We start from the raw sequence: 207,770 nt of genomic DNA, 5'->3' as shown, positions 1-207,770 counted from the left end.
ACAATCCATGGGGTTGCAGAGTTGGACACGACTGAGCAACTAAGCACACATATCACCAGTCAATTGTTGAACATTTTCATCACCTCTAAAAGAAACCCCATACCCTTTAGCTATCATCTCCCTATCCCCCTTCCCAATCCACACCTCCCAAGCAACTGCTAGTCTACTCTCTATGGGTTTGCCTCTTCTGGACATTTGAATATGTAAATAGAATCATGATATGTGGCTTTTGCAACCACAAAGTTCATCCATGTTGTAGTAGATGTATCAGTATTTTATTCCTTTTTTATGGTGGAATAATATTCCATTGCATAGATAGATTATGCATGCCTGCTAAGTCGCTTCAGTTGTGTCTGACTCTTTGTGACCCTATGGACAGTAGCCTGCCAGGCTCCTCTGTCCATGGGATTCTCTAGGCAAGAATACTGGTGTGGGTTGCCATGCCCTCCTCCAGGGGATCTTCCTGACCTAGGGATCAAACCTGCCTCTCTTATATCTCCTGCATTGGCAGGCGGATTCTTTACCACTAGTGCCACCCGGGAAGCCCTGTAGATAGACCACACTTAGTTTATCCATTGATGGAAATTTGGGTTGTTTCCACCTTTGGGCTATTATAAAGAAAGAAAGAAAGTCAAGTTGCTCAGTCGTGTCTGACTGTTTGCGACCCATGGACTGTAGCCCACCAAGCCTCTCTGTCCATGGGATTCTCTAGGCAAGAATACTGGAGTGGGTTGCCATTTCTTTAACTATTGCTATATTCTGTAGCTTTTTAGTCACCTTAATACTTTTAGGGGCTTTTGTTGTTGTTATTTTCAATATGTACACATATTGACTTACTCATCCTTAAGATATCAGTTAAGACTCTGATCAAGAAAAAATTAAAATATGCATAGAAACGAATGAAAATGAAAACACGACAACCCAAAACCTCTGGGATTCAGTAAAAGCAGTGCTAAGGGGAAGGTTCATAGCAATACAAGCTTACCTCAAGAAACAATAGAAAAATCAAATAAATACCCTAACTTTACACCTAAAGCAACTAGAAAAAGAAGAAATGAAGAATCCTAGGGTTAGTAGAAGGAAAGAAATCATAAAAATTAGGGCAGAAATAAATGAAAAAGAAACAAAGGAGACTATGGCGAATATCAACAAAACTAAAAGCTGGTTCTTTGAGAAGATAAATAAAAAAGACAAACCATTAGCCAAACTCATCAAGAAAAAAAGGGAGAAGAATCAAATCAACAAAATTAGAAATGAAAATGGAGAAATCACAACAGACAATACAGAAATACAAAGGATCATAAGAGACTACTATCAGCAACTATATGCCAATAAAATGGACAACTTGGAAGAAATGGATGAATTCTTAGAAAAGTATAACCTTCCAAAACTGAACCAGGAAGAAATAGAAAATCTTAACAGACCCATCACAAACATGGAAATTGAAACTGTAATAAAAAATCTTCCAACAAACAAAACCCCAGGACCAGATGGCTTCACAGGTTAATTCTACCAAAAATTTAGAGAAGAGCTAACACCTATCCTACTCAAACTCTTCCAGAAAATTGCAGAGGAAGGTAAGCTGCCAAACTCATTCTATGAGGCCACCATCACCCTAATACCAAAACCAGACAAAGATGCCACAAAAAAAGAAATCAGGCCAATATCACTGATGAACATAGATGCAAAAATCCTTAACAAAATTCTAGCAAACAGAATCCAACAACATATTAAAAAGATCATACATCATGACCAAGTGGCTTTGTCCCAGGGATGCCAAGATTCTTAAGTATTTGCAAATCAATTAATGTGGTGTGATATACCACATTAACAAATTGAAAATTAAAAAACATATGATTATCTCAATAGATGCAGAGAAAGCCTTTGACAAAATTGAACATCCATTTATGATGAAAAAAAAAAAAACACTCCAGAAAGCAGGCATAGATGGAACATCATAAAAGCCATATATGATAAACCCACAGCAAACATTATCCTCAATGGTGAAAATTGAAAGCTTGTCCCCTAAAGTCAGGAAAAAGACAAGGGTGCCCACTCTGATCACTACCATTCAACATGGTTTTGGAAGTTTTAGCCACAGCAATCAGAAAAGAAAAAGAAATACAAGGAATTCAGATTGGAAAAGAAGAAGTAAAACTCTCACTGTTTGCAGATGACATGATCCTTTACATAGAAAACCCTAAAGACACCACCGGAAAATTACTAGAGCTAATCAATGACTATAGTTAATTTGCAGGATATAAAATTAACACATGGAAATTCCTTGCATTCCTATACACTAATAATGAGAAAACAGAGAAATTAAGGAAACAATAGCATTCACCATTGCAACATAAAGAATAAAATATTTAGGAATAAATCTACCTAAAAAAGCCAAAGACCTATATGTAGAAAACTATAAACACTGCTGAAAGAAATCAAAGGTGACACAAATAGATGGAGAAATATACCATGTTCATGGATTAGAAGAATCAATATAGTGAAAATATGAGTACTACCCAAAGCAATCTATAGATTTAATGCAATCCCTATCAAGCTACCAACAGTGTTTTTCAGAGAATTAGAACAAATAATTTCACAATTTGTATGGAAATACAAAAAACCTTGAGCAGCCAAAGCAATCTTGAGAAAGAAGAATGGAACTGGAGGAATCAACCTACCTGACTTCAGAGTATACTACAAAGCTACAGTCATTAAAACAGTATGGTACTGGCACAACAACAGAAATACAGATCAGTGGAACAAAATGCCCAGAGTTAAATCCACACACCTATGGACACCTTATCTTTGACAAAGGATGCAAGAATATACAAAAGAGAAACAACAATCTCTTTAACAAGTGGTTCTGGGAAAACTGGTCAACCACTTGTAAAAGAATGAAACTAGAACACTTTCTAACACCATACACAAAAATAAAGTGGATTAAAGATCTAAATGTAAGATCAGAAACTATAAAACTCCTAGAGGAAAACATAGGCAAAACACTCTCTGACATAAATCACAGCAGGATCCTCTATGACCCACCTCCTAGAGTAATGGAAATAAAAGCAAAAATAAACAAATGGGACCTAATTAAACTTTTTAAAGTTTTTGCACAATGAAGGAAACTATAAGCAAGGTGAAAAGACAGCCTTCAGAGTAGAAAATAATGGCAAATGAAGCAACTGACAAATAATTAATCTCAAAAATATACAAGTAGTTCATGCAGCTCAATTCCAGAAAAATAAACGACCCAATCAAAAAATGGGCCAAAGACCTAAACAGACATTTCTCCAAAGAAGACATACAAATGGCTAACAAACACATGAAAAAATACTCAACGTCACTCATTATCAGAGAAATGGAAATTAAAACCACAATGAGGTACCATCTCATGCCGATCAGAATGGCTGCTATCAAAAAGTCTACAAACAATAAATGCTGGAAAGGGTGTGGAGAAAAGGGAACCCTCTTACACTGTTGGTGGGAATGCAAACTAATACAGGCACACGGAGAACAGTGTGGAGATTCCTTAAAAAACTGGAAATAGAACTCCCATATGACCCAGCAATCCCACTGCTGGGCATACACACCAAGGAAACCAGAATTGAAAAAGACACATGTTCCCCAATGTTCATCACAGCACTGTTTACAGTAGCTAGAACATGGAAGCAACCTAGATGTCCATCAGCAGACAAATGGATAAGAAAGTTGTGGTACATATACACAATGGAATATTAGCTATTAAAAAGAATGCATTTGGATCAGTTCTAAAGAGGTGGATGAAACTGGAACCTATTATACAGAGTGAAGTAAGTCAGAAAGAAAAACACCAATACAGTATATTAATGCATACATATGGAATTTAGAAAGATGGTAATGATGACCCTATATGCAAGAGAGCAAAAGAGACACAGATGTAAAGAACAGACTTTTGGACTCTGTGGGAGAAGGCGAGGGTGGGATGATTTGAGAGAATAGCATTGAAATATGTAAATTACCCTATGTGAAACAGATTGCCAGGCTAGGTTTGATGCATGAGACAGGGTGCTCAGGGCCTGTGCACTGGGATGACCCTGAGGGATGGGATAGGGAGGGAGGAGGAAGGGGGGTTCAGGATGGGGGATACATGTACACCCATGGCCACTTCATGTCAATATATGGCAAAAAACCACTACAATATTGTAAAGTAATTAGCCTCCAATTAAAATTAATTAATTAAAAAAAAAAGACTCTGTGATCAGGGAACTTCCCTGGTGGTCCAGTGACTGGGACTTAAGTTCCCAATGCAGGGGGTCAGGGTGTGATCCCTGGTCAAAGAACTAGATCCCACATGCCACAACTAAGACCTGGTACAGCCAAATAAATAAATATTTTTTAAAATATATGATCAGATTTTTTCCACTCCACTCTTGTCTCTGGCAGCAATTCTCTACATATACCATGGTATTTCAAGACTTTGCTGCCATCCCCTCTTTGCCTAGCTAACTCCCACTCATTTTTATTTTATTATTATTGTTTTTACTTTCTGGTCACACCTTGAGACATGTGGGATCTTTTGTTCTCCAACCAGGGATTGAACCTGCACCCCTACAATGGAAATGTGGAGTCTTAACCACTGGACTGCCAGGGAAGTCCCCTTACTCATTCTTTGTTCTGTGATGTTTACTCAGTATCCAAGTTCATTGGAACTACTTCAGAGAATATCTTGTTTATATGACTAGGCATCTATGTATGAAGCGTTAGGATATTCCTTGCATTCAAATAAATAATACGATGAACCAGGAGAAATGGCATGTCACCAGAACTATTGCCGACTTATTTTTTTCCAACGTTCTTTATATAGACTTGATTTTTTAAGTCTACAGAGGATGTTACTCATAACCCATACTCTGTTTCATACCTCAAAAGAAGAAGTGGTAATTTACAAAATTTCTTCCTCTTCTTTCTACCTCGTAATATCACATGCCCTGTGGTTGGTGATTTTTTGGTCATAATGGAGCCAGAATATCTAGGAAAACTTTTGTCATCAAATGATATGAGTGCATAGGCTGGTGCTTCGATCTCTCTAAGATGACTCTTGATCAGCCACTGTATACAACACTGATTGTAATAGTTCTATCATTTATAGGTTTGCCATGTAAAGATAAGAATTCTGGGGACTTCCCTGATGGTCCTGTGGTTAGGACTCACTCTCACTGACAAAGGCCCAGGTTCAGGGAACTAAGATCCCACAAGCTTTACAGTGTTGCCCCCCCCAAAAAAAAGAAAAAAAAAAGAATTCTACGTGCTAGTATTTTAATGGGTCACCTTTTCCATGCTTTTGGTTCAACCTAGATTACTGGTGGGATTTTTCTATATTTTCAATTTTATTTCTGGGCTTAGCAAGAATAAAAAGAAAATGTGAGTGGTGAGGGTTGAATGGAAGAGGGAAAGGAAGAAAGAACCAGAAGGATGAAAGCCAGTGGCCAAGCTATACCACCACATCATCTTCATCGAGCCTGCTTAGTTAGGTCTCTCGAAAGGCACCAAGAGAATACTCAAGTTTCTCTCCAGTTTGCCCAAATATCTCTATATTCATTTTCTAGGGCTGCCATACCTAATGATCACTAACTGGGTGCTTTAAAACATCAGAAACCTATTCTCTCACAGTCCTGGAGGCCAGAGGTCCAAAATAAAAGTGTCAGCAGGACCACACTCTCTCCAAAGTCTCTAGTGGAAAATCCCTCCTTATCTCCTGCAGCTTTTGGTGGTGCTGGGTGTTCCTTGGCTTTGGCAGCATCACTCCATTGTCTGTCTCCATTGTTGCATGGCCCTCGCTACGTGTCTCTCTGTCCTTTTATTTTATTTGTTTATTTGGCCTAACTGTGTGCCTTGTGAGATCTTAGATCCATGACCAGGGCCCCTAGCAGTGAAAGTATCGAGTCCTAACCACTGCACTGCCAGGGAATAATCCTTTTCTGTCTTTCATAAGGATACTTGTCATTGGATTTAGGGCCTATCCTATTCTGTAGGATCTTATCTTAATCCTGACCTTAATTACATCTACAAAGACACCATTTCCAAGGAAGGTCACATTCTGAGGTTCCAGGTGGACATGAATATTGTGGTGGAGAGACTATTCAACCCACTCCAAACTCCTTCAAATTCTGCTGTTTCTGCCTTTGGATATAGTATATACACCTTGAAGTGACAGTGAGCTGTCTACTTCGCCACTAATAAGAAACAGTTGTCTTACAAATTTAACAGAAGTAAACTAATGTACTGGGGGCCTTCCTGGTGGCTCAGATGGTAGAGAATCTGCCTGCAATGCAGGAGATGTGGGATTGATCCCTGGGTCAGGAAGATGGCCTGAAGAAGGGAATGGATATCCACTCCAGTATTCTTGCCTGGAGAATCCCATGGTCAGAGGAGCCTGGTGGGCTACAGTCCATGGGGTTGAAAAACATTGGACATGACTGACCAACTAACACTCACACAAACTAACATACAGAAGAGTATGGAAATTGCAATGGATTTTTCACAAACACAACATGCCCATGTAGTAAAACACTCAAATCAAGACATAGAACATTCCCAGTATAGATTAGGAACCATATTCTCTCTTTTTTTCCATTAAAGAAAAATATTTAATTGTGGTAAAACACAACAAAATATACCATCTTAACCATTTTAAAGTATACATTTCAGGGACTTTCCTGGTGGTCCAGTGGTTGAGAATTCACCTTGCAATGCAGGGGACTCAGGTTTGATCCCTGGTGGGGGAACTAACATCCCACGTACTTTGGAGCTACTGAGCCTGCAAGCCACAATTAGAAAGTCTGAGCGTTGCATTGAAATATTCCCACATGATGCAACAAGGATGCCATGTGCTGTAACTAAGACTGAAGGCAGCCAAATAAATAAACTATACAGTTCAGTGGCCTTAAATACATTCACATTGTTGGACAACCACCCCCACCATCCAGTTTCAGAGTTTTCTCTCATGTGAACTAAAACTCTGTCCCCATTACACAATAATTCCCCATTTCCGCAGCCCCTGGTAACCACAATTCTACTTCTGTCTCTCTGAATTTGACTACTCTAGGGACCTCATGGAAGTGGAATCATACAGTATTTGTTGCTTTGTGACCTTCTTATTTCACTCAACATAAATCAAATCCCTTATGATTATACAGTGGAAGTGAGAAATAGATTTAAGGGACTAGATCTGATAGAGTGCCTGATGAACTATGGACAGAGGTTTGTGACATTGTACAGGAGACAGGGATCAAGACCATCCCCATGGAAAAGAAATGCAAAAAAGCAAAATGGCTGTCTGAGGAGGCCTTACAAATAGCTGTGAAAAGAAGAGAAGCAAAAAGCAAAGGAGAAAAGGAAAGATATAAGCATCTGAATGCAGAGTTCCAAAGAATAGCAAGGAGAGATAAGAAAGCCTTCCTCAGCAATCAATGCAAAGAATTAGAGGAAAACCACAAAATGGGAAAGACTAGAGATCTCTTCAAGAAAGTTAGAGATACCAAGGGAACATTTCATGCAAAGATGGGCTCGATAAAGGACAGAAATTGTATGGACCTAACAGAAGCAGAAGATATTAGGAAGAGGTGGCAAGAATACACAGAAGAACTGTATAAAAAAGATCTTCATGACCCAGATAATCACGATGGTGTGGTCACCCACCTAGAGCTAGACATCCTGGAATGTGAAATCAAGTGGGCCTTAGGAAGCATCACTACGAACAAAGCTAGTGGAGGTAATGGAATTCCAGTTGAGCAATTTCAAATCCTGAAAGATGATGCTGTGAAAGTGCTGCACTCAATATGCCAGCAAATTGGGAAAACTCAGCAGTGGCTACAGGACTGGAAGAGGTCAGTTTTCATTCCAATCCCAAAGAAAGGCAATGCCAAAAAATGCTCAAACTACCACACAATTGCACTCATCTCACATGCTAGTAAAGTAATGCTCAAAATTCTCCAAGCCAGCCTTCAGCAATACATGAACCATGAACTTCCATTCCAGATGTTCAAGCTGGTTTTAGAAAAGGCAGAGGAACCAGAGATCAAATTGCCAACATCCGCTGGATCATGGAAAAAGCAAGAGAGTTCCAGAAAAACATCTATTTCTGCTTTATTGACTATGCCAAAGCCTTTGACTGTGTGGATCACAAGAAACTGTGGAAAATTCTGAAAGAGATGGGCATACCAGACCACCTGACCTGCCTTCTGAGAAACCTATATGCAGGTCAGGAAGCAACAGTTAGAACTGGACATGGAACAACAGACTGGTTCCAAATAGGAAAAGGAGTACGTCAAGGCTGTATATTGTCACCCTGCTTATTTAACTTATATGCAGAGTACATCATGAGAAATGCTGGGCTGGAGGAAGCACAAGCTGGAATCAAGATTGCTGGGAAAAATATCAATAACCTCAGATATGCAGATGACACCAACTTTATGGCAGAAAGTGAAGAGGAACTAAAAAGCCTCTTGATGAAAGTGAAAGAGGAGAGTGAAAAAGTTGGCTTAAAGCTCAACATTCAGAAAACAAAGATCATGGCATCTGGTCCCATCACTTCATGGGAAACAGATGGGGAAACAGTGGAAACAGTGGCTGACTTTATTTTTGGGGGCTCCAAAATCACTGCAGATGGTGATTGCAGCCATGAAATTAAAAGATGCTTACTCCTTGGAAGGAAAGTTATGACCAATCTAGATAGCATATCGAAAAGCAGAGACATTACTTTGCCAACAAAGGTCCATCTAGTCAAGGCTATGGTTTTTCCAGGGGTCATGTATGGATGTGAGAGTTGGACTGTGAAGAAAGCTGAGCACCGAAGAATTGATGCTTTTGAACTGTGGTGTTTAAGAAGACTCATGAGAGTCCCTTGGACTGCAAGGAGATCCAACCAGTCCATTCTAAAGGAGATCAGTCCTGGGTGTTCATTGGATGCTAAAGCTGAAACTCCAATACTTTGACCACCTCATGTGAAGAGTTGACTCATTCGAAAAGGCTCTGATGCTGGGAGGGATTAGGGGCAGGAGGAGAAGGGGACGACAGAGAATGAGATGGCTGGATGGCATCACTGACTCGATGGACATGAGTTTGAGTGAACTCCGGTAGTTGGTGATGAACAGGGAGGCCTGGCATGCTGCAATTTATGGGGTCGCAAAGAGTCGGACACGACTGAGAGGCTGAACTGAACTGAACTGAATGTCCTTTGGGTTCATCCATGTTGTAATACGTCAGAATTTCCTTCCTTTTAGGGCTGAGTACTATAGGAACCATATTCTTCTGAAAGGTGATGAAAACGTCCTCTGGATTTTAATGGCTAAGTCTTTACTTATTTTCATCCCTGATTCCAATTGGTAAATAATGTATGTTTCATTTATGTTTTCTTCTTTGGCAATTATAGAGTTGAGGTTTCAGGGGTTTAAACCAGAACCTAGACCTTTGCTCTGGATCCTGTGGCTTTGACTGAGTTACCCAATCTCATGTGCATTTTAAGGATCTCATTGAATTTATAGAGAAGCTAAAAGAATCAATGGCATCACCAACTCTATGGACATGAGTTTGAGTAAGCTTTGGGACTTTGTGATAGGGAAAACAAAGAGTCAGACACGACTGAGCAACTGAACTGAGCTGAAAAGAATCAACAGCTTTCAAAAGTGGATGCGTGAGTGCTAAGTTGTTTCAGTCGTATCCAACTCTTTGTGACCCTTTAGACATGGCTCCATCCTGTGGCTCCTCTGTCTATGGGATTCTCTAGGCAAAAATAGTGAAGTGAATTGCCATGCCCTCCTCCAGGGGATCTTCCCAACTCAGAGATCAAACCTGTGTCTCTTATGTCTCCTGCACTGGCAGGCGGGTTCTTTACCACTAGCACCACCTGGGAAGCCCTCAAAAGTAGAGACAAATAACCCAAAGGGCAAGTCTCAAAACATAATTGTTCATTCCTCTTTCCTTTCCCTTTCTTTGCAGTTGGCTCCTAGGCAGAGCCCAAAGGACCTTGGCAGTGGTTTAGTCCTCATCCTTCCGCCCATCTGAAAGTCAGCGGGAGTCTGTGTTGTTTCCTTTTATTTAAGCACACTCACTCATTGTTTTGGAAATACCTCACATTCCAGGCAATTCAAGACTTCTGGAATAAACAAGTCATCTCTTAAGAGATAAGACCCATTGAACATACAAATCTCTAGCTGAATGGGAAAAATGAAACAACCAAGATGCGGAGACTGAGGGGAAGGTCATTCTGTATCTTTGTTAGAGATTCTCAGAGGGACAGTCTAAATTCACTTCCATCATGGCTAAGCACCTTAATTAGTGTGGGCCCAGGACCTAGCTCCTTCAATCCATCAACTGTGAAACAGGTTTTTACTGTAGGTGATTTAAGTCATTTATTTTCATAGTTTTGTTTACACATTACACAATGACTTAGGACTTAGTGCCAAGAAGTATATAGTAGGAGCAAGATCAAATCCAACCACACTTCAAGTATTAATCTCTAAGGGTTGTGTGTGTGTGTCTTAGTTGTTCAGTTGTGTCCAGTTCTTTGCAACCCTGCGGACTGTAGGGCTGACAGGCTCCTCTGTCCATGGAATTCTCCAGGCAAGAATACTGGAGTGGGTTTCCATTCCCTTCTCCAGGGGCTCTTCCCAACCCGGGGATCAAACCTGGGTCTCCCACATTGCAGGAAGATTCTTCGCTGTCTGAGCCATCAAGGAAGCCCTTTTACTCTCTAATACTAGCTTTTATATGCCCTTATAAAAGCCCGCCCAGTTGCATTATCCTTTTCCTGAAAGCTTTCTATCTGTAGAGTAAAGCAGGAGACATATGGTCAGGCCACTCAAGATGGCTGTTGTCTTGCTCTTTTTGTCCATCTCTTGCCTGACGAGCACCTGCTTCACCTAAACTCTACACACAGGACTGACCTTCCTATATACCTGCCCCAGCTGTTGATTGTTCTCAACAAAATGCTGCAGGAAGGAGGACCCCTTCCAGGGTCCTAAAGTGGGCTCTTGTCTAACTCTCAGAAATGCATTGTCTGGGGAGACTCATGTGCTGACAAAGCAGGAGATTTTATGGAGAAGGGAGCACCCAGGTGGAGAGCAGGAGGGCAAGGGAACCCAGGAGGACTGCTCTGCCACCTGGCTTGCAGTCTCGGGTTTTACGGTGATGTGAATAATTTCCGGGTTGTCCCTGGCCAATCACTCTGACTCAGGATTCTTCCTGGTGGTGCAGGCATGGCTCAGCCAAGATGGACTCCAGCAAGAAGGATTCTGGGAGGTGGTAGGACACACAGCATCTCTTTTTGACTTTTCCTGAATTCTTCCAGTTTGTGGTAACTTGTCAGTTCTGTGTTCCTTCCCGTATTCCTCCTGTCATAAAATAACTCATGAAACTGGTTAGTATGGTGCCTGGCAAGAGTGGGCAGTTTCGGTCACTGTTTCCTTTAACAAAAGGGGCGGTGAGGGACGTGTCTCTCTGCTGGTTTCCCTGGTAACTAGTGAACTCTTCTGACCTCAATTCCCCTACAACTGGCAATCTCCCCTACCTCTCAGGAGCAGAGACTGTCACCGTGTCCTGCCCGCCGTCCACCACACATGGTGGAACGTTGTTCCAGGACTTTGTTTCTTGCTTCAGACATGTAAGTTCCCTCATCCATTAAACCATGGATGTCTCTCTTGCTGACTCTGGGCTCTTGAAACTGGGGAAGCAAGGGCCTTATAGGCCTGTGGAGAGCAGTCCAACAGGTGGCCATTTCCAGAACTTTCCAGAACCACAGAAAAGCAAGGGAAAGGGCATGGAGAGGGATCTACATATCTTCCTCTGCTTTCTCCCAGTCGCAGCCAAGTGATGCAAAGGTCAACTTGAGTTTGAAGTGGAAAGTGCTCACCTTTACCATGTAGAATTGACATTTCACACATCCACAGTGTTCGGTCATGTTTCAGGGTTCAATGCTAATCTGTCAAATCTCACGAGAAGCCGCACAAACTCAGTGGTGTGCCTAGCGATTCCATCTTGCCAGCAGTACTCAGAGCTGACAACTCTATAATTATTTAAATATAGTACCTAAAGCTAGTCCATCTGGTTTTTGAAATATTCAGTGCTAAGACTGGCTTGAGACAGGGAATATGAGACTGGGGTTCGTCTTTGGGGATCACACACACATATACACACACACACTCCTTGCCTAGCCCTGAGAACTGACTGCAGTTGAAAATTCTTTTGCTTTTAAGATTTTTTTGATGTGACAGTGAGTCACTCAGTCGTGTCCTCTTTGTGACCCTATGGATTGTAGCCTACCAGGCTCCTCTCCGGAGAAGGTGATGGCACCCCACTCCAGTACTCTTGCCTGGAAAATCCCATGGATGGAGGAGCTTGGTAGGCTGCAGTCCATGGGGTCGCTAAGAGTCGGACATGACTGAGAGACTTCACTTTCACTTTTCACTTTCATGCATTGGAGAAGAAAATGGCAACCCACTCCAGTGTTCTTGCCTGGAGAATCCCAGGGACGGGGAAGCCTGGTGGGCTGCTGTCTATGGGGTCGCACAGAGTTGGACACGAATGAAGCAACTTAGCAGCAGCAGCAGCAGCAGCAAGCTCCTCTCTTCATGGGATTTTCCAGGCAAGAATACTGGAGTGGATTGCCATTTCCTTCTCCAGGGGATCTTCCCAACCCAAGGATTGAACCCAGGTTTCCCACATTGCAGGCAGACTCTTTACTGACTGAACCACCAGGGAAATCATTTTTTGATGTGGACCATTTTAAAAGTCTTTATCGAATTTGTTAAAACTCTGCTTATGTTTTCTGAGTTTTGGGCCACGAGGCACGTGGGGTCTTAGTTCCATGACCAGGGATCAAATTTGCACCTCCTGCATTGGAAGGTGAAGCCTTAACCACTGGACAACCAGGGAAGTCCTGGGAATTCTTTGTCATTAGCTATCTACCTACAAGCTGAAAAGATTTCTTTCTTTCATTTTAGCTGCAGCCACTCATGAGGGTACGTTTTTGCTCCAGGGAGAGCCACACGAACATGGTTACTGTTAGTCTTGCAATTCTTACTCCCGGTTGGATAAAATCAATACCTTTGCCTTGCTTTCTCAGAACCTTCCTTGGGGGTCTTTGGGCAGCAAATAATAAAAACCTTGCTGCCAAAACTAGAAATGGCTTTAAGAGGTCATTTACTATCTTGCATAACCTGAAGTTCAGATATTGAGTTCCCAGAACTTGCCGATGATGTAATCGAGCCCAGGTTCTTTCCATCTTTCCACTCAGCCATCCTTTACTGTGCTGGTTTGGCCTTGGCTTGTCATCTCACAAAAGGGCTCAGGTGCTCTAAACATTACATCCTTAGGCAAGAATTTCCAAAGTTCCTTTTTTTTTTTTTTAATTGAATTAAAATTCACATGACATAAAATCACCATGTTAAAAGTGAGCAACTCAAAGATAAATATCATATACTAATGCATATATATGGAATCTAGAAGATGGTACTAAAGAGTTTATTTGCAGGGCAGCAATGGAGAAGCAAACACAGAGAACAGACTTATGGACATGGGAGAGGGGAGGAGAGGGTGAGATGTATGGAGAGAGTAACAGGGAAACTTATACTACCATATGTAAAATAGATAGCCAATGGGAATTTGCTATATGTCTCAGGGAAGTCAAACAGGGGCTCTCTATCAGCTGAGAGGGGTGGGGTGGGGAGGGAGGTTAAAGAGGGAGGGGAAATATGTATACATATGGCTGATTCATGCTGAGGTTTTCACAGAAAGCAACAAAATTCTGTAAGCAATTATCCTTCAATTAAAAATAAATAAATTTTTAAAAGAAAAATAAAGTGAGCAACTCAGTGGCATTTAATCCCTTCACAATGTTTGCAAGCTCTCACCTCTACTGAGTTCCAAAATATTTGCATTACCCCCAAAATACTCACTCAACAGGGACTAACTACTTATTCCCTCCTCTTCAATTCCTGGGAAACTACTAATCTTTCTGCCTCTAAGGATTTGCCTATTCTGGACATTTCATATAATTGGAATCATATAATATATGACCTTTTTGTGGCTTTTCCCACTCAGTCTGGTGTGTTTGAGATCCATCCACGTTGGAGCATGCATTAGCCCTTCATTCCTTTCTCTTATAGTCCATTGCACGAATATGCCACCTTTTTGTTTGTCCATTCACCTGCTGATGGATATTTGGGTTGTTTCTGTCTTTTGGCTATTGTGAATAGTGCTGCTGTGAACATGCCTGTATGTGTATCTATTTGGGTAACTGATCTTCAGTTCTTTGGGGAATATACCTAGGAATAGAATTACTAGGAGATTTTCTTTTTTGGGGGGGGCACTGTGCATAGCATGTGGGGTCTTAGTTCCCTGACCAGGGATCAAACCCATGTACCCTGCAGTGGAAGTGCATGGACCACCAGGGAAGTCTCTACTAGGAAATTTTCTGAAAAACGTCCCCAGACTTCCTCTCACATCCGATAGATCAGAACTATGTTACCATCTCCATGCCTAGAGCAATGTCTTGGCAAGGAGAGTGAGACCACCACTGTTGTCCAAAACTAATTGAGACTGACAGCAGGTAGCTGGGTTGGAACCCAGTCACCTCTGAAGGACACAGTCACTTGGAAGAGGGCCATTTTCAGAAGGTGGTGACCTTGAGCATGAACGCTGTGACGCAGGTATGAAAATCCTCTGTCAACCATCCCTCCCCATATTGTTAGAGCAATTTGCTTTGTGTTCAAGGGTGTGAACTCGACTACTCTACGTGGCAAGCAGCCTTTCCTTTGGAGATTGTTCATCCTGCAAACATCTGTCTTAAGGAGAAGTTTGGCAACTAGGGTCGTGACAAACAGCATGTCAGACAATGAAACCTAGGTAAAATGGAAGCTCTTAAAAAGTACTAGAGGAAGGACCCTGGTGGATGCAGGGTGTGTGCCTGCTTTGTAGAGACACTGGGAATGTGTTTCAAAGAACTTCCATTAATTATTTATTTTTTAAATTGGAGTGTAATTGCTTTACAATGTTGTATTAGTTACTGTTGTACAACAATGGGAATCACCATAGGTAGATATATATCCCCTTCTTCTTGTGCCTCCCTCCCACCACCCCAACCCACCCCTCTTCAAAGAACTCCCATGAATTTAACGTCATCTAGATTCTTCTTTATGTATCCAGATTTACCTTTCCCTCCACCACCAAGCCACATGGAGTTCATTTTTCATCTATTTCACAAACATTCCCTGTGTGTCTACTATGTGTTAGGCACTGGGAAAGACAGTGGAGAGAGTGTGGTAAGGCAGAGAGCTTAGCGCCTATCCTCATGGAGCTGTTAATAACAGTGCGGTAGAGGAAGCTGAGGTTAAATACTGGTTAATTCTGGAGAACATTTTTCAAGAAAGTAGGGAAAACCACTAGACCATTCAGGTATGACCTAAATCAAATCCCTTATGATTATACAGTGGAAGTGAGAAATAGATTTAAGGGCCTAGATCTGATAGATAGAGTGCCTGATGAACTATGGAATGAGGTTCGTGACATTGTACAGGAGACAGGGATCAAGACCATCCCCAAGGAAAAGAAATGCAAAAAAGCAAAATGGCTGTCTGAGGAGGCCTTACAAATAGCTGTGAAAAGAAGAGAAGTGAAAAGCAAAGGAGAAAAGGAAAGATATAAGCATCTGAATGCAGAGTTCCAAAGAATAGCAAGGAGAGATAAGAAAGCCTTCCTCAGCAATCAATGCAAAGAACTAGAGGAAAACCACAGAATGGGAAAGACTAGAGATCTCTTCAAGAAAGTTAGAGATACCAAAGGAACATTTCATGCAAAGATGGGCTCAATAAAGGACAGAAATGGTATGGACCTAACAGAAGATATTAGGAAGAGGTGGCAAGAATACACAGAAGAACCGTACAAAACAGATCTTCATGACCCAGATAATCACAATGGTGTGGTCACTCACCTAGAGCTAGACATCCTGGCATGTGAAGTCAAGTGGGCCTTAGGAAGCATCACTACGAACAAAGCTAGTGGAGGTGATGGAATTCCAGTTGAGCTATTTCAAATCCTGAAAGATGATGCTGTGATAGTGCTGCACTCAATATGCCAGCAAATTGGGAAAACTCAGCAGTGGCTACAGGACTGGAAGAGGTCAGTTTTCATTCCAATCCCAAAGAAAGGCAATGCCAAAGAATGCTCAAACTACCACACAATTGCACTCATCTCACATGCTAGTAAAGTAATGCTCAAAATTCTCCATGCCAGCCTTCAGCAATACATGAACCATGAACTTCCATTCCAGATGTTCAAGCTGGTTTTAGAAAAGGCAGAGGAACCAGAGATCAAATTGCCAACATCCGCTGGATCATCAAAAAAGCAAGAGAGTTCCAGAAAAACATCTATTTCTGCTTTATTGACTATGCCAAAGCCTTTGACTGTGTGGATCACAAGAAACTGTGGAAAATTCTGAAAGAGATGGGAATACCAGACCACCTGACCTGCCTCTTGAGAAACCTATATGCAGGTCAGGAAGCAACAGTTTGAACTGGGCATGGAACAACAGACTGGTTCCAAATAGGAAAAGGAGTCTATCAAGGCTGTATTTTGTCACCCTGCTTATTTAACTTATATGCAGAGTACATCATGAGAAACGCTGGACTGGAAGAAGCACAAGCTGGAATCAAGATTGCCAGGAGAAATATCAATAACCTCAGATATGCAGATGACACCACCCTTATGGCAGAAAGTGAAGAGGAACTAAAAAGCCTCTTGAAAGTGAAAGAGCAGGGTGAAAAAATTGGCTTAAAACTCAACATTCAGAAAACAAGGATCATGACATCTGGTCCTATCACTTCATGGGAAATAGATGGGGAAACAGTGGAAACAATGTCAGACTTCATTTTTGGGGGCTCCAAAATCACTGCAGATGGTGATTGCACCTGTGAAATTAAAAGACGCTTACTCCTTGGAAGAAAAGTTATGACCAACCTAGATAGCATATCGAAAAGCAGAGACATTACTTTGCCAACAAAGGTCCATCTAGTCAAGGCTATGGTTTTTCCTGTGGTCATGTATGGATGTGAGAGTTGGACTGTGAAGAAAGCTGAGCGCTGAAAATTGATGCTTTTGAACTGTGGTGTTGGAGAAGACTCTTGAGAGTCTCTTGGACTGCAAGGAGATCCAACCAGTCCATTCTGAAGGAGATCAGCCCTGGGATTTCTTTGGAGGGATTGATGCTAAAGCTGAAGCTCCAGTACTTTGGCCACCTCATGTGAAGAGTTGACTCATTGAAAAAGAATCTGATGCTGGGAGGGATTGGGGGCAGGAGGAGAAGGGGACGACAGAGGATGAGATGGCTGGATGGCATCATGGACTCGATGGACATGAGTCTGAGTGAACTCCGGGAGTTGGTGATGGACAGGACTGGCGTGCTGCGCGATTCATGGTGTCACAAAGAGTCGGACACGACTGAGCAACTGAACTGAATTACTTTTTTCTTTTTTTTAAAACTATATTTGCTGTAAGTTACAAGTGTACAATACAGTGATTCACAGTTTTTAAAGGTTATACTCCTTTTATAGTTATTATCAAATATTGGCAATATTCCCTGTCATGTACAGTATATCCTTGTAGCTTATTTTATACCTAATGTGTGTGTGCTCAGTTGCTTCAGTCATGTCCGACTCTTTGCAGCCCTATGGATTACAGCCTGCCAGGTTCCTCTGTCCATGGCATCTCCAGGCAAGAATACTGGAGTGAGTTGGCATGCCCTCCTCCAGGAGATCTTCTCAACCCAGGAATTGAGCTGATGTCTCTGCGGCTCCTGCACCGCAGGCAGGTTCTTTACTGCTGAGCCACCAGGGAAGCCCTTATACCTAATAGCTTGTACCTTTTGCTACCCTACCCTATATTTCCCCTCCCCCAGGTAACCTCTCCTTTGTATCTGCGGGTCTGCATTAATTTTTGTTATATTCACTACTTTGTTGTACTTCTTAGATTTCACATTTAAGGGATATCATGCAGTATTTTTCTCTGTCTGACTTATTTCACCTAGAGTAGTGCCGTTTAAGTCCATCCATGTGGCTGCAAATGGCAAAATATTGTTCTCTTTATGGCTGAGTAGTATTACACTGTATCTATTATATATATTATATATATTACATATGCATATATAAATATATAGTGTACAGACCATATCTTCTTTTATCTATTCCTCTGCTGATGGTCATTTATGTTGCTTCCCTTTCTTTACAATTGTAAGTAATGCTGCTATGAACATTGAGATTATGCAAACCATTTTAAAACTACCAGTGTGATAGATGTGACAAAGAAATGAAAAACACAGGGCACAGTGAAAGTGTGGAAGAGAGGAAGTGTTCTGATTAGACCCTCCCTGACAACAGACACAAGGAAAGACTGCAGACTTCCTGTACCGAGTGGTTAAGAGAAAGTGGTGACTCCAGCCAATGTCACTGAGGTCCCTCAATTAGCCAGCAAGGCCAAGTGCAGGCTCCAGGGACACTACTTAGAGTACAATGGGGACTCATTTGTTTCCAACAGAATGTTCATGGGAAAAATATACTAAGTTTGAAAATAAAGAATTGTTTAGACCCATAAAGGCCAGGGTGGGGATGTTTCGAAAAATTGAAATGCAATCCCCGTGTCCCTCTGTGCTGTGCTGTAAGAGAAGCCCATGGCCCGAGTGCCATGTCATGTCACCATTTGGGCTTCAGTTGACTAGACCAGCCCAGAGGAGTCATCCATTGGTTGACTGACAGCTGTAATCTGGCTGGGTACATAAGCTTTTCTCAAAAAGGCACTCTATACTGTATGTTAGTTTCTTGGGGCTGCTGTAACAAATTTCCACCACACTTGGTGCTTTAAAACCATAGAAATTTATTCTCTGACAGTTCTGGGGACCAGACATCTAAAGTCAAGGTGTTGACAGGGCCACATTCCTTGTGAAGGCTCAAGGGAGGACCCTTTCTTGTGGCTTGCAACTCTGGGGGCCCCCAGTGTTCCTTGACCTGTGGCCACCTCACTTCATTGTCTTCTCCACATGGTTTTCTCCTCTCTGTGTGTCTCTTATAAGGAGACACACTTGTCACTGGATTTAGAGCTTATCCAGATAATCCAGGATGATCTTATCTTGGGATCCTAAATTTAATTATATCTGTGAAGAGCCTTCTTCCACATAAGGTAACATTCACAATTTAAGATCTTCCTGGTGGCTCAGACGGTAGAGCGTCTACTGGCAATGCAGGAGACCCGGGTTTGATTCCTGGGTAGGGAAGATCTCCTGGAGAAGGAAATGGCAGTCCATTCCAGCACTCTTGCCTGGAAAATCCCATGGATAGAGGAGGCTGATGGGCTACAGTCCATGGGGTCACAAAGAGTCGGACACGACTGAGCGACTTCACTTTCACTTTCACAAGTTAAGGTTCTGGGATTAAGCCGTGAACAACGAATGGGCTGAGGATCACCATTCAACTCACTCCCATAGGATAGTGACTATTTAGACACAATCATATAGGGGAAGACGCTGAACAGTGACAGTCCAGATAGGGCCTCTCTTTATGGAAGTCTGAACATAAGATATGCAAGAAAAAGACACTTTTGTTGGAGTTGGGCACAAGCCAAGAGACCCTGAAAGAAGACAATCAGAAGTCAGAACAATGACCTACTGAGGCCACATCCTAAGAATGGAGATAATTCTAGAGCTTCTTTTCTCCTGTCATACCGTTTTCATTGATGTAAGCTAAAATGTAGGGATTCCCTGGTGGTTCAGTGGTAATGAACTCGCCTGCCAATGCAGGAGACGTGGGTGGGTTCGATTTCTGGGTCAGGAAGATACCCTGGAGAAGGAAGTGGCAACCCACTCCAGTATTCTTGTCTGGGAAATCCTATGGACAGAGAAACCTGGAGGGCTATAGTCCATGGGGTTGCGAAAGAGTTGGACACGACCTAGCAACTAAATAACAACAAGCTAAAATGTATCTTTTGTTTTCCATCACATTTTAACATCTTGGGATGTGCCTAACAATACCTGGCATTTTTTCTTTCTTTTCTTTTGGCTGCCCATGGTGGCAGTTCCCTAATCAGTGATCGAACCTGTGCCCCCTGCACTAGAAGGTGGATTCTCAACCACTGGTGTCTTAATTGTTGTGTTTGTGGAGGCAGCAGTCCTGAAGTGATGGACATTGCCTGCCTGCAGGAAGGTGAGCACCAAGAGCATGGGGATCGAAAGGCCCACGATGGGTGTCAGTGCCTCAGGGACAGCACTCTTCTCACTCCTGAGAGCCCAGGTGTTGGAGGAGGGGTGAGGCAAGAAGAGGATCAGACACGTTTAGCAACATTCGCATTGGAAGATTCAGAAGGAGGCTCCCTGCATGATCCCTGAGTTGGCAGAAGAGCCAACTGTGGTTCAGTCTTTTAAGAAATGCCACATCATCAGCATTCTTGAGTCACGGAGGATGATGCTCAGTGAAAAACACAGTGTGATTGTGTTGAGGAGTGATCAGAAGAGTCAGATCTAAGCAGGAAGGCATTGTATGAGTTCCGTCACCAGTTTATCTTCATTTTCCCTTTTAATATATGCTGAAGAGTGACATAGGAAATTAAAAAACTGGGCACTAAAATGATATAAAAAATCCAAGACAGAATACCAGTTGAACACTTTCAAAATGATGACGTTTTCAAAATTTTTTTGCCACAGTGAGTGTACATTCATTTCCTGTATTTGTGGCACATAAAGTAATGATGTGTCTTCTATCAGATGGTATTTGGATGTAACCTAAGACAGTATTATCCTGGGACTTCTCTGGCGGTTCAGAGGTTAAGACTTCACTTTCCAGTGCAGGGGGTGCAAGTTTGATCCATGGTCAGGGAGCTAAGATCCTGTGTGCCTAGTGGCCAAAAACCCAAAGCATGAAACAAGAAACATCGTAACACATTCCATAAAGATTTTTAAAATGATCCACATCAAAAAAATAATCTTTTTTTTTTTTTCTTCAGCTAAGACAGCAAAAGAGATGATTTATTGTACACGTTACATTCAGCACAACTGAGAAGAGAACTAGTCCATAGTTATCACAGGGTAGGTCTCTCAAAGGTGGTCAAGGTGATCAGAATGGCCATAGATGTTCCAGATCCATTGAGAAGTTCTAGATAGTAGGCATGCAGTCCACACTCCATGTACCAGCGTCCCTGGCCTCTGGCTTCCCTTGTTTCTGCTTCTGTGGCTTCCATAGGTGTACAAGTTTACTTGGACCTCTGCCTCATCTTCCTTCTTTTGCGCTTCAGCCTGAGCATTCGCTTCTTCCTCCACTTCGCTCTCATGGCGCAGAGGTTTCTCAAAAGATGGCGCTAAGGCCGAGAGGCAAAAAAATAATCTTAAAAAAAAAAAAAGACCGTGTGGTCCCAGACCTCCACAAGGCTTGACAGTTTCCCTAGCAAGCTCATTTCAGGTGCTTATGTAACATTCATTACCTCAGGTAACCCAGAAGTTCCCAAGTAACACAGAGTCAGACAAAAGCTGGACAAGGAACAATGCTTAAACTCAAAGGCTTGTGGGCTGTTAAAGAACACGCCCCAAATCCTGGATTAGAAAGAGAAAAGGAGGCTGGCTTACCTCAAGGACTTACAAGATCCCTCACTGTTTCATTTATTTATTTGGTTGTGCTGAGCGTCTTGTGGGGTCTTAACTCCCTGTCCAGGGACTCCCTGAACCTGGGCTATGGCATGAAAGTTTGGAGTCCTAACCACTGGACTGCAAGGGAAGCCCCTCTCACTGTTTTTTTGTTTTGTTTTTTAAGGCGAATTGTTTAGGTTTTCCTTGAGGCTGATGCTCTTTACTATGCTGAAGCACAGACTAATCTCTATCTATCTATTTGGCTGTGCTGGGTCTTAGTTGTGGCCCATGGGATCTTCCATCTTTGTTGTGGCATGCCAACTCTCAGTTGTGGCTGTGGGATCTTCCCTGACCAGGGATCGAACCCAAGCGCCCACATTGGGAGCGCAGTCTTAGCCACTGAACCACCGGGGAAGTCCCCGTAGACCAGTCTTTATTCCAGTATTTCTCAACCCCTTTTCCTTTATTGCCCCTTCCCTGGTTACCTTTTCAGACTTTAAAAAAATTTTTTACTAATTGTCCCGCTCTGTGAATTTTTTCTTATTGTGATAAAATATATGTATAACATGTGTGTGCTTCCTCAGTTGCTTCAGTTGTCCTATTCTTTGTGATCCTACGAACTGTAGCCCACCAGGCTCCTTTGGCCATGGAATTCTCCAGGCAGGAATACTGGAGTGGGTGGCCATGCCCTTCTCCAGGGGATCTTCTCGACCCAGGGATTGAACCCATGTCTCTTATGTCTCCTGCATGGAGAGGCAGGTTCTTTACCACTAGCGCCACCTGGGAAACCCATTTTAACTATTTTAAAATTGCATTAACTGTATTCACAATGTTGTGCAACCAATACCATGATCTCATTCCAGAATTTTTGCATCACCCCAAACAAAAACCCCAAACCCATTATTAAGCAGGCCTATTGATGGGAAAAGACCCTGATGCTGGGAAAGATTGAAGGCAGGAGGAGAAGGAGACGACAGAGGATGAGATGGTCGGATGGCATCACTGACTTGATGGACTTGAGTTTGAGCAAGCTCTGGGAGTTGGTGATGGACAAGGAAGCCTGGCCTGCTGCAGTCCATGGGATTGCAAAGAGTTAGACATGACTGAGCAACTAAACTGAACTGATTCTCCCACAACTCCCACCCCCACCCCCCAGGTCCTGAACACTACTAATCTACTTTCTGTCTCTATGGATTTGCCTTGAAATAAGTGAAGAAAGCTGAGCGCCAATGAATTGATGCTTTTGAACTGTGGCATTAGAGAAGACTCTTGAGAGTCCCTTGGACTGGAAGGAGATCCAACCAGTCCATCCTAAAGGAGATCAGTCCTGGGTGTTCATTGGAAGGACTGATGTTGAAGCTGAAACTCTAATACTTCAGCCACCTCATACGAAGAGTTGACTCATTGGAAAAGACCCTGATTCTGGGAGGGATTGGGGCACAAGGAGAAGGGGATGACAGAGGATGAGATGGCTGGATGGCATCGCCGACTCGATGGACATGAGTTTGGGCGAACTCTGGGAATTGTTGATGGACAGGGAGGCCTGGCGTGCTGCAATTCATGGGGTTGCAAAGAGTTGAACATGATTGAGTGACTGAACTGAACTGAACTGAAGTGGTCTTTTATGTCTGGCCTCTACCACTCATCATAACGTTTAAAAAAATATTTTACCTGTTTATTTTTGCTGCGCTGGGTCTTAGTTGCTGGGTGCAGGCTTCCTCTAGTTGTGGGGAGAAGAGGCTACTCTCCGGTTGTGGTGCATGGACCTCTCTTGTTTCATAGCACAGGCTCTAGGGTGCGAGAGCTTCAGTAGTTGCGGTGTACCAGTTGCCCCACAGAATGTGGGATCCTCAGGGACAAGGGATAGAACCCGTGCCCTCTGCGGTGGAAACATGGAATCTTAACAACAGGACTGCCAGGACTGCCACTTTATTCCTTTTTTATGGCTGAATTATTCTATTGTATGTTCAGGTGGATGGACCACATTTGTTTACCCATTCATCTGCTGATGGACTTTTGAGTTGTTTCCACATTTTGGATACTGTGAATAGTGTTGCTATGACCATTTGTTCAAGTGTTTGAACATCCATTCAGTTCTTTTGGATATAGTCATAGGACTGGAATTGCTGTGTTCCTATAGTAACTCTATGTTTAACTTATCAAAGACCCGCCAAACTCTTCTCCACAGTGGTAACACCATTTGACATTCATACCATCAATATATGAGGCTCAAATTTCTCCACATCCTCACTAATACCTGCCCCCTGGCTTCACCCCATAAAAGGGTAATACCTCACATATACCACGTATTTGTTTGTGTACTGTGGCCCTTTCAAGGACAGACTTTGTGTCTAGTGAAAACATTTGCAGGGGGGTCCTAGACTCAGAAGCCTGCAGGAATTTATAAAAAACATTGCTGGCTCACCAAAAGCACATCTGCCAAGCCTCGGGGCTTGCAGGCTGCCAGGTTGCAGACACCGATCGATTTTATTACAATATATATAGGGTGGGTATAGCATCATTTAGTCCATCATTTCCCTTTTCCTTTTCTGGCCAGTTTCCTACCACGGGGGGGAAAAAAAAAAACCACAATGCTCTAATAAACATCCTTGTCCCTAAGTTTTGGTATTTTTATTTCTTTGGGATGGATTCCCATGAGTGAGATTAATGGGTCAAAGGGTTTAGTTTCCATTTTAACAGATGTTGCCAGATTGCTTTCCCAAATGGTCACAAAACTTTACATGTACCCTTTCCTCCATATTCCTGCCAGCACTTGAGAGCATCGCTTGTTTTAGTTTCATCAATCAGTCTGATGAATGCACTGTTTCATTGCTTCTTTAATTTCCATTCTTCTGACCACCGTGCAATTTAAAAAGCTTTATATTCATTTGTTGACCTTTTGGTTTTGCTCCTCTATAAGTAATCTGTTCATAATCTAAAGTCCATTTCCGTCTTTGTTGTTTGTCTTGTTCAGGTCAATTTGTAAAAGCTCTTTTTTAAAAAAAACATTAATCGATTTAATTTTTACAGAATTGGCTTGCTTTCTTTTTGTAAGATGATGTATCTAGGGACTTCCCTGGCAGTCCAGTGGTTAAGACTTCACCTTCCAATGCAGGGGGTGTGGATTTGATCCCTGGTCAGGGAACTAAGATCCCACATGCCTTTCCATCAAAAAACAAAACATAAAACAGAAGCAATACTGTAACAAATTCAATAAAGACTTTAAAAATGGCCCACATTAAAAAAAAAATCTCTGAAAAAAAAAGATGATATGTCTAACAGGAGAAAGCAATGGGTATTTATTTATTTGGCTGCCCCAGGTCTTAGCTGAAGCACATGGGATCCTCTGTCTTTGTTGCAGCTTGCCGGCTGTTTAGTTGTATCATGTGGGATCCAGTTTCCTGACCAGGGATCCAACCTGGGCCCCTTGCGGTGGAAGCCCAGATTTTAACCATTGGACCACCAAGGAAGTCCCCATGAAAGCTTTTTAGATAATATCCATTTGGCCTTTGGCTTAATTGCAGAGAAGTGATTAAGACCATTCTTCTCTGGGGCAGGCTGCCAAGGGTCACATCAGAACTTAGCCCCTGACTGGCTATGTGACCTCTACAAGTCATTCAACTTAGTTATGCCCCAGTTTTCTCATCTATAAAGTAGCGGTCATCATCAATATCATAATTCCTACCTCCTACTGTTGTTCTAGACGCAAAGGAGTTAATACAGGTCAATAAGATGGTGCGTGGCACCCAGTAAGTTAGGCAACCATGGTTGGTGACTATTATTTGTATTACAAATATTTTTCCAGCTCCATCATTTGCACTGGCTTTATTTTTGGTATCCCTTGTCACATAAAACATTTTAATGTTTACATAGTCAAATACCCTTGTTTTCTTTCTTAGCTTCTGAGTTCCCAGGCTTGGTTAAGGAGAGCTCCCTATTTCCTTCATGTGAATTTCCTTGATGTGATCATCACAGACATATAACTCACTATGTCCCACACTGAGGGGCATAGTCCTCCCAGCTCCTAATCTCTTTCCTCTTCTCCCTCAGCCCTCCCAGATGAGACCTGTAGACCACTTCACTTCCTGTCTTTCCTCCTCTCCTTCCCCATGTTCCCCACTGAGACCTGTGAAACACTTTTTCTCCCCACCCCTACTCACCAGTCTCTGAAATTTGGTTGAAATAATTTAGTATTTCTTAGAGCTCCCTTGGGCTTCCCTGGTGGCTCAGTGGTAAAGAATCTGCCTGTCAACGTAGGAGCCACAGGAGACATGAGTTCGAACCTTGGATCAGGAAGATCCCCTGGAGAAAGAAATGGCAATCCACTCCAGGATTTTTGCCTGGGAAATCCCATGGACAGAGGAGCCTGGCAGGCTACAGTCCGTGGGGTTGCAAAGAGTTGGACACGACTTAGCAACTAAACAACAGAACCCACAGGGAATGTCCATTTGGTTTCAAGAGTCCTTTTCTGTTACACAAATCCCTCTCTGCATCCCCTTAATCTTTTAAGTTTTTTTCTTTTTTAAAGTGAACCATTTATAAAAAATCTATTGAATTTTTGATAATATTGCTTCTGTTTTATGTTTATTTGGTTTTTTGGCCCTGAAGCATATTGGATCTTAGCTCCCTGACCAGGGGTCAATCCTTCACCCCCTGCATTAGAAGGTGAATCTTTATCACTGGACCACCAGGGAAGTCCCCGGATCCACTTAGATGTAAGATATCCCATGCCTACATTCTTAACATTGTTTTTTCTCTCTCTCTCTTTTTTTTTCAATTTTCCTTTCAGGTTCAGTTGTAGTTTGGTTAGTCTTTTCTCAAGTTGTTTCCACAGACGGAGTCCTGAGAGTTAAAGTCTCTGAATCCTTGACTATTCTTTTGCCACAATAGATGGAAAGTATTTTGGAAACTAGATAGAGGATTCTTGGATTGACGTCCTTTCTCTCTCTTCTCTGTCATCATTCCATAGCTTAGATGAAAATCCAGTCTGATTTTTTTCCTTCATGAATATCTTCTGCTTTCCACTTGACACTTATGTTTATCTTCAAGATTTGGGAATTTTACCAGAATATGACCACATTGGATTTTTATCTCATTAGACCAGTCTGGAACTCAGTGAACCCTTTTATAATTACTTTATTTATTATTTACTTATTTTGGCCATGCCACACAGCATATGGGATCTTAGTTTCTGCATCAGAGATCGAACCCAAGCCCCCTGAGATGAATGGGTGGAGTGGTGGTGTTTGCACAAATTTGTGAATATTCCAAAAAATAGTTGAACTGTACTTTAACAGAATGAATTTATCATTTTGTGGCCTCTTGGCTAAGATCGAGTGTCAGTATCTGTTTTTAGTCGATGTCCCTGGTTGAACTGTGGTTGAGGGCTGGAGGGCAGAGACCTCAGGGAGTTGCATGTGTCTTGGTTGGGTGGCTGGGAATCCAGTCTGTGTCAGGAGCCAGCCTATGACCCAGGACACCACAGTCACCGCTGCCAGCATGCAGCCACTGGCCATGCAGCCAGGGGACCTGCTGCGGCTGCCAGAATCAGCTGCAGGCAGTCTCTCTCTCTCAGGCTTCCCTCTGCCAGCTGGTTCTTTCTCCTAGATTCCATTTTATTTCACTCTATCAGGACTTGTCACTACACTGTTGAGATAGAGGGGAAGTGCTGGCTTATTCCTCAGTGGGAAAGATAGGTGAAGGGTCTGGACAGGAGCTTGAATCATGTGTTCTTGTTGTCCTGTCATTCTCAGGCCTTTTAGGTAGGTATCTGAAAGAAAGTCCCTTGACTGTAAGAATATAAGAAAGTACACGAGCTAGGCCACAAAATGTTGGTGGTGGTTTAGTCACTCAGTCATGTCTCACTCTTGCGACCCTAAAAACTAACCTGCCAGGCTGCTCTGTCCATGAGATTTCCCAGGCAAGAATAGTGGAGTGAGTTGCCATTTCCTTAAATGACCTAAAAAAAGAAAAGATGAATTTTATAGCATGAGAAGTCTATCTCAGTATAAAACGTATCCATATCTGTAAGGGTCCTAGGCCCAGGACTTCTTTCAAGCTCTGCATCCCTAGCACCTAGCCAATGAGTGGGAAAGTTGGGATGTCAGTCCAGGAGCATCTGATTTCACAGGCTGTTCTCTTTCACTTCCACCTCCAACCTTGTTGGTACCAGGTTGCCTGGCAGCAAAGACTGTGCTGAGCTGAAACTTTATTCTTCTTTTTTGGCTGTGCTGGGTCTTAGTCGTGGCACACAGGATCTTCATTGTGGCATGGGGGGATCTAGTTCCTTAACCGAGAATGGAACCCAGCCCCCCTGAATTGGGAGTCTTAACCACTGGATCACCAGGGAAGCCCCAAACTCTCTTCTTTTGATAATTGAAGACTTAAGGTAGGAAAAGAAGGACGATTCAGTTTTTGTTTTAGAAGGATAATTTTTAGGAGTTTTATGTGAATACTCTGTTAGAGAAATAATAACCGTAGATAATAAGACTATTCAGCAGTTTTTTTCTGGGTGGACTATAGTTATTTTAGTAGCTTTTTTTTTTAAATTTTGTTTTTGAAATCATGAATTAAATGTCAGCTTTTCTGGGAACCCTAGAGAACAGTGTGATTTTTTTCTCTCATTCATTTTTTTAAAAAACATGCATTTTAATGACTTTTGAGATTGTTTTCCATCATTAAATAAAAGATATGTATTAAGACAAAGCAGTTGGATCATGTTTGCCTATGAAAAGTCAACCTGTCTTTAATGCTATTGTTCTGCTTTCTCTATAGTTGAATTTGTCTGCTTTGTAGCATAGCAGGTCTTATGTGAAATCCTATTCAAATTAATAGGGGATAAATAAATGGTTTTAAATAAACACCCAAGGCATTCCAGCCAAGCTCCAAAACCACTGGCCAACTGAGGCATAGGACAAAGATAATCAGATGCTATGAGTTTGTTTGGGGGGACACAGATCAGCTCATAACAGACACCAGGGTTACGTACTGTCTTATTTCCTCTTAAGCTTGCTTTGATTCCAGTGTGGTTCACTGAAGGACCGGAAACAAAACTGGCTGGGCTTTGGAAAGAGGTTGGGATAAGAACAGGTGGGAGACAGGAACTCACCAGCCAGAGGGACCAGGATTCCCCAGAGATATCACCAGCAAGTTAGAAGCTGCTTGGGAGGCAGTGGGACCACTGGGTTGTTTCTAGGGTGTGAGGACGTCAGCTCCCATCAGTGACAAAGAAAGATGAGGAAATAAAACATGTCCTCTCCAAGCCGTCTGGAAGCCAGAGTCAAAAATTACTCAGTTTTCATTTCAAACACAAAAATGACTCAGAATTTTTCAAATATTCTTTTATAGTATCTCTGAGATCTTGTAAACAGTAACTTCAATGTACAACCATTTTCAGTTTGTGGAAGAGACTTCATTTCAACTTGACAACCACCCTCAGACATGCTTCAAACAGCAGCTAGTGATCTTTCTCCACAGGGTTTTAAGAGTGAGGAAAATGTTTATATGAGAGCTACCCAGGCTACAGATGATAAGAAATGACAAAGGATGCTGGCTCAGTAGCCGCTCAGTCATGTCCGATTCTTAGCAACTGCATGGACTGTAGTTCACCAGGCTTCTCTGTCCATGGGATTCTTCAGGCAAGAATACTGAAGTGGGTTGACATGCCCTTCTCTGGGGGACCTTCCTGACCCGGGATCGAACCTGGGCCTCCCGCATTGCAGGCAGACTCTTTACCATCTGAGTCACCAGGGATGCCCCTCAGACCTAGTATCCCACCCTAATTCCATTCTCAGACACTGCCTCTGGGGTAGGGATCCTGCCCGACGCAGGAGAGGACCGCGGACAGAGAATGGAGGATGGGAGACAGCTGAGCTAGAGAAGAGGGGCAGTTACTCTACAGATTTGCCCCAATTCTCCTTTGTTTTTAATCACATGAAACTCATATAACATGAAACGAACCATTTTAAAGTGAAAAATTTAGTGGCATTTAGTACATTTTCAGTGTTGTGCAACCGACACCTCTCTAATTCTGAAACATTTTCATCGCCCGAGAAAGAAACTACAGGCTGTTTAGCCATTCCCCCTTTGAAGGACATTAGCAGATTGTTCTTCTAAAAAAAAAAATGTAAAAGCATTGCAGAGACAATTGAGGCCTCTCGTCCATCAAATTTCCCTCCTTCCTTCTACAGAGGTCATCTGTATCCTGCGGTTGCTATGCATCCTTCTCATCCATGATTTTTGTTTTATTACGTATCAATGCTTCCAAAATCCATGTTATTTTGTTCAGTATGTTTTAAACATTTACAACAGTGTTATCACATTGCACAGATCTTTCGGCAGCTTGCTTTCGGCTCTAGATGTTCTGCTCTAGGTTTAACTCTGTTGATGAAAGTAACTCTTGTCCACTTTTTTCCTTCCCTGCTATGTAGTATTCCGACGGGTGCCTGTATTGGTGTTTATCTGTTCCCCTCCTAATGGACACTTGGGTTGTCTCCTGGTTTCCACTATTACAAACACTGTTGCACTGAACATCCTTGACCTGCCTCCTTGTGAGATGGTAGCTTTATTAGGAAGACAAGAAGAATCTTCAACAAGGAAGAAAGAACTCAATGACCTGTTACCTTTGGAAGAAGGGAAACTAACATTTATTAATCCCTTTAGTGCCAGGTACTGTGCCTGAAAGCTTAAGTACACGAGCTCAGTCTGGACCTGGGAGATCCCTCTTGGTAGGACAACGTGAAAAGTTCCAGAAATATTGAGCCCTAATGGGCCAAAGCATTCACCCTGCTTTTTACAGTTCATGTTGGTCATCTCTCACTTTGTGTTTTTTCAGAACTTTTAAAGGCAAAGACTCTGAAGTCGGACTGCCTACATTTGTTCCCTCAAACATTGTGCCCTCATACATGCCTACGTTTGGCTCATCTCTTACAGGTTGTATGACCGTGGGCAAATTATTCAGACTCCCTGGGTCTCAGTTCCCTTATCTGTGAAATGAAATAGCACCTACCCTATGAAGTTATTGAAAGAATGAAATGAGATCATCCATGGAAAATAGAGTAGTGTCTGGCAGTCTGCATGCAGCAAATCTTAGATATAATAATTTATGGCGATCAAATGATGAATGGGGGACTTACCTGGTGGTCCAGTGGTAAAGGCTTCTTGCTGCCAAGGCAAGAGGTGTGGATTCGATCCCTGGTCAGGGAACTAAAACCCCTCTCTGACAGTCTATCTTTGCCTCGTGTTCTTTGACTGAAATAAAAAATTGAATCAATACCGTTTTCCTGACCGAAGCATTGTATTCCAAAGAAGGGATGTTCTGTAAGCTTGCTGAAAAGAAACCCTCTGTTTTTTAACCTGTTAACATCGGTTCAGTTCAATTCAGTTCAGTCGCTCAGTTGTGTCTGATTCTTTGCGACTCCATGGACTGCAGCACGCCAGGCCTCCCTGTCCATCACCAACTCCCAGAGTTTACTGAAACTCATGTCCATTGAGTCGGTGATGCCACTCAACCATCACATCCTCTGTCGTCCCCTTCTCCTCCCGCCTTCAAACTTTCCCAGCATCAAGTCTTTTCCAGCGAGTCAGTTCTTCACACAGGTGGCCAAAGTATTGGAGCTTCAGCTTTAGCATCAGCCCTCCCAATGAATATTCAGGACTGATTTCCTTTCGGATGGACTGGTTGGATTTCCTTGCAGTCCAAGGGACTCTCAAAAGTCTCCTCCAACACCGCAGTTCAAAAGCATCAATTCTTTGGCGCTCAGCTTTCCTTATAGTCCAGCTCTCACATCCATACATGACCAGTGGAAAAACCACAGCTTTGACTGGATGGACCTTTGTTGGCAAAGTAATGTCTCTGCTTTTCAATATGCTGTCCAGATTGGTCATAACTTTTCTTCCAAGGAGTAAGCCTCTTTTAATTTCACGGCTGCACTCACCATCTGCAGTGATTTTGGAATCCCAAAAAATAAAGTCTGTCACTGTTTCCATTGTTTCCCCATCTATTTGCCATGAAGTGATGGGACCAGATGCCATGATCTTCATTTTCTGAATGTTGAGTTTTAAGTCAACTTTTTCACTCTCCACTTTCACTTTCATCAAGAGGCTCCTTAGTTCCTCTTCACTTTCTGCCATAAGGGTGATGTCATCTGGATATCTGAGGTGATTGATATTTCTCCCAGCAATCTTGATTCCAGCTTGTGTTTAACCCAGCCCAGCGTTTCTCATGATGTTAACATCAGTAGGCAATTGTTTTTTCTTCTTTGCAGTTGCATTGGGAATGTCATATACTGTTCCCAGTGCCCACTCATGCCTGTGAATCCCTTTCAGGGTGTGGCCAGAGCACCCAGTATATCAATATGTGTTAAGAGCCTAGAAGTGCTTGCCTTTCATAGGACAGGGTCGTGAGATTGTGATCAGGCCTGATGTTTGTAATGCCACATGCAAACCTCTTCTCACTGAAGAGACAGAGAGTGACCAAGGCTTAAATTTGAGCCCCAGGAGAATCCAGCGCTGGCTGCACAGTAGCCACATTTCAGCTGTCATGGAAGATGCAAAACAGTGAACAGAGTGTCACGGCCAGGTATTCACCACGGCTAAGCCTGCCAAAGAATATTTCTTGGACTTGAGTTTATTAAGTAACATATAACATTACAAAGATTTTTAAATCTCTGGGAAGGCCTTAAGAAGGGCTCTAGAACTCATCTGGAGAGCCACATCTGTTTGGGTTTGGGACAATGTGAACTGTTATTTCTTCCTCAAGGTTGGCTGATTACCTCTGTGTTCCCCAGAAATTTTGGAAGCAAGAGAACCGAGACCAACTTTGCTGAAGGCACAAACATGCTTTTTAAATGAGTGACCTAGATGGCAGTCCGAAATGTTACTGTAGGAACAGTTGCCAAAAAGCATGTCTTAACATAAACAGTAGTTTTAAAATACCCCTTCAGGACTTCCCAGGTGGTCCAGCGACTAAGACTCCATGCTCCCAATGCAGTGGTCCTGGGTCCCATCCCTGGTCAAGGAACTAGGTCCTACATGTTTTAACTTAAAGTTCACATGCCACAACTAAAGATCCTGTGTGCTGCAGCTGGGCCTAGCACAGCCAAATAAATAAATAAAAATATTTTTTAGAAATAACGATAAATAAAAATACCCTTTAGTGGTTACTAGAGGTAGGGGTGGAGATGGAGAAATTGAATGAAGATAGGCAAATGGTACAAACATTCAGTAATAAAATAAATAACTCCTAGGATGTGATGTACAACCCTATAGATATAATTAACACTGCTCTGTGTTATAGATGAAAGCTGTTAAGGGGATAAATCCTAAGAGCTCTAATCACAGGAAACATTTTTTCCTATTTAATTTTGTACCTATATGAGATGATGGATCTTCACTAAACTTATTGTGGTCATCATTTCATGATGTATGTAAGTCAGATCATTATGCTGTACACCTTAAACTTCTGCAGTGCTGTGTGTCAATTATATCTGTGTAAAACTAGAAGAAAAAAAAGAGAGACTTTACATAGCTGCTGCTGAGAGTTGTCCTCCTGACCCTTTTATAAAGTGTGGTTTGGGACCAATCAGATTCTCTCAAATGAGACTCTGACCTGAAAGACACAGGTATTGAGGTTGACTCATGTTTATGGTTAAGAGCTGGAGTGAAGAGCTGTGAACTGGTCTCCTGGGTCTGCCTGTGCCTGATTTAATTCTCTGTTAGTTTCTGTGAGATACATCACAATATTTCTTCTCTTTTTCTTTTTCAAGTTAATATAAGTGTATCTCAGTTACTTCATCCATAAGTACCTGGAGTTAAACAATTACAGTAAGGCATCTTTTCATGCCATGAGAGAGAGAGAAAGGAATTTGCAGTAACACAAACAGCCCAGCTTCAACCACTAAAGAATTTCATCAAAAATTTCTTTCCAATTTGAAAAAGTCATCAATTTTAGCTAAAAGATGGGGGAGCAGGAGATGACCCATATCTCCATTGATTTGTGAATGGTCAACTGCCGGTACTTAGTGCTTCACCACGAAGAAGGCGATGGCACTCCACTCCAGTACTCTTGCCTGGAAAATCCCATGGATGGAGGAGCCTGGTAGGCTGCAGTCCTTGGGGTCTCGAATAGTCAGACACGACTGAGCGACTTCACTTTCACTTTCACTTTTCACTTTCATGCATTGGAGAAGGCAATTGGCAACCCACTCCAGTGTTCTTGCCTGGAGAATCCCAGGGACGGTGGAGCCTGGTGGGTTGCCATCTATGGGGTCGCACAGAGTCGGATACGACTGAAGCGACTTAGCAGCAGCAGCAGCAGCAGCATCAGCAGCAGTGCTTCACCAAGGCACATTGTTAGTCAAATCCCTCAGCTAAAGACTGATTACAGAAGCAAAGCAGGGAAAGAGAGAAGTGAGCTGGGGCCTGAGGGACCTTCTGTGAATTGCAGCTGCTTGCTTTAAGTTCCATAGACCATAGTTAGGAAGTGTTTTGAATATTAAACCAAAAGGCATGTTTATACCAGGTGCAGTTTAAATCCCCTCCCTTCATGCAAGGTACCCTGGGGTAGGCAGGCTAATAAATTTGGAAAGGCAAAGGAGTTCACAAAGTCAGAAACAAACATTATTTTGTACCCCTGATTTTATGGTTCTGGACATAGGGCTAATTAATCTCCTGAAGCTTGGAAGACGTTGTTTGGGGGCAGCTAGCGGGAAGTCCAACAGAGAGTGAAACTCATGGAACTCATGACCCCAAAAACTGGCATCCTCCAAAATAAAGAGAAATCAGTGAAAAAGAGATGCATAAATGATGATGACTGGCCCTTCCAATACATATATAGATACACAGACATGCATACCTAGAGTTACACACACACAAACATTGTATCACACACAATTTGAGACTGAATAGACCACATCATTGCTTTAGCCCAGAACATTATGGCTTGCTCTCATTTTTTTATTTTTAATTTTTTGCCTGAACTGTGCAGCATGTCAGAGAAGGAAATGGCAACCCACTCCAGTGTTCTTGCCTGGAGAATCCCAGGGACTGGGGAGCCTGGTGTGCTGCTGTCTATGGGGTCGCACAGAGTCGGACACGACTGAAGCGACTTAGCAGCAGCAGCAGCAGTGCGGCAAGTAGGATCTTATTAATAGTCCTCCAACCAGAAACTGAACCCATGCCCTGGAGTGGAAGGGGAGAGTCTTTAACCACTGTACTGCTAGGGAAGTTGTGCTTGCTCTCTGTTGGCATTCTCCTGGACAGGAAACAGAATTTAAGAGATTGCTCTCTCTCTCTTTTTTCAAATGGAAGTGTAGTTGATCTACAATGCCATGTTAGTTTTGAGTACATACAACAAAGTGATTCAGTTATTCATATATATGTACATATTCTTTTCCATTATGGTTTATTATAAGATATTGAATATAGTTCCCTGTGCTATACAGTAGGATCTTGTTGTTTATCTACTCTATATGTAGATAAACATAGTAAATAAGTAGTTTGTATCTGATAATCCCCAATGCCTAAGTTACCCCTCCCCCATCACTTTTCTGCTTCGGTAACTGTACATTTGTTTTCTACGTCTGCGAGTCTGTTTCTGTTTCATAAATAAGTTCATCTGTGTCATATTTCAGACTCCACATATGTTATCTGCAGTATCTGTCTTTCTCTGTCTGACTTACTTCACTTCATATAATAATCTCTAGGTCCATCCATGTTACTTCAGATGGCATTCCTTCATTATTTTTTTTACGGCTGAATAATATTCCATTGTATATAGCACACTGTATTGTATATTCATCTGTGGGTGGACACTTGGATTGCTTCTGTGTCTTAGCTATTGTGAATAGTGGTGAACATTGGGGTGCATGTATCTTTTCAAATTTGAGTTTCGTCCGATATGTGCCCGGGAGCGGGATTGCTGCATCATGTGGTAACTCTATTTTTAGTTTCTTAAGGAGACCCCATATTGTTTTCCACAGTACCTGCACCTATTTACATTCCCACCAATGGTGTAGAAGGGTTCCCTTTGGGAGACTGCTCTCTTAATAACTATTGTTGATGATCAAGGAAGATGATAGGAAGATGATACTAAGGAAAAGTCAGATGGACAAGTGAAAATCATCACTAACCTCATCACCCAGGTAGAATCAAAGTTAAGGCTGCAATGTATGTTTTTCTAATCTGCTGTTCCAGCCATATATACATAGACAGATTTTAAAAGAGAACAAAAATCCTATCTTGTTTTTAACCTCTTTTCCCTTTAATACGGTGTGATCTTTTTCTCAATTCTTTTGTTATTTTCACACAACAGGGTTCTTTACCTAACTGGGTAGAAGACTCCACACTCACTGTGCCCAGTCATCTGACCTCACCTCTGTTCCTCGCTGCAGTGGGTTGACTTGGGCTCCCCAAAAGCTATGTCCACCCAAGATCTCAGAACGTGACCTTATTTGGAACAAGGGGCTTTGCAGATGTAATCTTTGCAGATGTAATTAAGGGAAGGATGTCAAGCTGAGATCATCCTGGGTTGGGGTGGTCCCTCAATCCAGCGGCAAGTGTTTATATAAGAGACAGAGAAGGAGAAGACACAGAGACATGGAGAAAAGAAGGCATGCTGAGACAGCGGGGAGCCTGGGACCCTTTGCTGCAGTGCCAACACTTAGACGAATGTCTCCTCCGGCAACACAATACAAGAAGCTATGGGGGACTAAAAATAACTGTGTACCTGTGCAGTTGGGATAAATTATGGACAAAAAGATACAAAAAAGATCAAAACCCAACTACCACTTCTTAAGAGGTGGGATCAAAAGCAGGGTGATGTGCATGCCCCCTGCACACACACCACGAAAGGGGTCGCAAACCATCTAAGCCACCTCTCTGGAATGACCCCTGAACACACCCTACCTTCACCCCATATAAGGAACAAGCTCACCCCTCTTCAAGGAGCAAGCCAGCAAGAGAACCTGTTACTTGCTCTCACTCCCCACCTTGTGCCACAAGGGCCCTAATAAAGCCTTGCCTGAATTTCTTGTCTGGCCATTTATCAATTTCTGTTGATTAAGAAGGCCAAGAATCCTGGTCCATAACAATGTGAAGATGGAGGCAGAGACTGGAGTGATGTGTCTGCAGGCCCAGGAATGTTAAGGACATTCCTGATAGCTCATAGAAGCTAGGAGTGAGGCATGAGGTGGATTCTCCTCAGAGTATCCAGAAGTAATCAGTCCTGCTGACCCCCTGATGTGGACTCCCGGGCTCCAGAACTGTCTGAGAATACTGTTTTGCCTTTTCCCGCAAGTATTTATCTATTTTCACTTTCAGCTGTGTCGAGCCTTAGTTGTAGTGCATGGACTTCTCTCTAGTTGCAGAGTGTGGGCTTAGCTGCCCGGTGGCACATGGGATCTTACTTTCCCAACCAGGAATTGAATCCGTCATGTCCCCTGAATTGGACAGTGGATTCTTAACCACTGGACCACCAGGGAAATCCCAAGTTTTTGTTTTTTTTAAGCCACCAAATTTGTGTTACTTTGTTATGGCAGTCCTGGGAGACCAGCAGGCTCACACACCCGAGGGCCTCTGCGTTTACCATCCCCTCTGCCTAGAATGCCCTTCCTCCAGATGCTCACACTGTTTGCGCCGTCTCATCATCCATGGCTCAGCTCTTGGTCACATCCCAGTCATCCCAGCACCACGCCTTTTTTAGCCTGTCATCCTTCTTTGTTGGCTTCATGGTCCTCACAGTCATCCCAGGCTTCCTTTCCATTTATTTGTTTACCTCTTGTCTGGCCACCTCCCCGCTGTGAATGTAAGTTCTAGGAGAAGAGGGTCTCAGGGAATTTGTTCCTTGCTCTGTTTCCACCAACCACTCAGAATGCCACAGCACACTGTTGGTGCTTAATACATGAAAACTTGATGCCAAGCAGGGCCCTGTGGGGCTCCTGGGCACAAGGACTTTCTGTTTCCCCCATTTCCTTAATTATAGAAAACAGCTTTCATTCAGCCTCCACAAACTTCCCTGAGTTCCAATGGGCAGACCCAAGCAGTTGTTAACTAGAGAAGGAAGGAGATGCCACACCAGGCAGAAACAGTCAAGAGCAGCCTTGGGGCAAGGTCCTGTTTCCCCATTGGGGAAACATACGACAATATCTTTGAGCCATTTTGCTGACACTGAAACCCCCTCCAGGTGGGAGAAGTTAACGATTAATCATGTTATGGTGCCCACCAGCATGTAGACACCATACTTGAAGGCTGATGGTGCTGACTCCCACTTACTTCACCACCAACCCATCAGAAGAATGTTCACAAGCTGATCATACCCTCCTCTTTGAACAATTACTGTAAAACTTCTCACTATCTTCCCCAAATAGGGACACACGGTTTTGAAATCGTTAGCCCGCTTTTAGCCCCCTTTGCCCGGCAAAACAATAAAGCTATTCTTTTCTATCTCACCCAAATCTCTGTCTCCAAGATTCGATTTGGCACTGGTGTACAGAGAAACTGAGCTTTCAGCATCAAGCTGATGGGATGAATGAACAAAAGGACAAATGTGAGTTGTTCGGTTGTTCTGAACAAATAGGGGTTTCACAAACGGGTTCCCAGCTGACTCATGCATCTGAGGCTGGCGGAATCCCTGCTTTCCTCTGAGCTCTTCTCTGATCATCACTTCCTCTTTAAGAAAGATGATCTCTGCTTTTAACTTTCAGTCTCTAGGAGTTAATTAAAAAATCAGACAAGCAAACTGCTCAGAAAACACTTCAGAACCTCAAAATATCCATCTTTCTTCCTTTTCTGCCATTCCACTGGGGTTAGGAGTCTGAGTATCTGCCTTCCTTATCGGCATCCAAGTCACTATGTCAAAGCAAGCCTCATCTTGCTAATGAACAATGAGTGGAAATGAGCATGTAACAGAAACTTGGACCGATCACCACCTCAAACCAGTACATCTCCTTTCCTTCCCAGCTTTGGGAACTGAAACCATTCTGTAGGAAGGTCTCTCTTCCCCCTCCTATGCACAAATCCCAGCCTGGCCAGATTCCTTTTTTTGATACACAAATACTAATAGCAGCATTCACCATACCATTAGCAGTATTCACCACCCCCTAAATAAAAGCAAAGTGCTCTTGCAATCCTGTCTGTATTGCCCTTCCAGATTAAATCATTTTATTTATTCCCAACTCTTTCCCATCCTTGTTCTAACGCATATGTAATTTTTGACTTAACTTCCTCATGTTGTGGCTCAGATTCCACATCCCTTTCTTACACTTTACAGTATGTGGTATTTTTTTTTTTTCTTCCAGGGCACAGTTAACCACCCATAAAGGTCTCCACTTAAGTAAGAAGTCCATGTCTGTGAACCATCACCCAGACACATGCAACACCAGACTATGTGTCTCATATCAAAGTTTATTGAAGGGGTAGATTTCTTATAAGAACAGAAACACAAGCAAATGAACCAGGAGGAAATCTCTCCCCCCTCTAACCATAGGACAGCATTTCCCTTTGCGTGATAAGAGCAAACAGAGATGGGAAGCTGCTTTCTCCCTGGAGCCTTTTTAACTGCTCAACCTTCAAATTAGTGTAAACAGAAGAGGAATGGATTGGCTGCAGGTTGTAACATAAATGTCATTTCCTTTTGCTTAGTAACACTGTTCTGCTCAGATCCTCCTGGGGCAAAGCCCCTTCTTACCACCACTGGAAACTCAGATACTAACGGAAGCTCATGAATCTCTCTATCTGGTCCGTTTCTGCTAAATCATGGCTGAAAGAAGGATCGGTTCCACTGAACACAGGTGACCTCCTGGCTTGTTTCATGATGCCTGGGCTCCCTTCAGATGCAATAATTCCCCTCCAATCACAGCTTTCCTTATCCCAGTGGGAGCCCACAAGAAGCTAGACATTGCTCCAGGAGCTGAGAACCAAACAAGTCTCAGGCAGGTGACAGGAAGAGGCCTGTTGAGTCCCAGGTGCCAGTGGGCCTCTCTGTGGCTCCAACACTCCAGCAGCAGAAATGTGGACAGTTTTGCCATCTTCAGTTCTGCAAGTGTCCAAGACTGAACAGAAGTCTTAGACACCTGGAAGCTTCATCCTCCATTCCCCAAGGTTCCTGTGGAGACACGCCACAGGCAAGCAGCCCACGCTGTCACACCGATGCTCTAAATCTGCTTCTCCGAATCTGGAAGTTCTGGGAAACCACAGACCAAGGCTCTGTTATTCCGTTCAGCAGCCAAACTGCTTCTCCAGAAATCCTGGTCCTTGATGATCTTCTCCCTTCTCGGCTTGGCTTTTTTAACTGGAGACTGGATTCAGATAAGAGGGGCTCTGCGGCTCACTGAGATTGGACATCAAAGCCTCGGGAACGTTCTTGGTAGTGCTCAGATCCCCCGTGAGCTCGGCGCTGGTGCTGCGGTTGTTATCCAACTCATCCGGCCCCTTCCTCTGCAGGCAGCGGTTGATCAAGGTGGAGAAGAAGTTGGGGAAAGATGGGCTGGAGAAGTAGTACACCAAAGGGTCCAGCATGCTGTTCATGTAGGTGAAGCTGAGGGTGATGTAAAACGCCAGGTCCACTGAACGATAGATGTCACAGTTTTCCGTGCCAGCCTTGCGCAAGAGCCAGAAAATATGTATGCGTACGGCCACGCTGGGCAGGAAGCAGATGATGAAGACAATGGCCACCACCATGATGAAGTTGATAGCCCGCTTGATCTTGGCATGTCTGTTCATTTGCCGCTGCCGCAGGCTCCAGACGATCCTGACTGAGCAGAACAGGATGATGCCCAGGGGCACGAAGAACTCCAGGAGGAACATGGCATCGTGCCAGCGGAAGGCATCGCAGATGCTGAAGCTGCTGCACAGTTTTGAACCCTGATTCTCGATCAACCTCGTTCTGTACAGGAGGTGGACCGTCAGGCCGATGGTGATGCCCCACAAGAGGCAGGAGATGATGCCCGCTGTCCGATTGGAGATCTTGTTCAGGGCGTGGTGGGGATGGACCACCCGGAAGTACCTATCCACGGCCACCACAGTGAGGAAAATGATGCTGCCCTGGCGGTTCATGGCCAACATGAACAGCATGAGCCGGCAGGGGATCTCCCCAAACTTCCAGTCCCACCTCCGCACGTAGTTGTCCGCCAGGAACGGCAGGCAGATGATCAGGAGAAAGTCAGCCACGGCCAAGTTGAACAGGAAAACCCGGCTGGCTTTCCAGGACTTGAGGTGGAAGCAGAAAATCCACAGGGCAAGGCCATTGCCCAGGAGCCCGAACACGAACTCCAGCCCCACAACCGGCGGCAGCACTTTGGCAATGAAGTCATCACGGAACACACAGCAGTTCTTCTCGCCTATTTTCAGAAAATGATTCTGCAGTTGGGAAGGGTTCATGAGTGAATCGCGTTGGTGCCAGGGAGCAGCTCACCTAGTCAAGGCTCAGAGAACGAGGTGCAGGTCTGAATGGCGAACCTGTGGTTCAGCGCTCGCCTTTATGTCATGTCAGAGTGTTGAAACAGATGACTGAATGGTTACCAGGAAACTACGAAATCGCTTTAAGAAAAAAAAAAAAAGAAGCCAGCAAGGCTCTTGTGCAACCTGCTGTTTGCATAAACAAGTAATAATAAAAAAAAAAAAATCCCCCGGGGAGACAGGAACCCAAAAAATTTTCTAAATGTAAAGAGTATGCTTGGGCAAGCCATCTGTCATTGTGAATTACTGAAATGTGTAAGCCTGTGTGCCCGTATACTGAATACTTAGCACAGGAGAATTAATTCACAGTCATGTGGTTGCCTTGCATAATGAACAAAACAACAACAGCAATATTAACTTACTGTGCTCAACAGAAGCATGAAGATTTGCATGGAATATTTGCAGGCATGTGTTTTAAGAAATGGTAGTGTGTGTGTGATTTTTGAGGGGGGACAGAAGGCCAAGAGAATAGTAATTGTCTAGTACCTCGTGGGCTGCCGTCTATGGGGTCGCACAGAGTTGGACACGACTGAAGCGACTTAGCAGCAGCAGCAGCAGTATTTTATGAGGACAGATGTGTTGCATTTGATGTTTCCAGGCCATCTTTCCCGTACAAGCATGGATTGCCTTTCTACACTAGAATGCTGCAATTAATTCCCAGCTAAGGCAGAGGCAGGGGGGTTGGGGGGTGGGGGGGTTGGGGGGTGGGGGGTGGGGGGTGGGGGGGTGGGGGGAAGCTATTTGAGAGCGGCATGCCATTTCATAAGATGCTTGAAAACTTGAACCCAGTTTGGGTTGCCAGTGGTATGTTACAATAAGTTGGGTTTTTCCTTTGTTTGTGTTAGATTTTGAGATGCCTCCATGCTCAAGTTAGTAATTTATCATTAAGGATGTGATTTATTAAAATTAATAAGCTTTATTTTTTAGAGCAGTTTTAAATTCCCAGCAAAACTGAGCAGAAAGTACAGCGAGTTCTTGTTTACCAGCTGTCCCCATATACAACCTCCCTCACAATGTACATGATATTTTTGATTTTTTAAAATTTTATTTATTTATAGATTTTTAAAAAATACATTTTACTTAATTTTAGCTGTGCTGGGTCTTCACTGCTGCTCTGGCTTTTGAGTGCAGACCACTCTCCAGTTGTGGTGCTCAGGCTTCTTGCAGTGGCTTCTCTTGTTGCAGAACACAGGCCTTAGGGTGCCAGGTTTCAGTACTTGCGGCACTTGGGTTCAGTCGTTGCGGTTCCCAGGCTCTAGCACACAGGCTCAGTAGTTGTGGCCCATGGGCTTAGTTGCTCTACGGCAAATGGGATCTTCCCAGATCAGAGATCGAATCTATGTCTCCTTCATCGGCAGGCACATTCTTTACCACTGAGCCACCAGCGAAGCCCAATGTGCGTGATATTTTAAAAACCTCCATTTTTACAAAATTAAACTTTGAAGACCTAAGAAGACTTTGAACTCTGCCTTGCAGGAGGTCACCATTTCACACTTCATTTTCTTGCTTTTCAGTATAATTGGGTATATAAGTCCTCACAGAACATTTCTACCCTGGAATATTTTTGTCTGATGAATTCTTGCTGTGCAAGAGGTTCTCAGTTGTGTTGCTTCTACTCTGAGTGAGAACTAAGACATTTGTTTATTTTTATCTTTGAAAATTTGGCCACATCATGCAGCATGAGGGATCTTAGTTCCCAGACCAGGAATCGAACCTGCTCCCTCTGCGGCGGAAGTGTAGAGTCTTAATCACTGGACTACCAGGAAGTCCCAGACATTTGTTTATTTAGTTTCACAGCCAGGTTCTGCCATAGGGGTTTGTAGACTCCTCCCAGTAAACGGGAGTCAAGATGATCTAATGTTAGGCTCACGTAGGGAGCAGTGGCACTTGATGATGAAGACGGTAATGAAGATGACGTGGGCAGTCATGCTAGGGAGAGCTTCCTGCATGTCGGGTGGCATGCTCAGTGCTTTAAATACATTCACTTGTTTCCCCCTGACTTCAGTCCATGAGGGAGGGACTACTACTGACTTTTATTTCAAAATGAGGAAAGTGAAGCTCACAGAAGTTGGCCATATATATAGTCAAGGCTACACAGATCATAAGATTTGAATCTGGCACTGGCTTCAAAGCCTGCATCCCTAACCAATACACTACACTGCCTCTTATTATATTATTGCCCCATCTGTAAGGCTGCACCAGATTGAGGTCACATTGTGTGGGTGCGGTAAGACTCAAGTGAAATGACTAGCATTTGCTTCCTGTCCTTGATGCCTGTCAATATCCTGCTCCCTTCTCAGATGAATGTAGACTTGTCAGTGACATTCAGAAAGTAACCCTAAGGGCCTTTATTAGCTAAGAGTCAGAAATCCAACTATTCACAATAGTTATTTCCGGGAGCTGGAATTTGCAAGGGATCTTCCCTTTGTAAGGTTTTCTTCCTGTTTTGTTTTTAATTTTTGCCAACCCACTCCAGGACTCTTGCCTAGAAAATCCCATGGACGGAGGAGCCTGGTGCAGGCTACTGTCCACGGGGTTGCAGAGAGTCGGACACAACTGAGTGATTTCACTTCACGTCATAGTTACTATACAATGTTGGGTTACTTTCTACTGTACAGCAAACTGAATCAGCTATCAGGACATATATATATCCCCTCTGTTTTGGATTTCCTTTGCATTTAGGTCCCCACAGAGCACCGAGTAGAGTTCTCTGTGCTGTACAGTAGGTTCTCATTAATTACCTATTTTATACATGGTGTGTGTATGTCAATTCCAATCTCCTAATTCTTTTTTCCCCTCATAAACTGTTATTTGTCTGTTTATTTTTATTTATTACTTTTAAAAATTTTAATTGGAGGCTGATTGCTTTACAATGCTGTGTTAGTTTCTGCTGTACAGCAATGTGAATCAGCTGTAAGTGTAAATATATCCCCTCCCTCTTGAGCCTCCCTCTCACCCCTCGAGGTCATCACAGAGCACTGAGCTGAGCTCCCTGTGCTTTACAGCAACTTCCGACCAGCTATCTATTTCACACTTGGTAGTGTATATATCGGAGAAGGCAATGGCACCCCACTCCAGTACTCTTGCCTGGAGAATCCCAGGGACGGGGGAGCCTGGTGGGCTGCCGTCTATGGGGTCGCACAGAGTCGGACACGACTGAAGCGACTTAGCAGCAGCAGCAGAGTATATATATTAATGCTACTCTCTCAATTCGTCCCACCCTCCCCTTCCCCTACTCTGTTCACCTTTGAAAGTTTTATAATTTCATAATATTTGGATAAAATTAGGAAAAAAAAAGAATGGATATTGCTTCATTTGGAAAAAAAAGAGAGAGAGAGAGAAGTTGGAGGCCCTGGATGCTTTTTCCTGGCTCCATCATTACCCATGAAACCTCTTAACCCCTGAACTTCCCATATGTAATGTGGAAGATGGGACCATCTTCCAGATCCCTTCCAGCTCTCACATCCTAGGATTCTAAACCCAAGTTCACAACTGCTCAGAAAGAGTGTCAATCCCGGCCTCCCTGGAGCCTGGCCCTGCTGTGGAATTCCCAGTCTTACCACTGTGTCATGGGCATGTTTTGTCTTGCTCCTGTCTTCCTTTTATGCATTTTTTTTTCTTACAAGTGCATGAGTTGTACAGAAACTTGTTTTAGTGATTCAACAGCTCAGGCAGTGATTCCACAAAGTTTGGGGGAACTCCACTTAACATTTATGACTTCACCATTAACTCAAATCTCCCTTCTTAGTTCTCTTATCACAACTGGAATGTGCCCCAGAGCAGGATGGAACTACTTTTTAAAATTAAAAATAACAATAGCTTTCATTTACCAACTGCTTGCTTTGTGCCAGGCATGTGGCTAAGAGATGTACATACATGATCTCATTTAATCTTCTCAGAAACCCGTGAGGAGTTGCCCTGTTAGGATCACAGATCAGAAACCTGAGGCTTAGAGAGGTTAATTCATGGTTTGTCTTTTTTTTTTTTTTAATTTTTGTTGAAGTATAGTTTATTTACAATGTTGTGTTTGGTGGTGGTGGTTTAGTCGCTCGGTCGTGTCCGACCCTTTGCGACCTCTCTGTCCACGAGGTTCTCCAGGCAAGAGTACCGGAGCAGGTTGCCATTTCTGTCTCCAGAGGATTTTCCTGACCCAGAGATCGAACCTGGGTCTCCTGCATTGGCATGCAGACTCTTTACCGACTGAGCTATGAGGGAAACCCAATGTTGTGTTTAATTTCTGCTGTATAGCAAAATGACTCAGCTATACATATATATATATATATACATATACATATATATATTCTTCATATTCTTTTCCATTCTGATTTATCACAAGATATTGGGTATATTTCCCTGCACTGTGCAATAGGGCTTTGTTGTTTATTCATCTGTCCCTGGTGGTCTAGTGGTTAGAATTCGGCACTCTCACTGTTTGTCGTTGAACATAGCGAGGTTTCTGTTTCAGTGATCTATTACTATTTCAAAAACCACCACAAAATTTAGTGGCTTAAAACAGTCACTGTTAAAAAAAAAGAAAAAGAGTCACCATTGTATTATCATGGCTTGACTGAGCTTAGCTAGTCAGTCCTTGTTTGGGGTCTCTTAGGTGGCAGGGAGGCTCACTCATGCCACTTGGGATGCCTGGGCATCTCTTTCTCTTCATATGGTCTGTGTCTCTCTATGGCATCTGTGCATAGCCTCTTCACATATTCTTTCCACTGAGTATGCTGGACTTCTTACAAGGCTACTCAATATTTCCAAAAGCACACAAGCAGAGTCTCTTTCTTTCTCTCTGTCTCCCTTCTTTCTTCCCTTCCTTCCACAGCACCAGGTTTTAGTTACAGTATGCCAACACTTAGCTGTGGCATGTGGGATCTAGTTCCCTGACCAGGGATTGAACCCGGGCCCCTGGCATTGGGAGCACAGAGATGCAGACCTTCTTAATGCCATAGCTTGGAAATCCCAGGACATCACCTGCATCACATTCTACTGGCCAAGGCAAGTCACCGAGTCAGTCCATATTTCACAGGGAGGGGCCACATAAGGGTGGGGGTTCAGGAAGCACAGTTCACTGGTGCTATCTGGGGGGACCTGGACTCTGTAGGTAATAAATGACATTGAGTTGGGACATTTGGGAAAGGAGAGACATTTGGACCTCCCATGAAGAGGATAAAGTCTGAGAAATCGAAAGTTAATGGGCAGAGGAAGCTGGCAATACTGACTAGCAGAGACATTAAAAGAAAGGAGAAGGGTATTTCAGAGTTTTGAAACACAGTGTTAAATTTAACTTGAAAAGTCTGAGGGCAAACCAGAATAACCAAATAATTTGAAAAAGAAGAACAAAGTTGGAGGACTCACATTTTGCAATTAAAAACTTAACTGCAAATCTATAATAATCAAGACAGTGTGATTCTGGCATAAGAATAGATGTATAGATCAATAGAGCAAGATTATTGAGAGTTCAAAAATAAACTCTTGCATTTATGGTCAGATGATTTTCTTCATCTTTTTTTTTTTTTTTTTTAGTATCTATTTATTTATTTGGCTGTGCTAAACCTTAGTTGTGGTGCTTGGAATTTTCGATCTTCACTGCGGCATGTGGAAACTTTAGTGTGATGCCTGAACTCTTGTTTGCTGCATGTGGGATCTAGTCCCCTGACCAGGAATTGAACCCAGGCCCTCTGCATTAGCCACTGGACCACCAAGGAAGTCGTATGGTCGGCTGATTTTCAACAAGGGTGCTAAGACAAATCCATGGGAGAAAAAATCATCTGTTCAATAAGTGCTGCTGCTGCTGCTGCTAAGTCGCTTCAGTCGTGTCCGACTCTGTGCAACCACATAGACGGCAGCCCACCAGGCTCCCTCATCCCTGGGATTCTCCAGGCAAGAACACTGGAATGGGTTGCCATTTCTACTGGATGACTAAACAGACAAATGAATGAAGTTGGGTCCTTTCCTTGAACTGGACACAGAAATGAGCTCAAAATGGATTATAAACCTCAACATAAGATATAAAACTCTTATAAGAAATCCTAAGGGTAATTCAACATGACTGTGGCTTAGGCAGAGCCTTTCTAGGTACAACATCAAACACACACACAAACAAAACTGATAAGCCAGACTTTATCACTTTAAAGAAGTGAAAGTTTTTGTTTGGTTTTTACAAAAAAGAAGAAAAACAAAATGCTTGTTAAACAAACCAAACAGGGGCCCATTGGTGAGAGTGTGGAAGAAGGCTTTTTCATACACTATTGGGGGAGTCTAAGTTGGTTCAGCCTTTTTGTTGAGTAATTTGGTGGTATCTATCAAGGTTTTAATAAGAGCTAATACAATATAATAATAAGGATGAATAGAAGCAGAGCTACTCCAGGGACTTCTCTGGTGATCCAGCGGTTAGGACTTCACATTTCTAATGCAGGGGGCGTGAAATTGATCCCTGGTTAGGGCACTACTGTAGAGCATGGTCAGAAAGTAAAATAATAATAATAATTTAAAAAAAGAAATAGAGCTACTCCATGTTGGTCGCTCCACCCATCAACAGAAAATTGGATTAAAGAGTTACTGAGCATGGCCCCGCCCTTCAGAACAAGACCCAGGTTCCCTCTCAGTCAGTCTCTCCCATCAGGAAGCTTCCATAAGCCTCTATCCTTCTCTATCAGAGGGCAGACAGACTGAAAACCACAATCACAGAAAACCAACCAGTGATCACCAGTGTGGACCACAGCCTTGTCTGTCTCAATGAAACTATGAGCCATGCCGTGTAGGGCCACCCAAGACTGACGGGTCACGGTGGAGAGTTCTGACAAAACGTGGTCCACTGGAGAAGGGAATGGCAAACCACTTCAGCATTTTTGCCTTGAGAACCCCGTGAACAGTATGAAAAGGCAAAAAGATAGAACACGGAAAGATGAACTCCCCAGGTTGGTAGGTGCCCAATATGCTACTGGAGATCAGTGGAGAAATAACTCCAGAAAAAATGAAGAGACAGAGGCAAAGCAAAAACAACACCCAGTTGTGGATGTGACTGGTGATAGAAGTAAAGTTCGATGCTGGAAAGAGCAATATTGCATAGGAACCTGGAATGTTAGGTCCATGAATCGAGGTAAATTGAAAGTGGTCAAACAGGAGATGGCAAGAGTGAACATCAGCATTCTAGGAATCAGTGAACTAAAATGGACTGGAATGGGTGAATTTAACTCAGATGACCATTGTATCTACTACTGCGGGCAAGAATCCCTTAGAAGAAATGGAGTAGCCATCATAGTCAACAAAAGAGTCTAAAATGCAGTACTTGGATGCATTCTCAAAAACAACAAAATGATCTCTGTTCGTTTCCAAGGCAAACCATTCAATATCACAGTAACCCAAGTCTATGCCCCAACCAGTAATGCTGAAGAAGCTGAAGTTGAATGGTTCTATGAAGACCTATAAGATCTTCTAGAACTAACACCAAAAAAAAGATGCCCTTTTCATTATAGGGGACTGGAATGCAAAAGCAGGAAGTCAAGAAACACCTGGGGTAACAGGCCAATTTGGCCTTGGAATACAGAATGAAGCAGGGCAAAGACCAATAGAGTTTTGCCAAGAGAACACACTGGTCATAGCAAACATCCTCTTCCAACAACACAAGAGAAGACACTACACATGGACATCACCAGATGGTCGACACCAAAATCAGATTGATTATATTCTTTGCAGCCAAAGATGGAGAAGCTCTATAAGGTCAACAAAAACGAGACCAGGAGCTGACTGTGGCTCAGGTCATGGACTCCTTATTGCCAAATTCAGACTTAAATTGAAGAAAGTAGGGAAAACCGCTAGAGCATTCAGGTATGACCTAAATCAAATCCCTTACGATTATACAGTGGAAGTGACAAATAGATTCAAGGGATTAGATCTGATAGAGTGCCTGAGGAGCTATGGACAGAGGGTCGTGATATTATATGGGAGACAGGAATCAAGACCATCCCCAAGAAAAAGAAATGCAAAGGCAAAATGGTTGTCTGAGGAGGCCTTACAAATAGCTGAGAAAAGAAGAGAAGCAAAATGCAAAGGAGAAAAGGAAAGATATACCCATCTGAATGCAGAGTTCCAAAGAATAGCAAGGAGAGATAAGAAAGCCTTCCTCAGTGATCAGTGCAAAGAAATAGAGGTAAACAATAGAATGGGAAAGACTAGAGATCTCTTCAAGAAAATTAGAGATACCAAGGCAACATTTCATGCAAAGATGGGCTCAATAAAGGACAGAAATGGTATGGACCTAACAGAAGCAGAAGATATATTAAGAAGAAGTAGCAAGAATACACAGAAAGTGAAAGTGAGAGTGAAGTTGCTCAGTTGTGTCCGACTCTTAATGACCCCATGGACTGCAGCCCACCAGGCTCCTCTGTCCATGGGATTTTCCAGACAAGAGTACTGGAGTGGGGTGCCATTGCACCTAACAGAAGCAGAAGATATATTAAGAAGAGGTGGCAAGAATACACAGAAGAACTGTACAAAAAAGATCTTCATGACCCAGATAATCACAATGATGTGATCACTCACCTAGAGCCAGACATCCTGGAATGTCAAGTGGGCCTTAGGAAGTATCACTACGAACAAAGCTAGTGGAGGTGATGGAATTCCAGCTGAACTATTTCAAATCGGAAAAGATGATGCTGTGAAAGTGCTGCACTCAAGATGCCAGCAAATTTGGAAAACTCAGCAGTGGCCACAGGATAGAAAAGGTCAGTTTTCATTCTAATCCCAAAGAAAGGCAATGCCAAAGAATTCTCATACTACCACATGATAACACTCATCTCACACGCTAGTCAAAAAATGCTCAAAATTCTCCAAGCCAGGCTTCAACAGTACGTGAACTGTGAATTCCCAGATGTTCAAGCTGGTTTTAGAAAAGGCAGAGGAACCAGAGATCAAATTTGCCAACATCTGTGGGATCATCGAAAAAACGAGAGTTCCAGAAAAACATCTACTTCTGGTTTCTTAACTATGCCAAAGCCTTTGACTGTGTGGATCACAAGAAACTGTGGAAAATTCTGAAAGAGATGGGAATACCAGACCACCTGACCTGCCTTTTGAGAAATCCATATGCAGGTCAGGAAGCAACAGTTAAAACTGGACATGGAACAACAGACTGGTTCCAAATCAGGAAAGAAGAACGTCAAGGCTGTATACTATCACCCTGCTAATTTAACTTATATGCAGAGTACATTATGCTAAATGCCAGGCTGGATGAAGCACAAGCTGGAATCAAGATTTCCAGGAGAAATATCAGTAACCTCAGATATGCAGATGACACCACCCTTATGGCAGAAAGTGAAGAAGAACTAAAGAGCCTCTTGATGAAAGTGAAAGAGGAGAGTGTAAAAGTTGGCTTAAAGCTCAACATTCAGAAAACGAAGATCATGGCATCTGGTCCCATCACTTCATGGGAAATAGATGGGGAAACAGTGGAAACAGTGACAGACTTTATTTTTCTGGGCTCCAAAATCACTGCAGATGGTGACTGCAGCCATGAAATTAAAAGATGCTTGCTCCTTGGAAGGAAAGTTATGACCAACCTAGACAGCATATTAAAAAGCAGAGACATTACTTTGCCAACAAAGGACCATCTAGCTGAAGCTATGGTTTTTCCAGTAATCATGTATGGATGTGAGAGTTGGACTATAAAGAAAGCTGAACACCGAAGAATTGATGCTTTTGAACTGTGGTGTTGGAGAAGACTCTTGAGAGTCCCTTGGACTGCAGGGAGATCCAACCAGTCCGTCCTAAAGGAAATCAGCCCTCAGTATTCATTGGAAGGAGTGATGCTGAAGCTGAAACTCCAATACTTTGGCCACCTGATGCAAAGAACTGACTCATTTGAAAAGACCCTGATATTGGGAAAGATTGAGGGCAGGAGGAGAAGGGGATGACAGAGGATGAGATGGCTGGATGGTATCACCGACTCAATGGACATGAGTTTGAGCAAGCTCCAGGACCTGGTGATGGACAGGGAGGCCTGGAATGCTGCAGTCCATGGGGTTGCAAAGAGTCAGACAAGACTGAGCAACTGAACTGAACTGAATGTTGGTTACTATTGTAGGGGCTTTATACAGCTAAACTAATTTAGTGCTCAGAACAGTTTAAGAGATAGGTAGTATGCATAGGTACTATTCTTTTACAGACAAGGAAAATAAAGCAGTGAGAAGTTCAGTAATTTTCTCAAGGTCACACAGCTAGTAAAAAAAGGAGATAGGATTGGAACGCACGAGATGTAACTCCAAGGGTTCTCCTCTCAGCCACTGTGCACTCGACCTCACCCAGTGTGCCTTTGACTGCAATTCCATGTCTAAAAATCTATCTTCCAAAGTCTTTGACACAACTCAAAGATAAATCATTCAGTGTGTTCACCATAGCATCCTGACAGTAGAGGAAAACTAGAAATAAATGTCTGTTAGTTGAATAAACTGCATGTGGCTCATTTACACAATAAGATATAATTTCAAAAAGGAAATTGATCTCTATTCTGACTTAGGAAGGGCTTCCCAGGTGGCTCAGTGGTAAAGAACCTGCCTGCCAGTGCAGAAGATGCAGGAAACCTGGGTTCCATCCCTGAGTCAGGAAGATTCCCTGGAGGAGGGCATGGCACCCTAGGTTGGGACGATCCCCTGGAGAAGGGCATGGCAACCCACTCCGTTATTCTTGCCTGGGAAATCCCATGGACAGAGGAACCTGGCAGGCTCCAGTCCATAGGGTCACAGAGTCAGGCACGACTGAGCATGCACGCACTGAGGTAGGAAACAGTCCATGATAAAATAGCTTGCAAGACTCTATCTTTCTATCTTGCTTTAACAATGAAAGATTCATTACCTTTGTGCAAGTGTGTATGTATCCAAACGTTAAAAGTCACGACCTCTAGAAATCAGATTAAGAGGAAAGAAAGGAAGATCTTTACTTCTTACTTTACATATCTGTGTGTTCCTTGATTTCTGAATGAAAACATAACATGCTTCTGTAATGAAATACATTGAGTTCTTGTCTAAAAGGAAAGGGATCTGCAAGTCTATTCATGAGTCTTCTGTCAGGACAGATTGTGAGCAGACCCTCCTCACCCAGGTGGATCTCACAGCTTCCCCTCTTACCAGGTTGTTGTGGCCCAGCCTCGATTTTCCATTCCAGTCCCATTGACCTTCCTGCAGTTCCCTCAACCAGGGTTAAGGGCCCCTGGCTTCTCCTGTAGAACCCCAGATTTCCCACTTTCACTGCAGTTACCCTGAATGGTAACTTTAGTTTTTCCTTGGTTTCTACATTGGAACCCACGGGGTGAGGGCTATGTTTTTCGCTTGGGTTTTCACTGTGCCTGGTACAGAGCTGGTACCTAATGAATGTTCCTTGAAAGAGGGAATGAATGAATGAAACCATATCATCACTGGAAGCTGAATACAGAGTAAGCCCATCTCTAAGCCCATCTGTTTAGGCTGCTCCATCACAAACTCTGTCTATATAAAATGTAGGGCCCCAGACTTCCCTTGGAGAAGGAAATGGCAACCCACTCCAGTATTCTTGCCTGGAGAACCCCAGGGACAGAGGAGCCTGGCGGGCTGCCATCTATGGGGTCGCACACGACTGAAGCAACTTAGCAGCAGCAGCAGACTTCCCTGGTGGTCCAGTGGTTAAAAATCCACCTCCAATGCAGAGGACATGGATTTGATCCCCAGTCTGGGAAGATCCCACCCATATCTACTAAGCCTGTGTGCCAACTACTAAGCCAGTCGATCAATTAATTAGTTTTGAAAATGTAGGGCTCCAGCTTCATGGATGAGTTCAGAAGGGTTCTGTGTTTAGTTTATGCCCTGCTGTCACTATCTTGAAATGCTTTATGCTTTTTGAATGAGGGCCCTTGCATTTTCTCTTTGCACTGGTCTTTCAAATGGGATAGCTAAGCCTGAAGCCATTTATGGACTCACTGAGATGGTGGGGTCTTGCGTCATATTGGAAAACTGTGAATTAGAAGGCCCAGGAGGCAGCAAGCTGAGCGTGTGCATCACAACGTGTCCACCTCCCACCTCAGAGTTCTAATCCCACCCAAGCAGCCCCTGCACTCTGGTGACCTCAGACACCATCTTAACCATGTCAGTTGTAGGAAAGGGTAAGGAAATCCATTCTGAGAGTAGTCCAGAATCTATTTTCACAGTCAGCACCAATAAAAGGTACCTCTTATTTTTTTCCATAGAATTTGTGAACAATAATGGTCTACTATCCCTTCTCACTTTTACATCACTTTTCCTGAAAGACCCTGAGTCAGAGGAGACAACATTTTCTTCTACATCAATCACAGTTCCCTATTCCAGGTAGTTTAAACCAAGTTTCATCAACAAAGCTATACATCACTTCCTTACAATTTCTGAAGGCTTCTTGGTAACATTTATGTTTCACCACATTCTATGAATTGGAAAGAAGCAAAATCAGAATCAAGACTGTGGCTGGGGTCTGGATCTTTCTTTTGGTTTGTTCTTGCTGTTTTTTTAATGAGAACCTCAGCCTACCAGGGCTTCCTGGTGGCTCAGATGGGAAAGAATCTGCCTGCAATGCAGGAGACCCAGGTTCTATCCCTGGGTCAGAAAGATCCCCTGGAGAAGGGAAGGGCTAGCCACTCCTGTATTCTTGCCTGGAAAATCTCACGGACAGAGAAGCCTGGTGGTCTACAGTCCATGGAGTCTGAAAGAGCTGGACAAACACAACTGAGCGACTAACATTTTCAGCCTGCCATGAGCTCCTGGATTTTTTGGACTTTTTTTCTCTTGGAGGGTAAAGTCTCATGACACTTTTGACATAGGATGACACACAGGATACAGGCTTTCTTTTGGAATCTGTTTTTATTAAGATGGAGCAACAAGGAGGCAGCCCAGGAAAGAGTGAACTAAGAATAGAGTTTAAAGCAGAAGTGCGGGTTTTTCACAGATTTCTGTCTAGAGTTCTTTGAAGCTGGTAAGAATCCTTGCTTTCACTTTTCCCCTGGAAGCAGGGGAACTAACACAGTGACAGCAGAATAGCTACTGAAGGGCTCTGAACGCCAGGGGAAATGGCTTCTGTGCCTCAGTTTCTTTATGTGTAAAATGTGTTAACATAATACATCAGAACATTGAGCATTACTGCCAGGCAATGCACTTAATGCTTTACATACACTTTCTCATTCATTCAATTTACTGAGCACCTACTGTGTGCATTCACACTTCTAGACTCTAAGGATTTAAGAGTAAACAAAGTACCTGTGCTTCAGGATCTTATATTCAGTGAATTCACCCAATAACCTTCTTTTTCCTGTTTAATCGTTTTTTATTTGTCCGTGCTGGGTCTTCGTTGCTTTGTGCAGGGTTTGTCTAGTTGCAGCGAGCAGAGGCTACTCTTCCTTGTGGTGCACAGGCTTCTCATTGCAGTGGCTTCTCTTGTTGTGAAGCACAGGCTCCAGGCACACAGGCCTCAGTAGTTGCACCGCCTGGGCTCAGTAGTTGTGGCGTGCAGGCTTAGTTGCTCCATGGCACGTGGGATATTCCCAGATCAGGGATTGAACCTGTGTGCCCTGCATTGGCAGGCAGATTCTTTACCAATACCACTAAGCCACCAACGGAGTCCCCCAAAGACCTTCTGATGTCAATGTTATTGCTACCCCTGTTTGACAGATGAGGAAATTAAAGCTAAATGTGGTTAAATAAAATCTGCCCCCAGATCACACATCTAGTAACTTAGATTGATCTAGTTTGTACAACCCATGTTTTCCATCTCTGGGCTGTGCTGCTGCTGCTGCTGCTAAGTCACTTCAGTCGTGTCCGACTCTGTGCGACCCCACAGACGGCAGCCCACCAGGCTCCGCCATCCCTGGGATTCTCCAGGCAAGAACACTGGAGTGGGGTGCCATTGCCTTCTCCCTGGGCTGTGCAGTGCCCCTTAAAAATGAGTTAATAGGAACAATATATATACATCTGTGCATACTTAGTCGTGTCCAACTCTTTGTGACCCCATGGACCATAGCCCGCCAGGCTTCTGTCCATGGGATTTCCCAAGCAACAATACTGGAGTGGGTTGCCATTTCCTTGTCTAAGGTCTTCATGACCCAAGGATGGAATCTGGGTCTCTTGCATTGCAGGCAGATTCTTTACCTCTGCTCCACCTGGGAAGGCCAGGGACAGCCTAGATGGGTGTTTTGAGGCCAAAGAATGCAACATTGGTATTAGTTGCAGATTAAGGGTCTTAATGGGCTTCCCCAACGGCAAAGAATCTGCCTGCAATGCACAAGCCACAGGAGGTACAGGTGCGATCCCTGGGTCAAGAAGGTCTCCTGGAGGAGGGCATGGTAGCCCACTCCAGTATTCTTACCTGGAGAATCCCCATGGACAGAGCAGCCAGGTGAGCTACAGTCCATAGGGTCATAAAGAGTCGGACATGACTGAAGCGACTTAGCATGCATGCAAAGGTTTTAAGTGGAGAGAATCCCCTGGGAATTTGAGAGCGTGTGAAGAGAGGAGCCAAGAATGCTTTCACCGCTTTATGACTTGAGAACATAAATTTCGGCTGATTCCGGCTTGGCATCTCTCCCCCTAATCCAGGGCAGAAGCAGCATGTCAGTTCATACAATCATCTCATTCTGAGGACCCCATGGGCATATTTGGAAATTCATGTACGCAAGGCCTACTGCCTTTTCCACCCTTTGGTGTTTGTATAGAATCCTACAATAAAAGGAAAACAGCGGTGTTTATAGAGAACAGGTCTAGAAGATATAGCTATCATAAGGGTGAAGGTCATTAACTTCTCTGTTTGCCCCCTCCCCTAAAACACACAAGTTGACTAAGGACCCTCCAGGTCAAAGGGACACTAGCACAGTACCTGGCACAGAATATTAATTCAGGAAACACGCAGAAAACGAATGATTGAATAATTTAAACTCATAGTCACATTACAAGCAGCCAAAGCAATTTCGCTAGACTCAGCACTACCCAAAGGCTAAGAGGACTTTTTCAAGTGCTCAGCTTCCACTGGAAAAATCAGGACAGGAAAACATATCCTTCGGTACCTTCTTTGAAATGCAAATACTTGCAGAAAAACGTGGAGCTCCGAAAAGCTGGCAGCATGTTACTTTTGTTGTCATTCTTCTTGGGCTCCTGAGAAGTCAGAAAAGTAGAGGGGCCCTGGGAAGATGAAAATCTTCAGGGTCAAGACATCCCACTCTAAAGAGCCTCCCTCTGCCTGAAATAAAAATATTGACTTACCCCAGTTTCTATTTTCCAAGAAAAGTGAGGATTTAAGGTCAGAGGATGGGTCATTAAACTCGCTGACTCCCCCAGGGAGAGAACATGACAGAATGACAGATTTAAACATCAGTACATATCACCTGAGCAGTTTAAAATTTCTCAGGGGCCAAGCTCTTCCCAGCACACACACACACACACACACACACACACACGCCTCTGTCATTAGAATCAAAGTATATAAACGCAACTGACTCACTTCTCAAGAGGAACCTTCCAAAAAGGCATAGTGATCCGAATTTCGTATCCAACAGTGAGGAGTGTACAGCTAAGAAAGAACGGCAGTTTCAAGGCTCCCCACCCCTCAGCATGGAGTATTTCTAAGTCACCAATCCATCCTCCTTGATTTTGTCCGTCTGTCTGTCCTGGTGCCATCCGTCACATTTGGAGATCTCACTGCACCTCAGACTGGCTTTGGAAGCTATTTGCCACACTGACGCAACTCTTGCAACAGAGGTTGGAAGTGGGCATCCCCTCTGGCCTCTTGAAGCATCCCGGATACCTAGGTCTCAAATTGCAGATTTTGAGCTTGGTGTAGAATTTGGGGAATGAGGGACTTGAAAAATAATATACCAGGGGGTCCAGCATGCTGTTTATGTAGGTGAAGCTGAGGGTGACGTGGAGGGCCATATGGACAGATGGATTGCAGGCACTGGAGGGCACCGTCCAGAGGAAATAGAGCCTGGCCAATGCGCTGGGCAGGTAGCAGGCAATAAACACCACCGCCACCATCATGATGAAACGAATAGGCTTCTTCATCCGACTCTGCCTGGCCAGACGCTGCCTCTGCTTGAGGCTCCAAATGATCTTGAAGGAGCAGAACAAGATGATGCCAAGGGGCAGAAAGAACTCCAGCTGGAACATGACATCATGCCAGCCGTTGGCTGACACCATGATGAAGCTCTCACAAGCTATGACTTTCTCTTGCACACACAGATGGTTCTCCATCAGAAGATACAGAGTCCCCAAGATGACCAGGGTCCAAAGGGCACAGACGATGCCAACCGCAGTCCAGTTGGAGATGGTGTTCACCATATGGTGGGGATGGACCACTTTAAAATACCGGTCCACAGCCACCACTGTGAGGAAGACAATGCTCCCGGCCCTGTTCATGGCCAGCATGAAGAGTGCCATCCGACAAGGAATATCTTCAAATGCCCATTGCCTCTGTCTGAGGTAGTAGTCTGTCCGAAAGGGCAGGCAGATCATCAGAAGGAAGTCGGCTATGGCCAAGTTGAACAGGTAAATAGTGCTTGGCTTCCAGGTCTTCATGTGGAAGCAGAAACCACAGAGGGCGATGCCGTTGCCCAGGATGCCGAGCACAAAGGCGAGGATTAGCAGCGATGGCATCACCTCGGGCATGTGGTGCCCCTGGATGAGGCAGCACGACCTGTTGGCCATGGTGGACAGAGGACCAGTGCTCCGTGTGCCGGGCCGTGCCGTTTCCAATTTCCTCACCGTGGGAGGCAGGTACCACACGTGTGCATGGATGCAGGAACCGCCCGGAGAACAGAAACTTCAGCCAGGAAATGCAACTCTGCAGTGGAGGATGGATCACAAGCGGTCCATCTCCAACCCCCACCCCCCACCTCCTGGCCCAAGAGCTGAAGCCTGTAGCACCCCAGGGCCTGGAAACACAGGTGACTTCACCAAGTTGTCATTTCTGGGAAGCAGCTGGCTGGTCTGAGGAAATTCATGCTGGAGAGGAGTTGTTGGGACCTGCCCCAGAATGAAATTTTCTTTCCAGCCTCTCTCTTTCTCTTCAGAGTCTCTCCAAGCTGGAGGATTAAGCGAAGCTACACAGAAGGCACGAAAAAAAAAAAAAGCTTGTTTTTCCTCCCTCCCCAGTGGAGAAACACAAACATTTCCTGGATCTGTTCTGGGTCTCTCCTCCCTAACCTTTGCCTGACTGCCCCAACCTCACCCTCATCCCGTGGGGGCTCTCCCAGGCGGTGCCAGAAAGGGGAGGCTTAGCTCTGCTGCTCCTCAGGGCCACTTCCTGCGCCCAGACCCAAAAATACAGCACTTCAAAATCAGAAGGATCTATGGAGGGGAAAAAAAAATCCCTAAAATAGCACTTGTTTGGCTGTTTGAAAAATTCTCTGAAGTGAGTCGCCCTTCCCCTCCTTCACTGGCACCTCCTACCCTGGGCATCCTTCCTTGGACCCAGTGACCAGCTGCTCCACCACTGAGGCCGTGAAATGAATCTGAAGCCACTTCTCATGTCCCTCTTCATGAAACAGCCTCTCTGGGAGCCGGGTTCTCCCTCTGCTGTCAGCAAAAGAGGATTTGGCTCTGAGTTTCTCAAATCCGCCTGCTCAAAAGAGTGGAGTGCCATGGTCTGTATGTTTTTCATTTTAATTATGTGTTCAGCCCATGGGTGGTGGCAGTTGGTCAAGGAGTTTATCTCCAGAACGCTCATGGGTAAAATCAGTCTGCTCCCAAGACCTGTATGTGCTAAGTCGCTTCAGTCACGTCCAACTGTTTGCAACCCCATGTAGCCAGTCCCACCAGGCTCCTCCGTCTGTGGGATTTCTCCAGGCAAGAATACTGGAGTAGGTTGCCATGCCCTCCTCTAGGGGATCTTCCCAACCCAGGGGTTGAATCTGGGTCTCCTGCTTTGGCAGGTGGTTTCGTAAACTTTCCTGTCCTTTGGCTTTAGAGATCATCTGTCCACCTTTCAGCTTTCGGTTTAGGGAAGGGTGAGGGGAGAGAGTGTATGGAAAGGATACATGTGGGGACCTCCTGGGTGGTCTAGTGGTTAAGACTCCAAATTCCACTGCAAGGGGCCCAGGTTTGATCCCTGGTCAGTGAACTAAAATCCCACATGCCATAAGATATGGCCAAACACACACACACACACACACACACACCTGGATTTCCAGCTTTTCTAGGAAACTGGAAGATCTGGCCACACAGGGCCAAGCATCCCACCTGATGACAATCTGCTGGATGTGAGAATAGCTTCACCCTTAAGACACAGCAGGAATGCTCCATTTTGCCTCCGTCTCCACTTACCTGGTCAGCTTCACTCATCGACAGGCCTGGTCTCTGTGGGATTTTTAGTTTGTTACCTCTGCTCTAGGTTTGTCAGTTCTGTCCTTCCCAGGTGGCGCAGTGGTAAAGAATCTACTTCTTAATACAGGAGATGCAGGTTCAATTCCTGGGTCAGGAAGATTCCCTGGAGGAGGAAATGGCAAGGCACTCCAATATTCCTGCCTGGAGGATCCTATGGACAAAGGAGCCTGGAAGGCTACAGTCCATGGGGTTGCAAAGAGTCGGATACGACTGAAGCGACTTAGCATGCATGCATGCTCCAGGTTAAAGGTCACATTCCCTGAATTGGTCTACAAGGCCCTTCACAGATGATTGCCAAACCAGCTTTCCAAGATCATTCGCCTCTCACTTTCCTCCTCACACCCTACTTGTTAGTCTCCGAACTTCTAATAAATAAGTGTATCCACCAAACAGCTACACTTAGCTCCCTCACTATCCTCACTAACCAACAGGTCCTTGAATGTAAAGTCCATGTTCTTGGCAGCAAGGGCCTACAAGAAGGATCTGATGATTAGCTCCTACTTTTCATGAGAGCAAGTATCTGCCAGTTACACTCTGTGGATCTTTGTGATTATTATTACCATTATTTTTTGACCATGCCTCATGGCAAGTGGGATCTTAGTTCCCCGACCAGGGATTGAACCCAGGCCCCCTGCATTAGAACGCGTGGAGTCTTAATCAGTGGACCACCAAGCAAGTTCCTACTTTGTGATTTTATAAGAAGCTAACTGGCAAGGGGTATCTATGTAGGCTGGAATGCCCCAAGGTGAGCCCTGGGTGGGTGAACCTGAGCACCTTGATATGGTCAGGCTGGATTTTTCAACAAATGGAGAAGACTCTTTCTTCTGTGTTAGCAGAGACTATTAAGATTCTCATAAATACAAAGATGATTGTTTCCCTTTTCCCAAATGACTAATACTTGCCTTTCTTTTTTTAAAAATTTTTTTTATTGATTTATTTGGTGTTTGACTGTGCTGGGTCTTAGTGGCTACACGCAGGTTTTCTCTCATTGCTTCTCATTGTGGTGGCTTCTCTTGTTGAGGAGCTCTAGTAGTTATAGCTTGTGGGCTCAGACGTGGCAGTTCCCAGGCTCTAGAGCACAGACTCAGTGTTGTGGGCTTCTGTGTGACACATGTGTGACACACGGGCTTAGTTGCTCCAAGGCTTGTGGGAAACTTCCTGGATCCAGGATCAAACCCGTGTCTCCTGTATTGGCAGGTAGGTTCTTTACCACTGAGCCACCAGGAAAGCCCTAACACTTACCCTTCTTTTCCACATCCTTTCAGTTTAGCTCAGTCGTGTCTGACTCTTTGCAACCCCATGGACTACAGCACACCAGGCCTCCCTGTCTGTCACCAACTCCCAGAGTTTACTCAAACTCATGTCCATTGAGTCGGTCATGCCATCCAACCATCTCATCCTCTGTCGTCCCCTTCTCTTCCCGCCTTCAATTTTTCCCAGCATCAGAATTTTCCAATGAGTCAGTTCTTTGCATCACGTGGCCAAAGTATTGGAGTTTCAGCTTCAACATCAGTCCTTCTAATGAATATACAGGACTGATTTCCTTTAGGATGGACTGGTTGGACTCCTTGCAGTCCAAGGGACTCTCAAAAGTCTTCTCCAACACCACAGTTTAAAAGCATCAGTTCTTCAGCTCTCAGCTTTCTTTATAGTCCAGCTCTCACATCCATACATGACTACTGGAAAAACCATAGCTTTAACTCGACGGACCTTTGTCAGCAAAGTAATGTCTCTGCTTTTTAATATGCTGTCTAGGTTGGTCATAACTTTCCTTCCAAGGAACAAGTGTCTTTTAATTTCATGGCTGCAGTCACCATCTGCAGTGATTTTCAAGCCCCCCCAAATAAACTCTGGCACTGTTTCCACTGTTTCCCCATCTATTTGCCATGAAGTGATGGGATCAGATGCCATGATCTTAGTTTTCTGAATGTTGAGCCTTAAGCCAACATTTTCACTCTCCTCTTTCACTTTCATCAAGAGGCTTTTTAGTTCTTCTTCACTTTCTGCCATAAGGGTGGTGTCATCTGCATATGTGAGGTTACTGATATTTCTCCTGGAAATCTTGATTCCAGCTTGTGCTTCATTCAGCCCAGCATTTCTCATGATGTACTCTGCATATAAGTTAAATAAGAAGGGTGACAATATACAGCCTTCACATACTCCTTTCCTGATTTGGAAGCAGTCTGTTGTTCCATGTCCAGTTCTAACTGTTGCTTCCTGACCTGTATATGGATTTCTCAAAAGGCAGGTCCGGTGGTCTGGTATTCGCATCTCTTTCAGAATTTTCCACAGCTTATGGTGATCCACACAGTCAAAGGCTTTGGCATAGTCAAGAAACCAGAAGTAGATGTTTTTCTAGAACTTTCTTGCTTTTTCGATGATCCCACAGATGTTTGCAATTTGATGTCTGGTTCCTCTGCCTTTTCTAAATCCAGCTTGAACATCTGGGAGTTCACAGTTCACGTACTGTTGAAGCCTGGCTTGGAGAATTTTGAGTATTACTTTGCTAGCATGTGAGATGAGTATGATTGCGTGGTAGTTTGAGCATTCTTTGGCATTGCTTTTCTTTGGGATTGGAGTGAAAACTGACCTCTTCCAGTCCTGTGGCCACTGCTGAGTTTTCCCAATTTGCTGGCATATTGAGTGTAGCACTTTCACAGCATCATCTTTCAGGATTTGAAATAGCTCAACTGGAATTCCATCACCTCCACTACCTTTGTTCGTAGTGATGCTTCCTAAGGCCCACTTGACTTCACATTCCAGAATGTCTGGCTCTAGGTGAGTGGTCACACCATTGTGATTGTCTGGGTGGTCAAGATCTTTGTTGTACAGTTCTTCTGTGTATTCTTGCCACCTCTTCTTAATATCTTCTGCTTCTGTTAGACCCATACAATTTCTGTCCTTTATTGTGGCCATCTTTACATGAAATGTTCCCTAGATATCTCTAATTTTCTTGAAAAGATCTCTAGTCTTTCCCATTCCCACCCTAAATCTATTCTCAGACCACTGCCAGAAACTGAACCAGAGTCTCTTTCATCTCCTGCATTGGCAGGTGGATTCTTTACCACTGTGCCGCCTGGGAAACTCACCAAAGAGCTCATAAGCTTGACTGCCTCTCCCCTGCTTGCACAATCCCCCGTCTACTGATCATTTGCCCTAAATCTCTCTCCACCCACACTGCTACCACTTTGGCTGGCCCAGTCTCTAGAGGAATGCAGCCACCTCATGACTGGGCCTGCTCTCATGCTCCGCCTCCAATCCATTCCCCCAAAACTCAAATCTGATGTCACCCATCACCCACCCAGGTGAATGCTCCAGTGGTTCCCTGTTGTCTTTAGCGGGGGATTCAAGGCACCATAGGAACTGGCCTTGGTGCCTTCAACAGGAACCATAGCAGTATTTAGCGTCCAAAGCCTGTCTTATACGGACTGCTGAGGACATCATTCCTTCCCTCCTGGTCATGGATAACCCCTCTATTTTTGGCTTTAGCATCTTCCACTAGAACTTTCCACAGTGATGGAAATCTTCTGTAATATACATGTAACTCCTGAGCACTTGAAATTGGGGCTAGTGGGCACTGAATTTTCAATGTTATTTAATTTTAATTAATTTCCATTCTGAAAGCCACACAGCCACATGTGGTTTGTGACTACCCTACAGGCAGCCCAGGGGATACCTCTTCCTTCAGCCCCCAAGCCTCCAGTGTATCTCCCACACTAGTCTGGATTAAACCCTCCTCTCTGCCCATATCCACCATGCCCACACTGACCACACAGTATTGTCATGATTTACCCGTGTATCTTCCCCTAGTCCCTCGTCTTTGTGAAGCCTAGCACTGGCTCTGATTCAGCAGTGCATACCCAGACTGCAGACTGGCACCAAGGGAACACTCAGGAAGTATGTCTTGGATAAATGAATGCACTAGTGGACTAGCAGTCATATCTGCCAGGCTGATCTGGTGTGAGCTTGGAGCTCTTAGGCCCCACAATACCACTTTCTCTGATGCTTTGAGATAACACATTACTTTATACGTGACGGGGCAGGCGGTGGACGTTCGGGGCAGGAGGGGAGACTGGCCCTGCGGCAGCGTATTGGGAAGGTACTCTCCTCCTGGAGTGTCTTCACTCCTGCACCTTCACCACACTCAAAACACTTCCAATGCCAAGCAAGTGGGATTTTTTTCCCCCACACACCACACAGTTCTCTGTGACACAGTTGGGTGTCCTACAATTTGATTCAATTCTGACACTAACCAGAGTTGGCACAGATGCATTCTGCCCCCTGTTTCCCTGGACCAGGTTAAAGGCTCAGTTCCATGAGACTACCTCCCACTTTGGATGCTAATTGTGAATTCCTTGGATATCTACAACTTTATGTCTGATGAGGCTGCAGTTTGAGATGCCCGTTTAACACCCCTCCTCAGATTTCAGCATAGGCTAGAACAGCTCACAGAGCTCAGTAAAACAGTTATGTTTTTGTTATTCATTTGTTAAGTCATGTCTGACTCTTTTTGACCCCATGGACTGTAATATACCAGGTTCCATGGGATTCTTCAAGCAAGAATACTGAGGTGGGTTGCCATTTCCTTTTCCAAGGAATCTTTCTGGAATCAAACCTGTATCTCCTGCATTGGCAGGTGGATTCTTTACCACTGAGCCACCAGGGAAGCCCTAGTTATGTTTACCAGTTTATTCTATAATGAAGGATGTGATAAAGGATAGAGAAAAGCAGCCAGATAAAAGGTATGTAGGACAAGGTCTGGAAGGGTGTGTGGGGTTGGGCACCCATGGGGTCTTCATGGGGTTGGGGACCTCCTGATTCATGAAAGTTATCACCAACCCAGAAGCTCCCCAAACCACATAGCATTGGGATTTTTGTGGAGGATTCATCACGTAAGCACAATCGCTCATTAACTCCATTTCCAGCCCCTCTTCCTTCTCTGAAGAATAAGAGATTGGGGCTGAAAATTCCAGGCTTCTAATCATGGCTTGTCTTTGCGGTAACCAGTCCCCACCGAGCAGTCCATTAAGAGTCAACCTCATTAGAATACAAGACAGAGATTTCCCTAGTGATTTAGTGTCTAAGACTCTGAGCTCCCAGTGCAGGGGGCCCGGGCTCCATCCCTAGTCAGGGAACTAGATCCTGCGTGCTGCAACTCAAAGTTTGCACACTTCAACTAAAGATCATACATGCTGCAACGAAGATCAAAGATCCTGCGTGCCAAAACTAAGACCTGTTGCAGCTCAATAATATGTATTTTTTTTAATTATTTATTTTTAAATTGAAGGATAATTGCTTTACAGAATTTTGTTGTTTTCTGTCAAACCTCAATACGAACCAGCCATTGGTATACATATGTCCCCTCCCTCTTGAACCTCCCTCCCAATCCCACCCCTCTAGGTTGACACAGAGCCCCTGTTTGAGTTCCTGGGCCATACAGCAAATTCCTATTGGCTATCTATTTTACATATGGTAATGTAAGTACAGATATGCAGATGACACCACCCTTATGGCAGAAAGTGAAGAAGAACTAAAGAGCCTCTTGATGAAAGTGAAAGAGGAGAGTGAAAAAGTTGGCTTAAAGCTCAACATTCAGAAAATGAAGATCATGGCATCTGGTCCCATCACTTCATGGCAAATAGATGGGGAAACAGAGGAAACAGTGGCTGACTTTATTTTGGAGGGCTCCAAAATCACTGCAAATGGTGACTGCAGCCATGAAATTAAAAGATGCTTACTCCTTGGAAGGAAGTTATGACCAACCAAGATAGCATATTAAAAAGCAGAGACATTCCTTTGCCAACAAAGGTCCATCTAGTCAAGGCTATGGTTTTTCCAGTAATCATGTATGGATGGGAGAGTTGGACTGTAAAGAAAGCTGAGCACCCAAGAATTGATGCTTTTGAACTGTGGTGTTGGAGAAGACTCTTGAGAGTCTCTTGGACTGCCAGGAGATCCAACCAGTCCATCCTGAAGGAGATCAGTCCTGGGTGTTCATTGGAAGGACTGCTGTTGAAGCTGAAACTCCAATACTTTGGCCACCTGATGCCAAGAGCTGACTCATTTGAAAAGACCCTGATACTAGGAAAGATTGAGGGCAGGAGGAGAAGGGGATGAGAGAGGGTGAGATGGTTGGATGGCATCACTGACTCAATGGACATGAGTTTAGGTAAACTCCAGGAGTTGGTGATGGACAGGGAGGCCTGGCGTGCTGCAGTTCATGGGGTCGCAAAGAGTTCCACATGACTGAGCAACTAAACTGAATATAAGTTTCACGTTACTCTCTCCATACATCTCACCCTCTCCTCCCCTGTCCCCATGTCCATAAGTCTGTTCTCTATATCTGTTTATATGTCTATTAAAAAAAAAAAAAGAACACAAAACAATCCTATCACCCTGGAAATCCAAGGGATTTAGGAGTTGTGTCAGGAACAAGGGACAGAGACCAACATCTATATTTCTTATTATGTCACAGGTAGAAAGCCAGGGCTCTCCTTTTCCAAATTGCCTTTCCCAGCCAGGGACCTGAGGATGTGACTGTATTAGCTTCCTGTGGCTGCTGAAACAAATTACCACCAGCATGGTGGCTTAAAACAACTGAAATGTGTTCTCTGGGAGTTCTGGAAACTGGAACTCTGGGAGGAAGGTGTAAGGAGGGCTGCGCTCCCACCAGAGGCCCTAGGGAAGAGCTTGTTCCCCACGTGTCCCAGCTTCTGGGAACTGCTGGCAGTCCTTGGCTTGCAGCCACGTCAGTCTCTTCCTCCTTGGTTACATAGGCTTCTCCTCTGTGTGCCTCTAGTATGCACACTTGTCATCGGATTTAGGGCCCAGGTACTCCAGAATGATCTTGGGATCACTAACTTAATTACTGCAAAGACTCTTTTTCCAAATAGGATCATATTTAATTGTTTTTTTGGGTGATGATGTGAACATATCTTCTTTTTGGAAGGGGGGATGTAACCACTCTGCCCATTACAGTAAGCTTTTTTTTTTTTTTAAGAGTTCTTTGTTTCCCTTTTTTTCTTAACTTTTTATTTTATATTGAAGTATAGCCAATAAACAATGTTGTGATAGTTTCAGGTGGGCAGCAAAGGTACTCAGCCATACATATACATGTATCCAATCTCCCCCAAACTCTCCTCCCATCCAGGATGCCAAATAACATTGAGCAGAGTTCCCTGTGCTGTACAGGAGGTCCTTATTGGTTATCCGTTTTAAATATAGCAGTGTGTGTGTGTCCATCCCAAACTCCCTAATTATCCCTTCCTCCCATCCTTCCTCCTGGCAACCCTAAGTTTGTTTTCTGAATCTATGAGTCTGTTTCTGTTTTGCAAATAAGTTCATTTGTATCATTTAAAAAGTACTTTATTTTGGCTACACCGTGCAGCTTACAGAATCTTAGTTCCCCAACCAGGGATTGAACCTGGGCCCTTGGCAGTGAAAGCGGAGTCCCAACCACTGGGCTTCCAGGTAAGTCCTCACAGTGACATTTTCAACGTCAGTATTTGAGTCCAGAGTTCCTTTCTCTACCAAACTATTTCAAAACACCTTCTCTGGAAGGGAGGAGGAATTACTGACTGAAAGTAAGGTATCAGTGATCTATCGTGTGTTCCGATTTTGTTTCCTGCAACAGCCCAGGAGAGAGCTGGGGCCAAAAGTTTAAGGGGAGGTTGGAGGATTGCTTCACAGGGTGACCAGGAGGGAGGTTACCCTGACCTCACACAAGATGACAAGGAAGTTCCTTGGCATTTCAACATGAGTCTTAAAAATGGCAAACAATGTAGGTTTCTTCCCCCTACATATAAAGTATAAGAAAAATTAAAAAGGGGAGGCAAACTATATATTTAAAGAAATTTAAGAGATATATTCACCAATTGTTTGTACTCTGACAATTCCAGCTGTTAAAAAGTACTGGACAGGGATTTCCCTGGTGGTTCAGTGGTTAAGACTTAGCCTTTCAATGCAAGGGGTGGGATTTTGATCCCTGGTTGAGGAGCTAAGATACCTCGCAACCAAAAAAAAAAAAAGTAAAACAGAAGCCATATTGTAACAAATTCAACAAAGCCTTTATAAACGGTCCACATCAAAAAAAAATTTTTTTTTAAATTTTTTTTAAGAACAAAGCATTAGGAGAACTCTAAACATGAAATGGCTAATTATTGTGGGGGTGATAATGGGTATTGTGATTATGTTTGAATAAAGAGTTATTATCTTTTGGAAATAAATTCTAAAATATGTGTAGATGAATTACCTATTATTTAGGATGTGATTCAAAGGAGTCCAACAGGAGAAGGGAAAGAAATAGAAAAAGAGAAGTTATGAATTTTTTATTATTGTGGCTGGATTATGAAAACAGGGACTCTCATTGTCCTATTCTCCTGGTTTATGTATATTTTCCATAATAAAAAGTTAAAGTTGAAAGCAGCTTAAATCTCTACCAGTGGGAAATGAGATAAATTGTGGTGACTCCTTACATACTTAGGAATTCCCTGTTAGTCCAGTGGTTAGGACTCTATCCTTTCACTGCCAAGGGCATGGATTCAATCCCTGGTTGGAGAACTAAGTTCCCACAAGTTGCATGGAATGGCCAAAACCAAAAGAACAACTATATGCTTATTAAAAAGCATTCACTTGCAGGGCTTCCCTAGTGGTTTAGTGGCTAAGAGTCTGTGCTCCCAATGCAGGGGCCTGGGTTCGATTCCTGGTCAGGGAACAAGGTCCCTTATCCCACAACTAAGACCTGGGGTAGCCAAATAAATAATTTTTTTTTTTTAAGCATTCACTTGCAGAACACTTTCTTTGGATCAGGCTCCCAAAATACACAAACGTACTGGAGTTTGTGTAGAATAATCCCATTTTTGGAAGCTAAAACACTATATACATATATAGTTTTCTGTATCACTGGGTGGAAACATAAAATGGTTCAGCCGCTGTGGAAAACAGTTTGGCAGCTCCTCAAAAACTTAAACATAGAATTGCCCCATGACCCAGCAACAACACTCCCAAGTGTATATACCTGAAAGAACTGAAACTAGGACTCAAAAAATACTTGTACACAAATGCTCCTAGCAGCACTAGTCACAGCAGCCAGAAGATGGTATGAAGGTTTATTTATGTGTCATCACAGCTGGGCCTCGGTGCCCAGACATGTGGTCAACCCTTCTTCTGACTGTGTCTCTGAAGGCGTCTATTGGATGAGAGTAACATTTACATTGGTAGACTCTGAGTAAAGCAGAGTGCCCTCTATTTATTTAGTTAGTTATGGCTGCTCTGGGTCTTCTTTGCTGTTCACAGTCTTTCTCTAGTTACAGCAAGCAGGGGTTATTCTTCCCCCTGTCTCCAGCCTGCCAGCCTAACCTGCAGATTTCAACTTACCAGTCTTACGGTCACATATGCCAACTCCTTTAAATAAATCTCTCTCTGTATACATACACACCCTATCAGTTCTGTTTCTCTGAAGAACCCTAATAGAGATAGAAACAATTCAAATGTTCATCAGTACATGAATGAATAAAAAATTGTGGTAAAAACACACAGTGGAGTATATTCCATTGCAAAAAGAAAGGAGTATACTGATTGTAAGAAACGCCGCAGGAAGAAAGAGCCACCCCTATGGACCGTTGATCAGGGCCTTTTATTGGGCGGTTGCTCTCGGGCAGAACTCCTGGGGGCAGGTGAGCAAGGAAGCGAAGGGGGTCTGCGAAGCAAAGGGAGTCTGCGAGGTATAAGGGGTGGGGAAGGGTTTTATAGCCCAGGCCGGGCTCCCATATAAGGAAGAAAACGCGGGCTCAGCGGTGATTGGTGTCCAAGGGCTCCATGTCAGCTCCTGATTGGACGGTGAGGGCTCCATGTCGGCTCCTGATTGGACGGCTTGGTTGTCGGCCCGCCTCTGGGGCTTGTCTGCGGCTCTCTCCCGGGACATGTCCCGACATGCCCGGGCATGCCCAGGCATGCCTCAACACGCCCGACCTTGCCCTGACCTTTCATCCTGGCCTTTTTGATATAGGACAAGGGGCGCCGATTCTCTCTGGCTACTTCCTGCTGAACTTGGCCGACGAGGGGTAGGGTATGGCCGGGATGACAGGGGGCGTCTGCCGTTAATCTTGCCACGGAGTGCTTGTTGGGAGCCCTTGGTACTGCTGTCGCAGCACCATCAGCTGGACCGTGTTGAGCCGTTGTTTGATGAAGGCCAAAAGCTTATTTAGGATACAGGGCCCGAAAGTCAGGAGCAGCAGAAGAATGATGAGTGGTCCCATTAGGGAGGATAGCAAAGTTGTCAGCCAAGGGGAGCTCTGGAACCAGGACTCAAACCAGCCCTGCTGAGCCTCCCTCTCTCTCCTCCTGTGCTCTAATCCCTCTCTTACTTTAGCCATGGACTCTCGAACCACCCCAGTATGATCAGCGTAGAAACAGCATTCCTCTTTGAGGGCTGCACAGAGGCCCCTCTGCTGCAAAAAGACCAGGTCTAGTTCCCTGCGGTTTTGTAATACCACTTCGGAAAGGGAAGTCAGGGACTTTTCTAGGGCCGTCATGGACTTCTCTATGCGGGCGATGTCTTCGTCAATTGCCGCCCTCAGGGTGATGAAGCCCTGATGTTGTGTGGTCAGGGAAGCAATGCCGGTGCCCGTCCCAGCTGCTCCCAGGGCGAACAGCATTGCCAGAGTAATAGCTGTAACAGGCTCCCTCTTATGCCTAGGAGCTGGGGTATTTCGGTCCCAAAAGTTGTAGAGGACCTCTTCTGGATGGTGTGTAATCTTGGGCACTACCGCTACCATGACACAGAATTCCCTGCTCTGGTTGAAGACAGCCAAGTGGAGACAGGGCGTTAACCCAGTCTGTGAGCACACCCACCATCCCCCAGTGTTGGGTATGACATAGGTCTTATTGGCGAAGTTGGTATCATCACCAGTCTGGGCGCACAAGGTTTGTTTATCTGTAGGGACCGTGCCTAAGCAGGTCCCCGAACCCCATACTTCTTTCATGGTAAGGCCCACCTTGCGGTCTCCCCAAGGGCACTGCGGTGGGTTGGAGAGAATGGATAAGTTGTAGGTAGCATTTAAGCCCACGGCCTCGTAGTAAGGTGGATGTAGGGTGTAGCAAAGCCAGCAGGATTGGGTCACATTAGGATTGGAGTGGTTGAGGGCCTTGTAAGTTTCTTTGACCAAGGCCCACAGGGGTTCCTGGGTCTCTAGCGGGTCAGTCTGGGTCAGCTGAAGGGAGGGTGTAAGGGTAGGTGAGGTCACAACACTTGTGGCGTTTGTCTCCCGTGGTGAGGGGCGGGGAGGTGCAATAACCTGGTTGGGCCCCACAGCATGGGCCCGAACGGGTTCTATTGTCTGACTAACAACCAGAATTCCCCCTGGCTTTGCTTCAAACCACTCAGCATAGAGTTGGAAGCCCCATGATAGCCCGGATACCCAAGACCTCTCCAGTTTAGCCGCTTTCTGGTTGAACATTACTTTCACCTGAGTAATTGGGCTCCAATGCTGCTTCCAACGCGGCCCGACATAATCTCCGAACAGATTTTGGTAATCTTGGTCCCAGGGCCGTGATAGGGCTGGACAAATGAGAAATTGACTAGGTCCCGGTTCCCGACCTCCCATTTCCATCTCCCATCATTGGAGGTCACACAGCTCCAGGACCAACAGAAATAATGTTGCAGCCCCCCACAAGTCTCCCAATTGTGTGTCTTTAGGTGTCCGGGACATGCCCAGAATCCAAAGTTTCTGGTCTGGGCCGCTGTCCAAGTAGTCTGTATAAGGTCTTTGAGGTTGAAATACAGATCTGCCCACCACGTATTAGGGGGGTGAATTCCGGTGGTCAAATTGAGTACCTCGCGAGTCAGTCCATTCCGGAGCGTCCAAGTGATCTGAAAGGACTGGTGGGGGTTCTGGTTGGTGTGTCCCCCTTTTTCCAGGGCCCCCAGTATCCCCAGAGCAACCCAGAGCAGAGAGCCCCACATTGTTCCGAAGTTGGGGTGAAAAGGGGTGCGGCGGACAACCAGCCTCGGGGGTCCCGTAAGGATGGAGGCGGTAACCGGGTCAGGGCGTCCCAAGGGAATAGCACCCCAGGAGTAGAAAGCAGATGGTTAGGTATGTGAGGGCCAGGGACAGTCGATGAGTGGGGGACCAATCGCGGGGGGCCGCGGCCGCTAATCCAATGGCAAAAAGTATGGCCAGAGCTGCAATTGTCAGCAGCCACAGCGGGTGATGCCAGGCCAGCATCGGATCGAATTGGACTGTGGTCTCTCAGTTATTCAGGAATCGGCGACAGAGGGGTTCAGGTAATGGTCAGTTTGGTCGGCCCCGTGAGGGTGGAGCGGTAGGAGTGATCAGGAGGAGGGGTCGGGGCCGGGGCCACCCCTGTCTCTGGGAGACCCGGGGGAGCTCATTTGAGTCGGGTCAGGTGGTACCAGGGCTCGTGTCCCAGGAGTTTGGCTGCTGTAGGAGTGGTGAGGATTACAGTATGGGGTCCCGTCCAGCGAGGCTGTAGTGGGCGGGGACTCAGGGTTTTTAGCAGTACCTGATCTCCTGGTGCTAGAGGCCGGGGCGGCCCCTCGTCGTCTGTTGGTTGCGGCAGGACCCGGTCTGCGTGTTCCCTCAGCAAGGATCGTAGGAGGGAGAAAGGGACATGGACTTGGGCTAGACCCTCAGCTCCGGCTACTTGTCGGAGAGGGAATAGCGGGGCTGGGGGAGGGGGAGGGGAGGCTCCCGGAGGGTTGCTGTGGGAGTGAGTGTGGGAGCTAACCGGAGAAGGGGAGGGAGTGACGGGGGGAAGAGGAGGATACAAGATAGGGCTAAGGGCCAGAGGATCCGGGACGGTGGTGGAATCTCGGGGGCGGGAGCGGAGGTAGGAGAGTCCGGAGTGGAGGGAGAGGTAGCAGAAACCGGAGTGGAAGGGGTAAGGGCCGTGGGAGAGGTATAGGGAGGAGGGGCCACCAGATCTTCCGGGGGAACAGAGAAAGCAGAGGACTCAGAAACGGGAGGAGCTGGTTTGGCCCGGGAGGGTAGAATCGGGGGAGCCATGATAAGCAGGATTTGGCGGGGAGTGCACGTGGTGCACAGGGTGGGGCGAGAGGACAACGCCCAAAAGGCCTGAACATAGGGGACCTCAGACCATTTTCCCATTCTCCAGCAGTAATTATCTAAATCACGGAGGACATCAAAGTCAAATGTCCCTGTGGCTGGCCACTGTGAGCCATTATCTAGGGGATACTGAGGCCAGGCTTGTGAACACAGAAAAGTGAGCTGCTTGGGGTGGATATATCCCTTTAGTCTTAGGGTCCGCAGGTTAGCCAGCAGGCACTCTAAGGGGGTGGAGTATTGGGGATCGGGTTTGGAGGCCGTCGATCCCATGGCGACCACAGAGCGTGGAGGCAACCCCTGCTGTCCGAACGTCTTTGGACGTGCCAAGGGAAGCCGGAGGTCCGTGCAGCCGTTCGGAACGTCTTCCTCCCGAGCTGGGGACCGGGAAGGCTGAAGCCGGAGGTCTACACAGCCGTTGGGGACGTCTCCCCCACGAGCTGGTGACCGGGAGGGCCCAGTAAGTGCGCACCCGTTACTGGGCCCTAGGAGGTGGTCGCCAGGGAGGGCGGGCCCCAAAGCCGAAGGGACTTACCCCGTATCCTGCCATCCAGGGGGTTGGTCAGCCGCCTGGGTCCGGGGCTACCGCGGCGGTGGAGCTTGAGGGGGCCTCAACGGCGAGTGCCGGAGGCCCTCACCTCGAGCCCCACGTTGGGCGCCCGATGTAAGAAACGCCGCGGGAAGAAAGAGCCACCCCTATGGACCGTTGATCAGGGCCTTTTATTGGGCGGTCGCTCTCGGGCAGAACTCCTGGGGGCAGGTGAGCAAGGAAGCGAAGGGGGTCTGCGAAGCAAAGGGAGTCTGCGAGGTATAAGGGGTGGGGAAGGGTTTTATAGCCCGGGCCGGGCTCCCATATAAGGAAGAAAACGCGGGCTCAGTGGTGATTGGTGTCCAAGGGCTCCGTGTCGGCTCCTGATTGGACGGCGAGGGCTCCGTGTCAGCTCCTGATTGGACGGCTTGGTTGTCGGCCCGCCTCCGGGGCTTGTCTGCGGCTCTCTGCCGGGACATGTCCCGACATGCCCGGGCATGCCCAGGCATGCCTCAACATGCCTGACCTTGCCCTGACCTTTCACTGATTGATGATACAGCGTAGGTGAACTTCAAACCCTAAGTGAAAGAAGAGGCATCATACAATTCCCTTTATACGAAACATTCAGAACATATAAGTTATAGAGACAGTGGATTAGCATTTTTCAAAGACTGGAGCTAGAGGAGAAAGGGGAGTGACTGCTTAATGGGTACAGGATTATGTTTTGGGGGCGATAATATTTTGGAACTAGACAGAAGTGGTGTTTGCACAACAATGTACTATGCCACTGAATTGAACACTCTAAATGGTCATTTTATGTGAATTGTAACTCAATGGAAAAAAAACAAGTATACATTTTAAAAATCTAGAAGATAAGACTGTATACTCTGGAGCTTGGTTGTCTGGGCTTAAAGTTAATTCTGTCAATTATTGGCTATGAGATTTTAGGCTATCTTTTTAAAAAATAATTAATTAATTAATTTGGCTGTGCCAGGTCTTCGTTAGCAGCATGTGGGATCTTTAGTTGTGGCACATGGAATCTGGTTCCCTGACCAGGGTTCTTGGAGTCTTAGCCACTGGACCATCAGGTAAGTCCCTTTAGGCAATCTCTGTTTTCTTTTAACTTTTTATTTTGTATTGGAGGATAGCCGATTAACAATGTTGAGAGAGCTTCAGGTGAACAGTGAAGGGACTCAGCCATACATATGCATGTATCCATTCTCCTCCAAACTCCCCTTCCATCCAGACTGCCACAAAACATTGAGCAGAGTTCCATGTGCTTTGTTGGTTAGCCATTTTAAATATAGCAGTGTGTACATGTCCATCCCAAACTCCCTACCTTTAGGCAGTCTTTAAAGGTTCAATTTCCTCATGGGTAAAATGGAAATGATATTGCCCATGTCATTCTAATATGATGGTAAAATTGTAAGAGGGAAGAACCTTTGTATTCTATTACAAATCAATCACTAAAGGGATGTTCGCCTATAAGCTTAAATTACACATAATGGCCCATCTCTAGGAACCCTGCCTCATACACAAGGAGCATTAAGCTAGAATACCTTTGTTTAGATCACAGGAAACATCCTGACCAGGTTTGCCTGTGAACAGTTGCAGGAAGAAAGAAATTAATACATCCCCTCAGGAGTCTGACCCCCATCTAGGATCTAGGACTTTATTCCTTCGTTGTTTAAAAGCAGACTGGGGGGAACTTGCCTGTTGGTCCAGTGGCTAAGACTGTGCACTCCCAATGCAGGGGACCCAGGTTCTATCCTTGGTTGCAAAACTAGATGCCACATGCCCACTATACCAGTGCAGCCAAATAAATAAAAATATTAAATATAAAAAAAAACCACCAAAAAAATCCCAGCCTAAATTCTAACTTAGGGAACATGGTTCTTTGGGACTTTAGTCCACCATCTCCTTGATTGGCTGGCTTTCAGATTAAAGTCACTATTCTCTGCCCCCACAACTCATCTTTGATTTATTGGCCTGTTTCGTGGTGAGGAGTACAAGATTGGACATGGTAACAAAATGAATTAATCTATAGAAAGTGCTTAGAGCAGTATGCAACACAGAGTAAATGGTATCTGTGTTTTAGTTAATATTCCTATTCTTATCACTATATGCACCAAACTGTTAATAGTACTCTGGGGAGGGGGAAATTTTTGTTTTATATAATGAAAGAGAGAGATGTACTTCAATGTACTGTAATAAGACTCTCAGAATATCAGGGGGCTGAGCCCCTTGTACAAGGGCTAAACAAAGACAAGTTTCACTGCAAGTTTAAGTTCCTGCCCCATTAAAATAAAGTATCATCTTTGTAAATCCTCTTCTATATTTAATATTTATGGGCCTCTGTGGCAGAACTGGTTGTGTCCCTTGTTAGTCCTGTGAGGCAGGTAGAGCAAATGACCTTATGAAACGTCAAGCTCTTCGGAGAAGCAGGGCAGGTTGGTTTCCACGAACCACTGTCCTGGCTGCTCCTTGCCTATCGTCTCATTGCCCCGTCCTGCTTCCTTTGAGTAGGGCTTCTGGGATCAAGAGCTTGGATGGTCTTGGTGGTCCAGTGGTTAAGAATCTGCCTTGCAAAGCAAGGGACACCAGTTCGATCGCTGGTCTGGGAAGATCCCACATGCCGTGGAGGAACTAAGCCCGTGCGCCACAACTACTGAGCCCACGGTCCACAACAAGAGAAGTCACTGCAATGAGAAGCCCTCACGCCACAACTAGAGCATAGTCCCCGCTCTCTGCAACTAGAGGAAGCCCAAGTGTGGTGATGAAGACCCAGTGCAGCCAAAAATAATATAAATTAAAAAAAAAACCCAACTCAGGTGATGGTGTATTGCTGTCTTGGTCTTCCCAGTACCTACATGCCCTCTGATTGGCATTGACATCCTGATTTCTTTCTCTGACTAATCCATCTCTGAGTTATGACCATCTCTGAGGTTTGGGAGGATTTGGCTCCACCCCTGGGCTCTAGGAATGACCATCTGGCAAATCAGATCTTTTCATCCCTACAGCCACTGTGACGGGCTCATGTAGGCACAGGACTCCAAGGATGAATTTGAGTTCATTTGGGTTCATTTGGGTTGCAACGGAGGAGCCTGGTAGGCTGCAGTCCATGGGGTCGCTAAGAGTCGGATACGACTGAGCGACTTCACTTTCCCTTTTTACTTTCCTGCATTGGAGAAGGAAATGGCAACCCACTCCAGTGTTCTTGCCTGGAGAATCCCAGGGACGGGGGAGCCTGGTGGGCTGCTGTCTATGGGGTCACACAGAGTTGGACACGACTGAAGCAACTTAGCAGCAGCAGCAGCAGCAAAATACCACAGCCGGGGCGACCTGTAAAAAACAGGAACTTATTTCTCACAGTCCAGGAGGCTGGGAAGTCAAAGATCAAGGTGCCAGCAGAATCACTGGTGAGGGGCCACTTCCTGACTGTTATCTGCTCTTGGTGTCCTCACATGGCAGAAGGGAAAGGGCACTTTCTGGGGTCTCTCTCGTTTTTTTTTTTTTTTTGCAGTGTGGTGCGGGGAGGGGAAGGCACACCTTGTAACATGTGGGAATCTTAGTTCCCCACCCTGGGATCTAACCAGTGCCCGCTGTAGTGGAAGCACAGAGTCTTAACCACTAGGCTGCCAGAGAAGTCCCCAGTTTGGTTATACATATATATTTCAGTGTGCCATTTCAAGGGACATCAACACAGCAGCCAAGTTCATCGGAATTGAGGTAGGGGTGGCTAGCTCTGGGCTGGAATTCAGGACTATGTTTGGGAGCCTCATCATCCATTATGCCAAGAACCCTTCTTTGAAGCAACATCTCTCTCCTATACCATTCTGGACTTGGCTTGCTCGGGAGGGATGGGGGTCCTCTGTCCTGATAGTGCTCTTTCTCATCCTTTCACCATGAGAAGGGGCTGTCTCCACTTCCCATAGTTCTTTCCCCCATGTCTCTCTGCCTTATTGGTTCCTTTCCCATGCCTCCCCAGGCAGCCTAGGGAAAGTGGTTGGCTCAGGGCTTGACAGAGAGAAGACAAATACTGTATTGATTAAAAAATATGTGGGGCTTCCCTGGTGACTCGCTGGTAAAGAATCCAGTTGCCAATGCAAGAGACATGGGTTCCATCCCTGAGGTGGAAAGATCCCACATGCTTCGGAGCAACTAAGCCCGTGGGTCACAACTACTGAGCCGTGCTCTAGAGCCTGGGAGCTGCAGCTACTGAGCCCATGGGCTGCAACTACTGAAGCCTGAGTACCCTGGAGCCTGTGTTCCACAAGAGAAGCCCGAGCACCACACCAAAGAATAGCCCCCACTCAGTGCAACTAGAGAAAGCCTGCACAGCCACAAAGACCCCGTACAACAAGAATAGATAAATAAAAAGATACTTTTTTTTCTAAACCAATTGGAGCATCAAAGATCCAAGAGACTTGTACCATCTTGCCCATGAAAAAATAATTCTCAAAGGCTATCCGCCCTTAAAGAGAGAAAGATGACAAATATAAACTCTTTTCAGAAAAGAATGAATGTTTTACAATTTAGACCAGAGGTAACAGATGGAAAATATATTCATTTTGAAGATAGCTCATGTAGCTTGGGAACTAACTGGACCCAGCTCGGTTGGCAGTTCTCACCCGTGTGTCTCGAGCCACTGGTCTGTTGAAATCAGATTTTGTTTGCTTGTCTGTTTGTTTTGGCTGCACCATGCTGCTTGTGGGATCTTAGTTCCCCAACTGGGGCCCTCCTGCAATGAAAGCATGGAGTCTTAACCATTGGACTGCCAGGGAATTCCCAGAATTCAGTTTCATGTATGGCATGTGCTTGGCAATTTATTGCTAATATGGAACTATTAGAGTTTGAAATTTTACTTACTTAAGCAAATGAGACAGTTTGAAGGTTAGCCCTATGTTTCTCTTTTGACCAGGACTTGATCTAAGGACTCCAAAATACCTTCTTCTGAGGGGTAAAAAGGACTCCAGTGATAACCCATTTAATCTGCCTTAGTCCGCAGCCACCTTAATTATGTGCGCATTGTAATTAACTGCAAAAACTGCAGATCACTGGGACTTCCCTGGTGGTCCAGTGGTTAAGAATCCGCCTTCCAGTGCAGGGGACAGGGGTTAGATCCCTGGTTGGGGAACTAAGATCCCACATGCCTTGTGGGCAACTACTGAGCCCACAAACCACAGCTAGAATCCATGCAACACAAGGAAAGATCCCGCATGACTCAACAAAGACCTCAAGTGCCACAGGTAAGACCCCACACAGTCTAAATACATATTTTTTAAAATTACAAATCATTATAATGCTTTACATCCTTGCAGTTATTTGGAGATGTCATCAAACTGTAGATGTGTTTATGAAAAATCATGCTCTGCAAAGGCATAAGATCCACTGGGCATATCACAGTGGGGAGAAAATGTTAGGAAACATTGGGTACAACAGGTCTTAACAAATCCCTGTCAGGGCTGCAATAGTGCTAACTCCTATGTGTTCATCAGAACTAATTTGAAAATGACATTCCAGGTCAAACTGACTTGAGCAAAAAATGGGAATTTGTTGACTTTTATACAGAATAGTTGGGGTTTGAGGCTGACCTCAGATGTGGCTGGAATCAGGGGTCAAATATTCTCTATTTCTCAGCTCTGCTCTCCTTCACACTGACTTTATTCTCAAACCACATGTGACATGATGGCTGCCAGCAACTCTAATGTGAATGTCCTGAGACTCAAGTCCAACAGCAAAGAGAGAGCCTCTTTTCTAGAAGCTCCTTCAAAAGTGTGCTGGCATCCACTCTGACTGATCTACCCTGGAATCAATTAATGGCTGTTACCAGGAGGACACTGTGGGCTGATTGCCTTAGACCTGGGTCATGTGCTCCATCTCTGAATGGGAGTTGTAACAGTTCTGTTGAACCACCTGGGATAAGTGTGGGGGAGAGATACACCCTTCCAGTCCAAAATGAACCTGTTACAGAGAAGGGATGCTAGAAAGGCAAACAACTAATATCCACTCAGCCCCAAGTCTCTGTCTTAAAAAATGCCCCGAAAGAACCAGAGGAAAGAACATGTCTGGCCAAGTGCAAAGCCAGCCCCAAGGGTGGAAAAATAAAATTCATAATTTCTTGAAAAAAAAAAAAATAGTGTTATGACAAAGTATCCTGTGTGGTAAGACGTCACTTCTCATTCAAGGAGCCCAGGGCAAATGCTTTCATTCTCTTTGACAGAAGTCTTCTCAGAAAGTGACAGAACAATTCTTCCTCCAGGCTTCATCTGAATGACAGGTCTTGCAGCATTACTTCCCCATCGCCTCTTAGCCAGCTCTCACCTTTGCCCCCTTCCTTCACACATGCATTGTTTGAACATCGGTTCCCCTCTTGTGTTAAAGGAAATGACACTGACCAGGGTTCTTGGCCTCCCCCAAACAATAGAAATTGACTAGAGACCAGACAAGAAATTCAGGCAACACTTTATTGGGGTCCCCGCTGCAGCAGAGAGGGTTGGGAACAAGTAACAGTTTCCCTTGCTTGCTCATTTCCTGAGAGAGGGGGGCGATCTGGTTCCTTATGCGTGGTGAGGGTAACGGTGTGTCCAGGGGTCTGCCCAGAGAGGTACCCTAGGTGTTTTGCTCACCCTTTAGGTGGTGTTGTGTGTAGGCGGCATATGTAATATCCTATTTTTGCTTCCAACACCCTGTTTTTGCTCCCAGCTATTCAGATGTGGCAATTGGATTTTTTTTTTTTTGGCCTTTTTGTATCTTTTGTCCAGAATTTGCCCCAACTGCATATGTGCACAGTTATTTTTTAGTCTCTTATAGGTTCTTTGTATTTTATTGTTGGAGGAAAGGTTTGTCCAGGTGCAAGCACCCCAACACTGCAGCAAAGGGTCCCAAGTTCCACGCTAGTCTCAGAAATGCTGGGCTTCCTGATATTATCATTAGGAATGCACAGAAAACTCTACTGTAGTAAATAGTTGGTGGGGGAGTGTGGGGAGACGGGGAGGCTGTAGGGATGGGGAGTGTTTGTCTTTCATGATAGGAAGCTCTAGAAGGAGGACCAAAAGCTGATACAATGACTCAACAATGTTATCCAGAACATAGGCTGTTTATGTTTCCGTCCAAGATCCCTAGCATATGCACCTTCATTCTCAGGCTTGCAAGATGGTTATAAGCCATCCTCATGGTTGCAAGATGGCTTATGTTCATGTTTCAGTTGGAAAGAAGACAGAAAATTTGACTTTGTTTTTAAATAAAGAATTGCCTTTTTATTTCAGAATGTTAAGTGATAAATTTTTTAAAAAAGCAGAGAATTCCCTGGTAGTCCAGTGGTTCAATTCAGTTCCGTTTAGTCGCTCTGCTGCTGCTGCTAAGTCGCTTCAGTCGTGCCCGACTCTGTGCGACCCGATAGAGGGCAGCCCAGCAGGCTCCCCTGTCCCTGGGATTCTCCAGGCAAGAACTCTGAAGTGGGTTGCCATTTCCTTCCCCAATGCATGAAAGTGAAGTCGCTCAGTCGTGTCCAACTCAGAGCGACCTCATGCACTGCAGCCTACCAGGCACCTCTGTCTATGGGAGTTTCCAGGCAAGAGTACTGGAGTGGGTTGCCATCAGTTGCTCAGGCATGTCCAACTTTTTGTGACCCCATGGACTGCAGCATGTCGGGCTTCCCTGTTCATCACCAACTCCCAGAGCTTATTCAAAATCATATCCACTGAGTCAGTGATGCCATCCAACCATTTTATCGCTGTCGTCTCCTTCTCATCCTGCCCTCAATCTTTCCCAGCATCAGTGTCTTTTCAAATGAGTCAGCTCTTGGCATCAGGTGGCCAAAGTATTGGAGTTCCAGCTTCAGCATCAGTCCTTCCAATGAACACCCAGGACTGATCTCCTTCAGGATGGACTGGTTGGATCTCCTTGCAGTTCAAGGGACTCTCAAGAGTCTTCTCCAACACCACAGTTCAAAAGCATCAGTTCTTCAGTGCTCAGCTTTCTTTATAGTCCAACTCTCCCATCCATACATGACTATTGAAAAAACCATAGCTTTAACTAGATGGACCTTTGTTGGCAAAGTAATGTCTCTGCTTTTTAATATGTTGTCTAGGTGGGTCATAACTTTTCTTTCAAGGAGTAAGCATCTTTTAATTTCATGGCTGCAGTCACCATTTGCAGTGATTTTGAAACCCCCAAAATAAAGTCTGTCACTGTTTCCATTGTTTCCCCATCTATTTGCCATGAAGTGATGGGACCAGATGCCATGATCTTCGTTTTCTGAATGTTGAGCTTTAAGCCAACATTTTCACTCTCCCCTTTCACTTTCATCAAGAGGCTCTTTAGTTCTTCACTTTCTGCCATAAGGGTGGTATTATCTGCATATCTGAGGTAATTGATAATTCTCCCGGCAATCTTGATTCCAGCTTGTGCTTCATTCAGCCCAGCATTTCTCATGATGTACTCTGCATATAACTTAAATAAGCAGGGTGACAATATACAGCCTTGATGTACTCCTTTCCTGATTTGGAACCAATCTGTTGTTCCATGTCCAGTTCTAACTGTTGCTTCCTGACCTGCATACAGATTTCTCAGGAGACAGGTCAGGTGGTCTGGTATTACCATCTCTTGAAGAGTGTTCCACAGTGATGGTGATCCACACAGTCAAAGGCTTTGGCATAGTCAAGAAACCAGAAGTAGGTGTTCTTCTGGAACTCTCTTGCTTTTTCGATGATCCAGCGGATGTTGGCAATTTGATCTCTGGTTCCTCTGCCTTTTCTAAATCCAGCTTGAACATCTGGAAGTTCATGGTTCACATACTGTTGAAGCCTGACTTGGTGAATTTTGAGTATTACTTTACTAGCATATGAGATGAGTGCAATTGTGCGATAGTTTGAAAATTCTTTGACATTGCCTTTCTTTGGGATTGGAATGAAAACTGACCTTTTTCCAGTCCTGTGGCCACTACTGAGTTTTCCAAAGTTGCTGGCATATTGAGTGCAGCACTTTGACAGCATCATCTTTTCGTAGCTCAGTTGGAATTACATCACCTTCACTAGCTTTGTTCGTAGTGATGTTTCCTAAGGCCCACTTGACTTCACATTCCAGGATGCCTGGCCCTAGGTGAGTGATCTCACCATCATGGTATCTGGTTCATGAAGATCTTTTTTGTATAGTTCTTCTGTGTATTCTTGCCACCTCTTCTTAATATCTTCTGCTTCTGTTATGTCCATACCATTTCTGTCTTTTATTGTGCCCATCTTTGCATGAAATATTCCCTTGGTAACTCTAATTTTCTTGAAGAGCTCTCTAGTCTTTCCCATTCTATTGTTTTCCTCTATTTCTTTGCACTGATTACTGAGGAAGGGTTTCTTATCCCTCCTTATTATTCTTTGGAACTCTGCATTCAGATGGGTATATCTTTCCTTTTCTCCTTTGCCTTTTGTGTCTTTTCTTTTCTCAGCTATTTGTAAGGCCTCCTCAGACAACCATTTTGGATTTTTGCATTTCCTTTTCTTGGGGATGGTCTTAATCCCTGCCTCCTGTATAATGTCACGAACCTCTGTCCATAGTTCTTCAGGCACTTTGGCTATCAGATCTAATCCCTTGAATCTATTTGTCACTTCCACTGTATAATCGTAAGGGATTTGAATGGTCTAGCGGTTTTTCCTACTTTCTTCAATTTGAGTCTGAATTTGGCAATAAGGATCCTGAGCCACAGTCAGCTCTCAGTCTTGTTTTTGCTGACTGTATAGAGCTTCTCCATCTTTGACTGCAAAGAATATATCAATCTGATTTTAGTATTGACCGTTTGGTGATGTCCATGTGTAGAGTCTTATGGTGTTGGAAAAGGGTGTTTGCTATGACCAGTGTGTTCTCTTGGCAAAACTCTGTTAGCCTTTGACCTGCTCCGTTTTACATTCCAAGGTTAAATTTGCCTGTTACTCCAGATATCTCTTGACTTTCTACTTTTGCATTCCAGTCCCCTATAATGAGAAGGACGTCTCTTTTAGGTCCTTGAGCCATGGTTAAAACTCATGCCTTCACTGCCAAGGGCCCAGGTTCAGACTCTGGTTGGAGAACTAAGATCCTGTAAGCCATGAGTTACAGTAAGCCACAAGAAAAAAAAGCATGACTCTTGTCCAGTTATAAGTAAACGTATGTCAATATTTTTATTTCATTCCTTAATTAGTATGGGAATTAGGAGATGTGAAAACCGATTCAAAGAATTTTTAAAAACAAGCACACATAGGCATTCATATACACATACATAAGAATCAGAAATGCCAAAATGAATTTACAAGCAGATGGAATCCTAGTCAACAGAGAAATAATCGATTACAGCTCCACTAGACAGAAGTGATTTCCATTTCTATGGACAAGAGCAAACTGCATGACTATCCATTTTTAACAACTTACGAAATTGTAAAATAGCATAAAGACAAGGAAAGATAACACTGAAGAGAATGCTAAACAGGACACCCAGTATTCTTTTTTTGTCCATTTAAAAATCTTTCACAGTGTTTCCCAAGAGAAGAGATGCCCTTCTCAGCACCCACTTACATCTCATTGACCAGAATTGTATCACTTAGCCTCCTTCACTGCAAGGGAGGCTGGGCAATCAAGCATCTTTAGCTGGACACATGGCAACCTCAAATAAAACAGGATTCTGTTAGTAAGGTAGTCTGCCTCACCTGTACACCCACCTGATGTGTTAAGAGCACTAGATTTTTATTTTTAGAAATATTTATTTGGCTGCACCAGATCTTTGTTGCAGCTCATGAGATCTTTGCCTTGTGGGAGATCTTCCTTGCAGTGTGCAGGAGTCAACACCCCCTTCTCTACAAAGCAGAGCAGGAAAAGCGTGAGGAATGGCACTGAAGACATTAGGTCTACTACACAGGACTGGCCACTTATCCATATTTCCTCCTGTCTAAGATGCCACTGACAGCAAGATGCATCACTAACAAAGGAAAAACACTGCTGAATTAAACTATGCCACAGTGAAATCCCATAGACAGAGGAGTCTGGCAGGCTACAGTTCATGGGGTCACAAAGAGTCTGACATGACTTAGCAACTAAAACAACAATGCAAAGACTCCATTCCATGCAATACATCTTGATATGAGAGATGTGAAAATGTAAAAATATGTATGTCTTAAGATCATTAACATGCTACTAGCTATGTGTCTTAAGCATAGGTAAACGATGCATTCCCATCTTTGAGCTTCGATTCTACCCTCTATTTGGAAATTAGAGACAGTCACTACATTGTAAGGATTTTGTAATTCTAAGACTGTTAAGCTCAATAAGACTAGGGACTTTGTCTCTTGTTCACTGCTTCCCCAGCATGTAGCACATAGGGCATTCTCAGTTATCAGTCGTGTCTGACTCTTTGAGACCCCCATGGACTATAACCTGCCAGTCTCCTCTGTCCATGGAATCTTCCAGACAAGTATACTGGAGCTGATTGCCATTTCCTACTCCAGAGGATCTTCCTGACCCAGGGATTGAACCCACGTCTGTTGTGTCTCCTGCATTGGCAGGTGGCTTCTTTACCACTGTGCTACCTGGGAAGCCCCTGGCACATAGTAAGAACCCAAGTTTTATGAAATGAAGTCACCTGGACTCGATCTCCAAATGAACAGGTTCTTGGCATGTTAAGTGTCAATAAATGGAAGCTTTTATTATTGGAATCGAATAGGCTTAGAAACAAGATCTTTTACTATCTTTTAGAACTGATGCTCTTTTGCGAGAGGGGGAAACCACTCATTTATATACGAAAGATATCAGAGTAGAGGTCATAGTCTCTGGTGCAAAAGATTATGCTAGATGGCTTCATACACACAAAGTTCTGAGCAGACAATATAAGGGTGGTACTGGTGGTGGCAAACGAAGTTGTAGGGAAGGGGAAGAATGAGACAGATGTGAGTGGAGGAAACAGCAAAATAGAAAAGAACCACCTCCAACATCTACAAAGCACTTTTGGTCTCCATTTCCCTAACCCACATCTCTTCAACTGTTGTAGTGTTATTCCCATTTCCTAAATAGGACTCAGGCTGAAAATGGATATGAAGGGTTTTTCCCAAAATGAAACAATTAGATGGAAGCAAAGCCAAGACACACCGTGAGTGAAAACCTGATGAGAAATGGACTATTTCCTGCAGTATCAGTAAACAAAGGACGTCACAGTCATCATCACCACCAAACTATGAGCTGGTGAACCCTGAGGGAACTTGGGAAGGAAAAAAATACCTGCCATCTAGCAGTCATCAGACTACAGCTACTCCCTATAATGAGCACTGAGGAAACTCAGGATGGGAAAACACAGGATATTGGCCCCAGGTAGCTGACGTGTATATTAAAGGAAAGATTTCAGTAAGCCCAGACTCCTGCATCTACTCTCACACAGAAAAATCACTTAATTTCTTTCCTTGACATACCTGATTTTCTTTAATTAACAATAATCTTTTGGTTTTCAGACTACCTGCTCCTTGCTGCAAAATGCCTATATATCCTGGCTTCTGTCCTCCCCAGAACAGTTCTCTCCGGGTTAACTTGAGACGCTGCCTCCTAGGCTTGAAGCCCTAAAATTCCAGCCAAGTAAAACCTAAATCGCAGTCTTGAGGTTGTGAATACTTTAGTCTACAGTGACGTGGGAGAGTTTAATTCCAATTTAAAACACATATAAGGATCAGTAAACACCAGGAAGCTGTGAAAATAGTTGTTAGGTTGGTGAGATTGCAGGGCAATGAGAAAAATGGAATAGCATTGACACTGTCTTTTTAAAAAGAATTCCACCAATATAGGGTAGGGCGTTGAAATTAAACCAAACGCATTTTCCAGTTGCAATCTCCCCGCGGAGGAATGACATCCAATAGGCGGGAGGTTAGTCAGGACTGAAGGAGGCCCTCCAGACCCCAGGGCCACGGCCACGTCCCCGCCTCAGCAGCAAGCAGTAAGCAGTCTTCGCTTTCCAAAGAGCGCCCCCTTTCGCGCCGCGACCGCGGACCACCCACCCTCTCCCACAAGTAACGAGCACCGCCTACTGGCTGTCAGCCTCTAAGCTGCTTGGCCCCGCCCCTGAGCGAAATGCGCATGCTCTCCAATTCCTCCCCGTCCCAGCCTTCAGGCTTCTCGCGACAGCCGCCCGGCGGCCACTGAGTCTCGCGATAAAGGCTTATTATCTCGCGGGACCGCCGCTGGTAGACGCGCTCTCGGGCGGCTCTGGCTGGGCAAGAGGAATCGCATGTGTCGCTTCAGCTGGCGGTAGTGGCAGGAGCGGAGGCGGTGGAGGCTGTGCGACCGCCTGGGTAATAACCCCTCGTGCCTCTCCCGCTTCGGAGAAGCTTGTAGAGAGCGTGAGGAAGCTGAGGTGCTGTCCGGCGGAAGGGGGCCGGGCCGGGCGCCTCCACACCCCCGCCCACATGGGCCGCTCTGGTGTCCCCGGGGTTGCCCCTGTCGCTTCAGGTCGCGCCCTCACACCTGACCGCCCTTGTCGCCTTAGTCCTCTTACATTCTGCTCCTTTCTGGTTCTTTCGCCCGTATTCTTGTCTCCTCAGACTCTAGTCTCCCCGCCCTCTCCCATTTCCATCCCCTCTCCCGACTCTAAAGCGTCCCTTTCTTGGCATCCAGCCGCCCCCACACCCTGCACTCTGGGCGCCTCCGGCGACCCACCCCTTCTTCACCCCCTCTTCGTAGGTTTTTCCAGCCCCTTCAGCTGCTTCGTGGCCTTTCTCTGTTGTACTTTGCATCCCTTCCGAATCACCCCCTAAACCTTTTGCCTTGCCTCCACCGAGGTCACTATCCCCATCCTTATTTCCCATTGCTGCTGCTTCCACCGGTGCCCCCCCCCCCGCCCCGCCCCTCGTTGTCATGGTCCATTTGCTATGAATCTCACTGTTGTCGCTCGCTTTCCTGGAAAATGGTGTGCCCAGAATTACTCATATTTTATGGATCCAGCTTTTTACCTTTCATTCAGCAGAGAATTGAAACAGATTTGGGGCGGGGGGATTTCTACTGGAAGACAAGGCTACACTTGAACAGTGTTTCTCTCAGGGCCTTGGTCCCAAATAGTGAAGCTGTGTTATTTTCTTTTCTGACAGGTTTTGAAATGGCTGCTGACATTTCTGAATCCGGTGGGCATGATTGCAGAGGAGACCAGAGGAGCAACACCAAGTTAGATGCAGATTACCCACTTCGAGTCCTTTACTGTGGAGGTAAGTGTTGGAAGGCAGAAAATGGCTTTTACTCACCATATTTTTATACGTTATGATCAGTGGCTTCACATTTGGTCCAAGTAATTTTTTCATCTTTGTCATTTGGTGAATCTTTAATTGGGAGTTGGGGAAGAGGAGGCATGGATGAACAGATTTTCCCAACCTGTGGGACTTGTGTCTTGCTACTTGGCCTGGAGAAATTTTCAGTCCAGTTGGAATAGACATGTGTAAATAGATTATTCCAGCCCAAAGTAACTTTCCAGTCTGGCCGTTAAAGTTGGGCTTCTTGTAAGATAATTGACTCTTAGGGATGACTGAATGAGGGAGTGGGAAAATGCATCCTAGATGAAGTGAATAGCTGTGTAAGGAAAAGCTTGTCTGTGGAGAAATAAGCAGTTTTGTATGAGTATAGTGTGTAGTGTAGGAATAGTGTAATAACAAGTGGAAGATGATGAGACTGGAGTGATGGGCAGTAGGACAGTTGATTAATAAAATGTGGATCAGGGTTTTTTTTTCCCTTTGAGTGTGTTTCCTCATTTTCAATTCAGAAATATTTGTTAATTGGAAATAACTAGTTTTACTAGCATCTTGAAAAGGTTCAGAAAAATTTGAAGACATAAGACAGTAAAGTAAAGGGCAAGTAAATATTATCTTTTTCAGTAAATATTTTTGGCCACTTACTACGTGCCTAACTGGTGTGCTGGAGACTGAATAATAACTAAGTTAGGAGAAGTCATTGTTCTTGTGGACCTTACCTTCTGTGAATGTAATAGAGATTTCTTCTGGAATTTAAGTACTATAAAAGGAGAAGTGATGTCACTGAGTTGAAAAATTGTATCGACTCATCATTTATTTACTATCTTTGATTAAGAAAATAAAATGAGTATAAAATATCCCAGAGAGTAGGCAGGGGAACTTTATGTAAGGTTGACTTTGGAGTCATGGACCAGGGTTTGCATCCTTACCTTGGGCATTACCAGCCGCTCCTGCTTTATTCTAGCTCTGTGACCTTGGGCAAGTTACCTGATTTCACTAAGGGTTAGAGGGCTGTTTCTTAAGGTCTGTAAAATAAAGATGGTGATTACATCTGAAGTCAGATAATTCCTATAAAGCTGGTTCAGCAATGAATACAAGAACCTAATACAGTAAGTGCTCTTATTAAAAAAGTATACTGGTTTAGTTTATTCATTCTTCCTTGTCAGATGTAGTTATGAGTTACCGTTCTTTGTATCCTAATTCATTGAATCTAAGTCTCCGTATGTTATAAGATGCACCATTATTTTAGGTTCCACTGAGGAAGAAAAATTTTTTAAGATTGACATGCCATAATTATGGGATGCATCCCTATAAAAGTGAAAAGAAGAAAGAATTAATGAAATACAGTATATGAAAGCCATCCTTTTCAATTGCTTATGTCACTTCTGAGATGGCTTTGAATAACTGCACTAAGTATGCAGCTAACCCAGTGATATTTCACCAGTAGTCACCAGAGGTCCCTAACCTTTTTGGGAAAGGTTTATTTTTATTTCCCTAGTTTGTATTGATATTCCAGGCACTAGGATGGAGACAGGATTACCTTTTCCTTAAGGAGTTTAAAGTCTAGTTGTAGGAGAAGGACTTAGGGAATATTCAGTGGTAAATTAAATAGTACTGACCAGAGCTGTTAATTAGGATTTTAGGAAAAGGAGGGATCTTTGTTTGAAGGGAAGCTGGGAAAGTGAAGTGAGAAACCTTACGTAATAGGTAGAATTTGCAAGGAAAGGTGGTAAGGTGAAGTCAGTCAGTCGTGTCTGACTCTTTGTGACCCTATGGACTGTAGCCTACCAGGCTCTTCCATCCATGGGATTTTCCAGGCAAGAGTACTATGGGGGCAAGGTTTAATATGCTATTTTCAGGGTAGAGGGGGAAAAAAAGGAGCTAATTGGTGCAGAATGCTGGTTGAAATATAGTGAAAAACAAAGGTACGTGGGATGGGGTCATTTCCAGGGAGACATTTGTCTGCAGTACTGAGACTTCAGAATCTGAAGTTAGTCTGAGTTTGAATCCTGGCTTAGCCAGGATTGGTCAAGCCAGGCCAGTGACCTTGGCCAGTTCCTCATCCAGAAAATGGATAACAGAGCCTACCTCAGCGGGCTGTTGAAAAGAATAAAATAATGCTTCCAAAGGCCCCATCTCCTAATAACACCACAGTGTGAATTTTGAGGGGACACAAACATGAAGACCATAGCAGAAGGTTTCATGGATGATGGACTTTGTTGTTCATATATCATCAGCAGGTACATAAGATCAGGTTGTTAGTGATGTAAAGCTGGTGACTGCTCAGTATTTTCATTGAAGAGCTATAGTTTACAAATAGTAAATCATCTGTGGAGGAAAATTGACTCAAATAATGTGAAACTTGGAAGATTTGTCCAACTTTTTTCATCATATTAGAATTTTGCTGAACTGAATATTATTTGAAATGGTGTACAAAATTTTACGGTTTTAGAGTTTGCAGTAATGGTATTTAACCTGTAATTATATCCTGAAAGTGTGGCTGAATATTTGTTCCTACTAGTGATTGAACTTGAACTGTGAAGATTAGAGAGCTCTGGTTAAGCAGACAGAGCTTTAGTGGGAAACTCTAAACTGAAATAAAGAGATGGTGCATTTTATTGAATAGTTTCTGCCACATTACCACTTTTGTCATTGGGTGAGCTATTGAACCTATTTCAGGGCTTCATCTTTAAAAGACTGATGCGCTGGTACACAGCTGCATTGCCTTGATAGGTTCTGTGATCTAATTGAGTAAAACCAGCATGAGCTTCAGAAACAGACCAGGGTTCAAATCTTGTTCTAACCAGATGCAAATGAATTACTTGTTCTAAGTCTCATTTTTCTCAATCATAATAAACATACGGTAGTTCTTACCTTATCAGGCTGTGGTGATGAAACATGATACAAAGTATAACAGAGTGCCTGGGATGTGCCCAGTAGATGGTAATTGCTGTTACTAGTAATGGTGTACTACCTGTCCTCTCCCTCACAAGCCTCAAGGTGTTGGGGCCACTGAACCAGTCCATTCCTCACCTTAAAAATTAAAATAAGCAGTTGACCCAGTAATAGAGTTATAGTTAAAATTGGGAAACTTGAGTTTTTCTAGTCCCTTAGCCTTTGCAGGCTATCTAGTGACAAGACTGAACCAACCTCCCTTTGAAGGAAGGAAACTCAGTTTCATGATCTTGTATAGCATAACATGAAAAGAAGAGGAAAACTATTGCAGAGAAATGGTAGCAGGGGTGCTGCTGAAGTCTGTAAATGTGTTAGTATGAACGGAAATTAGCGGCTGTTTTAGTGAAGTTATCAAAAGAAATAAACCAGCTCCATTTAAGCTTTGTGCATGGGTAATGGTTCCCATCCTAGCTTAGTTTCCAACCCATTGAAGTGGTTGTGGTAAAACCGTAAGACATGCCAGATAGTATAGTTTGATGTTTTAGCAACTGAAGGAGACATTGTTCTTTAGATCAAAAAAACAAATCAAGATAGTATCTCTACTAACCATGTGCCATTAACCTCAAAAAAAGCACATGATGGGGGTAGTATTTGAAAAGTGGTATAGAAAAGTTATAAGGAAAAATAGAAATGAAGCATTTTGTCAAATTAAAAATAAGTCCTGTGTGTGTGTACTTATTTATTTATTTGTATTTTCAACTCTTTTCTCTCCATTTCCCCAGTCTGTTCATTACCAACAGAGGTAAGTTCTTTTCAAATTCTTTTTTTTTTTTAATTTGAGGTCATTGATTTTATAGCTAGCTTGGGAACTTCATTTTGTTATTTTTCATTTTCTGTTATTTGCTGGCAGAGTTTCAACCTTTTACAGAGGACTTTGGTTTAGAATGATTTTATGGTCCTACAAATTGTTTTTTTTAGACTTTGTGTGTGTGTGCGTCTTTTGCACTTGGCTATACATAGTTTGGATTTTTGCACAGAACTCATGGTCAGCCAATAAAATGAGTAACCTTAAAGTCAAAGTTTAACATCCAAACAGAGAAGAGAAAGCATAAATTATTTGTAAGGCTTTCTGTTGATAAGCTTCTAAGTCAGGCTCTGTGGGCAGATCATAAAAATGAGACGCCTATATGCCTGAAGCAAGAAATGCTTGTGGTTATTTTTGTCTGTTTCCTCCTTTTTCTAATGGCCCTTATGTTTGTCGGAAAGGAAATAAATTGCTACAGTGAGGAGGTGTGTTTTAATTTTTAATTTCTTATGGGACATTTCCTGTTTGAATACAGATTTTCTGTGGATGAGACATTAGGTGGGAGTCGTTGATTTTATCATTCTATAAATAGCAAGCACAGGGAATGATTTTTTAATTAAAATGATTAAAAATATACTGTTGTGACTCAGTTTGTTCTTTTCCCCCCTCCAGTACTGTGAATATATGCCTGATGTTGCTAAATGTAGACAATGGTTAGAGAAGAATTTTCCAAATGAGTTTGCAAAACTTACTGTAGGTATGAACATTTTTTTTTCTTTCATAAAAGCCTATACACCTGAAACAGATGCATGTAGGGCATTATTTTAAGGATACAAAAGTCCTCTAGTAGGAACAGAATTGTATCACTCTATATATCTATTGACTTTAAAACTGTTTTAAGTTCTTGGGTTAATTAAGATTTCTTACATAAAATCACGGACCACTTCATGAGTCTTATCTGGATAGGATAGGTCAAAATATCAACTTTCTTATATAAAGAGTAAATGATTTAGGGACATATATTTTCCCTCATTTGCTTAACAAATTATTTCTTGTATGCCTGCTATATGCTACACACTCTTTTAGATGCTGAGAATAAAGCAGTAAACAAAAGACCTGGTCTTTGGAAATTATATTATAGAAGTAGAGACAAAATAAGTAAAACAAGACAAATGAAATAAATACATTAAATTATGATAAGCAGGGAATGGAAAGATAAGAATTTAGGGGGAGGGAATTTGAAATCTTGAAAGATTTTGCTGAAAAGATGGCATTTGAACAAAGACCTAAAATAAGTGAGGGAGAGAGTCCTTTGAATATCTGGGTGAAGAATTTTCCAGGCAGATAGCACAACCAGTGCAAAGGCCCTGAGGCAAACACTTACCACATACAGCATATTTAGAAAACAGCAAGGCGGCCTTTTTTTTTTTTTCCTTTGGTGGGAAGGTGGTCAGGGGAAGGTAGGAGATGAAGTCAGAGAAGTAACAAAGGACTGTGTCTTAAAGAGCAAGTCTTGGCTTTTCTGAATGAGATGAGAAGCCTTTGGAGCAGTTTGAGCAGAAGAATGATGATAAGGTCTTTTGTTTCAACAGCATCTTTGGCTGCTATATTAAAATAGACTGAAGAGAGACTTCCCTGGTGGTCCAGTGTTTAAGACTGGGCTTCCAGAGCAGGGATGTAGGGGACTCAGATTCAATCCCTGGTCAAAGAACTAAGATCCCACATGCTGCATGGCGTGGCTAAAAAAAAAAAGACTGAAGAGAGGCATAGGCAACAAAGCAGGGAGATCAAGTAGGTGGCTCTTGCAGTGATTGGGTCAGGAGGATGACCACCTAGTCCTGGATGGTAGCAGTGGGGTGGTGAGAAGTGGTCAGATTCTGGACATGTCTTGAAGGTAGAGCTGACAGGGTCTCCTGATGTGTTGCATGTGGGATGTGAGGAAAAGGGCCAGCTAGACTTCTGACCGAAGCAACTAGAATGGAGTTGCTGTTGCCAAAGGTAAGGAAAACTGCAGAAAAACAGATTTTCTCAGTTAACAAATTGATGGCTTTTCTTACAAGTCTGGTAAAAATGAAGGCAGTAGCAGAAGAAAGGAAACCCTGGGCCAGAAACAGGGCGTATACCCAATGTTATCCTGCTATTTGCTGCTTTGATTTTCAGATAGTTTTCCATGCGGCACAACCCCTGAGACAACATGGTCCGTCTGTGATTGGATAAGCACCCTCAAATCTGATGTAACAGTCAGTCTGCCTGGTGGGCCCTGAACATGTGACTTGCCTAGGACGTATCTTCATATTAAGGACCAGGCTTTCTGTTAACAGAATCAGTATGCTTGATGCTAAACACTCCTGTGGAGTCTTGGGGGTTTTATGCTACTTTAATGTGGCTTCTGTCACCATACACTTACCATAATGACTTCAGAATCAGGCCTGATAGGAGTCCAGGAATATTAATCACTGACTTCATAAATGTTACAGTCACTTATTGGTAAAATATCTTATTTGTCTGTAAATGTATTATCCTTCAATTAAAAAATAAATAAACTTTAAAAAATACCTTATTTGTGTATGAGGTTTCTCAGGGGTAATTTCATGTTAATATGAAGTGATGTCAGTGCTTATAAGGGTTTTGTTTTTACATCTAGAAAATTCACCCAAACAAGAAGCTGGAATTAGTGAGGGTCAAGGAACAGCAGGGGAAGAGGAAGAGAAGAAAAAACAAAAGAGAGGTGAGGCGTGATTTGATTTACACAAAACATACTGCTAGGATACGGCTTCCCAGAAAGCTCAGAATCCACCTGCCAACGCAGGAAACGCGGGTTCAATCCCTGGGTCGTGAAGATCCCCTTGAGAAGGAAATAGCAACCCATCCCAGTATTCTTTCCTAGGAAATCCCATGGACAGAAGAGCCTGGCGGGCTACAGTCCGTGGCATTGCAAAAAAGTTGGACATGACTTAGCAACTAAACAACAACCACTAGAAGAAATAAGAAGTGAAAGCAGTCCCAAACTGAATAACATCTTCCTGTTACTGCCTTCTATGTGAATACCATACAGAGGGGTACAGGATCGTTCTCAGGATGACTGGATTTCCTATGATTTGCTCTATCAGTAAATTGGACCCAAGGAAACGTGTTTCATTTGCCATGTATATACATTAAAAAGCAGCCAGCCAGCTTGTTTATGACTTAAAAACTTTGTTACCTTATAAAAGTATCTGTGTATTCTATTTAATTAGAGTGAGGACATTTATAAAAGATTTTGTTCTCTCCTTATTTCTGTCAGCTCAGTTGAATTTTTCTTTTCACAACTGATGAATATACTTGTCTACCTCTCCTTCTAAAATGAATTTCTTGTGCCTTGTATCCTATCCCTGCCTGTTTCTGAATTAATTCTCCCATGACTCAAATCAGCTTATAAATATTTTCTAGGACTTCGCATTAAAAACAAAAAACATTCCCCCAAGAACTCGTGTCTCTCTTTGCCATATTCTCCTTCCCATTCCCTTCTTAGCTAGACTTCCTTACTAAGACTAGACTCAGCTAGCCTCCTTTCAGTTCAGTCATTGAGTCTTGAGTCCTCAGTCTATCCTCACCTGGCTTTCATGCCACTGAAACTCCTCTGACCAGGGTCACACATGGCTGGGGGGTTGCTCAGTGGTGAGAGAGCATCTGAGGCCTCCCTTCCTGAAGTGTTGTGCTTGCTCCTTCGTTCGGCTTTCCTTCCTCCTCAGGCTTCTGTGCAGACTTCTGCCTTCTGTCCCTTTAAAAAAATGGTGTTTCCCAGGACTCTGTGCACGTATCTTCTCATTCTGCATATCCTCCCTGGATGATTCTTCTGCATCCTTAACTATTACCCCAACTCTGCACTTAGAACTCCCAAATCTAGTCCTGGGTCATGTTTCTAGACTAGAAATGCGCATAGTCCCATAGGCAGTTAAAACACAGCACTTCCAAAGTAAACTTACGTAAGTCCCAAATCTGCGTCTTTTGTTTTTTGATTAACGACAGCACAGTTTATCCAGTCATTTGAGCCCTAAACCTGAGAGCCATTTTGGCTTCTTTCTTTTTGCCTCTTTGAATCAGTTCTGAATTCTGTGATCTCATCTCCTTTCTGTTTATTCTGTGCCTAGTGGCCATTGCTGTTGCCACTGCTTTATTTAGATTTTGATTCATTTCTGCCTGAACTAATGTAGAAGCCTCCTCAGTGGCCTCTCTTTCATTGCTCTTCACAGACTCACCCTCCACACGGTATGATGATCTTGACAGACCATAAATCAATGATTTCACTCTTGCATAGTCACTTGTTTGCTGGGTTCGTTTATTTGCAGTATAACGGAGGTTGACGTACTAGTCCTTAAAGTGAAGTGAAGTGAAGTCGCTCAGTCGTGTCCGACTCTTAGCGACCCCATGGACTGTAGCCTACCAGGCTTCTCTGACCATGGGATTCTCACTGGAGTGGGTTACCATTTCCTTCTCCAGGGCATCTTCCCGACTCAGGGATCGATCCCGGGTCCCCCCCATTGGAGGCAGACACTTGAACCTCTGAGCCACAGGGAAGCTAACCAGGGAAGTCCTTAAATGACTGGTATATAATATTTGCCTATCTGGCTCTCTTTCCTACATATCATAAGCTTCCTTCAGACAAGTGTATTTGCAGCCAGTTAAGCCAACCGTGCTCTTTTCCCCGTGGGGCTCAGTGTGCAGTGGTTGTGAACAGCACACTACCTCCTCTGTAGTGTATTCAGCTTGTGGCCTGTATGAGTCGCCCTAAGGAGACAGCCCTTTCCAGTAGGCACTCGCATCCGCCCTAATGAGACCAAGTGCCTATGGGACTACCCCAGTTTAGGCTCCAGACAGGTATGTGAAGGGCCTTTGGAAAGCCCCAGGACACAGTGGCCAGGGTCCACATTGGTCAAGTTGCGATATCCATCCATACCAAGCTGCAGAATAAGGAGCATGTGATTGAGGCGCTCTGCAGGGCCAAGCTCAAGTTCCCTGGGTGCCAGACGATCCACATCACTGAGAACTGGGGATTTACTAAGTTTAATGTGGATGAGTTTGAAAACATGGAGGCAGAAAAGCGGCTCGTCCCAGATGGTTGTGGGGTCAAGTACAACCCTAACCATGGCCCCCTGGACAAGTGGCGGGCCCTGCACTCATGGGAACCTTGGTACTGTCTTTTCCTTACTACGCCAACCAATAAATCCTACTTTCCTGTTACACACACCAAAAGACAAAGTGTAGTTCTCAATTACAGCATCCTTTCTTGTCTCTGTACTCGTTTCCTTTTTTATATCCCCACCAGCCCTTTTCCCTTCAAATGAACTTATTCTGCAGGCACTTAGATGGCACTTCCTCTGGGAAACTTTTTCTGTCCTCTGGAAGTAGAGTAAGTCGTTCCTCTGCAGAGCTTATGGTAGTGCTGTGTTCATGGATCCTATTTCAGTATAGACCAGATTGCTGTAATTTAACCTGCTGTCTCCTTGCCCTGGACTGAGAGCCTCTGGAGGACGGGGGCTGTGTTTTTGTTCTCTTCGTCTTTGTGTCCTCAGCCCTTAGTGCAGTGCACAGCACATACTACTTAATATGTATTGACTGAATGAATACTCATGCCTGTGTTTATATTAATCATGAATTTTGTATTAGAAAAAGAAACTTTGGAAATTAATATTTCATACCTTTTGAAAATCAGTATATTTAAAGATAGTATTCTCTATTTATGATAAAACAACTAATCCTGAACTGTTTCTTAATAAATAAAGGTGGAAGGGGTCAAATAAAACAGAAAAAGAAAACTGTACCACAAAAGGTTACGATAGCCAAAATTCCCAGAGCAAAGAAGAAATATGTAACGAGAGTGTGTGGCCTTGCAACTTTTGGTGAGTTCAAGCTTAAGTATGTTTAAAATTTGTGAATTTTATTCATTAATTCATTTCATTCTCTCTTTTTAATCTAGTATCATGAAAATTTTACAGTTCTGTTTTTTGCTAAGAAGGATACAAAATGAGATTTTTGATTTCTAACTATAGTCAAACTTAAAATCTTAAAAATCTTTTGCAGAGGGGAATGGTTTAACTTCTTCCATTCCAGAATTTCTGCTTGTGCACGTTTTATCTAAAATGAGGGCTGGACAGGTTTCCCTTTAAGGTCTACCAGCACTGCTCCTCTTTCCCTCCCAGTCTTAGTAGCCAAACAGTTGGAAAATGACCTGTCCCCTCTGGATGACAGAGGGTGAGGGAAGGTGGTTAGTGGTAGAGTGTCTTCCTTTGTAAAAAGGGATAACCACAAGAACTTCATTTACTTGGAAGTGTATATGTAATGTTGGAATTCATGTGTTCCTGGATTTATTTTGGTCTTACTATATGAATCAGGAATAGTATGATCTTATTTTTACGTACTAAGGCTTTATCTGACCTTAAAAACGTTACATTGTTCAGATGACTGCCTATGGGTAGTTTGTAATTACTGTTCTGAAAGGAACATGAAACCCATTAATATGATCTGTTTAATGAATTTAAAATGCAGATTAAATTTCAAAATGGAAAAATATCTTTGACATGATTCCAATTATAGTCTCACTGTTTCTTTTTTTTTAAATAACAGAAATTGATCTTAAAGAAGCACAAAGATTTTTTGCTCAGAAATTCTCCTGTGGTGCCTCAGTAACAGGGGAGGATGAAATCATCATTCAGGGAGACTTTACAGATGATATTATTGATGTCATTCAGGAAAAATGGCCAGAGGTGAGTATTTGGAACCTGTGCATCTATAGAAGTAAGTTACTAAAGCAGTTGCTTCCATGTTAGTTGCTAAGCACAGCTCATTAAATGTAATTATTTGTGTTTTATAGGTGGATGATGATAGCATTGAAGATCTTGGAGAAGTGAAGAAGTGATTTTGAAAATGTGTCTGTATTTAATGATCTGAGCTGATTGTTGATGTGGCCAAAGGGAGAGAGGCCTTTTAAAAATATATATATTTATCCTACAGTAAAACTGTAGCCTACCCTTCACCCTTGGAATTTTCACTGTTCTGTACAAGGCTGCTTGTTTTTTGGTGTTTTGGTTTTTTTTTTAATTGCCAAAGTCTAATAAACAGGAGAGACTGTCATGCTTATGCATGAGATAGAATTTAGTCAAATAAAAATTTTTGGTCATTTGGTACTGACTTTTCTCTTTCTTTTTAACTTTATCTTTGGAAAAACTAGATTTTCTGTGGAAAGCTTTTCTGTTGATTATTTTTAAATACAATTTAATCAAAAATGATTTTTTTAATTTGAGTGATATTTTAAAGATTTGAATTTGGCTTTATCACCAGTAATAACTGTCTCCTTGCTTATTTGGTGTGGTAGTTTTGAGATGCTTGAATATCTCATGGATGTATGGTTGAATTTGCTTCATGGTCACCAACCAAGTTCACTTTGTGGGCATATTAACATATTGTTGGTAACAGCTGTTTGAGCTGTTGTGGAGATTATTTAGTAAAGTATATTAAAAGCCTTAAAACCATCTGTACTGTTTGACCCACTTCTTTGGCATTATCCTAAAGATATAATGGCTGCTTAAAACTATGGATGAGGGTGTTCATCACAGTGCTACTCATAATATTTAAAAAATCGCAAATGATTATAAATGCAACAGTTGGGGAAATGGTTAAAGAAATGATGGTGTGTCATGTGGTAGGATATTTGCTTATATTTTAAAATACTGTCTAAGAATACTTGGAAAGGTGTTTGATAATGCTAAGTAGGAGGTCAGACACCCAAATCCATTTTATACATTATTTTCATCGTCTTGAGTGGACAACCTTTCAGAGAGCCTGAGTTCTTGTTCTGGCTGTAAATTTATGTGAGTGAAATTCTTCTAGTCACTTGAAAATAATATACAGCACTGCTCAGTATAGTCTGGGAAGCAGCAATTGAAATGTGTTTTTCTCAGAAGAGAAGCAGTGACAGTGAATCTTAATGAATATATTAAATGAATTTAAACTGTTTTTATAAAGGTCCTAAGTCTGGTGCTACAAATTGGAAAGAAGACTCAGTGGTATTTTAAGTTGCTGTCGACACTTTTAAGAAAGTTAGAACCCATTGTCTGTTGCCATGCAGAATACCATCTTGAATGAATGAGTGGGTTTTTGAGTATCGAAACGTTAGGAAGAATGTATAAATAAAGATGTAAATTAAGAAAATGAAATTCTGCATTAACTGTGAGTTTAGTTAAATAAAATTATCTAATGAAGCAAATTTATCCATTAAGACCACTTGATATGTGTTACGTATGTATTCTCTTGGTGCTGGAAGATGTCTATGTGCTTGTATCAACACACGTGACTTCATGTAAAGATTCTTAATGTTCACAGTTCTTGGCAAATGCAGTTTCAGTCCATTTATAGCCACAGTGGATGTTACTGCAGGAAAATGCAGGATTAAAACTGTCCTTGTGTATATGTGTGAATCTTTTTCTTTGACTTGAAATTTAAAATGCAACTGTTTAATCTCTGATTAAAACCTATTGTTCAAGGGGAATTCTGTGGCCGTCCAGTGGTTAGGACTCAGCATTTTCACAGCTGTAGCCTGGGTTCAATCCCTTGTCAGGGAACTAAGATCCCACAAGCCTCATGGCATGGCCACACACACACACTATATATATATATAGTTCAAGGACTGAGTTGAATTCATACATTTTATGTATACTTTTATTATGTAAATACTTTCACAATCTAGTATTTTTAGCAAAAAGAATAAACAGCCTTATATGTGTAAGAGATTTACAATGATTAAGCTGGCAACTTCAAATACAAATATAGTTTTGGTATGTAGTGTCTTATTTTTAAAAAAATGCTGGCAATATATGGTTTTAAATTCCTTTTTAGTTGTTAAATAGTTGTTAAATAACATTAAGTCAGCTGTCAGGTATAATCCATGGTAGCTTTCTCATTCTTAAAAATTAATAATTTTTTAAAAACAATTTATACCTTTTAGATTCTGTTATTTACTAAATGCCTTTACTTAGAAAATATGGTAGAGAAACTGGAATGAGTGTAGAGTTCATCAATTTGAATTAGTGTATAACTAGATGCTGTTTAATTATATTTTCTCTTTAAAGATTTTTTACCTTAAAATACTAAGATTTTTGATTTGCAACTAGTCATAATAACTCTCTTACCCACATTCAGTTGGTACTTAGCAACCATAACTCATAAAAATGAGCCTCATTTCTTACTGCTTCATATACTTGTACCTTTAAAGTGAATATTAGGCATGTGATTGTCTGGTAAAGAATGACATTTTAGGGCTTCCTAAAACTCCCAAATTTTACAAAAGTGAAATTTGAGAAGCATGTAAGTTAAAATTTTCCTCACGTGGAAAACTGATATTCAACCACACTCCTTTTCATCTTTCTCATTCCACCACCACAACTTACCGCATAGTCATCTATTGATAGGTCATTTAACAATTAGTCAGCATTTGCTTTCTTGATTTTTAAACTCTTAAGGCATTGTCTTGTTGGTTCTCCTGAACATGAGCCAATCCTAAGGAGACAAGTGTCATCCAAATCAGTCAAGTTTCAAGGTAAGGTTTTTTTTCTTTTTAAAAATGTTGGCAGTGCTGAAACTTCATTGCTGCAAGAGCTTTTCTGTAGTTGAGAGTGCAGGCTACTTTCTAGTTTTGGTTTGCAGGCTTCTCATTGCGGTGGCTTCTCTTCCCGTGGAGCATGGTCTTCAGTGGTGGTGGCTCCCCAGCTCTGTAGCACAGGGTCGATAGTTGTGCACAGGCTTAGTTGCTCTGCAGCATGTGGGGTCTTCCCCGAATAGGGATCGAACTGGTGTCTCCTACATTGGCAGGTGGATTCTTTACCATTGAGCCACCAGGGAAGCTCCAAGGTAAGAAATTTAAAATTTGTTTTTTCCATGTTCAGGTTATCTTTTATGAACACGAGGACGTGTTTTGCTAATTCACAGTCAACCAAAAGTAAAGTTGAAATACTAGTACAAATTTGTCTTGCCAGCACTGCCATCTTATGGGTTAAGCAGTAGGGGTGGGTGACCAGAGGTTAAATATAATAAGCATTACTTTTTTATAGTCCAGTTCCTATATAATGAGTAAAAAGGGGGAAGGGGTGATTATGGACAGAAGAAGAAAGTCTTAACTCAAAACATGGTAAATATTGTCAGGATAATGTGCCAAGGGTCTCCCCCCATGGTGCACAACCATCCCCTTCCCAGGGGGCAGGACCCTCAGGGTGTGCACCTCTACCCCAGGGAGGTACATCATCATTTGACTTACCGCAGGGGGGTGTACACAACCCCCCAAGGGGGACAGCACACCTGCTGATTCAATCTGCCTTAGTAAATATAGTGACCCTAATTAAATCAATCTCCTTAATGTGTGTCCCAAGAGGTAAGGTGATTTAATTGGGGGGGGCGGGGGGTGGTGTCAGGAAACCTAAGATGTTTCATTGGTTTAATGAACGTTAGGCGATTTAAGGACTCGATTTAAGGAAGGGTGAGGGGGGGCGGAGGTGGGTGACAGTATTTGAGGGAGATGATTTAATCAGCAGCGACTCACGTGATTTAGGGGTTGGCTTAATACATAGGAGTCACACAGTACAGGGTGTTGACCGAATCAATGGGAATCACCTGACTTATGATAGGGACTGATTTAACAATAGGAATCAAGTCATCCAGGGCCTGATGAAATCAGCCCGAGCACCCCTCAAGAGGGACAGCACCCTTCCAGGCTGAACAGAAGGGTGGGTGCACGTCCACCCTAAGGGGGCACGTCCACCCCAAAAGGTGCATCTCCTCATTTGATGTACACCACGGGGTGCACGCCCACCCCAAGAGATACTTCATTATTTAACAAAAAAGCTACATCAAGAGTTAAAAAAACACCGAAACTTTTTCCTCTCCATCTATGATTCTCAATTTGGAACTGTCTGCGGCGCTGGTCAGCAATTGACTATCAACTACTACCAGAGGTGGCGTCTGCCTCCATCATTTGAGTGCCAGGTACTGACTGTTCTCCCTACCCGGGTGTGCAGGGCAGCTAAGGCGACAGCGCTCACAGTTTAGGAGGGAAAGATGCGAATCTGTAAGCAGCTGGTCATACATAGGTCAGGACGTGGCAGAGACGGCCGTTCATTTGTTCCATCATTCTCTGAGTAGTGGTGAAGGAGCGGTCCTTCGTGGGCCGCGGGTAACGGCTTTTACATCGCCAGATAAACCATTCGAGAGTCTCCAGACTTGCGAGAACAAAATGCCGGGATGGCGGCGCGGCACGCGGCAGGAGGGAGCCAGCCTCCGTGGGGTCTCGCGAGAGCTGGAGCGGTCCCTCGGCGCCGCCGTAGGCCGAGCGGGCCGGGCGCGCTCCGCGGGGTCGGCGGTTTGGGCGGGCTGGCTTGGGCCGGCGAGGGCGCGGGGCTCCGGGGCTCGGGGCTCGCCCCCCGCCGCTCCGGGCAGGCGCGCCGATGGCGTTTCTAAGGTGACGCTGCGCACACCGACTGCCTCTGGGGGTGGAGGAAACACCTATGAACCCTTCGGCCTCCTTCCTGGCCGGGCGCCAGGTGAGCGGCAGCCCCTCGGCGCCTCCGGTTTCCGCCGGCTCGTCCCAGGGCGAGCGGAGAGCAGTCCTCTGGGACGACGTGCATGGGGGTTACTCAGGAATCGTTCCTGCTTAAAATGTGAAACAATACCCAGGACGCAGGGGAGCGTCACGTCCGTTTCCTTACCTTAATGAAAACGTGTTGTTTAGCCCAGGCGAGGTGCTCACTTTTTAACGATATACCAATGGGCATCTGTAGAGTTGTTTCTCTTTATACACTTGCTCGCTTGCTTACCTGCCCTTGCTTCCCAGCCACCTGCGAGTGGAGCAGCGCTGTAATCACCAGTTTTCCCAAAACATCTTGAAAGTAAACTTGCCCAAGATGTGCGTGTCCCTCGTCCGTATAGGTTGAGATGAACGTGTTTTGCACACTTGGTCCATTGTTGTTTCCTGTGTTAGAATCCGTGCTCCGGGCTGGCGAGCTCAATGCCCCAAGCAACTGGTCTGCCCGGTGAATATTGGTTGAGTGAATGAGTGAGTGAAATGGCTTACCAAAGACTGGAATTCAAGTTTTATGGCTTGGAATTCCTTGACTTCAAGTTCCATTTTCTGTGTTTAGTAAGTAACTAATTCATTCGTCGTTATTATTTCTCTACAAATCTTATAATTCAGAAAGCAATAATGATGTACATGGGTCTCTGGTAAACAATAACACTTTTTTTTTAATTGGAGTATAATTGGTTTACAATATTGCGTTAGTTTCAGTGTACAGCATAGTGATTCAGTTTTTTGTTTTTTAGTTCTTTAGTTCATATATGGAGACAGTGCCATACTTCAGAATGTGACTTACAGTCTTGCTAATAATTTGTTAATAATAGCTAATGTTTGTTGATCGGTTATGATGGAACAAAATTTTATTAAGGCAGGACATGAAAATTTTAACATAAAATATTCTCTGCACTTTGAGCCACACCCTCCTCCCCTTTGGTGTGTATTGTGCATCCCCCTTATACATTAACTAGATCCCTTTAGAAGACCTAGGAATGCTTGCTTACAAAAAAAAAAAGGGTGGTTTTTTTCTTAGAACTAGCAAGCAACTCCTTAATAGATAGCATTCCTTTTTCAATCATGTAAGGGGTCACAATGACCCACCACTTGCCTTGTCTGTGCAAAACTGAACTGTGTAAAGGTGAATGTATTATTTTGATATATTTTCAACCCTTTGTCTTGAAAACATATGTAACTGGGTTTTGACATCTTACAGGCAGAATGGTTCTCAGAGCTTTTTGAAAGACTGTCTCCCAGGTTATAATCCTCAGGTTGGCTGGAAAAAATTCTCCGTTTCTTTTTTAGATTAACTGTTGATTAATTTTTAAAGACACAATAGTGTGTCATTTTTAATGACACAATGGGAAGTGCTTTACAGACCTTATCTTGCTTAATCCACACGACTCTAAGAAATTGAAATAGTGTTACTACCATTTCACAGCAAAGATACTAAGGGTTAAGAAAGTAAAGTAACCTGCCCAAGGTCTTGGAGCCACCAAGTGGCTCATTCTGGATTCCCACTTAGGTGAGACCAACTTGACTGCACTAGACTTTCAAATGATGTATGCTTAAAAGAAATTATTGTAGATAATTTTGTTAGGTATCAAAATGGGATCTTGGTTATATAAAAATGTTCATTTTTAGAGAGGCATACCAAAGTATCTAAAAGTAAAATATATTTTTTATCAACAACAAAAAGAAAAAGGAAAATTGAAATGTTGCAAAATTTTTTATAGTAGTGAGACCTAGCTACTGAGCAAATGTGGGTTCATTATACTGTTCTTTTATCTTCTGTGTATGTTTGAAATTTTACCTTTACAAAATTTGTTTTTAAGTAGGTATGTTGAATTTGGACCAGTTATATTTAAACAGTATTTACTTCCTGTTTCCCTTTACTTGATTGTTCTAGAATTGCTAGATGGGGGTATAAGATGGGGGATAATATTGTTGATTGATACAAGGAGGGTTGACAGCAAAGAAAAAAAAAATGCAGAAATGGGTTTATCTGTGATTAACCAATGGAGGTTTTACAGCTGGTCCTGTTCTTTAAGAGTAGTGTGTTTGGTATGACAGAAAATGATAAGAGACAGAGTGCATAGTAGATGTTAGCATATGTTAAATATACATAATTTTGCTGCCATGTTATAATCAAGAAATAAAATTTCTTGATTCAAGTTGCTACCTTGAATTGGCAGCAAAAGAAGATACTGAGTTGGCCCTAAAATTCCTTTGGCCAACCCAATATAATTGTTCGGAAAATATACTTTGGCTGATTTATGTCAATGGTTTTATTTTGACATGAATCTACTTTCTATATTTAGAACATCGGGTCAGAGGTTGAGATTTCCACTATTGAGAAACAACGGAAAGAGCTGCAGCTGCTCATTGGAGAGTTGAAAGATCGAGATAGAGAGCTCAATGATATGGTTGCAGTACATCAGAGACAACTTCTTTCATGGGAAGAGGATCGGCAGAAAGTGCTGACTTTGGAAGAACGTTGCAGCAAATTAGAAGGTCAGACATATATTCAGCATCATCCATCTAGTGCTGGTACATTGCCAGCATACTGAAAGGGCTCATGTGAAAAATAGAGAAGGAACATCTCAACACAGTCCCTGCTGTCCTAGAGTTTAATTGAAGATAGGAAGACTTCATGAAGATTCACAGCAGAACAGACAAACACATGTGAATTAAGTAGGGCTAGCAAAGTATTAATACTTAACTATAGAAAGAGTGCTGGGACGGCTCCAGTAGACAGGGTCAAGAGTGAACCTGAAGGAAATTAGTTTTGAGCTAGAATATGAATGAAGATGCCACTGAACTGACCATTCCTTTTGAACTGACTCAGAGATTTTAAACTTTTGATATTAAACTTGATCTCAAGTACTTAAAACAGTCATCTTTTAAAATTACAGCAACCTCAAAAGTGGCTTACAAAAATTTCCCTTTGTACCATATTTAACTGTCATCCTTTTGGTGCTGCCCTAAAATCTGACTGTTCTATTGACACTATGTCAATATTACTAGAATGTACTAGAGGACGAAATACTAGATCTCTTTATAGAAAAGTAGGGACTTCCCTGGTGGTCCATCGGTTAAGAATCCAATGCAGGGGATGTGGATTCGATCCCTGGTTGGGGATCTGAGATCCTGCATGCCATGGGGCAACTAAGCCCTCATGCCACGACTGCCGCCCTCACATGCCTCAACCGGAGAACCTGGGCTCTGCAACTAAGACCCAACACAGTCAAAAAAATAAGAGAGATAAACATATATCACCTTCTTTTTTTTTTTTGCTTTTGTTACACGAAGGATTCTATAAATGTGACAGTCTAAATACGATTAATTTTTCAATTTCCTGATGACCATCTGATTTTACCCTAACTGTATGCACCCACACATATATACATATAATGCAGTATTTGTTTATTTTTTAAACTTAATTTTGTTTTAATTTTTGACCATGCCATACTGGATTTGGGATCTAAGTTCTAACTGTATGCACCCACACATATATACATATAATGCAGTATTTGTTTATTTTTTAAACTTAATTTTGTTTTAATTTTTGACCATGCCATACAGCATTTGGGATCTAAGTTCCCTGACCAGGGATCAAACCTGTGCCCTCTGCATTGGAAGCACAGAGTCTTAACCAGTGGACCACCAGGGAAGTCCCGATAAGGTATTTTTAAATTGAGGTCTATACATTGGTTTTTGTACATAATGCTATTGCACACTTAATAGACTATAATATACTACCATATAAACATAACTTTTATATGCACTGGAAAACCAAAGTATTTATGTAATTCACTTTATTATGATATTCCCTTTATTGCAGTGGTTTGAAACTTAACCTACAGTATCTCAGAGGTCTGCCTGTATAACCATTAGTATCTGGTTTTAAAATGATCAAGACATTTGAATAGGCATTTCATGGAAAACTGGCCAATGAATTTACAAAAAAGTTCTCATTCGTAAATTAGGGAAATGCAAACGAAAATTAAGACCATAATGAGACTTCTTACACTTAACAGACTGGCGAAAAATATCAGGTACTGGTAAAATTGTGGAGCAAGGGAAGATTCACTGACTGCTAGTGGGAGAGTCAATTAGTACAACTACTTTGGAAAAATCACGTGACAATTCTGGTAAAGTTGAAGATATACCAAGCTATGGCTCTGCATTTCCCTTTCTGGAAGTATACTCCCACTTCAATATGCAAGTGAATTACCTAAAAGTGAAGTGAAAGTGTTAGTCACTCAGACGTGTCTGACTCTTTGCAACCCCATGGACTGTAGCCCACTCGGCTATGTCCATGGAATTGTACAGACGAGGATACTGGAGTGGGTGGCCATTCCATTCTCCAGGGAATCTTCCTGACCCAGGGATCCAACCCAGGTCTATCTGAGCCACTAGGGAAGTCCTCAGGATCTTACTAATAAGTAGACTGTGATACAGTAGGTCTGTGGCCTAGTTCAGTTCAGTTCAGTCGCTCAGTCGTGTCCGACTCTTTGCAACCCCATGAATCGCAGCATGCCAGGCCTCCCTGTTCATCACCATCTCCCGGAGTTCACTCAGACTCACGTCCATTGAGCCCGTGATGCCATCCAGCCATCTCATCCTCGGTCGTCCCCTTCTCCTCCTGCCCCCAATCCCTCCCAGCATCAGAGTCTTTTCCAATGAGTCAACTCTTCGCATGAGGTGGCCAAAGTATTGGAGTTTCAGCTTTAGCATCATTCCTTCCAAAGAAATCCCAGGGCTGATCTCCTTCAGAATGGACTGGTTGGATCTCCTTGCAGTCCAAGGGACTCTTCAAGAGTCTTCTCCAACACCACAGTTCAAAAGCATCAATTCTTCAGCGCTCAGCTTTCTTCACAGTCCAACTCTCACATCCATACATGACCACAGGAAAAACCATAGCCTTGACTAGACAGACCTTAGTCGGCAAAGTAATGTCTCTGCTTTTGAATATACTATCTAGGTTGGTCGTAACTTTTCTTCCAAGGAGTAAGCGTCTTTTAATTTCATGGCTGCAGTCACCATCTGCAGTGATTTTGGAGCCCCAAAAATAAAGTCTGACACTGTTTCCCCATCTATTTGCTATGAAGTGATGGGACCAGATGTCGTATCTTCGTTTTCTGAATGTTGAGCTTTAAGCCAACTTTTTCACTCTCCTCTTTCACTTTCATCAACAGGCTTTTTAGCTCCTCTTCACTTTCTGCCATAAGGGTGTCACCTGCATACCTGAGGTTATTGATATTTCTCTCGGCAATCTTGATTCCAGCTTGTGTTTCTTCCAGTCCAGCATTTCTCATGATGTACTCTGCATATAAGTTAAATAAGCAGGGTGACAATATACAGCCTTGACGTACTCCTTTTCCTATTTGGAACCAGCCTGTCGTTCCATGTCCAGTTCTAACTGTTGCTTCCTGACCTGCATACAGATTTCTCAAGAGGCAGGTTACGTGGTCTGGTATTCCCATCTCTTTGAGAATTTTCCACAGTTTCTTGTGATCCACACAGTCAAAGGCTTTGGCATAGTCAATAAAGCAGAAATAGATGTGTTTCTGGAACTCTCTTGCTTTTTCCATGATCCAGCAGATGTTGGCAATTTGATCTCTGGTTCCTCTGCCTTTTCTAAAACCAACTTGAACATCAGGGAGTTCACGGTTCACGTATTGCTGAAGGCTGGCTTGGAGAATTTTGAGCATTACTTTACTAGCATGTGAGATGAGTGCAATTGTGTGGTAGTTTGAGCATTCTTTGGCATTGCCTTTCTTTGGGATTGGAATGAAAACTGACCTTTTCCAGTCCTGTGGCCACTGCTGAGTTTTCCAAATTTGCTGGCGTATTGAGTGCAGCACTTTAAATCTGCGTATTTAACAAGTTCACAGTTGATATTGGTGCTGCTGGTCTGAGGGACCACGTTTTATTTAGAAGCTCTTGTAAAAGCATAAAGATGCTTGTGCAAGAATATTCAGGGCAGCATCGTTCATAATAGCTGTGAAGTGGAAACAGTCCAAATGACCATTAATAGTAGAGTGTATAAGTAAATGTTGACATAATCATATAATGTTATTATGTAGGAATGATAGTGCACAAGGAGGAGTTACACGGCCCCATGGACACATCTCAGGATCATAATCTTTTTATTTTTTGGCCCTGCAGTGCAGCTTGTGGTATCTTAGTAACCAGACCAGGGATCAAACCTATGCCCTTGGCAGTGAAAGGGCAGAGTCCTAACCACTGGACCACTAGAGAATTCACAGAATCATAATCTTAAGTGAAAAACAGCAAACAGAATTCACACAATTAAACTATTTTTAGGGATGTGATCAAAGATAGTAAGGTGAAAGTGAAGTCACTCAGTTGTGTCCGACTCTTTGAGACTCGCCCACCAAGCTCCTCTGTCCATGGGATTCTCCAGGCAAGAATACTGGAGTGGGTTGCCATTTCCTTCTCCAGGGGATCTTCCCGGCCCAGGGATTGAAGCCAGGTCTCCCACATTGCAGGCAGACGCTTTAGCCTCTGCACCAAAACTGTAATAAAAAACAAGGAAATGAGTAAGCTCAGGATGGCGGCTGGCAGGTGGGAGATTGGAGAGGCTGCTCAGGAAGTGACATGCAGGGCTCTGGGTTGCTGCTAGTGCTCTGCTTCTTGACCAGGGTACAGTAGCGTGCATTTTGTAATAAAACCTTTTCAAAGAAGAATTAACCTTTGAAAGATTCCTTAGCACCCTTACTTTTTAACCATTGCCTGAAAATAATCTCCCTCAGGTGAACTACATAAAAGAACTGAAATAATCAAGTCACTCACAAAGAAGGTAAAAAGCCTTGAATCGAACCAAATTGAATGCCAGAGTACTCTTCAGAAGACTCAACTACAGCTTCAGGAGATGGCCCAAAAGGCAACCCATTCCTCTCTCCTCTCTGAAGACCTTGAGGTTGGTTTTATTTTTTTAGTTAATTAATTTTTTATTAGAGTATAATTGCTTTACAATGTTGTGTTAGTTTCTGCTGTACGACAAAGTCAATCGGTGAGACTGGTTTTCAGATAAGTTTCGCTAGCCCAAATTCTGTTTGTGTTTCAGTTTTAAAGTAGTTCATAAACTTAAATATTTCCATTAAATGTGTGTGTGTGTATAAAAGTATACCCATCCATTCAGCGTCCCAGTTTTATGCTGATGGTGAGCTTTGGTTAGCCCCTAGTGTTGCTTTGTCTTGAAGATGAAGCTTCATTACAGCTCTTTCTTAATTGTTAGGCCATTTGTTTGGTAGCATCCTTCATTTTATCAATAGTGGGTTAATTTAAAAAGTCTGTCTCAAGGTCTGAGATCAGTATCATCACGCAGCTTCAAATTATGTGTCCTGAATAACTGTGTCTAATCTGATGGAACAGATATCTACCTCATGTTAGTGGCATATTGGGAACAAAATGTCAGGGTGGTCTTTCAGTTTTCAGTCCTGGCTGATGAGTCATCAAATATCTTTTGAGCTCATGCTTTTTTGAGAGGCACAGTGAGAAAGCCTTTTTAAAAATATTTATTTATTTATCTTTTTTTTACTGTACTGGGTCTTTGTTGCTGCATGGGTTCTTCTCTAGTTTCAGAGAGTGGAGGCTGCTCTCTCGTTGTGGTACACGGGCTTCTCATTGCGGTAGCTTCTCTTGTTTGAGAGCAAGGGCCCTAGGGTGGACAGGCTTCAGTAGGTGCAGCTCACGGGCTCAGCGGTCGTGGTGCATGTGGGATCTTCCTGGACCAGGGATCACATCCATTGGCAGATGGATTTTTACCACTGAGCCTCTAGGGAAGCCTGAGAAAGCCTTTTTTGCTGTTGTTGTTACTGCCTTCATGTTCTTGTTTCATAATGATACCAGTATAGATCTTGGTAATATAGTGAATCTTAATAACTCATAATAATTATATAGATTTTATTTTATGTCTTAAATTTTTTTTTTCAGATTACTCTTCTAGACAGATTCTAGCTATAAAATAAGTGAAAACTATTAATGGAATCTCTTGATGTGAAAGTGAAAGTCACTCAGTCCTGTCTGACTCTTTGCGACCCCCATGAACTATACAGTCCATGGAATTCTCCAGGCCAGGATACTGGAGTGGATAGCCTTTCTCTTCTCCAGGGGATCTTCCCAACCCAGGGATTGAACCCAGGTCTCCCACATTGCAGGCGGATTCTTTACCAACTGAGCCACAAGGAAAGCCCAGAATCTCTTGATATGTTGAATTAAAAAATGGAAGTATGTTAGTCAGCTTGGGCTGCCATAACAAAATACCATAGACTGGGGGAAGGCTTAAAAAACAGAGATTTTTTTCCTCACAGTTCTGCAGATTAGAAGTTGAAGATCATGGTGCCAGCCTGGTTGGTTTCTGGTGAGGGCTCTCTTCTTGACTTGTAAATGGAATGGTCACCTTCTTACCATGTCCTCGTGTGACAGGGAGAGAGACAGCACCTGAGCACATTCTCTGGTATCTTTTCTTCTGAGGGCTCTGATCCCATCCTGAGGGCCCCACCCTCATGACCTCATCTAAACCTAATTCCCTCTCAAAGGCTCCCCGCTCCCGGCAAACACCATCACATTAGAAGTTAGGGCTTCGGCATATGCATTTGAGGGGACATGCAGTTCAGTCTGTCGCAGGGAGATTTTTTTCTTTTTTTAAATTAATAAACTTTGTCTTAGAGAAGTTTTAGGTTCATAGCAAAATTGGGTGGAATGTACAGAGATTTCTCATAGACACCCCCAGCCCCGCCCCGGCCCCCAGCTAGCCTCCTCCACTGTCGACATCGTGGATCCCAGTAGAACTGATACATTTGTTGTAGCCAGTGACATGTCATTGCCACATCACTGGGTGAGACGTGGAAGCCCACAGTTTACGTTAGGGTTCACTCTTGGTGTTGTACATTCTGTGGGTTTCTACAAATAACGACCTGTATCCACCATTGTAATATCATGCAAAATACTTTCCCAACCCTAAAAACCCTCTCTGCTCTGTCCTCCTTTCTTGCAGTCCCTTGCAACCCCTGATCTCATAGTTTTGCCTTTTCCAGAATGTCATGTAGTTGAAACCATAGAGTATGTAGCCTTTTCAGATTGGCTTCTTTCACTTAGTAATACGCATTTCAGTTTCCTCCATCACATCTAGATCTATGATTTTAAAAATCCCTGATGAGTGAGAATACCTCAATGTGAAGTTATTTCAACATAAAAAAAGATGCACAGAAGTTCTTCAGTTCAGTTCATTTGCTCAGTCGTGTCCGACTCTTTGCGACCCCATGAGTCGAAACACGCCAGGCCTTCCTGTCTATCACCAACTCCCGGAGTTCACTCAGACTCACGTCCATCGAGTCAGTGATGCCATCCAGCCATCTCATCCTCTGTCGTCCCCTTCTCCTCCTGCCTCCAATCCCTCCCAGCATCAGAGTCGTTTCCAGTAAGTCAACTCTTCGCATGAGGTGGCCAAAGTACTGGAGTTTCAGCTTCAGCATCATTCCCTCCAAAGAAATCCCAGGGCTGATCTCCTTCAGAATGGACTGGTTGGATCTCTTTGCAGTCCAAGGGACTCTCAAGAGTCTTCTCCAACACCACAGTTCAAACGCATCAGTTCTTCTTTATTTTAGCAAAGGAAATCTCTCACTAATCCAGTTGCCGTTCATTCTTCCGTTCGTGTTCCTCTTTCTCACCAACCGGAAAGTATACATAAAAGGCCATTAGGAAGTAGGCATGTTTATAAACATAACTGATAGAATTCAGAAGGGAATCATAAGCACTGAGAGGATGATGGGGAAATAGACGTTTGTGTTGCTTTTTGATGACTGCTTAAATAGCTCACTTTGTTACTGAAAAGGTTAAAGAAAAAACAGAAAGATTGAGCACAGATTATGGCTGGTGAGAGTAGTGAAAGCTTTTAAATGACTGGGCTAGTATTTTGTGTTTTTTGCCTTGTAGGCTAGAAATGAAAATCTCAGCAACACATTAGTGGAACTTTCTGCTCAAGTGGGACAACTGCAAGCTCGTGAACAGGCTCTCACCACCATGATAAAGCTGAAGGTAATTCAGAATAATGATACCTCTATGTGCCAGGCACCTTGTGATCGATAAAGTATAGTCATGTACCTTATCTCACTTAAGTCCCACAGTGACCCAGATAGGTTGAACTATCTATATTATTCTCTTTTTTTTTTTTAATTCTGGTTTTAGAAATGAGGGAAACAAGTTTAAAATGATATGCCGAAGGCATTAAGAGGAGGCAGAACTCCACTGTGGGTTTCAGTCTTCAAGGCCTGTTCCATCTGATCACAAAGTTCCATCTCCTGCATCCCAACCCCTGTCGGTTTTTTAATGATCTGCCCCAACCCTATTTTTTCCATAAATCCTCTTAACGTGAGATATGCAAACTGTGAAGTGTTTTAGGAATGCATATATGATGCTACCACAGAAACCTTTGTCCTTAAGCAAAGGTGAAACCTGCTGATAATCGATATTCCCTGTGAGTGGTGGGGGGAGTACTTTTACTTATTATTTTTATACCTTCAGGTGTTATTTGAATTGCTTTTCAACAAGCAGATAGATACCTTTTACATAATTAAAACAACCACTTCAACAATAAGAGGTTCTGGCTTGGGTAGTTTTGGGATGAGGTCTTGGAGTCTGTCGTCTTAAGAAGCTGAAAAGAAGGAAAGGAGGAGAGGGCCTCTGGGATTTATCTGTAATCCAGAAAATACAGCCCCCTCCAGGGCCACCAGTCCTCCTATCGCTTGCTATTATAGTTTCATAGGTAATCAAATGTTTGGTTCTAGACTTTCTGAGACTGCAAACTGGTGGTTCATGCATGGTTTTGGGGGCCAGCCAGCCAAATTCAAATCAAAACTCTGTCACTGACTTGTGCTGTGTTTAGTCACTCAGTCGTGTCCGACTCTTTGTGACCCCATGGACTGTAGCCCACCAGGTTTCTCTGTCCATGGGATTCCCCAGGCAAGCATACTGGAGTGGGTTGCCATGCCCTCCTCCAGGGGATCTTCCCACCCCAGGGATCAAACCCAGGTCTCCTGCAGTGTAGGTGGATTCTTTATCTCCTGAGCCACCAGGGAAGCCCAGGTTGTGTAACTGTGGCCAATTTCCTGTCGACTCCTCTGTCATGTGGGTAGTAACAATATTTCTTACCTCAGATAGTTACTGTGAGGCTTAAATGAGTTAACACATGGAAAGCGCTGGATTGAAATTGGGTACACAATTACATGACATGGTCTTTTTTTCTTTTTTAGTTTTTATTAGAGTACAGTTAGGGCTTCCCTGGTGGCACAGAGGTAAAGCCTCTGCCTACAATGTGGGAGACCCAGGTTTGATCCCTGGGTCAGGAATATCCCCTGGAGAAGGAAATGGCAACCCACTCCAGTACTCTTGCCTGGAAAATTCCTCGGGCTACAATCCGTGGGGTCGCAAAGAGTCGGACACAACTGAGCCACTTCACTTTCACTTTTCACAGTTGATTTACCATGTTCTGTGTTTTAAGTGTATATCAAAGTAAATCAGTTATATATACACATATAGCCACTCCTTTGTAGATTCTTTTCCCATATAGGCCATTACAGAGTAGTGAATAGAGTTCCCTGTGTTGGACAGCAGATTCTTACTAGTTACCTATTCTATATATAGTAGTATGTACACATCAGTCCCAATCCCACAGTTTATCCCTACTCCACAATGAGATTTCAGTAAGTGTCATCTTGTTTAGTTGGCATTTTAAAATGTAACAGTTTTCAAATTTGGGTTTTAGGACAAAGATATTATTGAGGCAGTCAATCACATTGCTGACTGTTCGGGTAAATTTAAATTGTTAGAGCATGCCTTACGTGATGCTAAGATGGTGGAGACCTGTATTGTGAAAGAAAAGCAAGATTATAAGCAGAAATTGAAGGCACTTAAGATTGAAGTCAATAAATTAAAAGGTAAGGAAGAGGCCTGAATATAGGTGTTTTATCTTGGGAATGTATTTCTTCATTTGAGTTCACTTAATCTGATAACTGGGAAGAGGTCTGTTGTTAGCATTAGGTCCCATCATGAAATGTTCATTTCATTTGTATAGAATTATGCAGCAGTTTTTGTGTTACAAGATAAATAGCAAGAGTTGGGGAAAACTGCCTAATGCATTATATTTAAAAAATAATCCTGCCTTTGCTGTACCAGTTAACTATTGCTACTATATGCCTTGTGGCAACCAACGATGGTATCTCAGTGGTGTCCTTTGATAAACTCATTTATCTGGAAGCCACTAGGGAATTGGCTGATCTCTGTTGGGCCCATTGGAGCATCTTTTCCCTGGCTGGGTAGTGTGGGCATTTCTTCCCATGGTGAAGGCAGAAACTTAAGAGAGGAAGCAGAAGGAAGCCTGGCACACCATCACTTGCCCTTCATTCTGCACCACAGTGAATCACATGGCTGAACCCAGAGTCAGGCAATGGAAAAATATCCTCTGCCCTTTTGTGGAAGAAATTAAAAAAAAAAAAAATTGAGGAATGATTGCAGGGAGGGATAAGGAGTTGCTACCTACAACACAGACTACCAGAGTGGCTGTTCAGTGGATGTTCTGTTTTGGGGAGAATTCCTTTTGTGTCCTCCTTTTTCTGTTTTAATTCTCACAGTAACTCCATGGTTTATTCTACTCCTGGAAGTTTTCTAATGAAACAAAGGTTGGGTACAGCAGATAGGTTAGTGCTACATGCTTGGAGGTGGATCTAGGTGATAGAGTAAAAATTTGCATTTGTCTTCAGAGGGTACAGGGGGAGGCCCACTTGTCTCTGGCTTTTCCCAGTTGTATCGAAGAAGAAGCTGTTGGATTCGGGAGCTATCTGGGTCTTACTTCCACACCCAGATGATTGGATTTGTAAGTGGTCATCAGTTAGACGTGAGGACTAACTCTTACAGTGGAACAGGCAGCCTTAGAATGACAAAGCGGTGCAATGGCATGGTTACTCCGCCTCTATCCTAGGCGGGGCCCCTTGTGAGGCAGGGAGTTACTGTTGAAATTGGGAAAGGTTATTGTGACAGATTTAGTTTAAAAGAGTCCACCTGCTAAAATCTTGTTCTAATGATGCCCTGATTCTTGGCAAATGATAATTTTGTGTCCATTTGTAGCTTCATCTAAAACCATAATCGTACTATTAGCCCCTTGACAGCAGGGACGGACTCTAATAACACAGCCCTTGGAGTATATTGCAGGCATTCAGTAAATTTAGTGAATGTTATGTATACCTAGGTAAGATTAAAAGTAAAAAGAAGTCTGTTTTATCAACTTTTATGCCTTATTTTAGAAATTTAACATTTGTTTAAAAAATATAAAATAAAAACAGGGTCATGGATAGTGGGCCAGAGAGTAAGGGACAGAGACTCATTTAGTTTGGGCGCGCTGGAAGGACATCTTTACAGAGAACATTTGAGCTGAAACTTGGATGATGGGAAGAACTAGTCATGTAAAAATCTAGGCCAAGAGCTTCCAGGCAGAAGAAACAGCAAATGCAAAAGCCCTGGGGTGGGTTCGGAGATCGGGGCAAGTGAAAGGAACAGATTGAAAGGTCGGCCAGGCTGTACAGGGCTTAAGGGTATGAGTTTATATTTCATCCTAAATGTAGTATGAGGGCTTTTAGCAGAGAAGTGATGCCAGCAGATGGCCCTGATGGCTCTGTGGACATCAAGCTGCAATGGAAGAGGCAAGGTTTGTGCAGGGAGACAGTGGGAGCCTTGGCCAGGATCACTGCCAAGCATGCAGTGAAATGTCAGATATGGGACATTTTGGCTGTAGATCCAATAGGACTTCATATGGATTGGAAGTGGGTGCTAAGGACATGAGAGGTATTCACAGTGTATATTCCTCTAGAAACTAGTATTTATTTGAGGACTTTCTCCCCCTTCTATTTGTGAAGAGGATCTAAATGAAAAGACAACAGAAAATAATGAACAACGAGAAGAGATCATTCGCCTCAAGCAAGAGAAGAGTTGCCTGCATGACGAATTGGTCTTTACTGGTAAAAATAGATTGTTTGTTTAAGTGATTGAATCGTTATATATATTTTGTAACCTGTACTTTCTTTGGTACTACCATGGTGGGCTAAATGAACTGCCTGCCTCAAAATACTATATGTATTTATGTAGTTAATTTTAACACCCTTTGAGAAACGAAGAGAGACCATGCAGGACATTTTAAAGCTGTCATCATACTTCCCAGTTAACTCAGTTTTCCCTTCTGTAAAATGAGGAGCTGCTCTCCCTTCCAGCTTGAGTATGTGACTATACTTCTTACTAAAAATGCAACACTTGGCTTAAAAATTCATTAAGGAAGAATCTTATGAGCCAAAGAAGGGAGGATGTTCATACTTCTGCAAACACTAGGTAAAAATTAGGAATTCAACATTTTTTTAGTTTTCCAAATAAATCACCCATAATTATTACAGTTGGAAAACTTCATGTGTTTTGTTACATCAGTATGACCCCAAAATAATAAAATTGGAGATGAGTTGTTCATGATTTGAAAGCAAGTTTGTCAATAATATGTAATGTAAAAATTGTACACACACTTCTCCACCGGGTGCCATATTCTCCTGCACTTTTAACCCCAACTTACCCCAGTATGTTAGAGTGTGTAGCCCCTCCTTTCTCTACTCCCAACTGAGAATCACTGATATATAGATCTGATCCATATATGGCTAGATCTGATCCATATTATGTCCCTGCCAGCCAAGATTTTTTTGGACTTTAATTCTGGTAGTTTGTATTAAGAAAATCATAGATTTGGAGATAAAATTCCAAATAGAAATTAAATGAACATTTTTGGGTCTACACATACATACCCTCAATGTTCTTCCTTCTAGGAAGAGAATACATTTCTATAAGTTAAAGGACAGGATACAGTATTACATTTTTTTTTTTTCGAATAAAGTGGAATTCTTAATTTTAATCTCGTGTGATTAAGATAGGAGAAATGCAGTTTTCTACCACTAGAGGTCACTATTTCTGTTATTTCTAGGGCCATACAGCATGCACGCATCTAAAGATACATATATAAAGTTATACGTATATTTGGATGTATACCTAAAGATACGTATATTTGTGGCTTTACAGTTGAATTCACACAGTCTTTGGATCAGTGTATATGTGCCAGGCACTCTGTTAGTGACCAGGAAGCACAAGGCCCACAGAGAATTTAGTGTTATACAAATGCTATGAAAGGTCAGAGGATGGAGAAAAGTTTACAAGATATTTTAATAAATAACCTCCTTTTCTTTTGGTTCATCTATTTTTACTCATTCTGTTAGGTATTACTAGGTAAAGTATATGTAATTTGTTAGCTAATATTCCAATAAATCCATTTTGTGAAATAATTTTTTAAATCATTTTCTAAGCTGATTTCTTAAACATTTTTTCTGCTCAAACCACTGTCTCAGAACAATTCTTGTATGCTTAAATGATAAAAGTGAATTATGCCTAAAAATAATTTTTAAAGGCTTACTGCTAAGTCGCTTCAGTCATGTCCGACTCTGTGCGACCCCATAGACGGCAGCCCACGAGGCTCCCCTGTCCCTGGGATTTTCCAGGCAAGAACACTGGAGTGGGTTGCCATTTCCTTCGCCAGTGCATGAAAGTGAAAAGTCAAAGTGAAGTCGCTCAGTCGTGTCCAATTCTTTGCGACCCCATGGACTGCAGCCCACCAGGCTCCTCCGTCTATGGGATTTTCCAGGCGAGAGTACTGGAGTAGGGTGCCATCGCCTTCTCCGTTTAAAGGCTAAACGTGATAATATGCTCTCAGGTGCCATGGGTGAAAATTAACACATTTTATTCGAGATTGGAAGATGCCTTAGAAATGTACTTTTAATTCAAAACTTCATTTTCCCTCTTATTGAAGTTCTTCACATAGGCTTAGAGACAGGTTTCATTTATACATGTTGCTTATAAGAAGTTTTTTTTAAAAAAAAAACACGATGCTAGTTTACATTTCTGTGGTCCTGAGAGTTCTGTAAGACTGAGTGAAGGTCTTTCAGGCAGTAAAAGGCATAGCGGCCTGACCGGAGCTCAGCAGGTCCAGACTGCCAGCGCCCCTGCCTTTATGCTGTTGTCCTTAGGCTGCCTGGCTTAGGCAGGTGTCAGCAGAGAGTTCCGTATCTCTTTGATTTCAGTAACCAATGTGTGAAAGTAGGCAGACCCACTCCACTTTGGTCCCTAGATAATCCAGCCATGTAGGAAAGTGTCAGATCTAAGGAAACAATTCTGTTTTATGCAGCAGTAGATTATTCTAAAGACAGATTAAGGCAGTACTGAAATACATTTAGAATTGCCCTTTCAATGCCAGATAAAGTCATTAGCTTTTGTTTAGGGGGCCGTGCTGTGCCCTAAAGAAGTATCGCTAAACACTGCGAAGGCACCAGCATGTTAGATGCTGTTGAAAATGAGAGGTGGGTAGAACAGAGAGCAGCCAGGAGGCCTAGACGCCCGATAGGCATCACTTCCCCTGTGAAAGGCGCTATGGCCCCTCTTTTATTGTTTTCTTTGTGCATAGGATTGAATTCATACAAGCTAAATGGGGCTTCATAAATATTGCAAGTGCACTACTTTTTTAGGCTTTCGTTATGGTGTTGACTCATCTAATGCAAGGAAATAAATTCAGAAATGAGGAGAGGTAGTAGTTTAAACCCAAGGCGGTGGCTTTCACTGTGCCATGTCCTCCATTCTGTGCACGTGGATTACCTTTTTGAAATAAGATGATGCTGCAGACCCGGGTTGGAAGGGCTGAGCATTAAGCGTGTTTGGGTAGGAGGTGGTGGCTTTTCACAGGTCACTCCTCATGCTTTATTCCACCTGGCCCTGCTCTGATTACCAGCAAGCACTTGGCAGAAAAGCTGTCTAGGTAGCGTCTCCATCCCCAGCAAAGCTCATGCCTTTGTCCTTGGATGGTTTCTGTGATGTTCCAAATGTAAAGCAACGATAAAATAAATATTTGTATTCTCCATCCATGAGGAAAATGACCCGTGGAAAAGGAACTATTAATAAACCGTAGGAGTTGCACATTTTGATTTAGGCTGCATCTGATTGACTCAAAATCCATTCATGTAATAAAGGGCTATTTTGTGCATTTCATTTGAACTTCTTATAAAGATAGTAGGGTTTTTTTAGGTGAAACATTTATTGTTGATCTCTCACTTCTGTGTGAATGACATGATTTCTCATTAAGCATAATACTAATATTTTTTTCTGGTGCAAGACTTTATATAGCACTTCAGATCTTTCCTTTCTGTGGGTTCTCATTTGCCAAGTTCTGAAACCGTTTTAAAAATATTGACTTCTCATACTCCAACTCTAGTAATAATGAAGTATCCCAATTTCAGCAGAATGTTTCTGATCTTTATAAAAGAATGAAGATTTTTTTTAAAAAAAATACCTCTTTTTCTTTCTGAGCTAGGAAATTGAGTGTAATACTCAAGTATATATTCAAGACAATTCTGAATCTTAATTACCTATCAGATAAAAAGAATTTTCAAGAAATAGAAAGTCTGTAAAGGAGTCCTGGGCTTTCCTTCAAATGGAAAGAAAAGTTTATCTACCTATGGGGTCACCTCATAGGTTCAAGTATCTGAAGTCTTTGGTTTCCAAGATCACGTAGGAATAGCCTGATTGTGAGATTATATCAGATTGACTTACATACTGAAGAAAACAGTGATTTTTTTTTTTCCTTGTAACGTTAGTTTTTTTTCTGTTGATAAAAGTAATATGTTGTTTGGATTTTTATAAGGAAAATGCATTTACAGGTTACCTGTGTAATGTGAATAAACAAAGAATAAAGTATTAAATTTTAGAGATTTAGAACTCATCCCCTCCCCCCAAAAAAGGAAAACAATTTTCTTTAATTCTTACATCTAAAAATAACTTCTTTTGATATTTCAGTGTAATATGTAAAAAAGTATAACTTCTTTTGATATTCTATCAAAAGAAAGAATAACTTTCTTTTGATATTGCCCTCAGCCTTTTTCAATGCGTATGTACATACGGACACACACACGTCATTTGATCATAGAGTTTGTAAAGTCTGGAATACTTTTTTGACTTAGCATTAATTATATTGTGAAAGTTTTCAAATTTGGTGAAGGATCTAGTTAGAAACAGATTAAACTTCCTGGGCATCCATTTTGCAATTTTAAAATTCAGAAACTAGGGGGAAAAAAATTAGCCATGTGCACATTCAGTTGTTAGAAATGAAGAGGTGTGTATTGATGTGGCTGGTGAAAAATGTTTTAATAATATTTGTTCTTAAATAGCAGAGAGAGAAAAAAGGAAAGATGAGTTACTTGATATCGCGAAGTCAAAGCAAGAGCGCATGAATGCAGAGCTGCATAATCTGAGACAGGTACGTCCCCACTCCCTCTTCACTATTCAGTGGGAAACATTTATAAACAGACATCAAATTAGGAAAAGTGTATGCCTGGTGATTTTGTTTATGGTGCTTCTGGAATCCTGACTACTTTAAAGGTGTATCAGTCGTATTAACCTCGCAGATAGAGTCTTGCTTATAGTAAAGGAGACTAGTTATACTAACAAATCTTGGTGCGAACAGGAAAAATGAAAGCTAACATACTCAGCATATGTCTTTAGCCACTGTCTGATACGTTTTAGCGTTTGAAACACCCAATTGTTGGCTTGCTTTAGCTTTGTCGTTACACTTTGTATTGATTTATCAATATCTACGGCAGATTTACGTAAAACAACAGCGTGATCTGCAGTTTCTTAATTTCAATGTGGAAAATTCTCAGGAATTAATACAGATATATGACTCAAAGATGGAGGAATCAAAGGGCATGGAATCCAGGTAAGCTTAGTAAGATGCCATTAATATGATATTGTATTTATTTCCATCATTCATCAATATTTGTTAAGTACCTACTGTGGGTCAGTACTTACTACTATTCCCTAGATAGCAGGGAGTAAATGGGAAAAAATATATGTGAGCTAATAATTATCATTTTAATCCTGGGTTGTAGTGAGACTAGATTTAGAATTTTAGGCATGATCCTAATTAAACTATTTGATAAATTTCATTAAATACATTATTTGTGGGTATGTGTTGTATAAAAGGCTTTGAGGTAAAGTAGAAATTACAGAGATGAATCATTTATTCAGAACTCTCAGTATTTTAGGCACTGGGCTAGGAATAGGGAAAATAAAGATAAACTGGGTATTATACTTATCTAAAAGAAAGAACATCAAAGAATGGTAGAAATAACTGCAGTAGAAGTTCAGCTGAGGGTGACCTCTGCTCTCAGCTTGATTTTTCCATTTTCCTTGTTAATAGAAGAAGACATCTGCTCTTACCTATAACAGGCAGTATGTGAATTAAATTCATTTCTGTAAAAGTAAAATATAAACGTATGAAAAGTGGTTTAATTGACAAGCATACAGCTGTCCCACAGTTCAGTTTAGTCCACTCATCCAACCGAATAGTGAGGAAGTGGTGGAAAGGAGGGGGCATTCAGGGGACTCCCATCTCTCCATGTAAGGGCAGAAGCTGGGCCCAGTGGCGCGCGCCTTTCCCTAGGGCCTGGGGTTCGAGGGTGGGAGTGGTCAGGAGTTGCAGGGTTTTGCTGCAGACTGGAAGGCTGGGGACTCACCCCACACTTTGCTGCATTCGCTGTGCTTTTCTTCGGGTCTTTCACTGGGGCTTCTAACACCATCGCTCTGTATCCCAGTATCTGCAGCTGCTACTAATAAACACCAGACCAAGCCGGCGATCTCCAGGAGGCAGAAGCCCCTAACCAGTTGTCTCTCTTTCCTTTTTGTACTTGATTTCCTCTGGGAGGCACCTGGCCTTAGACGATAGAGGTTATTCTTTAAGAACATAAAGTGGCCTTTCCCATTCTAGAAGGAGAATCAGAATCATATAGATTAGAACACCTGAACACATGTGACATGAGCATTTTAACAGGCAGTGTATTAAAAGGTTTATCACAAGGATTTGTATTTTATGCACATGTGTCATTTTTACTTTAGACTGGCTTTCAATACGTAGCTACATAGGTATGCAGCAGATAAATGGGATAGTAATGAATACAGTATGGTAAACACATTTGGCACTGTCCAGTTTATCTCTATACCTTGAATCCCCATTGCCTTTCAGTTCTGGCTTTAGCTCTGTTTACTGTGAAACTAATAGAATTAGGAAAAGAAATAACAGATCAGTCAACAAGTATTTACAGAACACTGAGTGTGTATTAATGACCGTGCTAGGTGCTAGGGGGATTAAAAATGCCTTCATATGTGAAAAACACCCTTAAGCATCTTTAGACAAGACATTGACATGTATGAAACAGCAAGCCATACAGTTGTAATAGGAGAGTCTGTCTCCGATTGATTAAATCATATGTGCAGTAAGATAGTGATTTGCAGTATGGACAGTATGGACAGTAGACCTTAAGGATGGGACTTGGGGGAGTGGGCATGTGGGCTTGGTGATCACAAAGACTTCTTGGAGGAGGCTGGGCTGAAATTGGGCTCCGAAGAATATAAAAATTCTACCTTCTATTTTCAACTGAGACAACTGGGTTTTATTAAGGTTTAGCTCAACTGATGAGGTTTGAGTGAAATATTTAGAATGACAGTATCAAGTGTATTTTATAACTTCCCGTTTTTTGTAATGCCACCATAGCAGAGACATGTGTTTATCAGACCTTGAAAATAACCACCTAAAAGTCGATTTTAAGAGGGAGAAAAATCAGAAGTCACTGGTTAAGGACCAAAAATTTGAGACCACGTTGGTTCAGCAAACTAGGTCAGACAAGAGCTCTTGTGATGTATGCAAAGAGAAGAAACTACAGGTTAATACTTCATTTGGGGGAAAAAGTGTAATTGCTATCTCATCTCTATTTGCAAAAGACTTAGTGGAGAAACAAAAGTCTTGGTCTCTGGGAGGAAAAATCCAGATTGAACCCGAAAACAAAAGTACATTTTGCAAGATCCACGCAAAATCACACAAAGGGAATGGAATTGGGATTCAGAATGAAGAGAAGCAACCCTCAGAAACATCAACATCTGTATCTGATGATAAATGGCATGACGTCAATGTTTACCTGGGCCTGGCCAGCTGTTCTGATTCAAAACAGCCAGAAAAGCTGGATGTCGACTATCAGGACCACTTGGAAAGGCCTGGAGTCTCCTGTTACCACAAAAATGAAGCCTGTGTGGACGAGAGTGACCTGTGGGAGTCCAAGTGCTGCCACCCGAGTAACTTCATCATCGAAGCACCGGGCCACATGTCTGACGTGGAGTGGATGAGCATCTTCAAGCCTTCCAAAGTACAGAGAGTCGTGCGCCACAAATCTGTGTGCACTTGTTCAGAAAGTGCCAGCGGGCCCAAGTACAACTCTTCGACAAGGTCAGTCTCGTTTCACATTTGTAAATACTCAGGGAGCCTACTTGGTGGTGTGGTTTAGTTGCTAAGTTGTATCCAACTCTTTTGCACCCCATGGACTGTAGCCCGCCAGGTACCTCTGTCCACGGGATTCATCTGGCAAGAATACTAGAGCGGGTTGCCATTTCCTGGCAAGAATGCTAGATCGGGTTGCCATTTCCTCCTCTAGGGGATCTCCCCGACCCAGGGATTGAACGCACGTCTCTGTGTTTTCAGGTGGATTCTTTACCGCCAAGCACCAGGGAAGCCCAGGGAGCCTACTTACTGAGTTTAGAAATGGAAAAGGCCCACAGGAGCCACTTCCTGCCAACTGTGAAATGAAAGCAGTGTTTGCAGCAGACATTGCGTGTGACACACCGCTTCCTCTTTTCATCACAGCGCAGGCTGTTGAGTTTTGACTGCACAGAGACTTGATTCCAGTGAGAAGTTTGTGCCTAGGACAGCATCTGAGGCAAAGGTTTTGCTTAACAACACAGCCAGCTGTCATGAGCTGAGCAAACATGTTTTATTTTAAAACAAACGGGGAGGTCACTTCACAGAGTAGAATGCTGCTCTGGGGCATTCCTCAGCCTGGATCCTTTTGAATCGATAAGCTGTTTCTTTCATGTCCAGATTACATTCCCTAGACCCCAGATAAGACATTCTCCTGGCCTGCATCGGCTTATTGATACATCCAACTGCTTTGGCCTTTGCGTTCAGTTTACATCTCCCAAACTTTCTTACTTTTCAAAATCATGCAGGAGAAAGAATATTTGTATTTAACAAGCTGGTAACAGTTATTGGCCTTTTTCTTTCAGTTTTATTGAGATATAACTGATGTAGAACACTTGTCTAAATTTAAGGTGTTTGCCATAACGATTTAAGTACATCAGGAAGTGATGAGCACAGTAAGTTTAGTGAATGGCCATCATCTCATATAGATACAAAAGAAAAAAAAATTATTGTTCCTTGTGATGAGACCCCTTAGGATTTACCTTCTCAGCAATTTTCGTATATAGCCTACACCAGTGTAAATTTTATTAATCCTACTGTATGTGAAATCTCTAGTTCTTATAACTGTAAGTTTGTGCCTTTTGACCATTTCTATCCAACTGTATTTTTTATTTTTTTTAAGAGAAGAAAATGCATTAGTTGTCAGCAAATGCTGCACGTTTCAGGCTCATCCCACTGTCAGTTGCTGAATCCTGTAGGTAGTTGTGGGGCACTATCCTAACTTCTGCTATTTTTAAAGAAAACCTTGCTCATTGACCTTAAATTATAGAAAGAATAAAGTTTCTATATTGAGAGCCTTATCTGAATCATCACATTGAATTTCATAGGACTTTATAGTTAAAAATTCCTTTGGGGGATTTTCATTGTTTGGGTTTTCATTTGGCCTGTTTAGAAGCCTGAGTCATTTAAAAATCATATACTGATTCTGTCAGTTGCAAAAGTTTTTTAAAAAATTGGTTGTTACACTAAATGTTACCTGTTCATATTTGGTTTTAATAAAAGATTGCCTTAAGTAATCGCAAATCCCAGTAGGACACAACTTCCTGTTTTTCACTACTGAACAAAAACACGCATATATTAAGGGGAAAATTTTGTGTTAGACAGTTTTAAGAGCACAGTGGACATACATTAAGGCATGAAAGAAATTCCAGAGCAACTTCAGAGTTTTCTTTCCAGGCCCTTTTGACCTCCCTGACTTGAAATAATTCAAGTGACTTCTTGTTCTGCCAGCAGAGGCACATGGCAAGGCATCGCACGACAAACGCATGATTAAGTAGAAAAGGTCATTGTTTTTCCCGTTCTTCCTTAGATTGTAAGAATTGCGTGCACACTTCATCATCTGACCGAAATGTTCTTCACATCTATACCTCCATTCCATTTGACAGCTAGGGGTGTACGGAGAAGCCGCAGCAGCCTACCTGGACCGATCCAGAAGGTCCGTGGGAGAAGGAGGTTACCAGGGCCTGTTTCCAGGCTCTGCTTTGAGCCCAGACTTTAATAACCTGCCCAGAAACTTAGCTACATGTGTCTGTTCTCTAATTACTGAGATCCTGTAGAAGAATTAAGGACCCATAACAGTGCCACTCAACTTTCACAAAAGAACTTTAAAAAAACTATTAACAAAAATCAATCTCTCGCCAACAACCTAAAATCTACACGTTTAACCTTATACTGTATTCATTTCTTTCCCCCGTCTCTCTTGGATGATCCTATCCCTCAAACCTTCTTTTCTTTGCTGTTTTTTTTTCCCAAGGTGTAGAGAGGAGGACAATTCTCTCTTCTGTAGTTACCCTTTAACAAAGAATTTTGTTTTCTTGCTGTGAAGGGTGTGCATTAATTTATAATATCTTATATAAATACTCTATTCAAATCTGTAACATTCTACTCAAACTTGAGCTTCTTCATCAAAAAAGAAAAATCTCTCTCTTTTTTGTCCTGTTGAGATGTTTTTCTGTACTGGTGTCATATGTTTCCTATTGTTTCAAGATGCCTATTTTTGTTTGGTTTTATTATTCACAGTGAGCTGATCGCCATCCAGCAGTCCCACTGTTTGGGTTCTTCAAAATCTGCCTTAAGAGAGGATGAGAAGTTGATAGAGACAGAATCCTCTTCCGATAAAAAGAACTCATCTAAGATTTTGTTAGTCAACAAAGACACAGCCCTCCCCAGTGAAAAGGTTTGTATTTCGCTTAGGAATACTCAGCTTAGGGACTTCCCTGGCAGTCCAGTGGTTGGGACTTAGCCTTCCAGTGCAGGAGGGTGTGGGCTTGATCCCTGGTCGGGGAGCTAAGACCCTCACATGCTTAATGGCCAAAAAGCAAAGAACAGAAGAAGAATATTGTAACAAATTCAATAAAGACTTTAAAAATGGTCCATATTTTTTTAAAAAATCTTTAAAGAAAGAAACTCCCAGCTTATTCAGGCAAGATTTCTCCCCAGTACACTTTTAATTCTTCTATAGCAGTATCGTTAGCGTGCTTATGTTAGCGTGCTTAATTTTGGCTGTTCTTCAGGTTTTACTTTAACCGTAGGACTTTACCTGCATTATTGAACTGAAGTCATACTTACTTCCCTTCTGTTTTCGTTAAACATACTGTAGGTTAGCTTCAGGCAAAATGTCCCTCAGGGCCTCCAAGTGATTGCTGTATCTATTTTTAGTAAATAGTTTAAACACACAGCAAGTGAAGAGTACAAGAAGCAACTGTGTACCTACATTCAGATTTAACATGTTTACATTTTGCTGTATTTGCTTTATTTTTCAAGTGTTAAAGAAAATAGAACGTTGCAGATAAAGAGTAAACTCCACGTGTCACTCTGCCCCGTCCACCCCTGCCACCAGCTAACCACTACCATGAAGTCGTCTCCACATTTGTTTTTATGCTTTTACATTTTTCATAAAAGTGTACACCTAAATATCACGTACTGTTGCTTTGTTTAAAATGTACATAAATGCCTTTTGCAATGTGATTTTCCAGCTCTGTTAGTATTTTGTGACCCTCATCAGTGTTGACGTTGTGGACCTGGCCTCGTCATTTTGATGGTTGCTCAATGTGCTCTCCAGTGACTGAATAAACCGTAGTCTGTTTGTTCACACCCCTCCATGCAGGCAGTGAGGTTATTTCTGTGTGGGTGTGTGTTTAGTTTCTCAGTCGTGTCCAACTCTTTTCGACCCCATGGACCGTAGCTCGCCAAGCTCCTCTGTCTGTGGAATTCTCCAGGCAAGAATACTGGAGTGGGATGCCATTTCCTACTCCAGGGGACCTTCCCCCGCCAGGGACGGAGCCCACTTCTCCTGCACCTCCTGCGTTGGCAGGCTGATTCTTGATGCAGCCACCGGGGAAGCCCTGAGGTGGTTTCTACACTCACTGTTGTGGATGAGCCAGTGTCTTTATCATGAACAGGCTCCTGCTCGCAGCTTTATCATAAAGAAAATTAGTTCAAGTAAACTTAGTCATTTTGGGGGTTATTTTGGGAAGATATCTGGCTTTGAAAGCATCTAATCTGAGTTCAAATCCCCGTTTTGCTTTGTCTTAGCTCAATGACCTTAGTACAGTTATTTAACTTCTTTGAGCCTCAATTTGTTCACCTACAAAAATATAATTAAAGTATCACAGTTGGGGCTTCCTTTGTAGCTCAGACGATAAAGCATCTGCCTCCAATGCAGGAGACCTGGGTTTGATCCCTGAGTTGGGAAGATCCCCTGCAGAAGGAAATGGCAACCCACTCCAGTATCCTTGCTTGGAAAATCTCATGGACATGTGAGCCTGACGGCTGCAGTCCATGGGGTCATAAAGAGTCAGACATGACTGGGCAACTAACACACACCCACAGCATCACAGTTCCTTGGTTTCAAGGGGATATCATAGGGCTTGGCCACTAATGGGTGTTTTGATGAGTGTTGGTTCTCTTTGTTATGAATTGACGGTACTAAGTGTTGACTAGAATCAGGAGCATCTGGAGCGTTCATTCACTGATGGCGAGAATGTACATGGCAGAGCCACTTTGGAAAACACTTGAGTACTTTCTATTAAAAAACTGCTTAAAAAAAAGTTAAATATACACCTACCATATGACCCAGCTATTCTACTCCTGCAGAAATGGAAACATATGTCCACATAAATATTCTAGCAGCTTTATTTTTACTAGTTAAAAAAAAAAAACTGGGAACAACCTGATTATGCTACAGAAGGTGAATAGATTAAACAGTGGTTTATCCATACAGTGGAGTACTTCTCAGCAATGAAAGAATGAACTATTTATACACATAGAGCATGAGTGTACCCCAGGATAATTATGCTGAGATAAGCTAGACAGACAAAAGTATGTAATGCATTTATATAAAATTCTAGAAAATGCAAACTAATCTCCTGTGAGAGAAAGCAGATCAGTAGTTGTCTGAGAATGGGAAGGAGGGACTCTTGAGAGGCAGGAATTCCCCAGGGACACAGCCATGGTAAATGTGACCTGTATTCATCATGGGTGTGTACATGCGCCAGAACTCACCAGATTTTCACTGAATTGTATAGTTAACTGTATGTTCAACTGTGGAAAACTCACAGGTTGTATACTGTGAAAAACTTTTTACACAAAGTAGAAAATTAAACAAGAATGAACAAACTAAGATATATTTCCACATATTTTTAAAAGCTAACAGAGGACTTCCCTGGCGGTCCAGTGGCTAAGACTCTGTGCTCCCAATGCAAAGGACCGAGGCTTGATCCCTGGTCAGGGAACTAAGATCCCACATGCTCCATGGTGTGACCAAAAAATTAAAAATTAATTTAAAAGCTAGCAAGCCTTTAGTGTTAAAGTTGCATTTTGTAAGTGTTTTGACTTGATAATTACAGCCTTGACAAGTTGATTTAAGAGAGGTAAACAATGCCTACGATTCTTTTATCACATGGGTGTTACTTAATTAGGTGTAGTAAGTTTTCTGTTGAAGTCAAATTACCTAGTCAAATAGGTTTTGAGAAAGAACTGAAATTTGGTTCTTTTAGTATTTAGTGTTCTGCTTTGGCATGTAACAAACACCTAAAGTCAAAGAACCAGTCATGGATAGTTGACATTTGTGCCTGTCAGATTGTTCTTGTAGACATAAACGTTGGAAAGTGTTTCTTGATTTCATCAGTGCTTGAACTGTGTTGTGTTCCCAGGATGATTTTTCTCCCACGAGTAAGCTTCAGCGTTTGCTGGCAGAGTCCCGTCAGATGGTCACAGACCTGGAGCTGAGCACCCTGCTTCCCATCAGCTCTGAGAATCTCAGCACCAGCAAAAGCGTAAGTTCTTCCTTCTCTTTTGACCCTGAACCTTTTCCGTCATTGTGTGCGAACGTCACTTTCTGTTAGAATGGCAGTGTCTTCTTGTCTGGGGGAAGGGGTTTGCAGCCTGGGTTTAAGAAGGAACAGAATGTTGCCACAGATGCCACCACACCCAGACTTCCTCTTTCCAGTTACCTGGGCACATGCATGTACATTCTGGGGGATTTTTTAAAGACATTTTATTATAGAACATTTCAAGTACAGAAGTAGAAAGACTACTTCTAATCCCAGAGTTCCAGTAACCGCCAGCTTTCTGTTGCCTTTGTTTGATCTTCCCCCATCCGTCCCTGTGTTTTCCTGAAACATTTTAAAGCAAACCCTGGACATAATGCCAGGTTTCCCTGGTGGCTCAGTGGTAAAGAATCCACCTGCCAATGCCGGAGATGCAAGAGACATCTTGCATCTTGCATTCCTTTGATCCCTGGGTCAGGAAGATCCCCTGGAGTAGGAAACGGCAAGCCACTCTAGTGTTCTTGCCTGGAAAATCCCATGGACAGAGGAGCCTGGCCGGTAGCTATAATCTGTGGGGTCACACAGAGTTGAACATGACTTAGCGAAAACAACAACAGACATCGTGTGTTTTCACTCATATGTACTTCATTCTATAGCTCTAACAGATAAGGACTTTTATTACACCCAGCCAAATTCACAGTAACTCTTTTGTATTGTCTAATGACTACACTACCTTAAGGTCTCCCCATTTGTCTCAAAAGTATCTTTTTACTGTTTGTTCAAATTAATACTCAATCGAGGTCCGTATTTTGCACTTGAATGAATCCCTGAGGTCTCTCTTCATCACTAACAGTTCCTTCTCCTTCCTTCCCTCCTTCTCTCCTTCCTTCCTCCTCTCTTCTTTCTCTTATGTTTCATTTTTTAAAAAATACTTGTTTGTTTGACTGTGCTGGGTCTTGGTTGCAGCAGGTGGGATCTGATCTTATTAGTTCCTCAACCAGAGATCGAACCTGGGCCCCCTCCATTGAGTGTAGAGTCTTAGCCAGTAGACCACCAGAGAAGTCCCTTCTTTCTTTGTCTTTTGATGCCACTTGTTTGTGGGAGAAGCACTGGGTCATTGTCCCGTAGGTTTGCCCAGGGACTGAGATAGGCTTGATGACTCCATCCTCACTGTTGCGTCACACATACCTCTAGCCTCCAAATTCCTGTAGGCTAGTATTTCTGTCTAGTGACTTGTTGAGACTTGGGGTCAGTTTGGGTTCTTTTTGTTTGCTTTGGCGCTACGCCATCCTGGGTGACACCCAGACTGCGGCCTAGTGCATCCTATCAGGAGGATCCTCGTGTCTGGTTGCCCCACTTGTGGATGTCAGACTTATTGGGGAGATTGTCAGCCTGAGCTTTTTTATTGTAGAGTTTCCCTAAAGTTCACTTAATGACTTTTGTGTTTCTTGATTGTTATGCTTTAGATCTGTTGTTTCATTGGGAATTGCAAAATAGTCATTTTCTAAATCTGTCAGTCTTTGGGGAGTGTGTCGCACATTAATTCTAACTGCTTTCTCTGAGCACAGGAACATTGCAGTAGCAGTGATATAAGTTGCTTTGTAGATTGTATAGCCTGACATAAATAGTGAAAAGAACATCGAACTTGAAATCAGGACACTTGAGTCCCAGTTGCCCAGTCTGTAAAATACAAGCTTGAGATGGGTGCTATAAGATTCCAGGTCCGTTAGTTGGATGTGCTGTGGACATAGTTCAAGATACTTGAAAGCCATTGAGTTAAACTTTTTTGTATCCCTGACCAAATAAAATTAAAAAGATCTGCAAGACATTGAAATACCATTTGTTTAAAATTTTTAGATTTATTTTTGGCCGCACTGTGTCTTAGTTGCAGCAGGCAGGATCTTTGCTGTAACAGACAGGATCTTTCATTTCAGCGCACCGGCTTTTCTCTACTTGTGGCATGAGGGCTTAGGTGCCCTTCTGTCTGTGGGACTTTAGTTCCCCGACCAGGGACAGAACCTGTGCCCCTTCATTGGAAGGTAGATCTTTTTTTTTAACTTTTTTACTTTGTGTTGGGGTATAGCTGATTAACAATGCTGTGATAGTTAGAGGTGAACAGGGAAGGGACTCAGTCATACATATACATGTATCCATTCCCCCCCCAAACTTCCCTCCCATTCAGGCTATGGAAGGCGGATCCTTACCACTGGACCACTAGGGAATTTATCGCTGCACCTGGGCTTTCTCCAGTTTTGGTGAGCGGGGCTACTCTGGCTGTAGTGCCTGGGCTCCTCCTCACAGTGGTTTCTCTTGCTGCAGAGCACGAGCCCTGTGCACAGGCTCAGTAGCTGTGGTGCATGGGCTTGGTTGCTCTGCAGCATGTGGGATCTTCCTGGACCAGGGATTGAACCTGCGTCTCCTGCATTGGTAGGCAGATTCTTTACCACTGAGCCGCCAGGAAAGCCCTTAATGCCTGTATGCAGGCGTGCATATGTGCGAAGTTGGTTCAGTCGTGTCCAAGTCTTTGTGACCCACTGGACTACAGCCCACCAAGCTCCTCTGCCCGTGAGATTCTTCAGATAAGAAGGTTGGAGGGTTGCCATTCCCTTCTCCAGGGGATCTTCCCAACCCTGGCATCGAACCCACGTCTCTTATGTCTCCTGCATTGGCAGGCGGGTTCTTTACCACTAGTGCCCCCCGGGAAACACTAGACTCAGTGGTAAAGAATCTGCCTGCCAAGCAAGAGACGTGGGTTCAATCCCTGGGTTGGGAAGATCCCCTGGAGGAGGAAATGGCAACCCACTCCAGCATCCCTGCCTGGGAAATCCCATGGACAGAGGATCCTAGCGGGCTACAGTCCATGGGATCAAAAAAGAACTGGAACCAACTTAGCTACTGAACAACCACCACCAAGATCCCTCTCAAGATATAGAACATCTCCATCATCCCAGAAGGTTCCCTCATGGTCTTTGGAGTGAATCTTTCCCTACCTCCACCCTAGGCAACTACTGATTTGACTTTTATCATTAGAGAATAGTTTTGCCTGTTCTAGAACTTCATATAAATGCAGTGATACAGGTTGTACTGTTACTTTATGACCAACCTAGACAGCATATTCAGAGAAGGCAATGGCACCCCACTCCAGTACTCTTGCCTGGAAAATCCCATGGACAGAGGAGCCTGGTGGGCTGCAGTCCATGGGGTCACTAGGAGTCGGACACGACTGAGCGACCTCACTTTCACTTTTCACTTTGATGCATTGGAGAAGGAAATGGCAACCCACTCCTGTGTTCTTGCCTGGAGAATCCCAGGGAGGGGGGTGCCTGGTGGGCTCTTGTCTATGGGGTCGCACAGAGACAACTGAAGCAACTTAGCAGCAGCAGCAGCAGCAGCAGACAGCATATTAGAAAGCAGAGACATTACTTTGCCAGCAAAGGTCTGTCTAGTCAAAGCTATGGTTTTTCCAGGAGTCATGTATGGATGTAAGAGTTGAACTATAAAGAAAGCTGAGTGCCAAAGAATTGATGCTTTTAAACTGTGGTGTTACAGAGAAGACTCTTGAGAGTCCCTTGGATTGCAAGGAGATCCAGCCAGTCCATCCTAAAGGAAATCAGTCCTGAATATTCGTTGGAAGGACTGATGCCGAAGCTGAAACTCCAATACTTTGGCCACCTGATGGAAAGAACTGACTCATTGGAAAAGACCCTGATGCTGGGAAAGATTGAAGTTGGGAGGAGAAGGGGACGACAGAGGATGAGATGGTTGGATGGCATCACTGACTCAGTGGACGTGGGTTTGAATAAACTCTGGGAGTTGGTGATGGACAGGGAGGCCTGGCGTGCTGCAGTCCATGGAGTCACAAAGAGTTGGACACAACTAAGCGACCAGAGTAACTGACTGACTTACACGTTGTACTCCTTATCTAGCTTCTTTCAGTAGAATTATTTTGAGATCATACGTGTTGCTGTTTATCAGTATTTTGCTCTTTTTTGTTGCTGACTAGCATTCCATTGTATGAAAAGAACACTGTTTATTTGCCTGTTGATGGGCTATTTGGGTTGTTTCCAGTTTTGGACTATCATAAGTAAAGCTGTGAACATTTCACACACACAAGCCTTTTTTGTAAATGGACATATGTCTTCATTTCTCTAAGGGTAAATACCTAGAAGTAGAATTGCTAGTTATAGCATTTAAATTTTTAATAAACTGGCAAGTCATTTTTCAGAGTGGTTGGTACCATTTTACGTCCCTCCCAGCCCTGTATGAAAGACCTAGGCTCTCCACAGCCTCACGCAACCGTGGTGTTTTTTTAATCATTAATTTTTGGCTGCACTGGGTCTTTGTTGCTGCTCACGGGCTTTCTCTGGTTGTGGTGAGCGGGGCGCTACTCTCTGTGGGGTGCCAGCTTCTCACTGTAGTGGCTTCTCGTTGCGGAGCAGAGGCTCTCGTGTGCTGGCTCAGTAGTTGAGGCTCAATAGTAGTTACTCCCTGGCATATGGAGTCCTCCCGGACCCAGCAATCAAACCGTTGTCTCCTGCTTTGGAAGGCGGAGTGTTAACCACTGGCCCACCAGGGAAGTCCCTGGCCTCAGTTTTGTCAGTCCGTTTGATTTTAGCCATTCTAGTATATTTGACATAGCATCTCACTGCCATTGACTAATTTGCATTTTCCCAGTAACCTAACGACAAGCGTCTTCATGTGCTCCTTGGCCCTTCAGGTGTCTTCTCCTTCTCCTATGTACTCTGCTTTACCAGCATCTCTAGAATCAGTGAATCAGTTCACTTCCGTTCAATTGCGTCCGACTCTTTGTGACCTCATGAATCGCAGCACGCCAGGCCTCCCTGTCCATCACGAACTCCCGGAGTCCACCCAAACCCAGTTAGTGATGCCATCCAACCATCTCATCCTCTGTCGTCCCCTTCTCCTCCTGCCCTGAATCTTTCCCAGCATTAGGGTCTTTTCCAGTCAGTCAACTCTTCACATGAGGTGGCCAAAGTATTGGAGTTTCAACTTCAACATCAGTCCTTCCAAGGAACACCCAGGACTGATTTCCTTTAGGATGGACTGGTTGGATCTCCTTGCGGTCCAAGGGACTCTCAAGAGTCTTCTCCAACACCACAGTTCAAAAGCATCAATCCTTCTGTGCTCAGCTTTCTTTATAGTCCAACTCACATCCATACATGACCACTGGAAAAACCCTAGCTTTGACTAGACAGACCTTTGTTGGCAAAGTAATGTCTCTGCTTTTTAATATGCAGTCTAGGTTGGTCATAACTTTCCTTCCAAGGAGTAAGCGTCTTTTAATTTCATGGCTGCAGTCACCATCTGCAGTGATTTTGGATCCCCCAAAAATAAAGTCAGCCACTGTTTCCGTATCTGTTTTCCATGATGGGACCAGATGCCATGATCTTAGTTTTCTGAATGTTGAGCTTTAAGCTACCTTTTTCACTCTCCTCTTTCACTTTCATCAGCAGGCTTTTTAGTTCCTCTTCACTTTCTGCCATAAGGGTGGTGTCATCTGCATACCTGAGGTTATTGATATTTCTCCCGGCAGTCTTAATTCCAGCTTGTGCTTCCTCCAGCCCAGCGTTTATCATGATGTACTCTGCATATAAGTTAAATAAGCAGGGTGACAATATACATCCTTAACATATTCCTTTTCCTATTTGGAACCAGTCTGTGGTTCCATGTCCAGTTCTAACTGTTGCTTCCTGACCTGCATACAGATTTCTCAGGAGGCAGGTCAGGTGGTCTGGTATTCCCATCTCTTTCAGAATTTCCCACAGTTTATTGTGATCCACACAGTCAAAGGCTTTGGCATAGTCAATAAAGCAGAAATAGATGTTTTTCTGGAACTCTCTTGCTTTTTCAATGATCCCACAGTTGTTGGCAATTTGATCTCTGGTTCCTCTGCCTTTTCTAAATCCAGCTTAAACATCTGGAAGTTCATGGTTCACGTATTGCTGAAGCCTGGTTTGGAGAATTTCAAGCATTACTTTACTAGTGTGTGAGATGAGTTCAACTGTGTGGTAGTTTGAGCATTCTTTGGCGTTGCCTTTGGGATTGGAATGAAAACTGGCCTTTTCCAGTCCTGTGGCCACTGCTGAGTTTTCCAAATTTGCTAGCATATTGAGTGCAGCACTTTCACAGTATCATCTTTCAGAATTTGAAATAGCTCAACTGGAATTCTATCACCTCCACTAGAATCAGTGAATAATACATTGGAAAATATATGACATCTGAAGGCAGTATTTTTGCCAACTAAATGATTATCTGATTCTAGCTGTAGGATGTTAAACAAGAGATTTAATCACTTTCCCTCTCCTATGAAAGGAATGGTTGTGATGAGATCTCTCTTCTGGATCTTTCCAGCTCAAAAATCCTTTTAAACCAAGTTTTCAGTAACCTTTCCACTAACCTGAAGTGTCTTTAAGTCCTTTGCCCATTTTAAATATGAGTTGTCGATATTTCCTAGGAAGATTTTTTTCTTGACAAAATCTCTGCAGCATCCGTGAAGTTGTTTCTTTACATTGGGGTAGAAGATTTTTAAGTATTGGTAAGAGTTTTTAAAGTTTTTAATAGCATTTATTGACGTATAGTTCACCTATCCATAACCTTCCCCCATGTAGAAGTGTACAATTCAGTGCTTTAGTATATTTACAAAGTTGTGCAACCGTCACCATGATCCAGCTTTAGAACATTTTCATCATTCCAGAAGAACCTTGCACCCACTGGCAGTTACTCCCCATTTTACTTTCCCCTGCTTCAGGCTGACATTCATCTACTTTCTGTCCTTGCGGATTTGTTGGGCAGAGATTTTTTCATCAGAGTTTGTTGAATAGAATTCAGAAGACCCATAAATTTTGATGGGGGGGGTAAAAATTACACATTAGGTTATTTTTGTTAATCTCTAATTGAAATAGAGCACTTCCTTCAGTTACGAATATAGGAAATAAGCCATCATCGTACCTGCTACTTATGATCTTGTCATTAGGAGAAATAACAAATTCCTGCCACATTGCAGTTATTACTGGTATCTTGAAATAGCATGTACACTAAGTACTGTGTCAGAATTACAGACCGTTAGGCCTACTACTAGACCTTATTATTTAATGCACTAATAAAGAAGGCTATATACTATTGTATCACAGTCTTATTTAGTATTTTGATAACCACAGTTATAGCTGCCATAATGCAACATATGGGTTCCTAAAAATCACCACACAATGCAAAAACTGCCCAATAAAAACCATACAGTTTATGGGGAAAATGGGATTAGGAGCATAGCCTCAAAACCTTTTTCACTGACACATCTTTAAAAGGACAATTAAATGGTAGGACAGCTTTATGCATGTTAAATAGTTAAGAAACGCACAAATATTGCCATAAATGCGGCACTTTACCCTGGAAAAGCCCTGAAGTTCACAGGTAGCATTGGGAGTCGAAGAGGTTGCAGTCTGTGGCTCACTGGAACGTGGTAGAAGGAGGGTGACTGGATGGAAAGTGGTAGCAGTAGGTGTGGATGTGTTTCATGACACCCCGGGCTGAGGGCTGGTGGGTGTTGGAGGGGTCTGGAAGTAGGGGTGTGTATATTCCTACGTGACCCAGCCCAGTTCACCTAGGTTTCTTGTGGACAAAAATTATGCATTAACAAACGCACACAACTCAAGTCATTCTTACATATATCAGATGAGTTGGAACAAATTCGTGTTTTCAAAACAATTGTCATAGCAGAACCAACTATACTTCAGAATCATCCTTCTGACAGCTTCTACTTGCCCTCATGGCCTCCGGTTTTTGTCTTAACCTCCTCTTTGGGGTTTCGGGTTAATTCCTCAGATGTAATCAGGAGCTCCCTCACTTTTGTCCTCATAGCACCGCTGGGGTGTGTGTGTCAGAGTGCATGTCCCAGCACATGACAGCTGGGAACGTCCATGGGTCTCTGCTCCCGCTTAGCCCCTTTAGGAGCCTCCATCACTCATCCTGGCCTCCACCCCCCGGTGTAGCACAGGCCATGCCTGCTACAGAGTATGCTTGGTAAATACCGTGAATGGAGCTGGTAGGAGAGTTCAGGAAGAATGCAGAAGGGTGACCACAGGTGCAGACGGAAAAAGTGCTACAGCTCTTCAAGTTTGGTGAAAACTTGGTTTAAGAGAATTTTTGAGCTAGAAAGATCCAGAAGAGAGATCTCATCACAACCATTCTTTTTACAGGAGAGGGAAAGTGATTAAATCTCTTGCTTAACATCCCACAGCTAGAATCAGAAAATCATTTAGTTGGCAAAAATACTGCTTTCAGATGTAATATATTTTCCAATGGATTATTCACTGATTCTAGAGATGTTGGGAAAGCAAAATTGAACCAACAGAAATCTACTTGGCAATGCACTTTGCAAATTCTGCCCCTCTGGTCCTTTGAGTGGAGTATTGCTGGTTACAGAAAAAGTAAATAATTTTGTAAAAAATTCTTCATTTTTGCAGCAGGGAAGCAGGATAAGTTCTGAGCAGCCTGTCTGCTTCCCCAGGATTTTGCCATCTGTCGCTAAAGACAAGGGTCTTAATTGAAAGCCTGTCTCTGAAATAGGCACTCTCACATTGCTGGGGAAGCACAAAGTGCTTCCGTCCTTCTGGCAAGGAACCCGTCGATGTCTAAAACTTGCCCTGGCAGCATCACTTTGGGACTCTCTCATTCACATACAGCTGTGTGTATGTAAAATGGTATATGGACAAGTTTTTCATGGCAGCCTTGCTTTATTTTTATATTATTATTTTAAAAATATTTATTTTTACTTATTCATTTATTTGGCTGCACCAGGTCTTAGTTGTGGCATATGAACTCTTAGTTGCAGCTTGTGGGATCTAGATTCCCCGATGAGGGATCGAACCTAGGCCCCCTGCTTGGGAGTGTGGAGTCTTAGCCACTGGACCACCAGGGAAGTCCCATGGCAGCATTGCTTTATAACAGCCAAAGTTAGGAACTGATCTAAGTGTCCAGCAAGAAGAATCTGAATGAATAGCTGTGGCCTGTCCACCTGATGGAATATTACCCTGAGACAGAATAGGAAGGTCCTAGGTGTGGAGATGTTTCCAGGATGTTCAGTTCAGTCGTTCAGTTGTGTCCGACTCTGCGACCCCATGGACTGTAGCACACCAGACTTCCCTGTCCATCACCAACTCCAAGAGCTTGCTCAAACTCATGTCCATTGAGTTGGTGATGCCATCTAACCATCTCATCTTCTGTCATCCCCTTCTCCTCCTGCCTTCAGTCTTTCCCAGCATCAGGGTCTTTTTCAGGATGTACTAGTGAGTGAAAGGAGACAGGATCCTGAAAGGTTCATGTGGTATTCTACATATGAGGTGGGAACAGGAATCTGTCTATGTATATATGTTTAAACCATGCTCTTTAGAAAGCATTAATTTAAAAATAGAGGAAAAAAAGGAATGAGTGAGACAGCACAGCTGCCGCACCACCAGCAGCAGGCCTCCTGTGGGGTGGGCTGGGTTTCAGTTTCAGCCTGAAACTGAGGTCGGAGTTTTGACCCGAACACAGGACTCAGTTTCCTCGTCAGTAGTTGGCAGCTGTTGGGATTACCTGTCAAGGTTCTTAACCTTGTCTGTGGCAGGCTGGATCCCTTTTAGAATCATCTTTTTAATTTTATTTTGGTATCATTTTTAAAAATTTATTTTTTTGTTTTTGGCTGTGCCGCAAGGCGTGGAAGTGTGGAGTCTTAACCACTGGACCACCAGGGAAGTCCCCCCTAGAATCATGAAGTAAAATACATCATATTGTAAAGTACATAGGAAGGCTATCCCAGTAGAGAGGAAAGCAGCGTGATTAAGAGCCCAGGGGTCTGGAAGCACCGAGAAGAATCCTAACGTGGCTCAAAGGCTGGCCCCATGGGAAGATGAGGCAGCTGAGCAAGCCCAGGTTCACCACTGGAGTCTACCAGTGTCTTTCCAAGTATCCTCCTCCTCTTCTTTCCATCTTCTTTTTTAATACCTCTCCCAAGCCTGACCATGTTACGCCCTCAGTAGGCACCGTGCTGAATTAAAGCGTTGCTGAGTTGTGGAGTCTTCTTGTGACCCTTGTCCTCACTGCAGGCTCACCGCAGAGTCTATATTAAGGCTGACAGAGAGCCAGTTATATTTGGGCGTTAGCTGACTCCCAGGGTTTAGCCATAACACGCATACGGTAAAGCAAACAGAACATTCCAACTGCAGGCTTAGAGACAGAGGGGCCCCACGCATGAGCAGGAAGTCAGTCCATCTTTGTTGGCTGGATGGATGATGGTTGTATGAAATTGCTTTATTGTATTTCATTAATTCCCTACGGTCTTTTAAAGGCATTTCTGCTGTATTTGTGTATTGTCCTCCTAAGTATTTTCTTGTTCCATCCTGGGTACTCATTTGGGAATTGTTTTGTAGAATATGGAAGTCTCAGAAGAGTCAGCTGAAAAAAATACCCCTCTCGGTAACTGAAGAAAACAAAAGTTAACCTCAGTGTTCATTGTGATCATGGGTAAGTCACCTTTCCTTATCTCACCTTATATTTATATTTAATCAGTAACTTGGGAATGTTGATCATCTAGAAGCACGGCAGTGAGTTTGACCTGTAGTCCTTTCTCTTTTGCCTGACCTATTTATACACACCTTCTAAATTTAATCAGAGTCAAATGTCAGTTACTTATAAGAGAGATGCAGGTCAAAAAGTTCTTGTTCTCAGTACCTAGAATTTTAAGCCTAAAGAAGTGAGTGCATATGGCTTTCAAACTCCCATGTCAGCATTTCATCCGAATGTCTGTCTGGAAAGAAGTCTTTCCATGGGGTTTCGAGTCTTCTAAAAAAGGCTTATTGACCCAGGAAGCACTTTCTTGATTTGTGTTTCCTCCTATCGAACCTTCATTTCCTATGCCAAGTTTCTTTAGAGGCCAGTTTGATAAGTTAAAATATAAAATCATCTCAGTTGTTTTCCACTTAATCATGAGAACATCTTTTATGATTGTTAACGCACCAAGCATAAGCAGCCCTCTCTCCGTCTTCTTTCTCTTTCCTGAGAAATCTTCATGTTTATAATAGTTCGCATGACCTTATGTTGTTGAGAATCAAGACTGTATAGTTCTTTTTTTTTTAGAAGCTGGGAGCTTATCGCACACCATCCAGTGCCCATTGATTTTGATTTGATTAACTCTGTTTCCTTCCCACAGAAGCTGATTTCTCATCCATGTGGAAGGCAGGAAGCAGACATCCATACCTAATACTTAGCCTTGAAAACAAAAAGAGGATGGTAATCCTTTGTAAGCAACATCTAATACCAAAGGGGAGCTGAAACCGAAAGTTAATTTTTAAACATCTGTATCTTGTTTGTCTTCAGGTTAGCCATTTTCATGTGGAAGAAATATTTTTCATGTGTAAGAAATGGGACCTAATTGTATATTACATGTAATATGCCACCTTGGAATTTATGCTAACAGAGAAAAAGCCTTCTCTATAAAGATGCTGACTCTGGTTAAATACTCCAGAAGCTCTTTAAAAGTGTGAACATCAAATAGAGAATCCATGCATAAAAAATGCTGTTTTAGCCATCTGATTTTTTTAAACCTGTACAAACATTTACATTATAGCCAGTAGCTTATCGGCGTCAGCTCCAAATATATGAGAAATAGTGTTCCCTTGTAGTTTTAGCCCTGAACTTGGCTGTGTAAATAGCCATAAAGTGATATGATATAAAACCTTTTTAACTGCAAACTATCTCTTGGGTTCCTGACAGTCGAGGTCCTTCTGTCCCAAAAGCTGAGCAGAGCTCCCTCTTGTCTGGATCAGTAGTAGTCCCATCAACTTATACAAACCAGAGCTCGCTGGAAGATCAAGTTTTATATGCATTTTTTTTTAAATCCTTGAAGACTGAAACTTCTGTTTTAACCTGTAAAGTAATTTAATTTTTTAAAAAATATAATGATCATCTTCAGTCAATAAAAAATATTTTTAATAATAAAAATAGTTTTTTGGGGTTTCTTTTTCTGACACAGAAGCGAAATAAGGAAGGTTACTCTCTTGAAACCAAACCTGGCAAGTTAATTTCCTGAGGAATGGGAATGCAGTTTTTTTAAGCATTGCCGATATCAAAGTTCTGTTGTGCTGTATCAATGCCCCTTTGTTAAAAGGTTTCAGTGCTACTTCAGAGATGATTTTCATGAGAGTGGAGGAGCCACCCCATTTAGCCTTTTTAATGAGGGTGCTGAAAAGAGAAATTGGGTGAAGTTTGGCTATGTTCTTTATAAACGCTTGCTTTCTTCCCAGGCTAGGCTGGTTTATACCGGGCAAAACTGAGAAAGGTGCTGTGTATAGTCGATTGTGAACCATTGCCTCCAAGTTAGAAACCCAAAATGTCCCTGGAGAGGCCTACTTTCTGTCTGAGAAACAAAATATTAAATTTTCTCCTTCTCTTCATGATAGGTTCACGGCTGCACATCAACTTACCTAGTGAAAAGAGAGAACACTGATGAGATGCTAAGAACAATTTCAGGGACCTGAAGGATTTGAAAAAAGTCCAGTTGTTTTGTAACTAAATGTCTTTTAGCTCATAGAGTTATAGTATCTACCCATACCTATTCTTACCCATCCACATTCTTGTGTATTACAGTACATGATTTCAAAAATGGAAACCTTAGTATTATCAATTTATCTCTCTCAACCCTAGTTATTTAAGTCCATAAGCAATTTCTGTGAAAGAGAGGCAGCCTTTGGTTACAAGATAAAACTAGATTTCAGCCTTTATATTTTGTCATCAATATATTTCATCTTGAGAGGGGAATTCCCTGGCAGTCCAGTGGGTAGGACTCTGTTTTCACTGCCAAGGGTGAGGGTTTGATTCCTGCTTGGGGAAGTGGTTTTTCTGGTAGTCATGTATGGATGTGAGAGTTGGACTATTAAAAAAAAGCTCAGCGCCGAAGAATTGAAGATTTTCAACTGTGGTGTTGGAGAAGACTCTTGAGAGTCCTTTGGACTGCAAGGAGATCAAACCAGTCAATCCTAAATGAAATCAGTTCTGAATATGCATTGGCAGGACTGATGCTGAAGCTGAAATTCCAATATTTTGGCCATGTGATGCGAAGAACTGACTCATTTGAAAAGACCCTGTTGCTGGGAAAGATGGAAGGCAGAAGGAAAGTGGGACGACAGAGGATGAGATAGTTGGATGGCATCACCAACTCGGTGGACTTGAGTTTGAGCAAGCTCCAGGAGTTGGTGATGGACAGGGAAGCCTGGCGTGCTGCAGTCCATGGGGTCACAAAGTCGAACACGACTGAGCAACTGAACTGAACTGGGGAAGTAGGATCCCATAGGCCATGCAGAGTGGCCAAAAAAGGAGGCAACTGAATTGTACTATAATTTGCCTGCCAGAAATTATCTCAGCCTTCAAAAGAGACTGATGGAAGTGTATTTTTAGAGTTTGTGAACAGATCTATTAAATACAAATAACCCCAAATAAATTCTGAATAAAGATAATACTGAAATTCTGAATACAAGATAATACTTAACAGTTTTACCTAAAAACTGCTAATAAAATGCAAAGGATTGAGGGTCACTATGGGGTAAGCTTGGTTTATTTCAGGAAACGTGGCTGAGGTTTAGAACCTTGTGTGTGTGTTAATCACTCAGTCGTGTCTGACTCCTTGTGACAATATAGACTATAACCCACCAGGCCCCTCTGTCCATGGGATTTTCCAAGCAAGAATACTGGAGTGGGTGGTCATTTCCTTCTCCAGGGGATCTTCCCAACCCAGAGATTGAACCTGGTTCTTCATTCGCAGGCAGGTTCTTTACCATCTAAGCCACAAGGGAAGCCCCAGAACTTTGTGTATACCATTGATCCTGGAGTTGTTCTTGGTGACCTTGACCTGAGATTTTTCTTCTCTGGTTAGATACCAGTAGCTAAAGTGGCTGTTTCAAAGCCATGCATTTTTGTTTCTCTTGAGCCGTGTGATGACAATTCTGTTGGGGTCCATTTCAAAAAGGTTCATCATTCTGGGCCAAACAGAATCATCATAGTAACCACTTCATACGTGATATAGAACAATGAATACAATCAGATTAAGAAACCAGACACATTAATCAGAACCACAGCTGACAAGGTAGGTTAAAAACCAGAATGGTCTTTGAGAGAACTTCATCAAATGAGGGCACATTAGTCAGTCCTGTAAATGATGATTTCTGGGTCCTCAGCCAAATGCACGCTTAAGAGGTCTAGCAAAGAGACAAAATAATTTGAGCTCGCATTAAATATTGTTTTGCTGGCCACTGCAGACACAACAGGGAGCAAAGCAGACTCAATCTTTGTTTACAGTCTAGTGGAAGTTGTTTAGTTGTTAAGTCATGTCCAACTCTTGTGTGACCCCATGGACTATAGCCCCCCAGGATCCTCTGTCCCTGGGATTTCCAGGCAAGAATACTGGAATGGGTTGCCATTTCCTTCTCCAGGGGACCTTCCTGACTCAGGCAGCAAACCCATGTCTCCTGATTTGGCAGATGGGTTCTTTACCACTGAGCCACCAGGGATGCCCATCTAGTGGGAGAGACAGATCTTAATCAAATAATCGCAAATAGGTTGTGAAAAACTGGTAAGGGCTACAAAAAATAAAGCTTTGAGCTACTGTGTCTGCATACAATAGGGGCATAAGAGTGGAGGGTTCAGGGAAGGCGTCCCTGAGGAAGTGACATCTGAACTAAGCCTAAAGATGAGTAGATGCTGACTGGCAAACAGGAAGGAAAAGAGCATTCCAGATAAATGGTAGCAGCATGTGCAAAGGCCCCGAGGTAGAAAGGAGCGCGATACATTTTCTGACCTGATGGACTAGGATGGAGCAAGACAAGGCAGGAAAGAGAGGCTGGGACACCAGATCAGACACATGTCAGTGAGGCAGCGTGGGAATTGCAGCGCCATCACTTAGTAAGTCCAATGATGTAAACTCTACTGTTTGTTTTCTTGGTTTTCCTTGTGAGTGAGTGAAGTCGCTCAGTCGTGTCCGACTCTTTGCGATCCCATGGACTGTAGCCCACCAAGCTTCTCCATCCATGGGATTCTCCAGGCAAGAATACTGGAGTGGGTTGCCATTTCCTTCTCCAGGGGATCTGCCCAACCCAGGGATTGAACCCAGGTCTCCCACATTGCAGGCAGACACTTTAAACTCTGAGCCACCAGAGCCTTGTAATCAGGTCTAAGTTATCCAGTTATCCTAAATGCTCCTAAATATCCAATATCCTAAATGCTTTGCCCTTGTAATGGCCCAGGGGAAGCATTAAACAGCACTGGAGATACGCGACAAAAAGCAGAATCTCAGCCGAATAGTGACAGCCAGTTTTCGAATCAGGTCTCCTGCCTGAAGGGGTTCTCACGAGGGACCTGACAAATTGAGGGTGGGGAAGATTGTGTCCTTGTGTCCGTAGGAATGCTCTTTCACAAAACTAAGCCGTATGTTGATGTGCCAAATTACGGGGGACTCTGTATTTACTTTTTCAGCTCCTTCATTCCACACACATTTTTGCTGGATGTTACTAAGCACCACCAGGATAAAACTGAGTAAGGCAGGGAACCCCCTGGTGGTCCAGTGATCAGGGAACTCAGATTGCACAGTCTCTACTGTGTGACCAAAAATTACTAAAAAAAAAAAAAGTAAGACAGGGTGGTCCTTGCCCTCCAGCTGCTCAAATATCTTTCTTACAAACAGATCAATCATAATTCATTAGAGATGTCTTTAACAAAGTACTCTGGGATCCCAACAGTATTGAGCACAGCTCCTGGCACAGTTATCAACCCTTTATTATTGATAGGAATGGTAGTTGGTTGCTGACCTTAAGTCCCTGTGGCAGGCATTACTTTTTTTTTTTAATTTATTTTTTGGCTGTGCCACGTGGCGCATGGGGTCTTAGTTCCCTGACCAGGGATTGAACACATGCCCCCTGCATTAGGAGCTCAGGGTCTTAACCACTAGACCTCCAGGGAAGTCCCTGTGGCAGACATTCTAAACCCAGAAGGGGTGTTGCCTGGTTTAAAAGAAGATGCATGAAGGTCACATAATACGTGCTTTTGTTGAATGTGGAAAAAGGTGTTTGAGAAACAACTGGTCTGGAGCCTGCAAATCCCTTTCCTGCAGGCCTTCTTTCCCCACAGCTATTGACTAGGGGCTGAGGGTTAAAATGAAATAATACACGCAGAGGGTTTTACCTAGTGCCTAGCAAATACTAAGCATTCAGTAAATATTAGCTGTGCTTAGTCGCTCAGTTATGTCCTATTGTTTGGAACCCCATGGTCTGCAGCCCGCCAGGCTCCTCTGCCCACGGGGATTCTCCAGGCGAAACTCCTGGAGTGGGTTGCCACGCCCTTCTTCAGGGGACCTTCCCAACCCTGGGATGGAACCCAGGTTTCCTGCATTGCAGGCAGTTTCTTCACTGTCTGAACCAACAGGGAAGCCCAAATATTAGCTATTGTTATTTTATTGTAAAGAAGATTTTCGGTGATTAGAATTAGATTAAAGCGGGGTTATTTCCCCTTTATAAGGGAGTAAGAGGAAAGTCTTGTTAAATACATCTTTCAAGTTCCCAGTGTCAGCTCCGGAGCTAGACAGTGAGGAACCAGTGAGGTTACAGAAGGGGTCCAGCAAACAACATTCAGGGTTATGTAGGTGTCACCTTCCCACTTCAAGGAGTGTCCTTAGTTTTGGGTGATTTCACACCTATACTCTGAGAGGAAAGCTGAGGCCAGCAGAAACAAAATAACCATTTGAGAGCATACCTGTGATTTAAAAAGAAAAAAAAAACTTTAATTTTGTGACTGGTAATTTTAGAAGCAAACCAGTAATAATATTAAAAAAGAAAAGAAAAAAAAAGACTCACATCACCTCCTGTGGCATCTGCCGCATGCTCTCTGACGGCCCAGCTCTGGGTTGGTCAGAGCTGCCTCCAGCCTGTCCCAGCCCTGCCTCTCTCGGTCAGGTTCTCAGCTCTAGGAGGGTCTCTGAAAAGTCATCCCACAGTCCCGCGTTGATTACAGCTGCAGTTACGTTACACCTGGGCTTGCCAGCTGGCGCTGGTGATAAAGGACACTCCTGCCAATGCAGAAGAAGTAAGGGACAGCGGTTCGATCCCTGGGTCGGGAAGATCCCCCGGAACAGGGCATGGCAACCCACTCCAGTATTCTTGCCTGGAGAATCCCATGGAGAAAGGAGCCTAACGGGCCTCAGTCCATAGGGTCCTGCAGAGTCGGACACGACAGAGCGTGCACACATGCAGTTACATTAGAGATGCACAGAGTGGACAGCCCAATTTTATGCCTTTGACACATGAAGAGAGTCCGTTGGACTGCAAGGAGATCCAACCAGTCCATCCTAAAGGAAATCAGTTCTGAGTATTCATTGGAAGGACAGATGCTGAAACTGAAACTCCAGTACTTTGTCCACCTGATGCTAAGAGCTGACTCATTTGAAAAGACCCCGATGCTGGGAAAGATTGAGGGTGGGAGGAGAAGGAGATGACAGAGGATGAGATGGTTGGATGGCATCACCGACTTAATGGACATGAGTTTGAGTAAACTCCGGGAGTTGGTGAAGGACAGGGTGGCCTGGCGTGCTGCAGTCCATGAGGTCGCAAAGAGTCGGAGACGACTGAGCGACTGAACTGAACTGACACGTAATAGTAATAGAGGCCTGTTTAAAATGAAAGAAAAAGTGTCTAGATGTGCTCCCCTTGGTCAGGTTTCATTGAGGCCAGGTTTTCTCCAGTTAACCAGATCTTGGCCTGGTGCGGACAGGGCTCAGTGAGTCGGGGCGGAGTCTGTGTGTGCAGACGGAGGAGAGACGGGTGTTTCCGCTCGCACACATGAGGCGTGGAGGGGCTGGGGGCCCCCCGGGCCGCAGCCTGTGCCAGCCACCCCACCGGGGCGGGGCCGGGGGCGGGCCGGGGCGGGCCGATAGTAAAGCTCCTCCCCCAAAGGGCGGGCGTTGCCGTGCGGCGGGCGGCCTCGCGGTGCCTAGGCTTGGGCGGCCGGCCTGGGTCGCTCAGTAGCTCGGAGCCCGGCCAGGGAGCGCAGGCAGCGGCAGAATGAACAGCATCAAGAACGTGCCTGCGCGGGTGCTGAACCGCAGGCCTGGCCACAGCCTGGAGGCCGAGCGCGAGCAGTTCGACAAGACCCAGGCGAGCGGCGGGGCTGCGGGCGGGCGGGCTGGCGGACGGCGCCCTCTCCCCTTCCCCTCACACACGTCCCTCGAGCCCGGCCTGCGCCCGTCCCCCTGGCGCCCCAGGCCCCTCGCTCCCGGCCGCCTGGGTTCCCTTGGCTGCATCTCGGTCACGGCCACCCCTGCTCCCCGGCCTCCGCCGGCCCGGGCGCAGGTGAACCGGAAGCGCGCGCCGGCGCCCGGGCCGGAGGCGGCGCGGGGGGCTGGGGTGGCCGGGACTGAGATGCCGCCGGGGACTGAGATGCAACTGAGGGGCCCAGGTGGCCCGGGAACCGGCCAGGTGTTCAGGGACTGAGATGCGGTCGGGGACCGAGATGGCCAGGGGACAGCGGTGTCCAGGGACCGAGAGGCGGCCGGGGACCTCGGGTGCCCAGGGACCGAGAGGTGGCTGGAGACCTCAGATGGCCAGGGCACCAAAGTGTCCAGGGACTGAGGCGGCCGGGGACCGAGGTGGTCGGGAGCCGAGGTGGTGGAAAGGGATCCAGCTGGAGGGGGCCGAGACGCCGCGGTGGGGCAGGTGGGTCAAGGTACGTTCCGGGCCCGGGTGCGTCCAGCCCGGGTTGGCCCGAGTGGACTTATCCACCCTGGCCGCGCAGCGCCGCCCTCTCCCGGGCTCCGGCCACCTTTTTCCACGCCTTAAAAGAATGCCCTCTCTTCGGAGAAGCAGTGCATTTCCTTCAAGGAAACTCAGTGCTTCCTTTCCTCCTGAGTTGTTTTCCAGGGCCGCACAATATCTTATTATCTGCTGGGTGAAAAGTTTCACGTATGTAGCCAGACTTGTTTGCTCGAGCCATTGGCCCACGTATAAACAGGTTCACACCCCCTTATTAAATGCCGGCGCCTGACAGAAACTTCCTAGGGTTCCCTTCCTGCACTTCCCACGCTCAGGCATCTCTTCCTCAGGGTGGCCTGTCCTGGGAAGGTTATTTTAAAAATGAAACAATGACAGGGGGTGTGTATTTGTCCGTGTGTTCCTGCTGAGACCACACTGATGAGGGCGTTGGTGTTTCTGGTTTTCTGTTCCTTTTTATTTTACAAACACTGAGGTGGTGTTCTGCCTGGGTGGGGGTGAGAGGAGCTTACTTGTTTATTTGCTAAAGTAAGTCAACCAGGACTGACACAACAGAAAGCTTTTCTTTAGAAATCAGCGGTGGACTTGCCTGGCAGTCCAGTGGTTAAGACTGTGCCCCGCAGGCAGGGGGCAGGGGTTCCATCCCTGGTTGGAGGACTAAGATCCTCCAAGAGTAGGCCAGAAAAAGAAAGGAGCTAAAAGGACCGAACTGACCCCTGTCTGAAGCCAGGTGGTGACATTTGTGTCTGCCATTATTAGTAAGGTTTTCTCTATAGGAGCAACAACTTCTGAGGTGTCTTTCAAATCAAGTTAGTACATGCAGCCTACGACAACTTTCGCTTTGAAGTAAGAGGAAATGCAGAGGAAACAGCTAACCTTTGTGCTTGAGATTAACAAGGAAAATGATAATAAAACCTTGGCTCTAGGAAAGCCTAGTGCTGAACCAACCTAGCCACAAATTATTAATTTATCCTTGTGATCATCACCATCCGGCCCCTGGTATATTTTCAGCCCAGATAGTCCATCATAAAAACAAATGTGGCATTTAATTTAAAGTCATTAATGCATAATTAACTGTGCCAGGAACTTGCAGAAGGATGGGGAGAAAAATTTAATTGGCAGAGAGAATCTGGATGTTGTCAGATGTTATTCATTCTCTGATTTTTAGTTTCTTTCATGCTTTTGAGAAGGTATAAAGAGGCCGGATTGCTACATAGAGGAGATGAAATTAAAGGGCCGAGTTCATTGATCTTACTCTTAAATTGTGATAAATCAAGGGCAAGCTTCCCGAATGTCAAAGAGAATCCCTGATACAGCACTGTATATTTTGATGGTTGGTTTGGTAAACAAGAGGTTGTTTTGTTCTTGCTGCTTGGTGTTTTCTCAGAGGCCGAGAGGGTTACTTATCATGAATAATTCTTTCTAATAGGTGAATCTCATAGGCTTTACCCATTCCAGGGCTCTTTTTTTTTTTTTCTAGAAAGATGGAGTTCAGGTTCACTGTCTAGATTTGTCTTCAGAATGACTTACTGAGAGATGCAGGAATAAGGTTTTGTGCATAGTTAATATTTAATTAGATCGCTCCCAGAAATATCTAGTGAGCTGCTAGCCAGGCCCCATTGGAGGAAAGGACACAGAGAGCCGAAGCTGCTGCTTACAGGTCTCCTTCTGAACAGAAAATAGTGCATCCAGCCCTCGGACACTCCTTGCCTTCGGAATGCACTGTCCGGGTCTCCTCGTTGACCACAGTACCCTGTAGAGCAGAGGGGCATTTTGGCTTCCTTAGAACACATGTCCCCACTGTCCTGCCAGCCTCACTATTCCTCCTGGGCTTATGGGTCAAGAAGAGGAAAAATGTGACTGACCACACCCTGTTTTGCAAAAGGGTTTCTAACCCCGCCCGGGTCAGGAAAGTGGAGGGAGGGCAGTCCTGCATCCTTCACGTTGCGGGTACTCGTGGTTGTTATGTGATGTCAGTGTGTGAGTGCCTGTATATTAATCCCCAGGGCGCCATGCAGAAAGCTGGTCTATTGTTCCCCAAGACTTTATGGTCCCTTTGGTGATAAAGCCCCTTTTTAAAATGGAAGTGACAAAACTGTATTGGCGTTTTGTTGTTGTAGTATTCTGAATACAGAATACTGTGGAATAGCATCCCCGTGTTCTGAACATGAAAATCACCTGTATTGTTTCAAAGGCGGTGCAGTATCACCGAAAGTCAGTGCACCTGTGTCCCTGGGCAAGGTGCTTAACTCCTGTTTCCTGGTCTGTAAAAATAGAGATAATTCCATCTACTTCCTTGGGCTGTTTCAAGGTCTAGAAACGATGGGGTGGGCTAAAGAGGCCCCCCCCCCCCCCCCCGCCCCACACCAAAGATGTCCATGTCCTAATTCCTGGAACCTGTGAATATCTTAGCAGTCCTGGGTAAGAAAATGCTTATCAGAGGACCTTAATAATAGGGGGCATGGCCTGGGTTAGCCAGGTGGTCCCAGTGTAATTACAGGACCTTTAAGTGTGGAAGAGGTCACAGGGAGGTCAGGGTGATGTGTGGTGAGGGGTACGCCATGGGACATTGCTGGCTTTAAAGCTGAAGGAGTGTGAGTGTCCTCTAGAAGCTGAAAAAGGCCAAGAAATGGATTTTTCCACAGAACTTCTAGAAAGAAGCACAGCCCTGCAAGCACCTTGATTTCAGCCCCTAAGATCTATTTTGGACTTCTAACCTCCAGAACTGTAAGATGATACGTTTGTGTTGTTTTAAACCACTGAGCCCACTGTGGTCATTTGTTAACAGGAGTGATAGGCAGCGAACACCATCAGAACACAAAACATGTAGTATGGAGCTCTGAAAGTGGTCAGCGATAGCCTTCTTTCTCCCTGCCCCCACTTCCCCAGAAAGCTTACAATTTGAGAACTATTTCAGACCTTCCACTAGCGAGGAGACCCATCTTTGAGGCCTAGCATGGGTGACGGCTCAGCAGATGGGAGGCCTAGAAATGCTAAACCCCAGCTTGTTTTCTTCCTTGTCTATGAGCGCGTTGGCTATCTGGGCCTCTGTTTCCCGTGCAGGAAATGGAATCAGAGCCCAACAGCTTCTTTAAGGTCAGGATGAGAGAGGGGCCCCACTGCTCAGTGAGCCGCGCCGGGTGGGGAAGAAGAACATCACACCTGGGTGGGAGGGTCAGGAGTTAGGGGCTTTCTGGGAGGGGTGGGAGCTGTGGAGGGGGAGCAGCAGGTGGAAAGCTGTTCGTAAGTTCAGTTTTTCAGGTCAGTGACATATTGCCTCTGTGGAAATGAAATCTTATAAAGATTAACATTTATTGACACTTAGGACTTCTCACCCTGGCTTGTCCAATAGAGACAGAATAGCCACCTGTATCATTTTTAGATTACTTAGCCACCTAAAGACATAAACAGGTGAAATTCATTTTCATCGTATATTTTATTTAGCCCAGTGTATCCAAACTATGGAGGTCAGCGGTAAAGAATCTGCCTGCAATGCAGGGGACGAGGGATCGATCCCTGGGTCAGGAAGATCCCCTGGAGAAGAGAATGAGAGCCCACTCCAGAACTCGTGCCTGGATAATCCCATGGACAGAGAAGAATGGCGGGCTGCAGTCCATGGGGGCCACAAAGAGTCAGACACGCCTGAGCACGCACATCCAAAATATAACGATCCCAACATGTAATCACTGTGGAAATTATGAATGGGGTATTTTACATTCTTTTCCTCCTACTGAGTCTTCAGACTCGTTTTGTGTTTGATTCAGCACATCTCAATTTGGGCTCACATTTCGGGCACTCAGTAACGTGGCCGGCAGCTGCTGGATTGGTTGACCGGGTGTTAGAATCATCTGGGGGCGTTTTCACACTTGTCAGTGTCTAAATCCTGGTGATTGGGAGTGATTTGACTTGGATTGGAGTCCTGGGCACATGGTCTATTAAAGTTCCCTAGCCAGGAATTCTGTAGAACCTCAGTATCAAAGGCAAGCCCCAGCCCACCGACAGGTGTGTGGGCACTTCACTTGAGTTTCTGGCTTGAAGGCCGTTCCCACATTGGCAGTAGTCTTTTGGACTTCCGACGTCCTCTGTCCTGACTTGCCGACCCTTGACTGTCATCACCCGTCTCTGCTGGGCAGGCAGACTTACACACTCTCCCTTTTAAAAAACACTTTATAGTTGATTTACAATGTCTAATTTCTGTTGTACAGCCAAGTGACTCAGTTATACATATATATATAGTCTTTTCACCTTCTTCTCCACTGTGGTTTATCGCAGGTATATAGTTCCCTGTGCTATAGGGTAGGACCTTGTTGCTCATCCATCCTGTGTGTACTAGTTTGCATCTACTAACCCCAAACTCCGAGTCCTTCCCTCCCCTGGTCACCCACCCCCTTGGCAATCACAAATCTGTTCTCTGTGTTGTAAGTCTGTCTTTGGTGTGTCGCTGAGTTCACTTAGGCCATATTTTAGATTCTGTGTATAAGTGACATCATAGGGCCTTACTCTTTCTGACTCATCTCGCTTAGTGTGATCATTTCTGGGTCCATCCGTGTTGCTGCGAATGGTGTGATGCGTTCTTTCAGTGGCTGTGTTACATCCCATTGTGTATAGGTACCGCATCTTTATCCGTCCACCCGTTGATGGATAGGTTGTTTCCATGCCTGGGCTGTTGTAAGTAATTATACATGCTCCCCTTCTGTCTTTGGTATTCCTTATAGATACTGTGGTATTACAACACTGTACGTCACCAACCACTTTCTGGGCCTCATTTAAATGTTTATTTAAAAAAAGTTCCCCCACCTCCGAGTCTGGGAGGAAACCTCAACCATATGGTGGAAGTCAGAAAGCCCCCAGTTCCACCCACATCTGTCGGCTCCCGGAAGGCTGGGGCAAGGAAAGGGGCCTGGCACCCAGTGCAGGCTGATTGAAAGGCTAACGAGAGGTGAGCCCGAGGTTTTCTGAAAAGGAAGGGAGAACCAACCCGGCTCATAACCCCCACGGGACACTGCCGGCAAAGCCACACCTGAGCTGCCCTAGCAACAGTGGCCTTCCTCCCTGGCCCCCAGGGGTGGGCCAGCTGGGGTGGGTAGGGGGTGGCGAGCCGTGCCCTTCCTTCCAATGATGCTGCTGTTTCACGCCCCTGAGACACCCTTCACCTGGTCCTGCCCCATCAGCCTGCTTGGTGATGCTCAGGACAGCTGCTGACTTCTGGGTTCCTGTGGTTTCCCCCCAGAATCCCCCTGAGCTGCCCACATGTCTAGTGACCTCTTGGTCCAGGCTGGGGTGAGGCTGCGGCTGCTCATCCTTCCCCTGCCTCTTCCCACCTTTGCTGTGCGTTTGTCCCGTGACACGTTCACGAGGGACCACTGACTGTCTGTTGGCTTGGTTCCGGTGCCCTGAGATGTGTCTCCTCCGAGGGTGTTCACTTTGGTGAAGGAGGTGGGAGATGGACAGGGGGGCTGTGGCAGAGCTATCTGAGAGTGGGGCTCTGTGCCTCAGTTACCCCATCTGCAAAATGGAGCTAATCCTAGCGCCCAAGTCATGGTGTAGGTATGAGGATTTGCAGGACGCCCCAGCGCCTCGTGCAGAGCCGGTGCTGGACCAGGCAGCTGTTGGCCGTTAGGCTGTGCATTGGAACGCAGGCTGGACCAAAGAAATAGAAGTAGCGCCCTCCTGGCTTCTGTCCCTGTGTCCCCAGGTGAGCCTCTGTAAGTGGGGAGCTGGGGCAGTCTGTGAGGGCTGCCACGGGAAGATAGGGAGCCACCTGCTCCTGGCAGGGCGATCCTGCAGTGCCACCTTCTCAGGCCCTGTTCCTGGGTGACGCTGTCCCCTGGAAGATGCCCCGGGGGACGCTCCAGAGAGGTCGGGGGAGGCCAGCTGGGACTTCTTGGCAGAAAGGCCTGCCCTCCTGACCTTGCCCCCAGGTCAGCGTCCCGTTTGTGAATGAAACCCTCCTGGGCACTGAGTCCCGCTGCGCAAGGTGGAAACTTTGGAATCGAGTCTAGGCCTGCTTGGCTGGGTGGGGGGGGCAGGGAAACCTAGCCAGCTAACCTGAGCCGGGTCCCAGAGAGCGTTTGCCAGGAGCACCTCTGCCAGCCAGGCTGACAGCAATACCCTTCCCCCGCTCCACCTGGCTCCAGGGTGGACTCAAATATCACCTTGCTTGCAAAGCCTTCCTGTGCTGCCCTAGTTCTCGCGATGCTATCCCCACTTGCTTCCCCGTCTCCCGAAACCCTGCAGCCAAACCAGCAGGACTGGGCGGACCTGAGGCTGGGTGTATGTTTGGATCCAGAGTCACTCGAGGAGGAGAGATCGCATTGCCTCCCTCCCAGCCCCTAAGCACCACCCCCTGAACCCCAGGGCCCTCAAGCAGGACACCCTTCACTCCTCCTGTGTCCTGGCACCCGGGAGTGCCCAGCTCCGGACCCGCTCGGCGAGTGTGCGCCGAATGAATGGGTGCCCTGGGGACCCGTGGGTCTCCCTTCTTTGATGCTGCTGCTTGGTGAAGCCTAAAAGGCCCTGGCACCCACTGCAGGGAAAGACTGAGCCCTTGGAGAAAAGTTTAGTAGAGGCGGGGTTGTTTTTCCTCCTGCTGAAACAAACACAATCTCAAATTGCAATAGGTTCTCCTGCCAGAGAGTGACTCAGCCCCCTAGCTTGTGGGCCAGACAGGTCTGGGGAGTGATGTCAGCAGGGCCCAGGAAGGAACCTGCCCCGGGGCTGGCTCCCTGTCCATCCTGGAGGTGGGACTCGGGCCACGTCCTCCTGTACCACTTCCTCCTCATGTGTCACCTGCAGAGCCCAGGGGTGGTTGGGGGGAGGTGGCAGTGCTCACCCCTGCTGAGCCCCTTCCTGGGGTATGGGAGGAGCCCACCTGGGGCTCAGGCCCTCCCCTCCCCCATCCAGTTTCATAAGGCCAAATGATTGAGGGGCCCAGACCAAGCAGGGACTGGGGGCGGGAATGGAGGGAAAAGACGATTGAATGGGCAGGACGGTGTTGCTCCACCGACTTCCCATCTGCTGAAATGACCAAGCTGCCGACCTCTGACCCCGAGTTCCCACCGCTTTGCCTGTGACAACATCCAACCGCCTCTCCGGCTACAGAAATCCTGTTTGCTTTCATCAGTGGCCGTTGAGGTGGCAAAAGCATTTGAATGCGGTCTCTCTTTGCTCTTTGGAAACACTGAAGCAGGATAACCCACCTCTGCCAGCCCCCGTGCCCTGGCTCTTTGAAGGATGTTTGGTCCCTGCCAAGTGCCACCATGAAGCGTCAAGATAACAGGACAAGGAAGATTAAGTCTGATTCATTTCAGGGTTGGTTTTAAAAATAGAAATGGTTTTATAGTTGCCTTTGGTATTTAGTGGTTAAATCATTAGCTGGGGAAAGAGACATACACACTACCTTGAATTTAACCAGCACTTTTGAAAGAGCTTTTGTTCATTCAAGTTTGCACTCTTTCACTCATCCAATAAAGATTTATTGACCGCAAGTTTGAGGACTACAGATACAGCAGGGAGCAAGACCAACCAGGTTCCTCATGCCAAGTTCAAGTTCAGGGGTGGGAGGTAGAATAAATGGTAAACATATGGTTTCAGAGAATAAATATCCTGGGTGAAAGTAACCGAGAGAGTGCTATCTGTGCGGAGGAGGGGGCTGCTCTAGAGAGGGGGGTTGGAGGAAAATTCCTAGGAGGAGCGTCTTAGATCAGATCAGGGTGACCCCAGAAGCACCGCTGGGCCGGGGGTGGGACCAGACTTGCCCTGTTTGAGGACCAGAAGGAAGGCAGTGTGGCTGGAACAAAGCAAGATGTCCCACCCCTCCCATGAAGATGTCCTGCATCTTCAAATGTGTTTGTGTCCTCGAAGACCCAAGGGTTTTTTATTCTTGCTTCTCAGATGGGAAAGGGGAGGTTTCTAAAGTGGAGGTTCCCCAGTGAGTCGGTGTGCATGGGCCTGGGGTCTCCGGGCCAGGGTGCTGTGGGTGACCGTGGTGGAGCCGGGCGAGCTGACCTGTATTTGTCCCCATTCACGTGGGCTCCTGGGGAAGGGGTCTCCCTGAGTCTGTATTCCTCTGCTGTGCAGAGCCCCCCACAGCCTGGCTGGGAGGTCAGACCTCACAGAGAACAGTCAGGGCTGCAGCCTCTGCGGTCACTGGGCTCTGACCCCTCGCTGGGGTTTCCAGAACGATGGCTCTGTGAGCTGTTGCGTGCCCCCTCTGCCTGGTGTGCAGTCCCATGGCGCCGGGGTGGGGGTGGGGAGGCTTGACTTCTGTCTCGAGTCCACAGCAGGTGCCCAGGTGGCAAGCCTCTGGAGAATATCACCTGTGGGGTCTACTCCCCAACCCCCGCCCCGCCTCACCGGGTGCCCTCTCCTGACCACACAGAAATGCTCCCTCTGTGTTCCTTGGGGTCACCCGTCCAGGGCCAAGTGTGCCCAGAGGCTCTGTCCACCCTGGTCCTGGGGTTGTCGCCCCGGGCTTGACTCCCAGGACTCTGCTGGCACCAGACGGGGTTTTATTTGATAAACAAGAACGAGACTGTTCCTGGAAGCAGGGCAGGTGTTTCCTGGGGTCCCACAGACCCAACGGAACCCATATAAGAGGCCTTCCTAGAGGTCCCCAGCCCCGCAGTCAGACAGGAGCCGGCCCAGGAGGAGCCGGAGGGAGCCAAAATGAAGGCCTTGGTCAGGCAGCCTTCCTTGCCTGCAGGAATGGGGAGCCTTGGGGGACCCCCCACCCCGAGCTCCTTGCCACCACCCAGTTGCTGTTATTCCCTGTGGTTTACACAAATCCCGGATCCAGAATCCGCATCATGACTTGGGATCAGGCCAGGTCCTCCCTGGGCGACAGCAGGTCCTGGGGAGCTGGGTCCCCGCAGTGGGATGGAGGGGCCAGAAGGACATGCGGGCCCCCAGCCCCCCAGCCTCTCCTGCTGTGAGACCCAGGTCCAGCGGTGTCTAAGGGGACCGTCTGCAGAGCCAGCAGCCTGGGTCCCAGAGCTGCCCGGCCACCCTGGGGACTGCTCGCCCTGGGTTAGCAGGGAGGGGCACAGGAGGCTTGTCTGGGGGGACGGTGCCTGGAGTAGTGCCCAGTGGGGCGTGGGTGCTGGGGCTGTGTTTCCTCATTATGACCTTGAGCAAGTGACTTAAACTTCTCGAGCTCTGATTTCTTCATCCACCTGCTTCCAGGGTTACTCAGGAGACTAAATGAGATAATGCTGGTGAGCGCTCTGCACGGGGCCTGGCACATGGCTGAACTTGATAAAAATAATTTTATTAGTCATTTACTGAGGCCAGCTCACTGGCCCTTCGGCATGAAGTATGCCTCCTGCAAGCTTCCCCGGGGTCAGCGATTCCAAGTGCGTCTCCAGAGCCTGCTGGAGGCCTCCCAGCCCTCAGCCTGGTCCCCGCTGTCCAGAGGGGCCGATCCCTTGACGCGAGGTGGTCCCTGGGCCTAGACTTGGAGTTCTCCAGCAGAGAAGGAGCAGCCATGGTATGAATGCTTGGGATGTGGTGTAATCACCCAGCCTCAGGGTCCAAGAAGCGTACCTCTGCCTGCCCTCCCCTGTCTCTGCAGACCCCCCTCAGCTCCTTCCCCCAGAGTCCCCCTACCACCACCCGGCATATCTGGGGGTCTCACAGACCCACCATTCCTGCTCTTGTCCTGCTCTCCCACCCTGGTTCAGAAGTGGGCACAGCTGCTCCCTGCCCCACCCCGTCCCCAGCCACTCAAAGGCTGAGTGGGAAGTCAGATAAACAGACCCCCAGGACGGTCGCCACCTGCCCCTTGCCATTCCCCCCGCCTCCCTGGACCCTCTCTCCAGTTTGGGCTCTTCTATCTCCATACCCAGTGAAAAAATGAAAGTGTTAGTCACTCAGTCATGGCCAACTCTTTGTGACCCCATGGACTATATGTAGCCCACCGGGCTCCTCTGTCCATGGGATTCTCCAGGATACTGGAATGGGTTGCTGTTCTCCTTCTCCAGGGGATCTTCCTGACTTAGGGATTGAACCCATGTCTCCTGCACTGGCAGGCGGGTTCTTTATCACTTGTGCCACCTGGGAAGCCAGTCTCCACACCCAGGCTCCTAATCAACCCATTCTGCTTGAGGTTCCTCCTGTCTCCTGGGCGGAAAGGCTCTCTCCATGGCAGTTGATCTGCCCGTCCCAAGAGATTATACTCTGTTGGCAGAACTGCCCTGCTTGATGGACCAGGACGGAAGGCAGCCTCTTTCAGTCCCCGGTGCCCCTCTGACTGCCCCCCACCCCTCGGTCTCCCCACAGGCCCCGGGGGGCTGGTGGAGGACGCCGTGCTGTGTGGGCAGGACCGGGTGTCGTAGTCAGAGCCACCCTGGACTGGAAGCCCGGGAGCGGAGCCATGGCGGGGTCGGCCGGCGCAGATTCCTGGGCTGAGGAGAGGAACCCTGGTGTTCCCCACCCCCCGATTCTGCGGCACATGCAGGACAGTCCAGGGAGGCGACGGGCACCCCGGGGCCTGCTGTCCTGTCCTGGGACGGGGCTTGACTGCCGCCCCTGGCAGGAACAGCGGGCCTGTGAGCATCCACAGACCCCCTCTGTGTGAGCGCTGTGCCTCCTTGGGAGGCTTCCCGGCCCACACATCTGCCGCCTGCACACAACGGGGCCTGTTCCCGCCGGGAGGGACGCTGTTCCCTCAGCCGGTGGCGCGGGGAGCGGGCAGCACCAGGAGGCGGGGTTGCGGGGGGGACGGGAGGGGCCTGAGTCACCCACGTCTCGCTGGGTCCCCAGAGCCTCCCTCGCTGCCTCTGGAAACCTTCCATGTGCACCCCACGGCACTGACGTGGACTCGGGGGAAGGGAGGTGGGGGGTGAGTAAGGACACTGTCAGGGGTGCTGAGTGCATGGAGAAGCATAAATCAGGGGAGACTGAAGCAGGGCAGTGGGAGGAAGGGGACCCGCGAGCTGACTCCCCAGAGGGAAGGCCAGGCACGCTTCCTGGGGGTCCAGGCCCAGCCACGAGAGGGCGCTTACATCTGGACTGACGCTGCGGGAGGGCGGGGAGGTGAGCCCTGCTCCCAGCTCCCCTGCTGGGCCCCAGCCCGCCTACTTGGGCAGGGTAGGTCTCTGCTGCAGGCCAGGGGAAGAGGGGCGGGGGGCTGGCCTCCAGGAGGGAGGGGTGTCCACACGCCCCCTTCCTGGGTCTGGGGTCGGGCCCCAGGACAGCGGGAGGGCAGAGTGCCTGCTGAGCCTGACTGCAGGTGACGTTTTGGCATCTCCTGGCCTTCGGGGCAGCCTGCTTTGCACCTGTGGCCCTCCTCTGTGCTGGCCCATGGTCTTGCGGGCCAGGTGGCAGTCGTCAGAGCCAGCTCAAGTGTCAGGGCAGCTGGGGGATGGGGTTATACACCCCAGAGACGGGCCCACTCCCACCTCATGGGCTGGTGTGCCCACCTCTGCCAGCTCTTTACCTGTGCTGGAAGGAGAGGCCTGGGAGCTGGACTGCCGGATTGTTAGGACACAGCCAGACCTGCCTGTGCCCTTATTAGCTGTACAGATACCCAAGCTCCCTGAGCCTCAGTTTCCTCATCAGGAAAGTGGGCTCACGCCCACTGGGAGCATGTTGCCCAGACCTGGTGCAGGGGAGTGCCCAGGCGTTTCTGGTTGTTAATCTCCGTCCTCGGCCTCTGGGGCGAGTTCTCTGCCCAGTGGGGTGTGAGGTTGGCAGGCCAGCAGCGGTACACCCAGGCTGGCTCCTCTCACAGTTGATGCCTGTGGATCGTGGGCAGGCGCCGGGGCCTCGGGAAGGCAGAGCTGGCAGAGGGCCAGCAAACATGGAACAGATGGCCAGGGAGCCTTCCATGTCTGGCTCGCCAAGGCTTCTCACGTAAGGGGAGCCAGAACCGGCCTGTGTCCTCTCAGGACCCTGGTCCACAGCAAGGCCAGAGCTGCACCCCCAGCCTGGCCCTTGATGCCGGGGGAGCCGCCCCCCCGGGACCCAGCATGCTGTGTACCACTGCCCAGCTCTCCCCGAGCCCCCAAGAACGGCCACAATGGGTGCTGTGTGTGAAAGGAGGTCAGCCGGCCTGGCTGGGGTGGGCACGAGGGGCCCGGCCAGCCCAGCCCCAGCCGCTCCCAGGTCCGGGAGCCGGAGCAGAAAGCACGGCCATGGCTCTTGGGGTTGCTCTCCTCACAGAGCAGGCCTCCAGTCAGTCACAGCAGGACCACAGATGAGTGAGATCGCCTCGCGCCTGGCAGCACTAGGTCCTGTTGTCCCCGCTCCAGAGGTGGAGAGCAGAGTGGCCTCCGGGTTAGAAAGAAAGGAAGCATCCGCTGCCCCTCAGGGCTCTGTCTCCATCCTGTCTTGCTCCCACCACAGCTGGGCCCGCTCCAGACAAGTCGGGGCAGGACCGGGCTGCAGGGGGAGCAGGGACCCCCTTGCCCAGCCTCAAGAGCTCCCTGGACAGCCCGGGGCCGCATTTGTAGGGGACTCGGGAGAATTGCTGAGCTGGAGAGGTGTCTGCACTGGGCAGGGACCCCGTCCCGACCCTCCTGCCAACCAGCAGCTCTTCTCACTCGATCCACAAGCTCAGGGCTAGGTGGGTGGACAGAGGCTTACAAGACCTGCCACCAGGTGGAGAATTAAAACATATGAATGAGCAAGCCCAGGGCCAGTGGTGGTTCCTGGGTGAGTGGAGTGGGGGTGAGAGTCAGTGCCCCAAGCGTTTGGTGAGGGAGCAGTCATATCCAGGAAGCCTTCTTGGAAGAGGAGGCATTGAGCTCAGGGGGACAAGACTCCAGCAGGCGGAGGTGGGAGGGGACCTGAGACTGCCACCTTGCTCGGAGCCTGAGTCGGGGCAGCACGTGTGCTAGGTGGGTCCCCCTTCCTGCCACCCCTGGTGGGTTGCAGTCACTGTTTGGGTCAGTGGGGCTGGGAGCTGAGTTAGGACTTGCCCACCCAGCATGCGCACAGACAGGCCATGGGACCTGGTGTCTCCTGGTTTTCCACGTAGTGGCTGTGGGGGCCTCGTCTCTCTAGGCCAGGCCCCGGGGTAAAGTGGGGGTGACATGCATCTCCTGGTGGAGTCCTGGAAGGCTCAGGCTGCAGCAGTCTCTTCGAGAAGCGGGACCCATGGAAGCTGTCAGGAGAGGACTGGCCTTGCCCCCAGGGCCCCAGGGGGCCACACCTTCTGGGGAGAAGGAACCACCTGCAGTTTCCAGATCAGAGCTGTTCTCCTGCAGCACAAGCTGGCCCTTGGCCTTATTTCCCAGACTCCAGATGCTCTCAGTGGCGGCGGCATCGAGCGTTAGTTGTAGTTTGAGCTGCACGTATCAAGTGAAAGAAAAGTCCCGAGTGGTCTGGTTTGCTTAGGTTAGAGAATTTCTTTTTAAAAAATATTTATTTAATTTTTGGCTGCGTCAGGTCTTAGTTGTGGTGGGCAGGATCTCGCCTTGTGGCTCACAGGCTCAGTAGTTGCGGTGGGCAGGCTTAGTTGCCCCGTGGCATGGGGAATCTTAGTTTCCAGCCAGGGATCGAACCCACGTCCCCGGCATTGGAAGGTGGATTCTTCGCCACTGGACCGCCAGGGAAGTCCCTCAGAATTTCTGTTCTCCCCCTCATCTCTACCCTCGCCTTTAACCAGCGGGAAGGATCCATCCTGTCTGTGTGTCGCCCCCTTCCCCCATTGGCTGCTCTCTCCCGGGAAGGCTGCCAGGTGGGTCTCTGACCTCCGTCTCCTCTGTCCCCTCCCAGGCCATCAGCATCAGCAAAGCCATCAACACCCAGGAGGCCCCCGTGAAAGAGAAGCACGCTCGGCGTATCCTCTCTGCAGCCGTTCCTCTGGGCCCCTGGGGGAGGCGAGGAGTGTGAGGCGCACATGGGGGAGATGGATTTGGGGAGCAGTGGGCATTGCGGACGGCCCGATGAGGCGTGGCCTCCACTGCCTGGTGCGAGCCTCGCTTGGCCCCTTCCAGACTCTGAGTCCCGCCTGGGGAAGGCCACCTATTGTCTTGGGCCATTGGGCCCAGCATGGGATGTGGGGCATGACCATGCCCTTGCTTGGCTGAGAACCACAGTGCTCAGTAGGGGGGCGGGGAGGGGGTGGGGAGGGGGCAGGTGGCCCGCCACCCCCATCTCTGCAGTCAGTCGCCTGCTCGGCTGCACCCGCTGAGCCCTCACCCATGCTGGGGGCCCTGCCGCGTGCACTTGACCTTGACCTGGCAGGCATCATCCTGGGCACTCACCATGAGAAGGGGGCCTTCACCTTCTGGTCCTACGCCATTGGGCTGCCACTGCCCAGCAGTGCCATCCTCAGCTGGAAATTCTGCCACGTGCTCCACAAGGTCCTCCGGGATGGGCACCCCAATGTGAGTAGCTGCTGCCTGCTGGTCCAGGGGCCCTGGCCCTCCATCTGCCGCCCCTCCCACCCCCCATGAGCACCCCCGAGCCGCGTCCTTTGAAATGAGTGAGGGACTGTCCCCGAGTCTGGGTCCCTCAGCTCTGGGCTGGTTGCCTGTCCTGCCTGCTGCCCTCTCCCTCCGCCCCGCCTCGAGGGAGCACGTGTCACCCCCTGCCCCCAGCCCCATCCCCCGGAAGGCACCGGCTCCTTCATCCTTCCCCCTTTGTCCCCGCCTCGGGGCAGGTGCTACACGACTGCCAGCGGTACCGGAGCAACATTCGGGAGATCGGAGACCTGTGGGTAGGTGCGGGGAGTAGACGCAAGGGCCTGGGGGCACATGGGGCCCGGGGAACAGAGCCCCGGTGGTGGTGTCCTCCTCCCAGCAGAGTCAGAGCCATGTTCTCAGGGGCCACGGTGGGGGAGGAGAGAGTCAGTGCCTGAGCCTGAGCCTTGCTCTTAATACCTGGCACAGGAAGCCCCAAACGCACCGCTGATGGGCCCTCCAGCTCCAGAATTCAGCCCTTCAGTCCCTGGAGGTAGAGTGCCCCTTGCTGAGTCCAGGTGAGGGGTGCAGACTCTGGGCCCCGCAGGACCATCGGCAGCTGTTGAATCTTGGGAATCTGCGTTTTCAGCAGGCTCCCCAAAGATTCTCATCCACAGTTAGGTCTCAGAGCCCCCAGGAGCGTGTGTTCTATCTAGGTCCGCTCCACAATCAGGAATCAGGCGTGTCCCCCAGGCAGAGAGAGGGCCCCTGGCCTTATTTGTCCTCCAGGAGCATGGCTGGGGCTGCATCAGCCATGCGGGGGGCCAGGCAGGCCTCTGGAACTGACCAACCTGCAGTGGGGAGGCCCCTAGAAGGATAACAGCGTCCCTGGTGCCATCTGCAGACGTGGGCCCAGCTGCTGTGGCCGTGGGGGATGTGGTGCTGGGAGGCGGCGGCGGGGAGGGTGTGTGTACACACCCGTCGGAATGTAGCTCCCTGGCTGCCACCAGCATTTTAATAAAGTGTCCCGGCTCAGAACTGGCCTCTTGCCTGGACAAAGAGCTTTTTTGTCACAAGAGTCTCTCTGGCAAGACCGATAAGGAGAGAGCAATAGGCAGGGAGGGAGCTGGCAGAGAAACTCCTTGGGGAAAGAAGGTCGGCCACCTCTGGTGGGCTGAGCGGTGTTTGTTGAATGAATAAGTGACCGGGTGGGTGTGCGCAGGACCGACACCCCACTTGTGGCGTTGCATCTTGCAGCCTCGGCTTCCTTGCTGGGCCCGCGGGGTTCCCGGGCACATCCTCACCCGGGGCTTTCTCCACAGGGCCACTTGCACGACCGATACGGGCAGCTGGTGAATATTTACACCAAACTCTTGCTGACCAAGATCTCCTTTCACCTCAAGGTAGCTTCCTCAGGAGAGTCTGGGGCTTTTCCCCCTGCTCCACCACCACGACACTGAGGAGGATGGGGTCTGTCCTGTCCCCGCCTGCCCCTGGGGGACACTCCGTATAGACGGCAGGGAAGTCAGAAGGCCCAGGGGCGGTTCCCAACGTAGGGCTCCGGCTGGACCTCCCGTCCTCTCCGCCTCTGTGTCCGCAAGCAGTGCCCAGGGCAGGTGGTGGCTCCACAGGCTGGGGTCGGGGGGCTGCTTCTCCGGCCCCTTCCCTCCCTCAAAGACTGGAAGCTGCACTGGCCCAGAGCCGAGGGGGGCTGAGGTTGCGTGGGGGTGTCCTCTCCACAGCACCCGCAGTTCCCTGCAGGCCTGGAGGTGACAGACGAGGTGCTGGAGAAGGCGGCTGGGACCGACATCAACAACATGTGAGTCCCCTGGCTCCCCGGGGTGGGGGTCGTGCCCTGTCTCGGGGCCGAAGGTCATTTGTGCCCAGGAGATGAGGCTGAAGCTAAAGGGATGGGCTCACGCGGAACTGGGTGTTTCGGCTGAAGGACCGCCATCTGGGTATCCATGCGAGGGTGTGGCCACAAGCATCCCTCCCGCCTGGGGGGCTGGGGGCGCACCCCGCATCCCTCCCACCGAGCTCTTCCTCCTTCCCCTGTAGCTTCCAGCTCACCGTGGAGATGTTCGATTACATGGACTGCGAGCTGAAGCTCTCTGAATCAGGTGAGCTGCCGGGGGGACCTCAGGCGTGTTGTCCTTGGTCATGGGGCCTCCAGGTGCCCCCAAAGTGCAGGGAGGAGAGGCCATTTCACCCCTGCAGGATGCCAGGCCCCCGGTGGGCATGTCCAGGGCATGGTCTGGCAGAAGGAGCCCCACTCTGTTGGCTCCGAGGTAGGAGAGGGGAGGGAAGGGTGGGGGGACCCCAGGAGCCATGTCTTCAGGTTTCCGACCACCTCCTACCCAGGGCAGTTGGTTTGGGACAGTCCCACCCATTCTCTGCTGTGAAAGGCCTCTGAATCACTTCAGATCTCCCTGCCCAGGAACCCAGCAGCCATAGGACAGGAAATCTCAGCACCGCTGCCCCCCTCCCCCGCCACCAGGGCTGCAGAGGTGACGGTTTTGAGTGGCGGCTTAAAGACAACTTGCGGGTGACTTGGTGCGCTCCATAGGAGAGTGAGAGGCAGATGCCTTTTTAAGGGGAAGCCAGGAGTTAGAAAGAGTGGGTCCGGGCAGCCTCCTGGCACCGGTGTCTGGACCCTGCGGCCAGGTGGTCTGGGGTCGGGGGCAGCTATCCGGAGGTGTGCCTCTCCCCGAGGGCACCCCCACCCCACGTGCCAGCATCTCCTGGAGAAACAGCATGAGGGGGAATGGGCATTCCCCACCCTGAGCTTTCTAACAGCCCCAAATGGAAACGTCCTGAACGCCCCTCAGATGAGAAGTGACTGCATTGTGTTTTAAAACCCCAAATTGTATTTTACGTGTACTTAGATTGTTTTTTTACAAGGAAAACATACTTGGCGTGACATGTAACTAAGAATTAAGGTTTAAGTGGGTGTTGTGCCTTCCTCCTCGGCCCTTCCGTCCCGGGGGTCCTCGTATCACCCTGGAGGTTTGCAGGTTGGCCCCACCCCAGGCAAGGCAAGAGCAGGCCCGGGTTAGAGGCCACCCGTCTGGAACAGTGTCCCCCATGGGCGGCCCCAGGTGTCACCTACTCACGTCTCTCCCTGCCCCAGAGAGGGCCCCGGCCTGGGGCAGCAGTACGCCTGTCTCTTTCCCTCCTGCTTGGTCCATTGGATGAAAGGATGATTCTCAGGGGCAGGGAAGATTGACCCCGGGTGCAAGTGAGGTTTTGGGGTCCCTTGGGGTTTGCAGGACCACATCGTGAATCTCCTGCTGTGAGATTAGCCAAGCACAGGCTGTTCCACATCTGCGCAACCTTAGGTGTCTCAGATTCAGAGTGAGGGGGGAGCCTGTGGGTACAGGACTGTTGAAGTTGCCCGGATCCTCGGGCCTGCTGCCTGGAGGCTCTCGGGAGACGAGAGTTGCTGGCCGAGCTGAGCTGGGGTTCGTGTGCCCCCGCCTTGCTGCCACCCCCATTGGTGGGAGGCTGGGCCTCAGTCTGCAGCAGCTTCAGCGCCTGGGGCCCATCCTCGCCTCGAGGAGCGCACCGGTTCCCGAGAGCCTGGGGTCGAGTCCCACTGCCCAGCAGGACTGATGAGGCCAGGAACCCAGGCCATTGCCCTGTCTTCGGGTGACGGCCAGCTGTCCTCACCGTGGTCATCCCTACTCCTGTGACCGGAGTAGGCTCCACACTGGTGTCTCCTGGTCCCCCGTTCAGGCTCCTCCCGCCCCTCTTTTCTGCAGTTTTCCGGCAGCTCAACACGGCCATCGCCGTGTCCCAGATGTCCTCAGGCCAGTGCCGCCTGGCCCCCCTCATCCAGGTCATCCAGGACTGCAGCCACCTCTACCACTACACGGTCAAGCTCATGTTCAAGCTGCACTCCTGTGAGTCCCCGTGCCCTCAACCCTGCTGCCTCGGCCCTGAGGGTCAGCTGAAGCCCCAGAGGGCTGTGCGGACAGCCTGTGTTAGGGATGGGAATTGAGCAATCTTTAAGATGTTCATTTATTATTTATAAATATTTATTTTTTATTTATTTATTATTTATATAATGAGTAATAAGCCCATTACCCATTAATAGAAATAACATATTTGTTATAGAAAAAAAAAATCACTATTTTCCAAAACAAAGATTTAGCAGGGAAAGCTGCAGAGATTTACATGTTTGCAGTTCTCTTGACCGCCTGGCCTGAGAGGCCGCAGTGGAGCTTCTCCTGTGCTGCTGGGGAAGACCAGGGGGGTCCTGTGGTGGTTCTTTAGTGTTCAGAAGGGTTTGTGCGCTGTTCCACCGTCAGCCGTGGGCAGGCTCCAGTCCTGACGCACCGGCAGAGCCTGGCGGGCAGTGGGCTGTGGTTGAGGTTCCGCCCATCCTTCGCTCACTCAGTTGAAAGCCTGACCCCCTCACAAGGGTCCCTGGGGCCTCCTGATGGTGGGTGGGAGCCGACCAGGTGGCAGGAGGTCTTGTCTCTAGTCTCCGATGGTTTCTAGAAGGGGGAGGAGCAAGGATGGGGCCGGAAGGGAACCCTTTGAAGTCTCAGAGCTGTGAGCAGAGAGGAAGCCCCTTTCAACCTTGCTGCCCCCAGGTCTCCCAGCGGACACCCTGCAAGGTCACAGGGACCGGTTCCACGAGCAGTTTCACAGGTACCGGCCCGGGCGGGGTTGAGGATGGCAAGAACGGGACTCCTCGGCTCTGGCCGCGGCGCGCCGGGGCTGCGGGCCGGGTCCTGGCTCCTGACCTCCCGCCCCCCTCCCTCCCGCAGCCTCAGGAACTTCTTCCGCAGAGCCTCGGACATGCTCTACTTCAAGCGGCTGATCCAGATCCCCCGGCTGCCCGAGGTACCTGCGCCCTCCAGTGGCCGCCGCCGGGGCTGCAGCCCTCCCTGTCCCTGCGCTGGGGTTGGCGGGGGTGGGGGTGGGGGGGACGTGTGGCTGGGGGGTCGGCAGAGGGAGGGGCTTCCTGGTTGTTGGGGCGGGGAGCGCCCCGTAGCTTTAACCCACTGCCTCTGCAGGGACCCCCCAACTTCCTGCGGGCCTCGGCGCTGGCCGAGCACATCAAGCCGGTAGTGGTGATCCCCGAGGAGGCCCCCGAGGACGAAGAACCTGAGAACCTCATTGAGATCAGCACGGGGCCCCCGGCGGGGGAGCCAGCGGTGAGCGGCGCCCCCTCCCTTCCTCCTCCCTCGGTCTCCTGGGGGAGCCGGGCGGAACTCACCGAGCAAGCATTGTTGCCCGTGGCAGGTGGTGGCGGACCTCTTCGAGCAGACCTTTGGACCCCCCAATGGCTCCGTGAAGGATGACAGGTGAGGGCCTGGGGAGTCCAGTGCAGTGCAGGGCGGTGGGGATGGGGACCAGCAGCCTTCAGGGAGCTGTGATCCTGAAAGACCACGGGTGGGGGACACAAGCAGGAGATGCCCAAATCCACTCAAGATAAGACCGGTGGCTGTGCCTCAGTCCCCCGAGGGCCCTGGGTGACTGAGCTTGAGTGTCAGGGCCCGCTGACCTCTGTCCCCAGGGACCTCCAGATCGAGGCCTTGAAGCGAGAGGTGGAGATGCTCCGCAGCGAGCTGGACAAGATCAAGCTAGAGGTGAGGGGCGCGGGCAGTGGGGCTGGGCTCAGGGCTGGCCGGCCTGCGGGCCCCACACCCACACCCGCGCCGCTCCTGCCTCCCAGGCCCAGCGGTTCATCGCGCAGCTGAAGGGCCAGGTGAACGCGCTGGAGGCCGAGCTGGAGGAGCAGCGGAAGCAGAAGCAGAAAGCGCTGGTGGACAACGAGCAGCTCCGCCATGAGCTGGCCCAGTTGCGCGCCGCCCAAGTGGAGGGCGAGCGGAACCAGGGGCTGCGCGAGGAGGCCGAGAGTATGTGGGCAGGGCCGGGGTAGGGCAGATGGGGGGAGCTGTTCCCGAGTTGGGGCGGTCATGGCCACGGCCTCTTCCGTCCCCACAGAGAAGGCCAGCGCTACGGAGGCCCGCTACAACAAGCTGAAGGAAAAGCACAGCGAGCTCATCAACACGCACGCGGAGCTGCTCAGGAAGGTAGGCCCCTACACGGAGGGGCGGGAGGGGAGCCCCGAGCACGGCGGAGCCCGAACCGAGCCCCTCCGGGCTGTCCGTGCAGAACGCGGACACAGCCAAGCAGCTGACCGTGACGCAGCAGAGCCAGGAGGAGGTGGCGCGGGTGAAGGAGCAGCTGGCCTTCCAGGTGGAGCAGGTGAAGCGGGAGTCAGAGATGAAGGTACGTCTTGGAGCCCCCGCCCCCACCATGCCCAGAGCACCGCCCACCATGCCCAGAGCATGCCCCATCTCCACTGCCCCCTGTAACATCCTGTCCCACCGCGTCCAGCTGGAAGAGCAGAGTGACCAGCTGGAGAAGCTCAAGAGGGAGCTGGAGGCCAAGGCGGGAGAGCTGGTGCGCGTGCAGGAGGCGCTGAGCCGCACGGAGCAGGTGTGGGGCCTCCCCGGCTGGGGGCACAGGGTTGGTTCAGAGGGGCCCTTGGTTTGGGGTGCAGCTGGGACCAGCACCAGGGGACACTCGGGAAGCGGGATCTGGTCCTCGCTTGGCTCTCAGTCCCTCCTCCCCAGTCTCGTGGGCCCCTAGCAACTGTCTGTGAATTCAGGTGGGGATAGGGCAGGCAGGCACCTGGAAGCCCACTCACACGCCTGGTGTTCACAGAGCGGGTCGGAGCTGAGCTCCAGGCTGGACGCACTGAGTGCGGACAGGGACGAGCTGAGCAGGGTCGTGCGGCAGCGCGAGGCCGACCTGCTGGCGGCCCAGAGTCTGGCTCGGGAGAAGGAGGAGGCGCTGAGCCAGGAGCAGCAGCGCAGCTCCCGGGAGAGGGACGAGCTGCAGGGGCGGCTGGCGGACAAGGTAGGAGAAGGTAGCGGGGCTCGCCCTCCCTGTGTGATGGCTGCGTGGGGACAGGAGCCCTTCTTAGCACTGAGCTGGCTGCCCTGCTCTGGCAGGAGCCACCCAGGCACTGAGGGGTGGAGCAGGGCCTGTCTCCAGAGCCCCCTCCCCAGCAAGGGTCTTAGGGGGCACCTGGCTAGCTGACCTGGCGGGGGTCTCAGCCACCCCTCTGTTTCCCCCGCCCTCCAGGAGTCTCAGGAGCAGGGGCTGCAGCAGAGGCTGCTGGACGAGCAGTTTGCCATGCTCCGGGCTACTGCCGTGGAGGCCAGACGCATCCTGCAGGACGCGGTGGGCAAGCTGGACGACCCCCTGCACCTGCGCTGCACCAGCTCCCCAGGTAGGGCCACCCGCCTGCCCACTATCCCTCCCCCCCCCACACCCTGAGAGAGGTGGGCTGGGTGCTGGGGCCTCAGCCCAGGCCCCACCTCTGACCTGGCCTCCTTGTCTGGCAGACTACCTAGTGAGCAGGGCCCAGGCCGCCCTGGACGCGGTGAGCGCCCTGGAGAAGGGCCATGCCCAGTACCTGACCTCCAGGGCAGGTGAGTGCCACGGGCATGGGCCCGGGACAGGGCGGGGCAGGGGGCAGAGGCCGCAGGCTGTGGTGCCCACCGGCCATTGCTGCCTGCGGGCCGCCTCTTCAGGGAGCCACGCCCTGGAGCCCACCCACCCTCTGGGCCTGGGGTCCCACAGACCCTGGTCTGGTTCCTGCTCTGCTGCTTCATAGCTGCGTGACCTGGGCCTGCCCCGCTCCCCACCGCACTGTGGGAGCTGGGCTGCTGGGGCCCTTGGGGCTCTTGGGCAGGGGAGGCAGCACCAGGCCTGGCTCTGAGGCAGCAGCGTTAGGGTGTGTCGTCCTCCCCAAGCAGACGCCTCCGGCCTCGTGGCGGCCCTGACCCGGTTCTCGCACCTGACTGCGGACACCATCGTCCACGGCAGCGCCACCTCCCACCTGGCCCCCACCGACCCTGCTGACCGTAAGTGGGCCCGGCGTGCGTTACACGTGGTCCTTGTGGACCTGGGAAGGGGGTGGCTGCAGAGAGGTCCTGGCGTCAGGCCAGGCCGGGGTCGTCCAGGGCTCCCCCCTTACAGCCCTCTCCCCCGCCCCAGGCCTGATTGACACCTGCAGGGAGTGTGGGGCCCGGGCGCTGGAGCTCGTGGGGCAGCTGCAGGAACAACAGGCCCTGCTGCAGGCCCAGCCTGGCCTGGTGCGGACCCCCCTGCAGGGCATCCTCCAGCTGGGCCAGGTGAGGCGGGCAGCGGAGCGTGGGCCAGGGTCAGAGGAGGGCAGTGGAACTGGGTCCCCAGTTTCTCCGCATCTCCTTCCAGCTTCGGCTGAGCCAAGGGCTCACGTGCAGGGCCTGCCACTGTGGGGCCCAGGTTGGGGAAAGAGCACTGCCCCAGGCTGGCCCCCAGGCTGGCCCCCAGGCTCTGTAGGGCAGCCGGGGCAGAATCCATCCACTCTGCCTGACTCCCGGATGCCTCGTCCCCCAGGAGCTGAAGCCCAAGAGCCTGGACGTGCGTCAGGAGGAGCTCGGGGCTATGGTGGACAAGGAGATGGCGGCCACATCCGCGGCCATTGAGGATGCGGTGCGGAGGATCGAGGTGAGGACCAGGGGCGGGGGCAGGAGCCCCGGGTGCGCCTCCCTCTGCGGGAGGGCCCACCAGCCACTGCAGGTCAGAGGTGAGGGGCGGCTGGGGCCTGGCTCTCCCGCCGAGGCTCTGTGGCTGGTGGGGTGGTAGGGGCTGGCCAGCGCCGGTGTCCCCCTTCATCGCATGCTGCCCTCCTCCCAGACCACTCAAAGCTCTTGTTGTCGGGTGTAGGACATGATGAACCAGGCCCGCCATGCCAGCTCTGGGGTGAAGCTGGAGGTGAATGAGAGGTGAGCCCCACTTGTGCCTCCCAGTCTCCCCAGGACGGGTTCCTCGGTTTTCCCGGATCTGGGGAGGTGGGTTATGCCCCTCTGACTGCACACCCTGCCCTGTGGCCCCACCTGCTGTGCACCCACGAGGCCAGGCCGAGCTCCCTGGCTCCCCGTGGCTTCCAGGGCCATAGTGCAGACCCTTTTCCCTCGTTCCCCGTCCCTCCTGCTCCTCCCAGGATCCTCAACTCCTGCACGGATTTGATGAAGGTGAGTGGCCGGCTGAGACCCAGGCTGGGCGGGCTCTGTACCTGGCAGGGCCGCCCAAGGGTGACTTGTGTCTTGATCTTGGCAGGCAATCCGGCTCCTGGTGACAACATCCACCAGCCTGCAGAAGGAGATCGTGGAGAGTGGCAGGGTGAGCTGGGCTGCTGGTGGGATGGGGCATCCCTGGCTGAGCCAGGTGGGGCCCCCTCCTTAGTGGGCAGGCTGCACAGCTCAGCCATCGAGGACAGATTCCTGCAAGGGGCCTGACTCCAGAGCCCTCTTTGTCCCAAATCACCCTGTGGTTTAAGATTCCCCCCAGGGCTCCTTTTGGGGGTGAGACCCCTGCAGTGTGCAGAGTGGCGGCAGCTGGTCCTCTCCCAGGGCCTGCAGCGTGCCTGGGAACCACAGCCACAGCTGGGTGACGGGAGAAGGGCTCACCCCTGGGGATCTGGTGTCCCCCTGGTGACATCCTTGACTGGTCCGCCGTCCTCCTGTCACCACTAGGGGGCAGCCACGCAGCAGGAATTTTATGCCAAGAATTCAAGGTGGACGGAAGGCCTGATCTCTGCCTCCAAGGCTGTGGGCTGGGGAGCCACCCAACTGGTGTATGTTGCCCCAGGTCTGGGGGTGGGGTGGAGGGGGCAAGGTGGGGGTGCTCAGGGTTTGGGGAGGGGGCGTGGGGGTGCCTGGCTGTCCAGGGGGTCAGAGACCCAGGCCCCCCCCCCCCATCCCCGGCTCTGCCCCCAGGGAGTCGGCGGACAAGGTGGTGCTGCACACGGGCAAGTACGAGGAGCTCATCGTCTGCTCGCACGAGATCGCGGCCAGCACAGCCCAGCTGGTGGCGGCCTCCAAGGTGAGACTCCCCGGGAGACTGACCGCGGGGTGGTGGTGCACACGGTGGGCCCATCCCTGAGCCGTCCCTGCGCCCCCCACGCCCCCCAGGTGAAGGCCGACAAGCACAGCCCCCACCTGAGTCGCCTGCAGGAGTGCTCGCGCACCGTCAATGAGATGGCCGCCAACGTGGTGGCCTCCACCAAGTCGGGCCAGGAGCAGGTCGAGGACAGAGGTGGGCGCTGGGGTCCTTGTGGGGTGGGGTGGGGTGGGGGTGGGGAAGGCACGCAGACGCTGACCCACCCCGCTCTGCCCTCAGACACCATGGACTTCTCCGGCCTCTCCCTCATCAAGCTGAAGAAGCAGGAGATGGAGACCCAGGTAGCTGCCCTCCCGCCCCTGCCCCTCTCCCGTCCCCCTTCCACCCCCACCCCGTCCCCTCTCCCTGGGGCAGGGCCCAGCCTGCTGAGCTGCTGTGCGGGGCTGCAGGTGCGGGCACTGGAGCTGGAGAAGACACTGGAGGTGGAGCGTGTGCGGCTCGGGGAGCTGCGGAGGCAGCACTACCTGCTGGCCGGGGCCACAGGGGCACCAGGCGAGGAGGAGCCCAGCCAGCCCAGCCCCGCCCCCCGCAGCGGGACCAAGAAGCCGCCCTTGGCCCAGAAGCCCAGCGTGGCGCCAAGGCAGGACCACCAGGTGCCCGGCCGGTGGGGGGTGATGGGAGGGGCCCTGGGGTGCTGTCCTGGCCTCTGCTCCCGGGTCCGTGGGGCGCTGGCCCTTGGGGACAGTCAGACACCACTGGGTGGGAGCAGACACGCTGCCCAGCACTCCGAGGAGCAAGGCAGGGGCCCAGGACTCTTCCCGCGGGAGGTGCAGGGGGGCCCTGACCCAGGGTGTGTCCTGCACTCCTGGCGGTGGCCATTGAGCCCCCTCACCTTTGACTCTTGCAGCTCGACAAGAAGGATGCCAGCTACACAGCTCAAGTCGTAAACTAAGCCCCCTCCAAGGGGTCTGGCGGGGAGGCTGACGGGAGACCTGGGCCTCATGGCTGAGGTGCCTCTGAGAGGCCCGGCTGCCCCCCAGGTGCCCAAGCCCCTGGCCCCCAGCCCTCGCTGAGGGCTGACCACGTGCCCAGGACTGACCGAGGCTGTCCTCCTGGATGAGAGCCTGTTTATCTGCAACAGGGACTGCTGAGAGAAGCCAGGCCCCAGCGGCCTGAGCCACAGCTCCTCGAGAAATACACAGAGTGTTTCGAATATTCTGAGCTAGACCTTTTGTTGAGTTTGTGTTCAGCACGCTGGAAGGCAGGGCGGCTCCCTGCCCTCTGGACCTGCGGTCTGAGGTTAGAGATGAACGGCACACAGTCCGTGGTGGCTGCTGGGGATGGGTGAGAGGTCACTTGTTTGTAGCCCTCTTGGGGTGTGGGCTCCCAGGAGACAGGACTAGTATGGCCCCAGGCAAAGCAGGATCGGGTATCGCCCCTTTCTCCCTGGGCCTCGCCCTAGGGCGCCCGTGACGGGGCGTGCCCAGCACAGGGAGGTGACCTTTACCTGGGAGAGGCGGGCCTCGCACCCACTGGCCACAGGTGCTGCCATCCTCCCGGAGTGCGCGGTGACCCTCCTCCTTCCTGTGCTCACTCCCCCGATCTGCCGGCCCTGCCCGGGAGCCCTCTCCCCTTGCCCACCGCCTTCCTCCCTTTGGCGCGCCCACCCCTGGGAGGCTTCCAGCCTTCCTGGAGGCCTCCCCAGCTCAGCCACACAAGGCCCAGAAGCCAGGAGCCACCTGCCCACTCTGGATCAAAAGTACCTCCTGCTCCCCGGGAAGGGGAGCGTTTGGATGAGCGTGCTCCCCTGCCGCCCCCCTCCTCCTGGGAAAGGGGGAGACCCCAGGTCTGAGAGGAGCACCAGGAGCAGCTCGGTTTGGTCTGCGTGTAGTTATTTCCTTGTGTTGAAGGGTCCTACTGGCAATAAAACGCACTGACTGTTGTCACTCTTGGCCCCCGTGAGGGGCCGCGTCTGGTGCTTCATCTCTCTGCGGCCAGGATGCTTGGGAGGGAAGGGGCCCACTGAGTCTGTGCAGTGGAGCACTCGGGGCTACAGAAAGCCTTGCTGGTGCTTTTTCTGCCAAGTGTCCGGCTCGTTTCCCAAGGGGAGGGCTGTGACTCTGGGGTGCCTGTTTGCTGAGTCTTCGGTCTTTTCCCTAAGAGGCCTCTGTTCCCAGCCAGAGGCCCCCACCCAGCCCTGTGGGAAGCTGTACCCCTTTCAGAAAGGGAGGGGTGAGGCCAATTCCTGGCAGTTGAGACTTTCACCTGAATGTCGCACATCTGAGCGTGGTGGTGAGCCTGACTCCTGGCTGCAGCTGACTGTAGTGGCGACATGGAGTCTTTAAACTGGGGAACGCACTGGGTGTCAAGGTTCCGCAGAGTGCAGTGGGCTGCAATGCACCCACCTTCCCCAGCAGCACCTTGGGCACAGCCTTGGCCAGCTGCCTCAGAAACCGTGGCCTCCCCGCTGGCCGCCAGCGCTTGGGGAACCCAAGGACGATGCAGGTCGGGGGAGAAGCAGGTCACCTTGGGTGGGTGGCTCGTGCCCCGTGGCCTCCTGCAAGCACCCCGCTCTGGGGCTGTGGTTTCCTGACCATGAGGTGCGAGGGGCAGATGAGGTCAGGTGAGAAAGGGCTTCGGCGAGCTGGAAGGGCACAGGGAGGGAACAGCAGTCTGACCGTCTGCTAGGGAGATGGTTTCAGCCAACAGACCGACGCACCGGTTCTCACACCAAATCTAAACCAGTGCAGAAGCGTGCGTGCTGACTACACTCAGGACCCCAGCGGATACGCCTTTCCGTGGAGCCCCCACCAGTGAGCACACCACCTCCCACTCTGGCTGGGGCTGGGCCCCGGCCCAGACAGGGAGAGATCAGATGGGGCTGCAAGGAGGAGCCAACTGCACTGTCCAGCCCCCTGGGGGTAGACTACAGATCTGCCTGTAAGCTTCCTAGCAGCCACCGGGCAAAGAGAAAGCCATCAGACATTCCTGTAAACAAAAGCAAGTTGCTTTCTCAGCAGAAGCCGCCCTCTCACAGGAAAACCACCGCGTTTCCTTGACACCCTCAGCACCATGAAGGGAGTGCCGTCTGCTTCATGCAGACAGCGACAGGGAAGCCTCCGTGGGGTGGCTCCAGCGCTCACACTCCTGAGCTCCTCCCAGGGGTGCAGAGGCCGCGGCGCAGCTCAGCCTGGGGCCACGGCCCGAGGTTCCCCCTGCCACCCTCCAGCAGCGCACGATGCTGCCACGGACCCCCTCCGAACACCTGTGGGTGAGCCTCTGGAGCTCTAGTCTACCTGAAATCAGCAGAGAACGTCCTCACCAGAGCTCCCAGTGGCTGGCCTGAACCCAGAGGGCACCCTGAGTGCCCTGCTCTGAGGCGCTGGCAGGGCAGCCCGGACCCCAAAGGCACCTTCTGATGGAGGAGGGAACGTGCTATCCTCTTGACATACCTTGAGAGGCTGATTAAAACACAACGCTGCTGTGAGGGCTGGGGCTCCTGGGCCAGGCGGACACCTCAGCCACCTCCATGGCCTTCTGTGTCTTAACTTCAACCACCTTACCGGTCCACTTCGCTGTGGGAATGCTGACTGCCGAGACGCCAGAACCAGACACAGCACAAGGCTCCCGGAGCAAATGAAGGGCGGGCTGTTATTAACAATTCTCTATTTATTAAAAAGGATCTTACAGCTTTACAGCCACAGCTCAGATGTGGCCCTGGAGAGACGGCGAGGCCAGCTTGGCGGCCCCTTCCCCCCATCAACGCCGACCGAGCTCATGTGTTTGGCTGCGCCCCTGGTAGGAGGCGGGCACCCCCAACGGCGGGGCAGACGGCAGAGGTACGGGGTGGTGGCACCACTCTCGAGGTTCAGATGTGGCAGGCCCACCTGATTGGCAGGGCAGTAAGTCGACCTGTACAGTTGCTCTCTTGAAAAACAGTTAACAATACAGCAGAGTTCAAGTCCAGGAGGAGAAATGTACAGTCATTGAGGACAAAGGGTGGTGGCCTTGCCCACGGCCTGCTAGGCCAGACCCGTCTGAGCACCGCCTGGATTTTGTCCTCTGGGCTGCGGCCTGCTGGCGAGTCATGGGTCCGAGTTCCACCACTCAACACAGCTTTTTCTGTCAGCAGGTGGAGGGGGGCACCACCACCCCCAACCCCCTGCCCCAGCTGGGCCCTGGGAATCCGGTACACACGGCACATGCAGACGAGCGCCCGGGGGGCAGGGAGAACCCGGGGTGCAGCCAGGGCCTCAGAGCTCGTTGGCCCCCCTCCACACTGAGGGGCTGCTGGCGGCCGTCACACCCCTGCCCCACGCCCAGCCAGAGGCAGAGAATATTGGCTATGAATAAGTATCCTGGTGCAAGGTGGGTGGACTTTCCTGCCACCTGCAACACGACAAGGAACGAATTCAGACTGGCTGGCCCCTCCCGGCACCAGGTGAAGCTAAGGCACAGCACGGGCCTGCAGGTGCGACCGTGCGCTGCTTGCACGAAACGAAATTGCGTCACTTTATCTGCATCTCAGCCTGCTCAGAACTGTATGTGCATTTTTCCGAAAGTTTCCCTGAATGGTCTTGTGAGTGTCAAAAAAAAAATTTTCTTCCCCAATATAAAACAGGAAAAGTACACACATAGTAAAAATACCGGAGGAGTAGGTCTTCACAGAAGCCTGGGCTGGCTCGAGGAGGAGCAGCAGCAGCTGGGGACGACCTCCATGTGCCAAGCCCAGCTCCCACCCGCCTCCTCACCTGGCCGTGACTTGCCGGCCTCTGGATGTGGCTGGGGGCCAAGTGCAAACTCTGTGGGCAACTGTGAAGCGTCCAGGGTTGGGGAGGGAGGGACTGGGAGGACCACCCGCCCCACACAGGTCCAGGGAGCACCTTCTGGGCTGGTTCACCCGACCAACCCCCACCGCGGCAGCTGCAGTGGGTGGTGGGCTGGGATGCACAGAACCGTCTTGAAAATAAAGAATGATGAACCGTGCTTATTAAATAAAGCTGCAACAGGAAGACGACGCTCCAACGTGGGAACAGAGGTGTGCTGGGGGGAGGGGAGGCTTTTTTCCCCAAACTCAGGGGCTCATCAACACAGAACAAGGAACTATACTGAGAACACACACCAGCTTGACCACAGCCATGCCCGGCCAAGCCTCCGCACACAGCTGCCTCGGTGTCCAAAACCAGGGTTCTACGTGTATCACCACTGACCTATGGCTCTAAAACCAGCCGGACACCCTGCCCCGGGCACCGGAGACCCTGGCAGAGCAGCCGGTGCCCACAGTCTCCATCTGTGTGTGTGCAGCCCCGGCCAGCAGGCAGTGAGGGAGCCTCCCGGGGAGGACAAGGGCCGCTCACTGGAGGATGAAGCCTGGCTGGTGCGGGGGCAGCCGGGGCGGGGGTCTCTGGGGCAGCGCTGGCGGGTACGGTGGTGACACAAACTGCTGCGCAGAGAAGCCCTGCTGGGCGGGGAGGCCCCCTCGGGGGGGCAGGGGCGGGCACTGCACGACCGGGTACGGGAGGGCCTGTCCTGAGCCCACGGCAGCGGTGAACGGCGTGGCTAAGCGTCCTGCAGGCGCCGGGGGCGGCGGGGGCGGCATGCGCCGAGGCACCACGGAGGGGGGCCCGCTGGCCTCTGGGGCGGGGTAGGGCAGGGGGGCGGCAGGGGCCAGCTCGGGCACCCTGGGCGGCAGCGGGGCAGGCGCAGGGGCCTGCGGCAGTCTCTGCCCCTTCAGCACCATCTCCTGGAGCTTCTCGATTTTAACCCTTCGCATGTGGGCCAGTTTCCGCTTGCTCTGATAGACATCGATGAAAGAGTCCAGAGGGAGTTCTCCATCAAGAAACTTCTCAGCCATGTTCTGAAGGAGCAGGAGAAACTTGGTCATGGGCCGGGCGGGTCAGCCGTTAGGGGAGGAAGACCCCCTCACCGACTGGGGCAAGGGGAGACGGGGCAAGGGGAGACGGGGCGAGCTTCCTCCCAACACCCATCCCCTCCTCGCTGCAGACCGTGGCCCACCCAGGACAGGGGCCAAGAAGAGAGGAGGGCTGGTCCTGTCCACCTCCCGGACCACAAACTGGACCGGCAGCAGGCCCTGCGAGAGTGGCCTGCAAGCGACAGGGCCCGAGACCTCTGTTTCTTCCCTCCGCTGGCTGCGACCTGACATGCTCACCCCACGCAGGCTGGCGGGACAGGAACCTGCTCGTGCCTACGAGGGCCACCCCGCCCAGTGGGTCATCAGACCACAGGGCCCAGTTTGGCACCGCGCTGCTGCCCCAGTGTGCCACAGCGGCTCAGCTTTTGACCCCGATTCGTTTCCTTATCACTGAGCAAGGCTCGAGCCTCAGGTGCTTGGCAGGCCGTGCCCACAGGCCCCACCCAGCCAGCTGACCCGGACAGATGGTAACTCAGCTGCCGGCACCCCCAGGCCAGGTGCTGAGTCTCAGCACAGCACGCACCCCTCACTGGAAGACCCGGCCGCCCCGCTGCTCCCCTAGAGCCCTGCCTGGTGCACTCCTCAGCCCACAGGCCCGCCTGCCCCAACCTGGGGTGTCCCCCGGGGCTGCCCGAGTTACCTCAGTGTCTTCCTCAATCTTGGCCCCTTCTGCCTGCAGGAGAGCTAAGAGGGTCTCCAAGGAAGCACTGCTGGACTGTTTATCTGGAAGAAGCAGGAGGCACAATGTGGCCAGGGGGCACCAGCACCCCCTCAGAGATCGCCCCCAGCCCCTCGGAGCGACACACCCCACCCCATGCCCTCAAAGAAAGTGCACTTTAGCTGGAGAGGCAACAGGGGAGGCACACCCAGTGAGCGGACTTTCCAGGAAGCAGAAGGGAACGAGGGAACATGCAGGAGAGGAAGGAGGCCACGCGACGGGGCGGCGGGGTGGGGGTGAGGTGGGGGGGTGGGGGTGAGGTGGGGGGGGTCTGCGCCCGAGCTAGGGCAGCCGTGTCGCCACCCGCCCCACGATACAGGGGCGATCACTGTGCACCTGACCTACCCTGCAACCACCCCGTTACTTCCTTAGGATTTCTGAAGGACAATTTACATAAATGCCTAAAGTAGACACACCTTCAGTGTGTGTGTATAAACTGTCCCCCAACCCAGACTGAGATAGGACGCCTGCAGAGGCTCCAGCCCTGCTCCCAGAGGTGCTGACGTCCACTCTGCAGGAACGCTGCCTGGTTCTGAGCTTCACCCAAGTGGACTCGCGCAGGGTGCTCCGTGCTGGCCTCTCTCGCTCCACACGTCTCTGAGACCATCCGTGTGGCGGCATGAACAGGCAGCTCGTGCCTTTCAACGCCGTGTGACACGGAAAGCTGCGTATCACGACTTACCCATCAGTCCAGAGACAGGTGTTTAGATTGCTTCCAAATTTAGCTCTTACAAATAAAGCTACAAGGAGCACTCTTGCGTGTGTCTCTTGGTAGACGGGAACCTCTGCGTTTGTGGGGGAGTCGCCCACCAGCGAGGCTGAGGAATCGGAGCGTGCAGCTCTGCTGCACCAGGTGCTGACAAGCAGCATCTCCAGTTCTCACGCCTCCCAGCAACACAAAGCCCCGCGTGCCTGCCAGCACCATCGTTACCAGTCTTTTCGCCTCTGCTCAGTCTGGTCAGGCGTGTTACAGCACACGCTTTTTACAGTTAGAGAGATACAGGGATCACGGTATCGGATGGTACTGAAACGCCACTGGAGAGAGTGATTTTTTTAGCTTCTCTTTCTCTTTGGCCACGCTGCATGATACATGAGGTCTTAGTTCCCTGGTCAGGAACTGAACCTGGGGCCGTGGCAGTGGAAGGACCAAGTCCTAACCACTGGACCACCAGCGAAGTCCCTTTTTAACCTTCTATGAATCTCAAGAGTTCCCTTGAAAGCTACTTAGGCCTCAATGCTAGTCAACTGCATCACTTCATAATGGCTGCAAATTAAAGTGTGACATTAAAATAAAGTATTCCAGTGATCAATCTCTTTCAGCATTAACTATGAGGGCCCAACCTCACAGGATAAAACATTAGTTGTATTATCATCATTCAGAATATTGCCTTTTTTTCCTATGCTGTTTGGAAAAGGTGCAATCTTGTTGAAAGGCAATCAAGTCTCTCTCTAAACTGGTGACACAATCCTATATACAGATTGTTTTTGGCAGCAGTGATCACTGTCTTAATCTGAAATTGTTACCTAAATAACGTTTCTTTCCTGGATAGTGCAACAGCTTGAAAATGCGCCCTTCCATCGGCTCTTTACTCTTGAAAGATCACCCTGAAAGCGTTACCTAGCTTGGTCTTCTTTATCTGATAGGCCTCAAAGAGCACCTGGAGCTCCTGGTACTTCTGGGTCAAACGAGCCTTCTGAGAGTCCAGCTGGGGCTGGTAGAGGAGGTTTCCTTCTGCCAGGCTCCGGTTGCTGGCCAGCGTCATCTCCTTGTTGAGCTGAACGTTCTGTGTCTGAAAGGACCATACAGGGTGATGAGAAGCGGCGTGTTAACCCCCGAGCACCATCCCCAGGGGCCACGGCACCAAGAGCTCATGTTTGGCTGGGCAGCTGCCCCCACCCCAGCTCCAGCCCCAATCTTGAACACTGCTGTCTGTTCTTAAAGAGCAAGGCCATTTCCTCTCCCTCTGGCCCACAGACTGGGCTTTGTCCGGGAACATGCAAGGCTTTCGTGCCCGGAGCTTTGCTGTGACCAGAATCCCTTACTTCTGCCACTGTGCTCTTAGAAGTGACTGCTCTAAACATTCGGAGCTAGGCTTTTCCTAAACAAGTTGCTGCTGCTCTAGAGAAGTGAAAGGGTAACTTATCAGAGGAGGGCCGGTTGGCATGGTGTCAATTCAGGCTTAGTCACCAGGATCTGAGATCAAACATGAGAGCCTGGGAAGCAGCCGCTCAGGGCCCCTGTTCTACTCCGTGCCCATGCCCACCGCAGGCTCTCTGCATCTGAGCAGAGGCCCAGCTCCTGGCCACTGGTCCACCAGTGCCGCCGGCCCAAAGGCGGGGGCAGGGGGTCTATCTGCCAACAGGGGTTCTGGGCATCCAGGGGGTGACAGGCTGTGTGGGGGTGGAGAAGCCCACCTGGGCCTCAGTGAGAGGGGCAGTGGGAAGTCTGAGAAAGGCGAGGAAGTGCTAGAGAAACATAACCCCAAAGTACACCTGAATGAAAAAGTAAAGCCACGGTGTCGGCGTCTAGTTCAGTCCCCTTTCCCCCCCGCTTGCCCGCATCCCCCTTAACTCCCCGATGTGAAGAAACCTTTGCCCCAGCCTCACTCAGAAGTGCTCCTTCAGCCCCACACCAGCCATCCTGTGGTCCACCCCGTAGTGATACTGTTTACACCCCACCCTACCCACCCCGCCCAGGCTATTTTCGCTGCTACTTCCTTCCTCCTGCTCCTCTGACTGTAGATTCCTGGCCTCCTTGCCTCAGCTCTGACCCTCCCCCTCCAGCCATACCGTTTGGTGCTTCTGTACAGTTCCCAATGCGTACGTGTGGGCACACGCACGCACACACACGTGTGAGAACAAAGAAAGATCTTGGGAGGCCCTGACCACTGAGGAGTGGGGGTGGGGACGAGCCTCTCCTTCAGTTCAGTCGCTCAGTCGTGTCTGACTCTTTGCGACCCCATGGACTGCAGCTCGCCAGGCTTCCCTGTCCATCACCAACTCTCAGAGTTCACTCAAACTCATGTCAATCAAGTCGGTGATGACATCCAACCATCTCCTTCTCTGTCGTCCCTTTCTCCTCCTGTCTTCAATCTTTCCCAGCATTTTCCCCAGACTCTCTCCTTTGAAGACACCTAATCTGCATCTCTCCACCTACATCACTTCACGGCAAACAGATGGGGAAAAAACGGAAAAAGGGACAGACTTTATTTTCTTGGGATCCCAAGTCACTGCAGATGGTCTGCAGCCATGAAATTAAAACACGCTTGCTCCCTGGAAGAAAAGCTATGACAAACCTAGACAGCATATTAAAAAGCAGAGACACTACTTTACCGACAAAGGTCCCTACAGTCAAAGCTACGGTTTTTCCACGTATGGATGTGAGAGTTGGACCATAAAGAAAGCTAAGCTGCCGAAGAATTGATGCTTTTGAACTGCGGTGTTGGAGAAGACTCTTGAGGGCCCCTCAGACTGCAAGGAGATCCAACCAGTCCATCCTAAAGGAAGTCAGTCCTGAATATTCATTGGAAGGACTGATGCTGAAACTCCAATACTTTGGCCACCTGATGAGAAGTGACTCATTGGAAAAGACCCTGATGCTGGGAAAGACTGAAGGTGGGAAGAGAAGGGGACAACAGAGGATGAGATAGTTGGATGGCATCACCGACTTGATGGACAAGAGTCTGGGCAAGCTCTGGGAGTTGGTGATGGACAGGGATGCCTGGCATGCTGCAGTTCATGGGGTTGCAAAGAGTCAGACACGACTGAGCGACTGAACTGACTGACTGATCCACTTGGATGACAGGGCAGGGCCCTCAAGATTAGGCTCAATGTAAAGCAGAATTTAATTTAAAATAGAAAATTAAGCCTATAGTTTAATATAGTTCAACACTATAAATCTGCACAGTAGAAACACCCTCCTCTCTTGCTGCTGTTTTTAGCCAGCAAGGAAAATGGGGGCTGCCAAGACCTTCCAGACAACGGGGGGAAACAGAGACTCCAGTCTTGAAGGGCACAAACAAAATTTTGCCCACACCAAGACCCAGAGGAAAGGAGCAGTGACCCCTACAGGAGACTGGGCCAAAACTACCTGCTGGAGCTGGAGGCTCCTATGGAGGCGGGCCAGCAGGGGCTCACCACAGGGACGGGGGCACTGGAGGTGCCCCTTGGCATAAACCCTCTTGAAATTCACCATTAACCCTACCATAAAGCCTATAGACCCCAGGGCTGGGTGGCTTCGGGCCAAACAACTAGCAGGGAGGGAATGCAGCCACACCCATCAGCAGAAAATTGGATTAAAGCTTTACTGAGCAAGGCTCTACCCACCAAAGCAAGACCCAGTTTTTCCCATCACCAGTCCCTCCCATCAAGAAGCTTACACAAGCCTCTTAGCCTCATTCAACAAAGGACAGACAGAAGAAGCAAGAAAAAGCACAGTCTCACAGCAGCTAAAACAAGCCCTATTATAGAAAGTTAATCACGATGAAAAAGCAGAAAGTGATGTCTGAGATGAAAGGACAAGATAAAATCTCAGAAAAACAACTAAATGAGGTGGAAATAGGCACCCTTCCAGAAAAAGAATTCAGAATAATGATAGTGAAGATGATCCAGGATCTCAGGAAAAGAATGGAGGCAAATAATGAGAAGATGCAAGAAATGTTTACCAAGACCTGCAAGGACTAAAGAACAAACAGAGCTGAATAATACACTGGAAGGAATCAAGAGCATAACTGAGGCAGAAGAACAGATAAACGACCTGGAGGACAATCATGGAGATCACTGCCACAGCTGAGAATATAGAAAAAAGGATGAAAAGAAATGAAAACAGCCTAACAAACCTCTGGGACATTAAACGCACCAACATTCACATTATAGGGGCCCCGGAAGGAGAAGAGAAAGAGAAAGGAGCTGAGAAAATACTTCAAGAGGTAACAGCTGAAAACTTCCTGAACATGGGAAAGGACTTCCTCAACCAAGTCCTGGAGGTACAGAGAGCCCCAGGAAGGATAAACTCAAGGAGGAACACACTGAGACATACGGTAATCAAACTGACAAAAATTAAAAGAGAGATAAAATATTAAAAGCAGCAAGGGGAAAATGACAAATAACATATAAGGGAACTCCCATCAAGCTATCAGCTGACATCTCAACAGAAACTACACGCCAGAAGGGAATGGCATGATATTAAAGTAATGAAAGGGAAAAACCTACAACCAAGAATACTCGACCCAGCAAGACTTGCATTCAGATTTGATGGAGAAATCAAAAGCTTTCCAGACAAGCAAAAGTTAAAGAGAATTCAGCACCACCAAACCAGCTTTACAACAAATGCTAACTTCTCTAGGCAAGAAACACAAAAGAAGGCAAAGACCTACAGAAAATAAACCAAAAACAATTAAGAAAATGGTAATAGGATCATACATATTGATAATTACCTGAAATGTAAATGGATTAAATACACCAACCAAAAGACACAGACTGCTGGGTGGATAGAAGCATGCACGTATGCACTTCTGCTCACCACATCACTGCCTGACCCCACAACTTGCATATAATTATTTTATATTGTTAATCATGTGCCCATTATGGCTTGCAATCGTAATTATCTTTTATTGTTTGTCTGGCTATTGATTGTGAAAACTGATAAACATCTTTTACTATTGTGATTATGTAACTATTACTCAGTTAATACCACTGAATCATGACTGGTCAACAGAAAAATAACAGAACTCTATATATCACCAAAACTAGGATCCAACAGAAAACCTGTAATCACTTTTTAAAATCCAGACGCATATCAGAATCACCTTGAAATTTTCTGGAAAATCAAAATACTCAGGTACTGCTTTTTTTTTTTCCTCTAGAGCTCCAGATACGTTTCTAATGAGCAGTCATGTTTAAAAATGACCAGCTTATGTGATGATCTTTTACTTTTATCTAGTTTGTTTCACTTTTTCTACTTCATATTCAGTGCTCCCATTTCATTTAGTTTATGTTCTCCAATTTCTCTGTCTCTCTTTTTTTGATGTTCTTTCTTAAGCCTTTATCAAGTGCAGTAGAAAAGCTTTTGTATACATATCAGTTCAGTTCAGTTGCTCAGTTGTGTCCGACTCTTTGCAACCCCATGAATTGCGGCACGCCAGGCCTCCCTGTCCATCATCAACTCCCGGAGTTCATGCAAACTCACGTCAAACGAGTCCGTGATGCCATCCAGCCATCTCATCTCCTGTCGTCCCCTTCTCCTCCTGCCCCCAATCCCTCCCAGCATCAGGGTCTTTTCCAATGAGTCAGCTCTTCGCATGAGGAGTTTCAGCTTTAGCGTCATTCCTTCCAATGAACACCCAGGGCTGATCTCCTTTAGAATGGACTGATTGATCTCCTTGCAGTCCAAGGGACTCTCAAGAGTCTTCTCCAACACCACAGTTCAAAAGCATCAATTCTTCGGCACTCAGCTTTCTTCACAGTCCAACTCTCACATCCATACATGACCACAGGAAAAACCATAGCCTTGACTAGACGGACCTTTGTTGGCAAAATAATGTCTCTGCATTTGAATACGTTATCTCTGTTGGTCATAACTTTCCTCCCAAGGAGTAAGCGTCTTTTAATTTCATGGCTGCAATCACCATCTGCAGTGATTTTGGAGCCCCCCAAAATAAAGTCTTGACACTGTTTCCCCATCTGTTTCCCATGAAGTGATGGGACCAGATGCCATGATCTTAGTTTTCTGAATGTTGAGCTTTAAGCCAACTTTTTTCACTCTCCACTTTCCCTTTCATCAAGAGGCTTTTTAGTTCCTCTTCACTTTCTACCATAAGGGCGTTGTCATCTGCATATCTGATGTATACATATAAATATGTATAATATATATTTTAGAAAACTTATGAATTTTTGCCTAACTAAAAAAATTATGGCATTTTGATTCCACTTGTTTGACTTAGTATGAATAGACTGCTAGATTTCTGATTAAAAAACAGATATGCAACAAGCAACAAAGGTCCACTACACAACACAGGGAGCTACAGTATCTTGTAATAACCTCTGATGGAAAATAATTTCAAAAAATACCGTATGCATGTTTATGTAACTGGACCACCTTGCTGTGCACCTGAGACACTGTAAGCCGACTACACGTCAATAAAACACATTTTTTAAAAAACAAAACCAAGATAAACCTGGAAAACAGCTCAGAAACACCTTTTAAACAAAACAGGCAACTACCATACCATCCAGAAGTTGTGTGCTTTGGCATTTATTCCAGAAAGGTGAAAGTTTATGTTCACAAAAAAACCCTACACATCAATGTCCAGAAAGGCCTGCTACGTAATCAAAACCTTGACGCCACCCAGGTGTCCTTCAGCGGGCGAAGGGCTTCATCACAGTGCGCCACCAGCAGCAGGAGCAGGGCGTGGCCCTGGGAAAGGACAAGCTGCTGAGACACGTGGACACCCGGGTGAAGACCCAGGCGAGTCGGCCGAGCAGGGGGAAATGCACGGCTCACAGGGGCGCGCACTCTGTGATTCGGTGGATGCCGCATTTCTTGAAATGACAGAACTACAGAAATGGAGACTGGCCCACGGCTGGGGGGAGGGACGTGGCTGTCAGAGGCAGCAGGAAGCCCTCATGGCCGTGGTTCCCTGCTCTGTTATCGGTGTCCAAAGCCTGGTTTGTTGTCACTGGGGGAACCTGGGTGAAAGGGCACACAGGATTTCTGTGTTATCACTTACAACTGCACGTGAATCTACAATCACCTCTAAATTTAAAGTGTGAAAGTGAAGTGAAAGTGAAGTGGCTCAGTCGTGTCCGACTCTTTGCGACCCCATGGACTACAGCCTGCTAGGCTCCTCCGTCCATGGGATTTTCCAGGCAAGAATACTGGAGTGGGGTGCCATTCCCTTGTCCAGGACATCTTCCCGACCCAGAGATTGAACCTGGGTCTCCCGCACTGTAGGCAGACGCTTTACCCTGAGCCACCAGGGAAGTCCAAATTTAAAGTTTAGTTACAAGTAAATAAATAAACTGCTGAGGGGCTTCCCTCGTGGTCCAGGGTAAGAACCCGCCGGCGAGTGCAGGGGACACGGGCTCAATCCCTGCTCCAGGAAGATCCCACATGCTGCGAAGCAACCAAGCCTGCGTGCCACAACTACTGAGCCCGAGCCCCAGAGCCCACGTGCCGCGGTGACTGAGCACGCCCGCCCTGCAGCCTGGGCTCGGCAGCAAGAGACCACAGCGACTCGAGAGCAGCCCCACTCGCCGCAACCAGGGAAGGCCAAGAGCAGCAAGGAAGACCCAGCACGGCAAAAATCATACACCTTTTTTAAAACAAAAAATACAAACAAACTGTCGCTGAGATCTTCTGCTCCTACTGGTCTCATCTGATGGACAAGAAGGGAGCAGAGGGGTTCAAGGTCACAGTCCAGACCCACCACCCGGGGAAAACTGTCATTCTGGCTCAATCAGCTCTGTGGGTAATAGACTCTGGAGGGGCAGGCATGTTTCTGTCCTCAGGTCACTGAAAATGGAACAGAACTCGCCATGCCCCGATCTCTGAACCCGGGGTGACCTGGCCCTCCCTCACCCCACCCCGCCAGTTCCGAGAGCCAACCAGGCTCCCCACGAGCCCCAGCTGAGTGCCTTGGCCACAGAGGGGCCCCAGCTGTCCCCTCTGCCACCCCCATCCTGGCACCGTGTCGCTCTCCTGTCGCTGGTGACAGTCAGCGAGCACTGTGTCTGTGTCCCCACTCGCTCAACCCCTCTGGAGCGCTGACAGGTCCTGTCGTCTGTGGTGGGCTAAGCACCCAGCGCACAGCGCCACTCAGCAAGGATCTGCTGAATGAAGCAGAGAGACCCTCTCGACCCCTAAAAAGCCAGTCACGTGAGGCCAGGTCTGGCAAACAAGGTGGGTAAAAAAAACACGGAGTTTAAAAAAAAAAAAAAAAAGAGCGGTGCTTGATGCCCTAGATCCTTTATGCAACAGATGGGCTCCCTTAAAAGAGCTCTTAGAGGCTCTGTGGGGTCCCAAGACCCTCTGTGGAGAGTCTCGCTCACCCTGGATCTAAGGGTGATCAGATCAGGAATTTTCCCATGTCTTCAGAGAACTGTCAAGCACCACCACCTCCAAGGGCTCCCTTACGGCAGGGCTGTCTGTGTCAACCGAGTCCCCTGAAGGGGAGGTGCGCATGCTCAGTCATATCTGACTCTCTGCGACTCCATGGACTGAAGTCAGCCAGGTTCCTCTGTCCATGGGATTCTTCGGCAAGCACACTGGAGTGAGTTGCCATTTCCTTCTCCAGGGCACCTTCCCGACTGAGTAATCGAACCCACGTCTCCTGCACCTCCTGCACTCACAGGCAGATTCTTTACCACTAAGCCACCTAGGAGGGAAGGGGGCTGTTCGCAAATCCCCCATGCCCAGACCAGTCCTGCAGTGTCTTCAAAGCCCCGGGTGATCCCAATATCCAGCAGAGCATCCGGCCTCACAGCTCAGCCCTAAAATAAGTCTATGAATAAAGCGTACTTTCCTGGGACCCGTCAGGTTAGACTCACAGCTATAAGTCACACACAGGATGCACAGAAGCAAACTAAAATTTCAACCCACAGGGACGACTGTTAAGCTGGCTGCTTTCTCTCCATCCCTGAGTGTTCAGATGTTTCTACGTGAACATCAGGAAAATGTCCAGTGGCCTCCCAGGGCACACCTGCAGTGCTCTCTGGGGTGGGGGTGGGCAGTACTGTGGAGACAGGTGGCCAGGACAGTGGCTGAGGTGGGGAGAAGCCCTTTCTTCAGCCTCTGACAAAGCTCTTCCAACACAACCGTGGGTAGAGAAAGACGTTCCCCCCTGATGTTCCTCTTCATCATCCCAGTTGAGGAAAAATGGGAGGAAGTGGCCAGCCTTGTTCTATCATTTGCAACACAAAGGTGGGGATAGGACGTGGGGAACGGACAGACCACACTCAGCAAGGCTGAAGCAGCAGCCACCGTGGGTGATGGGACGATCCAACTCTCAACCTCCTGTCCTACCGCCCCGAGGACGGCGGGAGAGGCCCACCGTGCAGAGCCACAGACCCTGAAACTGAAAATAGGCTCTCCAACCTCTTGATGGTTTCTCATGATCCTTTTTCTTTGCTAAGTCACTTCAGTCGTGTCTGACTCTGTGTGACCCCATAGACGGCAGCCCACCAGGCTTCCCCGTCCCTGGGATTCTCCAGGCAAGAACACTGGAGTGGGTTGCCATTGCCTTCTCCAATGCATGAAAGTGAAAAGTGAAAGTGAAGTCGCTCAGTCGTGTCCGACTCTTAGTGACCCCATGGACTGCAGCCCACCAGGCTCCTCCGTCCATGGGATTCTCCAGGCAAGAGTACTGGAGTGGGGTGCCATTGCCTTCTCCATCCTTTTTCTTAACCACAGAGAAATCTTTTTAGGAAATAATCTCTCTGTGGTAACGAAACACTTTTATATGTCTGCTCAGTTTCACTTCAGTTTCCTTTTCCTTTTCTGTTCAAAATCAAAGAAAACTGAGATGTGTGACAGCAGCATTTACAGTCAAGTTCGATTAATACTGTGACTTCTGCCCATCGGTTCATCTGTGAGCAGGGCTGGCAGAAAGGATGGTCACCCGCAGCCTACAGCGACCTCTCAAGGGTGTGACTTTTTTTTTTACTTTCCTCTTTCTACTTTAAACAATGTGTGAATCATTGCAATAAGTATGTATAAATTTACAGTAAGTTACTTCCCTGGTGGCTCAGACGGTAAAGCATCTGTCTACGATGTGGGAGACCAGGGTCCGATCCCTGGGTTGGGAAGATCCCTTGGAGAAGGAAATGGCAATCCACTCCAGTACTCTTGCCTGGAAAATCCCATGAACAGAGGAGCCTGGTAGGCTACAGTCCACGGGGTCGCGAAGAGTCGGACACGACTGAGCGACTACGTTCACGTTCATGCTTTAATTAAAAAAATAACTGTTAGATATTAATAGAACCAGAGGGGCAGAGGCTCTAGAGAGAGGCTGCCTTTGTTTAAAGCAAATAAAACAATGAAGGTCTTCTACGTGCACTTGTCCAGGCCGAGGGGCGCTTCCCTCTCTCCCGGGCGGCTCACACATCACCACAGAACATTCTCACAGAACCCACACGCCACCTCAAATGCTCAGGTCACTGTTTAACTGAAGGAGGGGGGAAAAAATAAAGTTGGTTAAGAAAGAAAACAGACCTAAACCCCCCTCTGGGTGACACAAGCTGTGTTACAGACCAGGCACGGGGCCCCGGGGCGTCCCGCGCGGCCAGCACTGGGGGGTGCGGTGAGGCCATGTCTTCCAAACCAGATGCTTCTCCCGACTCTGGCTGGCTGGTCGGCCCCTTCAGCTACACCGTTCCTTCCTGAACACTCGGTGGGTACACTTGCTGATGTTTCCAAGCTAAACCTTTTTATGGAAAAACATAGAGTGGTCCTTCCTCCATAATAGAGTCCTTATCGTAACAAAGTCGATGTCGTTATTGAATTATGTTAGCAAATTTCAACGAAATAGATGGAAATCCTTAGTCGTATTAGAAGTCCTTTAAATGCTGAAAAGCCAGGAAGGACTCAGAATCTGTGCTGGGAACTAAGATAACAACCAGGTTTGGGATGAGCCTGGTGGTCCAGTGGTTAAGAATTCGCCTTCCAACGCAGGGGACGAGGGTTCGGTCCCTGGTCAGGGAACCAAGATCCCACGTGCTCTGGGACAACTAAGCCTGTGAGCCGCAGCCACTGAACCCGAGTGTCACAGCTAGAAGCCCACACGCCACAGCGAAGCTCTCTCGTGGGGCCAGTAAGGCCTGACCAGGCAAAATAAACAAGCAAACACTCAAAACACACACCTGTCTTCTTGCCACCAGGCTCAGAGGCCTAGCATTTATGCAAAGTCAACAATCCCATTTTATTTAACAAGCAAACGTCTTGTCCGGCGGATAAAACGCTCTCTGCCAACGATCGTGGTCATGCTGCTCCCGGCCTGGCGCCCCGTTCTCCTCAGACCTCTGCCCTGGCCACGGCTTTGGCCCTCTTTTCGGCCTCAAAGCACCAGTCTCACTCACGGATCACCAGGCATGAGGCATAACCTACACACCACTGGATCCATCCACTTAAAAAAGTGTCAGACCCCAGGGCGAACTGCACCAGCCCTGGGGGGTCTACACCCACTACCTCCTTGTAAAGAACCCCTTTTTTAAACACCCCTGGAGTCCCCTAAGCCGAGTGCCTGCTGTCCTGCCAGAGGCCCAGCTGATGCAGCTGAACCGGCTTTCCCCGTAGCACACGGTAGCATCTGGGCCCTGTCCTGTGGCCTCACTGAGCACACCTCTGGTTTTACCCTGTGTTGTGGGTCACTGTGCTTATTTACCCGCTTATTCATTCACCTGAAAAAGCATCATCTGAGGCACTGTTACTCGCTGGCTCTGGGCAGGGCAGGCGACGGACATGGGGGAACAAGCAGGCAGAGACCCTGCCCTCACAGAGCGCCAACTGACTGAAGACAAACGAAACAAAGCCACGCCAACACCACCACTGCGTCACAGCTCCTGGGAGTGACCGGGGCTTGTGGTGGGCTGAACAGTGGTTCCCAAGAAGAAATGTCACATGCTAATCCCTGGAACCTGGGGATGTGACCTTATTCAGGGAAAGGGTCTTTGCAGATGTGATTAAGTTAAGGATCTGAAGATAAAGAGATCACCTTGGATTATGTGGGAGGCTGGAAACCCAATGACAAGCGTCCTCATGCGCAAGACACACAGGAGAAGATGTAGAGGGGAGAAGGCTGAGAGAAGACAGATGGGGACGAGTGATGCGGCCACAAGCCAAGGAACCAGCAACACCAGGAGCGGGAAGAGGCTACGCGTGGGTTCTCCCCTAGAGACTCTGCAGGGAAGGAGCGTGGACACCCCTGATTTTGGACTTCCGGCCTCCAGAATGTGAGAGTATAAGTTCTTCTTGTTTTAAGCCACCGAGTTCGTGTGATGTGTTATGGCGTCCACAGGGAATGAATCCAGGGCTGGAAGCTTCCACTTCCCCTCGAGATCCTCTCTCCATCCTGCTCTGGGTCCTGGGGAGGCTGCCTGGCTGAACCACAGCCACCACGTGCCTTCTGGTTCCAGCTGGACTCAGCGATGGGAACGGAGGGTGGGAGGAGCCTGAAAGGAGGAGGGGGTTCTCTGGGCCCCCTCCCTCTGGGGTGGCTGTAGGTGACCTCAGCCACCACCCCCATCCAAAGCAGCCCTCTTGCTCCTTCCCTTGTTCTCCACAGGCTGCTCCATCCCTCAGGCCTGGAGGTGGGACGCGCACACCTGTGGCCAGACCTGCACCGGCCCTGGGGGGGTCTACATCCCTGCCCCCCAAGCTGAGTGCCCCATCTTGCCAAAGGCCCGACACACAGAAGTGGAATGGCTTTTCCCGGGGCATACAATGACATCTGAGCACACGCTCAGCCTTCTGATGAGAACATCAGGCCCCTGAAGAGGAGAAGTGTGTCGTGTTCACTCCCCCTTGCCCAGAACGTGACACGGCACCCAGTCACCACCACCTAGCACTAAATGCTGGTCCCACTGGATCTGGAGGACTCCTGACTGCTGTGGCCTCGGGCCACTGCCCGTCAATTGTTAAAACCTCGCTAAGCTGTTCTGAAAATTAGCTTCTTTGAACGTTTATAATACATTTTTAAACAGTTAATGTCACAGATAAATGCTCGCTATTACAAACAACCATGTGAAACTATCTGCGCCAGGAGTGCAACAGTTTGGGAGTGAGACGCAAAAGGAGGACACTGAGCTGATGACGGTGATGCTCTGAAGAAAAATCCCCCACCCCAGTGCAGACATCAGACATGCAGCACAGTGCACTCATCAGACACCAGTCAGCTTCACACAATCCCTTCTCTTCAGCCGAAAGTCAGCCCTCCTGGAAAGCCTATTAAAATGTGGGAGTAAAGTTATGATTGTGATGGCCTGCTGCTGCTGCTGCTAAGCCGCTTCCGTCGTGTCCGACTCTGTGCGACCTCACAGACGGCAGCCCACCAGGCTCCCCCATCCCTGGGACTCTCCAGGCAAGAACACTGGAGTGGGGTGCCACTGAAGCCACTTATTTCACATATCTTTTTTTTTAATCACTCACAAACTCCAGTACCTAGACTATATGAATCACGAGAGCCACCAAAACATGTTTCACACAGTGGCTGGCTCCTTTCATTCATTCATTCAAAAAATACTTAAGAAGCACCATTACATGCCAAGCTGGGGGAGACAACAACCAGAATACAGTCTGTCCTCCTGAGCATCAGTCTCCACGTCAAGACCTCCTTGGAGACAGGCCCTGGGAGCTGAACACCACCCAACTCCAGAGGGCACCGTTCACTCTGCACTGCAGCCCGGGCTGCATTTGCTCTTCAAATAAAAGGCCCTGGGGAGGAAAAGTGGGGGAGGGGGAGTCAAACAGATGTGAATTTAAAGATTTAGGTAAGATGAGTTATTGGTGGTGACAGGAAAGCTTCACTCGCCAGCACCTGTTCAATGTCCAACGAACATTCACTGCACGCCTGGCGCTGTGCCACCTTCTCGTCACATATTATCTCCATTTAACCCTCTCGGTGAGCGTGAGACAAATCTGTTCCCATTTTACTTGGGAAAAAGGAAATTCAGTCTTAGGGAGGTTGAAGAGACCACCGCAGTTCCAAGTACCTGGAAGGAGCTCCGGACCTGCAGCCTTCAGTGTGCGGACACTCAGCCCCAGCGTCTTCTGCACGATCGCACCACCGACTGCGCGACAGCAGCCTCTCTCCCGCAGAGGCCAGTCTATCGCGCCTGCCACCACGTCTCTAAGTGCCAACAACCGCCTAAACTCCCTTCCTGTTTATGTCTCCTATTTATTTTTTTATATTTTCAAACACAAAGCAAAGCAAAGGTTAAATATAAATGAATCCCGGGTGCCCTTCTCCTGGGTTTGACAATCAGCAACATTTGCCAACCCCATTCCATCTGCCTGTACTCCTCACTTTAGGGAATGTATTTTAAAGCAAATCTCAGCATAGTATCATTTCACCCTCAAAATTACTATGTATCTGTAAGGCATAGGAACTTTTATTAACTCTAACTACAACACCATAACTACATTTACTGAAATTCTTTAGTTTCACCTTCTGTGTGGGTCGGCCTGCATTCCTCTATGAGCGTTCTGCCTCATCTGTTTGAGTATCTGAAATAACTAATATAGGAAAAGCAGGATAAATGTGTGATTTCACCACCCCTTCACTTTTAAAACCACTTTTAGAAGGCTGAGTTAGTGCTCCAGCAAACTCTAAAAACAACCAGCAGGCTTTTTTTCTGGAGGTACCATTATTAGGTAACAGATTTTTAACCAGCTGTCGTCATTAATCTTTCCAGTGCTCAAGTTGTTCACAACCAGTGGGAGACACCTCGAGCTGGCTCTCAGGCTGACACCCCCCGGGCCCTGACAGCTGCCCTGCTCTCTGCTGAAACAAGACGTCCCAGACCCATCTGTACGCATGGGGCCCCCAACCCAGACTGGTCCTTCTCAAAGACATACTGGTTCCTTCTGGTGGGAAATTCATTTTGATTTGAATCTTTTCTCTCTAAATAAAATTAAGCAGAACATTATTTTTAATACAAAGATACAGAACGGAAGAAATCTCAGCCTTTTGTACTTCCTACTAGGAACGTTCAGGTTGCATTAAGACTTTAAACACAGCAGGCTTAGGGATTAGGTGATAAAAAGGTCGGCGTGCATTCAGCCAGGTTAACCTCATTCCCTTTAACTGTGCTATATTTCACCGAAGTTGCATGCAATTTGAGTTTAGGCTTAAATACTAAAGGTTATCAGAACGCCCAAATTCATCTTTCATTCAGTGAAAAGATGTTCCCAGTGATGCACTCACTTTATCAGTTTTCCAATTAAAGACAGCCTCTCAGGAGGAGCCTGTAACCCAAGCCTACACTATCCCAGAGGAGACTTGCAAACGCAACCCAATGTGGCTTGATTTAACCTAAGTACTCCTTGAGTTTTTATGAAAAACTCAACAGCTGCTGAGTTGGACTGTTTAACATGCTAACAAAATTAAGAACCTGAAAAAAAAAACAAAAAATACAGTTAAAGAACTGGAGAACAATCTGAAACTGTTCTAAAATACAACAGTCTCGTGGGCTGTGTGAAACCATCTCCAAGGCTACAGCCTACTCGGGAAAGGACATCTGCCAGCTGCTTATCAATGTTCCACCAAAACAACCACTCAAACAGAATGTATTAGACTAAAAAAGACAGCTATTTCTGACGGCAGATACCAAAATCCTTCTTGCTGACAGAAACTTGCTGTCCTTAGAAAGCAGCAGACGAGGGATGCAGACTCGACCAACCCTTTCCACATGGAGCTGGCTCGCATCTTAAAACTGAGTGTTACTCACTCTAAGTGCAAAACTGAACACAGAAATGCAAAAAACTAGGCTTGAAAGTAAACGGAGCAGCTCCAAGGAAGAAGTCGGTGGTCTCCGCGACACACAATTTGATTGTTCTCTACTTCTGGCAGGCACAACACACCAGGGTGTTCTGTTGGGCTTTTTTTTTTCCCCAAAAGACTTACTTCCTAATATTTAGAGGAAACTAAACAAGATATCCCCACTCCCTGGACTTGCGTGGACAGCTGTGCCAATAATAGCCGCTACCCTCCTGGCGTCATGGGCCTTGTATCCTGGGGACTCAGGGTGGAGACAAAGAGGGCTGAGGAGCAGAGGCAAGATGGGACCCAAACAGACCACGATGTGACCTGTCTCCATCCCTCACCTCCTAAAAGCAAGGGGCTTGTCACACCTGCACCCACCCTACTCCTACGGAATCAGAACCCCACCGCAGGTGAACCAGGAAAGCAGAGAAGCCCTCATTTCATACTATCAGAACCAGTCAGCTCAGCTGCTGGTTAACTGAGCAGTTTGGTTAAAGTGGTAACTCACTAAACACTTAGAATTTTACAGATCTTATCCATGTTTTTCATTTAAGGCAAAGGTCTTTTCTTAGAGATAAGGTCCACCAGCTCAAGTTTCAGAAGTTCCTCATTCAGACCACAGCCTCTCTGTGGGGAACTTAAAAAAAGACACTGGACAAGCAAGATGAGAGCAGAGTCCTTCTGGAATCTTCAATTTCCCCCCAGCAAGTCCATAACTAATTCACTAGCTTTGTTTTTTTTCCTCTAGTGAATCACCTGTTAGCCCTCAGCTTACAGGTTTTTTTTTGTTTTTTTTTTAAGATTTTTCTGATGTGGACCATCTAAAGCCTGTATTGAATTTGTTACAACAGTGTTTCTATTTTACGTTTTTTGCTTTTTGGCCAGGGAGGCATGTGGGAGCTTAGCTCGCTGACTAGGGATTGAACCCTCATGCCCTCTATTGGAAGGCAAAGTCTCAACCCTTGGACGGCCAGGGAAGTCCCAGCTTACAGTTTTCATACACGGTTCATCAGTTGCCATAGTATTTAATGAAATCATGTAATTACTATAACAAATAAAATCAGAATGAACAGGTCTGAGAGCCAACACACTTGACTCTGGGTAATTACTCGGTGTGGGAGCCGAAATGCCCGGGGGATCTGACCATGACGGAGGCGGGTGGGGCGGGGAGGCATCAATCACTGTATCTGATAAAGGGCCTGTATCTGATAAAGGGCCTGTATCTGATAAAGGGCCTGGCGAGCGCCAATTACTGGAACACTTTAGTTAAGTGGAGGGAGGTCAACTAATAGATTCTACTGTAATTTTAAAATCCAAATCCCTCCTCCCCTTCCCAAAAGAAAGCAGTCTATGGAAGACAGAACTTCTAAACTTTGCTTTTCTCATTAGCAGTTCCTTGCCAGCACAACCAACCAAAGCGTTCACTTGTTTAGTGAGAGCTTCGGGGTTTTCCCCTCTTCGTCTCCTCTTAACCACAATCTACAAGAAAAGTATGCATGAGAATATTCTGGGATCGTCTTTACACAGGTGCAAGTGAGAAAACGCCTCTCCAGGAAGATCTGGGTGTGTATTAAGACTACATCTTTAGAAGACGTTGCTTTTACATGTAAAATATATCATGAGATGAACTTTCCAACACCTGACTCAAAAATTCAGTTTAATAGATAAGGTTTACTCTCACATGACTGAAATTATTCATCTTCTGTTCAGTATGAGAAAATGCTATTCTAACAAGTTTTTTTTTTTTCTAGTCTGTGGGTAGAGAAAGGGATTAGTCAAAGGAGAATCAGTTACTCTAAGTTATTCTACTTAAATTTCATACACACACACAAAAAAACTGCAATTATAACTGATACAGGGAATAAAATTTCTAACTAAAAAAATCACCAGATACTTAATAATTTTTTGAAAATAAGTCATTCTTAAGTATTGATATTTTAACAGATTTATGTTCAAAGATGTTAACTGCAATATAAATTATGAAAGCAAAAAAAAAAGAAACAGTACCTAAGGGACTAGTCACATAAATTGTAGCATCAGTTCAGTCACTCAAGTCATGTCCGACTCTTTTTGACCCCATAGAATGCAGCACGCCAGGCCTCCCTGATCATCACCAACTCCCAGAGTTTACTCAAATTCATGTCCATTGAGTTGGTGATGCCATCCAATCATCTCATCCTGTCATCCCCTTCTGCTCCCGCCCTCAGTCTTTCCCAGCATCAGGGTCTTTTCAAATGCATCAATTCTTCCCATCCATCAGGTGGCCAAAGTATTGGAATTTCAGCTTCAGCGTCAGTCCTTCCAATGAATATTCAGGACTGATTTACTTTAGGATGGACTGGCTGGATCTCCTTGCTGTCCAAGTTGCAGCATACCCACATGATTAAAATATAAGTCGCTAAAAATGTCATGTAAGAATCTTCTGACAAAAAATAAGAAAATGCTCAGAGCATAACTTCACAAATAAAAAACAAGACAAAAACTCTACAAGCAAAATTATCCCAGTGGCAGAAAACAAAGAAAACATACAAAATGTTTAACAGTATTTATCTCTGAGTGGTGATATCACACGTGACTACCTATTTCTTCTTCATAGCTCTGTATTTTTTAGTTTTTCTATAATATAAATGTTAAAAATGCAATTTTTAAAGGTTTGATCAATTGGGATCAGAAATTTTACACACTATATATACTTCCTTGCCTTCTCAAACAGAGTGATGAAAACAGGACAGCCTTTGATGGCACAGAATTGTCAGTATCAAGTAGAAACAGTGCCCTCTGTGATAAAAACATGCTCCTGGGCCACGAAAGCAGATGGCTGCATTTATGACCTTAAATAAGCAGTTGCCGAAGTATGCCCAGGGGACGTAGCCCTACCAGACTGATTAAGTGTGGGAAATACTGCAATACATACTATTAATAGCTGTAAGAGAGAAACCAGACAAAGCAAAGCAAAAATAAAACCCCTCTTATTTAACCAGATTCCCCAAATTTCTCCACCATGGAAGCTTTTTAACGTAATCACCATCAAAAGCCACGGAATTAGGCAAACCCTACCCTAAATCAAACAGCCCCAACCACTTCATTAACAACTGCTGAAGCTTTATTTACTGGGCATTTATTAAACTGTCATGCACCGTGTTCCACAGTTTACAAACACTGTCTTATTTAACTCTCCAAATGTCTCTTAAGGATGATATCTTAATTCTCCCATTTTAAAGATGGGGAAGGCAATACTTAGGAAGGTTCATCTGTGTCCAAAGTCTCCTAGCAACCCAAATCCTGTCTTAACCACTATGCTTAACAGCTGATCTTCCATTTTTGGAGCAGCTTCATTTCTTTCTTGATGGCGTATGATCAGCTCTACTAGTTATCTCCTACACCCTGGAAAAAATCTGCCACTGACAAGCCAGAGGACCAAGCGTGTCGTTATCTGAGTTGTGTGTAAAGCAAGACTCAGCAAACTGGGCACTGAGTTCAGTGTAAGACTCCCCGCTAAGAGATTCTGGCTCACTGAAAAAAATTTTTTTCTTCCATCTTCTTTCAGCCTTCTGATTGATCTCTCTGCTTTCTGGTCTTACCCCCTCAAATCCATCCTCCTCTGGCTGCCTGAATCATTTGTATGAATCACCAAGTGTGACTGCACCACTCCCAGGCTTAAAACCTTCCCTGTGACTGGAAGGTGAAGCCCAAGCCCTCTCTGCAAGCGTGGGACCGTCTGGTTTCTGCCGGCCTCTCTGACCCCGTCCCCTCACGCCCTGCCCTGGTCCCTCCAGCAAGGCCTGCGACAGTCCTGTGCACACGCTGTTTCTTTCCTCTGTGTCTCCGTTTGTGGGGCCCGGAAACCCTTCTCCCTCCTTACCTGGCTAATGCACCCTTGCCATCACAGCTCCTGCCGGTCACCCTGCCGGTCACCCCCAGCCCTGCAAAGGCTCTCCGGGTCTCCCTCCCACTAGGGTGTGCCCTCACCCCTACTGCAACCCGGGTACATTGGGATCGGCTTACGTGCACCAGCGCGATCCTTAAAGATGAAAATTCTGTGGCTTAGCAGTTTCACTTCCCCAAGGTGCTCCATGAAGGTTGAGTAAACACATAAACTTCCTCAACCTCAGCTGTGCTCACATTAACGAAAGCCGCTTTCTGATGGCAAACGTTAATTAGCACTTACTCTGTCCCTCTGCCAACCCTGGCCCTGGGCTATGGTATGAAAATAACCTCAGGGCGCCATTAGCTAACCTTGGAGACAATAGAAAATTTGATTGGAAAGGAACATTAACTATGGCACTGCTTGTAATGTAACAACCACGTGAATATCTGCTTTTCACATACACTCTGGTACGATGGAGCGTGTTGCTCAGTTTAAAAGCTTTCCCCCGGTGCACTGCGAGGCAACCTACTGACAAGAGCGTTCCACCCATGGCTCTCCTTTCCCTCTTCCCTATGAAGAAACTCAGAATTCTCCTCCGTCTTCATGCCATTGGGTAGGATGGCTTTCCTGAATGATGATGGGATGTGAAAACCCCCTGGAGCTGAGGAAGGAGATAAACCAGCTAGCGTGTTCTGAGCCTCAGCAATCACACGCGTGAGCAGAGGCTGACGCACGGGTCGTTACAGACACCGGGCCCTGCAGCCTGGCATGGCCCCCTGAGCGACAACCTGCCAAATGCTGTGATAGAAGCCGAATCTACGACTGAGCTGACTGGGCTCAAGAGCACCTCGACTGCACGTGTCCTGAGGTTCCTCCTGACCAGTGTGTACAGCACAGGCAGCGCAAAAGGAGGCTGACTTGTCTGTAAGGAGTCATCAGACCCGTTTCTCCTTGCGCCTCCACGGCACCCGTTTCCTTCTCCCAACCCACCGATGATAAGCCCAATGGCCTTTTAAACTTTTATGTTCCCCTTGATTTCAACAAGTGCTTGGAAGAGGTTACTTTGCTCTCAAATTTGTATCTCTAAGCAAACCATCCCTGAGCTCCAGAACCGCAGTCAACTGCCCACTGCACGAAGCCACATAACTGCCTTGCCTGTCCCCTATGCTGGGCTCCCGCGGCCCCAGGGACCACCCCCCCTCCTCCAGCCTCGCTCTGGGCCCTCCTTTTACTCGCTTTCACTTAAAGACCAGCTAGCTCCACTCACTCAGGAGCACTAACTGGGCACAGCCTATGTGCCAGGCCTGTGCTAGGGTGCCCAGGACACAAAGAATGGAGCCCCTGTGCCAGGCGGGGACACAGGGAAGCAAGTGACTTACAAAATGTGTGTCAAGTGCCACCAAGGAGGCACAAAAGAGGCTAAGGGGCCGTGTGTCTGTGACTGAGCGGGAAGAGCGTTTGGAAGGCAAAGCTGATGGGGCCCCTCAGTGGGCAGCTCCACGAGGGTGGGAAGGGGTTCGGAAAGCTGGTCTGCATCTCCCCCCCAGAACTCTGGCTCGAATCCTAACCTCTTCTCGCCTGGTCTTCCGGAACCCCCCTCGCCAATCCAGCCCACACTGCAGCCAACACGGCCTTCCTGAAGCGCTCCTCCGATCATGCCGCTGCCCCGCTCCAAAGTCACGGAAACTCAGTGCTTCCAAGTGGGTCGCCACCCAGCTCCTGCCCGGGCTCTCGGCCTCGTCAGCTTTATTTCTTGTCACTTCCCTTCACACTAGCAAACCTGACCTGGTAACTCACGAGTCATGAAATCTGCCCTGCTCGGTGCCGGGCTCAGCCACCTTCCTGAGCCCTGACTTCTGTCAAAATACAATTTAGAGAAATAAACACCTAATTCAAGACAGTGGCTCCCTGGCTGGGGGGTGGCGATCACGCTCAGGATGGAGCACAGAGGTTTGCTCTGGCTCGGTCGCATTTTCCTCCTAAGCTGCTGGCAGGTACACATATGTTCCTTGTGTCATTCCACACCCTTATAGGAATTACATCATTTATTTTCTTAAAGCTTACCCGCCTATCAAAGTCCATCTCTTGCAGTAGGAACCTAATCTAGCCAGAAAGGCCCTCTTCATCTGACATTCAATGTTATTTACAATTCATGTCTGGCCTTTCTCTTATTCTTCCTCTAAAAAAAATAAACAAACGACTGTGGTAAAATATACACAACATAGGCCTTTCCTGGTGGCTGAGCGGTGAAGAACCAGCCTGCCAATGCAGGAGATGTGGGTTTGATGTCTGGGTTGGGAAGATCCCCTGGAGAAGGGAATGGAAACCCACTCCAGTGTTCTTGCCTAGAGAATCCCATGGACAGAGGAGCCTGGTGGGCTACAGCCCATGGGGTCACAGAGAGTCATACAGGACTTTCCGACTGAAACAACAGCATACACAACACCATTTCAACCGTGGGAGCCTGCCGGGCGGCCACACCATCACCTGTCCCATCTCCCCAAACCGAAGCCCCCCACTCTCTCTTGCTGTAGATGTCTGTGCACTGAATCTCCCTAAGTCATAGTACAGAGATTATACACGATCCACGTCTCTGCCTTCACAGCGCCTCACACAGCGAGTGCTCCACAGACACGCACCTGCCACGGGATCGTCTTGAGACAGCAGCCAGGACATCATGCCTTTTAGTTGCAGCAGTAACAGCCAATAACGACAGCTTACTCAGTGTTCACTCTGTTCCAGGTACCATGATAAGTATCCTAACAACTTCTCTGATTTAGCCCACCTGCAACGCTATGGAGGCGCTTGCTGTTATTATCCGCTTTATTTTCAACGAGGAAACTGCAACTGGAAAAAGACTGAATACTTGCCAAAGGTCACGTCACTGGTAACAAAAGCCAGTTCTGTACTGTACCGCCCCCACTGCGCTTTTAATCAATAGAGAGGAAGTAGACAGCAATTAAGTAAAATAAGGGATCGGATTTCACGTAAGCCAGCCTAAACAATTCTGAAAATCTCTCCAAAGAAAGGCAGCCACCCTCTACCAACTTCACCTGCTATGCCACTTAGCCTCACAAGAACCCTAAAAGGCAGGCCTGGCCACTGTCCTCACTTTCCCGGGGACGCACTGAGCTGGAAAACAATGAAATAAGTCAGTAAAGTCGCAGCTATAGTCTGTCCACGAAATCTAGATGCTTTCTTTGAAAAAGAAAAAAGAGTCAGCCAGTATTGGATTCCAGAAAATATTCTGGGACACAGTAATGTTTTCCTCGAGAGTTAAAGTCATAGGTCCATGGAAGAGAAGATTTAAACATAAAAGCTGAAGCCTGTATATATATATACAATAATGACTGGATGACAGGAACAGAAACATACTCCAGTAGTAGACACTCAAAAGGGTTTCACATCTCAGCTTCTAAAAACCAGTCCCACCAGCGTTCAGAGCTTGTTTGAGGAAGCAGTCCCTGGTCGGTATGCTTCAAAGAGCCATTATGATTCATGCAGTAGCTTCGCAGCCCCACACAAATCACCCCAGAACACGCCTTAGGGAAACAGCTTCTTCCAGACCAGGCTCTTGAGTTTCCACAGAACTGTTTCTCAGATCCTCAGAGTTTTTGCGTGTGGGCAGTTTCACCTGCCACAGGAGCAGAGTTCCTGAGTTTGAAGTCTTAGTGAATCCTCAGCTAACACCAACTCGTCAGCATTTCCTCCGAAAGCACACTGGGAAGAATGACCCAAGAGGTCCGGTTTAGCTGCCTAATCCCCTGAGCGATGGTTCCTTTTAAGGGAGTGCCCTGCAAGTCCAATGGGGTTAATGTGGACAGACAGACAAAGGCCCATTCCACTGCCAAGTAAAAATAACTTGACATAAAAATAAAAACGTGTGCATAAGAAATATCAGCCCAGAGCAAAAGGAAAGAGCTGCCGATCAGTAGGAACACACTACATTTTAGAGAACTGCACGCAGACAAGAGGAACAGGAAAAGAGAAACCCACGGGCAGGGAAAATGAGAATGTCTGCTGCTCCAACACAATTTGACTCTAGTTTCCAGCTGGACTACAGCTCAGATGCCACAATTAAAACAATGTAAGTGAAGCACAATACACAGCTGTATTTAAACCCAACAGTGAATGCCTTCAAAACCTAGCCACACTTTCCAGTCTCCACAAAATAGCCCCTCAGGCTTGAAGAAGCCTTACTCTACAATTTAAAACACTTCCTTCTGCCAATTAAAAAAAAAAAAAAAAGCCTTGGTTTAGGGTAAGAGATCTGCGCCTGAAAGTCCTGTTCTATTTACTGTCTCATTCTAGTGCTACTGAGACAATCACTAACCACAGAAAGCTAGAAAAAAATTTTAGGCTAATAGCAAATAAAAATCTACTTTAGATTTTTGAAATAAGACCCTATTATCTGGTTGGGATGACCTTATATGCATGATTGTCAGTAATTGTTCCAAAAAGAGAACTACAAATTACTAATGCAATTACTCTTTATTGAACACTATTAATACGTACCATGTTAAGGACCTAACCCTGGAAAAGGAAATGGCAACCGACTCCAGTATTCCTGCCTGGAAAATTCCATGAACAGAGGAGACTGGTGGGTTACAGTTCATGGGGTCCCAAAGAATTGGACATGACTAAGCACTCACACAAGGACCTCACACGCACTCTCTGATATAATCCCCAAGTCAACACTAAGAAGTATTTTCACTGAACTTGGTGGTCGATGGTCCAGTGGTTAAGAATCCGTCTCACCAATGCAGGGGATACAAGTTCGATCCCTGGTCTGGAAAGATCCCACAGGCCACAGGGTGTCTGAGCCCTTGTGCCGTAACTATTGAAGACCGAGTGCCCTAAAGTCTGTGCCCCATGAGAGAAGCATGTGGGCAGTTTCTCTGCAATGAGAAGTCCAATCACTGCAACTAGAATAGCCCCCGCTCACCACAACTAGAGAAAACCCACATGTGTAAACCAAGACCCAGCACGGCCAAAAATAAAACTAAGAAGTATATTTTTTTCCCCACATATCTTTCCCCAGCGGCGGCTCAGAGAGGTGAGGTGACCTGCCTGCAGTCACACAGCTGGGCAGTGGCCAGGCCTGGCCCAGAATGTATAATTCCAGAGCCCAAACGTTCTTTAACACCAGATCATAAACACGCCATCTGGTCAAAGCTATTTCACAAATATTTCCTTCTGTCTCACAGCCACCCCCAAATAAACCAACTCGCAACATTAGGAGCTGAGTGAAACTACCAGGGCCAGAATGTTGGTTGTTCACATCACAGCCCTTCCCTCAGAAACGCACCACACACACCCAGGGCAACAGGACTTTCGAAGGGTCACCATGGCTGGGTGAGCTGTCTGGCTAAGGCAGTCTGGTTTTCACGTTCAATTTCCTTGTTTTAATAAAAGCACTATAACCTGAAGAACAAACCTCTGCTGAGTAATTTAACTTAATCACTTGGCCTAATCAAGAGAAGTTGGTCCTCAGTATTTGTATGAGGTACTCTGGGATGAAGATCATCTGTACTAAGAAAAAAAAAAACAGAAAAACACCTGCTAGATTAATCTGCCTTTCCCTTTAAATAGTAACCTACGGTGTGTCTCAGACAGAGGAAACAGGTAAAGCTGTCCTAACAGCCTGAGTCGGCAGACTGACTTGACTCCACAATCTTCCCTCCACTAAAAGGCACTTTACTTCGATTAATGTTCTACTAATATAACTACAGTACTCTGTCCTGAAACTGGGGAGTCACATATAATAAAATTAACTTGTAGGCAGTGTTACACATTAGAAATACATACCTATCATTTTATTATTAAACTAGAAAGATGCCTGCAGGCAGTCAACAAAAGGTCTCCCGGCAACTGACAAGCAGAGTTAACTAAGCTAAGATTTTCTTTCTTTGGAGACATGAAACTCTCATTCAGTCAAGAAAGATGGATTTTGTCACTTATTCTTCTCTTAAAAGGAAAGCGCCACATGGAGACCATAAATGGGGTGAATTGCATCTCAGAGCAATGTTATATGTGCCAAGTTACAAAGCCTGTGAATACAAGGGGTGGATTAATGGAAAGACTGATACCATCTTACTACAGTGGCCTCTCTGTAGCTCCGGACAATGATCTGTTGAGGGTTTTCCAGTGATTTTGAATGTGCAACCTCCATACAAGCCCCCTTTTAAGGGGGCTGGCTCAGTGCAGAACAGTCAATCCTTTTGCAGAAAGCAAGCCAAAAGCCCCCACACAAGCTTCTGGGTGAGAAGCTTGGCCCTGTAGGCGTGGGAAGGCTCAGACTTCAGAGACAAAAGAGTAAAAGCAGGAGGTGGGCTGGGGAGAGCTGGCTGGGCCTGGGTCTAGCAGCCTGGAGAAGACCCAGACTCACAGGACTGGACTTTCGGGGAAAGAGTTCAAAAGGGCTGGGGGAAAAGGACAGAAGAAAGCACACCAGAAGCGAAGTCAGTTACCCCTGAGAACAAACCCTGCTACAAGGGATGGAGTGAGATCTCCAGAAACAGCAGTGGGCACACCTTGCTGAGACGGGGCAGTCTGTCTACTATCAGAGGTGGGGGTGGGCTGTCAGCCCCTGACCTCCAGTTTGTCTCCTAAAAAACAACTTGGCCCCAGCGAGGAAGGACACTATGGGGCAGAGCCACCATACTAGAATTACCACATTCCCTTCTTCTACGGGGGGGGGGGGGGGGGGGGGGGGGGCATGGCATCCTTCTGCCAACCCACAAGACTGGAGGTGAGCCCCCTGGGACAACACTGGCAAGACGCCTTCCAAACGAAGTCAGACCCGGAACAGGCTCTCTGACCCTAAGGATCCCTCAGATAAACGGCCAAATCAGATCTTAACCTAGGTTAAGTCCGCTGCCTCGCGTCTCCCAGCCTTGGAGACCCCTCCCCACCCCTAAGGCCCATCTCAGAACCACCTCTCAGATTTAGCTAGACACTGCCCCCAAATCCATCTCGGAACCCCCGATCCTTTCCCATGATTCCTATCTAGCTAATCCACTCAGCCCCTCAAAGCCTATCCTCAGATCCCAGTAACTATTTCCCTGTACCCGTCAACCCTCCCCTCAACCCCAACCCCTGCCCAGACCTAACCCTCAACCCCTCAGTCCGGTCTCAGGCATCCCCAATCCTCGACTACCGTCCCCTCGACCCATTCCAACCCAGTCTCGGTCCCTCAATTCCCTCCTCGCCTCCCCAAACTCGGCCACAGCCCTCCACGATCCCGAATGCCCCTTCCAGGCTCCCTAATCCGCGTTCCACTCCGCCTCAGGACCCCTCCAGCCCCCGCAAGCTCTGTCCACCCAAGACGCTTTTCCCAGCTCCGCCCCAGCCTCGGTCCCCTCATCCCCAACCCCACCTCAAGCACCCCCCTCCCCAATTTCTCGTCCCAGTCTCCTCAACCCAACATGAAGCACCGCGACCGTCTCCGCCTCGGGCCACCTCCAGCCCGCCGCGGGCCCCCGGCCCCGCGCGCGCCCCTCGAGGCCCCGCCGTCGCCGCTTTGAGCTGCCGCTCGGCTCACCTCCTCCATCTTCTGCACCATCTCTGTCAGCTGCCCCTCGTCCTCCAACAGCTCGTTGAGCTGCACCAGCGACAACCCGGCGAACCGAGCTTCGCTCGCAGCGCCCGCCATCGTCCCGTCTCGGCCGCCGCCGCAGCTCTGGCCGCCTGGCTTCGCGGACCGGAAGCGCCGCCCTCAAGGCCCGCCCCCAGCGGGGGGGGGCACGTGACGCCAGCCGTGGGCCCTGACGTCATCGCCTCGCGGGCAGGCGGACATGACGTCGCAGTCTGGGCACTTGGCAGGAAGAGTGTTAGGGGCTGGGGTTGTCTCTGGGAAGGGTGGGGGCTTCTAAGGGAAGGGACCTGGAGATAGGCTTGGGACGCACTGGTC

The 207,770-nt window shown here is 46.7% G+C and overlaps 6 protein-coding genes and 1 non-coding gene across 10 annotated transcripts; 4 read left to right on the top strand and 3 right to left on the bottom strand.

Moving 5' to 3' along the window:
- Window positions 1–39,916: 39,916 nt before the first annotated feature.
- Window positions 39,917–41,008, bottom strand: HCAR2 (hydroxycarboxylic acid receptor 2). The gene has a single exon (XM_052655046.1). The coding sequence runs from the start codon at window positions 41,006–41,008 to the stop codon at window positions 39,917–39,919; it is 1,092 nt and encodes a 363-aa protein (XP_052511006.1).
- Window positions 41,009–56,763: 15,755 nt separating this feature from the next.
- Window positions 56,764–57,771, bottom strand: HCAR1 (hydroxycarboxylic acid receptor 1). Its single transcript, XM_052655107.1, has one exon. The coding sequence runs from the start codon at window positions 57,769–57,771 to the stop codon at window positions 56,764–56,766; it is 1,008 nt and encodes a 335-aa protein (XP_052511067.1).
- A 28,465-nt stretch (window positions 57,772–86,236) lies between these two features.
- Window positions 86,237–98,149, top strand: DENR (density regulated re-initiation and release factor). 2 transcript variants are annotated; one of them, XM_052654855.1, is made up of 8 exons: window positions 86,237–86,351; window positions 87,144–87,257; window positions 90,971–90,990; window positions 91,666–91,750; window positions 93,638–93,721; window positions 96,756–96,872; window positions 97,597–97,736; window positions 97,844–98,149. In XM_052654855.1, the coding sequence occupies exons 2-8, from the start codon at window positions 87,152–87,154 to the stop codon at window positions 97,886–97,888; spliced, it is 597 nt and encodes a 198-aa protein (XP_052510815.1). In that variant the 5' UTR covers window positions 86,237–86,351; window positions 87,144–87,151; the 3' UTR covers window positions 97,889–98,149. The 2 variants fall into 2 exon arrangements, with proteins under 2 accessions (XP_052510815.1, XP_052510816.1); XM_052654856.1 differs by having other exon boundaries at window positions 86,274–86,413.
- LOC128062699 (small nucleolar RNA SNORA70) lies at window positions 95,645–95,774 on the top strand. The gene has a single exon (XR_008200849.1). It is a non-coding gene; the product is annotated as a small nucleolar RNA SNORA70 (small nucleolar RNA).
- A 4,929-nt stretch (window positions 98,150–103,078) lies between the features above and the next one.
- On the top strand, window positions 103,079–141,653 carry CCDC62 (coiled-coil domain containing 62). The gene is made up of 13 exons (XM_052654831.1): window positions 103,079–103,153; window positions 104,905–105,097; window positions 109,366–109,532; window positions 112,550–112,651; window positions 114,378–114,549; window positions 116,521–116,622; window positions 120,901–120,989; window positions 121,333–121,448; window positions 123,282–124,007; window positions 126,555–126,711; window positions 129,689–129,811; window positions 140,230–140,323; window positions 141,009–141,653. Exons 1-12 carry the CDS (start codon window positions 103,079–103,081, stop codon window positions 140,281–140,283), a joined length of 2,076 nt encoding a protein of 691 aa, XP_052510791.1. The 3' UTR covers window positions 140,284–140,323; window positions 141,009–141,653.
- A 6,168-nt stretch (window positions 141,654–147,821) lies between these two features.
- HIP1R (huntingtin interacting protein 1 related) lies at window positions 147,822–174,804 on the top strand. 3 transcript variants are annotated; one of them, XM_052655086.1, is made up of 32 exons: window positions 147,822–147,990; window positions 162,322–162,385; window positions 162,793–162,935; window positions 163,211–163,267; window positions 164,273–164,353; window positions 164,693–164,769; window positions 165,009–165,070; window positions 166,712–166,852; window positions 167,549–167,606; window positions 167,726–167,801; window positions 167,975–168,115; window positions 168,204–168,265; window positions 168,478–168,550; window positions 168,637–168,820; window positions 168,909–168,997; window positions 169,080–169,196; window positions 169,305–169,406; window positions 169,635–169,829; window positions 170,058–170,205; window positions 170,321–170,407; window positions 170,735–170,842; window positions 170,976–171,112; window positions 171,360–171,470; window positions 171,690–171,748; window positions 171,967–171,997; window positions 172,083–172,145; window positions 172,499–172,599; window positions 172,742–172,847; window positions 172,937–173,060; window positions 173,145–173,206; window positions 173,315–173,518; window positions 173,773–174,804. In XM_052655086.1, exons 1-32 carry the CDS (start codon window positions 147,898–147,900, stop codon window positions 173,815–173,817), a joined length of 3,201 nt encoding a protein of 1,066 aa, XP_052511046.1. In that variant the 5' UTR covers window positions 147,822–147,897; the 3' UTR covers window positions 173,818–174,804. The 3 variants fall into 3 exon arrangements, with proteins under 3 accessions (XP_052511046.1, XP_052511045.1, XP_052511047.1); XM_052655085.1 differs by having other exon boundaries at window positions 170,732–170,842; XM_052655087.1 differs by lacking the exon at window positions 147,822–147,990 and adding an exon at window positions 157,984–158,089 and having other exon boundaries at window positions 170,732–170,842.
- A 1,743-nt stretch (window positions 174,805–176,547) lies between these two features.
- On the bottom strand, window positions 176,548–207,535 carry VPS37B (VPS37B subunit of ESCRT-I). The gene is made up of 4 exons (XM_052654755.1): window positions 207,402–207,535; window positions 181,134–181,305; window positions 179,438–179,520; window positions 176,548–178,722 (listed from the first exon to the last, which is right to left on the bottom strand). The coding sequence occupies exons 1-4, from the start codon at window positions 207,510–207,512 to the stop codon at window positions 178,219–178,221; spliced, it is 870 nt and encodes a 289-aa protein (XP_052510715.1). The 5' UTR covers window positions 207,513–207,535; the 3' UTR covers window positions 176,548–178,218.
- Between the last annotated feature and the right edge of the window lie 235 nt (window positions 207,536–207,770).

The sequence above is a fragment of the Budorcas taxicolor genome, chromosome 17, assembly GCF_023091745.1.
Source record: "Budorcas taxicolor isolate Tak-1 chromosome 17, Takin1.1, whole genome shotgun sequence".
In the NCBI taxonomy this organism is placed as follows: Eukaryota; Metazoa; Chordata; class Mammalia; order Artiodactyla; family Bovidae; genus Budorcas; species Budorcas taxicolor.
The sequence above is the reverse complement of the archived record's forward strand: the minus strand, read 5'-3'. Positions and strand labels throughout refer to the sequence as shown.

Coding starts and splice junctions, on each gene's coding strand:
- HIP1R (XM_052655085.1), top strand. CDS start 147,898: ATGAACAGCATCAAGAACGTGCCTGCGCGGGTGCTGAACCGCAGGCCT. Junction 170,206..170,320: donor GCGCTGCACCAGCTCCCCAG/GTAGGGCCACCC, acceptor CTTGTCTGGCAG/ACTACCTAGTGAGCAGGGCC. Junction 171,471..171,689: donor ATGCGGTGCGGAGGATCGAG/GTGAGGACCAGG, acceptor TGTCGGGTGTAG/GACATGATGAACCAGGCCCG.
- VPS37B (XM_052654755.1), bottom strand. CDS start 207,512: ATGGCGGGCGCTGCGAGCGAAGCTCGGTTCGCCGGGTTGTCGCTGGTG. Junction 181,306..207,401: donor TGGTGCAGAAGATGGAGGAG/GTGAGCCGAGCG, acceptor TGGTCCTTTCAG/ACACAGAACGTTCAGCTCAA. Junction 178,723..179,437: donor AGATTGAGGAAGACACTGAG/GTAACTCGGGCA, acceptor CTGCTCCTTCAG/AACATGGCTGAGAAGTTTCT.
- DENR (XM_052654855.1), top strand. CDS start 87,152: ATGGCTGCTGACATTTCTGAATCCGGTGGGCATGATTGCAGAGGAGAC. Junction 93,722..96,755: donor GAAGAAAAAACAAAAGAGAG/GTGAGGCGTGAT, acceptor TAATAAATAAAG/GTGGAAGGGGTCAAATAAAA. Junction 97,737..97,843: donor TTCAGGAAAAATGGCCAGAG/GTGAGTATTTGG, acceptor TGTGTTTTATAG/GTGGATGATGATAGCATTGA.
- CCDC62 (XM_052654831.1), top strand. CDS start 103,079: ATGGCTTACCAAAGACTGGAATTCAAGTTTTATGGCTTGGAATTCCTT. Junction 103,154..104,904: donor AGTTCCATTTTCTGTGTTTA/GTAAGTAACTAA, acceptor TTCTATATTTAG/AACATCGGGTCAGAGGTTGA. Junction 109,533..112,549: donor TCCTCTCTGAAGACCTTGAG/GTTGGTTTTATT, acceptor TTTGCCTTGTAG/GCTAGAAATGAAAATCTCAG.
- HCAR2 (XM_052655046.1), bottom strand. CDS start 41,008: ATGAACCCTTCCCAACTGCAGAATCATTTTCTGAAAATAGGCGAGAAG.
- HCAR1 (XM_052655107.1), bottom strand. CDS start 57,771: ATGGCCAACAGGTCGTGCTGCCTCATCCAGGGGCACCACATGCCCGAG.